At 39.8% G+C, this 275,172-nt stretch overlaps 3 protein-coding genes across 5 annotated transcripts; all 3 read left to right on the top strand.

Moving 5' to 3' along the window:
- The first annotated feature begins 147,346 nt into the window (after window positions 1–147,346).
- On the top strand, window positions 147,347–192,242 carry SPATA13 (spermatogenesis associated 13). 3 transcript variants are annotated; one of them, XM_059493714.1, is made up of 13 exons: window positions 147,347–147,382; window positions 147,667–149,463; window positions 162,308–162,670; window positions 165,741–165,885; window positions 174,469–174,605; window positions 175,177–175,356; window positions 176,430–176,615; window positions 178,688–178,867; window positions 179,503–179,735; window positions 182,146–182,275; window positions 182,808–183,180; window positions 186,910–186,984; window positions 188,213–192,242. In XM_059493714.1, exons 1-13 carry the CDS (start codon window positions 147,362–147,364, stop codon window positions 188,392–188,394), a joined length of 4,002 nt encoding a protein of 1,333 aa, XP_059349697.1. In that variant the 5' UTR covers window positions 147,347–147,361; the 3' UTR covers window positions 188,395–192,242. The 3 variants fall into 3 exon arrangements, with proteins under 3 accessions (XP_059349697.1, XP_059349698.1, XP_059349699.1); XM_059493715.1 differs by lacking the exons at window positions 147,347–147,382; window positions 147,667–149,463 and adding an exon at window positions 160,215–160,335; XM_059493716.1 differs by lacking the exons at window positions 147,347–147,382; window positions 147,667–149,463; window positions 162,308–162,670; window positions 165,741–165,885 and having other exon boundaries at window positions 174,486–174,565.
- A 3,631-nt stretch (window positions 192,243–195,873) lies between these two features.
- On the top strand, window positions 195,874–201,682 carry LOC132070372 (complement C1q and tumor necrosis factor-related protein 9A-like). The gene is made up of 4 exons (XM_059467118.1): window positions 195,874–195,969; window positions 197,488–197,679; window positions 199,626–199,688; window positions 200,598–201,682. The coding sequence occupies exons 2-4, from the start codon at window positions 197,514–197,516 to the stop codon at window positions 201,401–201,403; spliced, it is 1,035 nt and encodes a 344-aa protein (XP_059323101.1). The 5' UTR covers window positions 195,874–195,969; window positions 197,488–197,513; the 3' UTR covers window positions 201,404–201,682.
- A 1,248-nt stretch (window positions 201,683–202,930) lies between these two features.
- MIPEP (mitochondrial intermediate peptidase) lies at window positions 202,931–268,682 on the top strand. Its single transcript, XM_059465824.1, has 19 exons — window positions 202,931–203,161; window positions 206,123–206,296; window positions 208,112–208,200; window positions 209,192–209,278; window positions 210,244–210,307; window positions 211,987–212,169; window positions 214,765–214,921; window positions 215,380–215,428; window positions 216,080–216,140; window positions 216,754–216,806; window positions 230,748–230,901; window positions 231,818–231,895; window positions 232,883–233,087; window positions 235,886–235,995; window positions 241,064–241,138; window positions 246,722–246,841; window positions 260,658–260,779; window positions 261,589–261,662; window positions 268,441–268,682. Exons 1-19 carry the CDS (start codon window positions 202,985–202,987, stop codon window positions 268,533–268,535), a joined length of 2,127 nt encoding a protein of 708 aa, XP_059321807.1. The 5' UTR covers window positions 202,931–202,984; the 3' UTR covers window positions 268,536–268,682.
- The last annotated feature ends 6,490 nt before the right edge of the window (window positions 268,683–275,172 follow it).

Genomic DNA, 275,172 nt, shown 5'->3' with positions numbered 1-275,172 from the left:
GGATCTACAAAGCCTGAGTGACAATAAGAAATTAAGCATGGAGTGTTATTCACCATTTCTCATAATTCAAAAATCATACATACAAAATGAACTTGTTACGTTCAACACTGCTCAATTCCAAGCAGTCAAAAGGATGTACTTTCCATATAATGCACAACCAAACAGTGGAACATATGCTATAGAGTACTTTGGATGCTGAATGATGAGTTGTCTCCACAAGTCTATAGAAGATAAAACCTCTGACAGCTGAAATAACTGTTCAACTTCTTGATGAGGAGCTTCTCTGGGCTGCTGAAACGTGGGAGGTGCAATGTGTACCCTGTTCTTATACTCTTCCTTAAACACTGACTTCTGTGAGCTAGTTGAATCTTTATTGTGAGCCAGTAGACTTACCAGTATGTTTCAACAGTGTAAATAAATTTTTACTGTTGCTATCCTTATTATAATGAAAGTGATAAAACAATATCTTGCATCATTAGAATTATTTATTTTTCAAAACATGCTGTTTTCACTAATGTAAAAAAACCTCAAAGGCCTCTCTGCCTGGAACTGAAAAGTAATATGGAGCCCAGAACAGCTGGTATTACAGTAAAGACCTTTAATCAGTAGTACAGTTATTTTTCTCCAGCTTTTCAGATTATTCCTTCATTAGTTTTCTTTTATTTTAAATTTGTAAGTTTAAATATTTTCCTTTTTTTTATCTGTAACCCCCAATATTAATTTTCCTTTTTAAAAGGAAAATCAACACATTCTAGAAGCATCTAAAATAAGTAGTTAAGAAAACATCTCATCATATTTGCAATACCTTTCAGCTGTAATGCCAGGACAAGGCATGACAATGTCTGTGACTCCTTAGGTAGCTGTCATCCAGAGCCTTCAACCACTGGATCTTACTGTGTGCATATTTTGGGGCAAGGACTTTATACAGCCTACAAGTAGTACTGTGGTATAGTCCCAAGAAAAATAACATCTGAAAGTTATCTTGAGTTCACAAAAACTCTGCTCCTCCTCATCCATATGTGGTAAGTCATAAAAGAAAAAATAAAATAAAAGTGACATAGTCAGCAGTGTGACCTTTACAGCTGCAAGCACATTGGAAATCAGAAGAACTTGTCTCCTGTTATAGGAAATACTGAGCAGATGGAGACCACAGCAGCAGCTGGCTGGCTGGCCAAACCCAGGTTCTGGCACCTAAATGCCACAGATGCCTGCTAGGTAACTGATAAGCAGAAGCATTAATTTGCCCTCTGTTTTGGTGCTCTTCAGGTTTACAGGAGTAAACCACTGGGTTTTTACAATAGTCAAAATCAGGGGCTTTTTAAAGTCACAGTATTAAGAAATATTGTTGTGTCCTCGCTACTTACTTGTCTCAACTAGTATGAAACCTCATATTTTAAATAATCAGCAGTGGTGAGATAATAGAGTTAATGAAAACCAGCAAATCATGTTTGTGAAGGATAGAGAGTGAGTATAAGATCACATAAGATTTTTATTTTTCTTCAATTATTTTATTCAAGAGCTTTGAGTAAGCTAAGAGCATGGGTTCTACAAATAGTGTCTACTTGATATGTCTGCTCTACTACTAATATGCCATACAAAAAGGAGTGTAAGGACAGAGAACAATGCAAGGAATGAAGGCTTCAGTGTTTGTCCTGATAAGGGACAGCTGTAACACCAGCTGCTGCCTGAGCTGTCCAGTGGTTGGCACCAGCCAGCTTCCACTGCCTGCACTGGAAAAGGTCCCAGTGAGCTGCCTGGGACTGTGTGGTGCCTGAGGAACTGAGTCAGGCATCCACATCCCTCTTCATACTGTGTGGCTGTCATCCCTGGAGACGAAGAAGGAGGTGTGAAAGGAGGGTATCATGATGGTTAGGAGCAATATGCACAATGACAGTGTCTTGAGCATCCTCCAAGACAATAGGAGGAGCAGACACCATCCCTCTACTGCCAACTCCGTTTTGGCTTTTCATTCTCTGATGGCATAACATCAGAAACAAGAATAAGATCTGGCCTGAACTTGGGTTTCTTCCTTTGCTTCTCTTTGCTCATGTGACAGCAATGCTGGAAGAGAAGTAGGAACAACTTACCAGTGAGGGAAGGGATGAGGCTTCTAATGGGAACTGGTGTGAGATGGCATGGGGCTGGGATGCCTGGGGGTGATAGGTGACTGTATCTCAGGAAGCGAGAAGCATTGGCATCTTGTACTTTTGGAAAATGGGGAGATATGAGAAGAGGAAGGAAATATCAGGAGTTATTTTGCTCTAGTACTTTGCGCAGAAAAAAATCACTTTTGGCTGTGCAACTAAGGAGCCATGCAGGAAATACAGGGAGAGTCTTTCATACTCTTTACACAGTAACCCAAGCAGCAAATGCAGACCAAACTCTGAATCTACAACTAATAGCTTAATTCTGTATGATGTTGAATATCATAAACTTCTCTGGGGTGGTGGATTTTAGGAGGCATCTCAGTGTGTCACAATCTGGTAGTACTGAGGGAAGCTAGAGAGACTGCTAATACAAAGCAACAATGAGACCTGGGAGAGTGAACTGAATGGGACCCATGAGACCCTGATGCACTCCATGTGGCCACTGAATTCCTAAATGTGGGTTTGAAAATCCCTTTCCCTTCAAGTGCTTCTTTTTACCTGTCCTGTAATGAAAAGTGTCCACCTTCATCAGAAAGCTATTTGGGAATCATAATGATCAAAGAAAAGGCAAAGCATTTCATTGAGTTTTCTCAGGGCCTTTGTGCTAAATGTATTTTACATTATTCCAATGTCAGAGTCAGCCATAAAATTAATACATTAAAGATACAGTCTGAGAGGTGTGACTGCCAAAGTTACTGTGTGGCACTGGGCAGAGTCTCTTGCATGTCCTTCCTAATAGAAAACAGTGGTAATAACATCTCAGTGAGTAGTTGTAGGGTATGATGTTAATGATTATACACTGTTTTGAAAGTTCAGGCTTGCCATAAAAGTGCTGATATGGGGATCTGGGTACACGTGAAATGAAATCATGCTCTCAGTCCCGCTGCCAGAGGGGAATAATAAAAATTTGCCCAGAGGTCATTGGCAGTTTCTGAAGGAAGGATAAAGGCTGTCAAAAAAGCTGCCCTATTCCTTTGGCTCTGCCAGGTTAGGGGCAGGCTGGTGAAGCTGCTACCTGGAAATACTTGTCTTAAATGTGTCTGCGCTACTCACATTTGGCAAACACATGTTTTTCCGCTCCCTTTTACATTGAACAAAGTTCATTTGGACAGCAATATAAAATAGTTAAAAGGTAAATCCCTTCTCTGGAAGACAATGCCCTTGCTAAACTGGTGATCCCAACATGCAGGTCAGGGACCTTACTTTTCAGAAGCAATGTAGGTCAGTATAATGTAGGCATCATGCCAAACATCCCTTACCTGTCCTCTCAGATAGGCATGTTATTTTTTCCCAGATGAAAATGCTATACTAAAATTTGGCAAGAAGACAAAACAACCATACACAGGCTGGTAATGATGGTATCATTGGGTGTCCTGTAGCTTTGAGTTATTAACAGCAGAGCAAAATTCATTAGCATGTCAAAGCACCAGAGCCCAGAATGCACACAGAATAAAGAATTAGGCCATGAAAGACAGCTTATGTGGAGAGTCACTGACAATGAAAAAAAGAGAATATTGTGCTTGAGGCAATTCTCATTCATCAGAGTCTTGTCAGCATGGTTAGAGACTACAGAATAAATGTGTCTAACCACGTTTTGTTTGGCCACACTAGAAAGCAAAGGTTATGAGGGTATTCTCCAGTTTCTTCTATTCAGCAGATGCAGATATGTATAGAATCTTTTTCTATTCCTCATCAGCAATTTCCTTTCTGATGTATAGTACCTGATGCCATAATATAAAATAGAATATTAACAATCAGTCTATTTCCTGTCTCTCTAGACTGATATATTTATACTCTCAGACAATGTAAATGACTGCTGGCTCCCTGAAATCATCAGGGTAATGTTGATTTAGAATGTTAGGTCTCCAGACCAAAGCCACATGTGGTCATGCTGCAATCTGCCAAGGTATTGCAAGCTGATGCAATAATTGTGCAGGTGATTTTGATTATACTCTTCTCCTGTAGATGCTGGTGGTGATAATTAACCAGACAACAGTCCCTCTGAGTTACTGATCTATCAAGGGTCATTTCAGGGCTGAGATGTGCTTAGGTGCTGCATGTTTTCCAGGCAAGACACAGAACTGGTTTTGCATTTATCATAACTGTTCTATGAGGAAGTGTAATGCTAATGAAATCTGGTGTTCTACTTAGATCCCAAACTGGAAAATTGGCACTCTGCCTATTTGAAGGTTTGTTTGCTTTCTGTGCACTGTTCTCCCATCGGGGTTGAGAACAGGGTATATTCTTCTTCAAAACTTGATAAGTACCTCTAAATTCAGGTTGCATGACTTTGGCAGCACTTCCATTTTTATCTGTGCTGGATAACATGAAGTGAGAGATTGTTTTACTAACATTAATGTTCAGTGGAACTGGAGCAGCCCAGTATGAAAAATGAATATTAGTTAACTAGCAGGTGTTAGGTATGAGTAATGAAAGAAATGTGGGAGGCAAACTTTGCCCCTCACTTTGTGTAATACTTGTATCTTTGCAAAGAATGGCCTCTTTGTACAGACACAAGCCTTGCATTCATTTCCTGCTCTGATCTTATCTAGAGAGTTTCAGTGACCCTGATATGCCGTTAAATTTGGGTACCTATACACTGAACTAGTCCTTCCATTTTTATTCATGTCTTGGAATTACTGGCCATCCCATTTTTCTCCTCCACAGACAGATCAACACCCTGTAATATCCTTGGGCTGCTTTTGTGTGTAAGTTGTAACACAAAGCAAATGTGATCTGGTAATAGCAGTCAGAGCTTTTGAAATGGAGCACAGTGTAATGTGATCACACGTGTGGCCAGACATGCACTGCTCTCAGCCTGCAGCAGGCTCAGAGGTTTGCTGTTTTAAAGACACAAAGACTGTCTGTCTATGGCCTACCTATAATCTATTGCCTAAATACTTTCTATCTATAGTCCACCATGCAATGCTTCTAAGTTATTCCTGCAATATGGATTTCCCCACAAAGAAGGGCCATGGTTCTCAGCTCTTTGGGTAGATGTGCCAAGAAAGAAATAGTCCAGACTATTTTAGTATCAGTGTATGCTGTTAGATACACCATTATCCAGGGCTTTGAGTATCTCCAAGAATGGGGACTTCTCTGGGCAACCAATTTTATTGTTTAGCTACTCTACACTAAAAAAAGAAGGTTTTTTCATGTTTAAATGAAATTTCCTGTATTCTCAATCTCTCATCTCTTACATTAACTTTTTTTTCTAGGACAAACATCTTTTCCTTTGACTTAGCTAACATGAATTTGCTCAATCTTCTAAATATCACTAGAAGCCAAGATAAATGCCTTTTTTCTTGTCCTCAGAAAATCCCTGTTAAATTTGAATATGTGGGAATAATCTGATGTACTGCAGTCAAATTAATTTCTGCCATGATATCTCAGGTTTAGCCATAGAATTGACTCTCTGCTTTCTCTAATTTAGATTAATGGATTAATAAACACCATTTTCTCAATTGTCATGACATGTTATGTTTAAAAACACATGGTAAGATGTTCTATTTACTTATAATTTTAATATTAGTTCATGTTTCTTTTATTTCCTTGCTAAGTGTTGTAGATGTTATTATTAATTTATTTATTTGGCTCCTACATAGATTTAAAGGAGTATTTGCATTCCAATAGGTAAAACTCAAAACTGCTTTTTGGGCATCTGTCTTTCAGACCATGTTTTTAATGGACTTTACTCTGAAAAGCAAAAATAAAATAAACATCCAAACTGAATATTCTCACAGATAATCACAAGAATGGGTTTTTTTGGTAAAAAAAGTGTTTTATAATATGCAGACTTAAAATGCTGCTAAAAATGTCAGAAGAAGAAAACTTCAAAGTACCTCATGGTTTTCACTGACAGAAGTGAAAAACTGCTGGCTTCATTGACAGAAAAGACAAACTTCAAAGTGGATAGTGATCTTCAAAAGCCAGATGTTCCCAATGTACCTGGTCTGCAAATGAATAGAATTGATGTCTTTCCTTGGTTGTGAACCTCTCTCTTTTATAAGCACTAAGTTGTCTTAGAAGCAAAAGTAATAAAAGACAAAGCACCAGACATGCCAAAATACCATAAATGTAACTTTTTATTCAGTAAGTTCCAAAAAAAATTTTAACAATATTTAAAACAATATTTTTCACCTGTTAGGGCAAAATATCAACCTGCTCATATGAGCTGTAGTAGCTTCCATTATTAATTAAAATAATGAATGTAACCATCAATACTCCTGGTCATAGGCTCATGTTTCTCAAGCCAAAGAGCAGGGAGTCAGATGCTGCAGCTTCCTCTTAGGAGTCTTTGATGCTTCTGTGTGGATGGTGCCTGACACACACTGCTGCAGTCCCACACATCCATCCACTGCTCTGATCTGCAAGCAGAGCCTTCTCTCCTCGTTCAAAGAGATCTTTTGCTATGATCAGCAGTAAGCAGTGAATGCCTCCACTGCTCTGGAAATGTAGTGAGAGATGGAATAGACATGATGCAGGAAATGTGCCCTTTGAAATTTTTATAAGAACACATTTTTGTTGATAAAGAACCACATCCCAAGAAAGATGATTGGTTTTAAGGCATGGGCTTCCTCTTGATGCCAGGAGCTGTCTGGATTAGCAAATTCAACAGGGCCTGGAAACTGGCTTGAGCTCTGTGACTTTCCATACCATTTACTTTTCAGCTGTTGGCCCTTTTTCCATATTTTGCTAGCAAACATCTGCTCAGTGTGGCAATATTCAGCTGACCCTAGCATGGCTGTCATTCCATCAGGGAAGCTGGTAGGTCTGTGTGTACTGTAAGCTTCTGCCTACTGTATGTGCCGACTGTTTGTGATAAATTTGTGAGAGGAAAGAAGATAGGATGATTGGTGTGGCCTTGACTGTTTTTTGTCTCTGATCTGCATTCACTGCTGGAGGAGGAGCAGGAGAAGGTGCAGGGCAGAGAAGCAGCTTCCTCTTGAACTGCAGCAAGATAGAATAGTTTTCTATGAAACTGACTGGAGAGAGGAGAGCTATCTGACCTGAGGGGTGGTGTTGGCAAAAACCTATGAGAGTATTAACTGCAGGAAATTTTTTATAAGATGATTTTTATCTGCCAGAGCAGTCTGACTCTAGAGGAACCTTCTTTTAGAAGTCATGAGGGCAAAAACCCAAACAAGTTCTAAGACTAAAGTTCATAAAAACATCTCACACTGGCATGGTTTCCTGTGACAATTGAGAACTGGACAAGGTCTCAGCAGTTTCCTTTAAGCCTGTGTTGTGCAAATGCAGAATGAGTCTATGCAGCCATTGCATGATCCCTGTGAGTTTATTAATCTGAACAACTGCTGCCCATGACCTTCTCATTCGTCTTCTCACAAGGCTGCAGTCGGAAGTTGCTGCATGCTGTTCTCTTCAAGAACATCTTGCAGAGACACACTGTGCCTTCTTTCAGGGAAAGTTTATAGATGTTCTTTCTTTTTGCTTGTTAAGATCACAGTGAGAAATGTTATAAATAGCTGGAACTTGTGAAACTTGTTCAGAGAGCTTTGATAGCAACTTCTTTGTGGAGCAAGGCTACCAGATGAAAGCTCCCAGATCTTGCTTGTTTGCTGAGGTGGTAAAGTGAGGAGATTTCATGGGAAATGTAAGACTGCTTTAGAAAGGGGCAGTTTTAACATAACATAGATCCAGGGAGTTGTAGATTCCAGCCTCTTAAAAGAATTGATATGTTTCTGTCCCAGAAAGACTAAAAACAGTGTCTGGTGCATAGAGGCAGGTTTGGAAATGGCAGAGAGTAACTCAATACTGAGTTAGTGCCCATCACAGTGATCTATGCTCCTGGCTTTGTGTAGGTGTGGAAATGCCAGTGGGAGGATAGCAAAGGCTTTTGTGTCCCCCTCAAGAATCAAATAAAAATCTTCCACTTTTGATGCTTTAAAAATGCTTGGCTTGCTCTATGACACTGAGTGCATTGTATGGAAAGGTTTTCCTTCAGGAGCACACTCACACTCCACCCACAATTTTTTTCACATTTCAGAAGCTACAGTGCAGATAGATTTATGTAAATAGTGATCATTATTCTGTTTGCATTATATGACAGGGAAGCAGCATGGGAACACTTTTGGAAAAATCAGCTCTGCAAGACTGCTTTAGCATGGGTCATTTCCAAAGGGCATAGTCCTTCAGGAATGGGCTGCTCCAGTGTGGGTTCCACTGTGGAGCCACAGGTCCTGCCAGGAGCCTCTTGCACTGTGGGCTCTCTGTGGGCTGCAGTGTGAGTATCTTCATCTCCATGCCCCTCCATGGGCTGCAGGGGTACAGCCTGTTGCACCATGGTCTTCTCCACAGCCTGCAGGGGAATCTGCTTTGGTACCTGATGCCCCTCCTCCTTCTTCACTGATCTAAGCGTCTACAGGCTTGTTTCTCTCACATTTTTCTCACACCTCTCTCTCACAGCTCCTACAGAGCATTTTTGCTTTTTCTTAAATATATTATCGAAGAATTGATAACAGACTCAGCTTTTGCCAGCAGTGGTCCATCTTGGGGCCTGATGCAACTAGTTCTGTCCATCATGGGGACAGCTTTTGGTCTTCTCTCATGACAGAAGTCATCCCTTTACCTTTCCTGCTACTAAAACCTTGCCACTTACACCAAATAAAAACTGCCCAGGGATGTATTTCAAATGAACAAAATCTGAACACAATAAAGATTGTTCTCAAAAAAGTGTGACTTCTTGCATTGCTTACAGAAGGATTCTGGACACTAAAGTTGTCCAAGGACTGCCAAGATGAGCAGGATCTGCAGGTCCTCTGAGTGTGACAGGGAGGAAGTGCCATATGGAAGTGTGACTCCCCAGCCTGAACAGTGTTTGAAAGCCCCTCCGTGTATGGCTTCCCCTCCAGACCTTTTGCTATCCTTGCAGCCCTCCTTTGGGTATTCTCTAATAGCTTTTTATCTGTTTACGCTGTGGCACCCAGAACTGCCCCCATCACTTGAGGTGAGGCCTCCCCAGAGCAGAGCAGAGCAGAGCAGAGCAGAGCGGAGCAGAGCAGAGCAGGACAATTCCTTCCTTTGCCCTGTTGCCAACGCTGTGCCTGATGCCCCCCAGGACACAGATGGCCCTCCTGGCTGCCAGGGCACTGCTGACTCTTGTTCAGGTTGCCATTGACCAGGACCCCGATCTCCTCTCCATGGCTGCGATGTAGAGTTGTGATGTGCACCTCTAACATTCTGGACTCTGTTCTTCCTGAGTGATTGCAAGAGGAAATTTGTGAATGTTTAAATGAGTGAGTTCCCAGAATGAAAGCTGCTACACAGACAAAGGCTGAAGTTTAAATTCCCCATGGCAGGCATTACTGATTATTTGTAAAATGGTGCTCAGTGCGAGCATTCTTCAGTAATAATAGCACTGACAATGAAAAATATACTTTAAAGTCTGTCAGTCTTATAATTCAGTTCACCCTGTGGCAGCGGATTTCCAGTTTGAGCTGTGAACCTGCCAGCTGCTTTGCACAGATCTCTTATGCAGAAAGAGTGGTTTGCAAGTCTGGGGCCATATATACTTAGAAATGAGGGAACAGGTTTTGACAAAATTTGGAATAAATTGTTCATTTTTCATGGGTTTCAGCACAACTTAAATAGTAAGTAGTATTGAAAAAGTACCGCTAGCTGGGGAAATTACATGGAGCTACTTCTCCTTTGTATGAAAGGGAAACATACAAAACAAGCATGGCTTTTTTTGCCATATATATATATTTTGAAACAGTGTATTCCACTGAAAACTGCAATTTTGTAAATGAAGCGCAGTTAGAATGAAATCTCCTTTCAAGTAGGCCCTTGGCAGGACAGAAAAAATTTTTCCCTTCCTATGTGTTTGCTCAGGATAGATTGACTCCTCAAAACACTGTTGGCGCCATTTCCAATTCAAAAATAATCTCTGATTTCCCATCCCTAAGGGATTAATAGGGATGAAGCCTGGCTCCACGTTTCAGTGCATTTCATATCAGCCCTGGCAGTAGAGAGAGGGTGAAGGATCAGGCTTTTAACCTGCCCCTGAGCCGTTCTTGGTGAGTCCCCTTGACTACAGGCATGTGGCAGCTGCCCATTGTGGAACACCCTTCCTGTGTGCCCACTTCAAGCAGAGGCTGACAGTCTGGGGATGCTGCTGGTCAGAGGGGAAAGCTGTGGGGACAGTGCACTCTGCATCTGTCCTTGTCCTCTCACCATGCTGGCAAGGGCTGAGGTTCTGCCTGTCCACAGGGAAATGTCCACAAAACTCCAAAGGGTTTGCTTCAGGCACAAGGCAGTGCCTTTTGTTGGTTTGTTCCCTTGCTTGGGGGCGATATTTTTTTAACTCCTTGTGGCCGCTCCAGGAACCAGCCTTGCAGCCTGGAAATGCTGGGAAAGATAAGATCTTGTTTGGTTTTTTTTAAGCAGAATTTGCTAAAACCTGTGTAAAGGGAAAAAAAAAAAAAAAAGGCAGAGAAATAGGTACCCGTGTGCATGCAGGGTCAGAGTTTATGGGGCACCGGTGGGAAGGAGCCCATGACCAGGTGCCAGGTGTGGGTGGCAGGTGCACAGGGAGGCGCTGCCCTGCCCATGCTCTGTGCTGCAGCACAAAGGCTCCGCCAGGATCCCACCGGTGGAGCGGGTGGCCATGGAAGCCCTTCAGCAGTGCTGCCAGCCTGAAAGCCACAAACCCTACGCCATCAGCGGGGCCACCAGCGAGGTTCTGGGGTTACTGGGGGGCAGCAGTGGCAGGGACGGCCCCAAGCCTGCCAGGAGCCCCAGGCTGCCCTCTCGCTGCATGGCTTCATCGGCCTGAGGAAATGCCCCGAAGCAGCCGAGTGATTTTCTGAATTAACAGAGTTTCCTTTGACCTTGGGTTTAAAACGTCCGACTCCTTTCCAGGATGCTAATGAGGAAACACTAAAGGACTAAACACTAAAGGAGGGGGAAGGGCTTCTCTTGGCCGGTGTTACTCTGGCACAGACTGGATGTCCTGCAGTAGATATTAATAGTTAACAGGCAGGTCCCTAAGCACCAAAGGACCCAGGGAAAAGCTGCCATGCTCCTCTGTGAAACTGGGATATTTCTTCTCCTTAAAGAGACTTGTTAAACTGCCTTAGAATAACTCAAGCTTGACAAAGTGGAACTAATTTGCCTTCATGTTCCCAATCTTAAAAAACAACTTTGAAATCAGAAGGATTTTTGAGGGTATGATATTCATTATAAAAAGTAAAGCATAAACCTGGATTTTAAGGAATTAAGTGTAATATAAGAAGTTGTAACTCTGCAGTTTGTGAGATGTTGAAATATCTGCTAGAAAAGAAAAGGATGCAGGCCTCCTCTCTGTCAAGGGTGGAGGTCACCCCTGTTCTCAAGTGGGCAGCAGAATCCTTAAAATAAGAGACTGTCTCTTTTATAACCACACTCTTCCAAACTGCTAAGCATGTCCTAGCCTGCTTTGATTTTGAATGACATATTAAGGACTGGATATAAATCCATATCTCTACCTCTTTAAACACCACTGTTAATATCAGTTCTATTCTTTTTATTCCAGTCTTTTAATATTTTTTTTTTCCTGGAGGACAACATTTTCAGAAGGTAATGATTTTTATTTCCTTGGTTGAAGCTATTCTATTTTAGCCCTTTTTTTTCCCAAATGGAGCAGAACCAGTAGTTTCACTCTGGTCTGACTGTTTCAGTGATCAAAAATAAATCTTGTCATCATTTTTTTATTTCTACATCAGGAAAGGGTATATCAAATCTAAAGAATCAGTTCAGCATTTGGCTAACCAAGACCAGATCCCAACCAAATCAACATTTTCCCACTACTGAAAACATGCTATAATAACCTTACTTTAATATAATTAAAAGTATCCACCTGTTTTTTAAATAAACTGATATTCTATATTCCTTTCATGAACCATGTCATTATTACATATTTGTATTGTGGCTTTTAAAGACCTCAGAAAAGACAGAACTCTGTTAGTGTCTTCTTGTGCACAAAGGTACTGCATGGGAGACAGTTTGTAGCTTGTCCCTGTTCCTAAGACCAACAGATCTTTGCAGGTAAAGAACAGAAGATAAAACAGATACAGAGAATTGAAATGAGATGACCCAGCCTTGGATGATCCAGCAGATAAATAATGAAATTCCAATCTCATTATGTGCAGGTCTGTACATTCCTGGTACACTGTACCTATTCCAATTCCTCAATAACAGTATGGCTTCAGTTCAAATCTTTCTCTTTGGCATACTTTGTGTCTGAAGCTACTTGAAAAATACGTGATTGAAGTTTTAAGATGGAAACATCACATGAAGCACTGCCTGGACTGACTTTAACCTTTTTATGCAGGAGCATGGTGTCACAGCTGCACATACTATTATGTGAGGAGTGTTTTCCCCTGGAGAAACGTGTCTAATTACATACCATGCCTTCTTTTTCCTATAGGTTTCCTATTAGGTGACCTATATGTCCTCATTCTACTGCTACAGAAATGAGCAGGAATTTCCCCACTGATTTCAAAAGATTTAAAAATACTAGACTAAAGGCAAATTATGGAAGAGTTAGTGTGCCCTTAGCATGCACTTAGCAAAAAAGAATGAAGTTGTAGGCACACAGCATTAGATCCAGTTGTCAGCACTAAATTTGAGGATTCACCTTGGCTTCCACCACCACACAGTGCAGCACTGACCCTTAGGAATTCAGCATTAGTGCAGGGGGGTAACATCTCTGCAACATCCCTTACACTGCAAAGGAAGGGACAGAAATTCGTTCAGTTCTCGCTGAGAATGGTTACTGAGTTCAGGTGAACTTCCATTCTCACCATGAATGGTTGAAGAAGGATCTTCACAATCAGATCTCAGGGGTACAAAGCACTAAGGCATGTGGACTGGGATTCAAGTAATCAAAGAGGAAGCCAACTTGGGGTGCGGTTTTTTGCACTCTCTTAAGCCATTAGCACATTCTGCGACCCAAAACCAATTTTCTGATCTGTCGTTGTCTGGAGAGATCCTCTGGCTTTTGGAATGATGAGGCCCTCCTGCCACTTACCTGTTTAATTTAAGCTTTACCAAGTTTCTTAAGTGACTTTGATAGAAGTATCTCTTCCATGTTTGCAATTTATACCAAGGTTTTGAATAAAAGATTAGTGAGAAATTACTGTTCTTTAAATGTAATTGCAATGTAGATGTTGATAGACCAAAGAGTAGAAGCTTTTGCAGATTACTGCAAGAAATATCATCTTAGAATTTACAACATTTGTCAGGCACACAATAAAACAACTCCTTATTGGTTATTAATTCTTGGAAAAAAGAACTGTAATTCCAGAGGGGCTCAATAGGTTGTTTTCCAGAATAAAACCAGAAGTATCTTTTTCAGCTGATTAAAACAGCTTTCTGAGGAGGAATTAGATCTACAAGGAGGTTTGGAAGTGAAAGTTTCCCTCTGAATTAAAGCGTGATAGCTTTCAGGAGTAACAAATATTTAATTAATATGGAATGGATGCCAGAGACAGTTATTTTAAAAATAAACTTGAAAGCAATCTCTGAAACAAAGCTTTTCTGTTGCCATTTTCTGAGAACGTTATCTCATTGGCCTTTTTGGTAGGCTGGCATCACAGGGGCATCATTCTAATTGTCATTTAGTAGAAGCTGTATTTTATTTCATTCTAAATCACTTCCATGAATCTCTCATCACCTAAGCCTGGCATTAAAGAGAATTCAAAATCAAACAAGTTACTCAGGAAAAAATTGTCCTTTGACAGAACTGGGGCTTCCAATGCATTTTAATTTTTCTGCAAACTGCATGATGTGGAGAAAGGGGCTTCTGTGTATTGACAACTGATTTTTTACAAAACAATTTGCACAATAGTTGATATAAAGGTTAGGGTGAATCTACACATTTAGTATATGTAGTGATAAATGAATTTACATTTGCAAATACTGCAGAAGACAGAGAAATGATGATAGAATAATGCCTTTGTAAAAATCAGATTTTCTCATGTAATTGTGGCCAGTACAAGTAGACAAACAGTTCTGGCTCTTCATAGTGGTCATGCTAGAGCAGCCTCTTATGGCCAGGAGCACCTGGAACCCATTTCCCAGCTGAACTGTTCTAACCATTGGATGGGGTGGCAGGACCACTGCTCAGCCAAAGATGGTTGAGCAGATGCAGCTTTTGGTACTTTTTAAGTAAAGTAACCTCTCTTTTTTTAAAGAAAACCTCCCTGTTTTTCTTCAAACAACAGGGACTCTTTGTCATCTATACTTTTAAGGAAGAAAATTTCAGATCATATTGGAAAGCCTGTGTTTAGGAATACAAAGAACTTTATAATCTTACTGTAGTTTTAGAGGCTTCTGCTTTTTTCATATCTACTTAAGCCAGCTACCTGTTAAAGAAGGTAGTTAAAGTGTTGAGTCTGTCAGGACAGTAATAATTTTATTGTCTTCTAGGTAGCTGCTTAGTTGTTACGAATTTGTTTAACATCCTTTTTATTAAATATATAAGCTATAGATAAAGCACATGTCAGTTTAAAATACACTTATAAAATTAATATATTTTATTAAATACAATGCAATATTTTAATATGACATATTTAGCATATAATTTTTCAAGAAAAATGCGACATACTTTTAATGTGATATGCTTATCTCTTGATCTTCAGCATTTTTTTGAAAATAAGCATTAATTAACATTTTCATTTATCTCTCTGTCTGCAGAGATGACAGGAGAGATATTCAGCCAGTGGGATCAGAATCTGACCTACAACAATCAGGTCAGTTGCTGTTAGCTTAAAAATTTATTTTTCTTTTTTTCAGTTTTATAATGTTCATATAAGGTAGCTTTGAGCACAGACTTGTATATTTAATTTTAATTAGACAAGCAAATATTCTCACAGTTTTTGTTAAGAATTTTAAATTCTGTAAGCCAGATGTAAATAGGATTCATAAGTCTGAATGACAGAGTTCTCTGATGAGATGTCTATAATCCTTTTACCTTGGAATATATTAACATTGGTTTGATTATAATGTATGAATACATATCATTATGAGACATCTCTGCTTCACTAACAGGCACAACTATTTGGCTTTCTATTCATGTGTATCACGTAATACTGGTAATGATTTTCAGTCCCTTATTCCTCATTACAACACACTCTTTTTACTCCATATCTTAATATGTCAATGTTAGTGCAATGTGATCTCTTTAGTGTGAGGCAATTCAAAGGCAACTGAATAAATTCCAAATATATTCACATAAAGTACATGTCATCTTTTCTTAGATTTATATGTCTGCTACTCATACCAGACACATCTAAAAGTCACTGACTGGTACTGTGTTACTCAATTATTTAGTTATCCATTCTGGACTTAAGGATAGCTGCCTTTGATGTGTCTAATCCATCCATGGGTAGAACTAGAAGATTTTGATCTAGCTTACTTCCAGCAATTTTGATATCCACTAATATTTAGGATCAAGCTTATGGATGCCCTCAACTAACTTAATTACATGCACTGCCCTTTCTTATTCTGGCTACCTTTTGCAACTCTTCCTTATTGTAATTACTTCATATATTTAGGCAAGGTCACATGTTATGTATTATGCTGTCTGTAGATGTCCTTCCTTTGAGAATGTAACAGTATCCTTTTCCATCAGTCTCATTAGCTTCAGAGGGACACCTGCAAGACTCCAACTCTCATGGGGTATGAAGGCAAATGGAGGAAAAAAATCTGTCTGCCCCACCTTCCTTACATAGGCAGAAGTTATAAATACACCTCTCATTTCTTTTCTGAAATCTCTGAGGTGGACCAAGAGCAAGTCTTATACAATAGAATGCAAAGCTGGTCTGTATTCTGACTTTGCACCTTCATTACTTCTTTACACTTCTTTTGGAAGGAGGGGTGGGTGTTGTTCTGTTACTTCCCTTCCTCTACCTTTGTGGAGCAGCCACCTGTCCCTCTCTAGAGCTCTTTGGAGACTTGGCCATGTAAGTTTGTTGCAGCTTCTTCACCCTTTGCAGAGCAATGCTACTGAGAAAAGGGGCAGGAGTCACAGGGGACACAAAATCCAAGAGGATGCCAAGTTCCCACAAACCAGATGGCAGGCAGTTTATAACAGTTCTAGGTGGCAGGAGAGGCACCAAGATGTCACTCAGTATGACTGGTGCAGACCCCAGTAAGTCCCTTCTGATTATTAGCACAATAACAATGCTGAAAATTGGACTGCCTGTTAAGTTTTGTACACTCAGCTAAAAAGAGGGAAGAAAGACTTAGGCACCTCATTTTAGAAATGTAATTACCACTTACAGGTTAGTCAAGTATTGCATATTTAGAATTGGAAAATATATGTTTGACAATACTGGATATCTACAGATATATATATTTAAGTTCTTCAACATGAAAATTTTAAATAATGCTTGCAAAAACTTATTAGTAATTAATTAAAATCAACACAACGAAGCACAGCTAAGGCTGCAGGGTGGGCGTTTGCAAGCAAGATGTTGAGCATTGTGTGTGGCCTTGTACCAATCACTGGGGGATCAATCCCACATGTGACAGGCTGCCAGCCTAAGTAAGAAACATTGATCACTGCCCTCCAAGTGCTCTGGGAGCCAATTTCCTACCCAGCTGGCAGACCACCCATCCAGTCTGTTTCTTGCCAGTTTGCCCAGGAGGAGCTGTGGGAATGAAGTGGTATAACAGGCTGACCTCCCTCTTCTTTCAGTAAAAAGTAAAAAAGTAATGCCAGAGCCTCTGGCAATCATGCTGTGCATGCAGCATGAAGGAAGAAGGGCTGTGTGGGGGTTTCCCTTGGGGCAGTGGGTGCAACTCCTGACAAATGCAGTAGTGTTCATATAATTTGCATATGATTCCTCATATTGTGCTGTTCTTATATTCATTTCTGTGTGACATCTGAGCCATGGAGTTGTCTTTACACAAACATTCGCAGAAAGTTAAATTAATCATGCAAATAAGTAGTGTTTCATAAGCCTTTATTCTGAATTTGCACTTAAATGGATGGTTAAATTGGCATCCAATTAAGAAACAGAAAAAAACCCAAGTGGCTTATGTAATTGCTTGGAAAAATATTATTCAAATTTTCAATGTTCAAGATCAATAAAGAAAAAGTTAAAATCATATACATAGAGCAACTTAAAATAATTTCTATATTTGAGAAAATTAATATTATTTGGGTACATTTCATAACATAAGAGGATTACTTAATTTTCTCTTCTGATTTTTTTTTGAAGACAAGGTATATTATTAAATGCTATATAAAAGAAAAAACTCAAGCTTTATTTTTTCTTTTCTTTAGTTGCAAAGGGCTGTGAGTAGTATTCTCTTGATTAATATGCTTATGGTGCAGATCAGTGAGCTTTTAGTCTTTTGCTTAAGAACTTAATGTTACAGCCTTAGAGTGTATCTTAGTTTATCTGACCTTCATTGTATAAGAAATAGTAAGAATGTATACCTTAGATTTCCCAAGTGATACAGATTCATTTTCATGAGTTCTATGAATTATAAATCCATAATCAGCAAGAAATATATTTCCTATCAAATGCATGCTTACAGGCTCTCAGTTGCTGATGAAGTTGCAATTAGGAATCTGACAGATGAGGGACTAATTCCCCAGAAACAGGATTTCTTCCTTCTTCTTATTGTGAACATAGCATATGGAGGAAACAGATATGAATATGCCAGATGAATAAATTAAGAAGTCTAAGATGAAATAGAACAGCTGGAAATGTAACTGGTGATAACTAAAGGCTAATTAGCTTCAATGAGCAATTTTCCACCTGGTTTTCTATTAGCTATATAGAAAGAAGAGCTAGAGAAATTGCATGGTGTGCATTTTCATTCTGAAATTCGATTTGGCCTGCTGTTCTACCTACATGGTAATTGGAAAATGATTGTCTCTTGTGGATATAAATATTAATACGACTGATTTGCAAAAATCCTTTCATTTTTTTTTTAAAGTGCTGCCTTGGCTTTATACATTCATCATCTTACTGGAGATGTGAGTAGTTCTTAATTTAATGGATGTTTGAAATGAAGAGTCTACTTCTAAGAGTATTTTTGAATACTAAAGCTCTTCCTCTGATACTCTTCATCAATTCTGACTAGTCTGGTATAGCCTGCTATAGCACTTCCCAATCAGCAGTTTCAGATCTTGTCCATAATTCCTGCTGCTTTTGACTATTACTTAGAACATCATATGCAATGAATAATGAGGTGGTTTTTTCCTGAAATAAGTAATTTAAAGAGTAGGAAAGGAACACTAGGTGCCCTACATAAAGCTTTTCCTCTTAATACACATATCTCTATTTATTACATTATAAAACAACAACAAAAAAAGCCACATTGCTTTTTATACATATGTCTTTGCTTTTGTATTTAGGATCCTTTGGTCCTTCAGTTTGTTTGTCATCACGCAAGAGACTGGGTTCTGAATTCTCTCTTTTAAAAAGGACTGAGACTATGAAAGTTTGGGATGAAACATCCTCATATTTCATTCAGAAGTAAAAGTCAGGAGACGGACATAAGGAATGAATGTCATCTTTCCTAAATTTAGCTGCTCAGAAGAGAGCTGCTGTACTTTTAGTGAAAAAAAAAAAAGGATTAGTTCCTTTCTTGAGTTTTTCTCTTTTTAGATGCTTCAGATGCCTGTCCTGTTGATAAGGATGGCTAGATGTAATTAGCCATGTAAGTGTGGAAACTAGGTAATACGAATGGAAGATGTGGTGATTCACCTTCTGCCTGTTTTTCTCCATTAACTATCAGAGGAGTCACTGAGAGGGTGGTCAGTCACTGGAACAGGCTCTCCAGGGAGGTGGGCATGGCACCAATCCTGTCAGAGTACCAGGAGTGCCTGGATGACACCCTTAATGATATGAGTTTGTTTCAGGCAGTCCTGCAAGGAGCAGGGCATTTGACTTGATGATCTTTATGTGTCCCCCTCAAACTGAGATATTTTATGATTCAAGGATGCTATGACTCTACATGACTAACTTAGGTTTAGGCAGTAACATTTAGAAATCTCAAGGTCAGATTGGGTGAATCCCACCATATGTTGTCTAGGAAATTAGGGATATGTTTCCATTTTGAGAAGAGTGAGCAGAGACATAAAGCTGAGGTATTTCTTTCCAGTCTTTGTATTGGATGCCTACTTTTGGCTTTAATGAAATACTGAAGTTTTACTTCTAAATGAAGCAGAGTCTTCAATTTTTACAAAATCAGTATGTTCCTAAGCATTGTCTTGCCCCTGGGACGGTAGAAACTCCATTTGCTGAGAGGCTTATAATTTACAAAGCGATTGTCTTTCTTTTGTACAAGTGATTTTGCTATAACTCATGTCACAGATATTTAATTTTTTTCCTGCATTCTTTTTTAAAGGAAACTGCCCTTAAGGACCAGTATCTAATGATCTCCTTAAGCTAAAATGTGACTTTTATTCCCCTATAGCAACTGTTTGTACTTTGGGATTGTGGATAGGAAAGGGAAAATATTGACATGGGAATTTATGATACTTATATGATCAAAGACTCCTCCATATACAAGACAAGTCAAAGGAACAATATAATTTTCATTACTTGCCACAACAAAGGCTTTGAAAAATAATGAACTAGAGTTGTCTTTTTTAAAAGCAGAAAACCCCCCAAGCCCCTGTAATTGTCAAAGGTATGGTATTCTCTTGCTTATTAATGAGACTTCTGTAGAACAAGTTCTTGCCAGGGTTGTTTTAAATCTTGACGTTCTGATTAAATTTTAATTTTATTACAGTAATATATGAAAAATTGACTAAAACAGTCAAAATATAATTTTTTGCAATGCTGTCAAATGCAGCAAATGCATTTACCCTAATGCCCGTAAGAGATGTTACAAAATCTGGAAAAATAGCATGTAAACTATTTATAAAAAATTGCTGTAATAGGAAGAGATGTGCCAAACACAGCAGTAATGATAATAACAATCTCTGATTGTATTTCTGAGAAATGTGGCTATTTAAAGATTATTTGACAGAAAATATGGGGTAAAGACCTGTCATTGCTCTGACAGAAAATATGTGTAATTCGTTTTATATAATTCTTTATAAAAAAACATAGAAATCTTGATACCTGAAATAGCTCAAACCCCAAAACCTGTACTTTTTGAGATGCTTATATTTTGAAAACTGCTGAGGAACCATCTGATTATGGAAAAACAGTTTTGAAAATAACTAAATGCTCTGCAGTTTAGGCATAAAATAACTGGCCAAGGATATTTTGCTTTCTTTTATCCTCACCTCTTTGCTGATAGGAAGCAGTGTGATCTGAGGGATAAAAGGGAAATGCAAAGTAATGCTAAAATTAACTATCACTTTTACAATGTGGGTAAAAAGGTGTCAAGAAATATTCCTTTGTTGATCTTAGGTGTCTCAGAGTAAAAGAAAGAAAGAAAGTTCCTGACAGAGATGTCATCCTAAATGTTTAAATTTTGTGATAGATTTTATTGATACGGATTTGTATGTGCAAGTGAGGTGCTTCTTTCTTTAACTCCTGATCATGAGGCAGAAATGTTGATGAGTTCCTTGCTCAGATGATTGATGTGCCTGCTGGAGTGGGGGTTTCTGTGGAAAGCCATTGTTATTGCTGGGAGATGCCTTCTTTGGCTTCAGACTTTGAGGAACAAAGAGTCCCTCTACCTACTTCGGTTTGCAAGACCTCATGACAGCCGTCACTGGGGCAGCATAGCAGCAAATTGACAAAGGAATTAAGTAATGGAAAGGAAAATTCTAAAAGCACAGCAAAGCTACAACTCTGAGACATGTGGGTGGTATTTTTCTAAAAGTTATAGCAGCAGAAAACCTTTGGGGCATGGTGGGGACCAGGCCTCTACAGGGTGGCAGGGCAGGGCCTGGCAGCTCTTCCGCAGTGCGAGCCAAAGTGCCGAAAACCCCTGAGGGGAATGGACGCATGGCCCCGGGAATGTGGTGGGTGAGAAGTGATTGTGGGGGTCCTGGTGAGCCTGGCAGCTCTCCCACAGCCCTGGACACCTCTGAGGGGAATGGACGCATGGCCCTGGGAATGTGGTTGGGTTGGAAGTGGCTGTGGAGGTCCTGGTGGGGCCTGGCAGCTCTCCCACAGCCCCACACACCTCTGAGGGGAATGGACTCATGGCACTGGGAATGTGGGTGGATGGGAAGTGGCCAGGGGGTCCTGGTGAGCCTGGCAGCTCTCCCACAGCCCTGGCTGGCGCACTGGATGCCTCTGAGGGGAATAGAGTCATGGCCCCAGGAATGTGGGTGGGACATGGCCACAGGTCCTGGTGGGGCCTGGCCACTCTCCCATAGCACTGGACACCTCTGAGAGGAATGGACTCCTAACCCCAGGAATATGGTGAGAAGTGGCCATGAGGGTCCCACGGGGCCTGGCAGCTCTCCCACAACCCCACACACCTCTAAGGGAAATGGACTCATGGCCCCGGGAATGTGGTGGGTGGGAAGTGGCCTTGGGGGTCCCACAGGGCCTGTTGGTGCCCACAGGTTCCCTGCTACCTTAGTGTAACCCTAGCATAAAGGAAGCAACTGGCCACAAAGAGCAGCAGTTTTTGTTGGTGTTTGGTAAGCAGTTTTTATTTTATATCAAGTTTATTTTTTAAAATCATGGATTTTTTAAAAGCAGGGTGTTATTGAAGGTGTACTGTCTATTGGTCAGGCAAAAAACAAAGGCAGAAGGAGTGCTGGTGATGGGGCTCTCCATTAATTAGGTCTATTGCTTTCAACACTGGAAAAATAGTGCTGTGTGTCACTGGGGAGAAGAAGGGGAATGCCTGGCACCCCACTGTCCTGGTGAGGCTGGCACAGGGATGGAGGCCTGGAAATGGTGACTTGGCAACATGGTTGGGTCTGTCTGCAAAGCCCAAGGAACAGGAGGAAAACCATGGTCTTTGGCTGCTTCCTGCAGTGTTGATTTTCATGACTTTAAATGGTTCTGAGTAACATGTTTCAGGAAGAACTTTCTAGCAGCTAGGTGTTCAGATGTATTTTGCACTATGAGAATATGGGTTGTAGGCCAAAATTTCTGTAAAATAACGACCTATTGTATGAACAATCCCACTGCTGTTATTCTGACTTCTGTTGTTCGGGTAGAATATTTCTTGAACAAGCAGCAAATGCATCACATATGTTTGAGAATATATCTATGATGTGTGACAAATTCAAAACCTAATTCTGATTCCAAAGAAGATCCACACCACATTGGGTACTGAACATTGTGTTTTTCTGCTCTTAAAGTTGTCTGACATACAGCAGCATATATATGTATATACAGTGAAATATGCACAAGAATACATATAATTACTTGTATTCATAACCAACCAATCTCTGCTTTGTCCATATGGTTGAGGCTATAAATGCAAGACAACTTGTGGAAAACATGTGAATACCATTTATCTCTTAAGCTAAACACAGTTGTGTGTTTGACTGATGTATGTTTTGCCATCTCTTGACTCTCTTTGTACTTTTCATGCAAAGAGTGAGAATAGGCAGGTAAGAAGTTGTGCGCTTGAAATACATGGATTTGTATTCTCTCTGTACTCAGGGTGGTATTTCTGCTTCTGCCTGAATGGGATGCTCAGTTTGAGAGACAGGTGGAGACTAAATGGGATTGAAGAGACTTAGGAGTGTTTAATATATTTCTACAGCTATTTGCCTGGCAAAGATGATGACGTTCAATTGCATGCTAATTCCTTTGCAAAGCCAATAAAAGAGCAGATTTTTTTTCTTACAGAAACTGACTTAGAAGTATAGCAGTGTAGACTGTTGTTGTGGATTTTGCTTTTCTATTCTTTTCTTTGTTTTTAAACTGATATCACATAAAACCTAAGTTACTGTGACCTTATTCTCCTCCCCAGTTAAATGCAAGAGTAGAGAATTTTAAGGACAAGAGGTGAAGGATTATCAGGAGGGTGCCGAAACTCCTATTTGAGTGCATGATTTGATGAAGAATAGAGTGAAGCAGAGGATGGACAGTGGTGAGTAGTATTTTCTGTACTAACAAAAGGAAGAATTTCCTTGATGAAGTAAAAATGTCCTGAGAGATGACATTAGTTTGTGAATAATATGTGCTCTGTGTAACTAAGATTGGTTGAAACATAACTTGTCTTTGACTGTAAAGAATTTAGAGAAATGAGAAAAAAAATTAGAATAAATTGATTTAGAGAAAATTTAAAGAATTAGCCACAAACTGGTCATATTTGAAGCTCAAGATAAAATTTTGACTTCTCTGAAACTGACTGAACAACTTATCTTTACCATAATGGAAACAAAGGATTTCAAATCTGTTTAAGAAAAGAATGTCATTTGCTTCTAGAATCAGTAGAGAGAACAAAAGAAAGAACAATTAAGAGATGAAATTTGTATCTTCTGCAATGATAAACAGAACAGGACAAATTAATCTTTGACTGAGGTTAAGAAATGTGATTAGACGTAATTTTGTTGAAATTCTGCTGCTCTGTCAAGGACGAGTTTTAGCAAACCCCTGAGGCAATAATAAAAATTACAACGTGCAGCTTTTGCAGGCAGGGATTGAGGGTGCTCTTGCACAGATATGGTGTGCATAAATGATAAGCCATAATGTTTCAGAAGTGACAGTAGGTAATGATTTTAATTTACTTTTTTCTCAATTAGCTTATATTTTGTCATTCTACTTAATCAAACTGAGTTTTATTTAACTTCTATCTTCTGACAACTGACCTGCTTTCTTTTCTCTCCCGTTCCCACATAAAAACAGATGGCTTAATGCACAGAAGCTCATGGCCAGCAAAGCTGAATTAGCTTTGTCTATTAAATATTTTCAGAGAAAAGCAGATACTGCTTAGTATATCAAAGACAAAGAAATAATATGCTTTCTAAATAGGGAATTCAACAATAACTGCAGCCCTCTCATTATAACTGTGCATATGGTCACATATAAATCCACACTCTGTACCCAGCAACTGTGATGTCAATGCCTTGATTCCATTAAGAAAGATGAGAGATGATCAGGGTTGAAACAAATGAGGCAATTATGGTCTAAAATGCATTGTCTAGCAAATAACCACATGCTTGGCTGTAAGATCTTCAAGACAAGCATTCTCTTTTTATTCCTGTACAGCATCTAGCACAAAGGGATCTGTGCCGTGACTAAAGCTCTAAACACTACTGCAGTAGAAATAATGAAAAACCATACTGAGGAGGATTGTTGGTGTTTTGGAAAAGGCTATCAGTTAATTGTTCATCTAAATGTATTTTAAAAAATTTCCTTCTCTGTTCTCTCCAATTTTTCCAATAATGCCAAGGTAAGTTTGCAAAGGCTGCTTGTGAAACTGCTTGTAAGTGATCACTGAGAATAAGAGTGTTTCTTTAAATACACCCAAAATGCAAGCAGTTATTTGAAGCTGGACAGTTTGTATGATTTAGTGCAGTGATGCATTACCATTGTCTACAAGACTGGGGCATCTATTATCCAAAACAATTTCAATATTTGAATAATTGCCTTTATTACTCATGGTTTTGGTGGTTTTTGTTTTTTTGGTTGGTTGTTTTGTTTGGTTTTATTTTTTAATTAATGGTACAAAATATTTGATGTTCAGCTCAAATTTAATAATTAGAAAATATAATGACTGATAGATTAGCTTTTGCAGCTTTTCAGTCTATAGACATTTCTTAGCCTGCCCAGCTGAAATCACTTTCAGCTAATTGAAGATTTTCCCACTCCATTTAGCTGTTAAACCCTGGCATATGGGCATATGGATCTTCCTAGTCAAATTGATCCTCAGAGGAAGCGAGCAGTGAAAATAATGTTGAAACAAAAAGAAAATCAGGTTCAAATAAGGTGAAGACAATTCAATGCTCAAATTAGAAATACTGGAACTATCCTCCACTTGTCAGAAGAGAGAGTTTGATGGAAACAAAGAGGGAGCTTTCCCACACTACCTGGCAATGTGCTGGGAAGGAGCACTTCTCTGTGGAAAAGAGCAGCATAGCCACATCAGGATAGCTGATTAACTCTTGGATAACCATGTCTCTCTAATTGCCAAATTACAGTTGGTTGTATGCTGCTACTCAACAGTTGCTGAAGTATTGCTTTGACAGCAATTAAACATGGTACTAATAATAGCCTGGAGTTCCTTTTGAGAGTGGTTTTGATGGGTTGTGATTTTTTTTTTTTGTTTTTTTTTCCCATTCATTTAGAGAAGTTAGGGAAGTTGAAATCACATGGACATCCCCTAGGAAGATCTCATATGTCAAACACATTGTTTCTGGTCAAAGGAAATCCTGTACATCCAGCTTCTTAGCTACCTGGTATTGACTTAGACAAGGCTTCTTGTGAAAAGCAATATCCATTATACATTAGCAGAGCTTTCCTATTAACTAATTAACCAAACTGCTCTTTTTTAGGGGGGAGAATGTTGGTATACCTTGCTTCAATAGAACTGCAAGATCTGCACTTGAGTTCTGCTTTTGCTGCCTTTTACAGTAACTTTGTTGTGCTGTAGAGAACTTGTGCCTCATTGTTTTTCCCTGGAAAAAGCAGTAATTTCCTCACTAATTTGAAATTAGTTTAGGTCTGGAGTGATGCTTTCAGGCTATCAGATCAGGAAATTTATCCCTCCTTAGGAGGAGAATTCCATGAGAACTTCAATGATTTTAGTGCTGCTTTGTTTCAGTGCTGTTAATTAAAAAAAAAATATTAAAAAGGCACAGTGGGAATTGTAAAAATTATTTCAGAGGCAACTGAAACCTGACTTTATTGGTCTTATTCTCATATTTTCTCTACTCTATTTATGTGCCTTGTTCAGAGATGACAGAACTGTGCTTTGAGTAGACACAGAGGCTGCAGGAAAGGAGGTTGCTTGCATTAGTGACCCTATTATTGGACTGAATTTCATTAGCCTGTATTGTGGATCCTGAATAGAACTGAATATATTTTCATGTTTTTCTTATCTTATGGAGAAAATGTGTATCTTGGTGAAATATTAATTTTTAGTTTGCTTCAGATATAAGATTTTAAGACAAATTGCTATAAAGATGTTGAAATACTATTGGTGACGTACATGTGTCCTATTCATCAACTTCCCATTCAAGAATAAGATTTATTATGCCAGAGCTGGGTTGTTTTGAATGAAATCACACTTTAATTAAATGGTTTCTGCTAGTTCAAAGTAGAGATCCTGAGTGTACCATCTGTTACAATGTCTGTATATTAAAATTATACTCACTAATTACACTGTGCTGGTTGGCATCAGAACCAAATTAGATTTAATAAACTTAGAAAAAAAAGTACACATTTAACATAAAAAAGCTTCCATATAAGAAACTAGAAACTGGTATGAATAATACCAAAATTTTTTTCCCCTATAAAAGGTTGGTTTTAGTATTGTCTAAAAGGTATCTTTTCATCAAGCTTGATAATACAAGTCCCCATGACTGACAGTGTGGGATGTCTCCTGGCCTCTGTAGCGATCTGTGGTGAACAATTTAAGAATGAATATTCATAATGTTTTTGTTACCTTCTGGCATATTTTGTTACACTGTCCGTATGAATCCCAAAATTGGGTTAATCATCAGCTGAAAGGGGTTTAATGATCTGAAAATTAATTAAGAGCTCTCTAGTCATGCATGTACTGTATGTTTTCACTGGATTTAATTTACTGATAGAAACAGGCCTATTATGATAATTACTAGATTCTGTAAGGAAAGCAGTCATAAACAACATTTTCCTGATGCAAAAGACTCATGAAATTATACTGCGCTATGTAACTTCACAGCTCAAACTCAGGTAACTGTTTTGCTTGGGGAGAAAGAGAAGCATATGGTATATATTTGTCAGCAGATGTGCCAGTGACACAGTGATTTCATCAATAAAAATGTAGGCTGCTAGGAAAACAAGGTACCTCAAAGGGCAGATGGGAATGGATAATATCTGGGAGGAAATCAGAGAATCTTTGAGACTTTAAGTGGTGTTTAAAATTTGAACTAATAGCCTTAAATACATAATAGGAAGAAAAGAAAGAAAAAAGCCTTACAGAAAGTTCCCTAGTTTCTTTGGTAAAATACACAGATAAAAGTCTTCAGTTCAGGAAAAGAAGACTGAGGAGTTGTGTCAGTGATGTTAGTGTGGTAGAAAGGAATCATCCCAGAGGCTGGGCTTGGGCTTCCCTTCCACTGTGAAGACAATTCAATGCTCAAGCAGCAGTACACCTCAGGAATCTGCTGTGCCAGAACCAGGTTGCATGGTTACTATTTGATTCCTCATATATCAGCTTTTAAAAAGTATCTCTTTGCTATGTTTTTTTTTGTTAGCTTATTCTTCAGAGATGTAGTGAAATTCTATTGAGTTTTCTTTGTGATTTAAACTTTGATTCTGAAAACATGTGCACAGACCTCCATATGCAGAGTTTATGGAGTAAATGATACTGGTAATATGTTGCTACTCCTTGTTGAACAGCTTTTAAAATATGGGATGCTTAATAATGTCTAAAACCATTGTACTACTGGTAGGGAAATCTAGTATCAGTTCCAAGTCCTATAATTTGGAGCTTTCTGGTTGTTACAGATGTTTTCACCTTGGGCTTTTCTCCTTTTTTTTTTTTTTTTTTCCCTTCTTAAGTCTTTCCATTCTGGCAAATAGGTCCTTTTATTCTTTGGGTGTTTAAATCTCTCTGCCACCTTCACCCAGTTATTTTATTTTGTTCCTGTAACTCCTTGTTTTCTCATCACTCTATGCTCAAATCCAGCTTTTCCCAGTTCTTCAATAAAAATGAGTTGTAAGAATACAGGAAAGGGTGTCCTCACTTCTGTACAATCACAAAATCCTACGCCTGGGGCCAGACAATCCACCAACCCTGAATTTCATATCTGTGTCTCAGAAAAAGAGCTACTAGAGATTCTTAAAAAAAAGAAAAAAATGAAAAAAATGAACTGTTTTGATTAAAACTTCCCACCAAAAATTTCAGCTGAGGACAGGCCTCCTGTGTGGGAGCTCTCTGCCCCAGCAGCTGACCAGCTGGCAAACACTGAAGCCCTGGAAAAACCTCCCACGATAGGCAGTATCACAGACATCAGTTCTAGCTGCCAGCTTCATTGCTCTTGCCTGTGGCAAAAGTGTTGTTTGTGCCACTGCAGCGGCTGCAGCCAAGTGGAGGAAACTTCTGTAGGGTAAAGGATGTTCATGTGAGAGCTCCTCTGGCCTTTGCTACTCAAATTGAAATGTCTCAGAGCAGTGTTAGTCAGAGAACACTTAACTCCAAGCAGTGCTGGGAAGCATGCAGCCCTCTATGAGCAAAAATAATTTTATGGGTCATTATTTTGTTTTACAAAAGGCTAAGACAAAAAGAGGCATTTCTAGACTCCTGATCTAGACAATTTGGAAATCTAATCTCTCTTAACCTGAACTCTCAGAACTATTAATTCGATCCAAACTGTGCCACATAATTATGTTGGCTATTCCCTGTGGTGCTGCACTATCTGCAAAAGACACTGATCACGTGAGTGTAGCACTTTGAAGCAATTTTGACCTGTATTGAAAATTATTGAAGCTTAACTAATTATCTAGCAAAAATTCAAAAGGCGAAAGCTCCTCCCCCAACTCTACATTCCTTTCTTTCCTAGTGAAATCATGACTACTTGAATCAATGGAAGTTTTGCTACTGGTTTCTGCAAATGCAGAGAATAATTCTGAGTTTTTACTGCCTTCTACCTCTTTTCATTTGGCTGGAAAATTATATTTTGCAGTAATTATTTGATAAGGCAATGAAAACTTCAGTTTCCATTTCCCTTCAGGTGTCATTAGAAGTTCTTCTGTGTAAATATTACATATCTTGGCATTTGTGGGGTAGATGTTGATGCCTTTCCTGAATTTCAAAGGAGGAGGGGAAACTTAAGGGTGGCTTTTTTCTTCTGATTGCAGAGAGGGTGAAAATCAGGTGACATTTTCACTCACTGTCTTAGAGTCTAACATTGCAATGTTTTTCTTTCTTACACTCTCATGCATTATATAAAAGTAATTTAGAAATTGCCAAGTGGACAAAAACAATTGCACTGGAGATTTTTCTTGCAAATAAAATTGTGATAATTTTCTTTGAATTCTCCTGGTTTATCTTGGGCAGTGACTACACAGTATACTAACTAGAGACAAATGGAAGATTTTTTTCCCCGTAAGTACTTGAAAAACAAATTATTATTTTCATTTGCCTCGAGACAACTCCTTTGGTCTCAACTGTTTAGATAGGAAGATTTAAGCCTTTGGGGCAGATCATAAACAATTTAGAGATTGTGTGTTCAGCTGTGTTTTTTACCTTTTAAATCTGTATTGAAAATTCAGGGAAAAAAGTTGTATTGTTTTAGTGCTGAAGTTTCAAAAACAAGTAACTGAAAGATATTTTGTCAGTTTATTACAGAGATAGAAGCAGATTTATAAGTAATCTTAATTAAAAGTACCTTTAGAAAAAAAAATATTTTATAAATATTTTTAAAGGGGGAAAAAAAGAGGGAAATTCAGAGAAATAATGTTCATTCTTACCTGACTAAAATCTGATTGTCCTTTCCTCAAGGATTTTAAACCTAACACAGACTAATATGTGCTGATAGAAGCACATATTGTGAAAGAAAACAAAGACACATGTACTGATCATCTCCAAACCATCAAGTTTATACCTGAGCAGTACAACACATTTTGTTTGCCCCCCTGCTGCTCCAGAAGAATTTTCAGTGCCATGAGCCCCACTGAGTGGTGCTAGTTCATGCACACACTTCTGGATTGCATTTATGCACTTAATTTTTGTATAATCCTCAGGTGTTGCCCTGAATGGAGGTTTTGTAGCACCTACAGCTGCTATATTGCATACCACAGAGGTGTGCTCCAGCACTAGAAGTTTCTCATCCAGTCTCTAGCATCCTGGCTAATTTGAAATACAAAACTGGCAGTAATGGGCTTAAGATACACTGGTTTACAATTGGTTGAACAAAATTCATTTAGATTAATACATACCTTATTCAAAGCTTTTGGTTTCTAAAAATTTTATGCAAATACTATTTTGGCACATTTTCTGCCCAATGTCATGCCTCACACAGGCACAGGGATGAGAGAGGAGTGTTGAGCTCCTCTCCAGAGCCTGCACACCACTGGCACAGAGGGTCAGGGTGATAGGGGTGGGAGCAGGGAGCCTGCTGCCTGCTGACCCCACTCCTTCAAAGCTGTGAGCTGCATCCTCCCTACCCTGACCTCAGGAAGGGACCTGACAGATCTCCAGGGTGGGAGGCTTGGGGAAAAGGCTGCACATTGCTCATCCTTCTCCAGGGAGGAGCTGGGCATGCCGTGTCATAGGACATTCAGGAAAACTGCTTGTCTTTTAAAAGCTGCATCTAGCTATATCTTAGCTTGGAAAATATGCCTAGTGCTGCAAAGCACTTGGTGATTTATTTAACACATTATTGGTGGGGGAATGCCTGCTCAGCTTGTTACATAAGTGTTCTCTTGCTTGCAGAGCCCATTGGGGTCAGTCAAGGTCATGGGAGCAGTTTGATGTGAGTGGATGTGATCGGAGTTCATTTGTGGCTGCCCCCTCTTGCCCACTCTGCAACGTGGCAAAGCAGATCATGCTTGCAAAAGAAAAATCCATTGCAGGAATGGGAGCATGCAGCATTATCTAGACACACCACACCTGTTGTTAATGAAGAAACCCATAGGGCATAATGTGGAGTGTCACAATCACTTGCCTCTAGGAATTTTGATTTTATAAAAAAGAATGTACTAAGAAGGGCCGTGGTGCTCTTTCCACAGCTCATGCACCTTGTACACCACAGATAAATACAAGTTGGTACATTTTAAATGGCATCCTTTAAATTTGTTAGCACTTTTCTATCTCCCTTCTTGTGACTAAAATACTTTTCATATCAGAAAAGCTCACAAGAGTGTTAAATTCAACTTCTTTAAAGTCTAATAAAGCAAGTGCATGCTTGCTTAGTTCTAGTGCCTGTCAGATCAGCTTCAGAATTACTGTGGAAATAGATTAGTACTGCTACAGTAACTCTAATTCTTTCAGCTCATTGGCAGGTTATAAGGTATGCTGAGTATAAAAAAAAATACCTCCTCACTGCAATAAGAGACCTGAACCCAAGATCATTAGATAATATTATGTACAGGATGACATCCCATCTTACTGTTAGCCAACACTCCCTTGGAAGATGACTATGCCTTGCAACAGATCTTCCCATCAGCTCTCTTCCCAGCCCTGGATGTATGGATCTTCTGTTTCAGGACATGATGATATACCTTATCCAGAGTGCCAAATTAAGATTGTATAAATTAAATGAAACAAGAAATAAGCAGCAGAATTAATTCACATAGCTAAATGATAAAAAAACCCCAGAAATCTTCAGTGAAATGTATGGAAATATATATATAAGAAAAGACAGTTTGATCTCTCAAACTTAAGAGAGGTATGAAAAATGTCTTGAGAAATTAGCTGGGGAACTAAAATTCACAACTTTAGTGTATAGTAAAACTCATGGACTCAGTAGAAAAACTAATCCAATATCCTCTTCTAAGAACTCACTGTTCTGTAAGCAGTAATTACTGATTTCTGTTCCCACAGAGCATAAAATATCATCACTGTGTTTCTGCTAAAGTTCTCTTCGGTTCCCTTGCTACCAACTGTAGCAATTCAATTACACTAAAGTCAGTGCAATGATTCATGGTCTTGGTTTTGCTTGGAGATTTAGAACTGACAAAAGGCTTATGTGCTTGAGAGTTCCTAAGTTTTTTTCAGCTTTGGCAATCAGTTGCATTTATACACAGTCTCGTTTATATCCTCGGACCATTGCAAACTACAGGAAGGTTGTATTACGAATACAAAGCATCATTGGTTCAAAAAAATGGTGTATGCCAACTGAAATTACTGAGACCACACTTTTGCTCTCTGAGTCTTGTTTCAGTGGCTTTATTTTTTCTTAAACACCAGAAAGTAGCTTGTGTGTAGACCTGATATGGCAGCTGGGAGGTTGCAGTGCAGAGAACATCAAGTTTGGCTTGTGGTGAGTTAGCCTTAATTATTCAAACTCATGAGTGACTTGATAGAAACCAACCATTGCTTTCTCTCTTCCTCCTTCTGCCCTCCCTTGGCTTTGCTGGTTCCATTGTTTATTGGTGTCTGTTTCAATCCAGTCTGCCTGTGACTGGCACAGATAAGCTGGGCCGCTGGGTCACAGGCAGGGAGCCATAGATAGGGAGTGAAGAACAGCTCTGCTATTGTCCCTTTACTAGAAATTAACTATAGTGACACAAAAGAATAAAAACTGTTCATCAGTTTTAATGTTCAGTGATCTATGTGATAGCTTTAACCTAAAGAAGATTCAGCAATTAGAGTGAAATTATAATTTCTGATTAAGATATTCTGTATTTATAATTCTAAACCATATGTAAGGTTTGTATAGTCCTTAATGGTAATGTGGTGTTAATGTCAAAATTATTAAAACTGCAAAAATAAAGTGGGAGACTAGCTAAGATCCTATACTGTACTCACTGAGACTTTCCCTGAACTGCAGAAGCTGTATTTAGATGTATCAGATGATTTTCATGCCTTCTTAATTAAAGCTCCAAGGCATAATCAATATTCTTAAGTTATTTTCTTAATTTTCATATGTGGGATAAAAATCAACGTTAATTAGCATAGCGCTGAGTTAAAGCCTGGAGATAAAAATCCTGCTATGGTTCTTTAGTTAGCACAAGTGTAAATTTAGCTGAGAGGTGCTGTTCATAACTCGCGGTTTATTGGTCTGATGGCAACATCTGTACCAGTGAATGGAATGGGACAAGGCTCTCTGTCTGCAGGGCAGCTGGTGAGACTCAGCTTGCATTCCTGCAACTAAGCTCTCCAGCCCCCCTCCCAAGCCTGGACATCTTCATCCACAGTGCTTATCAGGCATTATTCCTCTGCTGTTTCCACTTGGTGTGCTGAAAGTGGGAGCTGGCTTTGACCAAAATCAGGCCCCTTCACTTTCTGGTACTGTGTATGCTGTGCAGTTTTGAAGGTGCTACAGTCAGAGAGTTAAAATGTAAGCTTCTTGCAAAGGAGAGGAGGAAGAAGAAAGCAATAAAAGTAAATATTTTACATTATTTTCAGAATGGGGAAAATGCTATTCTGTTAATGCATTCATCTAGACTAATAATAAATGCCAGCTTTTTAATTTATTATCAGATACAGCAAAGCAAATGTCAGAATAGTGAACATCTACACACTATCAAATATTTTTCACTCAGACATAGTTAAATTCTTGATGGCTTTTTTGAGTTAGAAGTAAGAGAATAGGTAATATCATTTTTTTGCAAAAATACACTTAAATGGGCCATTATTTTTTTCATTCATTTTTTAAAAAGCACCCAAAATCCCCAAGTCATCCGGCATAAATGGATAGTTTAAAATAGTAATGACCTAAACTCGCACAATGAAGATATCATTATTATAAATGGCCTAGAAAAAATGTCTTTATTTGTTGAGAACCTGACATAAAACAAATTGTATCTTAGATACAAACTAGAACACAATTTCTGAAACTTCAGGTGTGTGACATTTGCCTAATCCATGATGAAAATGGCAGTAACTGATCTCGGCAATATTGTTTTACCCATGGTGTGCTGGCTCCAGCATTCTAATATGGGACCTATTCAGGCACTCATGCTTACAGATTGTATCTCATTGATTTTCAAGCCTCCTATTCTTCAGGAAAACGTTCTTAAAATGTGAAATAATCTCTCTGGATAAGTAATAAGTAATCGGATTTTTTGGGTCTTCTAAAGCAATCCTTGACAAAGAGAAAAATCAGTTACTAGGAGCAGATGGGATGATATGTCTAATGTATCCCTGCTTTCTCTTTTTTCTGCTATTAAGTTGTATGTAGACCTCTTGAATATACAGTTTTCCATATAAAAAGCTGCTATTAAGGCCATGAAGAGATTTTCAGGGATTAGCAAGTGCTGCCTGCAACTTTCTGCATTATTTAATACACTGTCCCCATTGCAGTACATTGACTAGTTTCTTTTGTGTCTTTCCAGAGTTTCTCCATTAAAGCCTTCAGTACTCCCAGTTTGGTAAGAAGAATCATTTTTTTTCCCATGATACTTATCCTGTTGATTTTAACAGAAACACATTTTTACTGAGCTTGCAGATATGCAGAATGTGTCTCAAGAGCAGTGAATTTGCTCAGTCTTGGCATCTTCATTCTTAAGAGCCTTTTCAAAATGTAAATTAGAGACCAAGCCTAAAGAATCAGAAATTTTAGAGCACATGCTAATTGCAGAAATCTGAGATGGTTGCTCTGAATGGTAGGTTGTCAGTCAGGCTTGCATTAATGTGAGCTCTGAGGATTTGTATTGCTAGCTTAGAGTAACTCAAGAGGAAGCACAAATCTTTTCTCTCACAGGGATGGCAGTTCTAACTCCCAACTCTATCCACTTCCCCCTGAAGCTCTTTTAATTATTGTGATCTTGTTAGCATAATTCAACAACTTTAAAAATTAATTTGATGCAGATCAGTTAGAAACAGAAACGGTGTTTCTCACACTGCAAAATTACAGCATTACACAGAGATCTAAATTACTGGGAAGCTACTGGGTAATCCAAGGTTTTTGAGGCTTTTTCAGATTACAGGATTTTTGAATCAATAAATTCTCATATAAACAAATTGACAACCTAACCAATACCTAAAAATCCTGCAGCTAGTGCTTGCTTTTTAAGCTGTAGGGTTATAACTAAATATATTTCTATGGAGGTGCAGGGGATGTTTCCTAAGCAAGTAATAACTCATCAGTTAAAGAAAGTTTATATTTTAGATAGATTAAATATGTTCAGAACCTTGCATTTGAAACAGTAATTTTTTGGAGTTCACTTGAAGGGAAGCTGTGGTCTGATAAAAGAGTAAATGAATTGAGAGATGTGGTGCTGTATTCAATGCCTCCAACAGGCACGGAAATCACTCGGCAGACGTCTTTGTATTTCTGTCCTACAGTGAGGTCCAAGAAACCCAGGATGTCGTTTCTTTACAGCAACAGGAGCGTCTGAAGGATTCTTTGTCTGTCCTGCAGGTGGAAGCAGCAGGAACTGTGATGCTGCAGGGCTGGCTTTTGCTTAGGCAGTTCAGCATTCTCACAGACCAGTTCACATGCCAAACTCACAGCTTTGCTTGCAAGTTTTCAAGGCTGACTTGTTGGTCTTGAATATATTGCTTTATTATCATGACAAGGAGGTTTCAAGAACTGTGTATTGACATAAGGACAAACAGGGTATTCTTACCAGCTGACGGCAGAGTGCAGAGTTGTAGTGCAGCTGGTTTGCCTTTGCAAAGAAATAGAGGTGTGAAAATTTCTGGGAGAGTTACAATAGTGGGCAACAGCAGGAGAAACTCCCAGCCTGATTCAGAGCAGGCTACAGGCTGCCAAAATGCTCTCAACATCCTTACCATGCTCCTTGAAGAATTACAAAACCAAGAACAAGATAGATCAGTCTGATTTAAATCATACAGGGAATGGCTTAAGCAGGTTTGGGAATTCTGCTCTCTGTAGGATTGTAATAAACCTTTCTATCAAATTTCTTTCTTAAGCTTGCCTCTTGTAATGAAGACAAAGAACACAGTGGTTGGTAGAACAATACAGACATCATATGTCTGTACTGATGACTTAAACAAGCTCTGGGAAACAACAGTACAAAACGTCTACTGGTGGAGGGAAGAAGGGCATGTCTCTCACATCCAGCAGATGTACTAAATAGTTTCACTGTCTTGTACCAGGAATGTCTTCACAGAGTTAGGTTCTGTGACAGGAATTCTTTCACCAGCTCAGTGACTTTCTTTGTGCAAGACTGCAGAGTGAGGTCTTCCAAAACTAATTTGGCCCAACTGTAAGCCATATGAGTTTTGTCTTTATTGTATCTTGCCCTGCCTGAAACTTCTAAGCCCCGGCATGTGATTATACTTCATCACAGCAGAGGTACATGTGAGATTTTGTGCCCTGGAGTGAGAGCTGGGAAAGGTACTGATGTATGTGGAATTGCACAGTACAGGAGATACTAGATACTAGATACTAGAGATAACTGCTATGCACAGCTGGTGAGAGCAAATGTAACAGCAGCAGAGAGTATCAGAGGATCTTTAATGTTGAGAGTGTATTTATGTTTGTGCCTTGTGAGACTGTCACTGCCAGCTGAGCTGCACAGTGGGGATGAAAATAGCACATGTATCCACGTTTGGTGCAGCTGTATTTAGGACATCATCTTTAAGTCAAGCCCTGTCTTCTTGTCTCTAGTAAGAGTAGTTATGCAACCACTGCAGGAATGGCAAGGGGCACAAGATAGGAAATGTTTCTGATGAGGATAAAAAGTGAATTGAGCTGGCAGAGAGGAGTTTTTCTGGCTTATAAGAAAAGTGAAGATGAGATCCTTCCAACATCATGCTGATGCTGAAAAATGTGTGCAGGAAAGAAAAATGAGAAGATGGAAGAAACAGGCAGAAAAACAGGGAGAAGGATGAGACACAAGGCAAATTAGCTGGGGGTGTAAATGAGGCCTGGAGAGATGGCCCAGTATACATTAGCAAAGAACAGCATGGAAAGGGTGAAGCAGAATGGAAGAAAATTTGGGTCAGACTGGGCCGAGAAATGAGTAGGAAATTAAAAATAAGATTTAACATGGTTTGCATGTTGCTCTGTTTATCCGAATATCTGGGCAGTGAACTCTTTGACAACAGTCACTATCTTATTACCCAGCAATAAAGGCTTTCCCACCTACACATTTCCTATCTGTTGCTAACACAGAGGACACTGTGCATGCCTTTGAGCAAAAGCCATAGCAGCTCTTGCAGATAATCACCTCAATTCTCCATTTCCAGGTATCGATTATCTGGTAAGGACAGTAAAGTTGAAACTATAATGACTGGATTTTCATTCCCAGTCTTTGTAGTTTTGGAGGATGGTTTAGGCTACTCCAGGCACTTCAGCATTTCCAGCAAAGGGGTTCTGCACTAGGGATGGGCAATAATTTGCTACCAGAATCTTTTATGCTTGTATCCTGTCTCAGAATTTGTAGTAGTCTGGGGACTGATGCAACCACTCAGGTTCTTTTATTCAGTCTGTAAGTAGCAAAGACAACTTTCTTTTGCTGATCAAATTGTTCCCAGGGACATCTGGAAAACCATGAGACAGATTTCTTCTCTGTAAATAATGTAGGCAGATCATCATTTACCTGATGACATATGTGTGTTGTATATTTTTAGTGGTACATTTTTGTCCATGTACTAACTATGCACCCGAACTCTAATATGTTTTCTGGTCTGTTGCCCTTATCGTACTTACACTTTAATGGATGAGATAAGCCACACTAAAGGTATCTTGTGTAAACTTCTGGTAGTTCTTTGATGGCCTGCAGACATCTTGATCATTAGTCCATTACTTATCTGCTTATCAATTAACAATCCCAAGCCATTCAGTTGCACAGTTTTGGCAATTCTATATACAAGCTTCTTGTGCCTAGTGCCTACTTTAACACTTTTGTAATAAACAATTGTATACCCCAGACTTGGTCCTTGAGCTGGAACAAACCATAGTCATATCCCAGGGGCCAGTGCCTGATAATACTTAATACATTTAAAATGTTATCAGGTTTTAGGAAATTACATACTTTTTTTTTTTTTTTTTTTTTTTTTGGTTTATTTCTTTTTAAAGGAGTTTAGAATTCCTAATGGTTTTTTGACTGAAATTTTTTTCCAGAGACCCTTTTCTACCACTGACAGTGGAAAAAGTGATAGAACAAACAGGATAAAAACCTTTTCCAAAGTTATAGAAATAACTTGTTCAAATTAGAGTTAACATTTCTGTTGATTATAGTTCAGCTGATATGAAATAAATGTGCTTTGACATATTAATTCTCCATAGGGTCACAGTCATCTTTCTAACATATATACTGTCATTTACTTAATTCTGCTGGTAGTGGCATTATTAACCTTCTAAGAACATTACACCAGATGTCTGGTTGCAGAATAGAGATGTTTTGACACACAGGCTCCCTCTTGCACATGCTGTGCAGGGAAGGAATAACACCTTGCAGGCAAGGAACTCAGCTGAGCGGTGGAAGGTGTCTGGATTCCCCTCTATAGCTGCTACAAACTTCCTCTATGGCCACAGGCAAGTCAGTCTGTCAAAAAGCACAAGTCTACACCTCACCAAATCCTTTTTTCTCACTGGGTCTCTCTCCCTTCAGCAATATGACAGCATGGCTCATGGACCTACTTTTGGATATACATGAACAGGAGACTTTCTGCTCAGTCTGTTGAAGCTCATGGCCTTGAGTTAAACATCATAGCATGACAGCAGAAAGGCATTGCACAAGAAAGAATCCTAACCTCTAAAAAAGTTTCCGAAAGAAGTGGGAGGGAAACACAAAGTTGCAAAATGGCTTATTTTAGCTCCTCTACCAGGTCAGCAGTAGGGAGAGGAACAAAACCATAGTCTGATGTGTGTTGTTACTGAGCTCACTTTAACAGCTTCCCAGTTAACATATGGCTTGTTTCCTCTCATTTGAATTGTCATACATGTTTGTTTTTTATATACATAACTGTTTTTTATGATCTTCTTAAACAGAATTTTATTTTTTGCCCCTGCACTCTGGTGTGCCTTTGGTGGACAGACAAGTAAATTCAGTATAGGAGAAAAGTGCTGTGGTGGATTTATAGTGGGAAATCAGACTTCATAAATATAGCATGGCACTGGAGTCAATGACTGCATGAAAAAGAATTATTTGATTAGTTAAACATACTTTTCAAAAAGTCACTTGATATTTTCCTTTCCTACCAGAAGCTCTTTAAGGACCAAAGTGGTTAAATAACTGATTAAGGAATTAAAGAGTTATGAATAAATGGTCAGTTTTCATGATAGAGAGGTAAGTATAATCTGGATTTATTACCTGATGGATCAGACAATAATTATGTCATTGACACCAATTAAACATCTTTCAATAACAAATTAAAAGGAGTAGGGTGTCCCAGTGGGGGCAACAAAACCCAGCAATTTCAGGCTTGGCCACTGCTCTTGGAATAGTTTGAGATAATCAGGAGAGAGCAAATAACCTCTCACCTTACTGAAGAAATGGCCCACTGAATGTCCCTTTAGCTCCAGACCTCTGTGTCATTAGATGTGCATCAAGATAGAGAAGTGTCTCTATGAGAAAAATGCATTCAATTCATTTTTCTTTTTAGGCTGGAAATGAATAAACAGAGTGAGGGAGTGACAGTAATGTATGGAGTTACGAATGTCATGTGGAGGTGGAATAGACAAACATGATTTAGTGTCCAATGAAATTACCAGGTATGCAGACAAGAAAATATTCAAGGCTGAGTACTTTATTATTCAGTCCTGTAATTCAATTACAGAACTTGTTACTACACAGACGCTGTAGCACCCACAAATGTCAATGGCATTATGCAATAAACAAAGTCAGAAGGTCCATCCAATATTGCCAAATACAAAGACACTTTGGCTTTGGAATGTGTGAAAAAACTATGGTAAACTTGCCCACATCTTTACTTTTTCCAAAGTGTCCAGCAAAGGCTATCCTAAAAATCTAAAGGCTGGCTAGGCAGATCTTTGGTTTCAATTCCAGTGTCTGTTTCTGTATTCTTACAGTTACTGCAGACTCAGGCCTTTGGTATTCTGGTCGGTTTTAGTTTTATGTGTTTATTCACTGAAAGCTGCTGGAGACAGATTTCTCTTGCTCTGTGGATGTACAGTCTCTAATGGAGAGGGATGGGTCCCTAATTGTTCCCCAGGGCTTCATGTGCTACTTTCATACACATTATAATTAAAAGTTAGGTAAGAGCCAATTGAAAATGTGCACAGTAAACAGAGAATCTAGTTTGACATGCTCATCCCTCAGCTAAAGCTCTGCAGTTATTTACATGGAATCCTGACACACTTTTTCCTTCCTCTAACTCTTCCACTTTCACAAGACTCTCACTTAGAGCTGCAGAGTTCTGTGTCCATAAAGTACGTCCTAACTAGAACAAGGCACTCTGCTTGCAAGCTTTTTCCTTCAAAATCTCCTTCTCATGTCTTCCAGTGTCCCAGAGATACAATGTGCCATCGAGGAAGGGAGAAGATACGCCCTGGCACAGAACCATTCCCTGGCTCTCCCAGAGATGGCTTCTCTGTCTTTTTCTTTCTAGTGCCCCTGTCCAGGAACATTCCTGCTGATGGTATAATGTGAAGCGCCCTTTGTACTGAATAACAGCTCATGCTGAAACATTCGGAAGAGTTTGAATCACTTGGTAGTAGAGCGCCAGCAGCCAACTCCAAACCAATTTTCCCCCAGCATTCTGAGTAGGCTCTAGACCAAATATCAAGCTAAAAAATAATCCCTTTTTAATGTGTGAAATTAGGTTTCCTTTTGTAACTCAGTGATGGTGCCAATCAGGCCATTTTTAAAATTTACACTGACATCAATGAAAGCTGTTGACTACAAAGATATATAGATAACAAATATTGATTTCATTGTTTAGAATCTGATTTTTGGGTTTTCTTTTTGTCATTAGTACTGTTTTTTACTATGTATTTGAGCAAAAATAGATTGGCTTTAGTTTATACTGTATTGGCTTTGAATAAAATCTGGATTGTAAATATTCTACATGAAATGGTATTAGAAAGATATGTGTTGTGGTATTGAAGTTCATTTAAACACATGTCTTATTATTTTTATAAAATCTTGGATTTTGCCAAGTATCAAATTTAGTGAAAGAGTGGGCAGATGGTAACTCAGTTATATTTTTTAATAACATTGGTTTAACTTGAAGCTCTGCATGGTGCTTCACTTAAGCAGACTCAAAGGCAACAGAGGTCTACCTGAGTGGAGTTATCCAGAGTACTGCACTGGTGGTAGGATGTGAAAGGTCTTCTCTGACAGCAACCATGAATATCTCACTAGATAAGTCTTAAAAGGACCATCAGATAGGAAATACATTGTAGCACCCTGCCAGTGAATTTTGTTAATTAAGAACAATGCATCATTTATACCCAAGGCTGGGAGTGCTGCTTTTAACTCCCAAGACAATGTCTTGTTTGTACAGCTGGGGAATGACGCAATGTTAGGAGACTGCCTAGGACAGAACGCATTCCTTGCAAATGCTCTCTGGCTGTTACACTTTAAGAGGTGAGCTTAGAAGAAGATAGTATCTATCTTAACACTGGACATTCTGAAGGGGAAAAGAAAACAATGAAAAGCTCTTGAGTATCTCAAAGTCTGTTGATCAGGGACTTTTCAATGCATTTTTCCCTCTTGAATGTGGTGTCCTTGAGCCTGACCACATGCATATTCCTATTGCTCAAGCAAGGTTTGGGTCAAATCCCTGTCTTTAAAGTTGATCATTGGTTCAAAATTAGAACGACTGGCTCCAAGATGTGCCTTCATTAAGGACTTCTCTTAAACTTGCTGAGCCAGTAGCCCAGAATTGTGACTCCTGCCACTTTGCATTCTATCACCTTTCTTCGAGTTTCCTTGGTTACCATATGGAAGAAAATTTGCAGCAATTTTGTGGTGGAATGGGAGAAAAGGAGGATTTCCTAGAAACCTTGTCTCCTTTACAACAGTTATGAAGAATATATTTGGCATGACATATTTCTTGAATCATAAATTCAATGTCTGTTTTACTTATGGCATAACTTCTAGCTGGTGCTGGTACCTATGATTTATTCAATGAATCGTGCATTGATCCTGCATTACTGTGAGCTGACTGTAATGAAGCATTTTCTTTCACACCACCAGAAGGAGCTATTGAATTCAAAAAGCCTTTCCCTCAAAGCAGGAACTCCTAGCACAGCAGAGCAACCAATAGAATAATAGAGCAAACACACTGTCCTCCTTGGAAGTCAAGCCAAAGAGCAGATTCTCATTTAGGATCTGCATCTTTTTCTGATTCACTGTGTTGTAGAATCAAAACTGATTTTACAGGGTTTAAGATCCAAAGAGATGGGAAATCTATTGAGGGAGGTTTACCATTCATTTTTCCACAGAGAGTGTAGAACCTGTCATTTTCCATTAGGTTGCAGCTCCAAAACATTAGACTAACAGACCTGTGAAATACCTGAGAGCTAATGGCAATGTCCATAAGGATAAATGAAACCTGAAGTTAACTTATCCATACCGACTGGCAATCAAAATGCATTGGCCATGTGTTGAGTGTTTTCTGAGGTAATATGAAGATGTGCAATTATTTACTGTGTCATGATCAGGTCAATAAAACGAGGCATGACATTTATAGCCTACCTTCTATGAGTTTGCTCTTCATATTAGACCAAAACCCTGTACACTAGCAGAAAAAGTATTATTTTGCTTTGGCCTGTCTTCCATTTACACCTCTTTTTGTCTGACAGCAGCCTGAAAATCTGTGATGATTGTTTGAAGGTGTTGCATTCTGTGTGAGTAGCTTTGAATGAGTGTTTAAATTAATGTTTAATTAATTCTTAATTAATAAAGTACCATTTGTCACAAAGTTTCAAATTGGAACGTGCTATACAATTTGCTAAGTCAGTGTTTCCAGCATATTAAAAAAATACTTGTTTAAAACATGTGTATTATGCATGTCTTTGGATTGACACACAGTGAAAATGTGTCTGAGGAATAACTTTCTAAATACCTTCAGGCAGTTGTTTAGGCTGATTGATCTCAGCACTGGCTTTTCTCTATGTTGAATTTCTTACTTTATAATGCAGTTGTTCTCATGACACTCTGCTGGTACTCAGGCATAAGTTTGGGTGTGTATGTACAGTAAATCATTGCTCTGGGAAGCTTATAGTGCAAATGATAACTAGATATGAAAATATATATAAAATAAAGTAACAGGAGAGCAAGGAGCAGGGAGGAACTGAAGGATAGTGATGTGGAAAGGAAGAAAAGGTCGATTGACTGGGCATATATGTTGCGAGTCTCATATTTTGGGCTTGCTCTTTGTTTTTTATACCATCACAATGTCCAGTGGCCCTTTTCAGAAGTGATGATCTGGGGCTAGATATCTTGCTGTGCTAAGGTGGAAATTGAAGGTGTCTGACATTTAATCTGTGTGATTGAGATCTAGGAAAAGATGGTTGGAAAATGATTACAAAAATAGGTCCTATAGGTAATGAGTTACACGTCAAAAACTCTTTATAAATTTATAAATACTTTTGCTTTTTCTTTGTAACCATATCTCACAAAGATTTCTTCTTCCAAAAACCATTTCAACATGCCCTGTGTTCTTTTTCTTGGGAAGTGGGAACTAGTTAGATGTGGCTATGCATCTGTAATGACCTTATACCCTGACTATTGACAATTTTCTGGAATTATGGGGCTGTTGCTTTGATTAAAATCGGAAACAGCCACCAATCTGTGCTCAGCAGCACAGTGGGCCCCAAGATCACATCAGCCAAAAAAACACATGTAGTTCTGCTATGGATTTTCATCCCCAGAGCTCTGTCATTGTGGCACAAACTACCAGAAGACCTGTCTCAACCTGAGCCTGACTTTCTGCAGCAACTATATAACATAGGAACGGCAGCATCATTAGCACACAGAAAACAGTTTCCAGTCTTGGAAACTCTATCATTTCTCACAAAGAAAACTTTCTCCATTAGATTCTCCATAAACATGCATCTTAAAGAAAAGAAAAATAACTTTTACTAAATTGGAAAGATAGAAAGAAGATACTTCATGTTATTTTGCCTCTCCTACATCAACTGGTGCTTGAATAGTCCTAAAACAACCTAAATAGACAAGTAAATTAAAGCAGACAGTAAGAAATGAGTTGTGGAAATAAACACCTTTCACTGTGCATGAGTCTCTTTAGAAACACACAAATATGTTACTATCAGTACATTATTTACAGGGAGATTGATCTTATTTTATTTAAATGAAAATAACAAAGCTTCCCTATGGCCTAATCACAGGAAACAGATGACCTCTGTCTGTCCAGTTAAACCTGGCTGAAGTGCAGCACATATTGTTCTGCCCTTTAAAAATGTGCATCAGATCTATATGCCTTTGTATGCCCCTATGAAAATCTACTTTTCTATCCAATTCAGGTTGAAGATAATTGGACACTGGCTGTTTGGTTTGTTGAACTTCTTGGAAAAGATCCTGGTACTGGAAGTTGAGCTATGGGGTTCCTTTGTTAGGATTTCTAATAATGGTTTTGTGCTGTGGCTTTTGTCCCCTGTAAACTCTGTGGGCTTAATTTTTGCCAGTGCAGGCACTAATGTACAGGAATCCAGCCATATGCTGTCATCTACAGGTTTGGAGCATTCCTTGCCTCTTGCATAGTGCTTGGCTTTTTCTGGCCACAGGACTTAGATTATTGGAATAAATAAATTTTTACCCAGTCAGATTGTGAATACACTTATGACTCCCCTTGGTGAGTCTAATCTGTCCAATGTCAGTGCAACTTTTGGATGAGTAGGTATTTGTTGGCAAGAAGAAAGGGTTTAAAGTTTGGCCTCTTTCCAATATTGCAAAATGGTGACTCACAGCACAGTTACTGACTAGTAGAAGGAAGCGCATTCAGGACATTTTGGTGGCCTCCTCATTCAGGAGTGAACACCTGTCCAGAGTCACAGACCAGACTCACAGAGCAAGCAGGAGAAAGTCAATGCATCTTTGAATTCAGTCTCAAAACCCAGTAGCAGTTTTCAATATTAATCTCAGGTTACATCAGCATTCTGAAATGTCAGTACATACACTCCCTCCTTCCAGTAACGCTGAGAAAAAGGTAGTTTCACACAGTTGATCACACCTGTGTTTCTCTATTGGCAAGGGAGAAAATTAGGTGACTAATGAACTAGAGACCTATTTTTGAAAAGATGAATGTAGATAAGAGACAAGTTACCCAAACTAGGTCTCTTCTTTACATGTTGGTGCTAAGAAGTGATGGTGTCAGGGAGAGATGACTGCATCTGCTGTGCCCATGGGGGAAGCGTCTCCCTTGTGTAGCATCTCCCACATCCTGTAGCACAGTCTGTGCATGCAGTCAAACACTATTAATTGTGGATATCATGCATGGTTTCTCTTTTTCCTTTCTTCTTTTGAATTTTCCTTTCCATGAGGGTAAATCTGTCTCAGTAAAAGATGTGGAAAAAGTACTCTGAGGCAGGCTGAGGATCCTAAGGTCATACCTTTTCTGTCCTGTCCTGTCCCGTCCCTTTCACCCTTTTGCCCTAGTCTTCAGATTAGACCATCTGTGAATCTTGTTATCTAGCTCTGTGCAGAACAGAGTGTTTGACTGATCCCCTGGCACAGCCAGTGTGTTGCCTTGGTGGTTGTGTGGGATGAAAAAAGCACAATACATGCCTTTTCTGTCTGAGACTTGTTTATCTGCACAACATCCAGGCTGCTCTGGGAGAGCTCTCCTCTTGGTGATTGCTGACAATCAAAAACGAATCAAATCAAGGCAAAGTTAGAGAAATTCTCCTATACAAAGAGCTACTCTGAAACAAAGCTGCATTTTTGTTGTGCATTGTCCTGGCTCTGTGTGAGTCCTGTAAAGAGACAAAGGCAAGCAGGAAGGAAATCTCAGCTGCTTAGTAAATGCCCTAATTTGATTTATTTTCTGCTCCCTTCCCCCACTCAAACTGTTCTGCTAACCTGTTAGTCCCAACTCAGACAAGTAAGACCTGCTAATCTGATTAGTCCTGACACACAGGAGCAGGGCTGCTGGGAAAAGCTGGACCCTTACAGCTGTTTCAGGCTTCAGCTTTGATCATAACGTTATGGGGTAGCTGAATGTATAGTGCAGTGTGACAGAAGCCTGCAGCATGCACACAAGTGAGCAGTGTGACCGTCACTGAAGATTTCTGCCCTGGGTCTGAGGCCACTGGAATATAAACCATGTTTCGTGTCACCTTCAATGTAGTGACAGAGAAAGTAACCTTCACCTTGGCAGCCTGCCCCTCCGCCACATGGAAGGTAAGCTCAGATATGCATAAAGTAAAAAGGTTGATGGCATCACAAAATGTGCTTCTGAACATTTTTCCCAACCTTAGGCCATGTTTGAGATGTTTTAAGGGGAACAATAATGTTTTAAGGGAATTATACTGCAATGCAACATATGCACAACTGGTTGGAATTAGGCTAAATGGGTCTGGTTCTAGAGAACAGTTTACTTGTAGCATTTTAAAGTTGTTCTCATTTGACTTTTACAATAGCCAAATTCATAGTCATTCTCCTTATTCTGGTCTGGAAATGCTAGTTATTTATATTAACAGCAAATCTAGAGAGATATATAAACATAAGCTACTCATTTCTGTAAGGAAGGGATACTGTTTTAGGAGAGCTTTCAAGCTTCCTGGATAATTTAGGGGTTTTCTAAGCATTTGTGAAATGTATACCACTATATGATAAATTAGAGCACAATGCACCTCTGTAATAAGGGACTAAAAGAAAAAAATGCATGATAATACTTGGCTTGGGTTGTGATAGAATTTGGCAGAAGTCAGAAATGCTTTGCACATCAGCTCCTTCTCCCATCCATCAATTCAGTTCACATCTTCACCTCCTTGAGACACAGATTCCCACCTTGTCTTGAAGAAGTGGCATGGCTGGGATGAGATGGGAACGGGTTCGTTGCCTTTCCTTTCTCTTTGTGAGTGTGTACTTTCACTGTAATGCAGCTGAGAGAACAGGTACTGTCTTCTGAAGGGTTGCTTTAAAAGCTTCCTTCTATAATTTGTTACTTACATAGCAGTTACTGTAAGAACCTCATCTCTGTTATTAATCCTTTCAGATGTGAGACAATTATGAATATCTAGTTACAGTGCCAGAGTAATTCCTCTTGCTTTAGCATTTAGAAATGATTCATTATGTGGTGTAAGTAGTTGTCATATATCTTTGCTGTATACTTTTCTCAATCTTGGGCCTGTCTCTCTTGACTTGTGAGGTAGACACTGCCCAGAAGCTGTTATTAGAAGGTCTTTAAGGGGGCTGGTACAGTGTGGCCCCAGCCAGACCTGTGCTATATGTAGCACCGTGCACTAAATAAAAACCTGCCAACCAGGGCAAAGTGTGTTTGGAGTAAAATTCATGTGAAATGAAAATGAATTTAACCAGGTGCTTTCTCTCTGGGGGAGGGTTTATGGTAATATTGCTTCAGTTTTCCTCTTTATTAGTAAAACTTAGTTTCCAAAATGTGTATTTATTAGCTAGCAATGAAAAGATAATTTCAACACAACATAAAATGGCTTTACTTACGTTGCTAATTGTGAGTTTAAGATTTCTCTTCCTTTATATCAGGACTTAGAACTCTCTGCCTTTAGATTGCAGGGCACTTAAAAGAGGGAATTAAAATTGAAAAGGATCCTGGATCTTACCTGGCTCATGGACTCTTCAAACAGCAAATAGGGGTGCAAATATAACCCAGCTGTGTGTTGCATTTCAGTGATCATTTATGTTAGACATGAGTACATTGTAGTAAATGCCTCTGGAAGAAACTGGCAAGTACTGAAAAGTGCACCCTAGCATGCCTTTTCTTTTCTCCAGCTCTTCTCTTATTTGGATAATTTAAATTATTTGATATGTGCAGACATAAGTAAGTGCTTAAAAGTAAAAGCTAAAAAAACCCTGTAGTACAGTATAACTTTGTAAAATGTAGTACATTTATTGATGAACTAAATAGAAAACAGGTAAGAAAGTAGGCACAATTATATGAACAAAACAATATGGGATGCCAGGCCAGCAGAAGAGATGGCTTTGCAGTAGAGCTTACATAATGCAAAGTTAATTTAGGGAAAGCTTTGTGGAAGGAGTAAGTGTGTTTTATTGGCCAGCTATTACAGCTGGAAAATATCTGACATGGTTTCAGGTGCACAAGCCTTCTATTTTGACAGTAGGAGGCTAATGAAAGACTGTTCCCCCACAACCTCGCTTTTCTTATGTCCTTGTGTCAGCCAGAAGAGCACTGGTATTGCAAGTTAATTTAAATCCTTTAAAGCTGAAAGAGGTCACATCTCTACTGGAGGAGGGAGGATGGAGATGTCTCCTTTCAGATTGCTAAGTCTTTGTCTTCAAGAGTAAGTGCCCCAGTCCGCAGATAATGCAGACACGTTCTGCTTTTCCATACAGCACAGCATGACCAGTAGATGAGTCTTGCACAGTGTGGTGGGACAAGGATGCTGGGGCAACTCTGTAGCACGTGTCTTGGGGGTGGGAGGAGCAGAGCAAGTTCTGTCCCAAATTGTTACCTTTCTACCCTATGCTATGCAGTGGTAGTGTTAGTTTCCCTTAGAAATTAATTTCTGATTAGAAGTATTGGTGAAAAGTATTTCACCCTATTTAAATTATCTGGAAAATATTAATTCAATGATATTTTAATGAAAAAGCCACAGTATTCCTGCTCCAGACGTTTCAGTCTTTGGGGCATAAACCCCACTGCTTTTGCAATACATTGTTTAATTAGAAGTGGGGAAGGGTATGGACATGGGACGACTAGAGGGAAGTGACAGCTGAAAAGGGCTCAAGTTGTCAAGCAAAAAAGGCTCAGAGTTGAACGTGGCTGTTCACACAGGCACCAATGCCTGAAGGCCAAAGCAAGAAGAATCACTACTGTAAACTGGGAGCATCTTTATTATAAAGCCTGAAGGAGGGGACTGGGCTGCTCTTTCTCACCTTTCTGTGTCCCTCTGCCTCCGCGCATTTCCCTGCTCCTTAGAGAACAGGCTGCTGGTACTTCTCTGTCTGTTGACAGGTGTGTAGCGGGCCAGCAGAGCAAAGGGCTGAGTAATCTGAGATGTGCGTGGGTTACAAAACTCAGGCTGCAGCCGCTATCAGCTTGGCCAGAATCCCTCTTCAAAAGGCTTTTCAGGTTTTGCTCACTTGAATTACTGTTGCATTTTCAATCAGTTGCTGCTAATGTTTGGGGAGTCTTGTGTTGTGCCTCTTTGTGTCCTATATCTGGCTTTAAGAGCAGATAACAAGATCATGCAGCTATTGATATACCTACAAACTCCTACCACTCATTTCCTAACCTGTGAACAGACAACATGCTGCTTAGAAAAATGCAATTCACTGGGTACCAGCAGATTTAGTTACAGAATGTATTTGCTCATGGAGGCTTAGCTATGCTTGAATCCTATTGATTTTCTCTTACTGTTGGTGATTCGGCTTTGTTGAATCCTGTCTGAACTGTATGGGAGAAAGCAGCAAAAACTGCTGGTTTGTGGCTTTCTATTCAAGGCCAGGAAGTTCACTTGATGGGGATCAACCTAACTGGGGGCTTTCGTGCCAAATGATGCTGCACTATATCTCCCTGACATGGACAGATAAATGAGCAGGGGGTGGCTTTGCAGTCAGTTGGAGCCTGACCCGAACACGCATTGTTGCCAACTTTGGAACGCTGCACAATGGCCCTGTCTCCCGGGCAGTTACAGCCGTTGGGGCAGGGACCTGTCGCCTGGAAGGCTGTTAGGAAATAATGATGTAAACCCCTCCCTAAGGATGTGGGAACAGTGTTCAAATCTTACGAAGTGGGCAATATCTGTGATAAGGAAAGCAGAAAAATCGGGGGCTTAGTGCTCATTTTCTCTCTGCAGCAAGTTGAACACAGTGTGTCAACATGAAAAGGACTGGTGGGGAGGGGGAGTGGGAGGCGTGGGAAGTGGGCAGCAGCACTCAGCTTTTCTGGCTCAGATTAACCTCCCCTGTTGCTGCTTTGGAAACCTCAGTCAGACTTGCATAGAGCTACAGTTGTCTGCTCTCTTCAGCAAGAGCAAGTGCACCTTACTGAACCATCTCTTACTACTTTCTTGTCATAGTTCCTAAATACACCCCCAGCATTGAAAACCACCACAGTAAATACAGTACAAACAGAAACAGGCTGATCTATGGATTTAGTGCATGAAAACAAAGGACCAGACCATGAGCAGAAAGGTCATAAAGTGGTGTCAAATATCATCCTCATGTGATGGCACCTGAAAGAGCAGTGCAACAGGACAGCATGAATGTGGCACATACTGTAATGGATTATTTGGTGTTGAATTCACTGTAAGGTCTTGCATCGGTCCAAGGAGCTGGTTTGCTCCCCACATCCTGTTAAAGCTGTGGAGGCAGTGGAGATGAGGAGGCTCAGAACTCTGAGGGAAAATTTCATCTTGTTCTTTACTTGGGCCTTGTTTTCAGCTTGTAGAACAGTACATTTCTCCTTGAACAGTAACCACAGTTTCTAACTGTTAAATATAGAGCTGCTAAACAGTTCCAAATCTAACTTCCTTGAAAAAAAATTAAGAAACTTGTATTGGTCTCAGTTTTAATTTTATAAGTTTTTTGTTTTTTACTTTGATTTTAAAGAGTATTCCATTATATACTATTTTTTGCCTATACTGTTTTCAATTGTACCACCAGATACCTGCATATCAGCTTCTATGAACTTTGTTCAAGGTTCACAAGCATGTGTGATGTGTCTCTTTATTTTCCCTGATTGTGCGTGCAGACTCACATTTTGTATATTTGTTACTTCTGGATGCACCTCAAAGGAGTTTAATTAAGTCCCTTCCCTCTATACAATGTTCAGAGTCCTGTAACAATCTATGGCTCCAAATACTTGTCTCAGTAATGCTGAACCCCACTTTACAGTAACACAACCACCTCTGGGATTATGATGACTAATTTGGTAGCTACTGCTATAGAAGCAAGTACTTTTTGAAGTGATGACTTACTAATATTTCCAGTAACAGTCTCAGAGCTTTATTTCCTTGAGCCATGACGAGAGATTGAGATTTTCTTCCTGTCATTATATTTCTGGGAATTCTATAGCTCCACATCTCCTCAAAGTTCTTTCTAGCACAGATTTGCACATCTTTAGAGAGCTTTCTCCCACTCTCTCTATTTTTCATTATGTATAGCACATGCTCCTTTGCTAGCTTTTGCTCCTCAACAAAAATATCAGTATTATTTTAACCCCCTACCAAACTCTTGCATAAATGGATCAGCAGGTTCTTGTTAAGGGTTCAAGTAATGCATAAAATCAAGTCTGTGATGCTCCTTTGGTCCCCAACTCTAATTCACCAGCAGATGGTAGCAAACATCGCCTTCCTTGTGAGCTTTGCCTGGGCATCAGTGAATGAGGAAGTGCCGGGATGCCTCATCGGAGTAATTTGTTTCCAGCTAGAAGAAATAAGCTGTAAACAAAGTAGTTGTGCAACTCGGAACAAGGAGGATAACCACGGAAACCATGGAAATATTGCTGCATTCGGGACAGAAGAACTAAGTAGAGGTCAGAACAAACTCACTGCAGTGACTTGCACTGAATGGCATGAGAAGCATTTTAGTGTCACTGTTATTCTCGTAGTGACAAAAAGGAACCATTATTTGCAATGTAGCAAATGAACAACATTCAGGGAGTCACGATAAAATTGAAACTGCTCTGGGTCAGCTCTGCCTGTGTATATTGACCCTTTGTACTGAATACATGGAAAGTTCAGGAAGGCAACTGCCTTACTAAAGGCAGTTTCTAACCATTTATTTGGTTTTATTCTGAGATATACCACTCTAGTTCTTTTATATTTGGTATTGGCTGCTAATTACCACTTTCTCTCACTCTCTTCTGTACACTTCTCATTCAAATGGCTTGTTATGGCAGCAACATCTCAGCTTCTTTTTCCCAGCAATGGCTAGAATGACAACAACTGAAATGAAACACAGAATGGACAGAGGGACAGGATAAAGCACAAAGTGCTAAACTGTGGTGTAATTCCCATATGGAAATGTCTCTTCACTTATAAGACAGTACAGTATAGATCTGGGCAAACTATTTGTGGCGAATCATTGGATATTTTTTTGCCTATACTGTTTTCAATTGTACCACCTCTACTTTCAACTATCTAAATAAAGATTTGAAATTCTTTGACTTCTTCATTCAAACACTGTTTAATTCCATAAGCAGTTTTTGGGAAGCATTTCCTTTGTTCTCATTTCTTCATCAATAAGTGTTTGATGGCGAAAATCCTAAGAGTTGCCTAACTGCATACTGAAATTGATTTATATGTTTATTTACTGGAAATTAAAAAAAAAAATTTAAATATCATTTAAAATAAGATAATGGCTTTTTATGGGTATAAAAATTATTCCTTCTCCAGTGCTTACCATATCCTGGGCCAGAAAACTTTTATTGGTTAAACTTTTAGAATAGAAAGAGAAAGGAAGGACATCAGTTACCGTGTTGTGCTGCTCCTTTGCTTTCAAGACTTGATCTGGAAAGATCACAGAACACAGATGGAACTGGCTATACCTCTGTCAGTGCTTATGTCCCATTCCTGAGGATTTCAGCTGAAGCTGTCAGGATTCTCCTCTGGCCTTAAATCCTCCTGTTTTCTTGCAACAATCAGAAATACCTGAATACTTCTGTGCCTTTGGCTGATATAACTGGCCTGAGTCCTTTTAGCTCCATTGGCAGGAGTCAGTGGTATAATACTGTGTTGAACTGCATGTGCAGGGTACAAAGTCCTCCCAGTGTGAAAACACTTGTCTCCCAGAGCTGTGCTCTTGACAGAGGTATGATCAATCAGTTCAGGATTTTTGCTTTGGAGTTTTTTGCCCATATCCCTTGCAAGCAGATTTGCTGGGAAAGGCCTGGACATTAGTTGACTCACAACCTAATTTGACAGAGGTAGAACTGGAAGAGGGCACATTACAATATTTGAATGTCATGGTTTGGCAGTATGGTAAATCTGCCTTCAGGGACCCTCACATTTGATCAGAAATGCCATGGCCATCTGAAGCTAAGCTTTGATTTAAAATAAACTCACTGCTCATTCAAATTTGTTCAAAACCACTGATGGATCTATTTTGTACTGTCAGGTTTTATGCCCAATCAGGTACAATCTGTCTGTACATTTCTATTCTTATGCTTAGATCAAGGAACATCTGCCTCCCACAGCCATCATAAAGCCTCCATAGGAGGATGAAACCATTACAGAGCTTAAACTCTCTCCTGTGTAGTGCATTTAATCTGTCTGAACTGCAGTCAACTGCAACCTTCTCAACTCTGATCAAATCCATTTTATACTGTGGGTGATGCTTAGATACACCATCATGGAACCACAGCCTAAATGCAGCCATACAGAAAGCTGGTGTCAAAACTGTGAAGTCACATCTCTGCTTGACCACATTTGCGTTCCAAATCCACATAAAGATGGATGTGACCTTTTAAAAATATTACACTCAAAATGTCTGTATTTGCCAGTTAACATCAGCACTACCTTTAGTCATCCTTTACTGGCTGATGACATATTAGTAAAGGAGGTCTTGTAAGATGAATCTGGATAAGAAAAAGGAGGGAAAGAGCAAATGTGAACTGAAATTTGTCACTGGAGAGGATGACTAGAAACCCAGTAAACTGCGAGGGGGAATTTCAAGGTTCTTGTTGAACACGAAGAAGGATTCCTTAGAGCTCTATGGAGACTGGAAAATATGATGGTGCAGCACCAAAACAAAGAGGCATGTTTATGGGGGAACTTTGGGATTTATCTTGTAGAAGTTTGGATTCTGACCAAAAAGAATAAACTTTATGTGAAATACTGATTTGATGAGAATGCACTGTGAAATTATAGCATAGCTATGTGTTTTGCCCATGGGATTACCTTTCTGTTCCAGTGCAGATGTTTAGCTCTTGGTAACTCACTTAGCCACTTTGTGTCTTATTCAACAATATGAGAAGGTCTTCTTGCTATTACTGTTACAAAATGAGCAGTTGCAAACTTATTGTAGCATGTAGAAATCTTCTTCCACAATGGTAATTCATTCCTCTTTATATAGTATCCATTGTCTTAGCACAATTAAAATCATCCTAAGCGCTTTACAAAATATAAAAAGACATGGTCCTGGCCTAAAGTGCTTTCTGCTTTAGTTCAGACATGACAGAAGACATGTGAGAAACGAATGAGATGGTGCAGGGATGAGTGAGACCCAGAGTTCCTCTAAAGAGAGCACTCTGGTGTGATGTTTATATAATCCAAGCATTAAATTGTGTCCATCCCCCCTCTCCTTTTTGAAGTTAGCATAACTTTTTCCAGAAGCAATTGTTGTATGACATTAACTGGCACTGCAAGAGTTCTGACTGAAGACAGCTTCATTTTTTACTTTTGATAAGAGCTCTTGTGAGTCGCATTACAACTTGGGGCATTAAAGAAATATGTATCAATTTATCTTAATATGTCATACAGTAAATCAGAGTGATTTACCTGCTGCTCTAGAAGAACTTCAGCAACCCCTGCAGCAGGGACAGGCACCTCCAAGTGCTTGGGGGTGGGCAGTTGAGAAAACACATATTGCATCCATCATTTAGCTCCCAATATGGCCATAAAATGCAGTAGAGATATTTCCTGAGCTGTACTCTGTTCAAGTTTCTTATAAGGCCATCAAATTCTAATCAGACTAGTAAAAACCCCAGTGATCTTTGCAAAACTGGTCTCAACAGCGGGGAATGTTTAGTGGTGTCTTACTGCTGCATTGACGATAACAGCACATCTCATAAAAAGTATTTCCTGGCAACACCTCCTCTCTGAGAACCAGAGAGAAAACTGTAGCTTGAAAATCTTTATTTACAGCTGGGGAAAAGTAGTCCTTTGCCTTAGTGAGCTTCTGGCAGTTACTGAGGTTCTGCAGTGCAATATTCATCTGCTTCCCAAGGAAACTGGCCAGATTATCCATGTGATTGTGGATCATACTGTGCTGGTTCCACTCCTGTTACTGATCCCCAGGGTTAGGAAATGCAGGATACTGCATGGATTTCCTCATTCCCAAGACAGGAATGTGTCCTTCCTACTGGCCATGAGGTCTCTCTGTGATCAGAGAGGAGGGGTGGAACTTCCTTAGACAGGCACTTTGGGTTCAGGGACAGACACATCTAACTCTCTTGGAAGAACTATGCCATTTGCTTCCTATCATGCCTTTAAGCATCCCTCCCTCTGTCATCTTTGACCAGGCAGTCTTGTCTGTCTCTGATTTAGATGTGATCAAATCAACATCCTAACACCTAGCACTTTCCAAGGGAGGATTTCAGAGGGTTGTATTGATGGTGGCAGTGGGTATTCACTTAAAGTTAATGAAGAGAGATTTACATTGTACAGTGATCAGCAAGCAGCTCTGTAAGGATGTTAGATTGGATCACCCTGGTGGTCACTACATCTCCTTTGGGTCTGGTTTCCAGCACCCAAGGTGAATGCTGAGACAAACCAATGCAGGGTCCAACACATTTGTCAAAAAGCTCTCGAAGTCCCATTGTTTAACTCCATATGGAATTTAATTAATTAGTGGATCTGAACATTATCCAGCAGCACACTGGCCTCCACTGGCCAGCCTCAGGCTTGGCTTCTGCCAGCTTTGCAGGCTCTGTCTCTCACAACCAGGTGGTGGAAGGGAATTGCAGACAGTCCTGCACCTACGCACAAATGAGGTGGAATTTTTAAACAAACATTCTCCACTATAAACTTATTCTGCTTGTTTTCCTTATTTCCCGGTCTAAAGTTGGGACATTTCACCTCTCTGTCACTATCTGTTGTTTCATTTCCAGGTTGGACTAAACTAAGGAGAGCTATACACCTTTCACTAGTGCTGTCAGCCCTGTAGCAGGGAGGGGTTCTGCTGGTCCTGCTCACATGACACATCTTTCTGTAAAATGGTTCTGGGAAGAAAAAAGCTGTGCTTGGAAGAGGGAATTCAAGTGAGCAGAAAGTTTTCCATTTAAAGTTGGCAAATTGCTTGAATGAAACAGTGAGCTGTGCATAACTCAGGGTGTAGAGTATGTGATGTGACAGACTTCTAGTGACCTCTTTTCTGTCTTGCTGCCCTTTGGGCAATAATATCATGAAGCTCTGCAAGGACACTGTAACTCCAGGTAAGCTCAAAGATAAGCTGAGAGGCTTTCGCCATTTAAACCTCTTTAGAGTCTTAATGCATTAACAGGAGATTTACAGAGCACAAAAGTTACATAAACTGTCCTTTACAGAAAAGTTGTCTTTCATTTGAGTGCCAAAATTTTACTTCTCTCTGAAAGCAAAGGCATTGTATTGGCATTTAACACTATGGCTGCTGCTTCCCTCTCCCACAGCTCTGAAGCTGTGTTTTGGAAGATTGATAATGCGTCTGTGTGTAGTCTGCAAGTTTGGCTTTGTTAAAGAGTATTAAGGTATATAGAGTTTGATACTTTCTTTGGTTCAACATTAAACCAAGCATTTCTTCACTATTTAAAGCTGCCATTTTGACCTTTATCACTGTATTAGAAAGCAGCAGCCAGCTCAGCTGGCTGCAGGGGTTTGCAGGGGTTGTTTGCCTTCTACGAACTCAGATTATCTGTTCCAGTCACACTCTATTATTGTACACCATTATAACCATTAACTAGTAACTCTTCAACACAATGAATCTCTGTATTCTGAAGAAACTAGAGCACTCAGTGGGTGCAGTGCCCGTTACTCAAAGGATTTTGGACCAGGGTTTGTCCCTGAATTACAGAAAATATTAACTGTCTGGAAACTCATAATGCAGCATTCTCTTTAGTTACTGAGTGCTTGAAATATCCACTGATTTTTCATAAGAAATAAAAGGTGTTTGCAATTTTCTCTCAGTGTTTTTCAAGAAAGTGGGTAAGTGGGCACTAATTACAGGCTTTAATGGCTGAAGAGTCTCATTAAGGAAGATCCATAAGGACCAACTGTCTGAGTTAGGAGAAGCAGTATTTTCACTTCTGGAGGAAAGCTACAAAGGTCTGTGTTACCGCTTAGCCTTCTCTTACTAGACAGAGTCCTTGGTGTTTCTAAACTATGGGCCTGGCATGCTCTGCAGGTGGCCCAAAGCCCCTGGTCCCTCCATCATCTTCATAGGGAGGCAGTGGATGCCACTTAATCATATTTTACCAGTGAAAGCATTGTGATAGTTCAAGGCCTGGAGGGGCAATGATATGTGTACATTAGAGTCTTATCTCAACAAATATTCACTAGGCATACAGAGAATGGACCTTGATGCAAGAGTGGGAAAGATTCCCAGATTCCAGGTTAGTTATTGTCAAATATCAGATTTATAAAGCAGAATGACATTTCTACCTGTAAGAAATGCACCATTCATTTCACCACCTCCAGAAGCTGAGCTACTGTGTTTCTGGACCTAAAAATGCTACTAATGAACATTAGTCATGAGGGTGACTAATGTTCTTGTTTGTGCCAATGTTTAGCCAGTCTGAAAAGAAGTAGATTCAGTAAACGATCTCCAGACTTTGAGACTCTGCCCAGTTTTACATCCAAAGCTCACCAGCAAGAGGGAAACCTTTATGCCACTCTCAAGTAAGGAAATAATGGAGTGAAAGCATTAAAGTAATACAACAAAAGCCTGGCTCTACCTAGGGTACAGAAAAATATTCAGCTGATTTTGAAAGCTGGTCTCCTCCTCTCAGTTGCATTGTATACACTGCAAGGTAACTCTTGCCTTAAATGGAGGAGGCCATTTATAATATCCATAATTTAGAAAAATTCAGACATAAAGCATCATGTATAGTTCAGTAACATGACCTGAATCACTTGGAATTTCAGCTGTAAAACTCAGAATCCAAGATTGCAGACTGAACTTTTCTGATGAATTTATTTTCCCCAATTAGAGATCTCATAGCTTGTGTTGTGAGCAGTTCAGATTGTTCCACTCATTACGCTTTGTAGTTTTGTCAGCAGAACAATTTACTGCAGCCTGTCCATGTGTAGTGAATCTATAATGAATTATGGAAATTTGCTTTGAAAGCCTGACCTTTTCCAAAGTTTGTTTCATGGTTTCCCAGTACTGCTGTTCTCATACACTTCAGTGGTCTAGGCAGAAAGAAGTAGTTTCAAATATTGTTAAAGAAGTTCACTTAAAACTCTATGTAGACACATTAAAACTCATCCTTACAAAGGTAAGCAACGCAAATATTACACTAAAAGAAAACTTTGGAGAATATAACAGGCTACTCATTATGTTTTCACCAAGGCAATTAGAGTTCTTGCAAATACAAAAAGTGTTTAAAGTTGTCTGCTGGTCTGATATACACTGCGCAGCATGTGGTCACCATTAATGTGGCTTTCAAAAATCTCAGAAGTGTGACTCTGTTTTCTCATATATCCTGAAAGATGGTTTTTATCTCAACAGTTGTGTTAGTGAGATGCATTGGCAAGGTATTGTAAATTGAAAGATTTAATTCTGAAGCAGATAATTAACTGGGAAGGGAATCCTCTGACATTAGCTTATATGGCCTCTGATGGGCACAGGGTTGACTATCTCAGCTGGTGAAAGGATACTGTGCTCTGGACATTTGTGATTTGATATAAAGCCTTATAAATCTAGAGAGAAGCTTTCCAAACTTTGGATCACTCTTCTGATATCTGATTCAATATCAAGTCAAGCTGAATCCATTTCCTAAACAAAACCACTGGTATAGACAGATAACAAAGGAGCTTCTGTATTTTTTTTAGGCAAGCAAAAAGGGAGAAGATTTATTTCAGAAGCCTTGAGATAATGTCTAATGTTCAAAGAATCAGAATGGGTATGCAGATACATCCTCTTAATATTATTATGATCACAGTATGTTAAAATTTTTATGACAGTATTCCTTGATTTACTGACAGGATGGTCAAACAAGAAGCACAGATCCATCCTCTTAAGTTACATAGTAACTGCAATGCAATTTAAAATCCTTTGCTCTGAACCTGATTTTAGCATATATGTTTACAAGACTTCATAAGGGATTAGAAATTTGTCTCTTGGCCATTCTCTTCTTCCAGATAAAGGGATGGTCTTCAGATTTAGGATGCCCAGGTTGAACCATTTGTGCTTCTAAATCTGTCATGGGATATTTAGAAATCTGTGAAATCAGACCTTAATAAAGAAGCAGAAGTTGCAGAGCTAGTAATGGGACAGGAGATGTAGAAATCTACAGTGCCATCTGCACTGAAGACCTTTGCTTTTTATAATGTAGCTGTGTCAGTGCAAACCCTTGAGGTTAATGAACCATTCCCTGGTGCTGTTGTTCATCTACTAACCTACAAGAGCAGTTTGCAGCATTGGAAAGTCCTGTTTTGCTCCTAGGTAAAATCCATGTATATGAGAGGTTTGCTAGCACCACAAGTAGGCAAGAATGATGCTGTTTTGGTACAGGGGGCTGGGTCATCTCCTATCCTAAAACTTCCTGGTTTGTAAACACATTTTGTGTTTTAAACTTACAACAATTGCCCGTTGAATAATGAAGAAGAAAGTGAAAGGGAACTCACCTAGTCTACTTACAGCATTACTTGATTTGAAGGCTAAACAAGCTATTGCTTGAATGTTACAATATTGCAATGAAATAAACCTATCAAATTGGGCAAGATTTGTATGCTTGGGCAGGGAGAGGGACAGATTCACTAATGCACTCACCTCTTGCTTCAGAGTTGCAGACTGAATTGTGATGAACCACAGCAGAAACAGTATCGGGGGCAAAAACGTGGGCAAAAATGCTGACCTTTATAGCATTTGGTGCATTCTGCCAAATCTATGCATAGGGGTGTTTTAATATTTACTGATCATGGTAGTGTTTTATGTTCACAAAATATGTTCATAATGGAGCTGTATTCTGTTAGATGTTATCTATGTAGATGTGAAGAGTTTCTGCCCTAAAAGATTTGTAAACCAATAATTCTAGTTCAGTCTAAACAGAAGTTATTTAGCAAAAGCAAAGCCTTTGGAAGTCTGTTTCCTGCTTATATTTTGTAGTGACTTCTATATTTTCAGATAGGCTGGGAAAGGAATTTCCTGAGCTCAAACAAAATACTGACCAGCTTGTCTGATATTGTCTGCTCAATATATTTATTTCCCAGTGACCAAGGTTAATTTCACCTGGGACTGGAAGTTCAGGAGCTTGGCAGGGTGGTGCTTGTGCTCCTGTTAGCAGAGCTCCTCTAGATCACAAAGGGAACTCTTGTGGAAGCCAGACTGCATCATCATGTTTCACCCTTTCTGTCCAAGCCAGCAGCAAATTCATTTAGTTTAGAGCCAAGAAAGATTTTGCCTATGGTGGGGAGTGGGAAATTGTTCTGTGAGAAATTTAAATGGTCTTAGTGTCAGGGATTTTTTTTCTTTTCTTTTAAATCCCACAGTCTTGGTTTTTAGGAAATTCTTTTTGCTACTTTATGTAGTTTTTCCTTTACTGAGCTTTATCATTATGTCTCTACAAAAAACTACCCGAATGTGAAATCCAAAAGCCCTTTTTTCTGCAGTTTATTTTCAAAATACTTGAAAAAATAGATTTTTGAACAGATTTTATTATTGACCCCTGAAACTATTAAAATCAGTACCAACTGCTCATGAGTTGGTCCTTATCTTTGTAAAGAGTATACTGCTAGGGGTTTTTTCCCTTCTATGATCTTTAGAACTACCTGAATTATTCAATTGCAGCATAGATTGTGTAGAAAAGTGTGGAAAACATTAGTAATGATCAAGGGACAACTTACTTGACTTCCAGTAAGAAGACATTTTGCTACCAGATGTGTTCATACTCTTTGCAAATGCACTTTGAGGGCTTACTGAATATTGCTTGCTTTGTAATGACCTAACATTATGTTTTATGAACTCCTGAATAAGAGATTTCCTTTAACAAGACTCAGGGCCCATTACAGCAGAGGTACAATTCTATGAATTTACAACATGCAAGTTTTCCACCAAACTGGGGATGGCTCAGCTCCTGTCACAGAAATACAATTTGGTATACGTGGCTAAGCCAACTCTGCTTTCATCTGTCCTTAATGTAGAGGAATTTGGATATGTTGGATCAGTATTGGTGAACTGGAACTATCACTGTACGGTGGGTGATTTGAACTCATTGGGTTAAGAGTTACTGCAGCCCATGGTGCAGCAGAATCCTTAAACATGTGACAATGCTGTGTCTTTGGAATATTTCCCCTCAGGAAATATTTGGATGCTTTTTGTGAACAGGTGCTTTGCAGGAGTTTTGTTTCCAGTGTTACACCAAAGAATAAACACATATTTTCTTTTTGAGGTATTTTGATGCTTCTGCATTTGTTCTTTAATAAAGCTAGAAAGGGCAGAGGAGATTGAAAACTAACCAGACTGAGTATATAAACCTTTCTCTTTTGCCACACCGTAAACATACCAGTTCCAAATCAAGTTACAAATGGCCCTTTAAGACAGATTAATTCAAACCTCCTCTCTCAACCCTATTAAACTGTCACCCTGCCCGGAGCGGGGATAGGCACAAATCAAACGCGCAGATCACAATGACCCTGGTCACTGTGTGGGAGTTGAAAACTCATCTGACGAAGGGCTTGTGAATGACCTTTCGCTTTGTACCAGGCTGCATCGCGTTCTCCAGTCAAATACCCATTTAATCCTTAATCTAGTGCAGGTGAAGTTATTTACTCGCCCCGCGCTGCACGTGGGAGCCCGGAATTCCCGGCAGGAGCGAGCGGTGCCCCGGGCGAGTCCCCCCGGCTGCAGGGAGCGGGAGCCCCGCTGGGGGGCGAGCGGGGAAAGCGCTCCGCGCCGGCGCGGCCAGGGCGCTCCCCGGCTTCTGCTGCCCTCGGCCCCCGATCACACCTGTGTGCCTTATGCGAGAAACCTGGGCTTGTTTCACAACCGCTGAAGCAGGTGTTTGTTTGGGGTTTTTTTGGTTTTTTTTGTCTTTCTGTCATTAACAGTATGAATTCTTCATGAAGTTCTTCTCTTGTTTAGCTTCTCAAAGAAGAGTCAGTGAGTCACATTGAGTCACTGAAACATTCCTGGAATTATGCTTCTTAGGCATTAGAAAATGTCAGAACAATAACAACATTTCCCCTCGTGCTTTTGGGAAGAACATGAAATATGAAGCCCATTAATTTAAATAATTCTGGTATTGGGTAATTGTACTGGTCACAGGTTTTACTTTTTCCTTGATGCCACATGTTGAAAAGCTAAGTTGAAACAGTAAGAAGACAAAAAGAAAAAGTAGAATGGTATCCTGTGAACACCAGCAGTATCATTATCTTCTCTTTGTTTTCAGAAATAACCTAGTGAAAGGCTCTTTCAAAAGCTAAATGTCTGTGTTGAATCCTTTCTCTGAATCTATTTACCAGCACAAAAGTCTTCAGCCTAAGAATCAACACAAAACTCTGAAGAACAAGGACAAATGGAACAAATTTCTGCCGATCCTGTGCTATAATGTAGAACAACTTTTAATTTGTGCATTGCCAGGAATTGAGGTTTTTGAATTTATAAAGGTCAGGATTTTGGTACTCTCTGAAGTCCTGAAGATCTGTTTCTGATCCTTTCATTTAGAACATATTAAGAAGTGATAAATCTGTATAATTTGCTTTAGAAGTAGTCGTACATTTTAAAAGCATTATGAAATTATTTAGCTTATCAGTAAATCAACTGAATGACATTTCTACTTCTCTTTCCAATTGTTTTCTGTGCAATTAAAGGACTTTATTTATTTTATGTGACTCCCCTTCAAAGTTTGTATTTCAGTTGCTTTTAGACAACCTCTTAAGGCAACAGTAGTCTGAGCCTTACATTTTCCATCAAACTTCTGACTACATTTGAAAAAACTAACTTCTACTAATGCTGACAGTAGGATCCATGTGGTTTTTTCAGTTGGATATACTATCAGTCCCTGTAGAGGTGATGTTTGAAATTCAAAGCCAGAGTAACCACACTGTCTGCATTATTTGTTCTTCTTTCACCCTAATCCAGAGCGATGGTGAGCAGATGCAACATGTTTCTTTTGATCAATGATTTCCTGTCCTCAAAGGACCTTGTGAAATTGCCTCTCCTTCCCATTTCCAGATGGTCATTCAGAGGTTCAGTTGAATCAGGTTTTGAAAACATTAAACGTTATCTCATTCCATTCCCTGTGATTATGTTTTTATTACTTTTATGAGAAAGGCTTGCTGCACACTCCCTGATCTGAACACAGACAGTTTTTGTCTGGGACTTAGATGGCACCACATCCAAGTTGTCCATGAAATCTACCTGATAGTTTTGCAGACAAATTAGTCATGAAAGGTCTTGAATTTATAAGAGTATTTTTTGCTCAGGGCAACTTTATCTTACTATATCACAGGGTTTTCCATCCTTCCTGTCACAAACTAGTGGATACCTGTGTGCTGAAGCTTTGGTATTATTAGCAGTAGATATAAGACATACATTTTGGTGGTCCAATGGTTTGTTTTGCACACTGACTTGGAGAAAATGCTGACAGCAATAATTAAAAAAAAAAATTTCATTGGTAAGAACTTCACCAGCTATCAGTTTTCTATTTTTTGTCCACACAGTTTCCATAGGAAGTTTGAGATGTGGATCACAAGAATTGGCTTTGACAGGCCTCCAATAAATGTCTTTCAAATGTGGAAAACTACAGAGGTCTCTGTTTCTCAAAATATTTCCATGGATCATGTTCTGATTAAAAATGTATGTATCCTATTATGTGCAAGAGCTGTCTTCCCTGAGATGTGAAACTTGTGACCTACTTTTAAAACAGCCCTAGTGCAGTTTCCCAGGTTCTGCAGGACTTTCTTTCTCAGTATCTGCACCAATTTCCTGCCCTATGCTGGAGTCTGCTTTGGATGTGACCTGCTGCCCACAGTAATTCTTGCTGTCATCCATCTTGATGTTGGCAAACTGCCACTTTGTGCCAACATTCCTGCAAGAACAACTGAAGAATGACACTGAATCATGTCAAGTCACCATAATTCTTCCTCTTTTAAAGAGATTATTTTGCTAACCTGGAGCTCTGGACTTCATGAAGCATCTGGATGGCTGGGCCCTTGCTCCTCAGCCTTTGGTAGCTGGATGATTTCATGAATCTGATGCAGAGTTGAGCTCATTTATCTCATTCTTCCTTGTGTTCAGGGTTTGAATTGCTCTGTGCTACTTTTCACTCCCATTAAAATCTCTCAGTTATTTTGTCATCTGCTGCCACAATATCAGAGGGAATTAATATTTGATCAGAGAAAACTGATAAATCTGATATAAACTATCAGAATAGTTCTGGACACAGTGTGGTGCTGGCTTCTCCTGCCCTTGTTATATAGCAATGTGTACTAAAAGGGTAGAGGCTGCTCGCCTACCTGCCTGCCTAAATGCTCAAGGGACTGGATAGGTATTTCTGTAGATGGAAATGGACCATATCAGCAGTACAGAAGAGTGGGAATGGGGCAAGGGGAAGCCTGGGGAGAGGTTTAATGGAATACAGGGAGACTGGGGAGAAAGGAGCAGTGAGGAGCTAGGAAGGGTCCAAGGATTAGTAAGCAGAGAGCTAGAGGTGTTATGTGAGAATATAATTGAAGAGAGAGAAGGATGAGGAGGTAATCTGAAATGGAGAGAGTTTTCTGGTGAAAAAAGGTGGCCAGAAGTAGGTGCAAATCATTACAAGAAGTATCTTTGGTTTTTTCCTCTCCCTGGACAGGAGATGGTACTGGAGGCCCTGTTAGCTCAGCCAGCTAGGGGAAGAAGAGTGTCCTTCTGTGCATGTGTAGACTTCAATCTTGGTTAAGAGATCTTACTGTGGGGAAGTGGGGGACCTTTCATTTTAAAAGTTTACTGTAAAAGCCTGGTGTGATATGATGATTTTATGTTGATCAGAAATTGGCAGCCACAGTCTGGTTTATTTCATAATGCTTGTAACTTCTTGAAGTGCATCTACAGGAGAAACACATTTTCTGCCTCTGTACCCTTTATGAGTTTGTTTTAGATTAAATTCACTAGGGTCTCCAAAGATCATTAAAGAGATTCTGCCATGCTTAACGCAGCCCCAGGTACATTATCACATTAGTTATGATCTTTTGATTAGACTTTGCCTTCAGTTCAACTACAAGCTCCATTGAGAAAAAATCCTGTAATTGAGTATATATTGATACTGAGAATACATTCTGTCAGTTTTTTGATAAAAGTTCTATGTGTACCTTAAAATTTGCTGTCCCAAATTTAATAGAATAATAACGAAACACAATGAACTTAGTTGATCACACCCACTCCAACACAAAATTATCGTGTTCTTGTAGATAATTATTTCAAGTAAAATTTCCGTAGAGGAGATAATAATGTGTCTTCTCATGATTAGTGCAGGCCTCATCACACTTGTGTTATTTAATATTTTAGCCACAGTAAAGTATTGTTTGAATATCTGAATATCCTGCTAGAAAAAAATTAATGTATATGTGGAATAAGATGAAGATGGAGTGCTTGGAAATATTTTTTCTTACATATGCTTATAAATTATATGTGTATGGAAAAATTAAGGAAATCTATTATGTCCAGCAGCCATGCCATAAAATGTTTTCCATCCCATCACCTGTAAAACAGTTTAACACACTTTTTTTGAAAATTTAACACACTTTTTTTGAAATTTTTCATTTTTTTGTTCAGAAAATTGGTTATTTGAAATATAGCAATTATTAAATCCAGGTTGAATGCAACCCTTAACATACATAGTCAAGATGTATGTAAACTTCACCCTTTAAATTAATATTTTTTTCAGGAAATAGAATGTTATACTATATTTTTAAAAATTCTTACCTCAAATGTTTTAAGAGTTTTTTTTGCTTTTAGTAGCTCAGAGAATTTCAGAAGAACTTACCAATAACGATGCATTTGTTAATCTGAGAAAATAATGTTATTCTGCTTAATAGAGAAGAAACACCTGCACAGAGTAGTTTCATTTTGAATTTGATGTGCAAAAGCATTTGTATGTGTGCAAATCTGTAGCTCTTTCTAGATGCACCAAATAAGGGTTAATGTTATCTCCAGCCTAGAAGCTGTTTATTAGCACTGCTATGCCATTAAGTTCCAGCTCTATGCCTGATGAGTGAAAAAGATATTAAAGCACTAACCTAAGATATTGAAGTAGCAAAATCCATTTGTGAAGATCACCACTGTGACACATAGTTTTATTCCAAAATAACAGAAACAAAGTAGTTCTGTGTAGTGTTGCAGCATGAATGTGCTGCTCCTTCTCTTGGGTGGCCAGTTATCTCCTGCCACTATCTCCACTGTGTGTTTTCAGTCACATATTGCGGCTCTGATTCTGCTGGATTTCCACAGCTCCTTACCACAGGGTCCCTCCAAGCATGCTGCAGAGCTCCAGATCTCTGAACATGGGCACAACCCAGTGAATGGGCCAGCAAAAGGAATCTTGAGGATTGCTTGGTAAATTGATTCAAGAAAGCAAACATTTCTAGGAGAAAGATTTCGGATTGATATTCAGATCTGTAAGCAGTGTCCATATATTTGCTTGAGCTGGAGGATGAGAAAACATGTTTTGTGCATTGCTTAAGTTCTTGTTTTATTGCTTTCACAAAGTTTATTCATAGTCAGAACCTTAGAAGCTGACCAGAAATGTTTCTTATGTAAAAGTATACACAATTTTATCAAATCTGTGTTACCTAATAGTCCTATAAATTGTCTGAGATATTATATAGATGTCCTAGGCTACAGAGAAACTGATTTGGGCATTTCCTAGAAATCAGATGGAGGCATTTTATTGTTGCTGGGAGTCACTAGAGAGTGTGTGCTCCACACAAGAAGGTGTTTCCTTGCAGGTAGTGGAGGAACAGAAGTTTTACCAGTACTGCACACAGCAAACCCTCTGGTTCATCCAACTCACCCCATCCTTACCATGCTGCTGCCATCATTGCTCCCTTCTGGGCCCCTGGTTTTGGAAGAGTGGGGGACAGGGCTATTTGCCTGCTGTTGTTTGAACAAAACCTAATAAACCAGGCCCTGCCTCTCCAAGATGAGAGTTAGCAAAGAATCTCTGCCTGTGGCACAAAGTTTACTAATTAAAGACTTTGCCCAAGTAACCAAGCTGACAGACAAGGTATTACTAAAGTACTGCTGTGTTGAGCCATTCAGAGTGAGTGACCAAATTTCCCCAGGAGTTGCAGAACAGGTTTGTGAGGACACACTGTATCTGACCACACAGCAGTGCCAGAGCAGTATTCACTATTGGAAAGAAAAAGATGATGCATTTTTCCAGCACAGCACATGGTTAGATGGGACCATGGCCTTTCACCCTGACATTCTCAGCAAAAGTTGCACTTTGTGTAAGTGACTCACAGGACATGCCAGCTTCGGTAGTTAGGAAACGTGTCTGTGCCCTCTGGCTTCATTAGAAACCAATAAGCAGAACAGTAAACACTACGAGTTTTTGGCATTTTGGGTAAGGTTGCTTTTAAAATGTTCTTCTGTATTTGAAAGGAGGACATGACTCACTTAGCAGAGTTACATTATAAATGCTGGCTTGGAAGTGCCCCATAATAGCGCTTTTCATTGCAGGCTCTCTGCTCGCAGGGCTGGGAAGAGTACACCCTGCCACTCAGACCTGTTGTTCTTTTTTCCCTTGTTAAAGCAATGCTTTGATGCTGGCATGCAGACAGCTGCAAACTCAGTAGGGCTAAACACAAGTTTCCTCTGATCAGATTCTTTGCCAGGGTCTTTGCATATCAGCTCTCAAAACACCCACAGGAAAGATCTCAGGAAGAAACAGGAGCTGTAAGTTACAGTTGCCTGTAATTAGTAACAGTGTTATTGTCACTTTAGAGCACAGCAATTAATTTGTCAAGGATGGAGAGAAGTTTTTTGTTCAGTAATTGCATTAAATACAATTTAAAGATACAAAAAAATCTATAAGATCAAAGTGAAACTGTTTAATCAGACTCCTTTGTTGGCCAGTTTCTGACCCAGTACAGTTTTTAGTTCCTGTTTCTGTTCTGTGATGCTGTAGACTGTTAACTCCTCTGTCTTTGCATGTGGAGGAGTGAGACTCATCTCCACTTTGCCCTACCAATACATTTAAGGCTTAGATTTAGAGAGCTGAGCATTTCAAATAGCCCCTAAATGACACTCAGTGGTCTTCACATTTGCAGTGGCATCTTCCTGCTCTGAAAACCTGTCCTTTGAAATGATCTTTGAATTGTCAGATGACTTCACTGAATTTGTCTCATTAGGTAAATGGTTCTGAAAATTTAACTTCAGTTACATGACTAGAGATTGAGACAGAAAGCAATGGGCAAACCAACCACAAAGAAGGATCAATATTACCATGCATTTGAGGTGAAGATTGCTAAGATCTGGAATTGAAATATGTGCCATTTACTGAAAATCCATGGTTATACGTCAGTTGTCCTTATCTAAGGTAAATCCAATACAATTAGCAAACTTAATTTGCATATTTCATTTAAATAGCCAATTACTGACTAGAAGCAACAAATTATTTCAGAAAAAGCACACGAGTAAATGTGTATAATGTAACTGCAGAACCTAATGAGGTAAACAAAAAAGGACTAATCATAAATTGGCAATATGTCAACATTATGAATTAATTTTTAATAGCACAGGCAAGGTTTCCTGAGCAAAATTTCTTACATAAGATGTGTATTCCCAAAGCATGATAATTTGTAACCAGATGCTTAGTGTTATTGATGATGATATGAGCAACTAGTAAGCCCTTTGGGGGAATATGGGAATAATACATTGAAGAAGAAAGGAATGGTTTACAGTGTGCATGAAAAAGAAATTAGATTATTTCTCTTCTACTCTGCTCTTAAGAGGTTTTCTACTCAACTCAGCACGGGGTTTTGTCAAAGGTTCAGCTATCACCAAACTGCTGTAACCATTCCCATTGCGATTCAATACTGAAAGGAGAGAATTAATGTAATTTCTGATCTTCTGTGGTCTGTGTTCAGAACAGTTTTAATGATAAGCCCAGAGCACTGCTGCATGGAATGTTGTAGCAGTAAGAAAATTAGGAAAATATTTGGGATGCAAATATATTTAAAAGTGTATTGCATCTTGTTCTACCTTGGAGGTAGATATTATGGATATGTTTGGTTTAATTTGAAGAAAAATTCCAACAAGGGCTTGAAAAATTTCAATACCGGAGACCACACTAGTGAATTTTTTTGCTTGAACAATCATGTTATTTTCAAGAGTCTATTATAGATGTATTGATGTCTTTCATTGTCTGTTTGGCTGCAGAATCAAATTCTCTCTGAGTCCTGATCAAAAATCAGAGGTGGTTTGGGTTGAAAGGGACCTTAGAGATCATCTAGTTCCAAACTCCCTGCATGGGTAGGCACATCATCCACTAAATCAGGTCTGCAGGTCTTCAAGGCATATTGCAGGATAGCTTGAACAACTGTAGAGTATGGAACCTGGGTAAGGGCTGTACAAATGCAGGATGCTTGAGAAAGTGCCTGAGGGGACCATTGGGAGAGGGTTTGAATTAACCTAGAACTTGAAGAGTTATCTTCTCTTCGGTTCCTTTTCTGTTTGCTTGATCCAATTTTAAATAGAGTCTTTTTAATTTTTATATTACTCTCTTTCTCTTATAATATGTAAGTAAGTGCTACAATGAATTCCATGGCCTCTGTAGTTTATTAAAAACCTAATAAAAGTGACACACCGGGCTTATGTAAAGATATCATCTTTAGTGATTGCCTACATGAAACTGATTAAAAATCCAAGAGTCCTCAAATGTGGTTTTGTATCCTGAATAAAACCCTGAAATGAGAACACAATAAGCAATTTCGAATTTAGGCACAAAACCATAATATATCTAGGATATGTACAGTTTTGTTAGCTCTTTCATTTACTGAATAATCTGTTTGTACTGTTGTATTTTGGTATTGTGGGTATGAACCTTCACAAAATATCTACAGCCCCATGTCCTTTTATATTACAAAAATTCCCACATTTAATATTTCAATTAGTTTAATTGTACTTTTGCTATCATTAAGATGAAACAACATGCATCTCTCTCTCTCTCTCCTAAATATATACATTCAAGGAGCAAGTTGCAAATTATGAGACACAAAATATATAAAATATCAAGGGGAGAAGTACTCTATAATGAAGAAGGTGTTAAAAAGTATATAATTAATTCATACAATATTGTTGAAAACTCAGGTCTCCAGTGTTAGATTCTTTTTTGCCCTTGGTTTTCTAGTGATGTTTTAGTTGCAAGGATTGGAATGCAGCCTGGTGGAAATCAAAACCTGAATTTATTTAAGGTTTCAATGAAAATTCTATTGGTACAGTTGAATGAGAACATGGCCTGAAATTTTGTTGAAAAATAAATACTGGATAAAATGTCTCTTCCTTCTCTGCAGAAAGATTGCTCAATTAGGTTATGTGTTGAGTAATACCAGTATGTTGAGAAGCTCAGAAAAGAGTCATTGATTCCAGCTGAGATTAATTCTGAGCTTCTGGCTTGCTTTGAGTGGTGATCTCAAAGCGAAACTCAAAGGTCTCATTCCATTGTGAAGCCAAAACTCAAAGGTCTCATACCACTGTGAAGCCAAAACATGAAATCTGTTTATTCAGACCTAGAAGAACTGAAACTGCTGCTTCTTGTACAGCTGTTTCACCCATCTTTCTGGTTTAGTGCCTTTGCTCAACGATAAACAAAAATGGAAACTGAATCTCCTTGGGCACTGTCTGTTTTCTCAACTGTCCCCTGTAATGTCTGTCTACTGATTTACTTAGTGTCCTTAGGTTTTGACCAAGCAGCATGTGCTGAGATCAGTCAGGGAACAGGACAATGTGTGGGGCAGGGTACTGGGTCAGCTGGGGGCTGGCCTGTTGTTGCATGACCAGGGACAGCATGCTGCCCCCGGCACCATTCCCACCTGGAACTGGGGCTGCTAAGCAGACCAATGAAAGTCACTCCAGTTTGTCCTCAACCAGGTTGAGGATTTTGACATTTAGTGTGTCACCTGCCAGAAGACTATCTGTTTTGCCAACAGCTGGTGAAAAGGAAACACAGACCCTCTAAACCCATTTCTTGGTAAGCAAAGGGAAAGCTGGTTATGACTGATTTTATTCTCAAGGGTAGTCAGCTAGGCACTCTCACACTGCTGTTTTGGACATTAAGAAGCTCCACGGAGTTCTACTGTTTCATTTAATCTTCCTACTAACAAGTTTATTGTGCCCTCTTGCTCAGTCCATGTTTACCAGAGGCAGAAACTCTGCCTCGTGAACTTGTCCTTAAAGCCCTCCAGAAGGCAACGTGGGCAGGGAGCACTGAAACCAGAGGTTTCTACATCACAGAGGCTGACTGTAGCTAAGTACATATCAGCTCTGGTCTTGCTGGTTCTTTTTTGGGAAGTGGGAATCAGTCAGAAAAATGCTGCAACTTTGGACAGAGATCAATAAAACAATAAATATTGTGCTGGAGGCACTGAGAGTAATGTAACAAACATGTTTGTTGGGAAAGTCTTCTGTTTCACATCTAGAAGAGTTACATATGAGGCAGGAAACTCTCTGTAGATTGAAAAATAATTTTATGATGAGGGAACTGCATGAAAATCAAGTGAATGGCAACTTGTGTTCATTAATGCACTTGCAGTACTTGGAATAACAGTAATGATTATTAGTGTTGACCTGGCAAAATGCCAGCATACATGCCTGCTTTTTTTGTTTGGGGAAGTTATTAAATATATTGCTAAAAACTGTTCTCTAATGCTACTGCAAGTATGTCTTGTTTCACTCAAGAAAGTGTTGCATTACACTGAGTCAATAGTACTCTAATACATGTCTTTATTCATAGTTTTCATCTAAATAATGCACATAGCCCATTATAAAGCTAAACTGATATGAAAAATGTGAGGTTGATCCATTCCCAAAGAGATACAGATGTTTTTGAGGTAGACCCCAAAACAGCTTAGAAATTTGCAACATTTTAGGTAGGAAAATTGATCACATTAAGCTATTATAAAAAATGCCAAGACTCATGGCTGAATAGTGACAGTTTGCTAATTGGTATTCTCATGATTAAAAGAAAATTCTTTTCTTTCCAATTGATTCCTCTAACAGTGAAGGACGTATGAAGCAGGAACACATATCACCAGCAAAATTAGACTCCCTGAGGAAGTGCTTAGGTGGTCATAATTTCCCATGGCATCACATTTCCACATTTCAAGGAAAGGTCAGAACAGCAAGACATCTTTGAGATGACATGTTGAATTGAGCTGAAAAAACATTTTGTTGTTGCTTAGGCATGAACTCTGCTCCATAAACAGAGATAAGTTGTCTCAACTCTTGGCAGCAAGGAAGGATTAGGGCTCCAGAAGGAGCTGGTGATAACCCTGTGCCCAGGAGATCTCTCAGTGCTGGCTGGGCACTGGGCCTGGCTTAGGCCACCTTCTTACTGCAGAGTAGCTCTACGTGTGTCATGGCAAGGCAATGCTCTTCCACAGCCTTGTGCGTTCATGTCGTGTAGCATCCACCACACTTTGGTCACCTGCCAAATTTAGGAGAGTTTTCCTGGCACACCGGAAAAGGTGAACTGTAGAAGATAGTGAGAAATAATCCCAAACTCCCAAACACCCAAACACCCATTAAGCCTTAAACAAAACAAAACAAAATCCTTTGAAATTGTCTGCGAAGATTCTGTGGACACTGGCATTATTTGCACACATTTCTTTGTGCTGTTGGCCCAGATGAAAAGTAAACACTTGAGTTTGTGGTGATTTTTAATTATTTTTTTAAAATAAATTTGGCGAATGAAAACATTTCTGGAATTTCTTAATATTGGTCAAACTATCCATGTAACCGTCTTACTGTGATTGCGGGTTTGTACGGGTATTGTGACCATGCACAAAGATATTTTGCAAGCAGAATATAGATTGCTAATGAGTTTTAACTAATCTTTTATTGGCCAATCAATCATTAGTGCAGTGGAGAAGTTAGCCTGTGTTGCACTTTGGAGCTGTCTCTTACTCAGTTGCCATCTGCAAGTGCTCTGATTTCTTTCCTTAGGGTTTTGTGTTAGTTCACTATTTTTTCTCTTACATGCTTCAGTTGTTAACTCTTATCAATTATTATGCAATATTTACATCTCTCTCTGTGTTTTCACCTTGGGTTTTTTGGGTTTTGTTTCTAAACTTTAGCTCATGCATTTTGTAAAACCTTAACAACTATTTTACCAATAAAATTAAATTGAGGTCATACAGCCTGGCTCCCAAGCCATACTTCTGATAATAGATGGCTGAACCCTGGGGCCACAGGTTTCAACTGCAGCAAGCTCTTTGTGGGTTTTGCAGAGCTGCCTGCACAGCAATAGCTGATGATTAATTTTACAGTCTTCTCTATGATTTCATGCTTTTCCTGAACAAGATGACTATTGGGACCTCTCTATTTTTTGATCTGGTTAGATCTGTAGCACAGAGTTATCCTTTGAGTCTGGTATGCTCAGCAGCAGTTACACACTTCCAGAATGAAGATGTTCTAAAGCTTTTAGCTTTACAATGAGCCATATAAAAAACTACCATAAAGAAAGAAGAGTGTTGTTTGTTCTGCTGAAGATAATCTTCCTGTTCTGCTGAAGATGATCATCCTCAGTTAGAGTTGGCTTTAACCAGGACAGGACCCTGCTTGAGGGAAGGTATAGAGAAGACAGATATTCTTCTCTTAGAGATACACAGTGAAGGGACAAGATGCCATGGCACAAAGCTGTAGCAAGGCAAATTTAACCTAGATATGCAGGAAAAAAATGTGTACACCATTTAAAGAGAGAGATAAATAAAGTATTGTTATAGGTTACGAAGAGAGACTAGAATTTTCCTCCTCAGAACTTTTCATGTGACTGTACAAGACCTCAAGGAAACCAGTTGAGTATGGAGTTAGTTCAGCTTTGAGTAAGAAGCTGGAAGAGACCTCTCCATAGTTCCCTTCCAAGTTAAATTTTTCCTATAATTCTGTGCTGATATATTACATACCTTACCTCAGAGTCTTTTCCTTTTTTTGTCCCTGATGAGCTGTTTAACAGGAACTTGAAAGATAGCACATAATTCATAATTTTTCACCAAATTGAGAAGGACAAATAATCCAAAATAAAACTAGTCCTTCAGACTGTCAGATTTCAAAGTGGTGGACTGATTCCAGCTTTTGAATCCTGCAGTCCTATTCAAGCAACTCACATATCTGTGCATATTCAAATTTTCACAAATTAATACTGGGAATGTAGAACTTGATTATCTAATTAAAGTTTCATTTCACTCTGATAAATTGCTTTATTTTTAAAAGCCATCTGTGCTACAGAAACACAGATGCTAAATGACCAAAAAACCCTCTTTTTGTCCTGACTTTGATTTAAATCATTAAACTTCAAAATGCTTTCCTCAACCAGCACTTGACCACCCCAACCCTACCACTTCCTTTGTAAAGCTGGGCATGAGATGATTCTCAGTAGGTGACTTGAAAAATGTTCTCCATGCACATGTTCCCAGATGTGTTTTGCTATACCCATGTAGGTTAACTTTCTTTTTTTCAGTCTACTAAACAGACATTTTGTGGTACACATTTGACTTGACAAGCCCATTTGACTGACAGGACATGTCTCAATCTGGAGTGAGGCAAGTGCACTGGGACTCCAGGAAAGACACTAACTGCTGTGGAGGGCCACTGGAGGTACATAAGCACCATGTTCCTGCCTCGCTTTTCACTGCCTTTAGAGAAGACTGATATTCTTCTCTGATCCTTTTCTAATTGCTGCCTCAGCTATTGTTGATATTAATATTAATGTGTTCGCATTCCTAAGAGAGCATAATTATAACAACACTATTTTTTCCTATTGTATGTGAGCAACTTGAATATAAGAATTATTACATTTTAATATAATCTTGATATTGTCACTGATATCAAGCTTATAGTCTTCATCACTTGTCACATCATCCTGTATTCCTTTTAGAATAATGAGCCTAATTTGCAGGTGTGATTTTAGTGGGTGTTTTGAGAAGGAACCACTCTGTGACCTGAATACAAGGGTGACACATTCCTGTAGACTATGTGTTTTGTACCAGTTACCAAGAATGTGTTGCTCTAAAATTTTTGTGCTGTTCTGATAATTGCACATTAATTCCCTGGAAGTCCATGTTTACATGTGACAATAAGATTTTAGCTGTTACAATGGTTTCTATTTGATGTTCTAAAGCCCAGGGAAAAGAAACATTAATTTAACTGGACTTTGTATTATATTCTGTGGAAGGGATCTCACCTAAATATCTGAAATTAATTAGACACTGAAATGAATTAACATAAGCTGATTTTCTGGGTTCTCCTTCTCATCAATATGAGGAGAAATGCATCTCCAGAAGCAGATTCAGACTCCTGAATCTATATCTGTGGGAAGAATTCATCACACTTGCTGAACGTATTCTCCTTATGTAAAACAAACTGTACATTTTCTTATCTGAACAAGATCTACATTATCCTTTAATTTAAGCATCTGTTTTCATTTTAATATTTAACAGTATCACCTTGGAGAGAGGGAGATGAGTTTGCACCACTATAAACCAATGATTAAAACTTTCTTCAAAATCTGCTTTATTAATCTGTGATGGTGCATGCTCCAACAGACTGCCTGCTCAATCCCTTCTCTGCACTGAATGGCAGATCCAGCCCAACATTAAGTATCAGCATGCTTTACCTATTGATGAAAGGTAAAGGTTCTTTAAAAGATCTTCTGTAAGTTTAAATCAGTATAAGCATGTTTTCCATCCTTTTTGTAAATTTTCTAGGGGCACACATTGAACTCTGGTGTCCAGCTTCACTTCCTTCCTGAAAGTGCCTCATACATTTTTGTTCAATGTGGGCTGGTGTCTGTCCCCAGAAAGCAGTTCCCTGTCTCCTCTTTACTGTGTACAGAAGGCTCTGGCTGTGCACAGTGATCCCAGGTGTACAAGGGCTCCCCAGCATCAGCCTGTGCTGAAGTCTTGTCCACAAGACTGTCTGGACCCAACTCTGGCACCACTGCAATGCTGCTGTGGTTGTGCATAGAGATATGAACAGTGCAATTCTTCCAGCAATTCTTCACTTCCCTTGCGCATTAAAGGCTCATTCATGAGCCCTGCAGTTTGCACCAGGATCTAGGAGTACACTGTGTGGAAAAGAGCAACCAAGGCCACACAGGGACACAAACAAACAGAATCCAGAACCCTGAGGCAGTAACACCAAACTCAGAATCCAAGAAAGTCATCAGGAGAAAGCAAAACTCAGAGGAAGGAATTCATTATGAACAGCAGAGGAGCCCGTGGCTTGCTGATATGTTATCTTTACCAGCCAGCCTGGCTCACCAGCATGCTGAATCTGTCTAAAAGGCTGCTGATTCACTCAACTTGCCTTGTGCTCACAATCAGTCCCTCCAAAAGCCTTCTCAGACAGCGTGAGAAAAGCGTGACCTGACTCACGCAGAGCAGGGCTACTCCCAGGAAACTTGAGTGCTCCAAAATCTTACTCTAGCTGGGAGCCCTGCTATTGTCTGGGAGCTGAGGGGTGCCAGGACAGCCCGGAGCAATCTAGTGAGGAGTTAATTAAAAGAAAACAAGTTACAGTTTCATCTCATTTGCCGAAGAAGGTGGTTGACTCTTTGTTGCGCTGGGCTGCCAATGATTTGCTGCGCTGGGATGAAAGCCCATCCTCTTCAATCATTCCCCAGCAGAGCAAAATTACCAGTGTCAGGAAAACTCATTTGGTGGCATTAATCAGAATGGATTAAAAAGGAACAATTTCTGAGCTGCCCTGCAAGAATGGCTGTGGGACTCAAAGAGGGCCTGTGATCCACAAAACCAGAAGACTGTGTCTTCTGCTTTGAAATATTGTAGTGAGCCAAACATTTATTGGAATGACATGCTAACTGCATTGTGTATAAAAGCACTTCAGTGTTTGATAACTTGTGTCCTATCTCCTCCGTAATATTGTAATATTATAATTAGATAAGTAATTATTTGGTGTATTCAGGTGCTTCTGTTGGAGGAGTTTAATGATCCATTAAAAGTCTTAGACTGCTTCTTGATTTTAAGTGCTCAGTAATGCTGGGTAATGGGCAACCACAGAGGCTATTCAATCCATTAGGAATAAATGCATTGCTATGTATATTATAGCTACATGCAGTTACTTTAAACATGAATGTTTCCCTGGCTACTTTGAAAAGTATTTTTCCTCTTCTAAGGAAAGAAAAAGCAGATTATGTGTAGAATTTTGGTATTTTATGATCCAATAATTTTCTTACCTTAAAAATCTGTTTCAGATTTTTTTATTTGAATTTGCTACATAGCAACATATTTGACAAGAGTAAAAACATTTTCTTCCAAATCCAGACAGCTGAATTGTCTATAGAACTTGGAGAAAGTACAAAATGTCTCACGCTGGTTTTTTGCTTGAAGAAAAAGAATGCATCTACAAGCTACATATATAGTAGACATATGTGACATGATTTTCAGATGCAAAGTGAGACAAATATGTGTCTTTTCAGATTTTTTTCTACTTTATATAACATCTCATATCTACTATAGTCATGTATGTGCCATTGCTGAGTGGAAACTACTAATTTGTACTTGAGAGACCAACAGAAACCCTAGACCCACAGCATCTCACTGTGGTCATTACCATATTGTCATTAAAACAGTCTCTTGTAGAAGTGCATAGGGCTTAGTAGTATACAGTTGTGTGAAAAGATCAGCTTGATGCTCAGTACTAATCAAAGAAACAACCAACCAACCAAGTAAACTCCCCCAAATAAGATGTTCATAATTGCTAGGAAAGGAGAAAAGAACAAATATTGTGATGCCATTGTATTAAAAAAATTCAATGCCTCCCATGTCAAATCATGACAGCTGTGTAGAAGTCTGCTCTTCCCAGCTCAAAAATACACAATGCCATTGGAAATGATCCAGAGGAAAGTCACAAGAATGTTCAAAATTATGCAGTAGCTTCCATGCAAGGAGCAAATAAATTAGGATTCTTCAGTACACAAAAAACCCCAAGCAAATGAAGGGAAGATACAACAGAAATCTATAAACTAATAAATGCTAGGCTTTACTAGCATTTAATATGATAAATTAATCTAATATGATAGGTTTAGAATAAAGGGGGTGATTTGTCACCCAACATGAGTTTAACCTGTGTAGTAGTTCTATCATAGGATGTTCCAGATATTTCAAGTTTCAAAAAATAATTCAAAAAATTCAAGAGAAATCTATGAAAACCTGTTACATATGAAACACTGCTTCTGTCTGATGAAGCCCCTGAAGGCTGGGAAATATTCTGATTAATTTCCACCATCTGTTTGCTGGAGTTTTTGCAAATTTTGCTAAACATTCACTTTTGGCTAGAGCCAGTTGTTGAACTAAATAAAACATCTTCTTGTCCCAGTACAGCAATTCTTCCCTAACCTGAATTAACTTGCAGTCTAAAAGCACTGAAGCCTCAGTGTGGAGCACACATGGGGAAGGAGGGAATGGGACAGCACAGTTAGGTAGGCATGGCATGAGACTTGAAGTGCTGTCCCAGGCAATGCTCTTGGGAAGGTTGGAGCATCATTAGGTCTTCTGGCAAAATCATATTCATGTAAAAGGCAGATTTTCACCAGGAGAATGAGATACTTATGCCAGTACGGCTAAGACTGTGTAAGGTCTTCTTTCATTTATATGAATGGCAGAAACTGACACAGCTTTTGATTACTGAATTACTATTTTAATTTTTCTAATAAATAATGTCCACTTTAGAATTCATTGGAAAAGCTGCTTACTTGTTTTGCCATGACTCCTTCAATTGCAGCATTGCATGCAAAGACAGAATTTGACTCACATATTCTGATTTAGGAGGAAGTGTGAAATCTATGTGGCACTCAAGAAATACAGGAGACGAGTTTTCAGTCTTTTACTCCAGAGGTACATACCTGCAGTGTCAGAGCAGCAGCTCTGAGACGATGCCTCACAAGGTTCAGGACAACACTGGAAAGGTGTTTGTGAACTCAACAAGATTTCATGGTTTGTTTGCTTTTATTGTCTCCACCCACGTAGGATCTGCGCATAGTGTGAAGGAATATATCATGTGGGAGGCAAGGAAAAGTTTTGTAAACAACCCTACACAGGGTGATTAAAAAGTTGTTTTCCTTTGAAGCAGGCCTGAAGTTCCAGCTACACAAGCTTTGGAGACCAATTCAAGCACCAGCATTCAAGAATGCCAAACTACACATCTCTACTACTGGTTGTTGCATTTAGGGATAGTCTCTATGTAGCCCTTCAGAGTCCCTGAAGACTTTCATTCACATTGGAACATTTTAGTACATCAGAAGTGGTAACTTATGGCATGATTTTTTCACATTAAATCACCTTAATCTGCACCCTTCCCTGTGAGTAGGGAATGCGAGCAAGGTGGCTGGCAGACATTGACCCTGAGATTTTTATTCAAACTGATCTAGCTTCAGTGATAGAAGATTAATACCTTCATGTGAAGCAATGGACAATTTCCTATCAACTGGGCTGTGCTGCATCACTAAACCTAAAAGATATTTCCATAGTGCCAAACAGGGTGGGTGAATCAGACCATTACTGGAATTGTTTCTCTGGAAAATTGTTCAGTACTTAGAGATTCCCTTGCTTGTGGTACCCCATATGCATATGCTATCCCTTTCAAATCATTGAAAATCAGCCTGCAATATCAAGATGAACAATTGTCCTCTGTTACTGACACTTTACAAACCATATCTTTTTTCTGCATCTTTGCATCAGAATACAGAACCAGTGATCCAATGTCTGCTTGTAGGAATGGCAGGAATAAAACAGTAGAGGCACTCCCAGATTCATCTGGACCAGATTCTATATCTAATCAGGTCCTATTTAGTTGCAAGCTATCACTTGATTACTGAAACCCATTTTACTGTGATGCAGCAGCTCATTTTATGCAGAAAAAGAATTGCTTCAGTTTCCAGGGCATTCAGTCTGATCCTGCCTTTGAACATTCATGAATAGTTCAAGGGAAAAAAAAAACAATCTGTTTTTGTGGGATTGGAGTCTCCATTTTATCCTAAAAAATAAAAACCAAGCCATTTAAATGGATATATTTCATTTCCCCTGCTCTGAGTCTGAATCATCCAAGGAAGGGATGAGTCAGTGAGCCAAAATGATTTTGAAGAGAAGGCTACCTCTTGAAAGGGATGACTTGTAACCCTCCCCACAGAGGTGTATGGAAGGGAGGAATAGCACACACTGACTGGGCAGTGCTAACCCCAAAATGCACATTTACATTGCAGTGGCTGCTGTGAATATAACTTGTGTAAGTGGCTCTGACTCCAAAAAAATATTGATCTCCATTGCTGCTGTTTGGGCTGCTGTGCTAGCAAAGTGCTCAGCAGGAAGCTGCCCTCTGGCAGCTCAGGGTGGGCTTTGTAGCCAGTCCTGAACTCTGAAACAGCACCAGTTACCTATGGGTAAGAGGATTCAAGGAGCTCTGCCTTAGGTGTGCTCCTGCCAGCCCCGGTGAAACAGGGCAGAGCTCTGTGCCGAGCCTGTCTGAAAGGCCTTTGCTCCAACAATGCTGGGCCAGGAGACACTGAGTGCTGAGCAAACAAATGCCCTTTGGAGTTAATGCTTTTCTGATGCTGTTGCATGCTGAGGGAACTGCATGCCTTCTCTAAGTTTCATTTTTTGATCCCAGAGGAACCTGGGGGATTGTCCATTAAATAGAAAGTTCTCTCACTTCAAGAGAATTCTAAGTATAGCAGGCATACATGAAATTTTAGGACCATTCACCAAAGCCTGAAACATAGTTCTGAGCGTGGAAGGATGTGCAAGAGTCTCTGGAGGTTTTTGGGTCAAGGAAAGACTGGTTTATTTCTCTACTCTGCTACAATGTTTGTGCCTGTGCTGTGGAAATAATTTGGGCTGGAATTTGTGAAAGCACTTGGCTCCCTAAGGACACAGATTTAACACCGCCAGTCATGCAGTCTTGAAGAAAAGAGAAAGAAATTGGGAGAAAGAAATTGGCACAGGCAGCTGTGTTGGTGAGAATGGGGAAAAGAGGCTGTAAGAGGCCACAGGAGAGCTCTGCTAGCTTCTGTCTCACTCACCTGTGTGTGTGCTATATGTTCACCATTTGTGAAGATTCACCTGGATTACCACTCTTCTTCTAGCACAGAGGAGTCCCAGGGAGAAGGAACAGAGAAAGATAGCATGGATACTTTCCAGAACAGTCTCCCAGATGTCCAAAAGTTTCACAGTTGAGAGCCTGTCAGAAAGCTCAGTGCTTGTTGAAAGTCAACCATCCTGCTACAACCTAAGGTTTGCAGGAGCCTTTGATGCTTACATGTAAATAAACATACATATATTACATATATATACATATAAATATATAAATCTTCATTATTTCAGAGGACTGCCCACAATGTCTATGATACAGATTTTTCAGCATTTTTAGAAATACACAAAATAGTATTGCAGTATCTGCCAACCTGTGCCTGGGAAGCTGATCAAACAAGCAAGCATGTTCCAATTAGGGTTTATGAAAAGTGAGGACTTAACTGGGATGTTTTCTATGGGCAAGTACAGCAAAAACATACTAAGGTCTATTACCAGTGCTGAAAGGATGAAGTGCAACTCAACAAAGGAGCTTGGTCAATGCATGAATTGGTAAATAAATGATTGGTGTAGCTGTGGTGCCTTTTAATAAATAAACCACTTGAGTAGAAGAAAAATTACTCTGAAACACAACCACAGCACTTTCAGGAACACTGAATGCCTCCTTCAGAAGTGATTTATCAGCTTCTTGATTTTGGTATTTATCCTCATAAAAGAGCAGTAAACACTTTGGGCTCTTTTGGAAAAATCCAAAAAGATATTTCTGTATTTGCCATGTGCTAGCCCAGGCTTTTGCTGCATGTCTCTTACACCAGTTCCAACAAGCTGAGGTACTGAAGAGGGCATTTCTTGTTTACTTCCCTGGAAACAGAAACAGTGTTTAAAAAAGCCCTGGCACTTGAGGATATGGCTCCTAATTTTAACCTGCAAACAAACCACTCCATAACTGCTTGGATGACAAACTGTGTGGAAATGCAGCATGTGACAGCCTGGTTCATCTGCCTCAACAAGTGTTTTGTCCAGTTTTCTGAAAATGATGGCTCCAATGGCAGGGAATGGGCATAAGAGCTTCCCACAATTCTTGGGATCCAGACAAGCAGAGCTGAGGAGCTCTGTGAGTTCACTTGCCTGGTGAGTGAGTTGTGATATCTCCTCCAGCCTCGCTCAATGTCGGGGATTTGGACTAGACTGGTCTGCCACTAAGCAACCTGGATTCTTTGCACCAGAGCTTCTGTCTGGGATTTGAAAATCTTCCTGTCTGGGTCTTTAACTGAAGCAAATATGAAGCTTTTCAGGCTTTTTACACAATGCATTTTTCATGAGAAAAATCTTAATAATATTCCTCTGCTATTGCGGCAAGGATTTCAGGCTTCAACCAGAATGTGGCTGAAGGGAGAAGCAGCAGGGGCTCCTTTGCACTGGAGCAGGGCACACTGATGCAGAGCACAGGGAGAGGGAGCCTGTGCTGCTGTAGCTCCTCTTGTTGGAAAATGAAAAAAATTGAGACAGTGTGCGATTCTGCATGCACAGCTACACATCCATCCCTATCTAGGCTGGAAAGCATCCCATTTCTTACTTTAGGGGGTTCAAAGTCCTACTTTAAAAGGACAGGAAAGTATAATTTAATGCAGAGATCCTCACTTTCTCTGTAACCTGAATTTTTAAGGAGAGATTTCAAAGGGGCACAGTCACATTTCTCATTTCTGTTGTCAAATGAAATGTAAAAATGACAGCAGGATGTGTAAATTTTTTACTTAAATTATTCCTCTGATAGAAAGGATCAGCCCTCACAGTCTAAAAAGTATAGTTCAGGACCTTTGGCTTGCATTAATAATAAAAAATCAAGACTTCTTCAAATATTTGCAAATTAGAGGAATTTGCAGAGCCAATCTTAGAAAAAGACAAAGATTGTGAGATTTAGCTGCCTGCCTAAAGATAATGCTATTTGCAAAAGTATCTGTATTGAACAAATCCAGAAAAAATATTTATGAGAAAAAAACTTGACAAATGTTTTCCTCTTACTGTTCAATTTTCTGTGGATTTGTTATATTTATTCTCAATTTAAAATTTATTTACTTGGTGATTTCTAAAGATAACCTTTCTTCTTATGCTTTGTTGCTCAGAAGAATTCATTGCATCAGTGGCTCCCAGACTCTTCTGAGTGAGCCTCCCACCCACAGTCTCATCTTCTTCCCTGCCCCCTCCATTCCCAGCAGCTCTGGAAGTCTGGGAGATGAAAGAAGGGGGTGGTTTGTACCATAAACCATCTGGCAGCAGTTCTTTTTGCTGTCTTGTGTCACTCTGTGCCCCTTTGCTGTTACCTGAAGGGAGTCAGCCAGCAGCGCTGGGGCCTCTGTGCTCCCCAGCCTCGGGTGCAAGGGGAGGCAGTGCCCGGCTCCGGCTCCCTCCTGAGCCCTTCCCGAGCCCAGCTTTCACCCGGCGCTCCGTGCTGAGCATCCAGGGTGCCTGTGGGGGGGGGGGGGGGACCAAGGGAATAAGGGCTACATTCTGGTTTACAGTGCTTTAGAGTACCTACCTCTCCTGCTGCTGCTGTAAGAACACTGTTAATATGCCAGAGCTGAAATGTGGGGAGAACACAGCGCAGGAATGATTTTTGCCACTCAGGTTTATTTTATTCTTTTCTGAGTTTCTGATCATAACTCTTAAAATCTGGTTTTCTATAAAGCATAGTCTGAAATATGTTCTCTGCACAAATCCATTCTATTTATCAATATAATTGTTTGCACTAATTCCATGGCTGCATATGTACCTTGACATTTGAATTTATTTTGTTTTTGACTGGTAGGGATGTAATTTCTTCTTTTTGAATGTTAGGTACTCATTTTAAAATTAGTATAGTGCTTCCTTGCTTCTTGCCTTTGCCTGGTAAATTTCCTTGGCTTATAAAGTTTTATGGTTTGGGGATTGTCTCTTGCCTTCTGTCTACTTATGAATAGCACTGAGGCGAATCTGAATAGAAAATTTTAAGGGCAACTATAGCACTACTATTAGAGTAGTGGTCACAGCAATTGCTACAAAAGCTGTAGAAACAGAACATAACAAGAAAACACAGTTCGAGCCTGTTTATGTGTAAGTAAAAATTGCTGCATAGCTTTTTGCAGGGTTTGTGCAAGCTGAACTCAGGTATTACATTTCAACTAGATTATGGAGTGAATCAGTTAATAGATGGGGATGGTACTTAGACTGTATTAATGAATTATGCTGTTTGGTGGTTATATAGGAAAGGATTACCAACCTCATGAATTTTATCCAGTGTGATTGATTGCCTGACTGTTTAATGTGAAGTCCCTGATTAGTCAGCCTCCCAGATGGTTTTTCTCTCCACTTACATTTCTATTAAGATATCCTTTATCTATTTATTTTTATATTATTTTTTCCACTTATATTTTCTTCGGCAAAGAATTCTTTCCTCCTCCCAACCCCTTTTAATTAATTCCAAAGTTTAAATGACAAATAAAAAAATGCTAGATTTGAAAACTCTGGTAAGCTGCAAGTGGACTGACAAAACTAAAGTGCACAATGTCTTCCCCACACTGTGAGGCATTGGAAGATAACTGTAAATAATCTACCATCTGTTTATAAGATGCACATAGGTAATAATTCTAAAAACTTTTATGGCATGATATGAGTTTATTTGCCTGGGTAATTCCAGTAAAGTAAATGGAAATATATACAGCAGTAAAGTACCTCAGAGTAAACTTACACACAGGCTGTGTGAAGCAGGGAAAAGTCATGGGCTTACACGCAGGGTCCCAGTGGTGCCAGCCTGTTAGGATGTTCCCCTGTGTGGGGCAGGCACAGACCAGCCAGCGCTTGCTGTGCACCCAGGCAGTGTGCAAGGAGCACTTGTGGGAAGGCAGGAAAGCATAATGGCATGGATGTGGTCAAAGCATGCCACTTGACTTCATGGCAAGAGACCAAACTCTGCCACTTTGCTGCACTCAAAAAAATATACCCTTAGGAGCCACTGCTGTATAAAAGGAAGCTGCAAAACCCACGAGATCCATGAAGTTCTGTATTCACAGATAGGTTAGGTGTCCGTGTCAGTTTTCATAACTCTGCCTATCCTGAGTAGTTGAAACTATGCTCTACTTAGGTACATTTTTCAAATGTGATTTTGGTTTTCCTGAGCTTTCTGGAGCTTTTTGAAACTGTCCTGCCCTTTGTCCTCATTCCTTCCTGCACATGGGCTTTATGATTCCCAAAAGCCCCAGCTAGTTCCCTGAGTGTGGCTTCCCCTGTTGATTTTCCAGCTCCAATATAGAGAGAAATCAGGCAACTTGGACAGTGTAAAAATTTCAGATATATTTTGTGATGCAAGGGAGTTGGGCTGTGGGGTTTAGTTTACCAGTGATGATTCTGACCCACTTCTCAGGATTAGAATGGAAAAAACTGTTCTCTTTGCTGAAACTACTAATGAACTAATGTCTTTTTACAGAGAATGGACCTTTTCTTATTCTGTTCCACTTTTCTAAAAATATCATATTGACTCATAATCATTAATGCTTTTCAATAAATACAGAAAAATATAATTAAATGTTCTTATTACAGGAATAGGTATACTTGTAGAGCCACAGGTCTTATTAATTACATTCCTGTAACATGTTAAATCTGTACCAGTGTCATATGCTGAAAAAATACCATTAAGATTAGGGGGTTTATATAAAGTAAATGCAAAATAAACCTGTAAGAAAGACTTTTGCAGAAGTAGACCCTAGAATTACTAATCTGAATTAACAAAGAAGAAAATTAGATTCTTGGGAGCAGTGAAAGACCTGGCTCAATATTTTAGCATCTCAATTGCATAGTGTTTGAAACACATTTATCTTCAATGCCAGTTATGTTTGTTGCCATACAGTCTCAAAAACCAAATTGATACATGCTTTGGATTGAGCCTGTAGCCCCAGAGGAAGTAGGGTTATTTCCAGGTACTTTGGAAGATCTCTAATAGCTGCTCTGGCTGCATAAAATCAGGAAGAGTCTGAACATTTTTTAATTACTTCTCTGCAGAAAGAGTGAGCCATCAGCCTTGTTTTAATCCTCTTCCTGGGTGAATGAGCTTATTGCTCTGTTAAATGGCCAATACAGGGAGAAATATTGTGAGCAGGCCATATATTCTCTCACAGCTATCAATGTGATGAGCTGGAAAACAAGCTCTGACACTAAGAAAGATGCTGTTCTGAAGAGATTTGGAATCCCAGCCCAATCCTAAGGTCTAAGGCAGTTTCTAATGATGTTGGTTGCCTTTATTATTTAGTACTTTCATACTGTTCATCACTATTGTATTTTACTTATTCCTTTTCTAAGATCACTTGGATAAAGTGATGAAGAAGATTTGCTTGTAGTGCAGAGTGTTGATAGTAGCCTGTCACTTTACCATGGTACATTTCCACACATGCATGTAAAAATAGACACCAAAAGACTATAATAAATCAAAACTATAGAGAGAACTTCTGAAGGAGCTGGAAAAACTTCATATCTCAGTGTTGTTTCCCTTTGGTATCAACAGGCAGGCATACAGGAGTCTTCTTAGTAAAAATGTTATGGGACTATGGCTGCATGAATATTTAAGAAGGGAATTAAAATAAGAGAGAAATGGATACTACAATTGACAAGATATTTCTAGGAACTGATAATCTTCCTCTGTATTACAGAGGAAGAAATGCCAATTTCGCATAGTGTATCATAGGATAAAAATAACAATAATTTAAATAAATTATTTGGTACTAAGAAGAATGTCTTAACTATAATTTTGTTCTATTATAAAATTTTCAGTGCTTCCTACAGAAAAGATAGAATTTGCATATCTTTTAGTCAGTCTTTGACATGACTGACATATTTCATATATGTTTTCTTTTTCTTCATTCTTTCCCCTGATAATCAGTCAGTGGTGGCAAAAACACTGTCATTGCTATTCTTTTAATGGAATTGTCACACAAAATATAGTAGAGGAACTTTAACTTGTTTCAGGAAACTCCATATTGTTTGAAACCTTAGAACTTTGGTTTCATCTATTTTTTTTATTTGTAGAAGACAGCTCTTTAACACCCAGAGTGTTAACACACACCCATTACACAAAGCATGAATTTACCAATACATATCATACATATCCCATGCAAGTTTTCTTTCACAGTTCAGACAGTCGTAAAGAACCAAACACATAAATTTCAGACTGAAAAACAGTGTTAAATTACTCTATATTTAAACCAGAATGTAAAAGTTCTTTTATAATGTACTGAAAACAACATAGTGAAATGAGAGGAGCATTTTCAAGAACAACATATCTTAATGTCTACCCCATGAAAACAGTTCCAGATTACCAAATTTGAATGACACCCAATTTACAAGATCTTAGTCCATCAAAGGCTATCAATCACTCTCCCAAAGGCAGCCTTGCCTGAGGAAGTTCACAAGTTTTCAGAAGAAACATTCATTAGTGATGGGATTGGATTCCTCATCAAAGCACTATTTTTCTTCACTTAATTGCTAATGGACACATATAAATCCCATTAGAACCCACTGAATCTTTGAAATACTGTGGAAAATAGTTTTGAGCATCAAGACTACAAGATGACCCAATGTTACCAATTCCTGCCTGACATAGTGTAAGTCAGTGAACAAACTAATTAATGTTTTTGTTATGCTCCCCCTTAAGAAAATGAAACTTGTATCCTGAAGGTCCACCTTCCTTACTTTCCAGAGCATTACTGAAGAGTATTTGCTGTAGGCCTTGTGGGTCTTGCTGCCTCACACAACAGGAGGGGCAAGCACAGTGGATGGGCAGGATCCCTGGAGGAAATCTAGCACAAGAGGAACCCACTGTGAAGCAGCTCCTCAGTCTGTCTCAAAACTAAGCCCAGACAGTCAAGGATCATTCATAATAGAACTACAAAATTTCTTCCCTTTTCCAAGACAAAGTTTGACTCTTCATGTTAGAATTGCACTCCTCATGAGTTTGAAAAGCAGGAGAAAACCTGTGTGTAAGTTTCCCACAGGGATACCTGGATTGTAAAGGAATGCTAAGCAGTGCTGCAGACAAAATAATGTATTTAATTTTGACTCAAGAGTTGGAAAAATATGCCCTCCATCACTACAAAAAGAACTCAACTCAAAATTTGGTAAGGTATCTTCTATCCATCTTGGACTGTTTCCTTATTAAATGTTGCAGATATTGCAAATAGTCCAGTGGCAGTTTAATGACTGGTGTATACTAAGGCAGGTCAGGAAACACATTATTCATACAAACAATTGCTAAAAAGGTACATGGTCCACTTCAGCTTTTTCACTATTGCTGAGGCTGTTGGGGATATACTGGGAAACTGGTATCTTAGCCGTGCAGAAAAAGGTGGAGAAACTCACAGGTTTTGTTTCCCAGGCTATGAAAAATGGATAAAATTTCTATTTGACCAAGTAAAATTGATAAACTCTGAGCACCTTTAACTGCACAATTGCTTTTGGCAGGAACTCTGGAAAGTTTTAATGGAAAAGGACTATCATAGCTGCAGGATCAATGTCTACCTGCTCTTTCTGCAGATAACTGAAAACATGTGCCCAAGATGATAGACTTGTACTGAGCATTGTTATTATAGCTTGCTTAAGTAGAAAAGTAAAATAATGTCCATTTACATACATTGGCTGTACATTGTAGGGAAATAAACTTCATATTTTGTGTTCCTGCCTCTTTCAAGTTAATCTTCCACAAATGTGAGATAGTAACTTTCACCAGGAAGTGAACTCAGATGTAATCTTAGGATATAGTTAATATTTTTTACTGAGTAAATTTCCATGGAAAAAAAAGATATGGGAAATATTAAAAAATATGAGAAAAAATATTTTGGAAAGCAAAATTTTTGAAATAAAATTAGTTTTAATGTAGTTAGCTAATTTAATCTGTTTAAATGACTCACAAAATCAGAAGGGTTTCTTCAATTTAGAAAAAGGGATGAAAGGCCATTTGGGGACTTGCAGGTGATGATCCTTTCTCACATGTTTGTTATTATACTTGTAAGCAACTTCCTCATACTTACAGCTGGGGCACTAAAATATGATTATGGTACAGGTGAGAGTATCTTTCTGCGTGTTATAGCAACAATGCAGGAAAATACAAGTACCTCACTTCTACTCAAAAAATGCCAGACTATCAAACTCTGGGAGTATTGTTTTGAGCCTTGCTCAAAACATGTATGATGAACGCTTCATCAAGCAGCAAGCTATAGTTTAATCATTAATCATGTGCATTTTAATAATCCTAATTTAAAAATTTGCATATCTGGATAGTAATCAACAATAGAAAAGCATTGGGAGTGTAAATGGTGCTTTAATATGTGTTGCAGAAGAATATTCAGCAATTGAGGTGTGCTTCTTTATGCAGTCATGTTTGGAGGGATGAGACAAACCCTCTGAGGCCTGCCTTTTGCTAAAAGACACCCTGGTGGAGTAGTTTGCTCTCAAAGCCCAGAACTTCTGGTTTTTTTCTAAGTGCTTTTATGCCATTAAAGTTCTTGCCCTTGACAGTTCTTGAGTGAACATAATCCAAGACACACCACACTTTGTGACAGCCTCTTTTAACAGGCATTCCAATGCATTTTTCATACTTCATCTTTCATGCAGCCTTAATCATCTTCTCTTGAAAGAGAAATGATACTGCTCACCTACGGCATTTCTAAGTTTACAGTTCTTTGTTTAAGTTCTCACTTTTTTAGATTGACAGTCAATTTCTAAGGACATAATTGGGTTCTAGTTATGTAAGCTTTGTGTTACTTTAGGAGGTTTGATTGGGGTTTTTGGGAAATTTTGCAGTTACATAACTTTTTTTGTATTTTTAGGAGCTTTGGTTTTACTTTTGTGGGAATTTTTTTGGCTATCTGCCAGTTCTGCTTTGTAGTTAAAATGATATAGTAGTGTTACAAAAAGTACCCTAATGATGTGTTTGAAAACTACATGGTGTCAGTCAGTTCTGTTTGCAAACTAAGTCAACATAAGATTCCATAAGGAATCAGCCTCCAAAGCGATATCATAAAGATTTACCCGGTGTCAGCTGAGCTTTAGTTTATTGTTGTATTGGATGAGGCAGTACTCAGATGTGCAGCATTTGTGTGCCACACTGTTCTCACAGCACCACTCCCATAAAGGAATTTAAATGTATAGATTCTATACAGTCCTGACTCTTGGGGCTTTGGGCAGTTGTCAAGAAAACTTTGAGCTACCGAAACCTGTCACTGTCAGATGAAAGAAATTGGCTCTTCCCGCCTCCCTGGCTGTTCATTTCTGCTCCAGGGCTGTCCAACCACTGAGCTAGCACAAGTTTCTTTGGCCTTACATTGGAGTGGACTGATGAAACATTCCAGGTAAAATTATACTGTCCAAAAAGCTATTTTGGAACAGCTTTGGTGAACTGGGTGAATTAAATTGAACAATGTTATTTGACTCAGCCTATTAAGTGCAGTAGATAAAATGATTTCTACAGGAGCTCTTGCAACTCTGATAATTGAATCTTGACATTAAAAAAGCACAGCCACTGGTCCCTCTTCCAGCTCTGTGCAGCAGGGTCATAATGGGTTGGGAGGGGATATGGGGAACCATCTCCTGGCTACATACCCTACAAACGCTGTTCATGGACACAGAGACACTCACAATGCTGATACCTGCAGTGTGCTCCATGAACAAGTGCTTGCCACACTGGTTAAACAAGGGTAACTTCCTTCACATTTATTCAAGTGCAATTAGGCTGCACAGGAGGAAGAAGGAGCCAGGCTTTGGCTTTCCTCCCTTACAGCATAACCACTGGGAGTCCTGCAGTGATCCTCAGAGGTGTGGTGAGCCTGCAGTGATCCTCAGAGGTGTGGTGAGCCTGCTGCCTTCCCCCTGCAGGGGCACAGGTGGCGATGTGCCAGCGGCAGGGACGGGACTTGTTTCACGCACACTCCCTCAGACACATCTCTTACGGTGGCCTAACGCATTCCTCCAGGGGTTTTGCCAAGACTAGTTTCTTCCTATAGACATGTGCTTCAGGGAATAGGCAATAAGTATAATTAAAACTGCTTCTACTTACTTCCTGAGAACTGAGCCTTTCTAGCTTCCAGCTGCGTTCCCCACTAGAAGATGTGCTAGCTGAAATTGTAAATGTCTTCCCTACAGCTGAAAAGGTAGAAGAAATCATTGTGTCTCAGTTTTGTCTTTCTGCTTCTCTGTCTTTCTGCTCCTTAGGAACCTGAGAATTTCAGGGCTGCCAGACCACTAAGGTAAGCCTTATGGTATCCCAGCACAGCATCAGTATAAACTGAATTTCTCAGAGTTTTGTTTGGGTGTGCATGAGTTTTTCCTGTAAACCTGCCTGCTCCTTCACTCTTTTGAGGAAAGCTTGCACTGGCTTTGGGTGAAGTGTTCTCCTGCTTGGTAATGGTCTGGACCCATGTCCCAGACAACTCTTGCAGGGCACCATCCTATGGACAGCCATGGCTTTGTGGTGTGGGACAGGATGATAGCCCTTCCCATCACAGCCACATGAGGAGGCATGAGGACCCAGCTCTGAGCCCTCAGTGTCCCTTTCTCCCTTCATAGCTGTGTGTCCTGGCAAAGCAAGGCTTTGACAGGTCTGTCACATCCACTGAGTTCAGAGGGAGTGTCTTGCTTCGTGCTCGATATGATTTCTTCCCAGCATGTTTGTAACTTGCTGCTGCTGTGAATTTCAGAAACCTTACTTTACTCCCCTGGAAAAAATAATAAAAACAATCAGTCTCTATTAACATACAGCAATTCAACATCCTGACTTTTATGAGCTCACTGTAGGAGTTTAATTAATTAAGGATGATTCTGCATTCTTCCCAAGGAAGATTGGCTTTTTTGTTTTCTTTGTCATAAATAGTCTCATATGTTGGAACATTTTGGAAAATGCCAAGGAAATATGCTTCCCTCCCACTTTGAGAATATTCTCCCTCAGCATTTTTGAGTCTTGTTTTTATTATCTTGGCCTCCAGTAAAAATCTTAAGATAGGCATGATTTTCAAGGGGAAGGCTTCTGTACAAACAGCCTTCAGTGCATGTTAGCAGATTTAACAAAAGATTAAAGATAAGATTATTAGGAAATATGAAAATAAAAAGCTAAATCAATGCTGCCAATATTTTCAGGTCCAAATTCAGGTCCAGTATATCTGCCGAAGTGGTGCATCCTTCAGTTTTAAAAATTATTTCAATGTAAAATAAAATATTCTATTCAATATAAAACACTACTGCTTATAAGATTCGATTCTAAAAAGAGGAAGTGACAATGGGAATTGTGTCACAGCTGAGATCAGCTCTATAGGAATAAGAGCAGGACAATAATCTCTGGTGACAAGAGAGAAAGAACAGGATAATGTAGGAAGAATCCAGATTCCAAGACTGCAGATTTGGGCCCTCTGATCCTGTTGGCATTGTAGCTGAGCAGTAGCAAGGACTGTGATGAGGGTCTTCCCAGAGCCCTAACAGCCTTTTCAGATCCATCCTGATGAGGAAAGCCTGTACTCTTCCTGCTCAGTGTAGCAGAGAGAAACTCTCCAGCCAAACCCAGTGAAGCTGCAGAGCCCTGCTGGGTGGCATTTTTCATCTACCTGCTTTGTTTGTAACATGTCTAACTCTTGCAGTGCCTGGTTAATCCAGCATTTGAGAGTAAGTGCTAGGCAGTGAAGTGCACAGTACCAGTGCTTTTCAAGAAAAGTAGGAAAAAGAAGGACCGCTAAAAACTGGAAGCACAATTTCAATTTCTTTAACAGTTACAACTTCATCCATATTTGTGGGTGTACAGAAATCAGAGAAATGAGAAGCAACATGTACTAGTGTAACAAGCCCACCTCCTGCCCACTGTGTCTCTGCCTGTTCTCCCAGCAGAGAATGCTGCTTGGAGGAATGCAAGGTTGGCACAGAAGGGTCTTAGAGGAATGCAAGAAACATCTACTGTGTGCAAGGAGCTGCCTCAGGAGCACAGCACAGTGTGTCTCAGCGAGGCAAACGAGCACGCCCTGAGCACCGTGCTGGCAGCAGGGCTTTACCAGCACCCATGTGAGCACATTTTCAGATGGCTTGGACTTGTCTGAGCAGCTCTATAGGCAGTGCAACTGCACTGTTACCGGTGCTAAGCTGAGGCATGCAGCTCCTTAGTTTTACAGGCCTGAAATTTCCTTCCGATAGGAAATCCTGATACCAAAGCCTCTGCATGTCCCTGAGACCAGAGGCAGAAAGAAAGCCAGCGTGAAGGAGCATGTCTTGGCAGTCCATAGCTGCAGTGCTTACCTCGGGAAGGGGTTTGGGGTTCCCTCCTCTACCCTCAAGATTATTTGTGGTTTTATACTTCAAGCATCCAAAGTAAGTCCTAGCCCATCTCAAGTGAGAGAGCCAAGCTTCTGGCATCAGGCAATTAGACACCCTCAGGCCTGCTCCCCTCACATCCCACAGCTCCTGAGGTCCTGGAACAGCAGCACAGCTGCATTATAAGGATCTTCCTACCTCTCTCTTCTGCAGCCTTGTGGTAATGAGCATTGTACAGGAGATAAAAGATATCTGTGTGAGCTCTACTTGGCCAAGGGATGCAATTAGCTGTCTTAAACAATTAAGGTGAGAATGGTTTCAGGAGACAGGTTACCTGGTCTAATAGATGAGTATCACTGAGAGGCAGAAGATCACTTGCTTCCATTACTGACTTTATGCCAAACCCACCAGTTATTGGGCAGATTGTAGACCCATAAATTCATTAATCCATGAAATTGAGATGAGATATGAGATGAGATGAGATGAGATGAGATGAGATGAGATGAGATGAGATGAGACACCCCAAATAACTTCTTGCTGTATAAATTACTTAAATTGTCTGGCAGACAAGTCTGAGAAATTGAAGGGGTGGAAAGGACCACTTTAATCTGGAAAGTGGGTGAGACCTTTCCTTTCAACAACAGTGGGCCAGTGTATTAGGCCTATAGCCAAATCCCACATTTCCATTTCTGGTGAATCCAGCAGCCACAGCTGGGCCACCCTTAGCATCTGGAAAACTTTTAGGTTGACCAGGAAGCTGAGTGTGGAAATGCTAAAGAAGATGCAGAAACTTTTTTTCTTTTCACCTTACATATTTAAATTTTGCTTACATCCTATTTTAAACATCAAAATGGGCCTTATTTTGTATTTCCCTAGTCTCAGCTTTGAGACATTGATTCTTATGCTTCTGCTGCCAAATTAAAGGTTCCCCTTGTTCTTGTGCAACTCCTTTCTGATAAATAATTTGATCCCTTTAAGTCACTTACTGCAAGGCATTTTCTCCAATGCTTTTGAGGTTTCTTTTTTGTGGCTTTTCCAATTCAGTATAATTTTCATCCTAAATCTTCTCAGGACATGTATAAATTGTTTTGTTGTTCATTAAAAATGCAACAAAACCCTGTGCACCCCTGAAGCAACTTGTTACTCTGTGACTGATAAGACACTAATCCGAATCCAGAATGTTTTCCTATTAAATATATGCAAAGTCTTTTTGTCCCCATACTTCAGTACATATGAGCAAACCAGAAGCAAAATAACAGTCTGAAAACATCTTTGCTTCACAGGGAGGATCTGACACCAGAAGACACAACTGCATATGCAGTTCAAATGCATAGTGATTTTTCAGGTGTTGCCTGGAAGCTGTTTTTAAATGTATTTTTGGGAGACACTTTTGATTATGGCAAATTCATACAGTTAGTCAAAATGATACATATGCCCATAGGATTAAAGCTGTGTGGAAATTAGCATTTTCTATTTTGTTGCTTGTTCTTGGTAAAACCAAAGTATTTTTTTTTTTTATTTAAAATGAAAAACGACATCATCATGACATGATATAGATATCTGTTCAATCTAGTGACCCATGTATTAACATGCAAATGTCTGCATTTGGATAGAAACTGAAAGCATAGCACAAAACCTTACAACACAGACAAGATCTCATTTATGAAAGATGCTGACAGTGTCCTGGAATTCCAGGTGCAAAACCCCTAAAGCTAAATTGTTGGTTCTCACCCTTATGCATTTAGGAAATGCACAGGTGCTTTTACTCTATTCTTCACTACTTCCTGGTATTTTCTTCCACTAAAGCTATTACACAAAGTGGTCAAATCTTTCAGTCTCTCAGTCTTTCTCACTATCTAAACAATGCTGATATTTTTATCATGCCCTCTTGGTCTTCTGTGTTTCAAGATGATACACTGGGGCTTCCTGAAGTGTTGAGATATACTGCTATTAGTAGAGCTGGAGGTGGCTATTCAGCTGCAACAGAAATTTCCCTACCCCTGGGGTGGTGGGAGAGGCTTTGGGAGAGTACAGCTTCTGCAAAAATCCCCTCCAGAAGACTGGACTTGCAGGTGACTTGCTGATTGTGTGTATCTTCAATGAAAGGGAACTTCACTGGGTCTGCTTATGCTTCCCCAGCTGCCAGCAGCACTTCTGTTCTTGTTCTGCTGAGCTTTAACTCACTTGAAGGATGACTTACATTGTGTACATGTAATCTATGTAACTTCCTTGCTGATAAATGCCAGAGATAAGGAAGTGCCTTCTCTGCAGCCTGAACATGATGTGCTGCAGCACTGCCTGCTATGGCACTTCCCTAATGTCACCACAACATGGTTTCATAATGGCAGATTGTTTCCTGTGTATTATCCTGAAATCAGATAAAAGCCACACATGTCCATATCCATGTCAGACCCTGCTTTGTTGTCTCCATGTTAAATCAGAGGTATGGTTTTGCCAGGTGAGGAGGACACATACTGGAATCTCTAACTCAGTGGGGTTTGGTGTGCTGTGAGACCTGATTTGGGTTTGTACCTCTTAGTGTCCCACTAAATCAAGGCAGTTTAAAGTGGCAGTGTTTCTGTGCTGAAAATCCAAACCAGACACTTTTAGAGTTACTGACTGGTATAAATTATGCTAGACTGATCTCAGCACCTGATTCTGTGTTCATATAGGTCTTGCCTAGACATAGCCATATTTCATTTGCCCACACACCTGACTACACACAGTGTGACCTTTATTTATGTTATTTATGGCTAGCCCCACAAACGATAAATTCTGGCTCTATCTCTGATATTCATTTGAGCAGTGAGCATCTAAAAACCAGCTCTTCAAGTCAGCCAGCCATCTGGAACAAGAAAAATTCATTTCCAATATGTAGTGACAAAGCAACCTCCATACATCCTCTCTGGAGTGCTGGCTCACAGCCAACAATAACTTTTCTATGTAATGTATTGTGAAATGTTTGTGGTTCTGTAGTGGTGTTTCCTTTTACTATTTTTCTCCTGGTTAGCGATCTCCTTAGTTGATGAGGATTTAGCTCACCTTTGTAGAACATTAATTATATACAGTAAAAGGCTTATTTTGGTTGCTTATGCACTACTGTTTGTCTTTTTAAAAAGTGATTCCACTAGTGATCAATATTGGCTGATTTACTGTCTGAAACAAATATACAGATTTGAGTGATTAAAATAGTAAATTAATCTGTTGTTCAAAGCTATCTGAAGAAGTAGAACTACATCCAAGATTAATTTTATTCAGTATTTCTCTTGGTACATTTGCTTTTCTTTTTTCTGTAGAGACTTGAAATACTAGCACCAAATTGTCTGAAGCATTTATCTCTTGCCAATAAGACTATTGGTTCAGACCTAGTAAAACATGTTCAAGCTTTTCCAACACAAGTACTATGTACTTTATGAGGTCTAAATTAGGTTCTTTGTGAAATCAGCACTGGTTATATAACCACTGTACAGTTTCATTAAATATGGATTATTATCAAGAACATTCTTTTTGGAGAATTTGCAGGCTCCTTTCCAAGGGGAGCAGACTAACTGGAAGGAAGGAAATAACTGTTGATTTTTCTTATTTAAATGCAGAGCATTTCTGCATGGGTCATGTTTCATTTGAACCTGCCTGTCTTCTGAGGATGTTGAGGAGGTACTCTGAGATAAGTTCATCTGAATACCCCCTAGATAATTTCTGAGCAACTCTTTAGAAGACTGGAATTCTCCAATACATCTGATTATTTTATAGCTCTTCCTGTGCTTAAGTTTCTGGGTAACATTTGTACAGTCTGTCTTGGGCATGTTCCTTGCAGTCCCAAAGCATGCTGATCTTCAAGGTCACACACAAACCCTGCACACAAAGCCAGTAACTGTTTCTAGGGAACAATGAAGCAACCTTTTTTTTTTTACTCCAAATTACTTGCCAAATTTTTGTAGCTGACAATTCACGCTGGATTTTAGTTTTTTTCTTTAAATTTGATTTTCTACGGCTAGATCCCTTGTGCCACTTTCCTAAGACAGCTGCTGCTATTTTTAAGATGTTAGGAACATCACAGTATCTCTCCCATCCTATTCTCCACTATCTTTCTTCCCTCTTCTTACTGTGGAGCCAGGAAGTGCTCATCTCATTCCAGTACTTGGGGACTGTATGAATTTGCCTACTAGAAGACTATGTAGACTAATCTAGAAAATGTACATAATGGAGGTGATGTAAAGCTGGAATCCATGGGAAAAAACTGTGCTATTTTCTCCTCCCTTAACTCAGACTAATTCAGCATTTAGTGTTTTTTGTAGAAATTAAATTTTCAAAAGTGATTTATTTTAAATGTTTGTGATAAAATACTATCAGCAAATAATTTATGGAAGTAAACAATATTATACTTTGGTATAAAACTTCCTGACACTGCCTTTCAAGACATGAATTCAGTAAAACAGTAGTCCTTGAATATTTATGGTGCATAAAGACTAACAGTGTCTATAAAAAGGTATTTATAGAGGATGAAGGCATACTGGACTCTTTGGTGTATAAGCTGTGCATTACTGAGCTGTTTTGCTTTTCCTACTAAGAGAACTCCCAGGTGATGAGGAATGCCATTTTGGTTAGGACTTTCACTTCTGCCAAGGTCCAGCATTACAGCAATAACCAATTTTTCATATTGACTTTCCTGCCTTTAAAAGTCATCTTCTGCACAACAGTGCAGTGACAGGAGTATTGCCATAGGCTGTTTGAATGATTCCCAGTTGACTTGGTTTTGTAGGCATCATAAATCTAAGTATGTCCCCACAAGGATGGGAGAGAACAAGGATAACAAGGGTTTACATCATTATGACATCACAATATCACTGAAGTCCTCACCAACCTCAGCTCGAAATACATATGGAGAAAGAGGGAAGGAAGAGGGAAGACATCTAAGGGAAAAAAAGGAGCTGCAACCTGTATTATAACAGCTCACAGAGTGACCAAAGGCAAAAAATAGTTATATTTACCATCTCAGAAATAATGGATTCAGTAGTTGTTCTCTATATAAACCTTCTGTTCAGAAGTAAATGAGTTTTTATGGATATAGTAATGATCAAGTAGAAGCACTTAGTCTGAACACACTTCAGGTGCCATTTCACAGCAAACAGGTAAAACTATTTCTATTGTGTTGTATTAAACCTGTAACCCTCAAGGAATGGCAGCAGCGAGGTATCAGTTCCAGGAATATATAGGTTTTATCCATACAAGGAATTTTGTGGTTTTAGCACATACCAGCATGTCTGTGGTGTTTTTCAGAATGTAAGCTTTTGTTTTACTATAAGTAATTTATACTCCTTATGTTTAATGATGATATAGACCAATCTTCTCCAGGAACTGAGTTTGCAAGAGGTGTCATTTAGAATTGGATGGAGAATTGCAAGGAAACCGAAGAGCTAATAATTATTCATAGAAAAGACTTTTTACATTACTTTGGTGATATAAGGGTCTTTAGGCTGCTCTAATGTCAATGAAAGGCAGTCTGGAAGCTGGAATAAGCTATGGTGCAAAAAATTCTTCCTGTTAATGACAGCTAAAGCCCTGTGGGTTTTCAAGTGCACAAATGCCAGGACTTCCATGAGATATGACACTACCACATTGTGTAAGAAGAATATAGTTTGAAGTGAAAGAACAAATGAAAACTTCAGAGAAGAGGGAACATGTCAAAGAGCAAGAAATGGAGGGGTCAGTCAGTGCATGGAGAACAAAGTGAGAGATTTCTCATGTGTGGGAGGAAAAGAGAGGACACTGGCCTTCTCATCTGTGTATTTGTACTGTAACCCTGACTTTCCCACGTTTGATCCTTTCTCCCTGTGCAAATTTGAATCTGTAGCAAGGTTATTAACAAACACGTCTCTTATTCAGTCATTCAGAACTTTTCTGTCATGTAGCATCACAGTGACACAAATTCAGTACAAAAAGGAGGAATCAAAGCAAAGGATGACCAATTCCATTACAAACTTCTTTGACTATATGAAGAACAGGATGCAGCTCAAACCCCCACAACTCATTCTAGCCTGGAGGTCAATTGAGCAGCAAACAAGATTTTTTGTTTCCACCTAAACTGAGGTTGTTTTCCTATGGGTACAAAAGAAAGCCCAAGAATCTGAAATTTTCTGGAAGTGAAAAGCTCTTAGTGAATGAGAAACTACACCCTATCCAAAGGGATAATCTCCAAGAATTCTGTATGTAGGTGGGTGAACGTTTCCACCCATCTCTCCAAAGCATATGAACAAATGTCCAAGGTTTAAGAGTTTGAATCTCAAACAGATGTTTGAAACTCCCATTGTTGTTTGAGACTCCATTGATGTTTAAGACTCCCACTTCAAGTATTCATAATTTGCTCTGTGTTAGGACAAGGGGGCTTTTACAAGTGTCATGATGAAATAATAATTTAACATTTTATCCAGTGTGTTACTGGATGCAGATTTCTAACACTTAAACTAAGGCCTTGCAAAGCCTTAGAACTGGTGTATTTGTCTTTTGGTCTATATTTCCTCTCTGACTGCTCACCATAAATTTTGCGAAGGGTGGAAAGGTTGTATTCAAACCTATGATATCATTGTGTGTTCTTTGCTGGGTACATTGTGATATGTGCAGTTTGCTGACCTGGAATAGGGCTTATTTGGCAGAATGATTGCTCTTGTAGTCTGATGAATCTCTGATGTGCTTTCAGTTTCTGCAGTGCTAGATTACTTTGGAGATATTGTTGCTCAGAACTGAGCATCTGATCTTGCAAAGCAGAGGTATACTGCCAAGGAGATGCTGAGACAAAACATATTTTTGTGGAAGTCAAAGGCACATTTTGCATTTTTGCAAAGTATTTTTGTAATAAAATTACTATAGTAATAACATACTAGTTATTCTAGTTCTCTTGATTTTCTGAATTTTTTTATTACTACAGATCTCCTGAGACAAGAGAAGGCTTGGTATAAAGCAGTTTGTAACTATTTTGTCTTGGGAAATCTCAGTATTTTCTACAGAGCAGAGCAAAGTCTTCATTAGGGAATATATGCCTGTTGAGAGTAGCATGAGTATAATTTCACCTTAATTACATCTAACCTGCAGTAAGTACTCTTAAGACTTTTTCTTAAGAGTCTAACCAAATCCCACTTTTCTTTAGCTCTATTTCCTACTGCTTGGGTGGTTTGGGAGTTTTTGGTTTTTCGGTTTTGGTTTTTTTTTTTTTTTTTTTTTGGTTGGTTGGTTGGTTGGTGGGTTTTTTTGTTTGTTTGATTGGTTTTTTGGGAGGGGGAGGGTTTGTTGGGGTTTTTTTTGGGGTTTTGTTTTGTTTTTTGTAGTCATACACAGAAGTTGATTCCATTGGAAAGTTATTTTTCTTTCCAGGTGGGAAAGGGAGCTGAGCTGACTTTCCCTACAGCTCCCCAGTTGCTTGTCTCCTCTGGCAGCTGAAAGGCAGCAGAGCTCACAGAGGGGACAGTCAGGAAGCTTATTGCAGTAATTGCTTTGGAATTGTATTGGTTTGGTGTAATATGAGATGCTCCCACAGCTGGCCTTTCCAAATTCTTTAGAAGTAGATCCTTGCTCCTCAGGGATCTGTGAACCACAGAGGAAAACCACTGCTTAACTAATCGGATTATCAGCGAGCTCACTTGCATGTAATACATATCTAAACACTGCTTAATTTGGGATATTAATTACAGCCTGCACTGAAAGAATATGCATAAGTCTTTAATTACATGGAAAGATCTTCAAATTGGTGGCTGGAACTCTCATTTCAAGGGTTTAAGAAGCTGATAATTGCTTGTGATAACCATTTTACACTGTAAATAGATTTTGGCAATATATTGGCAAAGTGCTTACTGATCTATGTTGCCAAATGCCACCCAGATGGAACCCAAAACAGCCTGCAAACTTGTACATACAATATTTCCTCATAAAGCTTCAACATTGTCCCACTTGTTGTCTTACATATCTGACTGACTGTGACTGAGCTCAGGCTAACAGGTTTTTTTCATTCTTAGCTGTCTTTATTATAATTCCTTGTTGTGCAATGTAAAATGTGAATCCCTTTATGCTCTGGGCTGAACCAATGAGGGGCTGTGCATGGCAGGGTTTAGTGCATAGAAAGTAAATACTGTATGTCCCATGACTGACTTCTTATCAAAACAGCACTGATGTATTTACTGATCCTATTTGTAACCCCACTAGGTGTGAAAGGATGCCAATGACATTCTGACACATGGAAGTGCATTGTTTTTAGAACCAATACTGACAGTTTTTAGGGAATCCATAAGGTTGAAAATGGTTCTTTTAATACTTCTTGAGCTAAATTGACGTGTGGAGAGCTTCCACATTTAGCAAGGATAAAGATGGGGATTGAGAGATACTTTTTGTAATTCAGTTTTCTGTGTGGAATTGATCCCACTTTAATAATCCATAGATAAGTCCTTAGAAATTCTTTGAAGAATACAGTTTGGAGGTTAAGAAACAATGAAAATTTTCCTTGACATAAAATAGTTCAAACAAGATTAAATTTTGTATCTCAGCCATTCTGAAGACATTTTTTGGCAGTTATATTAATTTGGGGGGGGGGATAAAAATTAAATACCCTTAAAATTACGTGAAACAAAATTCAGATACAGATCCAGTAGGGAGCACACAAATACACAGAGCAGAGAGACAATCACAAGCTTTGCTGGAACCCTTAGCAGGATGCATATTCTAAAATGAATAGGCTGAAGCTCATGGTGAAGGGAGAGGACCGACGTAATTGCATTTTTTACATAACTTTTCACAAAGACTTTGCAGGAGGGACTTTTGTAGCAGGTTTCTTCACAAAAGAAGGTAATTCTGAACTATATCTGATGCACTGGTGATAGCTTCCCTGTGGAGATGATTCAATTCTGCAAGTTTGTTCATGGAATTATAGAGTATCTGTAATATATACAACAAAATTTATCTCTCAGTTGCTGGTTAAAAAATACCAAACTGTATTGCTTCCAGACTTGTGAATGTTCTCATTTCAATAGCATATTGGATGAATTCAGTACTAATTAGTGAAACTAATAAAAAATTAATTATGAATCTGGTAATCAGTAAAAGATTCAAACCTCCTGTCACAGTCTACAAGTGTAAGAAAAATTGCAATATTCACAAAATATAAACCTAGCTATTTTGTCTGCCTGCAGCTGTCCAACCTTCACCAAATTAATACAATCATCAAATTAGTCCATCTAGAATATTTATAAATATTTCATTGTTTACTGTTGTACTTCCCTGTACTTCTCCAGGATGCAACAAACTTCTCTCAGCTGAGGAAAATCCAACAGTAAATATCACACAAATGACACGAAGATTTCTCTCTGATACCTAATATCTAGACAATGGGAAAGTTATAGCAAAAAGAAATAAATAATATCCAATTTAAGCTACATACATAATTTTCTGACATAAAAACCTTCCTAAATACAAAAATATAATTTAGTAAATCTAATTAGTACAAATACATTTCTTGACATGTCAGCCCAGCAACTATACACAGAAACTCTTCTCTTAGTACTGCTCTGGCCCAGCCCCTCTGTTTTGAATTCAGTAATAAACTAACAAATCTGCAGTTTCTATTCTTGCTGTAGGTGGGATTTTCAGGGCTATTTAGTTTTACCTTCCATTGAAGGTAATGGCAATATTTCTCTTCTAATCAATTTAAATAAACCAGGCCAGCATGGATTATCCTCAGAAATCTGACTGTGCTTGTTATTTGAAGAAGCCACACTTAACAATGAGAACTAGAAAGAACCCTATATAGACTAATTTGCTATTGCTTCCCTCTCTAATTTTTACTTTGACACTTGGCAGTAAAGAAATGCAAGCACTGCTAGAGCTGTAAAATAGTCCTAACTGGCTGTTTGACACCTGGCAGTGATAAACTCATAGAGAAATCTCTCTAGTGGCTTCTTCAAAGCAGTGAGCTCTTGTGATTCTCAGGTAGCCTTGCTTGAGGCCAGGGGTGACAAACTCAGCAGAGGAGGTGGAATGGAAAGGGCCTCTAACAATGATCATAGACATTTTTCAGCTAATTCAAAATCTACAAAGAACTGATGTTGTCTCTGAGGCAAGAAACAACTGGTTTCACTCTTATCATAAATACAGCACCTTTTCAAAAAGCAGGAGAGCTTAAATTGACTGGCCTACAAGTTCTACATTTACCTCTAAAGCTTTTATCAGTAATGCATGGTCATTTTAAAGTAGTTGACTTCACATTGTAAACTACTCTCTACTGTTGTACTTTGTACTTGCTGCCAGAAGGGAAATAAAGAGGCCCTGGCTGAACTACAGCTTTGAAAAAGAAGCAATGCAAATTAGCCTGTGTTACAGTCTCACAATTAAATGGTTCCTGGTATCTGGTGTGGCTTCTGAGCACTTAATGTGAAGGCATCTGTCCTATGCTGTCCGCATAACATGCATACACCCACAATCTCTGAACTCCTCGTTGAGTGTCTTCTGGGAAGCTTTCCTCCTGTAGGACTGTATGAACAGGAGTATTTCTAAATAATCAGGAAAGCTGGAAGTGACCTCTGGAACATGTGGAGGTCCATAACCCAGCCTCCTGCTTGAAGCACCTCCCATGAAAGCAGGTTATTCAGTGCCTTGTCCTGTCAGCTTTTGAAATCTTCAAACATGGAGGTTCTGCCACCTCTGTGCAACCCAAATCCTCATTAAAAAACTTTTTTCTCTATATTGAGTCAGAATTTCTTCTGTTTCACATTGTATCCATTTCTTTTGCTTCTGCTGTGCACATTTGAGAATAATCTGGCTCTGTCTTCTCTTCAGTCTCCCACAGGTAGTTAAGACAGTACTAATTATCCTTTGTAGCTGTACCACACAAAATAGAAAGGGAACCTCTTCAGAATTTCTCCCCAGTTCTGACATTGTGTAGAAAAGACTGAAGACTTCAGAAACCTGGAGAAAAGGAAGAAAAAGTGGGGAACCTGGCTCTGGGATTCTTTTCCGTTACAAATTTTGCATGGAAAAATCATTGAGTAAAAATGTATCAGTGGTATTGTGAGCAGAGGCTTGGAAGCTGTAGTCATTAAGATTAGCAGTCAGACTTCTCCCTTTTGCTCTCTCTCTTTTCCTTTTGCTCTCTCATGAATCTTTCCATCACTGCATCTCTCTGCAATGGCCCTGCTAGGGGGAGAGGTACCTAACCACCATAAGGACTCGTGGGTTGAAGTGTTTGCAAAAGAGCTTTGAAAAAAAGGAAGTCTAGTTAATGTTTCACAGAATGCTGTGTAACAGAAGTGTGTTATTAAGCATGTTTGTCATTAGGCTGATGAAACTGTAAACTTGAAGGATTCTTCTGCTCTAGGCATACAAACTGAGGATGGCAGACAGCCCTGCTTAGCCTCATGGGTTCAGAAAACCAAAGGCAGCTAGATGTCTGCTAGACATCATAAAAAATAATTTCTTCCTAGAAATGTCTTCTTCTCCCTCGTGATAGGGAATATCAGATGCTACTAAAATGAAGCTCATGCCATGAACAAGGGGGGCATTACTAGAAGGTGCAAATCACCATGAATTTGCAGCAGAAAACCACCCATGTTGCCTTACTTAGGGGAAATGAAACAGCTAGAGAGGTAAGTGAAGAAGGAATAACATGGAGGGGGCTGGTACAGAGGAGAGAGCAGCTCTAGGAGATGTAATGAGAAGGAAGCGATGATGGTGTGAAGAGAGGAGAGGCAGAAGGGGACTCACTGGTCTATGAAAGATGTACAGAGCTCCCTGGCCGTTCAGACATTTCTGCTTTGAGATCTTTGACAGCTGTCCCTCCTGTCTGAAAACAAATCTTCCCAGCAGGCTGTGAGCATATCTGGAGGGCATAACCCCAGCTTCCAGTGTCCCCCAGTGGGCCCCTCTCCCTGCAGACTTCTTGGCTGTGTGGTGGCACCTTTGCCTGTGTCCATTTCTTTTCCTTGCTATCTCCACAAGCTGCTACATTATGCACCTGTTTAGCACCTGTGACTCCATCAGATATCTGGTATCAGGTTTTTTCCATCCACTGTGTTTTGATAACAGCCTGCCTTCTGTGTGAAAAGGACAAGGAGGTGTCTCTAGTTTTAGATGTTGCTCCCCACATATGGGTGCTGTAGTGCTGGCAGCAGGGGGAATTTCTCCCCTTACGACTATTGTATCTCCAGCCAGCTAGACTTCAGACAGGGATATCTGGTTCACCCAGAGATATCATTAAATGACTCCTTGTTTAATGCACACATGACTTAAGGTGATAAGATGGCTTGCTTCAATATACAAAAATAACAATTGCTTTGAGCTGCCTGGAGGCACACACCTTTCCCAAACTACCATTTAAATCTTATCCAAGGAGGGAATTTAAAAACACCTGTCAGTGCACTGCATTTTAAATTAATGCCTGTGAAACAAACACACTTGGACCACAGAGCTCAGTACTTAACTCCTGATACAGACTCAATGACTCAGTAAACCAGAAAACTGTTCTGAAGGCACAAGGAAAGAAGCTGATGGTCAATCCTAAATAAATGTAGTGACAGGCAAAATTTAGGGTAGTAAAAGTCTGTGCCACAGGTGTAAATGGGTAGTGTAATTCTGTGCTACTGTCCAGTCTTCCATCCCTGCAGAAGGTGAAGAACTGAGCTTCACCAGGGCTGCAGTAGCCCCTAGTTAGCCCTGGAGAGCATCATGGTTGCTTTAGAGTTGGTCCTCTGAGTTCTTCAAATATCCCAGTGGTAAATCTCACACAGCTATGTGTCATGCAGTGTCCATATCATTTGGATTCCTAGAATCCCAAAGAAAGATCTCAGCTGCCTATTCTGTACTGTCGAATGCCTAGGGGATCTCTCCAGGCAAATTGTAAGTGCACAAAGTCAGCCTGGAGAAATCAAACTTCATGAACTAAATATATACAGTGCCTTGAAAAAAACAACTTTTCCTGCAGACAAATGTGCACTTGATATGTTGGTTGTTTTTAGAATAGCTGATTTGACAATGCTGGATTTAATAATTTTTTCTTCTCCAAGCCTTTGACAGTTCACTGTAAGCTTTGAATACTGCCCCATAACCATAAGATGTCTCAATAAAAGTCAGGTAATTTCAGAAGTAAAGATTCACTGGAGGGACAGAGAAGAGACAGAGTTTAGCAGCAAAGATAGTGGTCCTTCTGAGATCCTCACACCAGGACATTTATCTCTTTCTCCTTCACTTCTGCACCATGGGTTTGTGTTTTTCACAGAGGGCTAGACTGCACTTGCTCTTTACACTGGTGCACAGGGAGGTTTCCCTTCCACACCTATATAATCCCACTTCTGGCCAAGTAGTCATCCTTTGGAGTAGCAGTCCCAATCTCTTGGCATGTTTTTCATCAACCAGTTTGCATAATGCATTTTACCATCACATTTTTTCTATTTTGCCTCTTATAGTGGCCTTACAGGACTATAAACCAGCTCAGAGGATTTACTGAATACAATGTGCTAACTGTGAGGCTCACATAATTGTCTCTGGTTTCTCACTGCTGAATCCATGCATTTGTAGCTCCATTGCAGCCTCTCCTGTATCAGGATGCAGATGATCTGTGGTCCAGCAACCTGCTCCCTCTTGGGTAAGAGCAGTGAGCAGCAGAGAAGCTGCTGAGCTCTGCCACACTTTGGGATCTGCCCCTGAGCCAGGTGCCATGGTTAATGGGCTGCAACTTGAAGACAAGCCACAGGCTCCAGGGTGCTCTGTGACCAGCCTCCCATGCTCCCATCTTCACAGCTGTAGCAGGGAGCTAATATTGCTGTGTTCTGAATTTCTTAGGCCATAATTATTTTTTTTCCACTCACTTGAGAAACATGGAAAGACAAACCGCATTGGTGAGGCTCAGCAAGAGTAAGATACAAGTTTTACATTTTGTTTTCACTTGTATTATAGTAATTATGTAGTCCATGTCACACTGCAGTCTCAGAGGCAGCTCAGAAGACCTGAACTGCAGAGCTAGCTGTATTTGAAATATTCCTGCATGTGTAGTAGACTATATCTCCTGAAACAAACTGCCAACCGCATTGCTACCCATGCCTGCTACAAAAAGGCAAGCTTTTTGCAGGATGCTAATGTCTCATCCTGCACAGCTTGTTCTGAGGAGGGTTAGGGCACAGGGGTGCAAAGCTCTCATTATTGTCTATTACCTAATGCTAAGCATGCAAGGGGGGAATCTGCTCCTCTGTAATCAAGACCAGATGAAAAGCTGTCTGACCTGCAGATGTCTGAACAGTTTGTTCTCATTCTACAACATACCTTGCAGGCAGTTGTAATGATTTGCCCAGAAGTCTGCTGCTGCACTGTGTATAATAAGGTAACTTCACTCAATTTGGAATTAGACATTTAGAATATCATCCTCCCTGAGCAGAGGCAAGAAGATCTTTGTTACTTTTGATATCTGAGCCACTATGGCTAACCAAAATATCTTTAATTGATTACAATCCTGTAGGACTTTGATGTTGTATTTTTCTGTAGCCGCATTCCCTCTGGAAATGTGGGATGTAATAAAAACTATTTGAAGGAGAAGAAGAAAAAGGTATATTTATGTTTTCTCGTATATCTTCACATCTAACAGATGCTGCAGTTCCATATTGAAGCAGTGTCTGAGAGCCACCGTGGTTTTGGAGTGTCACAAATAGCTGTGGAGCATTATCATTAGGTGTCAGTATTAAGTTGGATCATGATTTGCCAGTACATGTGAGGAATGGAAGTATGGAAGTATTTTTGACTCTTGGCTATTAGGAAGAGGACGTGGGTGGTTTGTATCTATTCTGGCCCTGGAAGGGCTGTTCCTCATATGAATATTTTCTGCCTGGTTTACTCAGCTGGGGCTCTTGGTCCCCTCTGGCAGCTCCCAGTTCACTTCTGGGACAGCTTGTTCTGCCTGAGATTTTGCAGGTGTTCCCCAAAATTCGTGGCTCCAAGGGCTGAGAATAAGACCGACTGTATTACAGAGAGTGCCTTCACCCTTTCCTCAGAATTTCCTACATCAGTAGGAGTAATAAGACTGTAAAATCTAAAACAATCCACAAGGAACTGGATAATTAAAATAACCCAGTGTTATGGGACTGACTGGCTCAAGCCACAGCAGTCTGAGCAACAACACTTTTCATACCTTCACCTGGCTCCAGGGCAAAGGAAATGACAGGGAATGCCTTTCAGTCTTTCCCTTTAATCTTTTTCCAGTTGTTGCTGGATTTTGCATGGGTTTCTTGGAGTGTTTGCTCAAGGTGACACAAGATGAGTGTCACATCCCTGGGATGTAGGTGTGCAGTGTGCAATGGCTGGTTGCACTTCAGCAGATGAGGTGGAAATGTGAGTAGTGGGTCACTGCAGAAAGATGTCCACAGGCCAATGACCATATCAGCATGTCCTCTCAGTGTCACTGGGCTTAGAAGGGGCCTTTCCAAGCCTGGCTGCCACTCTGAGGCAGCAGGGGTGGAGTTGAGCTGCCACTATTGGCATTATCTTTGTTTTCTAAGATAAAGAATTTGATTTTGTGGCACAGTCAAGTCTGATACTTCTCACAAGTGCTACATTAAATCATTAATTATTGCTGTTGCTTATTATTTGTGAAAAGCTGGCTTTGTGCCCAGAATTTTGATGAATTCTGAGTATTGATTCTATGAGAAATATGACAAAATGGAAAGCAAGTTTTTTGTTAGTGATGATTAAAAGATACTGTGGAGCAAAGATGAAAGGACTGTTGTCACTCACCATTCCCATTTAAAACATGAACTATTTGTATTTATAATGGGATACCAAAGAACCATGCCATTAATAACTATTAGGCAGGAAGATGCTATAGTGGCACATTTGCTTCTATTAACTTCTCTGTATTAGCTCTTTTGGAAGCTCTATTAACTTCTTTTGGATGAGAAAATCATGCGTAAATTGCCAGTGAAGCAGTAAATAACTATCTACACTTATTTTACTAATGCTAAAGTTAGTTTCTGCTTAGCTCCAGACTCTGGAGAAGGCTGCAAGGCAACTGTGGGTTTTGATTCTGATCTCCCAGGTGATTTCCAGCTCAAAGCCCTCTCCTGAGTCAGTCATGGTCTTTCAGCATGTCACCATCTAGATGCAGGTTTTTCACCTTTAATCTCTTACAGCATAATTAGGCAGGCCTGGATTTATCAGAAATGCCAAAAAGTTGTTAATCCTTACTCACCCTGCCCTCTGCCCTCTTCTGACTGCCATCCCAGTCAGGACTGAGGGCACAAGTGACACCCAGGCAGGAATGGATGTGATCCAAGAGTTCATGAGGAAACCCAAAGCCTTCCCTCATGTCCAAGGCAATTTTGAGCAGCTCTTCTACCTCCAGAACCATAGTACAAAAACAGAGACCCAAAGACAAGAGAGGTGTTTCTCCTGACCCTATGGCCACAGTATCTCAGTGTTCTGTGGTTTGGAGTTCTGCTAAATTGCAAAGGAAAACTGGGGTTCAGCTAATGGAGTCCTTGTTATGTCCAGGTCTCGAATGTGCTTCATCCCTTTCATAGCATCTACAGATTCAGGGCTGCATCTGACACTTCCTATTGACCTGGCTGCTTTTCCTTTGTCTTCTGTAGATTTTTAGGTTCTGCCTCATTACACATTAAAAGACCTATATCCTCCTTTCACTGAACCAGGCTTGACCTCATTTGTCCAGGGCCCCTCTCCCAGCATTTGGGGAAGGAAACCTGCATTTGGGAATTGATGTCTCCCTGTGGCTGAGGGTGGCACTGGTGTTTGTGCCTGTCTGAGGCAAACCTTGTTTTTCTCCCTATTACTTTCTCTCCAGCTTAGTTGACTGTGTGCTCCTGAAGACTTTGAGGATGCTTTTTGCATAGAGGTGATTATATGCATGCATAAGAGAGGGAAAGAGGGCAAACACAGCTGTCCTCTGAGCCCCAAACATTCCCAGCTCACTGTGCAAATGGTGCCTGCAGTGCTGATGGAGGCAGGGGGGAGAAGTGTGACTTCTGCTCCCAGCAAGTGTCCCTCCATCCACCTGCAATGCTGCAGAGGGAAGACACTAAGGAAAACATGAAGCAGGTTAGGGTAGGTAGTAGGAGCAAAGTTTCAGTGCTCTTTTCCTGTTATTTCCTAGGGAACTAACTGCTGCTGAAGTTCAGTTTCCAGAAATGTATCTGTAATTGCAAAAATGTATTCCAATGTACATCACTGGGCTTCTGTCTTTTGTTGGTGTACATAACCAGAACTGAAACACACATCTGTGCACTGATGTAAAATAGTGGGAAAGAGTCTTATATAAAATTATTTACAAAAGGAAATTACTCCATGACTGCCTTTTCTTTGAGCTGTTGTCTGCTTTGACCAACTACACTGCCCTGTGAGTAAGGGTAGGTGAGGAAAAAGCACATTTCAAGAATGGGTTACTCTGTGCCTGAAGAATAGTTGGCATGGGTCTGAAAGGTAGGCATTGTCAGAAATCCTTCATCCCACAGAAAAGCCTAAACCTCCAGTACAGCTCAGAGGACTGGAGTTTGTACAAACAGGAAGGATGCTGGCTGGCAAACTCTGCATCTTCTTATTTTCTAGGTATAAGCAATGCTATGTTTTCTGAAATCAGCAAATATTAGCCAGAAATTTGGGCTATTTGTGTCCAAAGTAATAAAATATTATTTTGAAATGGGCCATTTGGCCTAGTTCAAAAGAGGCAGAAGTATTTTTATTTTAAAAATAAATTATTTTTATTGTAGTTGTTAAATTAGAACCTTTGGAGTTTCAGAGGGTGATAATTTGAACTGTCATTTTTAAAGTATCAGAGGAATCTTAAGCATATTTAATGTTTGCTATATATAACAGATCTGTGTGATTTTATCTGAGTCATCCTTCTCCTACTTGGATGGCTAGTTGTTTACTTAAAACCAAAACAGAAGTCTCTGGGGAAGCCATTGCCATAATCACACTTTGGGTGGTTCGATTACAGCATTCACTTCTCTGAGGCATTTGAACAGTGTAAATTCTTGTCCCCACTGGTAAACACCCCAGGGTGTGCCAAGAAAGCTAAAGTACATGGCACTAAGTTGAGGGTTTTAAAAAATTTTCTTTCAAAAAAAAAGATTATGTTGTCCCTCTGGCAGTAACATACTTCTCTAGAAAACCACGGTTTTCTGTGTAGCTTCCTGTGACTTTATAAAAAGTACATACTAAGCTCTTTGTCCTTCTACAAATAGAGAATATCATGTTTGTAGGAGGTTGAAGTCTTGTGTCAAGTGACATTTGGTTGTAGCACCAGTGTGATTATAATCCAACAGCCACTGTATTTGACTCACTGACAGCTAAACTGGTGGCCCAATGTGACCGACTGCAGGATCCATGACTGCTACTTAGCAAAACAGGGTGTGAATGCCACTGGGGCCCTTGCAGCTCAGAGAACTATTCCAGCAAAAGTCTGGAGTAAGCTTTGTGAAGGCTAGGCTGAGCCGTGTTTCTGTGAGCAGGGATTAGCAGGCAGTGTCAGCCACTCACAGAGGGGCAGAAGATAAAACCCTGATGGGATATGCTCCACAGATCACAGTGGCTTTGCTGACCTTAAGGAGTTACAGAGGGTGAATTTCCAGAGGACCAGAAGGACAGCAACCTTGTCTTCACACTGGTGATGTTACCAAACTTTGCAGGGGTCAACCCCTCTACTAAACTTTTATGATCTGTAAGAGGTTCTGCTTAACTTTCCTTAATAGACTAACATTTCTACAGCACTTGTCAACAAAGTAATTAAGTACCTCCACATAGGAGTAAATATCTTCTAAATAACACAGTCCATTTAATTTGATTTTGGACTTGCTGAATACACTCACACAGTGTGATGTCAGTACAGGTGCACATGGTAAATACAACCCCCACAGTGTGTCACCAATGTCAAAGTAAACATATTTCTGTTCTGAATAAGGAACCACTTTGTTCCCCATACCTTCTCCTGCCCTGAAATGCCAGCAGATGAGTTGTGGCCCTATTCTGGGCTATTTGGTCACAGATGTTGTCTTGCCTTGCCAGTCTCCAGGAGCAGACTGGTTGGGAAGCCAGCTTCTCACCTCCAACTAAAAGCTGGGGCTGGAAAAGAAAACATGGCTATAACTCAATAATAGCCATCAGTGAACAAGATTATGTTCAGAATAATACTAAGATTATGTTCAGAATAATACTAAGATTATGTTCAGAATAATTTTGGTTGCCAGGCAACCAAAAAAAAACCAAAACCAAACCAAACCCAAAACCCAAAGAAACACCCAAAACCACAAAAAAACAAAACTTCTCTTGACTTTCTTGGCATCCTGGCAGTGTAGTGGCTGGATTGGATGGTGGCTGTACCCTGCTGATGTACTGAAGTCTTCCTGCAGTCCTGAGGTTCAAAGATTTCTCTGGGTAGTTCTAAACAATTCTTCTCCTTTTGTCCCAATAGGGTTGCAACCATCTGGGCTGCAGATCAGCTGTGCAAAAAGCTCTGTGTTTCTTGCCCTGGTGAACAGATAAAATAAAGGTCACCAAATTCAGATGAAGCAAGGAATAGTGAATTCCAAGGACACTCCACTCTGTGCCATAGCTTCAGCTGCCAGACATTTAAACTCACAGGCTGTGAGCAAGAAATGGCATGTAAAATATGACAGGTGGCCAAGTTTATTTAATATGTTGGCTTTTCCACTGCTCTTAGCACTGTTATCAGAACACTTAATTTAGTTACATGGGGCAACATGGAAAAACACTGGCGAACATAAAAGAAAAAGCGGCTTCCAGGTAGCTTCCAAATTAACTATTAGTCCCTTTGCATTGCTGGAAATCTAATAAGGCACTGATTACATATAGGAGTAATGAGTTTTAAAATATGCTCAGCTTCAGCTTTTACATACATATTGCTCAAAAAGCCTTGGGGCAGGAAATATGAAGTCATCTTGTCAGGACCTAAGCACAGATACTATGAGGTCTTTTGAGCTGGCTCCTCAAAGGCTTTCTGTATATTCCCACATGGCAGCTGGGAAAGGGCCAACTCTCTGTGCTTGGGAGTCACTTTCCTCAGTCATTCTTTTGGGATGGGGCCACTCTAGCAAGAATATGAGTTAATTAGCCCTTCAGTCCAGGACAGTCCAGCTAACTGGAGATTCCAAGTAAGTCAGGTCATATGGCAAGTCCTGGAGAGCATGACAGTAGCCACCAGCTGAGGTCCAGCAGGTTCTGCGAGGGTTTGCTGTCCCGACTAGTATTCCCAGGGGCCTGAGAAGCCAGGCTTATCCATGCCAAAGAGTGAGATTTGCTTTGTAGAAGAGAAGATTTATTTAAAGGGACTTAAATGGACAAATTATATATGCTTCCCACAGCCACAGACCACCCTTTCCTCCTGTGGTTGCTTGAACACCCAGTGCAGCATGACTAGAAAGTGCTGGAGCTGCCTAGAGCATGAAGGTGGATGATGGTCAGCTCCTTGTTCTCATGTTGGCTTGAAGCTGTATATAACCAGACTAGGAGCACCTCAGACTACAGCATCCTCTGCAGACACGGGCACAACAATTTGCTACCTTCACTGGAACTCTGGCTTTTAGAACCTTTGTGCCCTGCCCCGCCTTCTGGCTATTGATTAGGTTGATTTTGGGCAAGACTTCACTCTTCACACCTTCTTCACCCATTCTTCCTCTCCTCTTTACCGTGCATCTTTGCTGCTTGCTTTGTTGCCAGCTCTGGCACTGCTCCAATGACAGAATAAGAATAAGCCAATTCAATCACAAGAATGGCAGAGAATTAAGTCAGGACAAGTAAATAGGGAGAGGGAGGAATGTGGAAATGGGGATGGATGGAAAGGGAAATTGGTGAGGAGGACAGTAAAGGCCTTCTTTCCATGGCAGCCAGATTTTAACTTCATTCAATGGTCAGAGGTTACTGGTGGAGTTGGTATCACAGCTTGGGCTACATGCAGATACATTACCCATTTAAAAAACAATATTCCAATATTAATTGATTGGTGATGTGTCACAAGAAGGCTGTGCTTGGGAAAGCATACAGCTTCCAAGTCCTTCCTCTCTGAGCACTTCTCATCCAGAAGATTCATGGCTAGAAGAGGAAATTCAAAACTATCAGTCAGGGCAGGATGCAGGTCTTTCAACTTGTTATGTCAGCTGAGCAAGAGATTTGAACACTAATGTTGGGAGACCTTTGAAAGGATTTTCGTTTCTAGAAGGCAAACTACGTCTTCATAATGTCACCTTTCTGTAAGCAGACATTTAAAAAGTAAATTGAAATCACTCCCACAAGTGTTCAGCCCTGTTTGAAACATGACCAGCTACAGCAACCTGCACAGCACAAAAGCCAGCAGGGAGGAGGCAGAATGTCACCCTATAAGTATCTGCTACAAAATATAATACAAAAAGAAGTGACATTCCCCAAATCCTTCTGAAGAAAAGCCAGGGGTGACTGCACCAGCCTGCTGTGGTATGCTGGCACTCGGGCTGGTATTTGACACTCCCTGAATTTCCTTCCTCCTCTGTGCAGTTGTATTTCATTAGCTGGCAAGTGCCAGCGGGAGGAGGAAGTTGATGTCAGCATCTGTACCTGGGCTGGAGTGGAGCTGGTGTAGGCTTGCAAGCCAAGCAGTCAAGAATCACCAAGGTAACTTGGTAAATCAGAAGGCAGGAGCTCAAATGAATGTAACAAGGCCCGATGAAAAGAGAGTAATTAATCTTCCACTGGTTTTCCTGATTTTTCTCCTACTCTGGCAGTGTATCCAGGTACAAGTATTGCATCATCTGAATGGATGCCTTGGTGATTCAAAGCTCCCAGGTCCCTGAAGGGCAAAGGAGCTGCACAGCAGCTTTAAACAAATTAACGCTTTCCTGGGACTTGTTCCTGTCTATGTCAAGAAAGAGCTTTTCCTTGAGAGGAGATGAAAGGTCCCCAGCATTGTGCAAACCATCCATCTATCCTCACCACAGCTTGTAAAGTATGTGCTGGGACAGATCTCAGGCTCAGCTAGGAAATAGCAATAACAGCTATTGTTCAGGGGAGGCTGCAGCTGACCCATGTTAAGATGTTATTGTACACTGAGCCCTTCTTTCCCTTCTTTCCCATCACAATGCACTCCAGCCCAAGCATGGTCCGGGTTCCTGACTGCATGTTCTGAATGCTCCATCACACCTCTGTGACCTGGTTCATCTCACAGGCTATAAAAAACAGGAAAAATAAAAAAACCATTTCTGTCAGTTAAGTGAGCTGAACTGGTTCATCCAATTGTTCAGAGGAATGGTGGAGTTGGCATGAGGTGGGGGCAAAGACAACTGTCCATGAGAGAGAGAGGAGACTCTGCCCTGTTTCAATGGTAATAAGGCATTAAGTAAAGCATGCACCTGGTGAAGCCTTACCCTCTGATGCAGTGATATAATTGCTCATTTCGTCATTCCCTGGCACACTTCTGTGAAAATTATCTGTACTTGCCTCAGGGATTTTCACAGGAGATTTTTGGTTTTCCAGATCATTTTGATACTGAGGGGATACAAAAGGTGCCACCCTGTTGGCAGGTCTGAGGAGGCAGTAATCTTCATGGAAGTGTGAGAGGGATAAAGAAATAACCTCTTAACCCTGTTAATCTGTGGCCTGGACAACATCTCTAGCTGTGTCCCAAGGGTACAGTCAGGCAGTATATCTGAACCGGGCTTAAAGATAACTGCTGCCAAAAAGTTCCAGGCAGCTTCTCTTCCCTTTCCACTTGTGTGCACTCCTACAATTGCCCTTGGAGCATCACTGATGCTCATCTTGAATCTGTGGTGAGCTGGTAAAGGAGTTAAGACAGGGCAAAACAAGCCCACAGGAAGAAAATGAAGATTTTTCTACTCATTGAGAGGGACAGATCAGGTAATGGTAAAGTCAGACCAACTCCAGCTTCAGCATAAAGAGGACAGCTGTTTCATCACCAGCTGCTGCTGTGAGTTGTCACAGCGTCATCATCAAGAGCTGTAGGCAGCAAACACATAGCACTTGCACCCCCATTTGAATATAGGATGCTTACCTCATCAGTCACGGTCTATTTGCTGTAGCTGATATATCCACAACTGTTGTATTTAGGGGCCACAATCAATAAAGATCAAAAATAAGATAATGCTGAAATACTTTCCAGAACAGCATACTGAACAGAGGTATGTGCACAAAGTTTAGAAAGCTTGAGCAAGTGAAACAGCCACAAAATGAGCTCAGTTAATTGGCCTGCTTTGGGTAAGGGGCATCCCTTCAAAAGCCAGGAATTTCAGCTTTAGCTTTTTAAAGAGTGGACCACAAACCTTGTTTGTTTCCTGCATGCTTTTATTCTAGGTTTTGCCTTTTCAGTTTGCCTCAGTATTTTGTGGGTTTTTGTGAGCTGTGTCTCGTGGACTGAGTAGGACCCCATGGAAATAATTCTGTGAAACTCTATTTATGGCCGGAGCACCTAGGAGGTCAATCCTAAAATGGGAAGGAGTTCTCAGCCCCAGCTCTGACAATCTGCTAATCCCTCCAGACACTGTTGAAAGGATATTTGAGACTTCCATTGCTGGACATAAATCAGTATCACATTCTATAGCAGAGTTCAAGAATGCCTATAGAAAGTTTATGATTTGCATTAAGGGCTTTGTGGGTTCCTGTGCTTTCCTTGTACTGTTTTGTTCCCTATGGCTAAGGCAGTACCCAAAGATCCTACCTCACCGTGCATCCCCCAGCAAATAGGTCTTAGGCACCCATTGCAATGTAAATAGATGCCGCATACGTGGCCAGAATAATTAAGCTTTAAAATTCTAGCTGAAAATCCATTGTCACACAAAACGGACCATACAGATAAGAAGGAGGTAATGAGAACAGCCTTTTACTGTCTGCACTTAACCATAAATGCTGGCCAGAATTCAGGAAGGATTAGGTGTTTCTACAGGAACCAGAGCATTTGCAAACATAGCACTAAGCAGCTGCTAATGGCTCTGGGCCAGAGGCCATTTCTTGGGTTCATTCACTCCTTTCCTTTCTGGAACATCGTTACTAAAGGCCGTAGGAGCTTTCTGCCATCTCATCAGTGTAGAGGTTCATCTTCAATAGCAGGTCTAGTAAGTGTGCTTGTGCAACCTTCTGTTATCTTCTTAAATCCTGTGGATGATGTCAAATTAATACAATTCTGAGTTATCTATGTGCGGTAAGACAATTTAATTATTATATAATTTTTAAGCAAACACTGCATGCAGGTTATTTTCACATTTTGGTTAAAAGTTTTCAGAAAAACAAAGCTAAACTGACTTAACACAAACGACATTGAAAAATAATATAGAACATATACGACTTCACACCCCACCCTTACTCCCACTGATAGCTTATTTCATGGATCTGGGCTCAATTTACAAAAAGAAGAGTGACTTTAGTACTTACAATTTTGCTAACATTGGAATATTTGTTTGGTATGCACAATGTACAGAAATTAATCAGTTTAACTTGTATATTTTATCGTTTTTTGCTAGATGATGATACATTATTCGAAGTTGAGTTTTCGAGTTGGTGAAAACTCTGATTTCCTATAGCCAGAGGTTTACAATCTGTAGGACAAGGAAAGAGTGTTATCCCATTTGACTGGGAGAGCTCAGGCACAAACAAGCTTAGATGGAAATTTAAAAATACAAATAACCTCGAGCAAATGGGGGCTGCTGTTCTGCTGTCCCACTGCACAGCCCACCCATCTGCCTGGACTGCATCCAGCAGTTGCACAACTGTAGCCAGGTCAGCTTAACAAGCTGATGAAATAGAAAATGATGGCTTTTGGGTCCATTGGTTTTCAACTGGATCAGCCCACTGAACGGCTGCCTCAGTTGCCCCAGCACATTTGCAAACACAGACTGGGGGCGAGGGATGCACAGAAAAGATGAGGGTGACATTCACCTTGAGCCTCGCTGCTCAGGTGCAGTGTCAGACCGAGCTCAACAGCAAGTCCAAAGAAGATCTGGGCAGAAGTGGAGCTCCCTCCCACCACCTTGGAGCCAGCAGAGCTACAAACACTCTCAATAGTTCCATGGGTTTCACTGAATGGAGCCAGAGTACAGGGTTAGTGGTCCACCCTTTTAGGCCTGCTTTGAAATACATTAAAAACTGTAGCAAACCTTATATACTGAAAATATTTTGTCGTCATATGCACAGTGAAATATACAGCAGAGCCAGAGCTTTACAACAGAGCTTTACAAACTTCATAATACGTATCACTTTCTTAAAACATATAAGCACCTATATGGTTGGTATGGGGTCAGGATATCAGCTGGTGATAATTTAAGAAATACGTACTGATGCTGGGACTATATTTGAGTATCTATCCTTAAAAAATCTAATGAAACGTCATCAAAGGGTGTGACTTCCAAAGCTGTGAATGCGCATTTAAGCTTCCCCTTTCTTTCTTTTTTTCTTTTCTCATTTAAATGACAACTCTGGAAATGATTCTCAGCTATTGCCCGTAAAAAGATGTGGATTAAGAATTTACCTGATTTTTTTTTGTTTCGTTTTGTTTATGTTTAGTTTGTTTTGTTTTGTTTTCGGAGGGGAGGGGAGAAGAAGAGGATGAGCATGATGTGAAGAAAATGAAGCTGCCTGGGTATTGAGGGGAAGGTTATGGTCAATTGTAATGAATTTCAAGGCTGGAGGAAAATGCTAGATCTCTCACTCTATGTGCTCTGCTGCTTCCGAGCTTAAGCATGCATTTAACCTGGACCAGAGAGAAAATTGTCTGTAGTAAATAATACACAATTAGACCCTGAAAGATATTTGTAAATCGAGTAGTTTTTAAGGCAACATTGAGTTAAAACACTGAAACGTTGCTTGTAAGACTCTTTTCAACTCGAAATACCAAGGTTCGGGTTTTGTTATTTTACCCCCCGCCCCCATCCTTTTGCAACTGGGGTCAAAAAATCCCTGCAGGGTAGCATGGTTTGCACAAGCCTGCCAGGCTGCTCCCATAGCCTAAATTACCAGTAAAAGGGCTGGAAATCTGCATGCAGGTCTGTGTAGGGTAGCAGCACTTTGGATGAGGGGATGCATTAAAACCCATTAAACCCCACGTGATCCCTGCAGCACAATTCTCTTTTATCTTTCCTCTCTCCACTGCCCGGAGACTAAAGAGCTCATCTCCATAGGGCTCATTTCCATAGAATTGGGAAAGCAAAGTCTTCCACAGGCATTACTTGTTTCTGACCCTTTGCTCTTTCTCACAGTATCTGCTGTAGATTTACAAATTTAGTTGGGAACTTTTAAAATGTTCTAATCATCTTTGAAGAAATCAGATAAATATATGTGAATAAGTTAGGGGGAAAATACAAAACATTTTGTGACCTCCTGAAAAGTTCCTAAAATTTTGCTTCACTTAGGTATTAGAAATGGGCTGTTTATCTGAATAATGATTTTTTCCCCCCCTTTTACTTGGTGTTACATTCCTTCAAAGACTTGTGGAAGTCCTTAATGCTATCTGCTGTAATGAAGCAACCCCTTGGTCTGGGTGGGAAATCTAGAGTATAAACATCCAGTCTCTTTATTTCTTCTTTGTACAAATAAAACCACACAAACCAGCACGCTGCACTGGATAAATCTTTTACATAATGAATTGTTTTATGCAGAGGGCTTCTGAAGGGGGTAAAAACTTAAATGTGGTTACTATGTCAACAAACGACGGGATTTAGGCATTTTTCTCAAGGACTTAGGTCTGCAGAAGACTGGGGGAGAATTTATGGAGCGTGTTGTGCTGACACCCTCCCAGCTGTTCCTGCCCCCGAGCGGAGCAGGCAGGGAACGGCTCCGGGGGCGGCGGCGCCTTCGGGACCCGCGGGCGCTCGGAGGGCTGGGAATCCTCACGGAGGGAAAGCGTAAAGGGCTGCTCGCAGGCAGGGGCGGTTAGGGGAGAACGAGAGCGCCCCTGCTTTCCTCCCTGCTCAGCGGAGAGCCTTACGTGATTTCTGGGAAAGCTTTGTGCATGCAAGCGCCTGCTGCGCTTTCCGAGGAGCCGGCAGAGCGGCAAGGCAGGTATTTTCTCTCACGAGTTTCCTTTCGTGCTCTTTCCCCGTTCCCTCGCCAAGTTAGGAGCGCCCACCACCATCCCGCTCCTCCGAGCGTGACCGCCGGTGCTGCGTCCCGGGGGGACTCTGGGGACACCCGGGGGCAGCGGGGGCTCTGCGGGCTGCCAGGCGCATCCCTCGGAGCTGCCGTGTCCCGGGGGAACTCTGGGGACACCCGGGGGGAGCGGGGGCTCTGCGGGCTGCCAGGCGCATCCCTCGGAGCTGCCGTGTCCCGGGGGAACTCTGGGGACACCCGGGGGGAGCGGGGGCTCTGCGGGCTGCCAGGCGCATCCCTCGGAGCTGCCGTGTCCCGGGGGAACTCTGGGGACACCCGGGGGGAGCGGGGGCTCTGCGGGCTGCCAGGCGCATCCCTCGGAGCTGCCGTGTCCCGGGAATGGCTCTGGGGACACCCGGGGGGAGCGGGGGCTCTGCGGGCTGCCAGGCGCGCCCCTCGAGCCTCGGCCCAGCCGCGGGGCTGTGCGGCTCTGCGGTGCCCTGGGACTGCGGCCCGAGCAGAAGTCTGAAATGTAATCCACGCTCGAGTGATGCTATCTCCAGTTTGAGGTTATTTGGGGGTCGTGAGAGCTTGTGTTTTTTGTTATTGCATGCATCAGGTCTTGTATGTGCTTGTGGTCATTCCTGTTCATGTCTGATCTCTCAATATTAGAAATTAGTTAGGATGCCTGAGAATAGTATAAGTTGCTGAGGGGATTCAAGTGTTTGGGACATGAGGAGATGTGCTAGAATCCACACATGTGTAGCTGGAGTTGTTTTGTGCAGATGCTCTACATCCTTCTCCTGTAGAGCTGCCCATGGCTCGCACCTCCTTTTCCAGCACAGATCTCTGGCAATTCCCCCACCTTATCCTTATGCATCACAGCTAGTCTCATCTGGATACTTAGCTCATGGGATTTTGAAATGCATCACACAAGCACATTTTTTACTGTGAAAGTGAAGCCAGTGTGTAGCATTTTCTGCTTTCTTTACACCCACAAACTCAGAGTCTTAAAAAGCTTCTGCCTCCTCAACTCTCTGAAACAAAAAATGGGGCCTCATGTATCAGGCCAAAGAATAACCATCTCAGTGCTCCTGTAGGAAAAGAACAGCTGTGTGGAAAGATCAAAAAACACCACCAGTTGCTTCAAAAGTCGTAAAATGGAAAGACTACACAAAATAAAAGTGTGGCAGGAGACCCTGGCTCCAGACACTGCAGGAGAACTCCTGGGAAATGCAGTAATTAGTGGGAAGTCTCAGACTTGTTTTCTTTTGGTGGTTCCATGCATAAAAATATTTGGTTTAGGAGATGAAATCACAGTGGCAGGAAGAAATACCTGTGTGAAATGAAAGCTTGTTTATGCTTAATGCATTGGAGAAATGGTTAATGAATGGTTTATGTCAGTGAAAATAAAACACTCACAATGTTGCCAAGGCCACAGACCTCAGGTGAGCTGTGTATATGCTGGTTGGTCCTGTGAGCTGAAAGTGTCTAGGGTTGCTTTGGTTTTTTTCACTCTTTAAACAAACAAACAAACAAACAAACAAACAAAAAGTGATAACCTGTTCCAGTGATATTTTCTTTTTTCTACCTGCCTTTTCACATTACTGTAGCTCTTTGTTACTGTAGCTCTTCACTCCTTTGCTTAATCTGCACATTTCCCTAAGTTTTCCTTCATTGCCAAGAGAGAAGAATCATTTGGGAAGGCCCAGCTTCTCCTTGATGGCTCTCTCTTGCCTCTCCAGGTCACCACTTGGCGGCCCCTCTGTCACCTTCGCAGATCTCTCCTCCCCACCCCTTGCTCTCCTCAGCCGCTCAGGATGTGATGGTCCTTCCTCACTGCTTTCACATCTCCTCCAGCTCAGTCCACTCCTGCTCTTCTGCCTGGATCCTGCTGCTGCTTTCATGCTCACATTGGCCAGCCTGTGCCACCTCCTTCCAGCTCTGTCACCACCTGGGGGACTGTTGTTTTCCCTGAGACAACCCTGTCACAACTACTTTCCTAAAGAATGCCACAGGTTCCACAATAATGTCTTGTAAAGGAGAAAGAGCTGCCTGGATTCTAGATTTGCTGCCAGGCACGGTGTGCAGAATTCATGCAGAGCTCTATTTACTCCATGCAAGTGGCTATAGAAGTACCCGGTGATTCCCCTGCCTGTACAGAGTTTAACAGGAGAAGGGTTGCTTTTCTTCCCTTCCCCGTCACATTTCCTCTTGAAGATTTTTGACAGCTGTGTGCCCCTGAGCTTGGGCCTTGAGGTGTGATTGAGAGACAAATTAAGTTATCTAAATGTTTATAAAGCTAAATGCTAAAATTAGAATAATTTGTGTTGTGTAGGAGTTTGAATACATGTGAAAACTTAACAGAATAATGGCAGTAACTTAAAGCTCTTCAACTCACGTTGCAGGGATTTCCAAGGGGATTGGAAGACATGGGTGAGACCCAGATGCAGTGCTTGCTCCATGCTGTGTGCCAGGGCAGTCGGTCCCTCCTGCCTTTTCTTTCCCCAACTGTTTCCTGCCCCTAAATCATCACATGGAAGCCTGCAGTCGAGCAAAGATGTACAGTACACCAATGTGTTCTGTCACTATTATAAAAGTATTAGTAGTAGAGTGAGGCTGGCTGACTTTATTGTAATGGCCAGTGGTCTGCTTTGGGCCTCACTTCTGCAACCTTTTGCTCTTATGGGATCTCATCCAAAGCTCTCTGAATTCCCATTCACCTTGGCAGGCTTCCACTCTACCTCACTGCAGCTAATATCACAGATAAGAGCTCCAGGACTGAGTTCTTTGACTCTGCCTGAAATTAGTATAAAGTTCTTCTAAGACAAACCCTGAGTATCCCTTCATCCAGATAGCCAATAAGGATATTAAACAGGGCTGGCCCCAGTAGCGAGCTCTTGGAAAGACCACTGTTGGCCATCTGCCAGATGGATGCACATTCACCACCACACTCTGGCCTCAGAGCCTTTACCCAGTAAACATTGCACCTGTCCATGCCATGAACAGCCAGTTTCTCCTGGAGAATGATGTGGTAGACATAAAATCGTGACTGCACTGTGTGGTGTGGGCACTTGTCACACTCTGAAGTGAATGCATTGTTGGAGATACAGGAATCCCGAGAAGCTCTAGGAGAGCCATGTGCTTCTGCCTATGGACAGGGACTTTGTCTCATGGACACGATGGGCTATGCCCCACATCCCGTGTGCAGGATGTGCACATGCATGGCAGCAGCATGCCTGAGGGTCTCATTGGCTCACTGTGACCTCTGGTAGGCTCAGTCATGGGATATATAGAAATCCTTGGCAAGTGGTCTAATTCTTCCTTTTCTAATAAGACTACATTATTGGATGGAAGAAGGTACTGTTTGAGCAGGTAAGGCTCATAAGGGAATGTAAAACCAAGTTAGTTTGTCCTTGCCCTCTTCTTTTATGCCCTTAGGTGAAACAAATTGATGGGCATAATTCCTGAAGACATGGAGCACCAAATATGCACTTCTCAGTGAAATGAGGATTTCCTTGTACACATTATAAATCCTTTCCAAAGGCTTTTCCCTTTTTGTTTATTAGTGCAATCAGCAAGCAAATATCAAATGAATAACAATCAAATATGCCAAAGTTGTGAGCGGCTAATTGGTACTTGTTGCCTTTCTTCCAATTTGCAGTGGCATTCCTGATAGTGGCATAACATGTCATCTGTTCTCAGAGGGGCTATAAATCTTCCCAGAGAATCACATATTTAATTACAAGTTTTTGTTTTTCCTCTCACTGAACACCAACATGTTGTCCCATGAGGTTTGAAAAGAACATCATCTATTTACTGTATCTGTTTCAGTCTCAGTTTCTCCTGCAGTTTTTGTCTTCTAAATATAACTGTCCTTTAGATTCCAACACACAAGGAACAGAGTGGTTTGCCAGTCCTTGATGCCACTTTCTCTGCATATTCTGTTTTCAGAGTCCTAGAAGTGCGTAAGCAGAACTCGTTTCCAAGGATTTATGAAGCTGGTCTGATAAACTAAGGCTGTTACTCAGAAAAAAGTTGGTGCCTCTTAATGAGCTGCATGAATGCTTTTCGTATGCAATACTTAAAGGGGAAGGGATAAAGGGAAATTATTTATGATAAATTGAACCTTTTAATGTGACTGTAGCAGAAATACTTGTGGTTTGTGATGCTTGAAAAATTATTATTATGAGCAAATGAAGATGTAGTATTCTTGTCTATTCCAAGTGTAAAAGACATAAGTGTTTATGGGAAAATCTAGGAGCTGGACACCATAATGTTTTTCCTGCCTGCTGTGATATAGCCGACTGCTATACCTGTATGTGTTCCAGCTGAGGGGAAAAGGTCAAGGGCTGCGAGAAGGACTTGAATAAGGCCATGGAGGGTTTTAATGAGAGGATTTTAACAAGCTTCCCAACCAGATGAGAACTACATCTGTGACTGAGCTCCTGCGGCAGTACAGAGCAGCAGCAGCAATGCTCATGTGCTTCGTGAAGCGTGGACAGCTTTTGAATGGCAGTTGTGTAATGAATTGATTTAGTAGGGGGCAGGCTCAAGACTCTTTTCTGCACCTGTCAAAAGCAAACCCATCTTCAAGGAAATCAGTGGCTATTTTGTACTGCTGGGACAGCTGACAGATCATTTGCTCATGGAGAGACCTTTAGTTTTATGAGCCAATATATTCAAAGACTAGCCAAGACAATGTAAATCCCCACCATGTAAAACTAGCAACTCAAATTGCACAGCCTAACCGTTGAAATGTTATTTTAAGCCTTTCTGGTCTGTTTTAGACTTAAGCAAATTATCTGGCACAACTGACCAATTAGTAAAGTGAAGCAAAAAGAAAAGTCACACAAGTTGGAATCTGGTGATGAAGAGATTTTATTTCTAGTTGTGACAGGTTTACCACTCTATTTAGAGATTTAGTGGCTGGCACACCTTTTAAAAGAAAAGAATTTTTTTTCCTGTATGAAATTGTTCTTCGCTAGTGTATTGTAGAATTGTGAAATGCTGAGACAAGCATGTAGTCAGGGAGTGAACCTGGCCCATGTCATGTCTTACACTGTATTAATCTAAGAATGCTCTGATGGATTACTGTATACACACAAGGACAAACATGCACATATGATCTTCAGGACAAAACACTGGTACCAGATGTGGTAGGCAGGTAATGAGAACATGAAAGGTATTATGTTATATTGGTTGTAAGTCTTCCCTTTGACCTTCCTAGAAGAGTTTAAATAGCTCCTGCGTGTTAAACCCTATGTGCGTGAGGAGAGGTGTGACTTTGGATCTCAGGGCTTTAAAAGTGCCCATTTGAGCGGCTCTGTGCTGGGTGAGGCAGAGACTGGAAGAGCTTTGCAGCTGTATTTGTATGCTTTGCTTATGAATTTTGGGGGAAAAAGCAAGCCAAATTGATTCTTGGGGCCATCAGCTGAGCCATACTGACCTTGTGTAAAACAATCCATGAGGGAAAAAACCCAAATACTTTTTGCTCTCCCCCTAAAAACAAAAATTATGCAGAATTCATTATTCCTCTGTAAAACCAGGTTTATTCCTCTATAAAAACATGTTACTCTGCAATAACTGTGTTTTCTGTCACTGATTCCTGGTCTGTAGCTCCATATAGAACAGACCTGTTAAACTTAAGACAGGAAGAAGGGGTCATTGTTGTTCAGGAAACGACAGTCCTGCATCCCTGTAGAGGCAAAGGCGTCTTTAATTACAGGCTCAGTGAGTGATCTCTTTGGGCCTCGGTGTTTGCTCTGACTGCCTCAGTCATAAAGACCACCACATCGCTTTTTCCTCTTCCTGATTCTTCCCTGATTGATCCCAGAAACTGCTCAACCTTCTTCTTTTCACTGTGCACAGCTACCACTCCTCTTTACTGTTATCAATTTCCTTATGGTACATGATTCCTCTTCTCTTGGAACAGAGCTCCCTACATCTCAGCCAATCCTGCCTTCAAATTTGACTGTAAAGTCTTGTGAAGTTCAGATTCAGACTAAAGAGTCTGTTAATTTCCTAGGCAAACTTCCTCCTTTACAAATACAAGCATAACATTTTCTCTTCTGTAGTCACATGGTTATCAGTCTGTATTTAACCGTCCCTGCTAATGCACATGAAAAGTCTTCTTTTGGTTAGTGTTCTGTTCTGGGAGAGACAGTCCTTTGTATTATTTGGTCTTTTGAGAATTTGATTTTGCTGTTGTTCTGAAAGTATTAATATTGTATGTAGGTGTGCAGTTCTGGAGAAGTTGTTTCACTTGTATTAGCTGGATAATTTTAAACAGAGGGAAAATTGTTTATGGGTCTGAAGTCCCCAATTCATATTAGTCAAATACAATGGTGATCCAATAGGAACACAAAACATGGCTTACTTTTGCTACTCAAAGTGTCATTACTTGAAGCCATGACAACAGATACACATTATTGTGATAAGAAGAGTTACTTGTCACACAGTTTTAATCAAGCTCCAAGTGCAGTGCAAATTTCAGCAGCCATCTGTTGAACAGACAGAGCCTCCTAAATCTCTATGTACTTACACTGTTGGCACAGAGTGCCCAGTTAACAAAGAAAGCACCTATATCATTAAGACGAATTATGTGTCTGAGGTATTACATCATTTAATATTCCACTGTCTCTTTCCCTTCTTTGTCTTCCTGGAGGCGAAATGGAAGAGAATAAGAATGTTATGCCTCTTGCTGATGAAAAGCACCAAAATTTTTTTCAAAATCCATCTTTGTTCTAAGATCTCTGTTCAGGACGCTTAATCCTTGAAACAGTCAATTTTCTCAGCACTGCTCTCACCACATGTTCCATAGCAACCTTTGATTTTGAATTTGACTAAATTTTGTGCATGTTTTATGAGAATATTTTGAGTCTGAAGTAGGTTGATCATAAATGGATACAACAGTAATGAAGAGCTTGTTTTGATTAGTTCTTTGATCTAAGAACTAGTTTCTAGTTCTTTGATCTAGAATCTAGTTCTTTGATTAGTTCCATTGAGCCTGAGGTTCAGCAGGAGAGCTGAGGAGTACTCAGCACATGAGAACTGTAGAGAAAGGCTGGTACCTACTTTGTCAGCAACTCATTTAGCCTGGGTCCAACCAGGAGCAAATTCAATCCCTGCTAATAAACACACCTTCCTCCAAGCTGTGTGCTAGCTCTTGCAGGGAGAGGTGAGAGATTAACACTTGGACAGTATCGCTTATGTCTGAGATGTTTGTCTCTGTGTCACGTCTGCCCTCTCTACCTGACTCAGCTGGAAAGTACCTGACCTGCAGTTACAGCGCAGTCTGTGCGACCATTGCTTGGCTTCAAGGCAAGGCTCGTTGATCTCACCTGGCATTTTTGTTACATGATCAGAATGCCAAATTTGGCATTTCTGTATTTTTTTCATATTTTTATTTTGTGTTATGGAAATACTTTGTGGTCTCTGAAAACACACTGGATTTGGTTAATTTTGTTACACAAATTCAAGACCAGTTAAACCACGCTGTAACCTGGCTTTCCAACAGAGGGCTTCCCTTACATAAGCTCCTGGCTACCAGCACTGCTATTGGGAGGCCAACTTCCCACTGCACAGGTAGCATCAAGTAAGAGTTAATAGGTGTGGAAGAACCACCTGTCTTATTTAAAACCAGCTCATGTCTTTCATTCACCCAAACCATCCTACTGGACTCGCCCATCGAACTCCAGCTAAAAGTAACTTTGACTTTAACTACTAGGCCCTATCAGCTGCACCCTATTAGCTTTAATAAGTAATTGGTCATTTATCTTGGTTACATTTATAATTTGTTTTCTGATTAAATTAAGGAGTAGAGATTTTCACAAATTAATCATCCCAGTGATTTCTATTTTATTTGTAATCTATGGCTCTAGATTAATCTTGCCAGCACTGCTTACGTATTCTGAAGGTGTTCTCTTTCATATGGCTTCCGTTTCCTGGGATGAGAAAATAAAAGAGGCTTTCATGCACGTGTGGCAATAGAAAGTAAGAGTCTGTTGTAATGTTCAAAGTTCAGATGTTCATCAACTCACCCAGGTACCCTCTTGAGGCAGCAGTGCAGAAGCTGCTCAGCTTGTCCCACATTTTGTCAGTTGTTTTCTTCTTTCTAAGGAAGGAAACTTCTCTACAAAAGCTTCTGGATTCATTTTTACCATGCTTAACACTGCTATGATGAGAAGTACACTTCCTTATTATCTTGTATTTTCAACTAGGTCCTAAATATTGTAATTTCAGTTTTATTTCCATATGGAAGAACTGCAGCTAAGAGTTTCAAATAAAGCCAGGATCTGTCCCTGCATTAATACAATTGCAGAGACTGAATTACAACCAGAATGCTTTTTCTAAGAAACAGATAATGCTGCCTCTGGGCAAAATGTGTGAGTAAAATGCTTCTGTCAGTTAACAGACTAAATAAACTGGATTTAAATAATAATGATAATGAGGAGGAGGAGAAGAAAAAGGACGAAGTTATGCTAGGTTGCATAATAAAAAAAATCAATTCAAGATTTAAAAAAGAAAATCCTGTACAGAAACCTTGTTTAAAAATAAGTTTCTGAATGAAACCATCACTTTGAGATTTGGGCTACTAAGGGGAAGAGTTTGGCTGTTTATGGTACTACAAAATTAATGTTTGAAAGATGGCTTTTATAGATTACTGTGTTTCTGCAAAGTTCTGTCGTGGAACTTGGAATTCACTCAGAGCCAAAACAGTTTTCTTTTGTTTTTGTCACTTGTCCTTGCTTATGACAAGGGTCAGCATTTTTAAGTACAATGATTTGGAACTGTTTGAAGTAAGTTATTGCCTTGTTCCAGTGTGTTAATCAGGACCTTGTAATTAAAAGTAACCTCCCAACAATGAACTTGGCACAGTGCATGGTTTGTTGCTGTGTTGTTTAAACATTTTTATGTTGCTGATGGAACAGCTTAGCTATCCAGGAAGAAAATAGCCAAGTTTGCTAAATACCTCACTGTCACACACTTGTGGAACACACTGGAGAAAAGGTTAACATGGAATTTATACTTCCTGGTGCACTGGCTGCTGAGAGAGAACAAGTGAATTTTGGGGAACTGGTGGCATTCAGCAGTAGGGCTTTGACTTTGTAGCTTGTAAGAAAATGGAGTTAAATATGTTACTTTAAAACATGAATGACAGCATAAAATACAAGAAGCATGTAGAGAAGCAAGAAAATAAAAGATTGAGAACATCATGCTTCTAAGGAATTAATTATTTGTTTATAATTTATGTATTACGGTCACTGAGATTTTAAAAAACAGGAATCCCCTCCTAATGGTACAAGAAGAAAGTATGACCACCATTTAAATATTTAGGCAATAGTCCAGAAACCTAACTTGCATGTTTGCCTATATGTTTTCCTGACAGCTGTGCTGTCTTTTCTCATTTTCTCCTGGCAATCCATCCTTCCTGTTTGTTCAATACCCATATTTAGGAGGCTGGAGGCACCCAGCTCTCAGCACTCTGGTGCAACTAGGTTTTCAAATAGACATGGCATCACCTGGGCAGGAGATTAAAATCAAACGAAAGGAATATATTTTAACTTGGGGTACCAGTTAGCTGTGGGAAATAATTATGGGAAATTCAGTGAAATATGAGGATATAGAATCAAAAGAATTAATGCAAACAGAGAGGAAGCAGAAAAATTTGTGGGAAACTGGCCCAAGAGGATTGGAAAAAAGTGTATTCTGAATGCAGCCTGTGATTTAGGAGGACTCTAAATTGTAGACTCCCAGAAAATGGGAGAGTAAAATAAAGGGAAATTTTTCTGTGTTCATCTTTTTCCTTGTTCCTCCTTAAGCCACTTAGATAGTTAGATGGCCTTTTGTCCAATTTAATTGGACAGCAGGTCCTTCCTAACAATTTTCTCTTGAGAACAAGATTCAGAACTAAGGCTAAAGACTTTGTTCTGGATATTTCACTATTTATTTCCAGTGTACTTTTTTATTTTAGCTTTAAATATTGACATCTTATCTGCTATGTTTCACAATAGATATATTTATTGTATTTTATTCTATTAGCTGTATTTTATCTTCAGTGTAAGAAACTGTCTCATTTATCCCGTTAATACTGCATTTGTATGTAATGTACTTGTTGAAGGTTTTACAATCTTCCCTATGAAACAGGGTCTCACAATTGAAGAACATACATTAGCAGGTTTTGCTTTTATGGATGTAATCTACTGTGTCTTTTCTGCATGAGAGCATGAAAAAGAGAATAAGGAAGAGAGAAAATTGTAGGAACCTTTTCATCCTGTTGCAAAGAAATCAAACTTTTAGGGTGGAGGAAAGTGGTGTTTTTTGTACACTGACATTACTAGCATCAAAACAGTCACTCCCAAGTCCTAGAAAGAAAATTCCTGTGCTGAGAACTCAATTAGTATATCATTTTACCTTGGCAGCAGCAAGGAAATGCAGAGGCATGGGCTGAGGAATTAATCTTCTCAGAGGCTTTAAAATATTGTTAAAAATAAACCAGGATCACTTAAAACATCTTGGTGGTTGTTAATCTGCTCCCCTCTACATCTAGTGTCCAGGCCTATTTGCCTTGTATGACCTGGTGATGAATTGGCCTTATGAATAGTGCTGTGCCTGGATTACTTTGCAGTTGCTAACCTAAATATTTGCAGGAGGAATTGCCCTTCTTTCAGAGCCTGCTTTGTATTGTATTGTGTGGGGCTGTTAAGACTGAGAATCCTTAATGTAATTGATACATTAAGCAACATGCAGACATGCTTACTTTTGTCTTATTTTCTTTTCTTTTTTTTTCCCCCAATTTATTTTATTGCTGTTTTGCTGTGTTCTGATCATAGTAGAAGATTCGGCATGAACTGTTGGTAGGTGAACTGTGTATTCCATGTTTCCACATTTCTCAACTGAGCTTTGAGATAGCAAAAGGTAGTGGGAGAAAGGCCTGAAAGACAACTCTTGTACTTGTGGAGCATATACAGCATGGGAAAGATACTGTTTTGTTAACATGTCCAAACTCAGGTCACCAGTATGAAAATTATACAGTGTGTTTAGTGTCCAAGCCTTCTTAAGACTTCTTAGCTTTGGTTGAGACTGCTGGCAGTGGTTGCAAAATGCAACAGTAATTTCCAGAGAGGAAACAGTCCTCTGAAAATGTAAGAGATTTCCAACCAGGAGCAATCAAAGACAGAAATTCTGCAGCTGCATGACTATTACCCGATGTTAAACCACCTCATGATGGAAATCCTGGTTGTCAGGGGCAACTTAAACCATTCCCATATTCACCAGAAAGTCAACACTGCAGGGCACAAGCAATCTGGGAGGTTTCTGGGGTGCATTGAGGATAACTTCTAACCCTGGCAACTGAGGGGCCAATGAGAAACAGCATTCTGCTGGACCTCCCTGAGCTTACAAACAAGAATACATGGCTGAGCATGTGAAGGCTGGAAGCAGCTTTGGCTGCAGTGACCCATAGTGATGGGTTACAAGATCCTTAGAGGAGGGAACAGGACAAATAGCAGGATCACAGCCATGGGATCGAGACAGCAGGCTTTGGCCTCTTCAGGGATGTCCTTGGAAGATTTTTATGGTATAATATCTTGGAGTCAAGATAGGTAGTCAAGATTCTTGACTGGCAAGAATCACCTCTGGAATGCTCCAGTCCTACAATCAGGAAATCAAGCAATGATGGCAGGAAGCCTGCATGGGTGAACAAGGAACTCCTGATAACTTAAACATAAAATGGAAGAATACAAGAGTGTAGTGGGTTTACATGGCAGGGTTTGGTCTGTGGAGGTTACAGGTGGCCTTTGTGAATAGGAATTAAGAGCTGGGAAAGTATAGGCTAATCTGGGGCTCAGCTGAGTCCCCAGGAAGGAGGTGGGTCAAATCTTCATGGAAGCCATTTCCAAATGTATGAAGGACAAGAAAGTGGTTCGGAGTAGTCAACGTGGATTTGCAAAAGGGAAATCATGCCTGGTCAAGCTGATAGCCTCCCAGAAACAAAATGACCAGCTCCAAAGACAAGGGGAGAGCACTGGGTCTTAGCAAAACTGTTGACACTGTTTCTGATAACATGCTTCCAGGCAAACTGAAGAAGCCTGGATTAGGCAAGTAGACAGTCAGGGGATGTAAAACTGGGTGAACCACTGGGTTCTAAGATGTGTGATCAATGGCATGAAGTCCATCTGGAAGCCAGGCACTAGTGCTGTGTCTCAGACACCAGTGCTGCGGCCAGTACTGGTCAACATTCTTGATGGGACTCACCCTCAGCATGTTTGCAGGGAATATAAAACTAGGAGTAGTCCCTTTTACACCAACTAGAGCATCTAACATATGATGAGAGGCTGAGACAGCTGGGATCATTCATCCTGGGGAAGAGGATGCTGAGGGGATCTTATTAATGTGCATAAATACCTGATGGGACTGAAACAGTAAAGAGGATAATGAGAACAGAGCCAGACTCTTCTCACCGGTGTCCAGTAAAAGGGCAAGAGACAATCTGCACAAACTGAAATACAGGAAATTTCTGAAATTGCTGAAATACTGGAACAGGCTGCCCACTCATGTTCTGGAATTTCCATCCTTGTACACTTCAAAATATTATTTAAAACTTGACAGGACACAGATCTGCTTGCCTGCTCTAGCTGACTCTGCTTTGAGCAGGGGAGCTAGACCAGGTGATCTCCACAGATGTCTTCCAACCTCCACCCTCCAGTGAGGGGGGCTGGAGTGGATGGTATCCAGAGGTGTCTTCCAACCTCAACCTCAGCCTGCTATTCTGTGAGTTGCAGATTGACTGGAGATCAATTTGTGCAATGTAGTATTATTCGCATTTCAGTTTCTCCTAAAATGTCAAACAACAATGATATATTTAGTATTTTCTTCATTTTCTCCCCTCCCAGCACCATAATCAAAATCAATATTTAGATGTCAACACTCTAGATGTGCACCCTGATGAGTGACTTGAGACCAAGAAAATTGCTTGAACTTAGTTTTTTTAATAATCTTTACTTACAGATTTATAGAAGCAGGGGAAAGTCCCCTCAACTTTTGTGGACCTTGTGTCTGACTCAGAAAGCTTAATCTTGTAAAAGCCCAGTCTTGCATGAGAAGAGCATGGCTCTGAGGAGTTTGCTTCCTCCTTTTTAGTGAAGGCCTTGAGCATAAGCCAGACATTGTGGAGCTGTAGTTCTGCCTTTATCCTCTCATACAGTTACTGGGATCCCAGCAGAGCATTCAGCTAAAATTAATTTATCTAGAAATAGGGAATTCCATAATGTATGAGTTTCAGATTATTGCATGAGACATAATATGAAGCCTTGTACTTCATTATAAATTATTAATTAGGTTTTGAAAATTTTATTGGATATGTAAACCCATTATTAAGGAAATCTGCTGGCATTTCCACTTTTAAGAAATTAATATAGTATTGCCATTAAAGATTATAATTTTGATTATTTGTGGAATAACTATGAGAACTGCAAGACAGAAATTATTTTCTCTTTGAATTAATGTTCTCTTGCATTCACAATTGCAGTTATTCTTCACATCTTTCTAACTCAGAAAAAAATGCAATTGAAAGTCGATTATATCTTCTATGGAGAAAAAGGGAAGATTGAATCACATTCCAGCAGATCTTCTGTAACACAGAACTGTGTCTTCTACACAGGGATGTGTACAGGAGAGAGCTGTACAGGTCCTTCTGACTGGAGAGCATAAAGCCAGGGGCGCTCCATATTTCTGTGTGTGGTGCCAGGCTCTCGGGATTCACGTGGGTCTCTGGGAGAGTGGAGCTGCACCCCCACTGAACGCCAGGCAGGAAAAGCAGGGAGGCGCACGTCCCTGGCGCATTTCTGGCAGGCGTCTATCTGCTGCTCCACGCTGTTCTGCCACTGGGACAGCTCCGCTCCCCACCAGCAGTGTCTGCTGCACACCCCATTGCCTTCCTGTGCTACTTCGCAGCTCTCGGAGACATAAATGTACCTTTGAGTTCTGCCTCTTTCATCTGCTTCAGTATCACCAGGTATGATTCTGGCATTTGGCTCTGCTGCTGACACCTGCCAGTATTAGAGCTGCGTGATAAAGTTTTGAGGTTCCTTGTTATTTTCACTTTCACGGATATGTATTCAGTGTGTACCATTCTGGGTCATCCATTTTGTCCTTGCTGTCAGGTGCAGCTTGCTCAGGGTAGATTCCAGCTGATAATAACCAGATCACAGTCTGCACCATATTTAACTAGAAGGCTTTGGTTGCAACTTTAGATTATTTCTGCCTTGGCTACTTAATTTTACTTTCATCAGCACACTCCCAAACCTTACCTTTTTATTGGAAAATATGTAGGAATGCTGCATACAAGATTCTTCAAGACAAAGATTTTAATGAAATGGTCCTGTAAATATTCTTCCTTCTGTGTTACAGTTATTCCAAGTGCATGTTTAACTTGCTGATTTCACACACTGCTGTGCAGCCGTTTGTTATACATTAACTTAAAGCTCAATCCCACAAGGTAATGACTGTGGATCATGCTGAGTCCCTTTTCCTCCCAGAGGCATTTAAAGGCTTACAGGGGGCTCAACAAACTGAGCCCAGAATCCAGGCAACAACAGGCTCTTTCAAAAAACCAAGCAGGTTTCCTGGAACAAGGTTTGTACTATAACTGGACAATATTTTGTGCAATAGAATTTATATATGCAGATTAAATATTATCCAGAAGAGCCGACATTGTAGTTAGTGGCTGCTGGAAGGCATAACCATTTAGGTATATATGGTGGTAATTAATTTCATTTTATAATTATGGTTTTATTAGTTTTTCCAGTTAAGTGCAAAACCATGACTGAGACTAGTATCAAAATATCTAAAGTTTTGCGTGTTGGCTGCAGTGTGGTTTGTCCCCTGTTAATGTGTATATGGTTTTCAGAGCTGCAGATAATCTGTGCAGTTTATCTAGCAAAGCCATTTGGCATTATTCTGTGGAGCTCACACACTACGCAACTGACTGCTTGTACTCTGTGACTTCAAGGAGATCCCACTGGCAGTGGCATTGGGGGGCAAATTCCCTGGCATTACTCCAGCTTCCTGGACCCACCTTCCTTGGGCAGAAGCCCATCCAGCCATAGAGCTGAGCCACTGGTGGCTGTGTGTACTGGTGTGTCATCACTGATGGCACTGGGCTGGAGCGCTGTCCTCCACTGTCACTCAGAAATTTTGAAAGGCAGACTTTGCCAAAGGCTACTAAGCTGGTCTGTTGTGTACATTTTGGGAAGCCAGGAGAAATATGGAGTGACTAAATGTATCTTAATGTGATCACACTACAGTGTAGCCTGTGCAAATTACAGTACTAACTATTATCTTTCTACCAAACTTTTTTCAGAAGACGGCACCATTGGTCTGTGTTGTAACGTATTTGGCATTGAAAAAGTGTTGTAACATACTGTTTCTAAAAAGCTGTTCTCACTGCTTTGTACGCAGATAAAAACAATAATCTCCCATTGTTTGCGAGGAAAAAGACAGGACCTGAAAGCTTTAAGTAATGTGGTTTAATTCCACAAACAAGGCAAATTACTTCCAAAATGGCAGCTCCTGCCTTTCCTGCTAGGCAGGGAAGGAGATACTCTTTGATTTTATCTGCAAACAGAAATTCAGAAATACAAATAAAACCTGAATTTTACTTTCAGGCTTATACTTAAGGCTGGCCAAAGCCAAAGGCACTGTTCTGCGCTAAGAACTGTTGGAGCAGTCTCACTTTAATTCAAGTACACCTGTGTGTTAATAAACGTATCTTTTTAAAATAAACAATCACGCTGTTGGCCTTTGCCCTTACTCCCCCAGTTTAACTATTAGGTGCGCACATATTTATTGTCGATTATCTCTTGAGATCAGTGTGATTTTAAGCATGCAACAACAGAGAATCACCTACTTAAACCATTTGCAAGATCATAGCTCTAGCAATGCACTCTAACTGAACTTGCAGTCTGAAATCAGCAAGGAAATTGAGGATTAAGCAACTTGCTGACTGCCAGTTTTCTTGGAGTAATGGCTGTCAAGTTGGCTGTTATGCTTTTCTAGGGAAATAGGCAAAAAACCCAAACAAAACTGAGCTTTTGGGAGTCTTTGGTAAATTAGAGAGGTTTCTCTGTAACTTTAAGCATAATTAGCCAAGCTAACATTTTAAAAGTTAAGAGTTGTTTACCCATTAAGGGAAATAGGTAGAAGTTTATGAGAACAAAAGTGGGTTGTTGATGCCAGTGAAGTATTTTCCAAAACTCTCAGCATAGGATGAAAGCATCACATGATTCCATGTAAGAATACTGCAGCAGAAAGTAGTCACAAGTACTCAATAGCCTCCCTGGGAAAACAGTTCCTGGTTTAAGTGAAATGAGCCTGGACTTGGTCGTATGCTAATTGCTATGTGTTAGCAAAGCTGTTTAATACTTGCTATAAAGCCTGGATTTCACTCTCTCTCATTTAATACCAGGTTAAATCTGAACTAATAAGCTCTCAAAAGCTTAGAGGTTCCAGTAAAATGAGATTTGGCTAAAAATTGCTTGTTGGTTTCTACTAGTAACAGTGCTGTGCTCCAGGCAATGAGAGGAGGAAGACTCAGAAGAGAGAAAAGAGAATGTGCTTCATTGGGATGCTGAATGATTTAGTAGAAGTCGTGGCGTCTTACTGTAAAACTTAGGAAGGGTTTCCTAGCCTTTGGAACAGTGAAAGATGTAACAGTCAATTTTGAATAATTTCCAAGTTTTTATTTGTATGATGTACTTTGATTAAGTGTTGGAAAATCAAGCCATAGAATATTGTGCATGGAGCAGCATGATTGTTATTTCAGTGTTTCTCAGGCAGCAGTATCTGTGACTTTGAGGGCTGAACACTGAGCAAGAGCTGCTTATGAGCTGAACAACAGCAGGATTTCTCACAAACAAAGAATCTTTTGGCCTGGTACCAAGTGAAGTATAAAGATGATACTGCAGCCTGCTGAAATTGGCTGGTTATAAGGGTGCACCTCTGGCTCTTTGGTTAAAACAATTATTCTGGAATGTACTGTCTGTGGCTCTTCAGGACTTTCAGAGTTAAAACTTTCATGTAAGTCTTGTCGCTGCTAGGAAAATTACCAGATGCTGACAGGGGGTGTCAGCAGTGCCTCAGCTGAACATATGCTGCATATGGTTTGGCTGCAGGCACAGACAGGGAGGCCCTGTTCCCTGCTGCTGCAGAGACTGGTGAAAACAGGCTTTAAACCAACTGATTCCAGCACAATAGTAAATATTAGCCTCTATGCAGTGTCCATCCTACCAATGAGACTGAATAAACTACTTGAGTATAGATTGGCCTGCCAAGATTTTTGCTGCATCAAAAAAAGAGTTAGGCAGCATCTTTACTGAGTTATTTTACAAATGGTTGTTTTGAGCTACACAGCAATCCTGATTGCTGTGCATTGTGATTATATTTTTACTTTTTTGTGGTGAGGCTGGAATTTAAACTGAATCAGAGATTGAATACAAAGCAGTTTAAAATCTCTATTAACCGTAATGATTGATCATAATCTCTGAGTCTGACACAACAATGCATCATAAAAAATTATATTAACTGTTTTCTGGAGAAAGTATTTCCCTGCTTTTCCAGAGAACACAGTGAAATATACTTACTGTTTGTGATGTTGCCCCAGAATTCGGAGATTATTTGTGTCTCTTGTATGAACCTGCTACAGGCACCCACCCAGCACACCACTCACACACCCACCTCCCACCCACACATTCTGGCACCCTGTGGCAGAAACAGCACATGGGGAATTGCTGAGGGCAACTGCATGTTTCCCCAGCCCCTTCCAATACACAGCACTCTTGAGAAGATCCTGAGAAAAATTTCAAGTCTGGACCCATTTCAGGAGTCCTGTTGCTTGTGGAAAGTGTTTCCACCCTCATTCCCGCGCTTCCCCCCTGCCCTTGGATGCTTACTTCCACCTCCTGCCCAGCAACAGCTCGGGTGCAGCCAGGGGAGCTGCTTCAGCTCACAGCCTGGCAGGAAAAAGCAGAAGGCATGGCCAGCATCTCTCCCTTTAGGCAGTAGCATGCTCTTAGATTGGCAGGAAGCACCAATTCTACCTTCATACTCAGAGACCAGGTAGATCAAAGGAGATTATGTGAACAGGATCAGGTGATCTGTGGGGAGCAACAGCATCTCTGGGTCACTGTGTGGTAACGAGACAAAAAGGCAGCCACTCCTCTCCTGGCATAGAAATGAAGTTTGCTAAATTATGTAATGAAAGGCAAGAGGTGGGAAGAGATCTGGCTCAGCTATTCAGTATTGCTTAGATAAAAGGCAGACCCTAGGACAGAATTTGTGCAAACTGACTCCCTTTCGTACTGGAACTGGAAACATGGTTCATATTTCCAGCTTAGTAGCTTAATTATGTACCCCAGAATGTTGAGGGAATGTCTGGTAAGGTTTTCCTCAATTGATTTGCTGAACCTGAAGCATAAGGACTTTTTAAAAATGACAGTGTCACTGACAGGAACCAAAGCAAAGACAGCTCACCAACATAAATTAACTTTTTTAGTAAGCCTATATGTAATCTTTCAGGTTCAGGGCTATCCTGTGCTCTTAGAAGACATAAATTATTAGCCAAATCTGCAAACTCCAGTTTAGAAGATTAATGGACCATCATCAAAATAGTCAGTTGAAAATTGAAACAGCCACTTGAATCTGAACTCCTTTCAAAAAATGGAATTTAGGGTTTGTCCTCTGCACGGATAGATAATGGATTATTTTCCCTATGTGTACACTTTTTATAGCTATCATCATCGTAAGCATCAAAGTGCCAGAGGAGCATTGATGGATTGGTCCTTGCAGACCCATAGGTTATAAGGCACTACTCCTATCATCACATATTTTACACATATGGCATTTAAGCTGAGAAAAGTATGCTGAACTGCCAAGGTCAGAGAGGAACAAAATCCAGAATCTGTCCTCTCCAGCCCCAGGGAAGATGTCATAAAGACATCTCTCCTGCCTGAAATGGGTGTTTCCTTTTTTCCAGATAATTTACCATTACTTTTGGCGGTAGAAGAATACAGAGTTGTTTTACCACTAGTTATAGGAATATGGGTGTCTGAGCCAATGGCCATAAAACTTGGTGCACTGCTTCCAGTTCCCCCACTTCAGGCAGTTATGTAATTTGGTACCATAGATATATATAACTAACTCCATCTCAGGCTACTAAAGCTAGAATTTCTTCCTTGCTGTTCTAATAGGAAGGAAGTTGCATAACTACAGAGTTCTGATTTTAAAAATAATCTGATTTCCTATCAAAATGTGACTAACTTGTGCAGCTGCCATGTCTTACAGAAGCAGTCAATATGTGTTATTTGTATTGATTCCTAGAAACAATTGAAATATTACAAAAAACTAAGACTGCAAGAAATTTCTTTAAGTATACTGCAGATAAAAAGTTTTAATTTAATATGTATGGATCTCTTTAAAACAACTTTAGGTAAGCTAGTCCAAAATTTATAAATTTTTGTCTGATTCTCTGTCCAGACAAATTTTCAAGTGAGTGGCATTGTGTGTTTTCTGCATCTTTAAAATTAGGTAACTTCTTTTCTGGACAAAATGAACAGACAGTTTGCTTAATGTGATCATCCATGCTTTAAAAAATATTTTTGAGTTTAGTACTAATAATGAAGAAAATTTGTTACTACAACAGCAGAAAAACTGAATGATAACTATTAGATGGAGGTTTGTAATTACTTTGAAGTTTTCTGGCTAAATTCAGAGAACAAATGTCAGTGAAAAGACCAACCACATAAATGTTGTTGTAGCCCTTGTCACCTGCTTTGCTCAGATTATTCTTTCCTTGGTTTTCAGATCCAAGGCATTCTTGATAGAGTAAATTCAAACAAAAAGTAGAAATTGACAAACTAAAGGTAGAATTTCAAGATGATTTTTTTTTGTCTGAAAGAGAAACATGGTGGAGATGGTAATTAAATTATCTGGCACAAGAAATACAGCAATGAATGTTAATTTTTCTTCAGACTGTAACAAAGATAGGAAGTTTGTAATTTCGGAGAGAGACTAAATAAAGAAAAGTATTGGTACTAATTCAGAAATAAATCCCAAGCAACTGTGTGGTTCTTGAAGGCCATGAATCAATACTACCTAGGAACCTCCTAACAACAGGATGCCCCAATCCTTCCCACCAAGAGCAACCTGTTTTTTTTTTTCTTAATCTTACTGAAATATTCACTGTTTTGCTCTCATGAGCTTATCAAAAGCTGTAATTGTAATTCAGGGTTTTTTGGTCTGGCCAGCACAAAAGTACCTAAGTCTGCAGCCATAGTGTAACTAGGTGGGAATTTCTGTAGTGTCACACTGGCTAATTATTCTGTTGACCTGTTATTTTGTTATAATAAGCATGAGAAGCAAGATGATCTTATGTAGCTTTGCATAATTTCTACTACTGAGGCATCATTCCTAACACAGTCCACTACCTGCTTCACTTTTCTAGTATCTGATGGACACTGTGCCTCTGCAGCATTGCTGTATCTGTACTCCCTTCAGCACTGCTCAATGATTTAAGTGAGCACTGAGTGCCGCTTGTGATTCCTCCCTGAGCCCAGGGAGAAGCATCATCCTTCCAAAATCAAATAAATCCATGCACGGCCCCTTGCTATGGCTCACACACAAAAATACTCCTCGCTTTCACTGCAGCCCCTGGTCTGAATCATTCATTCACCCACTGCAGGTGCTCCTCAGCCTTCAAACTCCCGCAAGACCCTTTCTCTGTGTATTTATTTTTCCTTCTTTTTTTATCCCCTCCTTGTTGCATAACAAAGTGCCTTCATATCCTCAGGTAATTTTGGAAGAACAGTTTTGAATAGGGAAGAGGGGATGGCAGGGTAATTAAGCGGGTGGGGAAGAAGGTTGATAAAGAGCTGCTAATAGTCACTTTTACATGCTATTATTTCGAGCAAGGAAAATAAATACAGAATGGCTGCAGAGCCATCAGAGTCTGCAGTGAGTGTGACATAGGAAAGGACGGCAGCTAGAGCAGAACAAGGAAGAGAAAGCAAAAGGCTGCAGAGTAGGACAACTCCAAGTCTGAAATCTTGCCCGTTCTTCCCGGCTGGTCCATATCACTTTAAAGTACATCCATCTAACAGAAAATCTAACATTTTTGAAGATAAGAAGAAAATGAAAAATATATAGTGAAAGGGAAAAAGAAAGACAAGAAAAGAAAGAAATTCTTGACTAATCTCTTTTCCTTCCTATTTCTGTCAACTTTTCATCTCCACAATCCTTTCTCTTCCTACTTCTTATACTTTGTGAGACTCAAAATAAAGGTGGAATTCAGCCTTCCTAATTGGTAACTGGAAGTCTTCTTTATGTTAAAACACAATGATCTGTTTATTGGAAACTGCTCTTCTGTAGTACCAGCCATCTCTCCATGTCATGCTGCCTGAATAATGCCTCTTGAGGATGGGGAAGAAGAATAGCATCATAGTCAGACCCCGTGGGGTTATAAATAGCATTCTAGCAGCCTGAAAGACTGAAGCCATCATTAAGTTGCATGCAGCTGTAGTGGTGTAGGTGGGTGAGTAAGAGCAACTCAGAGATGGGATAATGGTAACCTGGTACACAAGGGTCATTTTTCATTGATGGCGTCACTCCACTGGGGTATTGTGCTCTCCCTAAATTAGCTCCCTGTGTTTAAGAGAGCTGAGCAAGCTCGGCCTTGCAAAGCATATTTAAAAGAAGATTAGAGGGGAAAACAGTCTGTTGTGTATTGTGATTTATACCAAACTGTGATAAACTTTTCTCACTTGGGTCAGTAATTGCTTTTATCAGCAGCAAAGTAAATGCAAGTGGGAGGGCCTTTAGGAAGCTGCACACCAGCCTCATGCATGTGGGCAGTGAGGACTTTCACTGGCCAAATCAGCAAGTTGATGCAGCAATTTAGCTCAGGCTCTCCTTTCAGTGTTTTTCTTAGCAATGTGATTAATTTTGTCATCTTGGACGTCTTCAGTGCCAACACGACAAAGGTCTTGTCTTTGGAAAATCCGTTGCCATTTATTACTATTAATTTGCTTGCAGATATACAAAAATGGAAAAATCCTACCCTAATTTCACATCCTTTACATTAAAAAAAAAAAAAAAAACAGATGAAAGTAATTAGCTGCCTATGTTAGTTTGAGCTTACATACACAAACATGCTACTCTTCACTCATTTCTAACTAAAAAAAATTGAAATCTTGTTCCTACTCCCAGTGAAGTTGTTGGGGGAGTTGCCTTTAACTTCAATAGATATATGACTCAGCTTAATTCCTCTTGTGGGACCTGTCAGTATGTAAAGATTCCTTGGGGGTTAATTGCTTGCTTCCTTTTAGATCCCAGGCAAAGAAGAGACTTTGCCTGGGATCTAAAAGGAAGGTGCAAATTGCACAACTGGAGCCTTAGTTATGTACTGCAGCCTGGAAAAGACACTGTCATTTAAAGCAAAGGGATCTCTTTTTTCACCAATTCTGAATCTTAATAATTAAATTTGGTCATTCATTAATTTAGCATATATCTTAGAGTCACTTCCTTTGCTATCTTGCCCAGTAGCTGTGGAAGCAGGACAAGTGCTTTTATGTTTTACTGAAATGATTCCTTTTGGCTTTTTTTGTTTGTTTGTACTCTATTTCAAGAGTCCTTTGTAAAAAAAAAATAAATTACTACTTTGAAGTAGATTTTTAGAAAGTATAAAAGAAACATGAAAGAAATAACTGTTGCAGGAGTGGAAGAGAGGATTTCTAAACTAAGTAGATAGAAGCATTCTTATTCAGACTTTTCAGATTTATGTATGTGACTTCATTATATAAATGTGCCCTTTGCGATTCTGAAAAATCTGAGATGTATCACTACCAATTAAAAGCTGGGAGAGGTTGCTCCTTCATCTTTAAAACTCTATATTCATTCTCCCATGTCACATTTTTTGTAATCCTTTCCCACCTGTATTACACTTGGAATAATCCTTCTCACTCCTTGTCACATGTGCATTAAACCTCTTTTAAAGAACAGACTTAGAGCTTCTAAAACAAGCATTTCATTTTTGTTGTGCTAAGTGTGATGTCAAATCACTATTAGAAATCGCACGCATATACCAATTCTGGAAGTTCTTTCCTTTATAAATTGCTGTACTTGGTCAACCATAACATGTACTGCTGGCACTGCCTCTCTGCTCACTGCAGCTTTTGTTGTTCATCTGGAGGCAAAACATTAGCCTGTAAATAACAGAGTATATAGCTCAGTCTTCCAGAAATACCCATGTAATTGTTATGGATTTGTTTGCATTAGCAAGGATTCTCAATGGCAAATGGTAATAGTACTCTCATTTTGCTTTTTTAGGATTGTAGAAAAACCTTAACATAGGAAGGACTAATGTCCTGGAACTTTGGTTTGTAACTTTGAGGAAATATTATGGCTTATATGAAACTGAAAGGGTTTAAGTTTATAGCTAGAAAAGGGATTTGCCTTTTTTCTAATGGCAGTTCAGTTGATAAATTCTGTTTTGAATCAGTTTACTAGATCTTGGTGTGATGGCACCTAAACACTATATATAATTTATCAGCCTTCAAAAAAATTCAGATTAAGAAAAGATTTTGTTAATTATTGGTCTCCAGTACAGGAAGTTAATCCTGTTCTCAGACACACTCTTTAGTGCACTGCATCCAAGCTTCTCTGAATAGTACGCACATGTGGAAGGGCTGGCTGAATCAGTGAACCTGCAAGATTTAGAAGAGGGTTTTACTGCACTACCAGCAGAAAAGCTATGAAGAACAAGTCTGGAAGATTAAAACTATTTACTTTCAGAAACTTGACAAATGTCTAATTGACTAGATACAGTTATATCTGTAACTGCAATTTTCTAGGTATTTTCTTCCTTAAATGTAGTGACATTTAAAAAATACAACATGCAATATAAATTCTTATTATCTAAAGTGAGTTTTAGTGTGGCTTTCTAAGGAAATTAAGTTTTTGTGAGCACTTTGTTAATCTGTCAATACCTTCTTTGATAATTTCTAGCTCTTCAAGACAGTTTAATCTGTTGATGAACTTCAACTACATTTAAAAGATGGTTTCAGATCTCAGTTATCAGTTATTTTTTAAGTTTCCAAAACATTGTTGGCTGGATAAAGGAAAGACCCAAATGAGTGGCTCAATTCAGCTCAACAGTTTTTTGTGCTTTGTCTTTTTGTCCAGCTGGTCGACAGAGGACACCTGAAGGTTCCTTTCTCTGAGAAAGCAGAGGTTGTGGATTAAAAAGTATACTCAGGAGTGTGATGCATATACCTTGGATATCTCTGGAAAGAAATTTAAAGGAACATAGGAACACAAACCCATTGAAACTCAGGGTTGAATAAAACTATTAGAAGTTTTTAAGTGACCAGCACAAATCCTTACAGATACCAGGGAGGCTCTGCATTTATTTCTCCTTTGCTTCCCATGCCCAGCACTGTAAAGCAACCACCTTGCCCCCTCATTTGAGTCATTATTCCAAACTCACTCCTTCCACGGGATGTACCAGAAAGCTGTGGCTGCAAGAGCAGGGCTGGTGGCAGGCTGTGCCTGCTGCTGCTGACTGCTGGAGACTTCTGTGGTCACTCCCAGTTATTTGCTACCTCATTTAGCCTGCATCCCTTAAGCCCATTTGTTTGCCTCACCCCCTGACTACACCTTGCCTTTGAGAGTGTGTCTGTACTGCTCTCCAGAGAATTAATTACACTGCATGTGCAGTCACACCAGTCTCGGAGGAGAGGCAGTGGGGCTGATGGCCTTTGCTAGTTCTTTAGGGCATCTGCTCTGCCATGTAATCTGTTTTGCCCCAATTTCTCTTGGTATCTTACCTGAGCTTCAATAAAACTGTTGAAATTATATTTACAATTCCAGTCCAAGTGTAGAAATATTTTTTGAACAATAAACTTTCTGAGCAAGGTCTACCAGTTTGTACAGGTCTTTGCCAGGAGTCATGACACAGGGCTTTTAGACACTGTCTTACAAAATTTTCCTTGTAGTATACGAACTCTGTTCAGATTGTGCATAAAATGTTGTTTTTGCTGTTAAGTTTGACGAATACAGCAAGCCAAGAAGTTGTCCAGGTCTTGCACAGAAATGGAGCCTGGGAACCAAGCGTGAGTTTGATCAATGAGCCGTGCAAACTGCACTCGTGAGCGGGGCATACGGACCTAGGGACGGAGAGGCGGGGCAGGGCGCCATGGAGGAAATGTTTAAGCTCCTAAACGTGACCATCGCCGCGCGGCCGCTTGTTCCTCGGCCGGTGGAAGGAAGGCAGGCTCCTTGCAGCGAGCGGCAGCGGCGGGGGGCAGCGGGGCGGGCGGAGCGGACCCTGCCGGGCGCGGGGCGGTGGGAGCAGCCCAGCCCCGCCCCGGCCCGGCCCGGCCCGCCCCGCCGGGCGCCGCTGCCATAGCGATGCGGGAGCGGGCAGCGGCCGGAACGCGCGGCGGCGGGGAGCCCCGGCTCTGCCTAGGTAAGGGTGCTGCTCCGGGGCTGCTGTCGGAGGCTCCGAGCTACGAGCTGGGTTTTTAATCTCATCTCGTTGTGTTTGTTCTGCCGCCCCCCCCCCCCCCCCCCCCCCCCCCCATCCGCGCCCCTTCAGCCCGCTCAGGTGCAGTTTCTCCCAGAGCCGCTTTCTCTGGGAACTTCTCTGCCGAGAGCAGCGTCTTGTGCTCGTTTATCGTTCGGTGTTTTCTTTCCGCGTGGAAAGTTGCGAGCGGTTCCAGGGCTCAAGGGCCGGCCGAGGGTTGGGTGGCCGGCGGGCTTTTGTCCGGCCGGTGTGCCGCGGCGGCGGGGCTCGGCCCGGCTCTGCCCTGCCCTGCTGCCCGGCAGGCTCCGCCGCGACCCCGTCACCAGCGGGGATTAACAACTGCGGCGGGGATGTTCCAGGCGTCTTGCTGAAGCGCGAGCAAATCCTTTTATCCGCAGAGGAGCAGAGGCTCGCAAAACTTTGAAAGTGCGCTCAGGAGGAGGGAGCAGCCCGAAAGGCAGCGGGCAGGGCTCCGCAGCTGCCGCGTTTCACGTGGAGGTGGGACTGACTGGCTGTGCGGGTCCCGGCGGTGTCCCCGCGATGGAACCCCCGGCGGGCTCCTGCACCTCCCGCCGCTGCCCCTCCGCCTCGCCCAAGTCCCCGTCCCCGCTGCTCCCCGAGCCCCCGCGGCCCTTGCGATGGGAAAGAGACAAAGAAGGGTCCGGGGTCTGCCGCCTTGCCCAAAGCACAGCTGTACACGTTCTCTCCTTGTTTCGGGTGAGGGGGAAATCCCCCCCGCCGCCCCCTGGACCCCGCAGACAGCGGCAAGTTTTCGAAGATCCCACTGTCCCTTGCTGAAAGGACCGTGCATAAGCTTTGTTTTTAAGGTGGAGCCAGCTTCAGACTGGGCATCCCAGTGGTTTTCAGGGCATTGTTTATCATGGTGGGGAAAACGTCTGCCTGGCTAAGATCCCTGGCTGGGGCAGGAGACGCATGGCCGGTGGTCCCCCCACAGCTTTCCCAGGCACTGGAGTGTGATCTGGTCTCCTGGGTCTCCCAGCTCAGCTGAGGAGGAGATCCTTTAAGCATGTCCCAAATGCTCTAGTCACTTTCAGGTTTAAGTTTTCATTTTGTTGTCACCATAGCATAGGGTGGCTTCTGGATGTACTGCTTTTAATTCTTGTTTTCTTTTGTAGGGAAAAAGACTTTGCTGTGCACTTGATGTAATTTCTTAGAATTTTATGTGCCAGGGGACAGACAAGTCAGTCAAGTGTCACACAGCCTTCCAACAGAAGCAAGTGTAGGAAAAATAATGTCTGTTTTCCTCTTCCTTGCCTCCTGTTTGAGAGTTAGGTGTCCCTTGATGAACGTGTTTTAGATGAAAACCTCCCATGTGTCTTGGGGCTCAGTGCTGAGCACATGAGAAGGAAGACTGGATTGGTGTTACAGGGAGTTTCTTTCCCTTACGTGCATATGAGGATTGCATTTACTATTGTAAGGTAGCTGTGCTAGTCATAATGAATTTATTAGCTGATTAGCATTAGAGAAACAAGTACATATTGAAATTATTCTGGTCTCTTAAATTGCTGACAAATGCAATTATACTTTGAGGGAGTGACAAATGCCTTCTCTGCACCCCTGCAACACACCTTTGTTCACCATGAAGAGCTCCTTCATTTTGTTTGTGTCTTTATTTCCTACAATATAGCTGAAGCTTCTTTTCAAAGGGGACTTTGTAAGAAAACTTTTTAATGTTGGCTTTTGTTTTCTTGATGCAGGCAGCACCACCTGAGGAGCTCAGCTCACCCAGTCGATGTGAAGGCAAGGCAGACCAAGGTGCAGCAGATGAAGGGGAGGCAGCGAGATCAGCTGGTGGGGACAGCAGTGTTGCTTTGAACTACCCCAGCCTCCACCTCCATGCCTACAGCATTGAGAGCATGACAACATTTCCGAATGGCTGTGGAAATGGCACCACCGTTACTTGTATAGTTATGGATAATAAAGAGCCCCAAAACCAGACTACCTGTGCCAGTCATAATGGGGGACACAGCACCAGCAACAATGTTGAGGAGGAATTTCAAGAGGACAAGCTCAGCCCTTCCAAAATCATGCGCTTTTTCACCACCCCTCGGAAACGGGCTAATTCCAGCTCTGACAGGCCTCGTTCTCTGGTTTTGATGGGCAACTCATCCACGTGGAATGCCTTTTCTTCTATCAGAAGGATGGGATCTTTCAAGAAGTTGAAATCTTCAGTTCAGCAAGGAACTCAAACAAGGGAATGCTCAGACGTTGTAAACGACAACAGCATAGGCAAACGTGGTTCAAATGGAGCAGTGGTGCAAGTTCAGACTAACAGGTATTCCTATTCGGGGCCTCTGCATGATTTCCAGAATGCAGTGGATAGTTTGGCTTCTGACTGCTCTGATGTGGAGGAGAGCGATGAGTCCTTCCTGAGGAACACTCATCGCTCACGCAGCATCAGGCGGGCTTACGGTGCTGGCCGCATCAACTTGTTAGACACAGATAAAATTCAGAGTCGCCACAACTGTGTTAGGCCAACGTCACCTGTCATTGCAGAGCCAAAGATCTGTGAAATTCTGGTGAAAGACTCTGAAAACAACAGGATCATTTATTGGAGAAGCAAAAGTTCTGATAATTTGAACTTTCTGAAGAAAAGCTCATTCAAACGGAAGTCCACCTCAAACCTTGCTGATCTGAAGGTCTCAAATGAAAAACATATACCAGCAAGGACTGCGAGTGTTCCTTCTGCTGACTCTGACAAAAGTGATGGAAACCCTGAGAGGCGATCCAAGCGATGGAAGAGCCCTATCAGAGCAAAGGATTTTGATCGAGTTTTGAAACTCGTCAGTAACGTTACAGATGTTGCAAGGAAGAAGGATGGCCCCAAGAACGTGGCTCCTTCTCCCGGTGAGCTGTCCCAGAGAACAAGGTCAAACAGCAGGCTGCACGATGACTACTCCCGCAGGGTTTCCAGCAGCACGGACCATGACAGGAAGAGAGGCACCTCCTCAGTATCCAGTCCAGACTCTTCCTTGCCAGAAACACCTTGCCTGCAAAGCCCTGTGATTCCTCAGGGTAAAAAGGCTGACATGAATGTAGCTGTCACTGAGGATAAAAGCCCCAGGACGTCATCAGGTATCCCAGACTCTGATAGCTTTTCACCTACTCTGGATGACATTAGTCCATTTCCCAATGAAGTCTTTTATTCGGACTCAGATGAACCAAAAGCTACTCAGCAGTGTACAGATGAAGCCGAAAACCTTTATGTTCCCGTCAGGCCAACTACTCCAAAGCCTCAAAGTCCAACTGCAGGGAAGGTCAAGTGCAGTATGAATTTCCAGTGTCCAAACCATCACAGCACGTTGTCACTGAGCTCATCAGAGAGCGAGGAGAGAGTTGAGGTACCGGGGCTGAAGCTGGGCAGGAATCCTGTTTGCTTCCAGGACTCAGTGAAAACTGTGTATTATGATGATGGAAATGAAGACAGTGGCATAAGCAGCCACTCTCAGCTGAGCCTCAATTTAGCCTCTGGTACTGAAGAGAAAAAGGAAGAGGTAAGAAAGAAAGAAAAATCCTTCAAAAGTGATGTATATTCGCTGTTGGGTTTTGTCTTTATTAATGCAAAACAATGCAAAGTAATGGCTGCCGCAGCTTGTTATTGCTAAAATATGCTGACAGTAATTATTTCCTTTAAATATTCTCTTTGGATGCTAATATACAATTATTTTTTTCTTTGCACATTAATATCAAAGGAAGTTTTGGCAGCAAAGGTATTCGTGTACGTTTTCAAGGGCAGTTCATTGCACCCTGAAGATACACCACCTGTCATGTGGCCTTGTCAGACTTTACCAGCCTGAGCAGGGTCTGACTGTGTTTTCTTGACAACTGAAAGGTCTTTTTAAAGCGTCCGTGTATTCTGAAGTAGTGTTGACTTACTGTAAAACACTTTGCCTGTGGAAACCTTGCAGAACATGGTAATATTTGTAGAGCAATTGGGTGTGAAAGACACAGTACAGAGGTTTAAGCATTCAGTTGTATGCAATGTTTTCCCTGTGTAGTGATGACTATACTGAGGGTAAACTGCTTGCTTATTCCTTTGCTTGCCAACTGCAGACAGCAGTGCTTTAGACACTGGGCTGAGTCTTTTGCTACTGTTGTTCTGGTGAAGACACAGTTGTTCTCACTGCACCTGATGAGTGATTTCATACTCTCAGTGAATGGGTAAAGGGATATATTGCAGCACCTCTGAGGTAAATTCACATGATAACATTGTGCCCCCACCTAAAATATGGTGTGAATTGGCACCAGGGAAGTTGCAATGATTTGGCAGCCTTGATGAAGAGCTGTCAGACATACCCTGCACCTGTCTGAAGCAGTGAAGTTTAGCTCAGCCCCAGCTCAAATATCCATCTGGATCTGTATAAATATGCAAGTCATTTACAGAATGAAGCTGACATATCTTTTAAGCCACTTCAGTTTGACTAAAGTATCTTAGACCTTAGGTATGAGATAGGCAAGGCAATGCTGCAGCTGCACAAGCTCCAGCCTTTCATGCTATGAAGTTTTAAAATGTCTGTGAACCTGTCCTACTTTTAAAGGCTTGGCACAGTTTTTGCAGACTAACTGCAAAAAAGTGGTTACAGAGCTTATCAGTATTGTCCTTCTGCTGGAGAAAAGCAATTTTGTTTACTGTTGTGTTTGCAGCAATGGTAAGATTGAAAAAATAAACTCAGTGTGTATAAATGTCTGGGCTCAGAGTTTATTCCTCTTCTGGAATCATAGAATTACTCCAGCTATCCATATTTTCCAAAACTCTTACTTACGTGCAAGGAGAAGCTTTCACACTGCCAGAAGAGGCAAGAGTCCTAGTGTGGATAGATGCCAGTTGTATTTCTCAGGAGTAAAATGGGAGGTGGAATTAATGCTACTCATCTACCATCTAGTGGTGAGCTGCCATCATGACCCAGAAGAAATTAATCTGGTCCTTCCCCTTAGTTCCCAACAAACCAGTACAGTTTTTACATGAATGTGTCTGCGTTGGGTGGGTAAAAGTTACTGCAGTTTTTAGTTTTAACACCACATTCTGTTATTATCTAACATGCAATTTAAGCTTTCTCTTTATATTATAACATTTTTAGGGTAATTGTAAGTGTCCTTTAGTACTTGCTTCAGTTGTCTAAAATACAGAGTGTGCACTGGTGGCAGCTCTGGGTTTGTGTAATGGGCAGGCAGACAGTATGGGAGAGATCCCAGCAAAAGATGGAGGAAGTGGTGGCCGGGGTAAGCTTGGCTGTAAGCCCTCACTTTGTTGTTGTGAGCACTGCCTGGAGCCCCTGTGCTTCGTAAAAACAGCTGTGGCATAGCTGCGTCCAGGCAGAACTCTCTTCTAATGGAAAAAGCCAAAATTTTTGGAGTTGGGAGGTGTGGGTTGGAAGCAGGAGCTGTGCAGGAGAGAGTCTACTTTTATCTTGCTATACAAGGGGTATAAAGTCTGTTATTTCTTTTTTCCATGCCTGTTTCTCATCTCATACACAACCCTAAAGCTGTGGCACTCAGAGTGACTGCCAGACAGGTAGAGTGGTATGGTTTCTTCCTACCATTTCTTTGGAGGATTCAATTTCCTGCTTTACAGCATGCTTCCCTCAGCATGGAACTAGCTTGGCACCAAAGATACTTATACCAGGTTATTTTTTAATTGGAATTTATTCAGCCTGTAGGCACTTTTATGAATGCCACATACTCACACAATGAGGTCACTGGGGTTTGAACTTCTGACTACAATTCATTTTTACCTTACACCTCCGCATTGCAGAACTGTACCTGCCCAGCAAGTTGTTCTGTGATGGCTGAGTGCTTAGTTTACTCTCAACAATCATTTGAGATGTGGTGTGGAGCCATGGGCATCACACATTTTCAATTTTTTGTCTGAATCTTAAATACACTGTGTTGATGGACAACTCTGCACTGTTTCCATGTTTCATGGATCTGCCTTTCTGTCCAGATTTCATGTATAAGCCAGTATGTATTCCAGTACATTTACTAAAGCTTGAAGACATATTTTGATATAAAGCTTAGAAGGTCCTCAGGCTCAAATAATTCTCTTTTCGGGACTGGCTGCTGTAGCTGGAAGCAAGTATAGTTTATTTCCTTACTCACTCATCTGATAGATAAGTCAGCAAATGAAATCTGTGGTAATTTGGACCATCTCTATATTTTCCCAAATATGGAAACTAAAATATTTCTACCTTATGTTTCCCCACTACTGTAAAGCTGATTTTGCAGTATTCCTGCAAGGGCATCTATTTGTTCATCAGAATTGATATTTTGCGTTGGTTTTTTTTCCTTACGTGATTGAGTCTTGAGATCCTGTCACTTCTCTTTGTTGGTTTCACTAAAATGCAGGATTTGGATTGAAGCAGGGGAAATTTCTTGGGTTTTGGTCCTGACAGAGGTTGTTTCCCAGGGAAGAGCTAATTAAGTGCAGCATGGATCCGTGCCTCAGCACTTCTGAGGCTACAGAGGTGTGAGTCACCAAAGCTCACCTTTGACATCCCATGCTTTGCCACTGTCTGCTTCATGCTACTGTCATTTATATTCAATAGGTTGCTTTTAAATGGCATGAGGAGATGATTAAATACAAGCTTGTACTTGTGTGGAGTGTTTCACATAGTCTTTGCTTTCATGAAGGAAGAGCCCCATGTCACTGGAATAATGAAAACTTAGTCTGTTTCAGACTGGCATGTGTCAGCCACTAAAGCTGCCTGAACAAAATACTGTTCTGAATTTGTTACAAAAAAGTAAGAGTCGAGTTACTTGACATTTCACCCAGTCTTTCACAAACTCTTAGATCAGGTGGTATTTAGGTTGCCTTGCTGGCATCTGGCTTCACAGTACACCAGACTTTTTATAACTTGAGTACCTTATCTGCATGACCATAAGTGCATGATAAATTACAGTGAAGAGGTAACTCTGCTGTAATTACGATTGAGTCACAGTTTATTTGCAGACAATATTTTACATGTTCTAAGACCTGTCTGTCAACTCATTTATGTTCATGCCCTATAAAAGTCACTGGTCCCAGCTAGTCCACATCATAAAGTGCCCAGTGCTCAGCTGTTGGCAAAGTTGAGCTGGTGGGTCCTGGATAGGTCTCTGGACTCTGAATATTGAGCACACAGGGTTTAACTTGGAGGACAGCTTGTAAAGATGAAGAGGAAGCATGCCTTTAGGGGTGGGGACTCAGATATGTCCTCACTGTTTGTCCTCACTATTTCTAGCTTCAAAAAGTGTCCTCACAGTGAAGGACCAAAGGGTGGGAGCTGGATGTGGTCGTGTTCAATGCCTGCAAGGAGCAAGCAGCAGCCAGGATCTGAGGGTGATCATCTGTAGTACATGCCTCAAGGTCCTGAGTGCTGTGGGGCTGCGTATGAGCACACCTGCTGGGAGCTAGCTGCTTTCAGCTCTCTGAACTCTTCTTTTTGGACTTATTCACCTCTGGTTCATCCATGTGCAGTTTAGAGTGTAGCTTAATCAACCTAATGTGTATTACCATAAACTGTGAGGGATAATTAGGTGAAGTAGTGGGGGAAAATTTCTTAAAGTGGGTTTACTCCTAAGGGGCTTGTAATTTGGAGTGAGGGCTCACCACTCCAGTGGCACTCTGGTCTTGCTGACTACAGCGCCTGGGGACAGAGCAGCAGAACCCTGACACAGGGTCTGAAGAGCTTCTTACAGAAAACTGAGGTTTCAGTTAGACCAAACAACACTGGATTTGCACTAAACTCTGAGCTGCTCTGCACAAGTCAGGGTGCATTCACACAATGTCCACACAGTCACTCAGTGAGTGACTTCCAGATGCGTTTGCCCAGAGCTAGACTAGATACCACTGCTCATTGCTACAAGCCTAGATTGCAGAATCCATTGCTGCAATAATGCAGCAGGGAGCCCTCAAATGACAGGAATATCTTCCTATAGCAGCAAAAACTCTTTCAACTCCCAGCAGCAGAGCTGTCATCCCTTGGGTGCAGCCCATAATCATTTGTTGCTGTATCTGCAACTAGGAAGAAGAAAAACAAAGCAGTCATGACAATAATCTGAGTTCTGGATTCGCCTGAATTTTAGACCAAGTAACTCTGCAGTTCTTAATAAAATTAGCTATTTCTGAAAACTGTAGGATAATATAGGAGATAGGAGTTACTGTCATTCTCTCAGAAATGGTTTGGATGGTGACGGAGAGCTCAGGGGGGCTTCACTGCAGTTACCCTGGAGCAAGCTGCACCCTTTCTTTATTGCATTTGTGCATCTTTGCCTTTCCAGAGCGTCCCATATTTGACTCTGCTGTAGCTGTCCAGTGGCACCTCATTAATACCCAGGTGTTGCTCACCCTGGGATCAGGAGTAATAAGTAGTGCACCAGAAAGCAGAACAGCACTGTGCCCATGTGATTTGGTTTCTTACATCAAACACAGTGTTGAGTTGTTGGCACTGAGAATCCATCTCAATGCTAGGTGGGTGAGATTTCCAAAGTGAGCAGAGGCAGCTGCAGAATTTCCCCTGAGCCACGTGCATTTTCCCTTTCTGACGTCTGGAGGCTGCCATGGTGCTGGCGCCAGGATGCTGTGGCAGGCTGGGAGACCAGCCGAGTGTTGGGGGAGAGCCCAGCAGCCTTGCCCCCCCCCCATTCTCTGGGAAGTAATAATTGGCAGAGCTGCCCAAGGCTGCTCCTCCCCTCCCAGGCTGGGGTTTGTGTCTGTTGCTGGGACTTGCTGGGGGCAGGGCTTGGGCTTGGGCAGGGACAGTGAAGCTTTGCTCTGAAAGGGTGGAGGGAGTGAGGAACCAGAGGACCTCATTTTGGAGAGACTCTGAAGAGAGGCAGAGGCTTATGGCTTTTTAAGTTTTGCTTTGTTAACATGAAGTTCCGCTTCCAACCTGTGGTAATCATTTGAGATCTGCCAGTGGGTATTACAAAGATAGCCTGAAAGAAGAAAAAAAGTCTCTCATTTTGCCAAATGAAGGGATTTTTTTAACCTGCTACTTGTTCTGGGGTGTTCTGAGTAAATTCCGAAAATATGTAGGGATTTATTTAGGATTTATTAATATCTATACATCTAAAAGAAGCAGAGAATATGAATACCCCTTCACTATGCACCACAAGTTTGCAGTTCCAGTTCAGATACTGAAGGAAAGACTGGACAGTATAAGAGCATCATCCACCATCCTCAAGTATTGAGTCACCAAAAAACTAGAGGAAACAGTTTTCTGGTTTTAGCACATTTGCATTTTTATATGACTGATAAGACTATTTCTACAAAGGAAGTACATTTCCCTGCAAACTCCTCCCCTGTGCCATTTGGAAGTATGTTAGCTGATTTGGATTTGGAAATGAATTAGAGGAGAGGATGAAGGAAATCCTTGAGGCTGAGGAACAGATTTGAGAATCATGAGATCTGCTTGTCATTTCCAGTCCTGCCCTATGCTTCTACATGACTTAAGTGCTTTGTATCTGTTCCTTATCTGTAAAATGTGGATATTACCAAGGTGAACTCGCTAATCTTGGTGAAGCATATTGCTGAGAGGGAAAGCTTTATGCTTTATCATTGATTGTGATAAGCAGGCTTTCAAGGATCAGGTTAAATGAAGCAAACCTGCATTAAAAGGCCTTAGAAAATAGATGGCTAAATTTTCTTTGTATCTATATAGCCTGATCTATTAATGTGGTTTTATAGGTGTATTTGTTAGTTAGAACACCACAATTGCTTTGGTGTTCACAGATCCCAAGTGGAAAATTATATAAATTTTTTCCCCAATTTTTAAAACTTCTAAAATTAGTGTTTCACCACAGCAGTTTGTGTTGCTAATGGGGGTTGCTTTTGCTATGTCACAGGGCACAGTAATGTTGTTTTTCTTTACTGAAATGCATAGTATTTCCTGCATCTATTCTGTGAGTTTATACTGGTGTAGTGCAGTGGTATTCCTTTAGGTAGTCCCCATCAGAAGCAGTGCTTTGCAAAATTTTCAGCTGTGGCTCCACACAATTTTTTTTTTTGAGGGGAGGAAGGGGAAAAGAAAAGGGAGGTTATCCTCCAAGCAGCTAAAATGTATGTAGATGTTGGCCATGGTTGTATTGCATTGATTGCCTCTGCTTTGCTTGTGCATATAAGTGTAATTTAAGCAGGTTTTTTTTGCAGTTGTTTCACAGATTGTGTTTTGCTGTCTTGCAGACCACTGGTCAAATTGCCCTTGATGTTCCAGGGATAGATAATCAATGCATTTATGTGGGGTCTTCGCAAAGGCCAATTACAAAGAAAAGATGTTAGTGGCAGAGGAGGCAGAGGGATGTAAAGAAAAAGAATATAATGCAATTTGCATTTAATTACAAAGGAATAGATGGAAATTTTCTTGAATTGGACTGGTTTAATAATTCTTGTTTTTTTGTGATTGAAGATGTAATTACTGAAAGTGTGCTTTCCTCTGCAGTAAAAGCAGTCATTTCCATGGTAGCTCTTGCTATGGTATCGCTGTTTGAAATTGTCTCTGTTGGATCAATAGGGGATCACTGGGCTCTCTTGAAACTTCAGAATCTTTTTATAAAACCTAGAAAGAAAGCAATGAATAAATTTTCTCTGGGATACTTTATTTATCCACAGTTTCATAATCTGTGTCTGTCGCAACAGTTTGCAGAAAAACTAAAGTATTGATCGCGTCCATGAAACATAAAACAAGCTTTTAACCTCATTTGGTATTAGTGATAAATGAACTTCAACTAATGCTCTCCCAACTGCTATTTATCAGCAAGAAAAAGTGCAGTGGTTTCTTTTTATCATGTACCTAGGTGGAGACATGTCCAGACTTTTACTCTGTTAGGTCAAGGTGTTGAAGTAATTTATATCCACTAGGTCACAATATCTTGGCCCTTTATATGTTTGGTGGCTTGTATAAATGGAAAAGCCACTTCTAATATTACTGTTGAGTTCCTAAGATTTGGCAGTTACTGTGCTATACAGAAATAATAGCTGTTTTATAGTCACCAATTAAAATATTTTATATAGCTGTCATTGCTAGTGAAAGAAATTTGTACATTTTTATATCGATCCCTAAATATATGCAGAAATGTATCTGCTTGCTCAAAATAAAAAGATACCTACATGACCTAGCACAAGTATTGTGATAGTTTCAAGCCTTGTCATTTGCAGAAGAGCAATTACCCATCAAAACTTTTCACTGAGAAGATGTAGTAATTGTGTTCTGAAACTTCTCAGCCTACTCAGGTTTTCCTCATAACTTATTCTCAGTCAGAATCATCATCCGTTTAATTTATCACACCTTTCAATAAATTGCATTTGGAAATTAATATGCATTTTTGTAAAGACATTATTAGATTTTGATTTTCTGTTTTCTGTGGGTTAGAAAAAGGCAGTAGTTGTTAGCAAAATTACATTTCAGCCAGGCAGCTCAAATATACAGAGATAACAGAAGAAGAAGTATTGCAACTTACTGTGTAGCTAAGGAAAACAAACAAACCCTCCCCTCCCCCCCAAAAAAAAAAAAAGAAAAAAAAAAAAGAAAAAAGCAGAAGCATAGTCAAGATGCTCTTTTCCCTGGGGAAGAGGAATGCTGGGGGTCTTTGTCCAAGATGTACCTACTTGTGACTTCCCAGAAGATTATCAGGTAGGGAAAGCTTTTCAGGTGAGAAGTGTCCCCTTACACCTTTGAAATTGTCTGTATGTGCATGTTATGGAACATCACTGCATTCGGAACTTAAAGGTTAAATTTTGAAAATCTGAATAGGTAACAGTAGGGGTTGAAATGCAGATTAATGGTCAAGGGATCTCAGCAATGTACACGTCATCAAGACCTTTATAAAGTGGGGATTTTAATTAGGGAGTTTATTGGCTAAACGTGTTGAGCAAAAAAAACCCAAAAAATCCAGAGCTTGTTTTTCCTTTGCTATCATGGTGTCAGCCCTCAAAAGTGTCCCAACAACAGGAGGCTGACCAGCAGCATTTTCTGTTGGGTCAGACTTGTAGTTTGGGCTTTCTCTGCAGCAGAGAATGGGGTCAGGTATAGAGGATGAAGGGTTATTCATGGTTGGTGTAACTGCACCAGCAGAAGTCCTGCCATGCAATTTCAGGTACTGGCAATTTCTTTGCCATATCACTGATAAAAGTTGCATCCGCATAAGCAACATTTTATCAGTACTGTGCAATTCAGGTCTTGTGCTCCTTGGGCAGCACTTCCTCTGAAATCAGTTCTGAGTGCTGAATATATCAAAAGTACACAGTGGTCTGAGTAATAGCTGGAGAACCGGGCTCTAAAGACTAAGCTAAGATTTCAGTGATTAAACACCTGATGCTGATGTTGCTTACCTTGGTTATTAATGAGCACAGGGAATGCCAATAGCAGTCATGTGCCATTCAATGGAACAGGGTTGTACCAGGGCCAAGTTGAGCTGAGTGAGATCATTATTGAGTCCTTGAAGTTGCTGTAGCTGGATTGGGAAATCAGTCTGGGCCCAGGCATGGGAGGGGTTTGGTCTGGCTGGGCACAGACTCTGTGGTGTCATTGTTTACCTGGGAGCAGCCTGGGAGAGCTCCCACTGTAGCCTGCTGGGTGTGGTCAGCGGGTCCTGGGGAACACAGCCTTAACAGCACACCTGAATGTGGCACCTGGAGTTGAGCCCAACTAAAAATAGCTGTCAAATGAAGTGAGGAGCAGCTATCAAAGACAGCTGGAAAAAACCTCATGGTGAAGCTGCACATTTTTGGAGCAGGAGGTGGGGACCAAGCAGGGCAGTCCGCAGCACTAGGGAACATAGTTGTAGCTCCATCTAAACCCACCTGCAATCCAGTTGACAACTGGTTCCTGCCTGTAGTGCTGCCTGGCTGGTCACTCAGTAGGCTTGGCTGATGCTCTTGTTTAGGGGCTCAGCTTGATTCCTGGAACATAAAAGATCCTGCACTGCTGGAGATGTCATGACAGGCTTCCCTTTGTCCCCAGGGGCTGCTTCTGGATGGCCCAAGCCTCCCTGTGTCATACTTGCATGATGCATGGCACATGGAGATGTCTTAGATTCCTTTGGACGTTTGAAATAGCCCTGGGTGTTAATGTTCAGGCAACAAAATTTCATTCTAGATTTCTCCTGGCTATGATGACAGCTTTATTATCTAGTTAATGTACAGACAGCTCCATTGCAGAATTGAAATTAAAATGCAGGAATCTGAAGCTAAGAGTGACATATTGAAAGGGATCAATAGCAAATATAAGTGTATCCTGGATTGAAGTAGATATTCATTTTAAATGGTTGTATTTGTATATACAGTGCTGTCAGGAATAAGGAAAGCAGTTGAAATACAATGATTTAACTAGTTTGCTGTTGTAGGAATTTAGTTATCCAGATAAAATTAATTCATTTGCATCAGCACAAACAAGCAGAGCTGTTTGCATTTGCACTCTCAGAAGAAACCTAACTGAGGATACAGCCTAAAAGGCAAGATAAATAATCTTGATTTCTAGTATTGGTGTTGCTAGACTAGCAGGTATGAATTTCAGAAAATCCAATGTGGATTAATCTTAGACCTTAACTTCTCAGAAATCTCAAAATGCCTTGAAATTTTTGACCAGCACTTAAAATGCATGAGCCAGTGCATGAGATTTTGATTTTCATCCTATATGAAGTGCCATGTCTATCTCTAGATATCTGTAGATGTTCCCAGTAATAATTGCACAACATCAACCTGCTTTCACTTGTAAAAGATTCATTAGGAGAAGGTAATTTGAGGTCAGCAGTGGTGCACCATATAAAGCCAGTCATAGGTGGAGTACAATTGTTTCCTCAGAATTTTTTCCTTGATGTCAAGAATCACACTTATGCTTAAGTTACTGCAGTACTGGAGCCTGTGAGTTGTGTACTGGATATTTTTATTCCTGCTAGTGAGTGGTCACTTGATAAGGTCCTGCTTGAGCAGGCCACTTAGAGGAATGTGAGATTATCAGCCTGGTTTGCCCTGTTTTTTGTAGTGACAGGGTTATGCTTTCTCTTTTAGTATTTTACAGTGCAGTTTATAGATCTAAGACTAAAAACACACATCCTTCAGCATTGTTTGTTGTACAGCAGAGATTAATCTGGCTGTCATTGGATCACTACTTAAGGTGGAGTCCTGCAGAATGCAAGCAGTCCTCTGCAAATGTTATTGCTCAAGATAAGGGTGTAAGCAGCAGATTATGAGATGACGTGTGACGTGTCCTTCCTCAGTCTAAAAGTACAGGATCATGGTATGAACTTTGCCTGACTGGTTATGCAGAGAGTGTGCTCACATTTGTAGCTCTTATGGACGAGACTTTGCGAAACAAAAACAGAAAATGACTCTCATGAGCTCCTTTCTCAGTCACTGCATATGTGGAGACCCTTTACCTGTGTCTGATTCTGAGGTAAGAACCTTATTTAACCTGTGACTTTGCTGCTGAGTCTTGGAGGGGCTGTGCTTAAGGGACAGCTTTGCTGAAGCTGTGTTAATGCATCAGCCAGGGAGTGACTCTCTGCTTCATTAAATGTGCTGTTAAAACTGATCCTGAACACAAATTTGTAGAGAACTGAAGTTCTTGCTTGAATGACAGGTATAGAAACAAATTTTGTTTTAAAGTACTCTATTTAGAATAAATGTCATGCTGTAAGTGAAATAATTGAATGTAGAACAATATACTTGGGAATATTTGAAAAGTACCATTTTCATAATTGCAGTAATCATGTTAAAATATTGACTGTTTAGTAACTCTGCTTACTGGCTGAAGTGCTTTCATACCATGGAATTAATCTTAACCTGTCTTTCAAACAAAAAGCAACATCTGCCCACTGTATCACGAGGCTTAAAAAGAGTCATTAGATTGGTAGTGGCCTGGCTGAAAATGACAGGTAGACAAAAAGGTGCCAGAAGATAAATCCTCTGGCACCGACATCATTGCAAAAGGCTGCTTCTGGGCTGCATGCTTGCTTTGGTTATTCAGTATCTGGAATGCCTTCATCTGATCTGGAACAGATGAACAAAATATAGTTAGAGAGAGACAAAATTATGCTTTTCTCTTTTGGAATACTTACTAGCTTTCTCTCTTTTCTTTTTTTATGAAGGAGCTGAGAAAAGCTGAGAAACACCAAGAAATCAGAAATTTGAGGGAAAAGTGAACAGAAATTTTTGTGTGCAGATTTTTTTCTGAAAATTTGCAAGGGTTTTGCTAGAAAAAATTACAACAGTATTACTTCAAATGCTTAAAAATGTTCCCTCTATCAAGTATTTAGCTGAGGTTATTTTATTTCTAAACTTGTAATACCACTGCAGTTGTGATAGTTGCAGGCATTCCCTGTGAGCCAGGTGTGCTGTTAAATAGGAAAAACATGCTCATTTTCCAAGCCTCCTATCTAAGCCCATAGTTTTTTACCTGTGTTTGTGCTATAATACATCTCCGATATAATCTTGAACCTCCCAGAGCATGTGGGAAGTGAGCTTCTCCTTTCCAAACTGGACAAGCTTGCTCACCTAATTCACTCCTGGCTGCAGAATCTCTAGATCTGACCAAGTGGCATTGTGGGAGTGAGTGGTAGGAGGGAGCATGACTGCCCAGTCTGGCATCAGATTACAGTTACATGGATCTGCAAGTGGTCAAAATGCAGCCTTGCTGTTTGTTTTCATCACTGAACAGAGGTGGAACAGAGAAATATCATAGGATGGGTTGGCTTGAAGGGACCTTAAAGATCACTCAGTTCTAGCTCACCAGCCATGGACAGGGACACCTTTCACTAGACCAGGTTGCCCAGAGCCCCATCCAGCCTGGCCTTGGACAATACCAGGGTTGAAGCATGCACAGCTTCCCTGGGCACCCTGTTCTGGTGCCTCACCACCTGATGGTGAAGAATGTCTTCATAATATGTAATCTAAACCCACCTTCTTTCAGTTTAAAATTGTTGCCCCTTGTCCTGTTGCTACAAGCCTTAGTAAAAAGTCCAAAACCACAGCTGAGTTATATTTACTGGTGTTACCTGTGATATCCAACTTGTGCGTAGAAAAAGTTCTGTGAGCACAGAACTGTCTTTCTAAGGTACTATTCCATGAGTTCGGTGTCTGTGATAGGACCTATCTGTACTGCTGAGGTAATAGGTCAGTTTTTAGTGTTATTAGTCTGGTTTGCCAAAGAGGTACTGATTGTTGGGTGCTTACCTTACTCAGCACAAGCATCATGATGTCTCTGCTTTGCAAAGTTATCTCTTCCTGAATTGTCAATTGCATTTATTGTATTTATGGTAACTCCTTCTGTTTTAGACATGTTAAGTTGACCTGACATATGACAAACTCACAAATTATTAACTGTCAGAAAATTCTGTGGCTTATTTGACTTGTTCACATTTAAAAAGGTTGTTTCTGATGACCACTGGAAGAGGTCCACATCCCAGGAGGAAGAAAAGGCAGACTCACAAAAAGTCACACCAAGGAAATGGGGCTCTGGAAAAAGATCCCGGCCCAGACCTCTCTCAGACTATGGCCAAATGGCGATCCGAAGTTTGTCTATACCAGAAGATGCAGTTGCGGTGGAGTCTGAGAACACAGACTGCACAGATGGAGAATATCAGCCGAGACTGGCATCCCTTGGGTCTGGGATCCAAAGCAGTACTGTAGGCTACCACAGAGGGAGGAAGAGAAGACCCATCTCCGTAATAGGTGGGGTCAATTTCTATGGAGACGATCAAGCAGAAGAGAGAGAAAATCTGCTGACACAAGTAAGATAAACAGATGTGCTCTGCAAACTGCAAAAGACCCTTTCACTTCCTTGTCTCTATCTTCAGCCTAGAAAATAGAATGGATGCTTCCTTCTCTTCCTTCCCTTTTGTCAAGCTGACATCGTGTACTTAGAATATTGCTTTCCTGGTCACTAATTACTTTGTCTTCTTGCTAAAAATACAGCATGGAACAAACCTGATACTGACTTTGGGATCATCTTTTCTGTATTTTAAATTAATCTGATTTCTTTCTTGGCATGGTCATTATGTCTTATGTTCGACTATACGGGCTTATTTGTGTGTAAAACAGATGTGTGTTTAGTCTCCTTATAGAGGGCCTGAGGAACAGAATAGTACAATCAAAGAGAATGATAACACATTATTTATTGGTCATTTCAAATTATCCAAAAGCAAGCCTGTTCAAAAACTGTGGCTTTATAAATGGTGTTAAAATCTTGGTTGATTTGATCTAAATTCATCTGATCTACTAAATTGATCAGATGAAACAAAGGTAGGAAACCTATTAGCAAGCAGTGTATTCTTGAACAGTACCTATATTTGCCATCTCTGTTGGCTTAAGTAAAAGAGTGAGAAATTAAAAACTTCTGAAGGGTAAAAATTGCTCCTTTCTCCCTGGAGGTAGTGCTGAGCAAGTACAATGTGTAGAGGAACTTACTGTTGTGTTGGTGGTCGTCGCCCCATCTTGCATTTGGTTGCAGAGCTTCAGCTTTTGTAAGACTGCACTCATCAGGTATTTTCTGCTTTCCCTGGAAGCTGGAGGACTTCTGCCTAAAGCAATTGTCAAGCTGATAAAGCAACAGAAAAAAGAATTAGTATTTGCATCCTCAAAAAAATTGATTCTGGTGGTTATTAATGAAATTTGAGTCCTGTTAGTCTTTCTCAAGCCACTTCATCTCCCACTGGGAAGTTTACTGATAGTAAAGTGCTGGAACAATGTCAGGATTTTCAGTTTCCTGTGAAAAACATTTTGTAACATGAACACTGTTATTGCGTATTACATACTTTTTCTTTATAAGTCCCTGATGAAAAAATGCATCTTAAAGCAAAACTCCAGCTGAAGCCAGTGAACCTTTTACCCAGGCAAAGGCCTGTGTTTCAAATCATACGTAATTAAGATATTTTAAAATTAATTCTATTTCTTAATTTGGAAAGTTAAAAAAAAGAGGAAAATTGTTATTGTAAATTCTATGCCATCTTACTCAAGAATAATAGATGGATTTCAAGAGATAGTAAGTATGGGCAACTTGCTGTGCTGTGTAAGGGATTAAATACTCTCCAGGCCCTTCATTTAGTGCTGACACAGGAGTGATCTCTTTTGAAACCTTGTTCACATCAGTTTAATAGTGAAGGAACATACATCAAGGCAGCTTTTTGAGTTGACTCTTTCCATGCTCCAGTGCTGCCATAACAGCTTGGCTGGGGTTAAGTTAGCACATTGCTGGACCACTGTGGTCAAGACCAAAATGATGAAGCATTCCTAACATTATTAAACCAAATTATGGCCTTCCCAGGCCAATTTCCCAGGGCTGCCACACATCCATGTCTGTCCAGGGAAAGGATTTGGACTGAAGACTTATAAGAAAATTTTAATTGCCCAGAAATAAATAGCTTTTTTTACTTACTCAGCCAGTTATTTGCATACCGTAGTTGCCATAACTTTTATTAGCTATTTGATACAACAAATCAGACTTTTTGTGGTGAAGGATCCTGGTATACTGATAAGGCACTTAGGAAATTATGTTTAAAGATGAGGTTGTAGATGAATCATATTCCATACACATTGAGGTTTTTGGCAGTCATAATAAGAAGTAAACTTTTAGCTGGAATGTGAAAAAGGACTCAACAAACAGGCATATATGCCCTAGAAGTATTTTATGTGGGGCTGTCAAAGACTGCTCTTCACACTGGTGATTTTTTTTTAAAGCTTTGAAAACCCTTGGGAATATTTGAAAAGTACAAAACTAATTCCTCTTCGCTGTATTTTGTTCTGGTCTGACAGCTTAGGTGTGAGAAAACATTTTCAAACAATACTGTCATGGGTTTCGTAACAGAGTGTCAAGAGATAGTTCATTAAAAACCATCCCAGATGTTTCAGATTACCTGATAGCAGAACAGTAACAACTGAACAATAAGAGAAGATCTAAAGCTGAGTTTCTCTGAAGTTCATGTGCTGAAGCCTGGTTGTTTATTATGTTGAATGCTTATGCAAAATCATTCAGCCTGGCTAATGTGGCATTGTTCATGGACAACATAAAATCAGACTCAATTTGCAAATAAAACAGGGGCAGGTTTTCCAATCGTAATTTAAGAAATGAATGATTTATCCAAAGAAAATGGCTTTGAGATAATGTTAATAATAAACTTAGTATTACCTCTTTCTTACGAGGCTCCTGGGAACTCAAAACAGAGCATCATTTGGACAATTATTTTTGTCTTGTTTATTTTACTGACACGCAATACATTTTACTGATGAAAGCAGAAATCCACCACCTCTGCAGAAAACCTGTTCTAGTGCTTTACCATCCTCATCCTAGAAAACCTTTTCATTAATCTAAATTGGTCTTCCTTCAGCTGAAAGCTGTTCCCCCTTGTCCTATCTCTACGTGCCATTGTAAAAAGTCCCCCTCCAGCTTTCTTGTAGACCTCCTTGGGTCCTGAAAAGCCATAGTGAGGTCTCCCTGGAGCCTTGTCTTCTCTAGGCTGAACAACCCCAGCTCTCTCAGCCCAGTCTTCATAGGGGAGGTGCTCCCACCTTCTGATTGTCTTCAGAAAAGCATATTACAAGATGAAAATTACAGAGCATGTCTGACCACAACAGAAGGCTAAGGAGTTTTCAATGTAACAAAGAACTGTAATGTAATAAAACTTGTTCTGTGATGCTGGTGGACATGGTATGCAGTGTTTAAGCAATGTCCCTTCAACATAGGAGATTTTACTGCCTGTGTAATTACCTGGACTATCTGGAGAAACCTTACTTCATCCCTGAGCTTTGCTCAGTTGGACTTGCCTGTAGCTTTACTAATACTGGATTTTCCTGTTTCCTTGGTAGCCTGTGGCACGGCCACCTGTTCCAGCACACAAGGTGCCCCCGTACAAGGCTGTTTCAGCCAGGTTCCGGCCACTCACCTTCTCACAAAGTACCCCCATCGGTCTGGACCGTGTGGGACGGAGGCGGCAGATGAGAACATCTAATGGTAAGATGAGTATTTTTAACTGTGTAGAGCAGAAAGCCACACTCCAGGCTAAGCAAGAATTTAATATATAATGTGGAGGACAAAACAGTGCAAAGCAACTCAGTGACAAAGTTAAACCCAGCTAAGTTGCTTTGTTTTGTGAGTTTCTTACTAGTAGCTGCTGTTCTCATGTAAAACTTTTTTTTCACATCTACTCTTTGACATTGCTATGGTTTATTGTTCTGTACCACTTACATGCCTGTATTCTCCGCTCTCTTAGTCATATACTTGCCTAAAGTCAAGAGATTATGAAGGAAGTAAGTTCTAATATGCTTGAGTTCATACCTGAACCCTAGCCACACCACACATGTATTTTTAATTTTTTGTTTGCCATGCATTCATCTTTACTTAAATAGGCAAGCCTTAAATCAGTAAGTGGCTTGCTGATGAGTGTAGTCCAACCAGAACTCTGGTACATGAGGGACAGGTTCTTGGTAAAAATTGCCTTTTTTGGAAGCACTGTGCTTTAGCAGGCTCGCTGATATGTCCTGTGTAATTTTGCTGTAATTGTTTACTCTTAGCATGGAATGCTATCTGGAGTTAATAGAAATAGTCTATTAACTAGTCTAGATGTAGTGGAGCATTTCTTCACAGGTGGGTCCAGAACAACCTGGGTTAACACCATTTGTTTTCCTTCTGGCAAGATTTGTAAATAAAAGCAAAGTTCTCACTTTGTGTCTTTCACTGTTAATAGTGAACAAAACACTGTTGGGAACCTTCACCCTGAAGCTTCTTGATCAAGACTTCCCATGACTGAAGTAGGAACCTTAACAAATAGCATTTTCAATGTCTATTAAAATTATGTGTATGCTTACAAGTCAGTACTTGGCTTCTATGGTTCTTAGCTAAGTTTTAGCTGCAGTGATGTCCAAATTCTACCAAAAATGCTTTAACTACAAATTAGTTTACGTAAGAATGTGTTAAAACTGAATTCTCCTGTTTTAAATAGAACATGACAGTTTTTTTCAGGAGGTGCTCTTCAAGAAGCAGACTTGAGAATTTCTAACTATGGCAGTAAGAGGGACATACCCAATAAGATGAGCTCAGTTTGTTGGAACATGGTATTGATAATGCCTAGGCTGTGGGTTTGATCCCCTTGTGGGCCATTCACTTAAGGGTTGGACTTGATGATCTTAGCAGGTCCCTTCCAACTCAGAATAGTCTGTGATTCTGAGATACACTATTGTGCTGGCTTAGACAGCTGGTTTAGAGAAGCTCCAAATAAGCCACTCCCTTTCCCCCTGCCCCTTTCAGTAATGGAGTGACAATAAGGAGAAATTACAAGATAACAATTTACTAAAATTGCAAAGACAACAGCATCATCAATAGCAAAAAGTATGCAAAAAGAGGGTGCCCTGCCCACAAAAAATGGCATTTAGCACTGTGAAAAAAACTCCAGATCTTCCTGAAGGCATTGCCTGCTGTGGTCTCCACACAAAGGCAGTATAATTACTGTTCCTGCATGTGGGGCATGTGGTGTTTGGGACACAAAGGCGATATGTCAAAGAGAGCTTCTGCTGCTTAATGTTCTCCCTCACCGCAGTCGGCAAACAGCAAAGGAGTAGGGCAAGCAAACCCCTTGGAAGTGCGATCATCGCGTTGTGCCGCAGCACTGCCTCAGACCTCTGCTTTGCTGGTTCCATTCTGCAAAGCTGCCTCTGGCACTGATGCCGCTCCAGTTGGGCTCTTCTGGAGCTTGGGCTCTGTGTAGCTCAGCTGGGCTCGGCTCTGTGCCGCTACCTCTCTCTGTTGCTTTTTGTTCCCTTGGAGTGGCGTCTCAGACCCATCGTTGCTGTCATTCAGCACCGTGTTTTAAAGCTGCAACCTGAAGGGATGGGGAGGGAGAGGGGCTGGATCCACTTGGCTGATCCCAGTACCTTCTCCCTGGAGAGATCCAGCAAAATGGCAAACTTTGGTTTCCAGTGTTCCGCTATTCCTGCCAAAACCACGCCCCCAGCAATGATGTGGGTGGTATGGAATAAACAGTGCTAAAAGCTCCACCCCCTCTTCTCTCAAACCAGGGCAATTATATATACTCTATTTGTGTTTTCCTTGAATTTATATTGTAGTAAAATATTGGGAACTACTTTAAAACCTATGTCTGGAGTGTGTTCTGCTGTATGCTTCTTAGTACACTTAATGATCCAGATCAGGCACTGAGATAAATTAGATGTCGAATGCTGTGACTCTTGCTGAGATTCTGTGGTGTCTCAGTCCCTGATTCCAGAAGGACCACTCACAGAATAACAGGTCTTCCATAATGTAGTTTGTGAAAAAAGAGGCTCTTTTATTATCACAGAGCAGGAATTATTTTTTCTATTTTTAGTTGTCCTTTCCAGTTGATGTTTGGAAACCACATGAAATGGTATTAGTTACCTAGACTACTGACTGAGAGCAATATCTCTCCAGGTATTTAGGTTTTGAATAACCAGTCTCCTGAACTTAAGCATCAGAATGACAAATACACAAACTAAGATTGCTGCCACTTTTCAGGACAATTAAGCCAAAGCAACCTTGATTATGTTAGATGTGACTTTTATGAGACCTTACAATAAGCATAGAAGTGGAGCAGGAAAAGTCTCTGAAATCAAAACTCTGAAGGCAAGTGTGGAATATCATAGACTTCACAGTTTGAAAGCAGTTGCAAAAAATCTGTTTGGTAGCTCCAGAAGAAAATACTAAAGTGACTAGTGTCACAAATTCTGATCTCTTTTCTTTTTTCTCTTAAATCACAAGGCACTTCCTTGTCTTTGAACATGTGAGAGTTTTTTGTTTGCTCATGCACAGTGAAATTTGATAGCACAAAAGCCCTTTATTATAGAAAGTAATTCTAAACTCAAGCACTGAAAACCAGTGGTGTCTTATTTTAGTTACTTGCTAAAGCCTAATAAATTACTTGCTTTCTTCTTATAGCAATGGCAGATAAAAGTGGAGATATAAAATTTTAGAAAAATAGATGGTACAAGACAGTAAATCATCATCTGTAGGAAAGAGAGTAAGAATCAGACAACACACAGGAAACTGCCCTTGAGACTTGCATTGCTACTCTTGTGCTTGAAGGGTTACAGGTTTTAAATTACATTAAACAGGTTGTCTATTTGTCACTACAGAGTAATTTTTATAAGCATCTGAAAAACTAACCCGGTTTTTTTTTTTGCATATTTTTGGGTGGGACTAGAATTTGGGCTGTGTGGAGCACAGCTTGGGAATGACTCAGGAGAATGGTTGGTTTTCTTAAAGAGAGAGCTGATGAGTGGAATCAGATGTTCAGTGTCTGCACAAATGATGTGGCAAGGGAGGTATAAAATGAAATGGTAATTCTTGCTGGTGTGCTGAATTATTCACAGTAGTAGAAGTGAGACATGAGGCACTGCTCTGGCTTCAGGTGTTGGTAAAGCCAAGGTAATGCATGTGGAGGAGGAAAAGAGCCTGATGTGCTTACAGAAGGATAGACTTTGAGCTGGATATTGCCATTCAGGAAAAGATCTTGCAATCTTAACAGACATTTACAGAGTCAGTGCAGTGCATAGTAACAGTCAAAACAGTAAATAAAAGAGCAGGAGTTTGCAGGAAATGAATAGAGAACAAAACAGAAGGCCCAATTGTGCCACTGGTGTGTGTGGGGGCCATCTCCCTGTTCCTTTCCATCCCAAAAGGCATTTTTTACAGGGGACAATATAGAGAAAAGCAGAAGGACAAGAAAATCGACTCAGTGTGTGTCTCTGGGAGGAGTGATTAATGTGGCTTGGACTCTGGAACATGGAAAAAAGGACAATAGGAGAATAAAAGTCTGTTTGGCACAGGCAAAATTAACAGATAATAGTTATTGTTTCCAATAATTTAAGAACTAAAGGGCACCAAATGAAATCACCAGAGAGCAAGCTCAAAATAAAAGATAGTTTTCGCAGTCTGTAAAATTAAACTATAAAAGTAATTGCTACACATTGTATTTCACATCCCAACAGTTTAAAAAAATCAGAAAGTGGTTTGAAAAATCCAGTTCATTAAACACAAGGATATAATTTCTGCCCCAGGAGGGATCTGACTGATCTGGAAGATAACTGGAATTTAGAAAAGTACATCAGAAAAATACCATCACACGCCTCATCTATTTTTATGTTCCTCCCTGGCTGCTGTCAGAGAAGTGGTTGGGGGTGACCTGTGGTCTGGCTCAGGATGGAGGGTTCTATGATACCAGGGTATTTCTAGAACTGAATTTTCTTGAGGTGGATAAACTAGCTTTTAGTATTTTAGTAAGTGCTACCCGCAGCCTTTTCAGAGTGCCCTGCACAGTGGCTAAGCTAGCTCAGCATGCATTTGGGCAAGGTCACTGTGGACTGCCACTTCAAAGGACAGCCTGTGCCTCCTCCTTTCCCTGGCTGATCTACAAGGAAATGAAGCCACCACCACCTCGCCCCAAATGAGCACTTTTGTGGTGGTTCAGTTTGCCAGATGTGCCCATGCAGACGAGGGAGGGCAGGCCCCCCTCCATCTGAGCAGCATCCCACAGTGGCATTAGGTTAGTCATTGGGCAAAAGCACACAGTCTGTTCCTTTCTGCAAAAATCAGACCAAAAGAGTTTTGAGTTGTTTTTCAGAGGTTGTTTTATAGTGTCTTGTAAAAGAGCTGTGTGGGGTTTGATCTGGTTTTCCTTTGGCAGCTGAACTGTTTTTTCCCGATGGGAAGGGGTTTGACATGGCAAAGAACTTGTGATCTGGCTGATTAAAGGTGTGAAATTTTCACTTGCAAGTCCCGGGATCATCAGCACTTCAGTGTCACCACTGTCACTTTTGTTTGCCAGCTTGCTTTTTTTTTAATGGTTTATGCCAAGAAAAATGCTGTGTGTGAAGATCTTATGTAGTAGCTTGTTTTTATTGAGCTATCCAACTAGAGTCCTTGCAGCAAGAAATAATAGGGAAGTTTGAGAGATTCAGAAGATGATTTCTGTCAGTCTCCTGTGGAGTGCAGCACAAATAGGATTTTTGCAGAAAGACAGCATTAATACTTCAGGGTGATGTTTGGCCTTTCCTTCTATGTCTGAGGCAGCGCTGGGGAAAACCATGTGATTTTAGTGGGTGTTGAGAAGTTGCTGTATGCAGAAATGCCTCCAGGGTTTTGTGAACACATCCCTGGAGGAGGCAGTCCCCAGTTACAGTACAGGCTCAGCTGAGCAGTTTTCAGCTAAAGAAGAAGCCAATAAGTTTTTGGGGCTTTCCAAACTGTAGGCATAGCGCTGTGTACAGACATAGGTTGCAGCAGGCTTTGCACTCTCCAGACGGGAACAGCTCCTGCCTTTGCTTCCAGTGCATGGCCTGATCCAGCTTCAGTGAGGGAGGACACAGATGTGGGGTGAATGCTGGCCCATGGTGAATGAATGAGGTTGTGCTCTGGCTGGGTCAGACCCAGAGAAAGATGGATGGTTTCAGTTTCTTCCTGCTTCATTCCCTATTTCATAGAGCAGCTGAATGAAGTTTGTAGTTTCAGTGAGAAAATGTCTCCCCCCCTCTCTGTTTTCCTGGGAGCAGTCTGCTGCAGCCTTAACACTTGTGTTGCTTGTGCTCTAAAAAATGTTACAGCATTTGCCTGTGAAGCAAGAGAAATTGTGCAAAAAATACCTTAATTGTTTACTTCTTCTGGAATTTTAACTGGTATAGTATGACAAAGATAGACCGATACTCTGAACAGTGTTGTAATACAAGGAACTCCCAATTCCTATCCAAATAATCTCTCCCTCTGGATTGCAGTCATTTGAATATAGATTGAAATCGCGTTTAGCTGCTTTAATGAAAAACAAACGCACTCCCTGGCTCGCCGCGTTCGGATGTTCAGGCTCTGTGGGAGCGGTCTGGGCGGCTGCAGGCGCAGCGCGGCCAGGGCCAGGCAGCCGGGTTTTTGTTTCTTTTCTGGAACTTCCTCCCTAAGGGCACCCCATGATGTCAGAGAGCCGGGAGCTCGCGGCAGCCAGGCTGAGCGGCTGAGTGCGCTGCTGGCAGTTCCCAGCCGGGCTCGGCCTCGGAGGCACTGCCGGGAGCCGGAGGCAGCTGACAGCCTGTTCCTCTGAGCTGTGCGCAGCTCAGAGCCTCTTGTGATCCTCCAGCAGCCCTCCCTGTAGGACTGAGCAGCATCACCTGTTAGAGGGCTGACGGCAGCATGGTAGCCAGGGGGGCAATGGCACGATTTTGGAGTCTGGAGAGCCTTCAGATGGGTACGTGTGAGTAGAACATGCTCGCTCTTGCTTTTTTCATGGTGTTTTTTGATCGAACTGGTAAACAGTGGCAGTCGGGGGGCCTGATCCTGATGACACTTACTCTGTGTCATCCGTGGGAACTGCAGTACCGGTGAAAAGCTGCTAGAAGATCAGCGTCAATTCCAGGCTGTCTTAAGTTTTTTGCATCCCATTGGTGCAACTGGGAAAGCACACCCCTCCCTCTGTATTTCTGTCTGTATACAACAGAGGAAAAGATGCAGAATTCAAGATTTCACTTGATTCTACCCAACAAAGTTAATGTAAGCTTGTTGATCTGGTACAGAGTAACAAACAGCTTTCTGTCCCAACATTGTAGTTCTTTTTTGTCTGGTTATTTTGATGTGCCATTATTGCTGGAACGACCCCACAGGCAGTACGGATAGTGCAGTGGAAATGTGGAAAGGATCACTGGGATAAATTATTTGGATGTTGCTTTGTAAGATAAAAATTGATTTGATGAAATATTTATTTGCAGATCTTTTAATAAAGCATTTTTGGTAAATTTTGTAAGATGTGTTTTAAAAGTTCATCAGTGCTCAGATTAATGAGTTTGTATGGAAGAAAAAGTCTTGATTTTTCTAAATAGGGGTTCTGCATCCTTCTTGCTTAAGCAGATGATACTGTTAATGTGAATGTCTATTTAAAATGCTAGGGAGTAGAACAGAATAGCCATGTTCTGTTGTATCAAGACTAAGCCATATTTTTCCATTTTTAATGGAAAAAAAAATTGCAAGTTTTTAATTGAATCTGTGTGGTGATCTGCTTTGATCTCTCTGGCAAATTAATGCTCAGATGAGTGAAGATGCTGGTGATGGTATGTGTGCCCTGAGGAGGGGGTTGCAATATTTCTCCTGATAAGGTAAATAGCAGATGGCAGCAGGTTGCCTGGTGGTAGTAGGTGCATGGAGTAAAGCCAGGAGTTGTCTCCTTGCAGCTCTTACTCATCCAGAGCTCAGCAGACAGGCAGTGCCCAGGTCTGAAGCAGAGTAGAGAAGAGGCAGTGTCCGGATCCTGCCGCTTAGCCTTGCTGCTTGTTGGAATTGGCAGGTTCAATAATTCTACTTAAATGTCCCTTCCCAGGCACTCAGAAGTAAGAGCTGCTCTGTTGACTGTGTGGCAACTTACCTGGGAGATGCTAACCTTTTACAAAGAAGTTCAGGGCTAGCAACCTATTCTGAATTTGACTTTTTACTTTTAAATGTGGTTTTGAGCATTGTATGATCTTCAGACTCTAGTTCACAGCTTGGGCTTGCCATAAGAATAAATCTTTAGGACTAAATTAACAAGGACCAGAGAGTGCACTCAAGTATGGGGCCACTGGTCGTGAATGCTTCTTGATCCCGGGTGCTTTGAACATTACAGGCAGCTTTCAGAGGCAAACCCACTTGCACAGGGTCCAACACTGAGCAGTGTGGGTGTCAGTCAGTCAGTCAGTCAGTCAGACATGTTCCTGAGGTCAGCCCCCATTTCTCTTCCTCTGCCAGTGGTGATCACCAAAAGAATCTGTCACCCAGTGGTGCACCCCAAAGGAGTTTTATAGTTTTATACAGTAAGAGTGTTTCTTATGTGGCTGTGTAATAAGAGGAAACCCATTTTAGTCCTGACCTCTCTTTCCATACAAAGCTGCCTCCTTGGTCAGAAAATGTACAATTGTCAAACCAAGAAACTGTTGTGATTTGGAAGAATGGAAACCGGTTTTTTGTAGGGCCATTCCACTGTGCCATCTGGGCTCCATGTCCCCTCGAGCCTTGCTGCTGGCAGAGCCTCCCCAGTTTGTGGGAGAGGTGGCAGCAGCCAGCACAGAGCTGGGGCTGCACACAGGCTGCCCACCCCTCCCATGGGTGGGTGGGCACAGAACCATTGGGTCCTTGTGTCCCTGCAGGGGATGTGACAGTGTGAGGGCACCCAGCCTGAGGGTGACAGTATCCCCCCCACCACTGCTGGGGACTGCTGGGGCTCTCACATCTGCTGCCTGGGAAATGGCATCAGAGGCTTTCCTTCTGATACTGGCCATTTAAGGTTTCCTCTGATAACAAATAAGTAAGGAATTGTTGTAGTTCTGGGTTTTTTGTGTACAAAAGTTTAATCAGCTGCTAAATGTGAAATTCTAAAAATGAGTAAAACGTATTTAATGACGGAAAGGTGGTTTTCCTGAGAGCTCTGCTACCCTCCACTCCTGCTGTTACTGTTTCATTTGTGACAACAAAGGCGATTTCTCAGCAATTCCTCTTTCATTGTTGTCTTTCTTTGAATCATAAAAATGATGAAGCAAACAGCTGTTGCACTTTTGTTTTTAGTTGCTGCAGATGGTGGGACTGAATCTTCAGCCTTAGTGGATGACAATGGCAGTGAGGAAGATTACAGCTATGAGGAGCTCTGCCAAGCTGCTCCCAGGTACCTGCAGCCCGGAGGGGAACAGCTAGCAATTAATGAGGTAATGTCCAGGGCTTTGCATTGCTGGAATGATGACACAGGGGGGGCAGGAACAGGGGTGGGGGATGTGGAGGGATGTTTTCCATAGTCTGAGATTTCATAGTCATAAAAAATCCAGTGGCAGTAGCTAGTTTCTTTGGGAGGGACTTTTGTTTGCTCAGTGGTAAATACCTTTTTGTGGGTAAAACTTTGTTTTGTACACTCTTTTACTAGCATTATTATGATTATTACAGTTTTTCAGTAAATTGTGATTCCTTCTATAACTTCTCCTAGTGTTTCCAGGAAGGGAGTGGGGGAAGGGGGACAGTTTGAGTGGGTTTAATTTTCCCTCTGGGTTTTAAACCATCACAGACTGTAACTGTTACCCTATATAATCCTACTCTGGAGCAGGATTCTAATTGTTTTCACAAATGAGAATATGCATAGATTTCTGAAAATCTGAAATTTTAGTTTTATCCTGTAACAGGAGTAATAGTAGGCAATCTAGTGACCTATATTGACATCTTTGTAGTTTATAAACACTTCATAGTTTATCTCCCGTCCTTTGCAATCTCATTTTCTTCCTATCTTAGCTGATAAGCGATGGCACCGTCGTCTATGCAGAGGCTCTCTGGGACCATGTCACTATGGATGATCAAGAGCTGGGCTTCAAAGCTGGGGATGTCATTAGAGTTCTAGAAGCTTCCAACAAAGACTGGTGGTGGGGAAGAAATGAGGACAAGGAGGCCTGGTTTCCAGCTAGCTTTGTCAGGGTGAGTAACTCTTTTGCTTCTTGCTTTTGCACCATTGCAAGATTCCTAGCAGAGTGCAACAGTTGTCCTGGCATTACATTTCATACCTGATCCTCATCATGTTTACAGCTGAACCTCAGTGACATAACCCCTAAGGAGTTCACAAGGAAAAAGGCAGTAGAGAATCACACCCTAAGATCCCTTAGCTTCCCTGACAACTTTTACTCTGTCTTCTTCATTTGGTCCCTTTGTAACCAAAGGACTTTCTCAAACAGAGGTTACAAGAGCAGAAAGCTCAACCAGAAAGTCATCAGTGTATACAGAAAAGACACAACAGTTCTCATAAGGGCAGGGGAGAGCTATGCTGAAGGGATTTCTTGGTAAAATAGGGTTTAATTTATTATCAAGGGCTTAATTTATTATCAAGGACATTGTGTAGAAATCTGGTTCACAGTTTGAACTTCACAGTCAGAACTCACCCAGATTAATACCAGTGTAACTCTCAGATAGTAAAAATTGAAATATATTTTAGAAAATAATTTGAACTGTCTTTTGATAACGTGTAGTGAAACTTGGACTGCACTGCATGAAGTACTACATACACAAAGTGCAGCAGGTGGTTGCTCCCTTTCCCTTTCCTAGATCTCTAGGCAACCTGGGCAATCAGAGAGAAGTCAGAAAAGGAGGTGCTGCTGTGTACACCATACAGATGGGGCACAGGGAAACTATTTAAAAGTGGTTGAGTGTCTGCTTTTGTAATTTTTACCCCATGCTAACTTGGCCAAACACATTAACTATTGGGTATGGATAAGGGTCAGAAATAAGCTTAACTCTGAAAACAACATGGACAGTACAATGGTCTCTCTCAGATACTGTGAGTAGAAGTCATGTATTTAACCAGGCAGAAATCCCAAGCCTTTATTTGAATATGCAGTGAGTACAATGAGATAAATCCTGTTGTGAAGCCCCCTCTATAAGAATGAGAACATGTCTGTAGCCACTCTTCTCTTAGGTATAAGAAGTTTATAACAGTTTTACCACACATTGTAAAACTTTCTGCTTCACTCTAATTGCTTTGTTTGTTCTGGCTGCAGCTGCGAGTTAATCAGGAAGAAGTGCCAGAAAATTGTAGTAATATCCAGGACGAAGAACAAGATTCAGATACTAGCAAGCATCGCCAGAAAATAGCTGAAAACAGGGATCAGATGAGAACCAACGTTATACAGGAAATTATGAAAACAGAACGAGTCTATATCAAGCATCTCAAGGACATCTGTGAGGTACATGCTTTAACCTGAGGACGTCCTACTGACCTAATGAGAACAAGTCATATAAGTTGAGAACCACAGTGGTTTCTTATTTCAAAATACTCCCAATTGCGCTTCTGACGCCGTCAGTCCAATTCTTCGTTTCCTCTTACGACTTTCCTCTCTGATGACTGCCATGAGCCATTGCTTCCTTTCTTTTAAAAAACTTCCATTTTTGACAGCAAAAAAGTGCCTCTCTGACTGCTATTTCTATAATAAATGAGAGAAGGAAGTCCAGTTTATTTAGAACTTTTTGCCACTGTATAGAGAACTTTGGGTAACTGTAGTAAAATAATTTGCAGTTCAGTGACAAAATTTTTGGAAGTAACTTGGAAAGAGTATTTGCTAAATGCTTTATCCCCCCGTTTTCTCAAGTGAGGAGATTTTTACTGGATGCCTAGGAGTTATGAAGAAATCTAAATATGTTTTAGATCTGCCTTGCTTGTTTGAACCATAAAATGAGGGTGGTCTTCTGCTTTTTTTCTCAATATTTGTTGGAGGCTCACACTTGGGCAAGAAGCTTCTTAATACTTTTCACTGAAGTTTGCCTCTTCTGACATGAGTTATGATGCATTTGACCTGTATTTGACTTGTCTTTGAGGTTTGCATCTGGAATGGTGCTAAGCAACCTACAAAAATATTCTTAGTAGCCTTAGTTTGCTAGGTCTGTCCTTGTATTTGTCATGCTGTCATCCTTTAGTCCACCACTTACAATTAGATCATTTAATTCACAGCAAAGTAGACAAGACAGGGGTAGGTTTTTATTTGTTCTTTTTTTTTTTCCTTTCAATTTTTAGATCAGGCCCTTTTCTTGAAGAGAGAAAAAAGGGAGAGAAAGGACAAAAATTGGTTACCAGCTGGCTAATTTTAAAACATTAAATGTAAATTTTGTTATTTATATTCATTATTTACTTAAGCTAGTAATATTGATTGTGTGCATGAAAGACCAGGGAAGAATTTGTACACTCTGCTATGCTGCTGCCACGGCTAGCTGAGTCCTAGGACATGACTCTCATATTGTACTGACCTGTTAAGTCTTAGGCAAATATTAATTAATTAATTTTCTCTAATACGTGTATCCTATACCTGGTTTTTAATATCTGGCAAGCCTCTGAGTTTAGTACAAGAGAGCAAGCATATATTTTCCAAGAAGAGAAGCAATGGGCCACGCTTAACCTGTGGGGTAGAGATAGTCTGCTGTCCTCAGAGTGAATCTGTAGGGTAGTGCACGTAGCACATAAGGCTGAAAATACACTCAAGTAAGACTAAGCCAGAAAAGCTACACAGATAGTAACCCAAATTTGCAAGCTCAGCCCTTGTATGAATCACTCAAGCTGGTTGTAGCCAGGATCATGAAGCTAAAGTATACCCATAAAACATGTCTTACATTCAAGAAGTGTCTGCAGTCCACATTACAGGAGCCGCACAGGAATTAGCTTTCCCTGTTGGTGCAATAGGAAATGCGGTAGCTGGCTTGCAGCGTAGCCACTGCACAGCTCTCAGAGCAGATGGCTGTGGAGGAGACAGGAATATTCCTAACAGTGCCAGCAACAGTCAGTGTTACTTCCTGGTAAACCTCACCAGAGCAACTGCAAGGCTATTTCAGCTGTCTGCTCCCAAGGCTGTTTGCGGGAGGCCTGCCTGCCAGCAGCCAAATGGAGGAGCCTGGCAGATAGCCCCTATCCCATCAGTTAACCTTTGTGCTCCCTGAGCCCTGGTGCTGTAACTGCTGTGAGACTGTGAGCACAGCAGCTCTTCCTGGGGGTTCAGTCTCTGCAGTGCATTCTCAACAGGGAGATGCAGGTGAGTTTTACACTTGGGAGGTTCCCTGCTTCACTTGGGCTACCCTGAGATAGGGGCTGGATGCCAGGAATCCACATGTGAACATCTCAGATGCAAATCTGAACTTCTGCTTCTGAGTGTGTGTGTCTAGAAAACCACTCCCTTGGCTGGAGACGGTGGGAGCCTTGGCAGCTCAAATGATTTTGTTAGGTAGGACCTGTCTCACATCCTTGGACTAAAGAGTGTTTCTTATTTCATTTCAGGGTTACATTCGGCAGTGTCGCAAACATACAGGAATGTTCACCACAGCTCAGCTAAGCACCATTTTTGGAAATATTGAAGATATTTACAAGTTCCAAAGGAAGTTTCTGAAGGATCTTGAGAAACAGTACAACAAAGAAGAACCTCATCTAAGTGAAATAGGGTCATGTTTTCTTCAACATGTAGGTTAAAAAAGTTGATTTTATTTATGAAATTACCAAAATATGATAATAAAAAGCCAAGTTACCATACTAGGAGGGGATTTTACTAACAAGCGCTTCTTAAATAATAAATTGGCAGCATTTTAGAAGGTAAACTAACTTGGAATTAATTATACATTTGTTTTAGATTTCTCCTCATCTTTAGCAATCATGTTATTTTATAAACAGTTTTAAGTTTCTTTGTTGAAACTCTAATGATCACAGATGGGCTGGATTGTTTGCAGTGATCTCATATTCAGCAAGCAGAAACTTCATACAGACATTAAGAAAGGTAGGTAATGGGGAGATAGGCTGTGAGTTCTTGATAGAGACTTGTAAGCCTGTAGCTGTCTTCCCCAAAGAAAAATACTTCTTAAAGTGAATTTGATTATCCTGATTCAAGAAGAGACCTTTATTTCTGTGTTCTGACAAAGAAGGGTACATGGTTTTGACAGCTGCAAAGTAGATTTCTGCATACTTTCAAGGCTGATCAGCCTGGAAGCAATATAGAAAATGGATTACCTAATCTAATTATATATAACAGATATTACAAAAATTGCTTTTCTCCTTTATAGACAAATACTTTAGTAAAGTTGTACCTTTTTTTTCTTTAACAGCAAGAAGGCTTTGCTATTTATTCAGAGTATTGTAACAACCATCCCAGTGCCTGCATTGAACTCTCCAGACTGATGAAGCAGGGCAAATACCGCCACTTCTTCGAGGCCTGTCGCTTGCTTCAGCAGATGATTGACATTGCCATTGATGGTTTTCTTCTTACGCCTGTTCAGAAAATCTGCAAATACCCTCTGCAGCTTGCAGAATTGCTCAAATACACCACTCAGGAGCACAGGTGAGAGAATGAACATAACAAATTCTGTAATAGTAGTAACACCTAATTACTCAGGTTTTCTGGGTGACACAACACTGAAGGTTTTGAGATCAGGAACAAAACTGCCATGGGCCATGATAAACAGGGCTTTTTGGAACCATCACAGTCAGTCACCAAAACAGTATCTGGAAGTGCAGCACAGGGGACTGAGAGGATGCATGACATAATGAGGAATAAGTCAGAGAGGGAGAAGGAGAAGGAGATGGTGTGTAAACAGGATGCAGGGAGGAATGTGTTATTCAGAGTGAAAAAAAAAGGCCAGAAATCAAGGAGACAGAAATCTGAAGAGGGGAAGACTCATAAAAGTTGTGGATGTAAGAAAAAGTGAAGAGTGCCTTAGAAAATAACTACAACCTGAATAAGTTTGGAGGTAATTTGTTTTAGAAACTTAGTAGTAATAAACATTACCTTAGTTTGCAATAAAGTCCAGACACTAGATTTTCAGCTGGCATAAATAAAAATTGAAGTTGCAGATAGCCTTTCTGGTATAGCCCTGCACTGATTCAATCTTTGACTAAATTAAGATTTTATCTGTAAGTGTCTTTTTATCTTGTATAATTGCAAGAAAGTACTGCATTGTGACCCCTGTGCTCAAAGTCCAAATGAAGCCTGAGGCAATGTTTCCTTGGCCAAAGTCAGTACTTTAACCTTGAGAAAACTCCCCTTGGAGACCACCGGATTTTTGCCAGAGGCAAAATACGAGGACTGTGAAGCACTGACCTTTAGATGTGAAATGCCTCTATTCAGTTCTGTGACTACCTGGGAAGTGCTGCAATAAGAATTACTAACTAGAGTTTCTCTTTCACTGCTACTAATTTTAGAAAAGTTATTCTCTGAGCTATTAAACCTGCAGATAAAGTGACAGCTAGGTCTCACCACCTTCCTCCGGCAGTACCTATTTTCCTCTTGGGTGACACAGCACCCAGAGATGCCTTTAAGCACAGAGAGGTGGCCACTGTGCAGAGATGCTCAAAAACAGGCAGATCTACACCCACATGGAGCCTTAGGAAAGCTCCACCCAGCTGGGGGTTTTGGTAGCATTTTGTTTTCATAAAAAATTTGAAGTTCCAATATGCACAGCCTGCTGTGAAGACCACAAGTTGTGTAGCAAGTGTGGAATAAATACCAACAAAGAAAAAAGGAACTGAGATAAGGAAGGGCAAGTGTAGCAGTATGGATGTCATGTGGTCACCCTGTGGGACATCTCCCTAGCGTTAGTAGGATCCTGTTATTGTTAATCTCACTTTTTGTATTCAGTGTGGCAGAATAGAGTTCCCACAGATGTAAGTAAAGAGAGGAGAGAATGCACACATTCAGAATGGAAGCGCATCCATCAGCAGCAGCCAATGAAAACTGGAACTGAGACAGAAGCAGATAACAAGGACAGCAAGGCTAATGCCTTGGCAGGATTTATTTCTGGTTCGTGCTGTTTTCTGTGTCTGGCTCCCTTTTCTGCAAGAGGCATTCTGATAAAAGAGGAAAAGCAGCTGCTCTGCTGGGATTCCTTTAGCAAGAAATATGTCTCTTCCGTTCTCCCTCTTCTGAGAGACTTCATTTGATGAAGGTGAAGGAGAGATGGATGCTATTCAGAGGGAAAAAAAAAGCCTGCCTGCAAACTTGGGGAGATTCATACACATGCTGAGAGCTTAGGAAAGGAGGGGAGCAGAGCATTGCAAGAAGGACAGGAGGATTGGCCTGGGTTAATTGCATTAGTCCTGAAGCAGGAAGAGGCAGGTGACCATCATGGCTTTCACACATTTGTCCTGTAGAAACAGGATGCTTTCTTCATAGTGTCTCCTTTAATTCCTCTCTCTGGGGCCCTTGTACTTGGGTTCCTCTCATGCTCTGTGGGATTGATTTTGTTTGTTTTTCCTGTCCACCTAGCATTCCCCATTTGTGTTCATTGACCCAGTCATTGGGAACAAGAAGGAGAAAATGCAGTTGTTAAACATGGTCAAAAGACTGCCCTTCCCAAAAAGTCCCACTAAAATCTTGCTAAAAGTCCCACTAAAATCTTGCTAAAAGTCCTTAGGTGAAATACAGCTATCACTGAGCTCAGTGGGAGTTCTGCCATTGTTTTCAGTAGAGACAGTGTTGCAGTTCATTAATTGAACACTTCTGTCTCCTTGCACCAATCTAGTAATTTGCTCCTAGACAAGCCCAGCAGTACAGCAGCACTGAATTGTGCAGGCTACTGTGTGGGGTTTGGGATAGCAGGAATCAGGTTCCTCTTTTTTAAGTACCTGAGTAGATGGATAAGGGGGTAATGTGGGCTAATACTGCAGGCACTGTGGTTGCAAAATTTCCATGGTTTGTGATTGCATCATGTCCATTGTATAAATGATCCTTGAAATGTGCTTACATTTCCCAGTGATTATAGCAACATAAAAGCTGCATATGAGGCCATGAAGAACGTGGCATGCCTGATCAACGAGCGAAAACGGAGGCTAGAAAGCATAGACAAGATTGCCCGTTGGCAAGTCTCTATCGTAGACTGGGAGGTGAGTGACAGCCTGTGCCTTTCCTGGGCAAAGGTACTGTGTACAATACCTGATGTCCCCTGCAGGAGTCCTTCTGCGTAGGTGCTTGTTTATGGTGCCTACTTTTCAAGTGGTCATTGCTCAGTTAAAAGTCCAGTTGCTTCATTTACAATGTTTCTGTTACTGATTAACCTTGTTTATAGTTCAGGAAGAGCAGTATGTAACATGGACACTTGCCTTTGAGATGAGGTGACAAAATGGAGCTTTTAAAAAGTTGAATCTCATTTGGAAGTCTGGTAGTTCTGTCAGAATGGGAACCTGTTTCACTGACTTAAATGTTTCCCTCTGTTTATGCAGGACCACATTGATTGAATTTACCTCTGTGATATTATTTACTTTGTATGACATTTTCAAATCTAATAATAAAAATACAAGAAAAGTGAGTGAACTTAAGATTTGATTATATAGTGAGACTGGTTAGACACACACTGAGATCTTAAAATATTATTTACTTACTACATATCTCTATATCTCTATATACCTGTCTTCCTAGGGACCAGATGTGTTAGCCAGAAGCTCAGAACTGATCCACTCAGGAGAACTGACCAAAATATCAAAACAAGGCAAAAGCCAGCAGAGGACTTTCTTCCTTTTTGACCATCAGCTTGTGTTCTGTAAGAAGGACTTGCTGAGAAGGGACATTTTGTATTACAAGGATCGTATTGACATGGATGAGACAGAAATTGTGGACACCGAAGATGGCAGAGACAAAGATTTTAACATCAATGTCAAGAATGCTTTTAAAATAATAAACAGAACAACAGAGGAGGTTCATTTGTTCTCTGCAAAAAAACAGGAGGATAAAAAGAGATGGATGGAGGCGTGTGAAAATGAAAGGAGAAGAGTTCGAGAAGACAAGGAAATGGGTGAGTGAAACAATTTCTAAACAGCGGTTAAAACAAACTTGCTTTTGCAGTTCTTTGTTTTGTACAGATGTGCACTCTGTCTTCTTGAGCTGGTGTCCATTTCTTGCCTGACCTGATGTTTAGCTGTGTAAGTGAAGCCTATTCAGGTGTGTTTGACCTGTCACTGTGGGCCAAAGGTCCAGGACAGATAGCGTCATCCATGTGATTCTGGTGCTTGGTGGAGCAGAATGAGAGATGAGATATGACAAGATGCAAGTCACAAAAACCAATCAATATTAAAATTCCATCTAGAATCCTAGCACTTTTGTATGAACGATTGGTCAAAAATATCTGTCCATAAAGGATGCTTTTTTACAAAGCCAAGTGGCAATAATTGTAGATTTATACTGTCTGTGTGATGTAGTAGCACCTCCTGTGTCCAGGAGGCCCATGCAGTTGTATGGTGCCATTAACTACAGACCCACCAATAGCACCACTGGGCAGTGAGTTGCACTGGCACATTTCTCTGGCACTGGCCAGAGAAATGATGCCAAACCTTGAGTGAGCAGGAAAAAAGGTAGTAAATCCTAGGACCAGTTTTAGACCTGCAGCCTATGGGACACTCCAAGGACAGTGTGTCTTCTGTGTCAATGTATAGTTAGGATTGCTTTTTTGGTTTTGTATCGTTTCATGTGTCCTTTAAGATCAGTGACAAAAGCTCCAGCAAAATTTAATTGGCAAAACATATACAAAGAAAGCAGCAACAGTAATTTTAAAAAAAGAAAACTCTTTTTAGTGTTTCTAAAAAGTCATGTTACTGCATCTGAATGTTGGCTGCTTGAGAACGTCTCCTTTTCAATGAAATTCTTGAGGCTAAGGCTTTGGATTGACATCAGGTTAACACTGGAAGTGCAGTGAAGTGGATTAAAACTTAAACTTAAAGATGCCAAACCTTATATTTCACAGTCATGTAAAATACATGGTCAGAATAATAGGAAGACAGGAATAACCATTGCATTACAAATGTAACCCTTTTGATCCTAGTTGTTTTCTCTTGATACTGTTGTAAGTATGACAAAAATAAGGCCTCTTCTATGTGTATTTAAGATAGTCCATAAGCAGAAGAAAATATTAAAAGTTTGCCAGTTGATTATCAATTCAGAATCAGTTTTAACCCTTCTGCATTGCACCAACTGTTGCAATTAATCCCAGTCATCTTGAATCTAGAGTAAACAATGAAGGAGCCACAGCTAAACTTCCCTCAGACTTTGGAAACCTGACCCTTCTCCAGTTCTGAATGTCACAGTGTGACATTGCGGTCAGCGTTGGTGGGCACAATGCTGATGGCTTTTGTGCCTTGCTCTACGTGGAGCTTTTGTGCCTTGCTCTACGTGGAGCTTGCTCTGTCACCTTGTGCTCATGGGGATATGAGGTAGCTGCCTTCCCTAATTCACCTAAACAGAACTCTAAAACAGTGGGTATTGTAAAAGGGTGAAGGTGATCAGAGGGTAATTGAGCAAAGCTGAGGATCTGATCATAATTGTCCACACAGTCCCTCTTACAACAAAGTTACAGAACAACTCCACGCCAGTATACAATGAGAACCATAATTCAGTGACATGGAAGGATGCTACTGAGTAAAACACAGCTCCTGCACTTTTGTGAGCAAGACTGAGGTAAAGAAGATAAAAACTGAACTAAGATGAAGCATTCTTGAGCTCTGCACTGCTTCCTGGTGGTTACTTTATGGAGCACTGGGAAAGTATGTTGAGCAAGTTAGATGCTGTCTGTCAGGAAGCTCCTGAGGCTCTGCCCTGGGCAACCACAGGTCTGTCTTGGTGTTACCATTCCTCCTAAGTGACACTGCTGCAGAAATCCCCCAAGCATGAGGAAACTGCAAAGGTGTAGCAGCTACAGCCCTAAACTATTTATTCTGCTGGGACCTCATGAAAATCAACATGATATTTAGAAGAGTGACCATCCAACAGTGGTGGTGGCACTGGCAGTGAGATTTGTCATAAAAGCACTAACCCTTGTTTTGGGGCTGGGTCACAAATTCCCGTGGTTGCTGAGTGCGAGAACTGCACAAGGAGGGTCCATTGTGCTTGATGCTCTTCAGGCACGGTGCAATAGAGTGGGGGGAAAAAGCCCAGTTAAAAGGGAAACTGTATGTTTGATAATGGCACATGCAGTCTTCTCTGCCCATGTAACATCCAGCTTTCTGTAAAGTTGTTTTTCAAGTGTTGCAACTCACTATTCCAACATTCCTGTTTGGGCCAGGTATGATGAACCAGAGGAAAGATATTTGAGTTGTAATAGCTAATGTCCATCTGGTCTTGTGAGCCACAGTGGCTTGGATCTTTTCTCCATTAACCAGAAGACTGCTTCTTTTCTAAAATTTCTTCTTTCTTTGGCATAATTAAACATTTCCTTCAGCCAAAACGAATGGAAAAATGCCACTATTCTCAACCTCAGGTTTAAATTTGTCTTGTTGATTTTGTAAGCTATCTTGCTGGGCTAAACATAAAGCCTCTAATCTGACCACTCAGAGAACAAATAATACTCTTTCAATGCAAATGGCATTTTACTTCTATTTTCAAAGACACTTTGGTGTGAGTCATTGTCTCCCAAACCATATCTAGCTTTTCTTAGCTTTTATGAATATATGAGAGAAAAGACCACAGCCAGAAAATCCTTCTCCAAACCACTAATAGTAAGCCTAAGAAAGTGGTCTGATCTCTCTTGATGAAATTGCTTTCATTTTTAAAAATCTGTTTCCTTCTTTCTATAAAGGAAAAAAAAAACCCTGCAGGATAAAATAAACTACTGCTACCCAAAAAATTATGGATGTTTTAAGTTAGTAGGCTGATCTGTAATAACTTGTTCATAAGTTCAGGATAAAAAAGGGAGTTTTAAAAGTATAGAGAAGTGAGGGAAGATGCAAAATGGAACCAAAGCAGACACTTCATTCAGCCTCTGTGCTCTTTCTGTGCATATGTGTGAAATGAGTGCAGCCTTATGCACAGCATGAAATGTGCACCCTGTTGTCACCTTGTGCAAATGTGACATTTGCATGTATCTCAACTGTGTTGTGCACAGGGGGAGGAAACTGGAGTGCCTCTACCTGGGCTCCAGGCAGCACTAGTCTCTGGTGCCCCCTTGTAGCAGATGTCTGTCGTCTCTGTACCCCAGCTCAGCCATACACCTGTCACATGGTAGTAAATAGCATAGGGTTACCCATGTGCTTCATGTGAGTTACACAAATATGTATGAGAAACCCGAGTGAGGGATCCAGCCCCACAATGATGCAGCCAAAACCACATCACAGCCTGCTCCAGCATCTGCCAGATTTTGTAGTACTTTCCTCTGAGTGAAGGGAAAGATACCCGAATTTGTACTAGGAGTGACTCCAATCTGTTTTCCAGGTTAGCTCAGAGTGAGTGAAAAACAAAAGGATTCTGCAATTGTGATCTATTACTTGGTGACTTATAGATTTCAAAAATTTTATTTTATATCCTTTTTTTTTAATCTCTTGTTATCTGGATTTATCTGTCATTATCCCAGTGGAAAACCCTCTTTAAGTTCATATGACAATATAAAACATACTTCTAAAAACTTCAGGTGTATTGCTACTAAGATTTACTAAAAATTGCTTAAGATACAGTTTACTTATTTATTTTAATTTAATGCAATCAAGTATTAGATACAGTAATTATGTACTAGTGCCCTAATTTACACTTTGATGTGTAGGTATGGAAATCTCAGAAAACCAGAAGAAACAAGCCATGCAAAATGCCCGTAAGTCAAGGCAAGGAAAAATTAAAGGTGGGTGTTGAGAATTGCATTACCTTTGCTGTGTTCCATTGATCTTTTCATTAGGAAATAGCACAGTCTGGCTGTGGCTGAGTTCTTCAGTCTTTTAAAAAGATTTTTTGTGGCTTACATGGAGTCAAATAATTGCCATCAACCTGTATTTTAATATTAAATTCCAATATCTCTCTAAACTGTCTACTAAATCAGCTCCCTGAGCTTTTTCAAACAGACAAGTCAGTATTCTGTATGTTAAAGAAGAAACTCAAGAGGTAAGGCAAAGTGTTTATTTTTAAGGTTGTGATGATTTGGATGCACAGGTTAAATTATAAATTAGTGCTACAATTCCTTCCTTTGCTTTTACTCAAAGACCGTGTTCTTCTTTACCAATTCTGTGTCTTGTTTAAAATGTTCTAAAGTTCTTTTTGCAAGCCACATTGTTATATTATTTACAATAACAGTCAAAATGGCTTCTTCTGGCATCCTTCTAGAAGGAAGGATGGAACAGAAGCTTGTTTGCCAGGAAATGGCTTTTTTATTCATTTCCTCTCTCAGAAAATAATCACAACACAAACAAATCACAACAGATTTTGTCCTTTTCCATCTTAAAGTCAAACTCAGCTAAATCTCTAGTGTGCTGAGAGAAAAGTGGAATAAGATTTAAGTCTGAGTTTAGGAGTGAAGGAGTTGATGTTAGGTTGTCATCTGTTCATTGGGATTAATGTTCTTAAAGCATTTTCTCTTAATCAATCAACAGGTACCCCTGGAACCTGTCTGGATTTTCAGGGGAGTGGCTAAAGTTTGTAATTAAGAGATTCTGTTCAGAATCCACAAAGCTCAAAGTCTTAAGAACATTAACCCAGAAAAATATATTTCAAATGGAAGAAACAACAGTCTTGTTGGTAGCAGTATTTTACCCAGCCTTACTCTGAGAGTGGACTGAAGTACCAGTATCTTCTGTTTGAAGTCATTCCTTTGAAATACAAGGATTTATTTGTGCAAACAGTATAGTCCAGCTGTGTGAAACTGCTGCTTGTTTTTGGTTATTCTGTTACATTATTTTTACTGGCATTGTTGTCTTCTTAAGCCAAATCAATGCACCAATTAAAAAGTCAAACATCAGAAAACCTGACCTTTAGTAGTTGTGCCATTCAAGATCATGGCAAAATTCATCTTGTCCCCTGGCTCTGTGCTTAAATTTCCCTGGCTGATTCAAGTGCTTTCTCCAACTGTTCTTCTGCAGGTGTGAGCTATAATGGGTGTCCTCTGCCTCCTCTACACCAAACCCTTCATCCCCTTCACCAGCGACACATCACCGTGCCTACCAGCGTTCCGCAGCAGCAGGTCTTTGCCCTGGCAGAACCCAAGCGGAAGCCATCCCTCTTCTGGCATACCTTCAACAAACTCACTCCCTTTAAAAAGTGAGAGGCCAAAGGACCTGGAAGGGCATCAGCACAGAGGGAGACTCACTCCAGAGAAGGACCTTGGAGACATGGTCAAGCTTACTTGAGCTCAGTGAATTTCCCATTTCAGAGGCAGAACCTTGGGTTCCCTTGAGCCAGGAATGCAGCCTTTGTGTTGGATAAGAAGTTTGTCAGGGCTGCTCTGAAGTCCATGTTGCCAAGTGTCAGCATTGCTGATGAAGAGCAGTCTCTCTTCTGACAAAGACAACTTGCTGTTACTCAGAAACAGCAGTATTTGATCTCTGTTTCTTAGTTATGTTGAAGTAGTGATGGAATTGTGCAGGTCATTGTAACATTTCATTTTTCTTAACCTTATATTGATGGCCAAATTTTGGATAGGGAGGAATTTTTCTATAGGGATGTATCAGCAAGGAGTCTTAGGAGAGTTTTCTCCTTCCTTCTGGAGCACTGAGCACAGATCACCCATTAAAATCAGGTGGAGCTATCCCATGTGATTTACCAGCTGGTGCAGAATTTAGTGGACCCTAATCCTTCCTGTCTTTTTTTTATTACATTGCCAAATGGCAGGAGAACATCCCACAAGGCCTTACCATATTCCAGATTGGAACAGGGAAATTTTATTCTGTCCTATAGAAACAGGAACAGAGTGTGAAATGGACTGTAAAGATATGTGCATTTATTGCACACAGGTGGAAACAAGAGGAGCCCAGGGCATCTCAGATTGATTCATTTCAGTCAGAGCAGATGCATGCATGTATGCTCTTCAGTGTAGAGCTTTCACATCGCTTTTTCACTCATTTCTTCACCTGGGAGACTCTTCTTTGTATTTCCAATATGTTTATTTCTCTGTGTAAAAAATACATTTTTATTTTCTCACGGAGATAATGTGAATGTACAAAATCAGAGTTGAGACAGTACATTGTGACGGCTGGCTATGTTACACAGATCTTAAGATTTTTATTCATATAGCTGGACTTAGAAAATGAATAAATTGTAATGTAAATATATGGAAGCGGTCTGGATCCATGCTTCTTGTACACATTCAATTGACAATGGGTTTTGACTAGTAACTTCTTCGAAAAGAAAGAGAAATCCTTACTGGAAGGGACAGAGAAATCATGTGGACCAGAGATGGATTTTTGTCTTGGTGTCATCAGTCCCCATTGGATGAGGAAGAACCTGACTTGATTAAGGTCAGTTCTGGCCAGCATATGCAATCCATGATTTGCATTGCTTCAATTCCTCTGTGGCATGAAATGGATCTGGGAGAATAACTTTTAAAAAGCCACCAGGAAGAGGATCTGATATTTGTAGCACTGATAGTTTCTGCTTGCTTGCTCTCATCAAGGACGACAAGACTGCTGGTAATATGGAAGGAAGTAAAGACTCAATATGATTCAGAACCGATTTGCTATGAATGTCTTTACAATACTTTATCCTATGCTGCTGATTAGGGGCATTACCTGATGATTAGGATAGATCCAAGGGTATTCTTTGACAGTGGGCACAATCAGCTTTGTCATGGATCTGTAATATATGAAAAATAAACAAGGGGCTAAATGCCAGGCATTTTAACAACAGTGTAAAAAAGCCTTATTTTAAAGATGTATTTGTTCCTACTACTATTGTTACCTCCATATTTTTATTTACCATCAGTGTTGTGAAGCCCACTATTAACTAGGTTTTGTGATTTCATAACTTTGTGGCCACTTCTGCAAGGCCCAGGTTTGTGGTTTTGATTTTAAATTACATCTTTTTGACAACTTTACATTTCAAATGCCTTGTGTATATAGCTCAGCAATAAGGCAAAGTCTGGTATGCTCAGCCAAATTGTGCCCTGCATAGTAAATGTCATTGCTTGTGCTTTCCCATAGCAATGGGAGATGATGTAAACTAGTTAAGAACTGGAAGTGCACACTGACATTTGCAATGATCCAGCTGAAAGAAAATGCACAGGGAAGTCAGTGAAAAAAGCTCCTTGTATATTTCTCTTGATGTTTAAGCCAGCCATTGTGGCTCAGATTTTTAAAAATAGATAATTCTAAATGCTCAGTTTAAACACAAGGAGCAGACTTCCAAATGCGGGCATGGATGCACACCCTTACCCTCAAAAGAGTAAGCCTTTTGCATTTCTTACATACCCATTTTTGTGGGTACTTGCCACGTTCAGGCCTGTAAACCAATGAGATGCACGCACGGTGCAAGTGAAGATGATGTTTTTCATAATCACATTTTGAAAGACTTCTTCTAAGTGCAAAAAAAAAGGCTGAAGTTGGATTGCAGTGCTCACCCAGAAACTTTGCTAGCTGGACCTGAAGGCATTATGAGATCCACACTTATATGTGTCTTTGCTGAAACCTACTTCCTTCCAGCGCTCAGTTCTGTGGGGTGCTGGAAAAAAAAGGTTTGGGGATCTTTCTTCTGACATGTCAGTGTCCATGAAGGCTCTTCACATGTATTAGTGCTGGTGCCTTAGCCCTAAAAATGAACAGAAATGTTTGCATATGGTTTTGGATGCAATAGGTTTTTTCTCAAGAACTGAATTTCAAAGAGATAAAAAGAAAATATTTCATGGTGCAGATTACTCAGGACAGTTTTACATATAGTACCCTTCATGTAGACATGGCTGTTTTGTAATGCTTTCTCTGTATTTCTTTGCAATATGACCTTGCAACAGATTGAAGATCAAATATAGCAAGACAGGCCAAATTTATACTACACCATAGTCTTTTAAACAAATTATAGTGAAATGAAAACACGTATTATTCAACAATTAAGACAAATATTTACTTGGGAGTTAGCCTCACTTCAGAGTCTGTGGGAAGGAGTTGCAACTAAAATGTAGAAGTTTGAATTGTAGCAACTCTTGCCCTGATTCTCCTTCTCGTGACAAAACTTATATATAGATCTTCAGAAAGCTGTGATAGCAACATCTGTTCTTTTCCACTTGCATGCTTTAAGTTACTATAAAAAATTCTAGGGCAACAACTGAGAACATTTGTGCCTCATTTTGATAAAGCCCAGCCAGAGCCTTCCTGATGGCCTGCTGAGCAGATAACCTCCGACTTTTTGCATGAGATGCAGTAAAATATAATTGTCCTCAAATGTGTTCCCACTGAGTTAGGAAATGCCAAACCATAATTGCATCCAACTCAGAGCATTTGATGTATAAAATAATAAGATTGTTTTACAAGTGGCTCTTGCCATGCTAAATTTCACATTGAATTTTAGTGGTCAGTGTAAGAACTGAGTTCAAAGACAGACTTCTCAAATGTTCCACATTTTTGTTGTCTTTTGGAAATAATTATATCGCAATTTTGGAGCCAAAGGTCTTTAGCCATAACTAACACAGTACCTTTCTCTGACTGCCTTTCTGCTTTCTTTCTATATGTGTGGCATTTGTATGTAGCAGATGCCTTCTAAATGATCTCTAATTTAAAACTCTTTGTTGTAAATACTAGGGATAACTTGCATATATATTTTATTTTGGTAAGTGTTTTGTAACATTATACCTTCCATACATTGCTTTGTGCACCTCACCCTGTATGTGTGCTGTTACACATGTTGTAAATGAAGTGTCCTGGCTGCAGAGCAGAGGAATTGGCTGTTGACAGCTGAAGTACAATGTATAGGACAGCAGTAGCTTGATGTGCATTTCTTCTGGAGTAACTGCATTGCAAGGTTTATTTACTCTTTGAATGTTGTTTGTCAAATGAATCTATTTTCTGGAAATAAGTACAAACTTACATTCCTGTTATTTTTCTCTTACTGTACATGGTTGAATTAAATAATATACAAAACTGAATTCCTCATCTGTGTCCTATAAAACTTTATGTGCAGTTTTAAAAATGTGTTTTTTTTTTATTGTCTACAAAATTTCCTTCATGATGCAAAAATGTCATGTTTCTTCTAGTATTTTAAAGAAAAAAAGTCATACCATGCTCTCTTCTTTTCCCAGTAACAGCCTCAGTACTTCCCAGCACAAGTTCATGTTAACAATGCCTAAGCCTGGTTCTGGTATTGAACTCTTCATTGTTCAGGCAAAGCCCGTGCTTGTTGCTGTCTCAGCCTGTGATTACCGTGCTCTACGTTGTCCTGGCAGAGGCTTCACACAGTACCCCTTGCAATGGTGCAGGTGCAGCTTCTGTGCTCATAAAGCTCCTGCTAACAGAGGATGGTGACTTAGGTATTGCAGGGCAGGTAAGGAGGGTTTAATTTCATTTTCTTTGGAACAAAAGGAAACCCATTTAAAGGGGTTCACCCAAAAGGCATGTTCTGCACATGTGTGAACAGACTTACCTGTCTGCTTGATAGAGCAATGGGCAACACAGCTGGGGATTTGACTTCTCTGATTCAGGGAAATTTTGTGTCTTATTATTCTGATAGGGAAGAGGGCCACGTCTAAAAGGTGTGCCTGTGTTCTTCCTGCTCCAGGCTGTGTCAAAAATTGTGTTTTGCTGAGACACACCAGCTTTAACAAAATAACATACTTTGCTGAAATCTTTTCATCAGAAACGTTTTGATGAGTGCAACTGCTGGCACAATAGTTGGTTTGCTAATTCTTTACCCCTCTTTCCAACATCTGGACTCTTATATTTCTTGGTTAATCTCACAGCTGAGAGTTTCTGCCTCCCAAGATTGCTGCTGTGGTGGGATGTGTGCTGAGTGCCTCAACATTAAAGTGTAAGGCACAGTTTGAATGCTTAGTGAGATAGATGGGATGACATAAAAACATACCCTAAGCAAACATTGGAGTAGGATGTAGCAATCAATAGGCTTTCTAAGGACCCTGTGGTTCAACTGGCCAGGGTGAGCTCATTTGTGCCTTTTATTTCATGCTTGGGCAGTCAGGCTAAATCCTCTAAATTGTTCTGTGCTTTCAGCTTTTAAGTTCTTTGAGAGCTGATCTATCAGATGGAGCTTTTAGTTTGCACAGAAATAGCACTGCTTGTCTTAGATTGTTTTTTGTTGTTTAGGTTTCTTCCAAAGGCTGCAAATCATCTGTGCTTGGTAACAGAGATAGGGACTCAGACTGTTTCATGTCCCAGAATCAAAGGAGAAATGAAAAACTCAGCAGTGAAAAACAGCACACCACGTAGTTTGTAAGGAAGGCACCCAAATACTCCTTATAATAAATGTGTTTCTAAATGCTTTACAAAATCTAGTTACTCTAACTAGAGGATATGTAATTGTGATAATATGATGAAGCTGTATAAACTGTTAGCACACTTTTTTTGTTAATCTTAAGTCCCTGTTTAGTTCACTGCAATCAGAACTTGTCCGGTGCTTGGAGCTGAGAACTCACCTATTGCCACTATTAGGTATTTAGGCTCTGATTTCAAAAACAGACGTGTGTGCATGTGTGTGTGTGTACATGTGTTTACACCTGCACCTCCTTTGTAGACTCCATGGGGCATCCCCAAATGTCTCTACTGGCACCTACAGCAGGTTGCACCAGACAAGTGACCCACATCCATCACGCCTTCCCTCTGTTTACATTACATCATTGTCTGTTTACAACTCATCATTACATCCTACATTTCTGTTGTGCATCTTGGGGGGGATTGGGGGTGTGTATGTGTGATTGACACCCGGACAATATTTATTTGAGTCATTTTAATGTTTGAAGCATTCAGAGTGGGACACCTGCATTGGCAGCCAAACCACTCTGTGGACAAGCAGAGATTGGAAAGTGTCCATCTGCATCACTGGAGTCGTGAAGTTCAGAAGAGCAGATCTGAGAAATAGGAGTACCACTGCTCTTCAAGGGCTGAGTTCTCTCCAACCACAAGGTGATGTAGGATTTATCCACTGTTTCTCCCAGGGATTTCTTTTCAGGAAAGCTGACACTGCATAAGAGGAAAGGAGGAGCCCCAGGTGCACCATGGCCTCTTCCTATAAGCACACCCCAGACTTTAGAGGTACTTACTTACTGAAGAAGTGTCTGGAAACAGCTCTGCTAATAAGGTCAGGTATATCTAATTAATCATCATGGTCGTTGCTGTCATATTCATCTCCTAACAAAGGTAATTAGCACAGCAGTCAATCTAAAATCCTCTGCATCTCCTGCCTTTCAATGTTTTTTAAGAGCAAATTATGAACTCTTCCTCCCGTGTAATTATTTTCAAATAATTATTCTGTAATGAGACAAGGCACTAAAAAGCAGCTGAAGGAATTGCTTTTTCTTTAAGGCAATTTCTACAGCAGTTTTCTTGGTTGTCTGCTAAAAATGCATCAAACCAGACTAACTGCAGAGTCCATCAAGGTATAGGTAACTAATGAATTATTCCTAACTGGCAGGATGGGCTGTTTTTTAATGACTCAAACTTTTAAGTGAGAAAGGAGGCTGAGGCTAAGCAGGCTTAGAAAATTTCAGATGGTGTTTAATGGGTAAAGAGAGAAGGATTGTTCATTGTGGCTCTCGTTTCTTCTTCTCAATTAGCACAGCAGCAAGATTAATTTGGCTACAGAAGTTCATTCAAGTAGAGCAGCGAATTGCTGCCCATGGTCCCTCCTTTCCCCAGGGCGCGGTGGACAGCATGCGCCAGGTTCAAGCCAGGGCAACTCAACTCTTGCAATATTTTGGCGTCGCCACAGGGTGGTGGTGAAGATCTTGCAGAAAACTTCGTTTCTCTGCCGGGCTGAGGGAGCATTCTTTGATGTTTGAAGAGTACACGTGTCACATCTTTGCAGTGCGGTGACACCCTCAGACACTGTTTGCAGTCACTTGAACCAACAAGGGTGAATTAAGGCCACTTCCTCTAACACATTAACTCACGTTACTTTTGGTTTTGTCCTTCGCTGTTGATGATCAGCATTTAGGGAGTTGATGATAAGCTCAGTTGACTTCCACTAGTCCTTAGACAACAGCAGTTCCAGTAGTTTCAAAAAGACACAGTTAAGAATTGAGTTATGGCCTTTTTCAAATGAGTTACCACTAATACATAATTTAGTAGCCCAATAGCTTTGACTGTTGCTTGAATAGGTAGATAGGGAGCCTGCTTATTACACATGAAAAACTTTGTAATTCTATTTGTTCTATTTCTAATTTAACCTTGTTACTTCTTTTCCATAATCACCTAATAATTGTAATGCCACATTCTTAGAATATTTTGGTTTAATTTCTATAGTCTATGTCCCTAAATCCATTGTAAATTACCTGATTCAAAAATTACCTTCATTACATATTTTAGCAGCACAATAATGGTGTGAGACATGCCTTCCATCCCACAAATCATCCTGTCAGAGGCTAACATTTGTGTGATATATTTGTACAAAGGAACAGGAAATCAAAGCCTTATTAATCCATTTTAACAACTTCCTTTTATGTAACAGTGGTAAAAGCCAAAGTACAGAGCACTTCAGCTTAATATTGGAATAAATAGAAAGATTCCACTTTAAACCTCTGTTTTAATTATTGAACAGCTCTCAAAATTAAATCACTGACCTTTGAGAATTTAGTGACCAAACAAGTGCTTGTCCTCAAGGCGCACATCGGAGTGTGCTTTCCTTTACATGAAGTTTCCACACTCAGTTTAAAGATGCCCAAGAACACTGCAAATACCAAGTGAACAAGGTAAGAACAAAGGTCCTATATAGATGATGATGATGTCAGGTTGTAGAGAGGATGTATGGGGACCAACCACACTGTCTATTCTTTAGGCAGGAAATGCTTCCCTACACAACTGGGAATGGGGTTCTCTGTGGACAAGGACTGTCAGACTTCTCCATCATAACCTAACAGTGTCATACAGAGCCCTTATTCCTTTTGAACTCTTACAATGTCCTTTGACTAAGGCAGCAAATATTTATATACCTCAGAAGGGGCAAATGTTTTATCTGTTTTCACTTTTCTTCAGTGCCAACCAGCAGCAGCAGACAAAGTGAGATTTTTCTGGTTGGTGATCAAACATGTCCGAGTAAATCCATTGGCAAAGACACCATAAATCATTTCTAATAATGATTCCAAAATGGGGAACTTTTCTAAACACAGAATAAAAAGAATAAGGAGCATGTCCCAAAGCTAAAGACTTACTCTATAAATTAGATTAAGGGTGTAATTATTCTTATTGTGGACATACTGATGTCTCTCTAGATTGGTACTTGTGTGCATTTTTTCATGAGAGTGAGAAATTGTGGTGAAGGGATTAAAGAGAAGACATAATTTTTTAGTTAATGCTAGTTAATATTGCAAAAGAAATACTGATCTTACTCCTCATTAATAAAAGAACTAATTCCAAAGCCAGTTGTGTAACATTTACTCATACTAACAATCACTTTTACCTGTTTAAGTACTTAACCTATATAGCTTCTGTGCATTACATGTTTCTAGATATTAATTCCAAATAAAATAGGCATTAATTTTGTTGCTATTTGCTTTTTATTCCTCAGTCTAATCTCTTCCAAGCAATTGCTCTTGCACTCAATTAAACCAGCTGTGTCCAGGATTAAGCCTTAATGTATTACAGTGGGCCTATATTAAAAAACATTATATAGGAGGGACTCTCTAGTGAAAAGATAATATAAGATGGAATTTTAGTAGCAAAGTTACATGAATTGGGAGCACCCAGCTAAAGACTTGTTTTTGCCAAAAAACTCTCTTGATCTCTCACACCTTTGCCCTCATCTCACTCTGCTCCAGCTCTAAACCATCTGAGGTCATTCACTTATTAACCTAGTAGGGGACTAATTTGAGTGAATAATAATAATTTTTAAAAATTTAAAATTTTAAAAGTGATTGCTTTTGCTGAATGAGGGGTTGAATTGCCTTAGCTCACTTCCATGAGACTATATCTTGGAAGATGAAAGGTACAACCACGCAGTCACAAGTAGGTGCAGGGAGAACTGTGGATGGACAATTGTGTAAAGCTAATATTTTAAATGTAGAATGATGCCAGGACTGATATGTCCGTTAAATAATTATTTAAAATAGCACTCAGTAGTCTCCAGGACTGTAATAAATGCTATAGAAATAAATAAAACAAAAGAAGAGACATGGTGAAACCCCATTTCCTTATTTTCCTCCCTGCACCACCCTGCATTCCTTTCTAAGGTAGGCATAGGCAGATGTACTTTTTCTTCTTAAACATTTCAGCCAAAGTCATATAACCTATCTAAAGAATGAAAAGCTGGATTGTACTGCTGGCTATTGTGGTCAGCACAGCAGAAACCCAGAGCCAGGACGTCTGCACCCAAGGGTATCCTGGCATCCCTGGCAATCCTGGGCACAATGGCATACCTGGTCGGGATGGACGTGACGGGGCAAAAGGAGACAAGGGAGATACAGGTACTGTGTTCAGAATGAACGATTTAATATATCAAATGCAAGGCCATTCACTCCCAAATTTGTCTGTAGTAACTCTCCATGAATGGGATTATTCTGCCTAGCTGAAATGAAAACATTTCAGACATTTGTCATTTACCTGTTTGAAGAAGGAAATATAAAAAAGGGCATAATGAAAGCAAGACAGCAAATACTATGGAGATGTCAGGCTCATTGGATAAAAACTAAAGTAAAAAAGGCTTTACTTTCTATCATGGGAGTATTTTCAAGTGTATTTGAAAATTTTAAAGTCTGCAGACCTACTCCTACTCCTCTAAGATAGAAATTATATTTCTGCAAAGAGCTTCAAGCCCACTAAACAAAAAAGCAACAACTGATACCTTGTTTGGTGTAGTAGGAAGTACGCAGTGGTAAGAAGACTTCTCTTTCTTATCTAAATTATACATTAGTAGGACTTGATTCTGAGTGTGCCTACTTGCTGTAACTCGAAAGTCACTAGAGTAAGTTCAGAAATGGAGACTATTGAACAACAATGTTAGCAGGCTATAGCTCTATTATAGCAGGCTATAATAGAGATTTGTGTGAGATATCAAAGCCAGCGATAATCTCAGCATCATAAAGCTAATCACCCCCTTAATACCTTAAGCCTTAGGTTAATGATGGCCCTTGTGTCCATGTTGGAATATCAAGGCCAGGGTTGCACAAGGTGATAAATCTGCAGGCATGTGGACATATAACACTTCATCACCTTTTAAAATATAGAAAGCAATGAAGATTTCCATTAGCATCTTAATAGGCACATACATTTAACTGCCCTCTTTTTCTGTATGCAGGGTTCCAGAAAGGTTGGAAAACCAGAAAACCTAAAGCTTTCATATTTTCATTTATTTTGTAAAGGCCCTTCCTGCACTCCAGTGAGTTATCATGATACCATTAGATTCTGATAAACTCTCCAACATTTTTCCTAAATTCATCTGTTATGATGACTGTACTGACTGTTCTTTGTTTGAACAAAGTGCGGTGAATGCACCATTTTTACACTCTATATAGATACATCTTTGTGGTTTAATACATGAGAATTAATTTTGGTCCTTACCAAGTCAGTGAAGTTTCAGCAGATGCTGGGATGCACCCAATGTGCAGGAAACTTCTAAAGAACTGTTCTCTGGTCCACATGACTGGAAAGCTACTCTTGGAATATGATTACAACCAAACTGCCAACTCTGTTTTTCTTCTGTTGCTGCACTCAGGATGTATTCAGTTATTTGATCATGGACCTCTTGGGCATTGGTACTACAAAAATCACTTCTATAATTGCTCTCTGTAGAGCAGTGGAAAGTCCATGTCATGCTAGGTACAGGGATCAAGAGTGTGAATGCCTTCCTCAGCTTTATAGGCAATATTATTCCGCTGTAATGATCCATTGCCATCAGTTAAACTCCTGCACGTCTCTTCTTGAGGTGGGAGTTCACCATTCTTAGAATCACAGAATCATTACAGCTGGAAAAGGCCTCTAAGATAATCTAGTCCAACCATTAAACCAGCACTGCCAGGCCCACCACAAAACCACATTCTTGTCTAACTGCAAGGCTTCCTGCCCCAGCAATGCTTCTTGCTAAATTTCCATGGATGGATGCAAGAAGAGAAGTTTTTACACTCATGATCCTTGCCAAATTATAACAACAGGACATGTCTCAATAACTCATCTCATTATGCCAAGGATTTCATCTGCACCCCAAAAGCACCATCCTCAAGCAGAGTTTCTCTGCTCTTTGTCAATCTCTCTGTAAGATAAAACTACCAGCAGTGGCAGACACTAAAAGTCAGGAGTAAGCTATGCTTTACATTACTGTTTGGCCAGGATTGAGGAGGAAAGATTAAAGAAGGACTCTTCCCAAACTTTCTGGTAATTTGTTTAATGAATATCTGTGTTTTTATTTCTGTACTAGGTGAATCAGGAATTCCTGGAAGTCCAGGAAAAGATGGTGTCAATGGAGAGAAAGGTGAACGAGGTCAGAGAAGTGCTTCAATTTAATATTTGTCTATGAACTGCTGCCCTTGTGTTTGTGAACTCATCATACAATCTCATCTAATTTAGATTCTCTCATTTCTAAATTGAGAACAACAAACTGTACAAACAGCATTATCCCCAAAAAGAGAAACCAAAGGCTGTTGAGCAGAATTGACCAGCTTCTTTTCTTGATGGATTGAGCATAGTTCTTTATGGTGTCTTTTGTCTATCAACTGCTAAAGTGCCTTTCACATCATGAGATCTTCACTTTCAAAACCTTGTGCAGCAATCAGAGCAGTTTTGAAGGCTTTGATCTTCTAATCAGTGATGGATGAAGGACAAATAAAGCATAGGGTGGCAAGTAACCAGGACAAAACACCTTTAGTTGTGCTGCAGTAGCAACCTGTGTGACCCAGGAGAAGTAGAAATTATATGTAGAAATTATAGAAACATGTGACAATTCAAGTCATGTTCAGGGTGTTGTAAAAAAAACCTCTTCCTCTTCCTCTAATTAAATTGTGAACCCTCTCATCCATTCTATAGACCAAAGGATGTAAAAAAGTGTGGACAGATGTTGCTTTTGTATGAGATGATGTGAGCTGTCAGTGTTATCATCAGCCCATAGATAACCTTCCTTTCTTTGAGTTTATTCTTGCTGCTGCCAGCCAGAGCACCTGTTTTCTAACAAAACAGCAGGCTCTTCAGACATTATGCTTATCCTGTACTTAAATGTATGAGAAAAACTGTGTGTACAGTGAGCACAGTGGAGTATGCACACCTGCCCATGTGTCTCCTTAATGATGAACCTCAATTTGTGCCTTCCAATGGAAGATCACAAGAATGTTGTGGAGTTGTTTTGTTTTGTTTTAATTATTATTTGGTTTTGGTTTCGTTTTTTTTTTCCCTTTAGGAACCAATGGGACTGTTGAAGAGAAGGGGAACAAAGGAGATAAAGGAGAAAGAGGACCACCTGGGAAACTGGGACCAAAAGGATTTATAGGATCAGTGGGTTACAAAGGTCAGAAGGGAGAGCTGGGACTGCAAGGACAAAAGGGGTTAAAAGGAGACATTGGACCCATAGGTCCAAAAGGGACAAAGGGTGAAATTGGCCATCCTGGAAGAGTTGGTTTCCCAGGGCCGATTGGCCCGATTGGTAATCCAGGTCCTAAAGGCAATACTGGAGGTATAGGGCCACAGGGTAACCCAGGAGTTCAGGGGGAAAGAGGCTTGAAAGGAGACCAAGGAGACAAGGGGGAGGTAGGAGCCCCGGGAGTCCTGCCAAGGAGTGCTTTCAGTGTCGGCCTTACAGCCAACACCAAGTTTCCCCCTCCGAATCGCCCGATCAAGTTTGACAAGGTGCTATATAACAGTCTGAATGACTTCAGCTCGGCCACTGGCAAGTTCACCTGCAAACACCCCGGCGTTTACTATTTCACCTACCACATCACCGTCTACTCGAGGAACGTGCGAGTAGCTCTCGTTAAAAACGGCATCAAGATGCTGCACACGGTGGACAGGTACCAGAGCGGGGAGGACCAGGCCTCGGGAGCCGCCATCCTCGAGCTGCAGGCAGGAGACGAGGTGTGGCTGCAGGCCCACCAAGGAGAGGCTTTCAATGGGCTCTATGCAGATGGTGATGATGATACCACCTTCTCTGGGTTCCTCCTGTTCAGCACCGCTGACCCACTGGAGCCACTGCTGCTGCACACCCCATAGCTCTGTGTTATCCCCAAATGCTGCGTGCCTGAGCCCTCCAGCCCTCCCTGAGAAAGCAGTTATCTGCTGGAAAATTTCTGCTGGATTCAACAGAAAACGCTTGGTTTCAGGAACAGCTTCTGCAAAAGTGAGGACAAGACTTCAGAGTCCACAGTGCTAGGCTTAACATTAGTGGTTTGGTGACTTACTGAAGGCATTCACAGGGGTGTGTACCCCAGTTCTGAAGAACAAATTTTAAAGCAAAGTGGGATAAAATAAAAGACAAAACTTCCGGAATTATGTTGTGTGGGATATCTTGTATAAACAAGAAGCAGCAGTTACTTCCAAGCCAGTTTATATCTTCCAATGTGGCATGTATAGATGGACTTCAAACTTGGTTAGTTTCCATCCAACAACATTAAAATAATTTTTAAACTTGAAATTAGTGTAGTTTGATAGCTCTGCAGAAGCTGCTTGCTGAATGGTACAAGCAAGTTTCATTGTTTCATGTACAGCTTTTAAATATGGTTATTTTCTCTCTGTGCAGTCACAGGTCTGAAATTGAACAAAATGGAGTGATAGGAGGAAGGGCCATGTGGATTCTCTGATGTGGTCAGATATTGAAGGCCAGTGCAAAAATAGAGCATAAATCTGCTGTACTTCAGAATTAGTTGGTGCAAAACAAATTCTCCCAGATTAAAGATAACATTTAATCAATACTGAAGCAGCCATGCCAGAGAACTGGTCAAGAGTTATTTCCTATGCCATGAACCAGGAAATAAAATATGCATAAAAATTCTGTCATTTTTCCCCCCAAATTTTCTTTTTCTTCTTCTTCCCCCTCCCCCCACTCCTTTTCTTCTAAAATTAAAAAAAAAAAAGGGAAGTCTTATTCACTTCTCTTAGAAGAGAATAAAGTGGAGATGCCAATGGAGATGGGTCAGCATCATGAAATTCAGGAGAAATGCAGTGTAAGAGCTTAAGGCCTGGAATCCCATCATCACCTCGGGGTACCAGGGGAATGTGGGCACGTTCCCACAGTAGTTGAACCCGAGTGTGGATCACGGAGCCCAAACGGAAAGGGCACGGTGGGTTAATTCAGGAGGAACAGCTGCACTTCTCAAATGACAGCGAGGGAGATACAAGGACACTCAGGCGGAGGAAACGGCTTTGTGAAATTTTCAGCAAGAGGAAGCTTCCTCCCGTAAGCCACACGCCGCAAGTTTGTATCACAGAAACATGTAGACCGAAAAACCATTTTAAAAGGGCCTTAGGTATTACTGGAGAACGTGTAGGACAGGTATCAGCCGGCAGAGGCCCCGGTGCGGCCGGGTCGTGCGCTGGTGACCCGGGAAGCGGGGCAGGCTCAGGGAACGCTCAGAGCCCGGGGCAGAGGCGCCCGGCGGGAAGCGGGACAGGCTCAGGGAGCGCTCAGAACTCGGGGCGGAGGCGCCCGGCGGGATGAGGGCCGTGGGCACCCGGAGCTCCGCCTCGCTCCGCCTCCTGCTGCCGCTCCACCCCTCGGCGCGGACGCGCGGAGGCCGCGGCCGTGCCGGGCCCGCTCCGCTCCGCTCCCGGCGCTGTGCTCCGCTCCGCTCCGCCATGCTGGGCGGCTGCCGGCGGGCGCTGCCCGCGGCGCTGGGCCGGGCGCTGCGGGGCCGGGCGGCGGGGCAGGGCGGCCGGGCCGTCAGCACCAGCTGGTGCCCCGTGGGCACTGCCTTCGATGTGAAGCAGCAGCAGCAGCAGCCGCTGCGCGGCGGTGCGGCGGGCAGGGACACGGTGAGCGGCGGGAGGGGAGGGCCGGGCCTCCTGCGGCAGGAGCCCTGGCAGCCTCGTGCTTTCCTCTGCTTGTCTCAACTGTTTTAAGGGAATTTTTGGGGGTAGTTTTTCTCTTGTGTGTAATATATTTTTATAAGCGTTTATATTGCTTCTAGGAAATCCAAACGTTCTTGGTTTTGGACACAGAAGCGTTTGACAGTGACGGCCTTGTGCGTGGGAACGCTTTTTCAGTGGTGCCCATGTCCATAAAGTGAGATTGCCCCTTCCGTTCCCCCTGGCTGCCAGCCCTCCCCTGGCTGTGCCGTCCTTCCCGTGTCAGTGCCGTGCCCCTGCGCTCGGACAGTGCCTCGGGAGCAGCCACGCTGCCCACATCCTCTTGCCTGGGCTTAGTCTTGATGTCTTGCCTGTGGCGAGAAAAGGATTTCTTTGCTGATTTGGTGACAGCTGAGTTTTCTGATGCGTATCTTTTTAGCGTCAGGAACGTTTGTTCATGTGTCTTCTTACCCGGAGAGGGTAAGGTAGCACAGTGCATACAGAAGAGGTGCAGCTGTAAAATCCAGGTATTTGCCTGCTGACTCAGCTATTCCTGCCATGGTGCCCAGCCTGGTGGAGCTGGTGAACTTTGGGTTTTAGAAAGGACAAATCTGACCTCTGTTTATAATCTGGCGCTTGCCTTGGAAACCTTGCTTCAGGTTGTCATGCCTCTGCAGGCACACTGGTGGAAGTCTTGCTTCGGGAAATAATCAGTTAAATATTGTCCATTTGGCTGGTCTAGGGAATGTGTTCCAGGTGATTCACTTGGCCCACGATTCTTTTCGAATAGAGGTGCATATTTCAGGCTCACCAAGAGGCTGTGCCAAGTAGGATGTAAATGCTGAGACCAAGTGAAGACAAAAATGTTTCAGCCATGCAGCCAATAACATTAAAGAACAGAGAGAGCTACACCAGGCTTCATTTTTTTGTAATTTTTATTTTTTTATGTCAAACTTGATATCATATGTAATAGGAGTTCTACAGTTAATTTATCTCCAAGAGAAGATATATCCTGGTCACAGCGCACTACATGTGCTGGATGAGCTTGCTTGGGGGGGGTGGGTGATGATGTCAGGAAGGCATGGAGCTCCCAGGGATATTGCAGGACACTGCATCCTCTGGCTGAGGATCCGAGTGAAAGGGCAGTCTTGCGTGTCTTACACAGCAAACATTATTCAAGAGTGCTGTGACACAAGGATATTTATGTTTTGTGCACATATGTAAAAATATAAAAATACCTTTCAATGTTCACTTCAGGCCAGTTTCTGTTCCCGAATAATACATTAAAACATGGGAAGTATGAGGAAAAGTTTTCTTTCATTAGCAAATAAAGAAGGTGCTTCTAGCAACAGTGAGAGAAAGAAAATATGAAAAAGCAACCCAACATGTTCTGGATGCGTACTTCAAGGGTTGCTTTTGCTTCAGAATATATACTTGTACAGAAAGCTGTCAATTTGTAGCTTTTTGATTTATTTGGTTAAATCTTTGCAAGCTGCAAACCTGCAGCTGACTGCTATAATAGAAAGAGTTTTCAGAATGTGGATTATAACTGATTGTACTGCAGATTTGAAAATCCAGATTGTGGTTCTTAGATACTGAGGTTGAATTTGGAAGGGATGGATTTCCTGTGAAATCACATACCTTTCACTGTTTGATGCTGTGGTCAGGAAGTGAGGAGATGCTCATGTTGTAGTTGGGCAGTTGCAAAGGGATGTATTGCTTGAAGAGATATTGCTTTAATTTAGATGAAATTAAGGAATTACTGGGATAAGATTTTTCACCCAGGGTGTGGTTGGGCACTGGCACAGGCTCCCCAGGGAAGTGGTCACAGCACTAAGCCTAACAGAGTTCAAGAAGTATTTGGACAGTGCTCTCAGGCACATGGTGTGACTCTTGGGGAGGGTGCTGTGCAGGGCTGGGAATTTGAATTCAGTGATCCTTGTGGGTCCTTTCTTCATGAGGAATGAAACACAAAGCTTTTTCAAACAGTGTTAAAATGATAATACAAAAACAAATCTTTGACTGAAAGCCTTCAAAGTGCACAACATGGTGATATGTACACATGATACTGTATTTCTACATTTTTATAAGATCAGTTGATTAGTATACCTATCAAATATTGTCCAATTAGAAGAGCAGCTGGGTTAGATAATTTACCCCCTGGGTTCAGCCTCATTGGAGCTCCCCCCAAGCCTCCCCCAGTCTTCTAACTCTGCATTTTATTATGTCTATGATATGTGGTGCAAAATAAAGTGACCTTGCTAAACTAACAGGCAAGACTAAACAGAATTTCCAGAATGGATCAATAGGAGTTTGTTAGCTGTGAGAAAGAGAGCTGGGAAATTACTAGAAGTTATAGCTATGTATTAACAGTCTACAAAGCTACAAATACATGAAGAATACATAAAACTCAAAAGTCTTTAGCCATCACTTCCAACTCGGGGATTCTGTGATCCTTTGAAATCTTTTTCTTGTTGTAGGTCTACACTGCGGAACTTCTCCACAAAGCATTAGTAGTTTTGTTTGATTAGTGGTAGAACCTAAGTCTCTTCCATAAATGCAGAACTAAGTGCCATCTGCATTTACCCTGCACAAGTAAGTGTTTACCTTGCCCCGTGGGACAGGGCCAGGCTTGATGGGAACTTCGGTAATAAAACAGTTCATTCCACAAACATTTTCACTTGTTGTTGATTATTCCTTTGTGGTCTGCTTCCAGTACTGGGGGCTCATTTAGTGAGCCTGAGACAGCTGTCCTGTTGCCTGCAATCTCTTGATATCTGGTGCTGCTGTCCAGTGAAGTGTTACAGTGTGCTAACTGGGGTCATTTGGGTAAAATTCTGTAGTGATAATTCAGTCTTGAAACAAAGGAAAGGTGCAGAAGTCAAAGAGGGCAGTAGTGATGTGTTTTCCCTGTGTTTTGCACTGCAGGGTCTGTTTGGTGTTCCGGAGCTGAGCTGTCCAGAAGGATTTCAAGAAGCACAGGACAAAGCATTGCAAGAATCAGAGCAGCTTGTTCAGAAGGCATGCTCAACACCACCTGGGCCAGAGACTGTAATGATCTTTGATCAGCTTTCAGATAGCCTGTGCAGAGTAGCAGACTTGGTATGTTATTTTTTTTTATTTTTACATAAATTCTTTTAAACTGGCTGAGCTTACACTATGTTCCATTTTATGATTTTCTACACTGCAGTAATAGTGCAGATAGCAGACCAGCTCCATGAAGTTTTGTGTTAAGACGGAAAATTAAATTGATTGAAAGTGAATTACAAAAGCTTTTACTAAATGACAGCGAAGTACAAATCCTGTCAAACTGCCCAGCTATTTTGAAGACAGATGCGAAAAAGTATAGAAGCCACAACCAGAAAAACAACAGTGAAATTGTACTTGTGCTTCAGCTGCAATATTAACACATAAACTCTCCAGCGTTACTTATATTGTAGAAAAGAGGGTTTTGATTTCAGAATTAAAGTTGGAGTGGCAATGCACATGTTTTAAGTTATGATCATTTTTAGGTGAAGGTCCATAAAAAACTTCCAGAGTAAAGGCAGCAGTATCTTATTAACACAAGAAAAAGGCAGCAATTTCTTAGATTGCATTTTTTGTCATCTACAGATTTAGAGTACTTGGTCTGATATTCTGCATCACAAAACTTTATTAGAGCATTTCATATTGCTCTCTAGAAGTTTGCCCAAAGTATATCTTTTATCAAAGCATCATTCTTTGGTTGGAGGAAGCAGAACCAACGTTCATACTGAAGTCAGTTCTTAGTGAATAGATCACTGAGTTTTTTGAGGTCACTTGGGTTTTCACGTTTGAATGTCTCAATTCTCCAATCTTGTTTCTTATTCTTTTATAGATTTAAGACATCTTTTGTGCCAGGCACTTTTTCCTTCTGAACGTACTTAGAAGCTCTGTCAAGTCATTAGTTCTTATGTTTTGTATAGACTATGCCTAATTCTGATTAATCAGTCAATACCTAAGTAAAACTTTAATGTCAGAATTTAATGGCCATAGTTTTTTTATAAGTTTGCTTATAAAATTATAAGCAAACTTATATAAAGGAGCTAAAATGATCTCCTTTGTATTATATTCAGGCTTTTTATGTTCACAGCTACACAGCTTGCAGAACTGTCTGGAAGTTATTTGGTCATTGTTGTCTGTTGTTAGAAATTTTGATACCTGTCATTCAGCACCTTTTCTGTCAGTATTATACAGGATTTTAAAAACGAATTCTAAGAAATAAAGGTGTTAAGTTCTAAGGCTGCCTTTTCAATCAAAAGGCAATGTTTTACACTATCAGCTTGTTGCATGTATTTTCTGTAAAATCATGCTTAATATCTTCAATATAGTCCTAGACTTTAAATATGTTCCCAATATTTTAAGTCTATCGTTTCAGTGCTAAAACTGCCCTGACTTGGTGTCAGCAGTCATGGAAGCCCCTAGCTCCCCAGCCCCTTTTAGCATCCTTCTAGCCTTGTGAACCCCCAAAGGATTTGGAGATTTATAAAAAATCAGTATTTCTTCCTATTAGGAAATGTGCACATTTAGTGGTGGGCTTTCATCTTAACTAGAAAATTTAGTTTTAAAAATCTTTTTTGAAAACATTTAAATATGTTGGAGTAGGTCTGTATAATGAGGACTCTAAGATACACACTGCTTAAAATGTTTTAAGAAGGGTGTGAATTAATGATGTTTATTGGAAGGATACAAGGCACTGTGTGGTTTAATAATTGTCAGCAAAGTTTTCTAGTCAACTTTATATTTTAGCCAAAAAAAGGCAAATTCTACAAAATGATTGCATAGAACTAAAAATAAATGTTAATATAAATGGAACTGCTTGAATGCAGTTTATTTATAAACTGGGAGGTTGTTTTATTTGTCTTTTTGCCTCACTGTTTTCTTCTTCTACTGTGTCAGGCTGATTTTGTAAAAGTTGCCCATCCTGACTTTGCGTTCAGAGAGGCTGCTGAAGAAGCTTGCAGGAACATTGGTACTGTGGTAGAGAAGTATGTTTTCTTCTTGTTTTCTCTTTTTTGTTTTCTGTTTCCATATGAAGCTTTAAAAATTACTGTATGATCATTATGAAAACAGCAATCAACAAAAAATATTTGTGCATGGGAACAAAGTGTCAGTCTTCTGTTACAGATATTTAAGGATTTAGTTTTGTTACAGTATCTCATGAAAGGCTTTTCTATTTTAGTTGCAGTTTATGACTCCATGTCCCTGAAGCCCATCATAGGCTGAAGTGGCATTTTTCTAGGGCTTGCGACAATTCTCTAGTGGTTGTAAAGTTTATGGACAAAATGCTTGAAAGTGGATTTCTCAGGACTTTGATTAAGTATACGATATATAACAATATGACTTTAATATCTGAATACCACTTCAGATAGAAAATTTGTAGAAAGAAGAAATTACTCAGGCTCATCAACTGTTGTGTACATGTGTTTCATTGCCCGCTGTATCCCACCTGGGAGTGTAGGATAACATGCCAGCAAATCTGATGGGCACAGTGTTACCTGCATGGGGACAGTGCTTGGTGTGTGGAAGTGTTCTGGGGATAGTAAGCTCTTAGTAGCCCAGTGGCAGTCAGCAGCACATTTATCTGATGGCAAACTTGAGCACAGGTTTTCCTTTAATGGAGTCCTTTCAAAGTAAGGATTAGAAAACATTCTCCCACCCTTATGCTCTCACCATGATTATCTTTGTTCATAAAAACATAGGCTGTGTTAGACTTGCTCATATTGCCACAGAGTACCATCCCAAAGTATTTTTCTGTCAGATGCACAATGCCTGTTTCCATGCTGGTTTGTCCACACATGCTCTGTATAGAAATTTTCTACTTTTTAGCTGTTATTGTGAACCAGAAATCACTTTGAAAATACAGTCCTTGGCTTTTAATGTTGTTTCACTAAATACTGCCTTTGAATAAGTAATACCAAGAAACTGAAATATTAGTCTGTTGTTAGTGCATGATTCTTTTACCCTGTATCTTTTCAGATTAAATACGGATGTTGAACTGTGTCAGAGTCTGAGACGTCTGCTAGCTGATGAAACTGTATTGAGTTCCTTAGATCCAGAAACCAGGTACTTATTAATGCTTATAGATCTTCATAGATTATAAATAGAACCTTGCAGATTTAGTTTCTTAGATGCCATGTGTTGTTCCTTATTGTATTTATATTTTGTGTTTTCTTAAATTAATAAATGCAACTTATGGAAAACAAACCACATTTCCATTATTCATTTATTAGTCTCTACCAAACTACCTGCACAAGAGTTAGGAAGTTTGTAGTTGTGTAATCTTGGAGAATGTGACTGTAGAGCACAAGATATATTTATGCTGAATAACCTGAGATCTTGCAAGAACAAAATAAAAGAAAACTTAAGATTTTCTTCAATAATATTATTTTGATTAAAATTATATACTATACAGTGGTGTACATATCAATGTGCTTAGGAATAAAATTAGGAACAGACTATATAACTTGATTTCACTTTATAGAAATTCATTTATATTTTTCAAAATTAGATTAGCAGTATATTTATTGAAAGCTTACTTTATGGTTGCTGTGATAGGTTTAATTAGCTGCTTATGCAGTTACAGTTTTGAATTATTTATTCACTGACATGGTTAGACAAGCTTAATGAATAAGTTATTTCCTTCTTCCTTCTTTCACCACAATCAAGGATGTTAGATTTGGAAAGATATTTTTGTGATGTTAAAATAAATGAAGTATGAAAGGAAATTAAAATGGTGATTTGCACAAATTGTTTGAACATCTAGATTAAGGTACTGGAATTATTTTGAAGGATATTTTCAAAGCAGATGACTAAACTAAGAACAAAGGACAAATTGTTTCTCATTGAGTGAATTATTAAGGACCTAAAATGTAGGAAATCTTTGTCCATAATAAAAACATTCATATAACTGTGGTGTTACTCTCTGTGAAAGACATGAAACATAAATAACCACTAAAGGCAAGATCTGTTAAAAAATGCTGCTTAGTATTAAATGAGGCTGTTTTAACAGGGATTTACTGTATTTTTAGGCGAGTGGCAGAACTTTTTATGTTTGATTTTGAGATCAGTGGCATTCATTTGGATGAAGAAAAGGTAATTTCTGGCTACAATGTATGAACAAAAGACCAGATAATGAAACATGTGGGACATGAAATCTTGTGCTTCTGGGTCAGTTTGTCCTATGTGGAATTGTGTTGCCTTAGAAGTGATTAATTTTGACTATTTTACATCACTTCTAAAGGTAGTTTTTAAATAGTTGGTTGTTCTTCGTAGTTTGGTCCTCATCATTCCTTTCTGTTCTGGGGAGTTATAAGCAAGTCCTGGGATTCTATTTTCTTTCTTTGGTGTCTGCATCAGATATTTAAAATAGCTACTCAGTTGTCAGAACAAGATATTTACAGAGAGGGAAAAGCAGCTCTCCATGCACCTTGATGACCTTGAGGTTAATCAAGTGGAGTGTGTTAGAAGGGTTCAGGTGTGTGTTCAGGCACTCCTGGGGAGCTCACATAACCAGAAGTTGTAAATCTTGTTCAAAATTGAGTATCTGGGCATGGTCTGATTACCTTGGGCTGTCTTGGAGCTTTTATATACTTTTACAGTAGTTAGTGATGGATTTTTCAAACCCAGCAGCTTACACCATGCTTTGTTGTATGGATGATCTGTCTGTTCAGAGTTCATGTCACTGTATGAAGTTAATTCCTTGTTTATTTGAGTTATGCCCTCCAAAAAGATCCATACAAAAGCTCTTCTACCCAGACTGATGTTAAAGAGTTATTCTGAAGATAATGGTTTTAATGGTGTTTTGTGACCTAGAAAATGGTTCTAGAATGTATTTTTACAATTACATTGTCCAAAGAACAACCCTGAAACTTAAGTTCTGGAGTTTGTCTGATTTGGCTATTGGTTCTATGATGCTTCATCTCCTTTCAGTTACAATTTCACTTATTTTTGCATGTTTTCATCTTCCTCCCCTGCCTATCCCACTTTCCTTGCTTGCTGCTCAGTGTTTCTTTTCATTTCTCATTTAAGATTTTAGTAATCCTTCCCTGTTTTAAGTTGAGGTTTACTTCTTCTACAAAGACTTCCTGCTTTTTAAAATAAAACTCTAAGATATATTTTCAAGAGAAGGGGTGGGAATGGGAGGACAGAGATCATGTTATGTCATTCTTTGGATTTTACAAGATATGTTGTATCTGTACCCTCAGCCTTTGTTTATTTGAGCTGTGAACCCACAGACAATAAAGACCACAGTGTACTAATGTGAGCAAGTTCACTGAAGCACATCTTGTATGATTAAGTGTGTGAAATACTGTGATGATGATAAAACTCTAAATCACAAACTCCTAAGAGAAGGATTGAAATACTGTAAATAGTTTACAGTCTCCAGAAAACAGCACAATACAAACAGGAAAAAGAGAATTTTATTCTATATCTGTTTTAGGGTATCTCTCTTAAAAATGCTTCCTTTTTTTATTCAATGTTTTACATAGCAATCAGTTACAAGTTAGCAAAGCTTGTGTAATTTCTACTTGAACTCCACTGTATATTTTTGTACTGCAGAAATGTGGGCCTTTTCTTTGAAATTTCAATGCTGTATGAGCATCTGGTCTTGTTGACTTGCCCTGCATTATGACTTTATTGATTCTGTAGGTATAATCTTAAGTGTTGTACTTTCTGCTTAATTTTTGAAAGAGTCCTTTAAGGTTTAAAAACTTTGAGTTCTGCTTGTACTCTGTCTGAAGATACTGTTTTGTACTTTATTTTTCTTACAGCGTAAAAAGGCAGTCGAGCTCAATGTGAGAATATTGGATTTGTGTAACGAATTTCTGATAGGAACTCACATTCCCAACAAGATTGACAAACATGTGTTGCCAGAGCACATTCGGTATAATTTTACAGCCGAAGGCAATTACCTACGAATTGCTGGTCTGCATGCTGATTGTCCTGATGATCTGGTTTGTATTCCCTGACTTTACTTTGGCATCCTTTATACCAGAAGTGCATATCAGTTATTTGACTTGTTAGTGAGTCAAATCTCTGTGGTTTGTGATTATGCTGTAATTACTAACAGGGAAAAACTCTGTTAGAATGTAATAATCAATGGCATACTTGACAGTAGCAGGTATGAAATAATGGTTGTGCAGATCCTGAATGGCTGTAGGAAGAAGAGGGGCAGAATACAGACTGGATTTTAGGCAAGCACACTTCAGTTTATTCAGAGGTGAGATCCCATGAATTGCAATTCTGAAGGGCAAAGGAGCTCAAGAAAGCAGGCAGTTCTCTAATGGCAGTGTCCTCCCAGTGTGTGAGAGGATTTAGATACTCAATGTATCCTGATCCTTAGAAAGCCAAGCAGATGTATGAGGAACCAGGCTTGACAAGCAAACAACTCTTAACAAAGCTCATCTCCAGAATATATCATACATGGAGTGGAAGGTACAAGATCCAGAGGAGGAATGTAGAGACATTGCCTGTATGTGTAGGTATGGTGTTGGGAAGGTCAAGGCTCAACTGCAGTTGTGACTTGGAAGGGACATCAAAAGCAATGAGAGCAGTTACTGTTGCATTGGTACTAAAAGCCTAAGCAAGGAAAACCTAGGCTTGGTATTGAGTAAGGTGGGGGACAGAGGCACCAGACAGATAAGGCTGAGATGCTCTCACTTGCTTTTGTCTCAGTGTTCACCATGACTTTAGTCCAAGGCAGGAGATTACAGTCTAGATTGGTGAACAACCGGATAGGTAAAAAAACAAATTTCAGGATCAGAGAGTGGTGGTTGAAATGCACCCTACAGGAAGACTGGTAATGGAAGAATTCTTGCAGGAGTCTATCCTGGGTTCCCTATTTAACACCTTTATTAGTGACATAGAGGAAGTGACAGAAGGCTTGCCTACCAGATGTGCAGGGGAGAGCAAATAGGGAGGAACAATCAATACACTTGATGGTGAAGGCTGACATTCAGAGTGGCCTAAAAGCTGGGATAATGGTTCAGTGCCAGTCTTACATAATTCAAAAAGGACAAGAGCAAAATCATACACCTGGAAATGGAGAGCTCCTGGTTATGGGTCAGGCTGGGACTGCCTGGCTGGGTGTGATCTGTGGCAAAGGCCCACAGTGCTGGTGAGCAGCAAGTTGAGCATGAACCAGCAGTGACCCTGGCAGCAAAAAGCCAACAGCATCTGGGCTTCCCTTAGACACTGAGTGGTGAGATTGTAGCCCCACTCTTCAGGAGTGTCTTCAGCAGAGGCCACCAAGATGGGCAGTAACTGGAGTGTGTTCACTGTAAGGAAGGGCAGAAGGATTTGGGCTTGTTCCACCTGTAGCAGGGGTGGTTTGGGGGGACCCTGCCAGCACCCTCTCCTACCTACAAGGAGGTCATGGAGAAAATAGAGCCAGGCTCTTCAGCATGGTGCATGACAGGAGAACAAGTGTCAGAAGGAAAAGTTGAGAAATGCCAGTTGGAGAAGTTTTTCCTGCTGATGATAACCAAGCAGTGAAATAGTGAGATCATCCTGTCTCTCCCATATGTGCAGGGTTTCAGGACTAGACTGGAAAAAGCCTTATGTGACTTGGTCTTAGCTCATAGCTGTCTCTGCTTTGTGCAGGAGGTTGGATTAGAGGCCTCATGAAGTCCCATCCAACCTCAATTATCCTGAAAAAAAACTTACTTTAGTTATTGTTAATGTTGGTTTTCTGAAAAAGAATTAATTTAGAGTTATAAATTTAAAATTAATTTAGACTCTTTGAAATATGGCAGTGGCACTCTAGACTTTTAGTTACAATTCTAGGATCAGGAGCATATTGAAACATTTCAGGGTTCTTTCTTCACTTATGCTATGTAGAGAGCGGCTTAGTTCAGATGAAGGCAAGTATAAGTTGTTGCTGGATTTCTTGAGCTTATTCCATATGTAGAAATAAAATTATTTGTGATTGGTTTGTGAAACATAAAAGCATTTTATTAAATTTTATGAGGCTTCAGGTAGTTTTTTTTTTCAGAGTTATGAAAAGACCCAAACTAAAGACCCTAACTAAAAATATGAGAAAAGGAGAAAGTTTATGGATAGATGGGCAGACTAATAGTTTTCTACTACAAAAGAAATAAGGCTTTTCTCTTCCTCTCTTTTCTCTCCCCTGACCCTGTCTCTTTTTCTTGTCAGATTCTGCCATTAGCAAACTTAACTGATATGCAGAGAACAGCTTGGGTTTATTTTCAGAAGTTTTAATGAGTTAAAGCAGCCCACAGAGTGGTCTGAAAAGCACAGATGTTGGCAGAAAGAGGGAGGTGATGACAGGCTGTTGACAGGAGTAGAGAACAGGACCCTTTTTGGCATTCTTGATCTGTTAGGTTGTCTCATTGCATTTCCTCATTCCACTTTTAATGGGTAAGAGCTGTAATTGTCAGGCAGTTGTAATTAGTATTGTTAAAAGATTTTAGGCCTTTTCCCACCAATATCAGTGTAATACAGCTGTTATGCCAATCTTCAGTTGCATCACTTGTTTCTGTTAAAAATCACTCTGTAGCAATGTGACTTTTTTTTTTTCCTTGCATTAGGTGCGGGAAGCTGCTTACAAGATTTTTCTGCACTCAAACTCTCAGCAGCTGGCTCGATTGGAGGAGCTGCTTGTGAGCAGGAACAGCCTGGCACAGCTGGTTGGCTATGACACCTTTGCCCACAGGGCTCTTCAGGGAACAATGGCCAAAAATCCAGGTAGTAAGGCATGTATGGAAGGACATGTTGAGAAGTCAAATGTGTAACATATGAGATCAAAGGTTGTTCGTTTCTTTAGCTAAGTTTGCACATAATTCTTCCAGTGAAGTGTTCTATTGCAGTTACATTTTGGTGTATGCCATACTCAGTGGTCACTGTAAATAACAGTACTCACTGAGGAGGATCTGGTGTTTTAGTTCAGAATTGATGCTCACTCCTTAGATTATGAAGGTGTTATCTCAGCACATAAAAAAGTAAATGGAGTACTAGATGCTCTTAAAATAATGTCAATGGAGTAGTTTGTTAAAAAAAATCTAATGGAATTTTTATTTGGAATAGTAAGTGTAAATTTAACATCCTTTAAATTTAACATCCTTTAAATTTAACATCCATCTCATGTAAATTTAACATCCTTTGGGAAGGGAAGAATAAATTTAATATTTTTTCCTTCCTTCTAGAAACAGTAAGACAATTTCTAGAGAAGCTTTCTGAGCAGTTGTCTAAAAGGTATGCCTTTTTCACTATGTTTTTTTTTTAACCATACTCTTTATTTCAAGAATAGAGGGACTTGTGCAATAATAAGCTAGTCAGTGCTGCTTATTATGTGCTTTGATTAAATAAAAACCAAGACTTCCCCAGAATTTTGAGAGAGAATAAAAGCTGTGTGCTTAGAATAGATTCTCTGTCTGTGATCAGAGAACACCCCGGACTGAATGCAAGAAGTGCAGTTAACAGCAAACAGGAAGACCAAGCTGAAGTGTGGAACACCTCTCCTGGTCTTCTTGCCATATGCCAACTCCATACATTTTGCACCTGTAAATAAATTTCCATCTTTGTCCCTCTTGCCACCCTGAGCTCCACACAGCACAAAACAGTTTCATCACTGGGTATAAATGGGTTGTATTGTAAGAATGAAAATGCTTTTGAGCTGTACAACCACATGAAGAGGGACTGAATTTGAAAGTACCTGAATGGCGGAAGCAGATTGAAAAGATTTTTGTACTGTTGTATGTGGACCTGCCATTTTATCTAGTTATTTTATATAATACTATAAATCTCTGATGATGGACATTTTATTAGGATGTAATATTATCATGTACTGTATTTTACTGCTCAAAAATCTTTCATTATTGTTTTCATCATAAAAATATTTTTCAGAACTCAAAAAGACTTTGAAATGATGACAAAGATGAAAATGAAGCTCAATCCCCACAATTCAGTAAGTTACATTTAAAAAATGTAGTACAAGGTAATCATGTTCTACAATTACTTCTACTTCAGTGTATAAGATGTAGTAGAATTAGAAACATTCTCTCTACTGGCTTCAAATGCTTTCTGACCACTTAGTTGCTGTATTAAAACTAAATACTGAGTATTTGCTGTTGGTTTATACGAAGTGATACTGAGATAAGAAAAACATAAAGCTGTGAAAGGGACTATCACTTTGCTTTGAATTAATTGACTCATTTGATAAATAAAGGTTTTACTTTAGGTTAGATTCAAGACCAGTTTGTGTACTACATTGAATGTATCTTAATGCTGTACATATCTAGATTTATCTTTTTATTTGAACTGAGTGTATTTCTTGAAATCTGGTATGAAGTCCTATCATATAGTTGAATAAGAAGAAGACCAATCTTCAAGAAGTGTTTAAAAAGTTTTCAGGTTATGATATATGATGCTATTTTTGGATTGAGCCCTAACTGTTTCAGATTACTTTTCAAAATTCTGTGACTTAGTGAAACTGCAAAAATACTCAAGTGAAACAAAACTTTTACTCTGGGTTCGCTTGTTGTCTGTTATTGTAATTATAAGCTGGAATTCTCTTTCAGATGCTGATGCCATGGGATCACCCCTATTACAGTGGAGTCCTTCGTGCTGAGAGGTAAGCTCCTTATGTTCCTGATTGTAATGTAAATGAGTGTCCTTGCAATAAAGACAAAGAAAGTCCTCAACATAAACAGGATTTCTTTCTTTGAAGATGTACCTCTAGATGAAAAAATAAATATTATCTGGTGGGAGAGTTGTTTGTAATATTTTTTAGTTACTGCTCCAATGTCGGTACAAGTTTTTGGCTCCTGTGTTGTTTTGCAAGGAAATATTGGCCCTCTTTGAAGATAAAAGAGGACGAAGCAATTCTAGAACTGATAGAAAATCCTTATTCTTGTTTTGCTTTTAGTTCTTAGCTGGGCTGTACTAATGCTTAAAAATAAATTTTGAACCCTGAATACAATTCAACTTCATATTTTATCTTCATTGTGTTTCTTACTGAATGTGCAAGTTCATCCTCTTTTGCGGACTTGAAATAGCAACTCCCTCTGTAAATCTTTACTGTTTATGGATAGAATTCATTCTTATCTCTCTTGCAAAGACTGGGAAATAAATCTTTTACACAGACTTAAATAGTGCACAGGGCCTTTGCACATAATGAGATGTCAGCTCTGAAAGATGTAAGCCCTGCATGTTGCCTTTATTAGATCAGCAGCAGTGACCTTTGAGGTTTCTGTTGGAAAAGATAATTGAAAGATGTGATGCTCTCACAAGGGGGTTTAGATAAAAATTCTTCCTTCACTGCAGATTTACAGTTTTTTGGTTTTTAAACAAACATAGACTGGATGTATCTGATTAAAATAGTAGTTTACTCTGGATCAGAAAGCTGCGGTAGTATAGACAGCATGAAAGGATTGCTAGAAGCTGGCCTCGTCGTTTTCAGAATTGGTGTGTGCCATAATGGTTAGAGCATTAGGTGTAGAAGGCACTGTGTTTTTCACTTGTCCTGGAAGAGTCTTCTGGTGCTGATTGTCCTTAGTCTTAGTGGTCTTACTGTCCTTCTTAGATCTCCTCATGAAGCTAACCATCTCATGGTTGAGTTGCTGATGATCACAAGTAGATTATTCTGCTCTTTTTGGCATTAGAAAGAAAAATATTTCCTTTCCTTGGAGGGCTTTGTAAGAGACCCAATTAAGTTACTTTAAGAATTGCATGGTGTCTTTGTGAAGGGAGAGCTGCAGGTAAAACAGACCTAGACATTGGCAGTGTATCTTTGCTATTTTTTTGTATTCAGGCACTAAGTCTGAAAGTTGGGTCAGTGTGAAGAGTCTCCTGAATGTGTGTAGGGCCTCCCTGCTTACAATCCAGGATTGGGGCCCAATGTTTTTCTCCCTCCAGCTTGGGTAGGACTATTTGTTTCTGGCAGATATACGAGCATCTGCAAGATGGGGGGGAAAAAGTAGTTTTCCTTTCCATTGTGTGCAAAGCTGCTTTGCTTTAACACAAGAGTGTAGATCTTTCATGGGCCTGTTTTCTGGATAGTTGCCTGTCTTTGGAAAAAGTGTTTGATCTAACTGCCTGAACAAGGCCTTACATTTATTCTGCTCATATTGTGGGTGGTTAACAGGATACTGGACACTGGGTAATCAGCTCTGAAAAGTAAAACTCACTACTCCCCTGCACAGTCTCAAAGACTGTGCTCTATGAGTGAAACTAGGCAGGATGAGAATATACCTTGTCATGTCTCTGCCCTAAATGCCCTGTTGCCCAAATGGGAATCTCCTATTCTTTATCTTCTATTTGTACTTTCCTTGTTTGACCACATCCCTTCTTGAATGCCCTGTGGATACTATGGTATGTTCAGTTAAGCACTTTTGTAACTGGAAGATGAGAACTGTATCTGTCACACAAACCTTGATGTTTGGCTGCAGTTTGACTTTTGGCTATTTGTTGTTACTCCTTTTTTAACGGAGCCAGTTATCTCATAGTATTAAATTATTCATCTAAGGAAAAGTGATGTTATTTTCCTTGGTTGGTTGGTTTTTTCCATAGGAAAATTATGGAATGCTTTTAAAATATTGTTTTTCTTTTTTTTATTTATAAGCTCAATAAATAATTTATTTTTACTTCTGTCCTTTTATGTTTTGCATATTTTCATCTTGGAATCACAAAATATATTTTTAAACAAGATGCACTTAACTGTCATGCATTTCTCCTGTTCTTTATTTAGTCTGTTAGATTTTTTTTTTGTTCTCCAAGGGTTTCTTTCTTTTGGAAGAAATTTACTTTTAGCTTTAGGTCTTTAACAGAAATGCCATGGTTGTATTTGTAGTAGTGCTGTGCACATAGCATGGCTTATGTATTTGTCTCTCATGTTTTGGGACTCAGTAGTAGTTTGCATGGTAGGTTTTTGTATTAGGAAATTCTCTTTTCTTCTGCTTAGTAAAACATTTTTGTTGATAGGGCAGCAAATATATGTTTTTGAGTATTCCCTTTGGACTAATGCTGTCACCGTGGCTCCAGATGAAGTACAGACTCATAATTTTCTAGGTATTGTCAGGTACATGAGATGCAGATTATCTTTACAAATGCAGGTATAAAGAAAGAGACTATGGGGATTCAGTTCTTAATGAAGTAACTCAGCACTAGGGGGTGCAAGAAATATTCGATGGGACTGTATGTCTGCTGGAAAATGTTGGCCTATTCAGCCATTCCTCTTTAGTCCTCCAGGTTTTGACCAGCTACATCTCACATGACTCTAAAACTCGTGACATGTTTTTAATGTGTCTATTTTATATTTGCAGCATGTTGTGCATTTTAAATTTATGTATATATTTTGTCTAGTAAATATACATTTAGTCTTTACTGTAGCAGTATTAAAGAAACAAATCCTTCACCAGATTTCTAATAACTAGTTCTGAGAGGTAGATGTTTACTTCTGAAGGATGCAGAATGCCCTCATGCGTTTGAACTGTAGAGTTTTGATGCTGTTTGCTGTCGCATCGGGTTGGTTTTTGTCACTTCTTTTCTCGTCGTTCCCGACCGTCGCTGCTGTTCTGTCCCTGGAACAGCAGGAGGCGCTCCAGACTCAAGCCGCAGCGTTGCGGTTGTTCTGTCTAAACCCGGCCCCAACAATTTTGTTTCTGTCAGCTTTCACCAAGTCTTTTCCCTGGAAACTTGATCCTACTTCAAAAGCGTAAGCCTCCTGTTGATGGGAACAGGATATGTTCCTTTTTTTTTTTTCTTCCCCAGCCTATGTTAAGTAGCCTCTCTGGCTTTAAACCTACACTTAAGACAGTGTAATGTTTTTGTAGCTGTAGTTTAAGAGGCAGGGAAAATACATGTCGGTATAAATGTACTTTTAAGAGAAACAAGAGACAAAAGTCTGAAATTCATGATAGTAGTGTCTTAAAAGAAGATAGAGTAATTAGGAGAACCTCAAGAATTTTGGCAGGCTAAGGGTAATAAACCAGTGAATGCTAGGACATGCTTCGGCGTCTAACAAGTAAGAAGCTGTCTAATATGTATATTATAAAAATAATAATTTTGCATTTTAGTGCAGACAAGTACCCAAGTATTAATTAAATTGCATTACTTTTCAGTAAGTGCAGCTGTAATTCTCAGGGCCCTGATCTTGCAAAGATGTGGTAGTCCTGCTGACTTCTTCCAGGTCAGAGAAGAAAACACAACAGAAAATCACCACAACATGCTGTGAGAGACTTTTTGAGGTCAGCCATTTGCCTTGAAGGTAGGATTGGCTGTGCTTAGTCACTTCTGACAGAGGTGCAGAAGTGTTCTTCAGAACCATCAGCAGTGAGCTTTGTGTATTTGGTATTGACTTCTGTTTCCTTAACCTGTGGTTCTTGCCAGGCTGAGTTGACTTCACTGGTTATAATTCACTGTTAGGATTTTTGCCAAAATGTCCCAGGTCTTATTCCACTTGAAGCTGTGATGTGCTTGCAGAGTACTTACAGATCAATGCAAAAATAAGTTTGTTTCCTGATGTGTAGGAAAGAGAAGCCACCATGACAGCTGCAGGCATTTTGGATCCGGGGGTGCCAGTTTAGCAGAGATTAGGAATAAATCACTTCCTTTCTTGTTGGAATTATACATGGTTTACTGGCTTCAGGGGAGGGTGTGCACCATTTCTGGGTTTTTTCAGAGGCTTACCAAGTACCAAGGTATGAAAATGTGACTGGATGTTTCACAAGTTCCTAAAAGCTGCAATTAATATTGAGGTTTGCAAGTTACTAGTAAAGAAACTTGTTCATGGCTGCTTTTTGTAAAATTATTTTTAGTTTTATGAAAGACTGTTCTCTCTTGGGAATGCCATGTGGAAGTATAGCCCAGACTTTTTGCAGAACTTGTGAGAAAACTGTCACTGTTCAATTTGAAAGCTGAAGTGGAAAAGTAATGCAAAATGTAACTAGGAAATCTTTCAACCAAAGTGCTCAGAGAGGAGAACTTCATGTAACAAACTATTTGTAAGAAAGCTAAGGCATCCATTCTGTTAAATCAACTAATGGAGGTGTAGAAAGTCTACTTTAACTCACTAGTCACTAAAGCTGGTGGATTAAGATTTTTGGAGGAAAATCTGAAAGTTACTGAAAAGCATTGCTGTAAAGCAGAATTCAACTTTCAAGAATTATTTCTTTATTCAAAACATTGTGGAAGAACAAAGAAATTGTTGATTTGAAAACTAAATCAAATCTAAAAGTTGTGTGCAGTGTTGATACCAATATTCTAAAGTACCCCTTGACCTCCTCCAAAATATCTAGGAAGTACAATTAGCAGAAAGAAAAAAGGAATGTGAAATACAGGTGCTACTTTATAGTTGATGAGAGTACAAAGGCATTCTATTATTATTATTATTGTTATTATTTTTAAGAAGTCCAGAGTCTTCTATAAATCACGGTTCAGAGCCTCCCTTTAGGTAAAGAATTAAGTTTCATAGTCTGGCATGTAATGAAAATTGGAAGGGGTTTTCCTGGTCTTGATCTCTTCAAGTTAACCTGAGGGGTTCATCTTACTTTTATCTTTACTAACAAGATCTTTTCAAGTTTTTTTGAAAGTTTTAACAGGATGGGTTTTATTAGAGATAGTTAACTTTGTCGTCTATATTTTTGTGGATATCAACAGGATAATAATTTTTCTCACAAAAACCCCCAAAGAGGTCAGGATATATCAGGGACTACATATAATAGCCACCGATAAGAATTTTTGCCTGGCAGCTAATTTGCAATTGTTGAGTCTGAATGCTTGTGTTCTGAAGAGCAGTGATCCTGATTCAAATATCCCTAATGTTCAATTTCATAAAAAGCATTCTTAATAGAATAGATGAAAGTCATGTTGCACAAAACAGTCTTAGCCTCATTCCATAGACACAGCTTAAATGAAAGTGATTTTAGGAGTCTGCATTTTATTTAGACTCAGTGAAGTCACAGAAGCTTAGAAATAATTATTTATAATCACATACTACATCTTTGTTTCTCACAGAGGCACAGCCTTTTTGTTTGAAGCCTGCTGTTCTTGAAGAATAACCAAACCTCATTGTGTCAGTTAACTTCTTTTTATAATCGTTTTTTTAATTGGTTTGGCTACTTTGCTTCTCTTAAAAATACTGCTGGGCTGCAAACTGTGAAAGTAAAGTGTCTGGATTTCTTAAATGTAGTTTATCCTTTAATAAGAAGTAGGAATTTACATTAAAGAAACTACAGCTTTCTTTGATATTTCTACTTTTGTTAGGAGGCTGCTGAGATTACTCTTTGTAAAGTTACTTAGCTCACATTCTGACATAGAATATATGAGAATTTTCATTATTTCTTGGGCTTTGTTAGAAATACAAATGCTTTGGCATTTGAAATCAGATGTTCAGAGTGAATTAAGTTACTGCAATATGCAAAGTGAATACAGAGCAAACCTATTATGTTCAAGTTTGTGTTTCAGTCTTTCACAGTTTTCGACATGTAAGCATGAGAGTTATGCAATTCTACAAGAGAAACAATTAATTTAATGTTCATTATTACAATAAAAGGGACCTCTGAGTCTTGATTTTTATCTTTCTTAAGTCAAAGCAGTTTAACTGAAAGTTTGGCACAGAGGAAAATATTCTTTTCCATTGTAGAGGAGTTCATGTATATATTTGTTGATACTGTTACTGATTTATGCAGGGTGAATGTGTGTTGCTGTCCCCTTTTTTTTACATAAATGCTATCTTTCCTACATCAAAACTAAAAGCAACCTTTTAAAAATAAATTATTAATATCTAGGCATGTACAAAATCCTTGATTTCAGGAAGTCTTCTTTTAGATTGATCATTGTGTTTTCTGATGGGTGTGTGTATGTCTGTAACGGATAGAAGTTTTGATATTTCCTTTTCCTGTTCTTCCAGAATTACATTCAGATCCTTTAAGTTTCACATAATGGCTTAAGAAAAATTTATGTGCTCAAGTTCAAGGGTAGTTGGGAAAATCTTTTTGTAGCAGAGCAAATTGCAAATATCAAAAGTCAATCCATACCTGTGTTTTTTTTTACTGGGGATATGCTAGAGGAAATCTTACATGGTAAGAAATCTTTTTGACTGGAGTATATAGTTCTCTGCAAAGTTAACACCATCTGAGATCCATCTATTTTGCCTGCATTTTCAAAGGCAAATTCCCATAGAAAGTACTGTGCTTTTCATCCTTTTGGGATCCAACTATACAACAGAGAAGCCTAAGTTCCAGCAAGAAGCAAGAGCTCATAGCTGAGCTCTAGACTTGTGCTAGTTACCTCTGACTGGTACCTTATGAAGCTTGAAAGTGTCGTAATGTTTGTGTCTGCCCTTCTCTGGTGACATGGGTATCCTAAGGCCCAGAACTCACATTTTAAGCAAAAGGGTATCCAGACAGGGTGTTTGATTCTTGCCCTGGCTTGCTTAGCTGCCCTGAATCCTTTTTCTTCCTTAGGAAATACTGTAACCATGTTTCCATGTGTTTGCCAGCTTTGGAGACAGCAGTACAGTGTCTTTCTGGTGATCTTACTCTGCCATGTGCAGAAGAGTCTGTCTGCTCTTCTGGGGCTGCATATTACAGCAAACAAGAGAACCTGTCTTCCAGGTCTCCTTTGCAGTAGTTATTGTCACTAAATGCTGTCTGTCTCCCGAACATTAACCTTTCTTCCTAGTAGCAGTAACCCTTAGCAGAAGTTTTACTGGTAGCAGAGTGCCTGTTAGTGTAGTTCATTGTGGGTCATGATAATTTCCTTTCTGATTTCTTTTCCCAAAAATACTTGAGTGCACTTCCTGTTGGAGATAAAATCATAACTTGTCTGAATAAATGTGGAGGCTGCTTGCCAAAGAGTGTGCTCATAATAAAGCAGCTGCTTCTTGCAGTTTTATTTCAATTTTTTACTATTTGTTTTAAATAGAAGTCACAAAGCTGTACAACTGTTCAAGCTTACAGTTAGATAACAGCTTGAAAATCGTGCATAAAGTGAGTCTTAGTTTGGTTGCTGCTTTAACATGTAGTGTAATAAAAACAATTATATGCACAGTAGGGTCATCAGCATTTATTAACATGTAGATTATGAAGATAGCTTTACTCAGGCTAGTGAGCATCTCAAGGGCAGGCTAAGCTAAAGCACTTTGGAAATTCTGCTCCTTTTCATGTAGAGTCAGTCAATATCAGCTAATTCATTGACTGAAGTTGTACTTTCATTCTGTTGATTGAAAAGTAATATGTGGTGGAATCCCAGAATTGTTAGAGTTGAAAGAGACCTCTGGAGATAATCTAGTCCAACCTCTTGCCAAGGCAGGAATGCCTTGGTTTTGGTAGGGTTTTGTTGGGAAGCTTTAGTCTGCATTTACAAATACACTTGGTTTCTTGTTTGAAAGAATAGGGATCAAAGAGGCACCATACACCTGGGATAGAAGATGGAGAACTTTGAGTTTTCCTTTTAGCTTCAGGATAAATTAATTTTACAGTCTTGGATCAGCTCTCAAAAAGGCTCTGCATCCTACACAGACAAGTTCTGTCTTTGTTATTGGGCAATTTAAAATGCTAAAGGAGTGTATTGAGAGAAGTCTTCATCTTAAAGTTTTATATGGTCTTTTACAAAATCTAGCCCAGCTCAGAGTGTGTTTTGAAGATACAACCTGAGACCCTTTAACAGCATGAGAATTTTCTTTGAAAGGACTGAGGGAAGAGATGTTTCGATTGCTGTCACAGTCACAGTCCCCATTGCTGCCCAAAGTTGAGCTACCGTGTTTTTAAATTTGTATGAATTTGAATGCCAAAATACTGTGCCTGGGAAATGTGTTCTTGCAGTCCCACTAAGAGATGAAGCTGTCAGTAACTGAGATTGGGTAATCATTTGCCAGCTAACAGATGCTTTTTTCTTGTCGTCTGGAAACAATGAAGTTGCTAATGACTGCTACCATTTGAGTGTCTGAAATCAACCAAGAATCTTCAACAAGGGAGCATCTACTTTGTAAACTCTTCCAAATAGTTTCCTACCCACACCCATATGCCAGATTTAAGTTTTAGAGAACTAGTAGAGATTGCAGCATTTCCTGTTCTGTTCATTGAGTATTTTTACTTTTGGGGAAGGTTCAAATCTTTTCAATTTTCCCCTTTTCCCCATTGTCTTCTAATCTTACCTAGTGTTACACATTTTATGTTTCAGTGAGTAGCATTAAATCTTGAAGGTGGGGGCTCAGAAAAGAGTCAGTCATATGCTTGCTCTTGCCACTGAAAGGCAAGATCATCTATCAGTACTAATTCCAGGAGCTGAGGTTTTGGTTATAGAACATCAGTTTCAGATAGCTGAGGTTTCAGCTAATTGCTGTTCCTAAGTAAGCCCAAAAAGAAAGTTTTCCTGGAATCAGTGCAACTTTGGGGTTAGGTTTTCTTCACTTAGAGTTGGTTGTTCTTAATTTGTGAAAATAGAGTTCATGTATGAGGTAGGACCAAATTCAAAACTTGGGAATTAGATCTGTGTTTTGGTGTCTGGAATGTTTACTGCTTAGTGGGTATATATGGGTATTTAGACAAAGATTTTTGAAGATGTAATACACACTTTTTGGAGGAGTAGCTTTTTTTTTCATTACCCAGTACTCATTTTGAAGTATTATTGGTTATTATAATCTGATTGTGATAATTGCACTATATTATGGGTTTTAACTCCTTTCTGCATAACTCCTAGGACATTGCATTGGCTAGCAAACAGTGGATGCCAGATAACTCAAGGTATAATAATCTCTGCTGACTGCTGCCAGGTGTGTCCAGAAGTAAGTTAAATATTGAATCTGTGGCATAAGACACTAGTGGTATTTGAGGGTTTTTCAATATCTTCTGCTTTGATTTTTTTTTTTTTTTTGCCCACTGGTGTAATAGGCAAGGCAGAAATGGACAATTGAGATCAGAAGTAGAAACATTTTTGTTTTGGCATTCTTTATAAAAAATGTTGTTTATCAAAACTTTTTTCAATTTTCCATTGGCAAGAAGAACATTAACATACATCTTTCATTAAATGTGGGAGAGGTTTGATCCTGGCAATGTTCTAGCAGAAGGGACTGACATTAACTTTGTGTAGTTTCTATTAAAGTGGTTGTTTAGTCAGGACCTCATTGTACTCAAAATGTCAAGATTGCGACGTCTTCAAATATTAGCCAGAGTAGCGGGGTTAGTTCCTCTGTGGAGTCTGCCTTAAGGCATTATAGTCTGTTGCTACTATTTTTCTGAGGGGGTGGATAAGTATCATGCTTTTTTCAAAGGACAAAACTATTCCAGACTGCCACCACCCCACCCCCTCTCCCCACTTTGGACAGTGACAGTATATTACAAAGTATTTATCAGAAGACCTTCTTCACATACTTTTCATCCTGGGGTGGGGTCATGGGGACATTGTGCATGTTCAAGGAGTGCTGAGAATGAGAAGTAGGCATTGATCTTCTCCCTGCAATATATAAGTGTCAGCTGTTCTATCCATGAAGAAATATCATTGCTTTGTCCTACTAGTACATATTTTTGTATTTGACTGAAATGAAATCAAACTTCGTTTCAGAGGTTGTTGTGTTCCACCCCTCCAGCAAACACATTAATCCAGTATTTCAACTGAAAGTGGTAATCCTTTGTGTTCAGTATGAAACATTGTATTCCTCTGATAAAGCTGGAATCTATCTCATACTGCAGCTGTGTGCTCTTGGTCCTAGGTTCCATATGACATCTTCACAAAGTAGTTGGAGTTGGAAATTTTCTCTGGAGGTCATGTGGTCCAGCACCCTGCTAAAGCAGAGTCTCCTAGAGCTGAGTGTCCATGATCATGTCCAGGCACCTTTTTCAGTATCTCCAAGTTGCAAGACTTTGTAGCTTCTAAGGATAACCTGTGCCACTGCTTGCTAATCCTCACTGGGGGAAAAATGTTTGCTGATGTTAAGATGCAACATCCTGTGTTCTTTCTGTGCCCATTGCCTCTGGTTCTGTCACTGGACAGCACTGAGAAAAGCCTGGCTCTCTCCTCTTTGCACCCTTCCTTCGGGAATTTGTACTCCTTATTAAGATCCCTCTGAGCCTTCTCTTTCCCAGGCACAACAGTGTGGCTGTGCCTCTCTTCCTGATGAGCTGAGCACTGGGCACAGCACTTCAACACGGGACACAGTGCTGAGTAGAGCAGAAGGGTCACCTCCCCCAGCCTGCTGGCCATGCTCTTCCTAATGCACCCAAGGTGCTGGTCACCTTCTTTGTGGCAAGGGTCCCTCACTAGCCGGTGCTTAACTTGGTGTCCACCAGGACCCCCTGGTCGCTGTCTGCAAAACTCCTTTCTTGCTGGGTCTGGGTGTCCCCCAGCACATACTGGTGCCTGGAGTTGTTCTCCCCAGGTGCAGTGGAGAAGTTCTTGAAATTCCTGTCAGCTCATTTATCCTGTAAGCCTGTAAAGGTCCCAGTGGATGGAAACAAGACCCTGTGACATATCGGCCACTGCTTCCAGTTTGGATGACAGTTTGGTGTTACCTGCCAATGACTGGACAGGACAGGACTGGACCAAGTACTGACCCCTGGAGCACACTGCTGGTCCTTGGCCTCCAAGCAGCCTTTGTGGCACTGATCACCCTCTGAGCCCTGCCATTCAGTCACTTCTCTGTCTGCTCATACATTGACAGCTTCTCTGTGAGCATCTGATGGGAGACAGTGTCAAAGGGCTCACTGAAGTCCAAGGAGGTGATGTGCACTGCTCTCCCCTTTTCTGCCAGGCCAGTTATTTCATTATATAAAGTTATCAAGTCTTTTTAACCATGACTTGTCTTTGCTGAATCTATACTGACTGCTTCTGGTGACTTTCTTGTCTTTCATGTACTTGGAAATGGTTTCTGGGGTTAGCTGGTCCATCAAAAAAAAATTCTGCTCTTAGAAAATTTTGAGCAGTCTCTACACATCTTTTGATTTTTCTTATTTCTTGTGTAAAAGTTGTCTAATTTCATGAAGTATTTTCAAGGGGCTATTCTTTAGTTTCTTATTGTTTTCATGTTCTCTTATCCTGCAGCTGAACTCACTGTTGGGAGTAACATGTTTTAGTTTCCTGCAGCTGTGAAAATCTGATGTTTTGTTATGAATGTGAGCTGTTGGTAGTGTTAAATTTTGATTTACTGAAGTCTGTGTTTGTAGTACTGTATCATATGTTTCTTTCCTGAAATACCTTGTATGCTTGTCTCTCTTCTCCCACTGGGCAGGGAGGAAATAGCACAGGAATCCTGGATGATACTGGATGTCTGGGGGGAGGAGGGTGTGCAGGCTTTGCAAATAAGCATAGATTTGGCAGGACTGATTGAAATGCACTCAGCAAAACGCCCTGCAAAGAGCCCTTGTGCAGTGAAGACACTTGAGCTTGTCTGTGGTGTGTATTGAGACAGTACTTTTGTAGCCAGATATTAGTTAAAGAAGCAATTCTTTGAATTACAGCTTACTATTCATAGTGCCATGTGGGATGATGGTACAAGATTTAAAGTGATATGACAAAAAACAGTTCTAAACTATTATGGAGGTTGTTATGATTTGCTGTCAAAGATGGGGCGTTTTAACTGGTCTTGTAGTCTGTATGCAGGGAGAGCTTCAGAGCAGAATCAGGAGGTCTGAAGCACTTAGTGGTGTGTTTCAGTTTTAATGGTAACAGTCTGGCAAGAAGGCAATCACTGGGTGATTCTATAAAAGTATGGAGACATCTGAGATTTACCTGCTAAAGCTTTCCCAAAAGGGCCACTGTTGAAAGCATTCAATTCTTAAGAATTACTGACTTAAAAATTCTTAGGATATTCAACACATACCCTGTAATTCTGTATGTTGCAGTGGAAGGGACAGTTCTCTGTGTCAATCAATGTCCTTTGTACTCCAAATTTCTGTGGTTGTATGAAAATTAACTCATCTCTTCTGCCTTCTTTTAGAGACTTGCTTTCAGTCTTTCTATCTAACTTGATCTAAAGTGATTTATATCATGTTTATTCCTTGGGTGTAATGACTTTTTGAGTAAGAGGGAAAACATGTACATGGAAGCATGCAGTGTGTGAATTTAAGTGTGAAGTTCTTGAAAAACTATGTTTGTATGGTAGAAGCAAAATCTGCTTTATTTTCTATGTTCTAGTATAGTTTAAAATAGAATGGAATACACGACTTTAGCTTCTTGCATTTGTGGTGTGAAAATAAGCAAAATCTTGTACATCACTATATCATGGCTTAGAGGAGTAACCCCACCCTGCTGTGCCTCACAGCTCAGTGATGCCCATCAGTGAATCAGAGCTGCAGTTGTAAGCAGCACTTCAGCAAATGAAGTATCCCCAGTGGGTTTCTTTTTCACGTCTTCTCTGTGGGAGTGGGAAGGAAGGAAGGGTAGGTGTGTGGGTAGGGACTATCTGGTGCTTTCACAGCTGGTCTGTAACTAAGCCTTTTGATCCCAGGCCTTAAACCAGCATGGTTCTCATATTTGGTGTCCAGCTATTGTAGTCTAGCTGATGCATGTTTAAATTCCAGTGACTGTGATTGTCTAGAGTTAAACAGTCTTTACTCTCAGACCCTAGAAAATAGCATAAAATAATGCTTGGGCTTTGTATGTGAAATGAGACAAGAGTATTTTTTGCCATTTGGGGTGCACACACAGCTACAAGCAGATTCCAGTTCTGATTTTGCTATTGTCTCAAAAGAGTTGTGTGGTGCTGATCAGCTGCTGAAAGGTGTAATTTTGCAAAGCATTTATTTGCTTGATACACTTGTAGTGTGTTTACTTTTTAGGGTCAGAGTCTCAGGGAGTGTAAACCCTTCTGCAGACTGCATACATCTCTGAACTCTTTTTTGAATTTTTTATTCATTCTGTGTATGCATGCAGATGTATGATGTCTTCCTCCCTATGAGTATCTTCTGTACTACATCTTGAACCTGGTTGGTTGAGGTTAGGCTCAGGAAGCTGTGTTGGCGATGTTTGAAATCCATGTCACATACTGAAATTTCCAGGTGGCTTGCAGCTGTAAGATATTTTCTGCATGGTTCAAGAGAGTCCCCAGAGCTTGAGGTGTGATTTTTGTGTGGGAGGTGATTGTGTCTACTTGGTGTTTCTGTTGCTGCAGTGAAAGGCAAGGCTGCAGAGTCAGCAGTGCTTACCAGTTGGTTTCCTGCCCTAGCTGGGGATTTGGCTTACACCACAGCCAAAGCCAGCTTGTTTTTCTGATCAGTCACACGATGCAGCCTTGGCATGGGAAAGGCACTTAAGTGCCAGTGGCCTCTTGAGTATCAAAAGCCACTGCTTGGCCACCCATCATGTTGCCATGGTCTGTTTGGGCTGCATGTTCACCACATTTCTCAAAATCATAGTCAACATCTGTTGAATTTGGGATCTCTATTTGAAATAATTGAGGTACTGCAGAGTACTGTGCCTGTAACTTGGTTTCACTATTTGAAAAATAAAGCCAAACATGCTCACTGAGGGTCTTTGGGCTGAGCTGGTGTATTTTGTGACTTCCTGTGGCTTGAAGGTGAGTACTGTAGTTTATGTAGCTCTGCTGACTGACTGTTTTGGGATTCTTGTATTCCCTTAGGTACAACATTGATCCTGGCTTGTATTGTCCATTTTTCTCTCTTGGGGCATGCATGGAAGGTTTGAACTCTTTGTTCAGTCAGCTTCTAGGGATCTCTCTCTATGCTGAACAGACAAAGAGAGGAGAGATTTGGTCTGAAGATGTTAGAAAGTTGGTAAGTATTCTTGTTCCCAGCATCTGAAACCAAAGGGAAGATAATCAAGATAGTGTGTTCCTGTGAGCTATGAATCAAACTTTTTAAAAAAAAATATTTGGATACCTATCAAAAACACAAACTGTTGTCTAATTTGAGTTGAAGTTAGACCTCAAGAGCTTTATCATCTTTTTAAGTGCCTTTTGGATGTTTGGTATTTTATAGCCTTTATAGCTCTGTGTCAACGATGCCTGAATCAGAAACATTTTCTGTTTGGAGATTATTGTTGCACCTTTCTGAATGGGCCCTGTTAGTTTTAGTTTCAGTTTGTAGATGACCTTAGATGACTAGAGTGCTGGAGGTGTGTGTCTTTGCCTCATTTTTTTTTACTCTTTAAGTCGTCTTTACTTTGAGATTGATTTTTATTTTTCTGCCCTCTTTTTAGGGGAGGGTAGAAATCAAAACTTGGGCAGTAGCTTACTCATCAGGTTCCCAAGTTCCTCTGTTGTCTTCCTACAGTTATTCATTGCCAGATCTTCTCCACTGCTCTTCTATCCTCAGCCTCCAGCAAGAGATGCTGTTCTTTATATACTGTGGGTCAATTTATAATTACTCCTTACTCTTTCTGTTTTTATTTCTGTGGTAAATCACTTCTGTTTGTCATTTGTGGGCTTTTTGAACACAGAAAGTACTTTTAATACTAATCTGTGACTAGCTAGTTTTCAGTGAAATGCAGAAATGTCTGTAGTTTGAGATACAATATGTGAATTTTGTCCATATATTTATTTTCAATTAAAATTAAGAACAGATTTTATATTAATTATTCCCAGTTTGTTTGTTATTTCTTCATTATAAGTCTTGGGATTTGAATATTACGTCTTCAATTTGCACAATATCAGTGCTTTCACTATAGAAATTATACCTTTTTTTTCTTCAGGCTGTTGTTCACGAAACTGAAGGTTTGCTAGGGTACATTTATTGTGACTTCTTCCAGCGACCTGATAAACCACATCAGGTAACATTTATGATCTGACTTCAGCTTGGGTTTTATATAAGTAATAACTGTAGCATTAGTGTTATTTGCACTCAATATAAATTTAGTACAACTTTCCCCATGTTAAAATAAATTTAAACAGAGAATGTCTGTAACTTCATGTGTGAGTTTAGGTAAAATATTTTTTAGAGCAAGCTTTCATTTAAAAAAAACCCAATAGGCTAAGCTCAGACTCTGTGGCACAGAATAACAAGTGCTACAAAATGTTTAGAGAACTCTGTTTAGAGAAATGGTAGAGGTTTAAACACTTGTTTTCTGGCCTACTGTTTACAAACAGAAACAATCTGACATTTATACTTACTAATCTTTACACTCAACTAATTTTATTCTAAATTCTCTTTAAAACTGTAGCTGGTTCTAACTGTTGTGGCTCAGTCACTACCTAGTGCCAGTATATTTGCAATAGGATGCAGAACAGTACACACTTCACTCAGTACTCAGTAGAAGCATCTGCAAATTGCCACCTTTAGTGAGGTGATGAGTGGACAAACTTTAAATCTACATTAGTTAAATATATAACTCTTTTGCTAGCAATTCACAATATGCTAGTAGTGCTGTGTGGTATACTTTATACAGAAGTTACTGCTGAAGGTTGAGGAGAGAATTTAATCTGTACATTATGGATTTGACACATCAGTAAATTTCTTGTCACTAGTGATACCTGTTAGAAAGTTTCAACGGTTTGGATAATTCTAAAACATAAAGAAATAATTTTATTTTCTAGAAGCAACACAGCCTTTCCTTTATGGAATAAAGTAATTTCTTTATGAATTTGAGGTATATGGTAAGGATGGAGGAACAGTGTTGTTCAGTAGCAGTACTGAATTCTACTTGTGTAGCTGAGTATATGTTCTGATTTGATTGAACAGTTTAGTTTAATTTAATCATTGTTTTAATATCACTGATATAATGACATTGGCTGTCCATGTTTGTTTTTACCTTGAAAAGGACTGTCACTTTACAGTTCGAGGAGGCAGGCTAAAGGAAAATGGAGAGTACCAGCTACCTGTAGTTGTTCTTATGCTGAGCCTTCCCAATTCAGCAAGGGGTGCACCAACGCTACTGAGTCCTGGCATGATGGAGAATCTGTTCCATGAAATGGGTCATGCTATGCATTCTATGCTGGGGAGAACTCGCTACCAACATGTCACTGGTAAGAAAGTTATAGTCGAGATTTTTTTTTGTTTTAGTGAAATGTTTAATTTCCAGAAGAAGGGTGTAGATTAAAAAAAAAAATTAAAGAAGATAGAACAGAAGAATAAAAAGAGTATGAATCAAAAATGGTTGTCATTTAATAGTTCTATACCCTTGATGATTTGAGAATACAGTATCGAATCTGCAGATATTATGTAAAACTCAACCAAACAACATCTGAATATTCTTGTTCTAATAAGAATTAGGTGTTTGTATCTCTTTTCTATGCACTGTTAATCTTTATTCTGTTGGTGGTATCCACTCTTTCAAGTTTGTCTTATGTGGATTTCATAATCATTGGAGTCGTTGGAGGTTGGGAAATAGGTTGTACCTACTGTAAAACCACATTGAATCCTGGGTTGGAAATGATTTAGGAAAATGAATGAAGGAAAATGAGCGAATTAGGTCTTGCAAAGAGTAGTGAGGGTATTGACTGACAGGTCTCTGGCTTCTATAGCCTTCTGCAGTTGTGGCAAACAGGTCAAACATCCATGCTGGCTAAGGCTGCTTGGCATGCTACTTTTTTTAACAGTGGACAGCTTGGTATATTCTTTTCTATAATAGTGTGCTGGAAATCTCAAGTGCAGTAGATATTTACTTACTAGAAAATAAAAACCAAGCTACAAAACAGGTGAGATTGTGAATCCCTTGTCTGAAGAATTAGTTTTTTAATATCTTTTACCATTTTTATGCTAATGATACAAAGGAGTGTTAATGCTGAGTTAATATTTTATCAGTAGATACCTTTGCACCCAGTGGCAAAATACTCTTTTTTTTAAGTTGTCCATTTAAAATTAAAGTTGACTGAACTATTTTATAAGTATGCCACTACTAGACATTGTTAAAACAGATAAACACTGCATAATTCCTTGAGTATAAGCTCTGTATAATCTTTGGGACAGCTAAGGGCTCTCCCCCACTCCTTCCACTCATATAGGCTTGCTCATCTTGAGCTACAGGAATACTTATATGCCCAAAATAGCCACTTTGGTGTGAGTTCTCCTCTTGTGCTGAATCATGTGTTTCTGCATGTCAGACCCTTGAAGGGGCAGGAAGTGGCTAATTGTGAGGCTCAGATTTTTCAGGAGTCCCTGTGCATGGTTTCTATGTTGCCTTAGCTCCAGGCAGTCCTGCATCCCAGAGGATTTCACTCCAGATCTAGCATTGCAAAAGCAGCATTGGAGATTGGAGGTCAGTGCTGTTGTTTCTGCAGAGAATCCTTTTTTAATGGATTTGGAATGTGTAAAAATCAAAGGGCTTGTCACAAGGATGTCTGTTAGGGACTGTCTGCTCTCATGGAACACAAGGGTGGTAAAGTATGGAAACAATATGACTACAAGCTATTGTGAGCACAAAAAAATTTGACATTCTAGTTGAGATGAGCTGAATAATTTGACATCTTTCCTGCTGTCTCTTGCCTTACTTTTCTTTAATCCAAAACTGCACAGTACAGATCATGCATTTTCAGACTATAAGGAGAATTTTTGCTACCAAATGGATTTTTCAGCAGTGGTGCACAAACAGAATCACAGATTTATGTGTCAGTGCAGAAGTGCATATAGCTGATGTGTCTGTGAAAAGGTCCAGTGTGATTTGAAATTACATCAGAGCTGTATCTAACAGCAGTAGGTATTAGAATGGTAAAGGTACTGGTGAAACCTCATGCAGTGTTTGGGCATGTTCATTTTGTGTGTCTAGTCTGGAGGTGAATTTAAACTGCAGCAGGTACAGAGAACTAGAATGGATAGTTTCTTAGACTTTATCTTGTCTTTGGATAATGATGCTCAGAGAGAATATAGTTTCCCTCTATTTAGTAGGTAAAAACCAGTGTGATAAATGGTATTTGTAATAAAGAGCATTATCTGTCTGAATCACTGAGTGTAAACAGATTATAAATTAAGAATAACAATTAGAGAAAGGTTTGTAGAGGTCAAAGGAGTGATTTTAAAAACCAGTCTTCAAATAATAGTAAAAGCAGACTGAGATTTAAGACTGATTCTGAATGTTGGCATTGTTTCTGGTAGACCAGGATAGAGGTGGTGACCCAGTGGGTCCATTATGAAAGCAACAACTTTTCCATTGCTAACTTTAATATAGAAATTAGAAATTCAGCTTTGATTTGGCAATGTGTTACCCTTTTTAGTCACTTCCATTGGGTAAGATGCTGATAAAGATTAGAGTAAATAAGGTTTTTGGTAAAGGGCTTTTTGAAAATAGTAATAGCTGAGATATTACCTCATTGCGCGTACATAGAACACGTCTTCAATCTGCAAGAGTGTTCTCTGAGTGGATGACTTGGTGTCATAAAGCGAGGTTAATGTAAAGCATAAGAAAGCTCAGCAAACAGATGGAAGCTAAAACTTGTAACTGTGAATGGGATTAAGGCAGAGTTTTATTTACATTGTAGTTTAATTTAGGTTTAGGACACTTAAATAGATTTGGTGTTTCATGTAGGGCCAGTTTGGCTACAGTCTGGTTTAGTTTAAAAAGGGTGTGATCCAGAGCTTTATAAGGTGCCTCGCCCAGCTGTTCAAATATTTTGTTTTACTTTGTGATTTATAGTAAAATGTGTAGGATTATAATGAAGCTTTTCTGGCAGTATGTACAATAATGGAAATAAAATATTGACTTAATAAATGAAAGAACATTAAAGTTCACCAAAAGTCCAAATTGAAAGTTGCAAAACCTTTTGGGAAGAGTTAACTATTTGTTAGTGAAAATAGCAGATGCTAATGTGTACAATTATTCTACCTCTAGGAACCAGATGTGCTACTGATTTTGCTGAAGTTCCCTCAATTCTGATGGAGTACTTTGCAAATGACTATCGAGTGGTTAACCAGTTTGCAAGGCATTATAAAACAGGACAGGTAGGGAAAAAAATGTAAAATTTTGAAAATAGGAAAAAAAATGTCTGTAGGAAAAGAATCATCTTTACATGTGTTATTAATTAATAATGTTTAAAGTAGAAATAAACAATGGATAAAGTTATTTTTGTAGTACAATTTCAGTTATTCAGAAAAAAATTTAATATTGTCATTGCAAAAAAGATAAATGTAAATCTGTGTAAGAATACTAGGTTCTTATATCCTAGATTCCAATTACATGTTTAAAACTTTCAGCCTTTTTTTTCTACAAGGTATAGTAGGTAAACAACTTCTGTGTGAATCGAGTTGTTTGGAATGATTTAATATCATTACAGGTAAGTTATGACAAAAATAGCATTTGTCATTGAACTCTCTAAAGTCTGTCTTAAAATAAAGCTCAGATAACCAATCATGGATATAAATGGAAATTATCTGCAGTGTTTCAAAATTTCCATTTTTAACACAGTGTAGGGCAGTGAGTGAAATATTTTGTGATGAAAAATATACTGCTCTATTTAGGATTATAGTAGGATTAGTTAGATTCTGTTAGTCATGAATTTCTGCTTTAAAACCGTACATGAAGTTCTTCTTTATCAGTCTGTTACAAGGATCTGCTTTCTGTGGGGTGTTTGGAAAGCAGTGCTCTTTGGAGCAAGGTGACTTTTGGTGGTCACTTTAAGACATGGTAATACAGAATGATTTATATTTATACAGACATTTCAAAAATTCCTCCTAAGTTGTGTAGTGTTATACTTCATTGGATCTTCTTATCCAGTACTAAGCATTCAGTGCATTTCAGTATTATGGAAGTAGAAATATGTTTGCCTCCATTGAACAGTTAGGAAAATATGCTATCTAACTTCTGTTTAATAGATACTGTCTGAGAAATTTGCTCTGTAATTTTTCTTTTTTTTTTTTTTTTTTTTTCTTTTTTTTTTTTTTTTTTTTTTTTGTCTTTTCAAGAGAGCAATTGTTTCTGCAGAATTGATTGCGCTAAGAAAGGTCTCTTTGCAACCTGGGAATTAAACTCAGTTCAGGAGTGTTGATCATTTATCTATTTAAATCTACATACAGAAATAGGACTTTGTAATGTTCTCTTGTTCTCTATAAAGTTCATGAAGTGTTTAAACAGCATGGAGTTAATCTGATTGCATACAAGTTCAGAGAATGAGCTTCACTAAAACATCTGAAAGAGATTTGTAGAACATTATTTATGGCTTTGTATTTTCAAAATGACTTGACAAATCTAAACCATGTTTAGTTTCAGTGCAAAAGCTAAGAACCAGACTTTGTGTCCCATTTGGCATTTCCATAAACTACTTCTGTTTATTGGTGGTGAAATCTTCCCTTTTCAGACAGCAATTGAGAGAGGCTTGATGTAAAAGTCCAGTCTTGAAGAATGGATTATGCTGGATGATGAGAAGAGCCTGAAACTGCTCTGTGGCTCTTGAGAGCGTTAGATTCCTTCCTTTTAATTGCTTTTTTAAAATTTTAGAATGCATTTTTAAGCCATTATCCAATATATATAAATCTGCTTTTGCTTATGTTGGTTCATCTAAGCTGACTTTAAGAATCTGATATTGAATTTCCACGTTTGTCATTTAAATATAAATAGATTGAAGCAATCTTTTCTGTTGTGTATATGTTATGAAGTAGTTAGACTTTAAAATCCCATCTCTCTTACATTTTCAACTTCACAAAGATCTTTTTGGGGCTTAATTTCTCTGCTTGTTCCCTGATTAATTCTTTTGTGGCGCAAAGAGGAAATTCTTTTTTTTTTTTTTGTTTCTCCAGTTTTTGATTTATTTGAAAAAAATGAGTCCACTTTACCCCCTTTTCAAGGGGAAGTAAGGAAAATGGACAAAAAAGGTAGAATGTGAAAATTGTGAAACCATTTAATCAATATGTTGTTCTCTATGAGAACATGCATTAATTTTCTTCTTATGAATTAAGAGACCGAGCTTTTCTATGCTAGAAAGCTGCTAGAAAGCTGTGTTCTGCACCAGCTACACCACACAGCTCTGCTGGATGTTTGCAGAAGGTGGACTTGCTACTGACCCAGTTTGTGTTGGAGGCAATGCAGATAATTTTTCAAAGCATCCTTTTTTTGGCATTGCTGCATCTGTGCTCTAGTTTTTGCATGGAAACTTCAGGTGGTGTGGTTTCTAATATTCCTGCTGAACATAATTGCATCAGAAAAACTTGCCAGTGTAATCTCATATTAGCCATTGCTATAAAAGTCAGTTGTAGAAGGACTCGTCTTTGAGGATCTCACTTATAATCAGTGCTTATGCTTGTGGGAAGAGGAAGAGAAAGAGGTGTTTTGATTATTAAAACATCTGAACTGTTGAAAATTGTATTTTAGTAGCATTGCAGGAAAAGAAATTGATGGGCAGAGCTTCCAAGATGAGAGCTCATTTAGATGTAGATCATGAGGTTCTGGTCCAAAATATCTTGAAGGTTATAGAAAGCTTGTCTCTGCTTTCTGTCTCTTTTGAAAGGTTGTGCTGTTGAATGTTGATGAGTGACAAAGCTTGCAAACTCTCCTGTCAGAAGGAGCAGGTCTTTTGAACTTAGTTGAAAAAGCTGGCCAGAACAAATCTATTTGTTTCAAGAAAGTAGCAAGCCTAGTTTTCCTTTCATCCAAAAGATGACTCAAACAAAAAAATCCTTGAGATAAAATGAATAAATAGAGAGGACTGTAATTATTAGTTACTAAAGTTGGATTAATCAGGTAAGCTCATGAAGTCAAGCCTTACCAAAATGGGGACATTGCAGCACTTAGACAGTCTGGGGCATGGGTGCCATTCTGTATCACTGTGATTTTGTTTAATTTCATTTGTAAACTGCAGAGATACATGGTAGGTCTCAGCGAAATAATTTTAAGCTTTTGTGTCTTTGGAGGCTCTCTTGAACAATGGCCAGTGTTTCAGCTGTTCAAATTTGAACTGAGTTCATTTTTCACAGAGATGGAATTACAAAGACAGTATTGTATTAACATGATTGAAAGAATAAGCCCACAGATAGTACAGTTACAGTTTGTTGCAATTACTACACAACAGTAAGGAGTTAAGCATGCTTTGGGACGCAGAGAATTCTTTTCTTTTAGCCACCATGAAAACTGAAAAATTCATTCCAAGATCTTAAAGTTACTTAATGGAGAAGGATAGAAGAGTGGACTCAAAGTAAAGCATGTAGTGTTTAAATTTTAAAAATTGAATGGTTATTCAATGACATAGTTTTAGGCAAAGCTCTGTGAAGTCTTTCTTTTAGATGGAAGATGACAGTCTTGTTCTGGTGTTACCAGAGAGTTCATCTTTCAGGAGAAGTGAAGTAAGAATGCTGATACCTTTTCTTAAATTAATTCAGCTGCTTATTAAGCAACTGTGTGAGATTGTAATGGAGCAAGGAGGAATAGTTTCTACTGCCTGAAACAGTACATGCTCCAGTTCAAGACCTGAATGTATCTGTGTGCACGACATTCACAGAAACGTACTTTGGAGTGGAGATGTGATCTTTGAAAAACCCTCTGGAGTCAAATTCTGCTTCCCTGAAATATTAAGATCCCAAAGGTGTTTTGGAAAAAATAGGTGACTTCTTTATCATCTTAAATTCTTTCAATTTAATCTAATTTTGGCAGTGTTTTTCTGGTGCCAAATTCTACTTGACTTGTGAATTATGATCACAACACAATCTTTGAGCCAGGTTAGTAACACAGATAGATTTAAGAAAGACATAAATATTTTTTCTCCTTTGCCTTTTTGTCAACAGGTGGTTATAAGAGTGACCTGTACTTTCTTCTTGATTTTACTTTTACTTCCTTCTTGATTCTTTTGATTTTCTGCCTTATTAAATTGTCTGGCTCTATACCATGCTTGACCTAGCTAACTTTTGACTTGGAGAAGAGGTTAGAAGCCTTAGCAAGTACTGCATAAAGCAGCTGCACAAGCAGAGACTTTTTCTTACCTGCTTCGAGATTCTAGAGTCAATTGATAAAATTTCTTCACTTAGGTGTACCTTCTATAGAGCTGGCCTTTATTCTGTGAACATTGCTTGTCTGGAATTCATATAATTTGCATAGAATCTAAACATATGGCTCTGCCATATCTGTAGACTTTCTTGGATTATTTCTTGAATCCTTCAACACACTATAAAAGCATAGGTGTGATTTTAGAGTCAAGTTTACTACCTAGCATCTCTATAACATAGAGATGCTACATATTAAACATAACTCTATACATGTTGTACAACTTTCAGTACCTTTTTAATTTTTTAGCAAAAATGCAGTTACTTTAACTATATTCCATTTGTTTGGTTAAGGAAGCTGCTAGGGAAAAAAAAAAGAAAATGTTTGTTAGGAAAAACATCTCTTGAAAAACTTCAGCAAGCGGTGGAAGAAGCGTAAGGTCACGCATTCATAGACAGATGTTCTTAAAAATGTGGCGTTAAAAAGTCTTTGGATGTTTTTGCAGACATCTGGATGGAAAGTCAAAAGGTTTTTTTATAATTACTTGAAAAATGTTTCTGACTTTTCAGTATGTGGTGACATGGATAATTTTATTGCCATAGATGTGGAATAAATTTAACTTTGTTAAAAATTTCAAAGGGTAGATATTTACTGTTCAGTACAACTAAATATTTGTATGTGGGTTAGGGCAGAAGGTCTCATGCTGTCTCAGTTGAAGTTATGAAAACCCAGTATTATTAAGCTCAGTATTATGAGTTATATGATGTGGGAGGGCTTTAACTGCCCCAGTCTGTTCTTTATGTCTAAAAATAGTAATAGATCTTTTACAGGCATATAAGGGAATATGGAATTAATTTATAGAAAAACAAACAGATTTTGCTTAGTGATTTCTGTCTTGCTATGTGGATTAATGCTGATATCTTAATTGGCCATTTAATGCTTTGTTCGAAAAATATTTCCTTCCTCAATGCAAAGCACTTCAAATGTGTTTTAGTACCCTGAGGGTTTTTTTTGTATCTTCAGCCTCTTTTAGTAATTAGCTATTTAAACACAATTTACAAATAAACAATAAGTCTAAATGTGACCTGTTTGTTTTTTTTCAAGCCACTACCAAAAAACATGGTGTCGAGACTGTGTGAATCCAAAAAGGTGTGTGCTGCAGCTGATATGCAACTCCAGGTATGTGTTTTGCCTTCTGATTTCAACTCTCTATTCAGCACTTACAAAACATATTTTTGTTTTTATAATTTTGACCAATTTTTTTATTTTCATGTAGATGTGTTATCTAAGTATATGAAAATTAGTTAATTCTTACATTAATTTTATGTTTGTTTTTCTGCACATATTCTCTGTTGCTGCTTAAACCTAAATGCTTCTATCTATAGGAAAATATCGTGAAAACCACAGCTTTTGAAAATCATTGGATTATCAGAATCCCCAAATGTAGTTTAAGATTGAATTCTTGAGTTGATGGAATCATTTAAGGGGAACTTGAAGTAGAGGAAGTATTGTGTACCTTGGATCATTAAAATATAGTATGAGTGGGAGATACAGGCTATCACAGTAAAATCAAACCAGCACATCTATGTACTAGAATGTGATTTGAGTTCCTTGTCTTCTGCAGCTCCAGATGAAAGTGGCCACTTGTCACATCAAAATTGCTGGCTGAGCTGTGAGAATGTAAGACTTCTCTCTCATAGTGTTAGGAAAAGTAACTAAATTCATAAACCTTTATTTTCTGTGGGTAGCTGTGATTGATCAGTAATTTCTGTAAACAACCAGTGATGCTGTTCTTCAAAGGAAGTAAAGGAAATCAGATTTCTGTCTAAAATGGTATTTGGCCTTTTTCAGTCCTGCAATAGAAGTTCTCAGATATGTACAGTAGCTTTAGCATCCAGTAAGCATTTGGCTGTGCTTAGTGTGCTACAAGATTTTGCTGTTTGATTTTGTTTTCTTCTTTGTTTTTCTTTAAGCGCAAAGCATATAGTTTTTCCTTCTGCAATTAACCTGGTGTTTAGGTGAGATAACTCTGCTAGTACCTTAGTGAAGGTTAGTTGCTGAGATGGGAAAGAAACAAATTTAGAGATCTTTGGTATGTCTTCCTTTGAGAAGTGGCCAAATGATCACAACCCTGTCTACAAACAGGAGTTGGGCTGGTTAATGAGGTTGATCTGAAAGAGAAACGTCAATATTTGCAGTTTTCTCTGTGCAGTTACATGGAAGATTTTAAACTAATCAGAAGCCTCGAGTGTGGACCTGTAAGCTGTATACGTGTCATTTACACTAGTCAAAGCCAGACTGAACACTGTTTTCAGTGTATACATGTATTTTTCCTTGGTTAAATGTAATGAGCTTTTGAATTGGACTTTTGAATTGTGCTTTCAGTGCAGTGCTGGCTGTCAGCAGCCAATGCTGGCTGGGCAGGTGCTACCTGTGCCTATACCTCTGTGACATGAAAATATAACTGCACTCTCTCTACAGGTCTGATTTTAAAATGCACACTGCTGGCTTTGAAAGATTCTCATAGACATGTCTGATAATCCAGAAAGAATGTGGGCCAGAATACAAATAATTATTACAGGAGGTTTTTATTGGGGAAAAAATTCTGGATTGAAATAAAATTTATACTTTGAATGCTTAATTGTGGACTTTTACTCACGGGCACAGCACGTGTACAGATTAGTAACCACCAAAGTGTTGAGGAGCTCCTTTGACCTGCACCCTTTCTTTTCTGGCATCTCTGTCCATAACAGCTACGTATCAGTCTGACAGATTTCTTTCAACCTTTTATATGTACTTGCTATGATTTTGTCAAGGTTTGGGACCAAGTTGGCATTGTGGAGGCTGAATGGGCTCAGATATTGAGCAGTATAAGTCACAAATATATTCACAAGTGACATGGCCTCCGTGTTCTGTGGTGCAGGAGAGAGTATTCCAAAAGGAGAAGTGATTGCATCAGTTGCTTGTGGTGGGGCTGTGCAATGTCCCTGCTGTTGTTGGCCCTCAGCTGTTCCCTGGGCCTCTTTAGAGTCTGTCTTGGAGTCATTCCACAGCCTGTGGCTCAAGAACACCCACTTCTGGTGGGCTCAAGTTCCCGTGGGTGCCTAATGATTGACTGCTGCTGGCAGTGATTTAGCAGGCTGCTTGCCATCAAATTTTTCTTGTGTAAATTAAGTTAAACTAGTTTCAACACATGCCAAATGACCACAATGCCATTCTGAATAATATTATTCATTTCCTACTTTCAGCACTATGTTTTTGGAGATGCCAGGTGTAAAACCTGCATAAGTGTGCGCTCATTTCAAAGAGACAAATTGGCAGAGCTATTCTGTTGAATAATTCAAAAATGTCCCAGAGAAGTTGACTACATGGCAAATACAAATTTAAGATTCCATTTTAGAAATACATATTGTAAGTCATGCAAATTAAAAAGTATAATAATTAATTGAAGCAACATATATTTTAATTTCCAGATGCCAAAATATATACATGCTGCTAGCTGTATACCTGAAAATACTGTGAATGATGATTCTAATACTGTTCCTTCAGACTTTGCAAAGACTATATTCTGTATTGATGGCTAGATGCTATGTTAGCTATATTTGACCTTTAAAAGTAGAAAAAATGCTGACAAATATTCCACCAGTTTGGAATACACCTGGAAGTTGTTCTTCTGTGGTCTGTTCAGGAAATAAGTCTATTGGCACATGAAAGTAAGAAATATTGCTGCTTTTTCATAACTGTAATACCTCTGAATTTTCTTTTAGGTGGTGTAATCAGTTACTCAGAAGGAAAGATAGGAGAGTCCATACATCTCCTAAGGCTTTTGCCAGGCAGATTGAGTCCCAGAGTCTTTCAGTCAGTAGTAACTTCACTGGAAAATGCCTGAGTGTGTGCATATTAATGCTATTAAGCAGACAAGGAGCTAGAAAGAACTGGAATCAAGTGAAACTAATAAATACCAATGTAAGTGCAAAACAGAGAGACAGTATGAAAATTAATGAGCATTTGATGGCATTTTTATTTTTTTACATATTTTGAGAAATGTGTTTTACTGAAATAAGAAATCATCTTCTGTCTACTGCTTGATATTAAGTATTAGCTTGCTCCTCAGCAGTATCATCTAAAATCCTGTGATCCTGGGATGTGTTTTCCATTCCCATTTCAAAGGCCTCTGTAAACACACAGAACTGTGGTTTGTAGATGGAAATGCATTGTGGGTATAAAGTTCATCCAAGTTTATTTTCAGGGATGGTTTTTTTAACTGTGCTGTCCAGGTGGCCTGGCTCACAGCTTTCTTCCCACACTGTACATGTGCCAGGATCAAGGGAGAACTTATAGCTGACTTCAGTGACTCATTTCCCTGTCACCACATTGTTCTTTAGACAGAACATTTCACTGGCCTTTCTTTGACATTTCCCCACTTCCTAGCTGTGAGTTGAGCTTTTGCTCCTTGACCACAAACTACTTCACTCCAAATTTTACTTTAGAGAAGGTCCCCTGCAGTGCAGATGCAGTTCCCCCATCTTGTGAAGAACACTGAAGAGCAACTGCAGACTGGTCCAGACAAAGATGGGAGATAGAAAAAAGGATCAAGGCTGTGCTGAAGCTTGAAGCTAAAGTCTGTTGTCAGATGCTGAAGTTCCTCATGTTTGATTTGGATTTTGTAGAGAGGAGAGGGGAAGTTAGTGTGAAATGACTACTGCAGAGTTAAAAAGGTCTAAGGTGACAGGAGAAAGTGACCTTTTTAGGACTATTACATGAGGTAATTTTCAGGTCTATTCATGGTACTTACTGCGGGTCATACTCTTAGTTGCCCTTGCTGTCATAAACCTGTAGCTTTTGTTAAAAAAAAAGAATGGGATTCTAGTGACTGGGAATGCAAAGCCGTTGTAAAGTCTCTTTCTCTTCTCAGATAAATAAGAGTAAAGTATTTTTGCAGTCTAGTGTAGATTTCTCTGTATATTTTTAGTCTAAACAGATGCTTTCTGGCTACTCTGTGTTAGTAGATGGACAATGTTGAGTGCTTACATGTCTTGTTCAGTGTTGCTACCTGAGACATAAAACTTGCAGTGTCATTAATGGGTGATTGTGTGAGTTGAGTCTTACTGACATCTCTTCTCCTCCTTAGCCATGGCTAATGAGGAGCAAGCAGGAAATCTATGAGTAGCTCCTGCAAGTCACAGTTTATTCACCCCCCTGCTTATAACATTCAGTTTTTCTTGGAAAAAAAAACCCAATGTCTTGTTATTTGCCAAGAGAGACTGTCAAAGGGTTTATCAGAATTCTGTATGTTAGAAGACAGCTTATTCAAACAGAAGGATTATACTCTTCTAGAAACGGTCACATTTTTGGTGAAACTACATGTTGTCTCCAGAACAAATAAAAATATTCTGAATTCTGATAAATTGTTAAGGAATTCAGAATTATTTGTACTAACATTTCATAATAAAGAATCTTTTCTGAGGTTCAAGGAGTTTTGTTAATTAGGTAACATAAAACATCCAAACAACTTTTATTTTTTCATAAAATTTCATGGTTATAGTTCCTGGAACAGTGTGTTTATGTCATTGGGGATGGTATTGCACATTATAGGAGTGTGACTGGGCCTGAATCTCTAGCCAAATGATTTGCTTAATTCCTTGCAAAAAAGCTTTTTGAGGCTCCTTATTGTCAACTTTGCTATGAAGTGTGCTGATTACAGGATGACCTGATCTCTTCCCTTGAGCATCTGGATCGATCAAACTACTTAAAAATGTCTCATGTTGTAAAGCAGTGGGTGTCCTCTGTCTTCCTTGCACTTCTACAAAATAAGTTCATACTAAAAAAATCTTCATACCAAAAAAACAGGCTGCAATAATTTCCTCTGTCCATGCCTCTTTCATGTTTTTTCTTACCATTCCAGAGACTCTGCCTTGCTGTCTTTGCTTGGAAAGTCTTTTTAATGGCGCTGCTTTCCCACTCTCTGAACACCTCAGTTATATGGTCATGCACCTGCATTCTGCTGTAGTTCACATGCATAAAAATTCCTTATGGATCAGCTCTTACTTCTGGCACAGTACCCTCCTGGTGCAGTGTGCTCTCAGCTAAGCTTACACTTAAGCAATTTATTGCTCTGATGGTGAGAGCTAAAATAAAGGAAAGATTGGCCTTGATTACTACTCTGTTGCAGGGCTCTGACAGAAACCCAGTAGTGTTTACAGCTCTGTGTAGTGGGCATGGTGCTTTTAGGTCAAAGGTTGGACTTGATAATCTGGGAGGCCTTTTCCAACCTCATTGATTCTGTCATATTCTTAACATAATTCTTATGTTCGCTGCCTAAGCCATAAGTTGCCCCTGCAGGGGTGAGGTGTTCTCATGGCTGCATGTACACATCTTGAAATAGCTTATTTTGCAGTGTCCACTTAAATAACTTCAAAATAGAAATTTAAAAATACTTTTCTTGAAAAGGGGAATTGCTGGAGGACCTTAGGGACAGATCTTAACTTTTTTAAAAGGTGCAGTTTAGTGCTCCCAGTGTGATAAATGACATAAACATGGATTTATGAAAGGTCATGATGGTGGTGGCTGATGAACTCCAAAAATCTGTTTCTCTCCTCGTATAACATTAGTATGTCATGCTAATTATAGAAGATTTCCAAACCATATATATTTAAACTATTCCCTCTCCCTAGTCCATCTCTTATGTTCTTTTCTTTGTGTCTTTTTTGTTTTCATATGCCAATAACATGTGCCAAAGACAATTGTGTTTTCTCTCTTCAGGTTTTTTATGCTGTCTTGGACCAAATCTACCACGGTAAACACCCTCTAAAAAAGTCAACCACAGAAATTTTAAAGGAAACACAGGAGAAAGTTTATGGATTGCCATATGTACCCAATACAGTGAGTAGCAACAGAATAACTGTATAAACTGCATCTTTTCTTTGATAGCATAATAATGCCCCTTCCTCTCCATGACCCTTGCCTTGCACACTCATGTGTTTACTACTGTATTGTTATACTGAAAGAGTTTTCTTTCACTCACTTTATCCAGAGAGTAGGGATGTTTTTGTATAAATGTAGTCTTTTAATTATGAACTTCATTACCTTGCCTTTATTTTCTTAATAAAGAAGGCACTGGAAACAATATATTGGAAAGAGGGTTTATTTGAGCTTTTCAAAAGCTGCTTATAAAAGGCAAGCAAAACACTGTGGTGCAATTGGTGTGTGTATGCTGTCAGCATGAGAGAAAGTGTGAAGCAGGAAACAGAAGTGTGTTCTTCTTCTCATTGTATTCCTGTGACCTTTGTCATGTCATTTATGTTTCATGTGTGATGTGAAAGTGAAGAAGTCTGGAGTTCTACTGAGCTATCTAATTTTATCTTCATCACGACATGCATTTGTTCTGTACATCATGTGACAGCCAAAGATGTAGTTTGTATATGGCAGTCACGGGATTTCCTGGTCTGTGTGAAGCTGAATTCCTGCCTGGAGCCTGGCCCCCCCTGTCACTGTTTGACACTGTGGTCAGAATACCCAAATGCTTTTGCTGCTTCACAGGAAATGTACTCTCCTCCTTGGCAAAATGTCTTTCCTTCTCTGAGAACAGTGTTGGGAGATCTGTTCCCTCATCATACCTGTACTGCCCCTGCTCACACCTCCAAAAGAGTGTCACATCTTGTCGTGAGGCTGTGATCATTTCGAAGTGGGACAGCAGGTTTTGGTCTGGAACTTAATCCCAGCAAAATATACTGTGAACTTCTGAATAATCTGAAAGTCTATGTTTATATTTATTGAATGTAAAATTAGTGTCAAGAACTGTAACACAGTTTAAATTTTCAGTAAAATATTGTGAAACAATGTATTAGAATAACATTAGTACTCTGTAGAGTATTTAATGTCTGTAGTTTGTCTTGCTGTCCTTCACTGTTCCTCCTTCTAAACTTGAGACACGTTCGCATGTTTAATTTGTAGTCCAGATAAAAAAAATAAAAGCCTTGAAGTAAGGGTTGAAGTTTTTAAGTGAAGAGTATATTTCTTCCTTTCATTTGATTTCAGAGGTAGACATTGAAATTCAGTAGTAGGGACCAGGTGGTTTTTTTTGTCTGTTATTTGGCTAGGCACTTGCAGAGCTGGCAGACAAAACAAAGTGTTTTGATTATTTGAATTTAGCTGTTCTCTATACCTTTAGATTCCTTTATGTATTGTTAAGTCAGGCTTCTACATCTTAAGTTAGTGGTGTTGGATAAGAGAATTTCTTCCTTAGTGAAGATCTTCACTGCATTAATGTGGTTTTTCTGTAGCAGCATTGTCTGTCAGGGCTGCAAGCATCCATTATTATCTCTTCCTGATGAACCCTAATTCACTGCTCTTGACAGGCATGTAAACGCAGTATATATCCTGTGAATGTACTTGGTTGGGCTTCAGTCTTATTGTGCAGACTTATTTTCTGGAGTAGAGGCACAGCATGTGTCTTCTGTCATTCTCAGGCACAGCTCAGATAATAGGACAGTTTGCACGTGTCTTTTTGTTACAGTGCTTTTAAAATGAGGCATACAGACTACACCTAGTAAGTAAAAGCTGCTGCTGCACCTATGGGCTGTACTTGTTTAAGGTAAACCTAAGCATCATGTGTTACATGCTAACAGTAGGAGGGATAGTGCAAAAGAAGCCCTGTTGAGAGATAGCAGAAAATAAGCCCTGTTGAAGTCTGTATTTTCCATTCAAACAGATTTTGCAGGCACTGGGGCAGCAGGCATTGCACACAGCCATGTTTGCTTTGACTGCTTTGATGCAGACGGGCACGGGAGCTGGTGCCACATGCAAGGCAGAAAGGAAATCAGATGGAAGCACGGAGAAACAGCACCCCACTAGACTTTGTTTGTCTGAATAATGCAAATCTCAATTTCTGGCTGGCCATTGCTTATCTGTTCAAAAGTATACAGGGTTTACTGCTGGCTCCTGGAGGATGAAATTCCACTGGGATTTTATTGCTCTGTTACTGATTCCAGAAGCTGATGAGTGCCAGGCAGGGGGCAAGGAAATGTATCTGCCTGTTTTTGTAGAGTCCAGCAGTTTTTGTTGCCAGAGGAGATTAGTGTTACTGAGTTTGGAAAGCGAATAGCAATTTTGCTATTCACTGGATTCTTGAGTCCTTGTGATCCCTTTAAAAAGCTGCCAGTCTTCTTTTTGATTCTTAGGTAAGCAAGATAAACATACTAGTAATGACCATATATTTTCCAGACATTCCTTCCTGAATGTACATTTTGTCAAAATCTGTGCACTGTGGGGAATTCAGTACTCTGCTTTTGCTCCAAACTTTTGTTCAAATCATAGCTTATTTCTTATCTCTTGTGAAGTCAGTTTTCATTAATTATGGCCTGCCTTGCAGTTGATGATACTGTCTGCTTTTAGAGTGTCTCCCATGGTCTCTTCTACATTTGTCCCCAAGATGCCCAGAGAGGCTTTTGAAAATGTATCGGGTGACCCTTTGATCAATCTGAGACATGATCAAAGTTTCTCCTCATAATCTGTTGCTTAGTCCACTCATGTTCCCCAAGTTCAGACTTGAAAAGTACTTTCCTTTGAGACAGTTATCAAAACTTAATGATATGCCATTGCTAGTCCTTCGCCAAGCATAATAATTCCTATCTCCTGCTGGGGGCTTGGTTCAATATTGTAAAGAAAATGACACACAGGGTAAACAGACTCTGCAATGATAGTGGAGTTTGCAGCCTCCAGTTACAGGAAGAGCTCTCAATAATGAAGTAGTAGTACAATAAACACCGCCTGCCCAGATCATCATACCTGTATTTTCTTTGTGAAGTAGTTTGAGTTATTAATTCTTATTTTCAGAAAATTATGGACTCAATATATTAATTGTCTGTCCCTTGTAGTAACCTTTCCTAATCTGGAATTTTGGTGGGAGATGGTTTGACTGTGACTGTGAGGAAAAATTATTTTGAAGAGTGAGGCACAAGGAATCTGGGTTCCTTTTTAGATGACTGCCAAATAGTCCCTTTTGCATTTTTCAAAATTACATGTTCTTCTGGTAGGCTTTTTTTCCAGAAGCAGCTGAATTTCTTGTGTGGTACTTGAATACAAAGTGAGATGCTGGAATTTAACTACACACATCATTATAATTACTTTTGATAGGAGGCAACATGTTGGTATGCAGGGTGCCTTTGATATTTTTTGGAACACTGAATAATTTGCTATATATGCCTTTTTGTTTTAACATATTAAAATACAGATTACTTCAGAAGATACTTCAGAAGTTACTTTACTGGTACCTTAAAATGTGCATCAGGTTACAGGTTTAATTATGGCTATATAGTTTTGTCCAGAGTGTAAGTTTCTTTGGCAGCATGGCCTATGGTTACTAGTGTTTGGAAAGACCAAAACACCTGTGAGACCAAAAGTGTTAGCCAGCCAAGTTTGCCAACAGAAGACAAGGCAGGTATTGTGAGAGATACCCTAGAGCAAAGATGTGTATGAAAATGGTCTATTACCAGTGTGGTTGTTAGTCTGTCTTCTTCCTGCAGCTGGGAGGACTCTGCCCAGACAGGGATCCTGACCTTGGAAGGCTCCACCTAGGTCCTTGTCTTAACTTGCTGTGGTTGTGTCTGTCATGTTCCTGACAAAGGAAATCAATGGCTGAGATGCAACCTAACATTTGGAGTGCTTGCTCAGGGAGGCTGTCAGGCACTATGGGAAGATGTGGCTTGCCATGGGAGCTGAAAACACAAGTTTTTCATTAACAGGGAACATGCAGAGGCATGGGTGTTTGGTCAGCTGAGGAGGAGTTGATGTCAATAGGCAGAACTGGCTTCTCTACAGAGAGAAAATAGTTTTTGCATCACACATGATTGCCGTGAGCCAAAGCCTCCTGTTCTGTTGTTGTTGAAGAAAATCTGTGTGCAAGAGAGTGTAGTTTTAACAGGCTTATTCCTCAGCCTACTGAGGGCTGGCTGGCAGTTTGAGTGAAGTATCTTATTACAGAATTTGCCATCTGTGTTCTTGTGGCATCTGTTGTCTTAGGATTTCTTGTTAGGTTTTTGGAGTGACTACTAATGTGCAGTTATATATAACTCTGTTTTTGTATAAAATTTCATGTGAATATCAGTAATGCATATAAAAAGAATAAATAGTCAGACTGAGCAAGCAATGAGGCAGCTGGCTTAAAGTAAATAAGAGATAACCTTTAACTTCTGCTGGTAAAAGTGGTTTTGAATTCTGAAAACTTAACTCAAGTGGTGAAAATAAATCTTAAAATTATTGGTAAGGAAGGCTAAGTAGTGGCCACCTATTAAATTTTAAACTGCAATTTCACTTCATATTTATTCTGTCTAGAACCTTCCAAAATTCCTTTTATATTTTTTAGGCTAAACTATGATATAACCTTAGAACCTAAGGAAAACTGAAAGCCAGATTAAAGAAAACGTCAAAAACCAATTACAAGGTAGAGTGGGTGCTATTGGCAAAGAGCTTTTAAAAAAAATTCTGGGAGGCAGATGAGAGAGTAAAATTTATGGCGCTAATCAATAAGATGCTAAAAAGAACTCAGTGGGAGAAAACTGACTATCTGAGAAAGGGAGGTTATTGGAAAAGTAAAAGCCAATAAAAGTGTGAAAAACAGAATACAGGATAAGTTCTAACAAACCAGAAGTAAAACTGTGGAAGTTTCAAGCAGCTTAGAAACCAAACCAGCAATAATAATCAAAAACAATGCATCAAAAAGAGGAAGGCTGCCAGATATTTGCTGGAAGTGGAACATAGCTAAGTATGATGATTCAAAAGACATTATGTAGTTATCCAAGAGACTGAACCAAGGATACAAACCATCCTGATGCAAAAAAGATTTGGCAGTAAAGGACCAAGCCCTGTAAAACTTTATTAAGATAATAAAAAGTAGAAATCATTGTACGACTGGAGATAATTAATAAAAGAATGCAAGAATTCAGAACAAAAAAGGCTAGAAAGGCTGAGTTGAGATTTGCAAGTAGAGAAGGTAATAGAATTCCATAATTACTCAAGAAACAAGAGGAGAGTGGGAGAAAGAGCAACAGTAAATGTCAGAGAAAGCAGTGATATTCTGTTCTGCCTCAACATTTTTTGAACAGTAAGTGAATTTTGATTAGGTAAGTAATACATGCAGGTTTTGAGATGGATTAAAACAGTAGTGAGATTACAGAATAAAATAGAATAAATAGATTAGATGTAGTCAGATTTTCAGAATATTTAAGCTTGTCAGAACAGTCAGTGACTTGGAGGAATTATCACTCTCAAACTCATGAAAAAGTAGTAGTGTTATGATAACTGCTCTTATGAAGGGAGAAGAACTTGAGAACTGTAGACTAATTGTTCAGATTTTGTCACTCAACAAGTAATTGCAGCAATTATTAAGCGGCTTCTTGTAAGTACCTTGAGAACAGGTAAGTGAGCAAAATAACTCCAGTTTTGTTAAGAACTGCCTCAGATAGAAAAATCCACTTTCTCCCTAAGACATTGATTGATCTTGGAAACAGGATGTAAGTAATTGATAGCATAACTCTATGCTTAACAAGCTTTCTAACACTTGCAAGTCATAATGGCACTACCAAGCTGTAGATTTGTTGCTGAGTCAGCACACAGAAAACATGCTGAAAAGCAGGTGGAAGCTTAGTTTCAGACAGGGACATTTTAAGTGGACATCACCAGGAATCTGTCCAGATTGGAAACAGGAACTACGAGGAAAGTTAAGGAAATCCAGTATTGGGCTAGCAAAGAGAAATTTATATGGGCATACGTGAATGGTATTGAAAATCTTTATGAAAAAAAATTTGGAATTGAGGCTGTGATTACTTGTTTCTTATTAATGAGAAAATAGTAGGAGAGGAAAAATTATGTAATTTATAGCAAGTGTGACTATGGGTAATATCTAATCTTTTAAAGTATTGTTAATTTTTTTTGCTCATTTGTTGAAGAGGGAAGCAGACACCCAGTATGTCTCACACATCTTGTAGGCAGTTTTAGAGAAACCACTGTTGCAGATCACAGAGACATAAGTTTCGTAGTAAAGCCAGAGAGCCTTCATAGAGGATGGCTTTTCTGCTTCTCCCTCTGCAGTTACTTGAAAGGTAGTGATGTTGCTCATATTGCACTTTTTTGAGTTTTGAAGAGGGACGAAGTCATATGTTATTACTCAACCCCTTGAAGTTTGTGTAACCCCTTCAAGGTAATTTTTTACCTTGCCATGTTGGAAACTAAAGTTGTTTATACAGAGTGCAAGTCCCTGGATTAGTTTTCATATGAGCCTTTTTAAAAGTATACTGTAAAATCAAATTGAAGAGTCTGGGTCTGAGGAAAAAATTAATAAAGGAGTGCACAGTGAACTCTGGGAAAGTGATAGCTCTATGAATAATTAATGGCTAAAAGCCATTTCAAGAAGATTGGTGCCCTGCTGAGGTCAGTATTAAAGTAGATGCTGGGACTTTCAAAAGCTCTTAAAGTCACCTTTCAAGGTTTGTTTAGGTTTCTGTCTTTGTGGAGTTGAGTTCATTTTATGATAAAGAAAATGCTGATAGCAAATACTCTGAAGATTTGTTTTCCAGTGGTTATATGACACTATTCACTGGGCAACTATCTACAGCAGTAGAGTGTTTACAGATATCATAAGATATGAAGCACTTTTAAGGAAATTCTTTTTCCAAGTGTTAGCCCCATGAAACTCAAACATACTTTAGTGATAGCATTTGCCATATTTACCATGTGGGAGACCATTTTAAGAAGCAGTGCAAGAAGCAGTTGCATACATCTCCTGTTAAAATTCTGAATATATTTAGATGTATTGTACATATATATGAAAGCACAGATAGCTTCATCTAGTTTGATATAGTTCTTAGTTCTGTTTTCATGGCTCACATGTTCTTTTTCCCCCCTGAGATTGCATTACTGGAGCTATATTTGACAGTGATATATACAGCTGAATACCTCATTGCCATAAACACAGCCTAGAGAGTCTGAAATGAAATTCTCTTCAAGTGCTGTGGAGGACTATCTTTTCTATGAAAAGTCAAACCAGAAAAGAACAAGACAGAGGAACTATTAGCACCCTTGCTTCACAGGAGGTGGCTGAGATGAGATGAATGTAATTTCTTTAAATTCACACTGCACTTGTGGCAGATTAAGGATTAGAGTTGTGATCCCTTCAATCCATTGCTAAAATTACTCTAGTAAAAGATAGTAAATAAACAGTAAACAGGTAGTGATTTCATCTTCCAGTGTTGGTTCAGATACTTTACTTGATAAGTTGTACTTGCAAATACATTTTGCAGTTACCATGTTGCTTAAGGTATTTCTTGGTTTTGTAAGGGCTTATTTTAAGCAGTGTTCATGATGTTTATTTTAAAATAATAGGTCAATACTTAAAATTAGGTTTAATTGGAAAAGTAGTGTAAAAAATTTGGGCTTCAGTGCAGGTCTGTATGCAAAGGAAACAGTGACCTGATTCTGTGTATCTCAGGCTTATGAATTTAAAGCTTAGGCAATAATAGAAATTACTAATTATAATTGAAGAGGGGGTTATTGCATGTGTATGTATATCTGTGTAGAATTGCATGGTAAGACATGAAAGATTTGTTTGAGAATCGTACGTTTGCAAATTTCTTATATTTTACTTGAAAGACTAGCTGTAATTTTTACAAGTAACACTGTCTCTTAACTTGTCCAAATAAGATCGGTTAAAGGATACAATAAAGAATCAATTTTCATATCTCCATGTCCTTTAAAGATTTGAAGCAATGCAAATCAGATGTACAGATTTTTGATGTCAGTATTCTTTATTATGATCTCCTTCCCTCAGTCCATTTCTGGGGAGAAGAGGGTATAGAGTAAATAGTTCTAAATGATTTTGCTGTAAGCAGCTCAAATTCATGAATAGTTTATAAGTAAAAATGAAATATTTTTCTTTAAGCAATTCAAAGACCATATGGTACATATCTAGAGTCACCTAAGTGGTTAATTGAATGTTAAATTCTTTTCCTCTTCCTTAGTGTAAACAACTGCAAAAATATTTACATTTCCTCCCTTGCTAGATTTATTTATCATTTTATAATAAAAACACGGAAGTGTTATAAATTGAAGACTTAATCTCTTGCTTGACTCACTTTCTGAAATGTCAGCGGTGTCTCTGGTTTGGTTTACTTTGTGTTCTCTCCATTCCTAACACAGAAATGCAGAGCACTGGAAAACTGAAGAGTAATGATATTAGGCGAGTTAGAGATGCAGCATGAGATGAGGTTTCTTGAAATTAGTTTTCTGTTATTCTAAGCAAGATTTGAAACTTCAGGAAAGAAAGTGGTTCTTTATTGCATTTAATCATTATTGTGAAACTCCAGAAGAATGATGATGTAATTCTGTAAAACTTAGAGGGGTTGAGGTCAAAAATCCAGAATGTAAGTTGACCATGCAAGCTGCTGCTTACCTATGGAGAGAGTTGTTTCTGCAATCAGGGCATGCTACAGCTTTTCTCCAAAGGTGGCACAAACAGTTTGCAAACTCTGCACTCTGATACTCATCAACCATTTCAAAGCACTGGCCAAAGTGTGCTTGTCTGCATGGCAGAGCAGCATTGTCCTGGATTTCTGCTGGTACTAGTAAACCTCAGCCTCAGCAGAGGGAAATGGCCTGTGCTGATTCCCATGCTATCTGCACTTCTCTCCTGGCTCCGAGGAACCAGAGCCTGCAGCTTCTCCTTGAACTCCCAGAGTTATCCACCCCTGCTGATAGCTAAAGTCAAGGGCATTAGGAGCAACAGTGTCACCTGAGTGCCAGACACAAGGGCTTCTCCACCCAGTAGCCCCTGAAGGAGATAAATTGGCTGCTCCTTTGTTGGGTTTCTTGCCAGAATAAAATTTTAATTAAGAAGGGGGAGGGCACCAGATATCATCTCCATCAAATACTGTTCTTCACAGAAACAATTCAACAACTTTCTCATTGATGTAATTACTGTAGCACACTTTTTGTAATTAGAAGTCTTAAATGACACGAGTACTTCCCTTAATTTAGTGTTGAGTCTTTTCAGGTTCTCACTTGTGTTTTTTGTCTTGAGATGCAAAGCAAAATGGACATAAATGTACTTTAAAGTACCTGAAGCAGAAACTGTTGGAAGAATGTTTTGAAAAGTCCAAGCAATAGTCAAGAATTTCTGTAGGATTTCTTTTCAGAAGGTGTAGTAGGATTTTGTAGAACTGATTTATGATGAAATTAGTGGAAGCCTCCAGAACCATGTTTAGCCAGTCAAGCAAAAGCTAGCTTAGTATATATTAAGATGCCTACAGATTTTCTTTCAGTTTTGTCCTTTTACCATCACATATAAATTTTTGTATCAGATTATTTTTGTGACAATATTAACAGTTCTAAATTTAAAATTCAAATAATTGAATCCTAAAGCAATGTAACCTTTAAAATAGTTTGGTTTAACTGATCCTACCATATTGTTAAAATGAACAAAGGGGCTTAACTTTTGAAGATGGAAGGTGTTGTAAATTATTCAGATTCCTCCTAAAGCAGTAATTCTATCCTCTCAAAAGATAACAGGATAAATATTTCTGTCCTCTACTACAAGGGAGGCCTATGTGACTAGTTTGGGCAAGACACATATAGTTTAGGTAGCTAGCGTAAAATGAACTGAATCTTACCCTAAGAATGTATTCTACAAGGACTTTAAAAAAACTCCTGATAAGGTGTGAGAATACAAAGTATCAGTGAGGTATTTTTGTATTCACATGATGGGGTGGAAAGCCATTGCACATGAAATTTTGGAAATGCTTCAGACATGATTATAAGAAAAGATTGATAATGTTGGTGGAAAAAAAGTCTGTTTAATAACAGCAGTGGATCAGTCACACACCTTTATTGCAGTCTGTTGTGCTGAATAAAAAGCAGGCATGAACATGACCTGTGGATGGCATATTATCATAACCCATGGGCTATGCTGTAAAATGCACTGTTTTATAAACTCCTGGAATGGGTTCATGGAACTTTTTGAAGTAAGCAATTACCCAGAGTCTTCATTAACTTTCTAGCTGCTTACCAAAAATATAACATTTAATAAGGAGACTGCCCTAGTTCTGCATGTCTAGCCTTTACCCTGTCCAAAAGAGAATTTGATATGTCTTTTTTTTTTTAATGAAGAAATATCTCCTTGTTGGAAATAACACAAGAAATCAAGTCATCTTATAGCTGAATTTATTACCATGGAGAAATGGAGTTTTATGCTACAAGATCAATCATTTAGTTTTAAATATTTGTGATAATCTCTTAAAATGTCTCTCTTTTTTGTGAGAAATATTTTTAAATGTTATTTGTGATAATCACCCCAGTAATGGGGGTGTCTTTTTATTAATCATAGAACTTTTTAATGGAGCAGTAGCCTATATATTCTTGTGGTTTTTGAACATGTTATTGCCTAGGTCATAATCTCTCCTCTGTATGAAGTAGGAGGAGAGGAAGAAGTTTTTTTATGTGGGCAGGTAGCTTCTTGTGAATTAGGGTAGAGGATGGGGTTTTATTGTTTAAATATATTTTTATAGGTAGCTAAGTCCAGTCTTGAAAAGTTAATTATTAGGACAGAATAGAATCAGAAAATGTACTTGAATAATGTAATGGTTTCTGGGTAATATTGAACATTGGGAGTTCCTGATCAGGAACTTAGTGTGAGGACTTGGACAAAAGTAGTGACAGGAAATGATGAAATGCTAGAGTTATTCATGCTCTAGAGTGGGGAAAATCTGTACTGATTAAAAAAAAATTAATTACAGACTTCAAATTTCAGTAGGGAATAGCACTGTTTGTTATTGGTTTTCCTTTACTGCTGTTTGCAGTGGGACAACAATCTTAGTTTCAGTTTGACTCACCCTCCATTTCTGTTTCTTGTTTTAGATGCTGTTCTGTTCCGAAATAAATTTTTGAAATTTCCACTTCATCATACTTGTAAGCCTCCCCAGATGCAGATAAGGAGATGAGCAGTGTCATTCCTTGGTCTTTCTGTAGTTTCCTTTTCTCTTATGAAAGGAAACAATGTGACATTCGTTAGTAAAGCCCAGCAAAGACAAAGTGAAACAAAATTGAGCAGAGTGTACTGAGGCCATTTTAGGTGCAGACTTTGAAATCAAGCTTTTGGTCTTGGACAGATTGCTGAGAAGTTGTTCTTTGCTCTTTGCTAAATTGTGATACAGAGTTTCAACAAACCCAATAAATTGAGCAGTTGATCAACCTGGAAGTGCAGATGAGCTGGTTTAGATGCAGACCATTAAATGCCAAGAGATTTGAGGAAACAGTATAATCTGAGGTTTCAAGTAAGACATACTGTCTTAGTTAGAGCTTATATGATCATCAAAGTAATTCCTTTCTGATGGGAGAGGTAGAAATATCCTTCAGTATGCCAAACACCTGGAAATTATTTTTGTTTGTAGCCTAAAAACCATTTCTGAGTATGTGAAACCAATTCGTCAGTAAAGTTTTCCACATTCCAGAGAGAGAGAGAGAGTAGAAACTTCTAATCATAACTTTTAAAACATTATAAAAGAAACTGACATATTTTCCTGCTCAGTCTTCTAAAAATGTAGTCTCTCTGCTCTGTTTCAAAATGTGCTTTTAGTTTAATGATTATGGTTGTAATTAAGGGACTAGTTAGAAAAACTCTAGCTATAAAGTATAAACATATACCAAACCAAATACCTTTCAAAGGCAACCAAAATACCTTTCAAAGCAAAGTGGAGACTCTGTGTCTGAGCTAGATGTTGTAACACACTTGCATTACAGTGAGATTCAGTACAGTGTTTTACCTTAAAGAGAAAAAAAGTCAATAATTTTAACGAATTTGCACCATGCATCAAGACCCATAGGAAAATTGAAGACTTTTTTCATCTCATTTAACCTTGCTACTCCTACTTTGGTTGTGTAGGTCACCAGTACAGGATCAATTGCTCACCCATGGCAAATTCCATTTGTTTTGGGCGCCTGTCTTAGGGTGGAGTAACCATCTTGTAAAAAGTAGCTTTTGAATGGTTGAGCTACAGCTGACTTTGAGAACTTTATTTGTAGCTGTTGCTTAGAGAAGGTCGTGTAGCTAGCAACTTATTTCTCATCAGCTGTTGGAAGTAATTTAGATTATTAAGCACTGTTTGTTCTCTTTTCTTTTAAGGAAAAAAGACTAAATAAAAGCCAATTACTTACTTTTTTCCACCCTTTCAGTTGGTCTTTTTTTTTAGAATAGACATACATCTTTTGGGGTAATAGAGAGTAAGATAATAATCAGGAATTTCTTGAATAAAGAAGCATAGTTTATTTCAGCTGTAAAAAAGAAGGAACTTATTAATTACAGTGTGCTAAAGAATCACAAAGACAAATAGTTTTGGAAAATTACATATGTCCTTTCACTTTTTTATTTGGCTTCATCAGAATTTCAGCCATTGACTGTAGATAAGAACAAGTATCTGAGAACCCATGGACTTAAATTTAAAACATCTGTTATGCTACATTATTGTTTATCTTTTAGTTCCTCTTTGAAACTCTGTTTTTTATAGTACTGCAAAAATCTTGACAACAGACATATCACAAAAATGATAAGAGTTTTGACTTTGGATAGGAAGGCAAAGAAGATAGGGCACTTGTTTTCTCTTTGGAGTTTCCTCAGAACCAAAGGGCAGAGGAAGTTTCATACTCCTTCCTTTCTACAGTCATCCATTCTCATTTCAATCTGTTGGGAAACAGCATTTCAGGTTGGAACTACTTGCTTAACACATCACACTGGAGAGGTGATGAAATCTTCATCCCTGGAGACTTTAGACAGGGCCCTAAGGAATCTCTCCAAAGCTGGCTTTGCTTTGAGTGAGGGTTGGACCAGATGACTTTTGGAGGTCTGTCACAGTTTAAATTATTCTGTTGCAGTCAGGGAAATAAAAAGAAAAAAGTATTTTGATTTCTGTGAAGATAAGGCTGATAGTTCTGATTTTCTTTGCAAAGAAAACATAAGGAAACAGTCAACACTAAAAAGCATTAAAAAAAAGTTTATCATCACTTGAATGAGTCACTATGTGAAGTAACAATCCATAAATGAATAGCAATATAATTGTGGATTATAATCTGCTGTATATACACACATTTAAAAATGTGCAGACAAGTCTGTGAATTATGGCATTGCATGTGGATGGAATTTGTGTACTTCTAAGATGGCTGCCACATGGAAAGCTGTATTTTTTTTATAGCATTAAACACAAATCACTATTACCATTTTGTTTCTGACAAAAATTATAAGTTGAACTTTTCTGAATGTGATACTGCACATACCCACATGGAAAATTATAAAATACTGTGTTACTTGTAACAAGGTAATTGTGGGCTTTGTTCAAGACCAGTAGAACTACACAGCTATTATCAGATATGAATGATTTATTTTACTGCTTTATTTTCTCCCCTTCTGATCCTGTTTATATATAGTTTCAATCCTGATGATCAGCCTACTGCATGCACACCATTTAGATTGAAAAATGCTTCTTCTGATAAAGTATTGTTCGTTCTGGGATTTATTTCTGGTGGCTTTTTTTTTCTTTCTTTTTTTTTCTTTTTTGTTTGTCATTAATAGGATCAGATTTCTTCCATCATACATAAGGAAATGTTGAACAACAAAAAGAATTTAAAAGATTACATGGGGTTTGGGTTCTTTTTCATTTTACAGGCCTGGCAGCTGAGATTCAGTCACCTTGTGGGCTACGGTGCCAAATACTACTCCTACCTCATGTCCAGGGCTGTTGCCTCTATGGTGTGGAAACAGTGCTTTGCTCAGAACCCATTTGACAGGTAAAAACACAGAAATGTTAAATAGAATGAAATGCTAGTTGCTTCTGGAAAACGTGAAACAAATTAGGTGGTGGGCTTTTTGGACGCAAATTAGTTGTTAGTGTTTTTTCTTGATTTTAAGATACTACAAAGCAGGAAATAACCACAGAAATATGTATATATATATACACACACAAATATACATGTGTGTGTGTGTGTATATATATACTTTGGGACATGTTCATTGGTGCAAAAAAAAAATGTGCCAATGTTTTAAAATACAGGTGTGTCAGTGGGGAGACACTGAAATCCTTATTTAGATCTAATTAGAGAGCTTGAAATTCATAGATGCCTAATAACTTGTAATTTTCTATTGAAATCAAAGCAACTGTGGGTATTAAACAAGCTTCATGTCACCAACATCAAAGCTCAGTGGAGCTTTCCTACTCATTTTACTTTGTGAAATTAAGAAAGCAAATTGTGAGGTCACAAATTGTAAGCATTCTTATACCTTTGCTGAATGTTCAGGACATAGTAACAGAGCAACTTTTCCCTTGGGCACAATGAAGCCTGAAATGCTCTTCACAAATTAACTTCTATAGGCACCAACACACACTCCTATACATAAAATTTTTCTAGTTCAGTTCCTCATTATGGAATTTTAAATGTAATTTGAATTTGAGGAGGTCATGTGGCACCAGCCATTGTTTCAGGGTAGAAAATTTCATTTGGTCTCTGTCTGTGAGGTCTGTAGAGATCCTAGAAGCAAACCTGGGTGAAGGCTGGACAGGTTGTGTTTGCAGATGGCTCTAACACCTGTGTTTCTCCAGGGCAATGGGGGAGCGCTATCGTAGGGAGATGCTGGCACACGGCGGTGGAAAGGAGCCCATGCTGATGGTGCAAGGTAGGAAATCAGTTATAACTCTCTTAGTCCCCTGCAAAAGAAAGGAACTTCCACTTAACTGCATTTCCCAACTTGGTCTTTTTACTTTAATTATGATGTTCACTGGATTTATGAAGGAAAAATTTAAGTGGACTGATCATCACCTTTGTATCATGGTCAGTAGAACTCCTTGTGGTATGTGGAGTACACACAGCTGGGCTGAAGTGTTGGAAAGGTTTTGTGTTATGAGGCTGTCTAAAGAATTCAGAATAAACTTGAAGGGAGATAGATTACATTATTTCTTGGATACAGTAAAGTAGTAACTTTTCCATGCATGAAATTCCTAAAATCTCTGGTTATTTTGTATAGGAGAAGTTGAACTTGTTTTGGCCACATCATTTCGGTGTCATCAAAATATCTTTGGCTGTATCAGTACTTCGAGTGTACATTTTCATGAAATGCAGCTCTGACAACTGTAAGAAACACAATTCATTATTCATCTCACTACAATATTTGTGTCTTGAATCTGGAAAATAACTTCTAAAAATCATTCATACCCATAGCAAAAATACTCTGTGTGTTCATACCTTAAAAATTAGTGCCAGAAGAATGAAACAAGTTTGAGAAACTGCTGACTTAGTCTCAAATCTCTGAAATCAAGGTAAAGACTTTCCTGTGTAATGTTGCAGAATTCAAACCAAACATTACTTTTGCTGTTCCTAAGGTGAGCACTTGCTAAGTCCTGGCACAGCTTTCAACTTTCTCTGAAATCTTTAGTATTAAGAATGAATATGAATTCACTGGCCTCTGTAAACTCCATTTTAGCAGACTGGAACTTCTGGGAATTTTTTCTACAGATAAGGGAAACAGTGGTAACATGTCTGTATTTCATCATGAGATTGGCACAGTTTCATGACTAGAACATTTCAGTTCTTTGACCCATTTGTTTATATTTGAGGCCATGACCTCTGCTCTCCTTAGACTCATCATATATTAAGCAACTATATATTCTTTAGGTTGTCTACTTATGTTTCTGATCTACAGGGTTATTTTTAATTCAATATGCCTTCCCAAACTTACTTCTCTTTACTGTTCTTGAAGAGTTTGTGTTTGTAACTTTGAAAAACTGTAGCCCAGAACTGTGGATTAGAATTTGCAAGACAGGAATGTGCATCTTTACAAGCATATCCAATTTTTACATTGAAAGTCATATGGTAGAGAAAGAAAAAAATGTTTTTAAATACCAGATATGCTTATGATCTCTTTCTGGGATATATTCTTTATTTTACTGAACATGGAATTTTCCTGGAATGTCCTGGAAATTATGTTGAAGTTGCTGGCAGTGTGCTTCTGTGAATCAAGTACTATTTGAATGAAGTTTCAAAATTCATCTGTGGATGGTCTTACAGAAAATCTATGGAAGTAAAACTGGCTCTCTCCCTTGCATGTGATAGGATCCTATGGGAGACCATGTCAAAGGGCTCAGGCTCACTAAGGTCCAAAGGAGGTGACGTGCACTGCTCTCCTCTTTTCTGCCAGACCAGTTATTTCATCATATCAAGTTACTTAAGCATGACTTGCCTTTGGTGAATCCATGACTGTTTCTGATTTTTTTGCTGTTTGTGAGTCTGAAAACAGTTTCCAGGATTAGTTGGTCCAGATCCTTCCTAGGGACTGAGGTGAGACCGACCAGCCTCAGCTCCTTAGGTTCTGCTGCTTGCTCTTCCTGAAGATAGACATGAGTTTTGCTTTCTTCCAGTCTTGTAGTACCTCTCCTGTTTTAATAGATTACTGAGAGTTGCCTAGCAATGCCATCTGCCAGCTCCCTTAGCACTCAGGGTGCATCCTGCCCGGGCCTGTGGGCTTGTTTATGCCCAGTTTTCTTCAGTGTACCATGATCTGATCCTCTTCCATCAAAGATACACCTTCCTTGCTTCAGATTATCTCCCTGGCCACTTTTGTATTCTGAATTTCACTTTTACACTCTTTATTCAGAAATCCTAACTGATACTCAAGATCATAAAAATAACAAGTGTTCATCAGCAGATTCTTTGTGCCTATCATGATGTTCATTTGTAGACAGTAAAAGTAGTTAAGTAAAAAACTTAACAAACGTGCTTGAGCGACTTCCTGAAGAATGAAATCAGGGTGACTCAGGTGTTCTGACAAGACAATAACTTGGTTGCTGATTTGGGATTATTGGAAGCTAAATAATAGAGCACACCTGATGAAAAAAGTTATATTTGTACTTGATTGGTCTGTATTTCTTACAAAAAATGAGAATTTATGGAGAAAAGTAGGAACAATTCAATTTGTTTAGGTTCAATGAGATTCTGATTTCTCTTGCTGGTTTTTTTTCATTATTGATATTCCAGACTACTTGACTTCCATCTCCTGTTGCTTTCCATCAGTTTCAAAACTGCTCCCATAGCAGATAACAAAACATATCTGATTAAAGACAGATTCCACTTTAAAGCTTGTTGATTTTACTCCTCTTCAGAGAAATAGTCAAGAATCTGTGCTCACTAGTACCCTATTTTAAAAAGTTCTTTAGGTTGTTATTTCAGGTGGTTTTTATATGGGCTTGCACATGTCTGGCTTTCGGATGCACATCTGCAGCCTCACCCTTGAAGTGTTTCCATACTTCATTAGGAAGTTAGCCATGTTCATTGGCTGTTTGATAGCAGGTTACTTCACGAGCACATTTCATTAATGCAGCTTCTTTGTTATGATTTTCTTCTCAGAAGCTATCTATTGTTTTTCTTTTGTGTTTGGATATGACCCTAGCTTTTCATCTTTCTCCAACATGATTCCATAGATGTACTGATTAGGAAAGATAAAGGATCTGACCTGTGGAGTTGCTGACAAGGTTCCTGTTTGAACTAGTCTTTAATTAGGAAACACAATATACTTTTTTGTTGTTTTTGTTTGCATTTGATTCTCTTGGTATTTGTTTCCTTTTAAAAAGCCAAAATCATAGAGGGTTTTTGAGAACTTTTAAAACATTTTCTGAAGAGATCCTTTTTATCTTACCCCCTTGATAGTCAATGAAATACAGAAACAGCCACAAATATGGATATCGGGAGCAATTGAAAATGGGTAGACAATGTTTTGTCCAAGAGGCTTATTTTCTTTTAATTTTTCCTTACAGAAAAATTATGTTTTAAGAAGAACTTGATTCCTCTGTGATTTTGTGTTGATTACATGGCTCTTGCAGATTTTCTCCTTCCTAGGATTACATGGCATTAGGGATTCCAAATTCCTTTGAAGTTATATAACCCAGGTATCCCTTCCAGGTCCAGTTGTGTGCTGGTTGCAGGTCTGAACAAGATTCAGGTGTGCACCATTCCTCCCTCTCTCCCTTGGCACTCTGGCTGGAAAGAAACCCAGGTGCATAGGCAGAGAGTGAATTGCAGCGTGAAAACTACTGGGTTGGATGTTTTGGGAACTAAGCACATGGAACATATCCTGGAGTGCACTTCTCCTGTAGCCTTGGTGCAGCCACGTTGTCCTTGGGGCTTGTGAAGAAGTCCTTGTGCGAAATGCGTGTGAGATTGCGCTCCTGCTTTTTTGTATTACGTTGCAGACAGTCATACTCAGCTCTGAGCCTTCATGGTAACCAAACCAACTGACTGTATAAATAAACACCCATTTACTCCAATGCTGTTTGAAAATTTGCTTTTCCATGCCTCAGACTGTACTTCATGGAGTAATTGTAATTTGAAGAGGCTGCAAAAATCTTCAGATAATGATTGTATGTCTCTTTGAAAGTGTAAGAAATATGCATAAATCCTAGAAGTTGATGTGAATGGCAACATATGTTAGCTCAAACTACATGGACCCAGAATAATTAGTGTTCCAGGGGGGCAGAGGCCAAATTTTGCCACAGGCTTTATTCTTCTCTCAATTTTCAGTGATTGTAGGTTATGGCTAACCATCTCTCAAAAGGGTGTGGTTAACCACAGTGCTGTAATGTGAAAGAAACTTCAAAGCGGTGAAGATAAGCTATGCAGTTGCCTTAGGCTTGGGAGAGACTGAGCTGAAATAGGAGTTGGGCTGAACGTATTAAAATACACTCCTAAATTTGAAAACTGCAACCATCAGACCTTGTGGACATCTTACTAAATCATTTAGACTGAAGTGCTGAGTACTAACAATATATCACAGCTGATCTTGCTTTGATATATTTTAATGGGGTTTGAAGAGAGACATGACCACTCTTTATAGCACATCAGGGTAGAGTAAGAGATTAAAACACAGAAATACCATCATTGCCTGTTTCTTTTGGAACTGTCTTACTCTAAAATCTGTAGTTACTTATTTAATGAGAGCATGATCATTTCATTACAGTAGGAGTTCTTTAGCAATGACCTCAGTTACTCTCTGTCTCTTCTTTGCAAAAGTGAATTCTGTTGGTGTCTGCTTTTGATGTCAGTGTTGGGAAAATAGGAGTGCAACAAACCACTAATGCAAGAAATCTGAAATCTGTTTTTGTTATCAAAAGCTGGATCGGAACTACTGGATCTGAGGTCATTAGACATCACCATTGCCAGAATGATTTTGGAATCTCCTACATATTTAAAGCAAACTTGGTTTTAATAAATAAATACAATTTGTAACAAGTTTTGAGTGATATTTGGTAAGACTGTATTCAGCTGCCCTAAAATATATCCAAGTATACTGTAATTAATTATATTTCTCTTATTAATTTTGTAATATCGAGGGTTGGAATTTTTTTGTTATGATTTGCCGTTTTTATGTAAGAGGGGAAATTAAATCTCCTTGAAGATAATCCCAGCTTCAGTTTCTTCTCTTCTGCCTATCATTATATTGTTGGCTCTCGGTTTTTTCCAATGTATTGATAATTGGCAGAGTAGTTGTTAGTGTGTGAAAGAATTGGCTGAACATCATCCAGACTGGCTGTTTTTTATAAAGTCAGTAATGGCAGGAGAGTTTTGTGTAATGGGGCTCGAGGAGTGGTGGTTATGTCTATTATGGCCATCTTTATGTAACATCTCTGCAGTATTTTAGTAATCTCTCAGTCATGGTATCTGGTGGAAAAGGAGTGATTGTACATGTTCCAGGGGGCTGCCATCCCTGTCACCTTCTTAAGGCACTCTCCTCTTCTGTGAAAACTGCAGGAAAGTATGAGTCTAACTGGAATTTTTCCAAGGCTGCTAGGGAGCAAATATGCATATTCCCCAGCCAGGAACCCGAGAGAGGGAGTCTGCAAGAGGCCACGGCTCTCTGGGGAGCTCAGATCAGTAGCTGGCTATCTGCACACATCTGTTGCTCAGCCCAGCACATAGCAAGCCATTTTTCATTGTGAACTACAAATAATTCCACTGTGATTTTTCTAACATTAGAGTAGGTGACAAGTTTACTGAGTACGTGGAAATATTAATTCTGTTCTCTTTCATTTTGAAAATAGCTTGATGCAAACTTCATTTAACAGCATTTCAGTCAATCTATATATAGTGTGAGATTTGTTTTCCTTTTAGTGCTTGCTATTAATCTACTGGGCCATGGCAGTTTGTGTTGACACTTGTAACATGTTTTTAAATCAGATTGAAATGGAATTCAGTAAGGTCTTAGCAACAAAATTCTTTTTGGTTGCTCACACCAATTTACTTTGAGCTGATCTGTTTCCTGATGGGTTTTGAATCATTGTGTTATAGTAAAAGATTATAGTCTTTTAGCAGCATGCAATTATAATTTCCACCAAAAGCAAATATTGTTGAGGATGTGAAGGAATATAAATTTCTGTTCAGTAGGTACACCGATCAGAAAGGGTAGAGCAAGGTTATATTTACATTGGCAGATGCCAGAAAGATAACTTCAAAGAAATACAAAGATTAAATTTTACATTTTTGGCAGTTGTACTGTTGTTTTTGGGGTTTTTTTTTTTTTTTTTTGTTTTTTTGGTTGGGGCTTTTTTTCTGGTACAAGTTATGCAGTAAATTTTCATGTGTAATCTTGAAAATGTTAATAACAGTGAAAAGACCAACTGTAGGTGATGTTAAGTACAAAGAAACATCTGAAAATAATTGAAAGGATATATTCTCATGCCATCTAAAAATTGGGATTCTGGAGAGGAAGAGGTGAAATTTTTAGTTTCTCTGTTTATAGAATTACCTGACAAAGTACTTGGGCATGATTCTAATTCATGATGCTAATTTTCTTGTCTGTTATCGTGTAGCCAAGTGCTATAGCTAACAGATATAGTAATTTAAATTCTTGAAAAAAGGTAAGTCCTAGTACTGCAAAAAAGCAAAACTAAAACTGCAGTATATTAAAAATGCTTTTGTTTATGTTTTGTGCCTTGTAAAAATTTTCAGATATAGCTGTATTTTAAATGGCTAAATTAAATGGTTCTAAGGTGTGTGTAATGCTTTGAGAAAATACATTTTTTTCTGGCTTGGTCAGAACAGAGACTTAGCAGATAAGGATTTATATACCTGCTCAATCACTATTTTATTTCAGTCATTTAGGAATGACTGAGTCTACAGTTACATTGCTTTAAAACAGATATAATTCCCTGCTTAAACAAGGTCTTAATGACAAAAATCCGTTAAAAGCCTTGAAATCTGTCAATTCTGTGCAAATGTGTAACAGGTATCTTGAAGAAATTAAATAATCCCTCTACACTCTAATTGCACTTTTTTCTTGATGAAGAAATCTGATAGCTGTTTCTGCTGTATGCGACATTAAAAGAGAGTTAGCAGTAAGTGCTGCCACTGACGAAGCTGTCAAGGTCACAGCATCCTGATGAAGAGTGTCTTGTCTTGTTTTTTTGTAGGTATGCTGCAGAAATCCCCTTCAGTTGAAGATTTTGTGGATGCCCTTGTTTCAGACTTAGACCATGACTTTGAAACATTTATCATGGACTCATAACAACAGAACTGAATTCTTTTATGCAAGATTGTGTACGTCTTCATAAGTGTGGATAAAATATTGTTGTGACTGGTTTTGCTTTTTGGTGAACAATTTTAGAGTTTGACTGTTTATGTTGGTGGAACGGTAATAAATACTTTCATTGGATCACTTGGTTTCATTTATGAAGATGACTGTTTTCCATTGCATAGGAGTTTAAGCATGGAATTTGGGAGAACAAATCCTCTAGCGTGGTCTGTTAGAAAATTTGATCTTGTTGGAAGAGAGTAAATGGGAATTGAACTCATGTTCAGGGTGACTGGAGGGGTTTGAAAGGTCTTTTGGTGCACACATTGATTCACTATTAGGGTTTACCTCTTGATGTTATGGCCCAGAACTGCTCACACAGGTCTTTCTCACATGCTCATGGATTTTCTTTAACTTTGTTTAACCATATTTTTTGTAGGAGTTCTGCATTGGGAAGAGCAAATTGTGTTTGAAAAAAAGGGAAAATTGGAAAGAAAGAAACTAGGAGCTGTATTTGAGATAAGGAAGAGAAGGATGGGAGAAGTAAATCTGTGGTCCTACTGGTCTGTAATGGAAAATTTTAGGTGAGGAGGAAAGAGATATGTTGCAACACATAAGAGAGAAAAAGGAGTAAAATAGGTACCCTCCAGATTATCTGGTCCCTGCATGTTCACATGCAGTTTCCTTTTAATGATGAGTAGATGAATGTGGGGAATTGTTTAAAGTACAAGAGGGTGGGTTTTGGAGGGGAAACAAAATGATTCAGAACAAAAATGTTTTTCCAAGATAGGCTGGAGCAGTTTGGTAGGATTGTGTATTGTATAGTGGATGATGAACAAAGGGAATGTTATCAGTGGGTTTTTCTTTTTCCCTCTAAGAAAATTATGAAATGGTATTTGAGGATGTTTTGGGGGAAAAAAAACCAAACAAACAAAAAACAAACAAACAAACAAAAAACCCCCAAAACCCAAAAAATCACAAATCAGAAAAAAAAAACAAAACCAAACCACCTAAAAAACCCCTGATGATTTTTGCTGTAGGAATGGCCTTGTTTAGAGGTCCTCTGTAGGTTGTTATAAAACATATTTTGTGTCCTGCTCAGCGGAAATGCAGTGAAAGAAGCAAGACAGGAAGAAACCAAAGATGAGACGTGAGAGCAAATAACAGAGAGAAGCAAGTAAAGGTAAAAGATCCCAGCCAGAAAAAGTGGGTGTTTGAGAAGGGATAAATAAGTGTGAGAGCTGATTGATTTGCCCTCTTTTTAGCAGAATCTGTGCAAAAGGTATTTGATATTTTACCCAGTTTTTTCACTGCCTGTTTTTGCAAGGTGGAAGTTGCCTTGTGTGAGTAGCGCTGTCATTTTGGTAGAGCTGGGTTTCGACATTCTTAGATGCATTGGTTAAGCCATAGTGGGTGCATTTTCATGTTTGTACCACAACTAGGCTTATTTCTTGTGCCACTGACTCACTCCACTGTGGGTCTGCAGTTGGTTCCTGAGAGGAAAGAATGAATGGTTTGGCTTAGCAAATTAGGTGGGCATTTTGCTGTAAGTAAAGTCATTAAAAAACCTACAAAGTAAGTGTCAGTTTAGGTGTGAGAAGAACCACATTGTGAAGATGGGAAGGCCTGTAAAGTATACAATAGCTGATGAATGTAAATGTAACAGCCCATAGTGGTGTATTTAATGGAAGTGTATTTCAAAGGGAATTCAAGGGTGTTGCTAAGGGAGCCTCTCATTGTTTGTTGCCTGGGTTTTGTACTGGAACAAACTAGTGATTATGTTTATCTGGAGCTGGCACACGTTGAAAGATTCATTGTGACAAAAAGAACTGAGCAAACGGAAATCCTCGTGCTGACACGGCTCTGGAAGTGCTGCGGTAAAGAAAATAAAGCATCATAATTGGCGGAATAAGCAGAGCATTGACAATTAAGAGATTGCTCCTACATTTTAATTTGAAGGAAAATTCAAGTAGTATTGGATTTAGTGTACAGATAGCTCTTCAAACTATATGTAGTAGTCACACTGCTTTATGCTCATGGCTGCTATTACTTCAGTAATTCACCATCTCATTTGATCCTTCTGCAAACAACAGTCTTTTCAAGGTTTTATCAAAGTTGCATCAAACAATATCTTCCTAATATGAAATCAGATGTCAACAAAGAAAGGAAGAAAATCTCGCCTTTAGCCTGAGCATGCTGGATTGCAGCTTATTGCTCAGATTTATAACTCGTGAGATATCTGACAAAGATGAGAGCTGATAGAAAAATAAATACATCTCAGAATGACAGCTTCAGGTTCTTTTGTGAAGAAACTCTGTTGACTCCACTGATTTTTTAAATGAAATAACCTTTGAGGATTGAACAGTAGACATGATTAAGCCTCTAGGGAACATATTATATACCACCGCAACAAGGCTAACTACAGAAGGAGAAATATTATTCTAAATTTTTTCTCTTTTTTTGATAGTTTCTAAAAATGCTTCCAGCTGTTCAAATGTCTGATGCTTTTTCTTTTTTTTTCTTTTTTTGCTTTTCAAGAGACTTTTATTTTCCAGCAAATAATGTGTACTCTCAGTAACATGAGAGCTCTCTTGTGACCAGCAGTGTAACTCTTCATAAATGTAAAAACCACTGTAATCCTTTTCCAGCATTCCATGCTTTCCCACTGGGGCTGCTGAACCAGCTATCCAAAAGTTTGGTTTATTATACTGTAACTCAGCATCATGCTTTTCATCTGAAATTTTACAATGTTTTGGATTTTGGCTGCTATGGAAAATAAGTAGTGAACATCTTCAGAAGAAATTATACCCTTATGCAATCCTGAAATAATAACACATAATTATAACACATCAGAAAAGCACAGGTGGATTACATTTGAAAGTCTGAGGTGTGAACTTTGCTGCTTTCATTTTTTTAAATGTTTGATGTGATTATTTTTCTGATTCACTTCAGATAGACTGAAATATTGTGTAATAATTACTATCAGGTGACATAAATACAGCTGGTGCTGGATGAAGTTCTCTAAACCTCAAAGATGATAACAGGAGGAAAAGGCAGCAGTCAAGAAGGCAGGGAAGAGAAGGGAAGAATTTAATATAGATTAGAAACCAGGCATGGGAATGGGTTGATACAGAAGCAAAAAAACCTCTGAGTTAAAAGCTTGGGCAGAGAAAAAGAGGGCTTTCTTTGCACAGCAGTAAGTCTGAAATGGAAATTACAGGACTGCCAGTAACAGAAAAGGCAGAGGTGTTCAAAAATGTTTCTGCTTTGTGTTCAGTGGAATGCCAGATGGAAGAATTCATATCATATGCTGATAAAAGCTTTTCTGCAGATGTTAAATAGCTGCTTGTACAGCAAGTCAGAATCTAAATCATTGTGCAAAAATAAAAAATGAATTTATATCAAAGATGACACTAAGATGGAAATGTAGAGAAGAGATTATTGTAGCAGCAATATTGATGGCTTAGAAAATATGCATCTTAGTCTATCAGAAGATTGATGTCACGATGATGCAGAAGCATAAATTTGAAAGACTGAGCATTGATCTGAAAACAAGTGTTTAACAAGAGCTGGTAGCTGAAATTAGACAAAGTTGCACCTGATTTCTAGTTTATATGTTGACTGCAGGGACAATGTATGAGAAGAGCTGGGGTTGACTGATCAGCACCAGAAATGTACATCAGAACTGGACTGTATTCTTAAAAAAACAAATTCAGATTAATTCAGAGAAGCCTTGTAGCCTCAGTTCCACCAGGGAAGAGCCACCTTTTGTGGTCCAACAAACTGTGGGCGAGGAGAGTGTCTTTAGATGGAGGTTTTTTCACAAGGGTAGCAAGTCTGTGCTTGCTGGATAACTGTCCTGCTGGCAGCTTCCCCTTGTCTTCTATGGAGAGCTGGAAAAGCAGTGCCAGCCAAAGCACCTCCTCTGCTTGCTGTGAAGTGGGAGGCACTGTGTGTCTGCTATTTCAGATTGCTTCTGGGCAAAGTATTGGAGATTTTGTGTTCCCAGAGCCAGGGATTTATTTGTGTGCTCTTGGGAACAAGTTCAAATTGGCTCTTTGCCCCAGCAGGTTCGCAGTATAACAAAAGGGGAGTATTGCATTAAATTTAGAAAGAATTTAAGAGTTAAGGAACTTGAGAATTGAAGATGCATGATAGCAAGAGGCAAGCACACGGATTTCCCTGGGAGAAGGACCGTGGGAGAGCAGCTAGTGTGCTCGGGGAGGAGAGGGAAGGAGATAAAAGATAAGGAAGTATAAATCAGCACCAGTAGGGCTGTCTGTCGGCCCTTCTGATCTTCCCCGGGCTGAGATTTGTTTATTTTCAAGTCCGCTGTGGCTGCTCTTCAACAGCTGGCATGTGGAGCTGCACGGGTGTAGGAAATCATGAAATCATTACAACTTCTTGTTTGGAGGAAGTATCCAAAAAATCTCTTGGAGACAAACTGCTTAAACCAGAAGCAAAGTGGTGATACAGATCTGACAGGATCACTGGTTGGTGCTCTGCTGCTGTGTAGATTTAAAAGCACACTGGGAAGAGAGTGGGATGCCTCTTGCCGCAGTTGCCAAAGAGCCAGTAGCTTCTAAGGCAGTTTGTAAGTGGCCAAAACTTGCCATTCTGGCTGCATTCACTCTTTATGAGAAGAAACAGACATCTTCAAAATGGAATATATCCTACCAGTCTGAGGATGGGGTTGAACCAGTTCTTTTATGTGCCATTTCTTGCTCCAGTAACTAGAGAGAGAGCACAGATGGCTGGAATAGAAGTGTCAGGAACTCTGGTTTCTGTCCAGAACACCTCAAAGTACTGGACTTTTTTTAATGTTACAATTTTTCGATTTTCAAATGCCATCATTGTTTGCTTTTGCTGTCTGTCATACATGACTGAGTTCATGCATCATTGACTGCATCACGTAGTACAATATTAAAATAGACACAGAAGATGCTCTGAATTAATCTTCAGGACATTGTGGGTTCTATGAAGTGCCTTCTGGATGTTGTCCCTCTGACTCCTTATGACCCTTTCACTTCACTCCTTAGGCACCTCTAAGTGCCCCCATCTCCACCTGCTCTTACAGCTGTGCTAGGACATGACCTAGAGGGTGGGAGGAGACGAGAGATGCTTTGGGCTGTGACTGACCTGGGGGTTGTGATCATGTCAGAGGAAAAGCAAAATGGTACCATGGCAGGGGCTTCCCACCCTGTCCACAGCTGCAGCTGGTGCCCATTCAGCCTGGGGTTTGTATTGTGCTCTAACAGCATTTCTCATCCACCTTCCCTTGGGGAAATGCCCTGAATATGACCCACTAAGAAGCTGAAGCATTGCCAAGCTGGGCCAGTTTGGGGTGGATAAGCCCCTTTAGGTTACAGGCCACAGGACAGCAGCTCTCAATACACTGCAGGCAGCTGCTCCTCATGAATAATTTATCAGGTAGGTGTTTGAAGGTGTTTGGCTGATGTTTGCAGCAGCCCTTAACCTCATCAAGCATACTCACAGCAGATTAGCAGGGCAGTTGTTAAAAATAGTCTGTTTATTAATGGTGCTCTTCAGAAGTGGCCACAAGGCTCAATCATAGCCTACATTTAGTATTTCAAATACATATGAAATCAAAAAACATGTATGAGATCAGAAGGGCTTGCTGGTTTCACTTAGTGCACTCTCCCACTTTTCTTCCTCACAAAGATGGAATCCAGTTAACTCACCTTGCATCTACCTGCACAGAGACAAATTCTCTTCCAACATACCTTTCTGTAGCTCAAATGAAGTTTTAAGGATTTGTGTTATTTATGTTGAGTGTTTTCCCCCAAGGTAATTTGACAGCATCCCAGCTCCTGGGTTGCTGATCTGCAGCATCTGCTGTGGGCAGCCAGGGGCTGCGTGGAGGTGGCTGAGCGACAGCCTGGAAGCAGAGGCTGTCTTTGGCTTTGGGCAAAGACAAACAGGTCAGCTGATAGGGCTGCAGCCCACAAGTGCCTGCATTTCTTCACATGGGTGTTAGAAATGAAAAAGGCATTAAAATTGCCTTGGATGCCTTGGCTTACAATGCCTCTGACATACAGATGTGCTCAGTTGTCTGCAATTCACTTCCAAGGAGAATACAGTTGTAACAAAATCATTTTATAAGAGAGCCCTGGGGGAACACAAGTGATAGAGCAGCTTTTATAACGTACTAAAACTTCTATAAAACTAATTATATATGTTATCAAAATGATTCATGCTAGCCACAGTAAATCCTACTCATTACAAATGAGAGTAGAAGTGACAGTTCATTGTCTCTTAACATTTGCACAAATATATTGCCTTTTCTCCCTGTGCTGTCACAGAGAAGTTGGGGAAGGAATTCCCCAGGAACTGGAGGTGCCATTCCAAGGAAGAGTCAGTGCCATTGGGGTCTCTAACCTCAGCTGATGGTGACAAGGTAAGTTCTCATCACTCCTGGTTCCTCACCATCATGGCAGATTTTCTTCTTATCTCTTGTAAGTTTAATTTGTTGTATTGCCCTGAAGCCTGCCCAGCAAATGTGTCCCTCATGCATGGAGAAGTGCCATGTGTCTGTAGGTTTTGCTCTCCTTGAAACTGTTTAATGTTGGAGGTCTTTTGCAAAACAGTGCTGAATTGTTGGCGGTGTTTT

Source organism: Ammospiza nelsoni, chromosome 2 (genome assembly GCF_027579445.1).
Source record: "Ammospiza nelsoni isolate bAmmNel1 chromosome 2, bAmmNel1.pri, whole genome shotgun sequence".
Taxonomy (NCBI): Eukaryota; Metazoa; Chordata; class Aves; order Passeriformes; family Passerellidae; genus Ammospiza; species Ammospiza nelsoni.
The sequence above is the reverse complement of the archived record's forward strand: the minus strand, read 5'-3'. Positions and strand labels throughout refer to the sequence as shown.

Coding starts and splice junctions, on each gene's coding strand:
- SPATA13 (XM_059493714.1), top strand. CDS start 147,362: ATGAGGATTGCATTTACTATT. Junction 165,886..174,468: donor GCAGATGAGAACATCTAATG/GTAAGATGAGTA, acceptor TTTTGTTTTTAG/TTGCTGCAGATGGTGGGACT. Junction 174,606..175,176: donor AACAGCTAGCAATTAATGAG/GTAATGTCCAGG, acceptor TTCCTATCTTAG/CTGATAAGCGATGGCACCGT.
- LOC132070372 (XM_059467118.1), top strand. CDS start 197,514: ATGAAAAGCTGGATTGTACTGCTGGCTATTGTGGTCAGCACAGCAGAA. Junction 197,680..199,625: donor AGGAGACAAGGGAGATACAG/GTACTGTGTTCA, acceptor TTTCTGTACTAG/GTGAATCAGGAATTCCTGGA. Junction 199,689..200,597: donor TGGAGAGAAAGGTGAACGAG/GTCAGAGAAGTG, acceptor TTTTCCCTTTAG/GAACCAATGGGACTGTTGAA.
- MIPEP (XM_059465824.1), top strand. CDS start 202,985: ATGCTGGGCGGCTGCCGGCGGGCGCTGCCCGCGGCGCTGGGCCGGGCG. Junction 231,896..232,882: donor GACCTGATAAACCACATCAG/GTAACATTTATG, acceptor TACCTTGAAAAG/GACTGTCACTTTACAGTTCG. Junction 235,996..241,063: donor GGCATTATAAAACAGGACAG/GTAGGGAAAAAA, acceptor TTTTTTTTCAAG/CCACTACCAAAAAACATGGT.